General features: G+C 45.9%; 1 protein-coding gene across 1 annotated transcript; it reads right to left on the bottom strand.

Annotated features, from left to right (window-relative positions):
- Nucleotides 1-63,353: 63,353 nt before the first annotated feature.
- Nucleotides 63,354-283,230, bottom strand: IFNGR1 (interferon gamma receptor 1). Its single transcript, XM_078649395.1, has 7 exons — nucleotides 282,917-283,230; nucleotides 164,672-164,786; nucleotides 159,871-160,043; nucleotides 99,211-99,365; nucleotides 89,169-89,337; nucleotides 78,026-78,150; nucleotides 63,354-64,482 (listed from the first exon to the last, which is right to left on the bottom strand). The coding sequence occupies exons 1-7, from the start codon at nucleotides 283,011-283,013 to the stop codon at nucleotides 64,024-64,026; spliced, it is 1,293 nt and encodes a 430-aa protein (XP_078505521.1). The 5' UTR covers nucleotides 283,014-283,230; the 3' UTR covers nucleotides 63,354-64,023.
- Between the last annotated feature and the right edge of the window lie 5,128 nt (nucleotides 283,231-288,358).

The raw sequence follows: 288,358 nt of genomic DNA, 5'->3' as shown, positions 1-288,358 counted from the left end.
GGTCCAGGAACGCCAGTTTCTCTTTGCTCGCTTCCATTGTGAACTTAAGAAAGTTGTTACATCCATTGAGCCAGACCAGAAATGTCTTAATCTCTGATATTTCACCTCTCCACACCACCAAGATGTCGTCAATATATCGCCTTCAGAGACGGATAGAGTCTCTGAAGGCATTGGATGTGGATAGGACGTGCTCCTGTTCAAAACCGTGGACGTACAGGTTAGCCAGGCTGGGAGTAAAAACGCTCCCCATACTGGTACCTGCAGTCTAGAGGTATATGGTGTTTTCAAACTTACAAAAGTTTTGTTTCATGGCCATTTGGGCACATGACATGATGAAATGTGTTAGAGTCATGGAGTCCAAGTCTCTCGCAGATAGTAATTTAGCTATGGCATCCAGGTAGCATCCTGGGGAATAGATGTATATAATGACTCCACGTCAAATGAGACCAATACATCCGCCATCATATTGTATTCAACTTCACGGAGCCACCTGAGGACATCCTTTGTGTCCTGAACGAAGGTAGGCATCTCCTTAACAATGGGTCTTAAGAAATAGTCCACAAACGTGGACAAAGGTTCTAACAGAAAACGAATCCCCGATATGATCGGGCGTCCTGGTGGTGGTCTGGTGGTTTTGTGCACTTTAGGCAATATATAGAAATAGGGCATAACAGAATGTTTTATCTGTAAAAATATTGCCTCTTGTTGTGTAATCCAGCCCTCATTACTCGCCTCCTCTACCATCAACGCAATCTCTGTTTTCAGTTTTTCAGTGGGATCTTCCTTAAGTGGGCGATATTCCACTCTATCCCCCAGTTGTCTGAGACACTCAGAGCGGTATGTTTCTGTGTCAAAAATAGCTATAGCCCCGTCTTTATCTGCTGGCTTTATAGTTATATCTTTATCAGACATTAGGCTCCGCAGGGCTGCTTGCTCCTTATTCGAGAAATTGCAAAATGTTTTGCGATCCTTCTCCAGGATATCCGCAATATCATTGCTCACTGCCTCTTCAAAAATCAATACATTTGGAGGAATCAGGTGAGTAGGTGGATTGAAAGTAGATTTATTCTTCAATCCTGTGTTGTGATCAGGTTGGTCAATAGGTTCCTCTTTACTTCTGAAGAAAAAGTGGAGTCTTATTTTGCGGAAAAAATTGGCCAATTCCCAATTGGTTTGGAAAGCATCACCCTTGGTGGTGGTAACGAATCCTAGACCTTTATTCAACACCCCTTCTTCATCAGTATTCTACTACTCAGATTCATAATTAGTCCGAGTCTGCACTCGTCCCCGGTTGCCCCGAGGGTATTTTCTTGCTGCTCCGCAGCGTCCGCGGAGCAGATGGAGGGCTCCAGTGTACCTGCGCTTGTGGATTTCTCCTCCTCCCTCTGGAGCGGCCTCTGCCATGCCCTAAAAAAGGCTGGCTATTGTAATTCACCAGAAAAGCCTGTGGTTGAAATGGTCCCAACGGACCCATGGGACCCATTGGACCCATCGGTGGTTGGAAAGGTGGCGGACATTGCTATGGTGGTGGCTGCCACCATTGTTGATAATGATTGGGTTGGCCGCCCTGTCATTTGTTCTGAGCACGTCCTCTCCGGTACTGACCCTTATTTGAAGGTCCTGTTGATGCATCAGAATCACTGGTATTGGTGCTGTCATTAGAGCTGGTGCTGCCATAAGTGGAACCTATCCTCCGGCCTTTGGTGTTAAAGTGTGGGGGAACGTAATTATCACTGGTGTATGGATAGACACGTTCATGTGTAAATCTAGCCAAATCTTTTTTGAACTTTTCTATTTTTGAAAAGAGTATGTGGTCTTTAAACTCCTTGTTATTTTTATTTGCCTCTTCCCGATTTTTCTTAAACACAATATTAGTGATGGTTGACTTGATTTGTGTCTCTAACACCTGAATTTCTATCAAGATGGCATCCGCTACATGCTTGGCTGTCTTAATGATTAAAATGAACCAATCGTGCGTGCAGCGCCATGCAATCATCGACCAATCCTTCAGAAATTGTTTGTCAGTAAGGAGTAATCTAGGCGCATTCGTCACCAGTAAACCTGTCGGTGCGCAGTTCCCACGAAGGTACTCTGCCATTATAACACCATGAACTACAGTGCGTGAATGGGATTTTTTTTAAACCAAGACTTTGCCCCAATCCTCATCTCTATTGGTTACTGGTATAGGGAAGGTATCTAAAATGCTAGGATTTAAACCCAGTATAGCTTGCAGTTCATCCTCATTGTACGATAAGCCGTAGTTCTCTGCCATTATGTTAGGTGGAGTGAGCTATATAACAGCGGTTGCGCCCAAAGCAAGGAGTTAGATGTGGCACAGTAAGCACAAAAAACGGAGCGAAGCACTCATGCACCTCTCATGAATGTGTGACCTATAACACTATTAGAGTCACTTTTATATTTTGACCCACAGCCGTAGCTGCACAAGAACAAAAAAACACATACTTGGGGGAGGGTCTAAGGCTATATTTTAAAGACCAGCATGGATACCTAGCCCTATAAATAACAACCTATAACAAAGAGAGTATCCACGGGTCTACAAAGAAAAATATATCCAATCTGTTGTACAACGTGAAACAAACCACTCTGAATATAAAAAGAGATAGTCTATCCTCTTTGGATACCCATCAGTCACCAAACCTGGTGATATTCTTCCTCATCTGGGTTTCCACACACACATCACTCTGGGGATTATACGGACTATAGAATAGCTTGCAGCCCAAAATACACCCGAGTGTGTGATCTCTAAGCTAGAGTGAGTTCTTACCAGATGAGACAAATGGCGATCAGTGGAATTTATAGTGCAGTGCTCAAGTGGAAAAAAGTGAGAATTGTTAAAATTGATCTATGAGACACCTAACTTTATTGATGTGTCTCATAGTACAAGCTAAAAACAGTGCAAAGATAGTGTTTAACAAATACCTATCTAGGATCTTAACATGGTCAACATGTTTCAGCACAATTGGTTAACAACATCAAACCGTGCTTTCTTCAGGACCTAATCTTGAGATGCTACTGCTATAAACAAATTGTAAGTGTATATAAAAACAAATAACCAAATGGTTCACATCGATACCACCATAGTCACCCAATTAGTAGTATGAACAAGTCCTTCCTCATGAACCATCCTTTGACAGACGATGTCTACGAGAGACCAAAATGTCATCTTTCAGTGTGGAATGTACAAGGATTACAACAGATACAGATAATATTATAGAAACATATTTTGAAAAAAGGTGTAGTGGCAATTCTGAGCAATATATGCCTACCAACAGCGCCCTTTTATCAAACGTCTCATTCAGGGTTCTCACCTTATAGTTCAAAGGGAGCTGCCTCACCCTACCTGGCAATGGCTCCGGATAAACATGAAGCACCGCTCTGGATAGGAGAGAGAAACCAAACATCATATTGAGGTTCCTCCTCCTACCAATACATCTTACAAAGTGCACACTTGCTACACAGACACACCCCGTGTGCCCCACCGCTGTCAGCTCGTCATCTCATAGATATCGTATGCTAAGATTGTCTTGTCTTGTTAGGTATTGGAATATCTACTTTATGGCATATTGCATACAATATAACATCTTGGGGAGAAACTACCAAAAAATCTCTATTCACATCGTACCTAGAATCTCCAGTATGAATAGAGTACTGAGCTTTAAACACTCCTAGAGAAAACAGAACTGTCTTCTCATAGAGGAATGTGCCAATATAAACTGCTTTACTTTTATTTACGCCCGATCGGGTCTATTTTGATCTGCTCCTGAGAATCGTGCAGGGCAGCAGACAATACCATTAGTAAACTACCAATCGTGGTCTCCATCCGCTCCTGGCCCACAACAAAGCATAACAAATCACCAGCGAAAACTCTCACAATACCCCTCTCAGGCACCGAGGGCTAGATTGCATTCAATACGAGGATCGGCTACTACCGATTTTCATCCGGAAACAACTCATCTCGCAACAGCCAGTCTAGGGTTTATGTGTTATGGCTGAGACTCACCCTAGACTGGCTGTTGCGGGATGAGTTGTTTCCGGATGAAAATCGGTAGTAGCCGATCCTCGTATTGAATGCAATCTAGCCCTCGGTGCCTGAGAGGGGTATTGTGAGAGTTTTCGCTGGTGTTTGCGCGACTTGTTATGCTTTGTTGTGGGCCAGGAGCGGATGGAGACCACGATTGGTAGTTTACTAATGGTATTGTCTGCTGCCCTGCACGATTCTCAGGAGCAGATCAAAATAGACCCGATCGGGCGTAAATAAAAGTAAAGCAGTTTATATTGGCACATTCCTCTATGAGAAGACAGTTCTGTTTTCTCTAGGAGTGTTTAAAGCTCAGTACTCTATTCATACTGGAGATTCTAGGTACGATGTGAATAGAGATTTTTTGGTAGTTTCTGCCCAAGATGTTATATTGTATGCAATATGCCATAAAGTAGATATTCCAATACCTAACAAGACAAGACAATCTTAGCATACGATATCTATGAGATGACGAGCTGACAGCGGTGGGGCGCACGGGGTGTGTCTGTGTAGCAAGTGTGCACTTTGTAAGATGTATTGGTAGGAGGAGGAACCTCAATATGATGTTTGGTTTCTCTCTCCTATCCAGAGCGGTGCTTCATGTTTATCCGGAGCCGTTGCCAGGTAGGGTGAGGCAGCTCCCTTTGAACTATAAGGTGAGAACCCTGAATGAGACGTCCGATAAAAGGTCGCTGTTGGTAGGCATATATTGCTCAGAATTGCCACTACACCTTTTTTCAAAATATGTTTCTATAATATTATCTGTATCTGTTGTAATCATTGTACATTCCACACTGAAAGATGACATTTTGCTCTCTCGTAGACATCGTCTGTCAAAGGATGGTTCATGAGGAAGGACTTGTTCATACCACAAATTGGGTGACTATGGTGGTATCAATGTGAACCATTTGGTTATTTGTTTTTATATACACTTACAATTTGTTTATAGCAGTAGCATCTCAAGATTAGGTCCTGAAGAAAGCACGGTTAGATGTTGTTAACCAATTGTGCTGAAACATGTTGACCATGTTAAGATCCTAGATAGGTATTTGTTAAACACTATCTTTGCACTGTTGTTTAGCTTGTACTATGAGACACATCAATAAAGTTAGGTGTCTCATAGATCAATTTTAACATTTCTCACTTTTTTCCACTTGAGCACTGCACTATAAATCCCACTGATCGCCATTTGACTCATCTGGTAAGAACTCACTCTAGCTTAGAGATCACACACTCGGGTGTATTTTGGGCTGCAAGCTATTCTATAGCCCGTATAATCCCCAGAGTGATGTGTGTGTGGAAACCCAGATGAGGAAGAATAACACCAGGTTTGGTGACTGATGGGTATCCAAAGAGGATAGACTATCTCTTTTTATATTCAGAGTGGTTTGTTTCATGTTGTACAACAGATTGGATATATTTTTCTTTGTAGACCCGTGGATACTCTCTTTGTTATAGGTTATTTATCGGGCTAGGTATCCATGCTGGTCTTTAAAATATAGCCTTAGACCCTCCCCCAAGTATGTGTTTTTTTGTTCTCGTGCAGCTGTGGGTCAAAATATAAAAGTGACTCTAATAGTGTTATAGGTCACACATTCTTGCGAGGTGCATGAGTGCTTCGCTCCGTTTTTTGTGCTTACTGTGGCACAGCTAACTCCTTGCTTTGGGCGCCACCGCTGTTATATAGCTCACTCCACCTAACATAATGGCAGAGAACTACGGCTTATCGTACAATGAGGATGAACTGCAAGCTATACTGGGTTTAAATCCTAGCATTTTAGATACCTTCCCTATACCAGTAACCAATAGAGATGAGGATAGGGGTAAAGTCTTGGTCTAAAAAAAATCCCATTCACGCACTGTAGTCCATGGTGTTATAATGGCAGAGTACCTTCGTGGGAACTGCGCACCGACAGGATTACTGGTGACGAATGCGCCTAGATTATTCCTTACTGACAAACAATTTCTGAAGGATTGGTCGATGATTGCATTGCGCTGCACGCGCGATTGGCTCATTTTAATCATTAAGACAGCCAAGCGTGTAGCGGATGCCATCTTGATAGAAATTCAGGTGTTAGAGACACAAATCAAGTCAACCATCACTAATATTGTGTTTAAGAAAAATCAGGAAGAGGCAAATAAAAATAACAAGGAGTTTAAAGACAACATACTCTTTTCAAAAACAGAAAAGTTCAAAAAAGATTTGGCTAGATTTACACATGAACGTGTCTATCCATACACCAGTGATAATTACGTTCCCCCAGACTTTAACACCAAAGGCCGGAGGATAGGTTCCACTTATGGCAGCACCAGCTCTAATGACAGCACCAATACCAGTGATTCTGATGCATCAACAGGACCTTCAAATAAGGGTCAGTACCGGAGAGGACGTGCTCAGAACAAATGGCAGGGCGGCCAACCCAATCATTATCAACAATGGTGGCAGCCACCACCATGGCAATGTCCGCTACCTTTCCAACCACCGATGGGTCCAATGGGTCCTATGGGTCCGATGGGACCATTTCAACCACAGGCTTTTCCGGTGAATTACAATAGCCAGCCTTTTTTAGGGCATGGCAGAGGCCGCTCCAGAGGGAGGAGGAGAAATCCACAAGCGCAGGTACACTGGAGCCCTCCATCTCCTCCGCGGATGCTGCGGAGCAGCAAGAAAATACCCTCGGGGCAACCGGGGACGAGTGCAGACTCGGACTAATTATGAATCGGAGTAGTAGAATACTGATGAAGAAGGGGTGTTGAATAAAGGTATAGGATTTGTTACCACCACCAAGGGTGATGCTTTCCAAACCAATTGGGAATTGGCCAATTTCTTCCGCAAAATAAGACTCCACTTTTTCTTCAGAAGTATAGAAGAACCTATTGACCAACCTGATCACAACACAGGATTGAAGAATAAATCTACTTTCAATCCACCTACTCACCTGATTCCTCCAAATGTATTGACTTTTGAAGAGGCAGTGAGGAATGATATTGCGGATATCCTGGAGAAGGATCGCAAAACATTTTGCAATTTCTCGAATAAGGAGCAAGCATCCCTGCGGAGCCTAATGTCTGATAAAGATATAACTATAAAGCCAGCAGATAAAGGCGGGGCTATAGCTATTCTTGACACAGAAACATACCGCTCTGAGTGTCTCAGACAACTGGGGGATAGAGTGGAATACCGCCCCCTTAAGGAAGATCCCACTGAAAAACTGAAAACAGAGATTGCGGTGATGGTAGAGGAGGCGAGTAATGAGGGCTGGATTACACAACAATAGGCAATATTTTTACGGATAAAAAATCCTGTTATGCCCTATTTCTATATATTGCCTAAAGTGCACAAAACCACCAGACCACCACCAGGACGCCCGATCATATCGGGGATTGGTTCTCTGTTAGAACCTGTGTCCACGTTTGTGGACTATTTCTTAAGACCCATTGTTAAGGAGATGCCTACCTTCGTTCAGAACACAAAGGATGTCCTCAGGTGGCTCCGTGAAGTTGAATACAATATGATGACGGATGTATTGGTCTCATTTGACGTGGAGTCATTATATACATCTATTCCCCAGGATGCTACCCTGGATGCCATAGCTGAATTACTATCTGCGAGAGACTTGGACACCATGACTCCAACACATTTCATCATGTCATGTGCCCAAATGGCCATGAAACAAAACTTTTTTTAGTTTGAAAACACCATATACCTCCAGACTGCAGGTACCAGTATGGGGAGCGGTTTTTGCTCCCAGCCTGGCTAACCTGTACGTCAACAGTTTTGAACAGGAGCACGTCCTATCCACATCCAATCCCTTCAGAGACTCTATCCGTCTCTGGAGGCGATATATTGACGACATCTTGGTGGTGTGGAGAGGTGAAATATCAGAGATTAAGACATTTCTGGTCTGGCTCAATGGATGTAACAACTTTCTTAAGTTCACAATGGAAGCGAGCAGAGAGAAACTGGCGTTCCTGGACCTTCTAATCCTAGCAACACCTACTGGTCTTGAAACGGAGTTGAATACCAAACCTATGGCAAGAAATTCTTTGCTTAGATATGATAGCTACCATCCACAATCATTAAAAGACAACTTACCGTATGGTCAGTTTCTCAGGCTGCGAAGAAACTGTTCTACAATGAATAGTTTCAAGAAACATTCTGATATGTTGGCATCAAACTTACAAGCAAGAAACTACCCTAAACGCTTGATAAAACGCTCAGTGAGACGAGCCAGAAACAATCATAGGGAGGCGCTATTGGAATTACCCAATAAAAAGGATGAGATATCCAAACTCACCTTTGTTAACACATTCAGCACCGTCTCTAATGCCATCAAGAAGAGCGTACGGAAACATTGGAAGATTCTGAACATTGGAGCAAAGAAAATTCCTGAACCTTTGTTTGCCTTCAAAAGAAGTACAAATTTACGTGACCAGCTGGTTCATACCAGACCCAGGGACACTCATGAATCACTTCAAGATACCTTGTGGCGGCTGCCACCAGTTGAGGGTCATTTCCCTTGCGGTACGTGTTCTGTGTGCCCACAGACGGTTAAATCTAAATCAGTAGATATAGGGACCAACAAACCCTGGTTGCAGAAAAAATTCACAAACTGCAACAGTGAGAAAGTTATTTACTTAATCACTTGTCCCTGTAAGCTCAACTACGTGGGCATGACGACACGAAAAGTCAAACAAAGAATAATGGAACATAGAAGCACCATTAGGTGCAAAGGACAAGCCACCAAATTAACCAATCACTTTCTGGAAACCAATCATCGTCCAACAGATTTCATCTGGACGGTATTAGAAAAACCGTACATTCCAGAACACATAACAGATATTTCCAAATTCCTACTCCTGAAGGAACAGAAATGGGTTTTTAAATTGAAAAGTGACAAGATTGGCCTTAATGATGCGATACCCTGGACACTTTTGTAGTGCAGATAGTACCACATTAAATAAGTAATTGGGGATAAGAGTAAGATCCTAATGTACACATAGGGCGATTGTCTATTAATCTGTCGCCCAGCCCCTTTCTCTGCATTAACATGTAGGGTCCTTCATTATTGCCACCCTATTTTTATTAAGTTAGGATTGAAGAGAACCTAGTAATTGCCCTAACTCCTTATTGTAGTAGATGACCAACATAATACTGATGATTTTAAAACTACTGTTCTAATATGGCTCCCACTAGTAGAAATCTAATCACAGCAATGTCGTAGTCTAGGTTAGACACGGATTGCACACAGCTATCCAGCATGTAACACCAAGTTCAGTACTGTGAAGAATATTCCACCCTTTGACAGCTGTTCATGCACTCGCAGACCAGGCATGATTATATTATGGCCAATAAATGATATGGCTTTAATGCTTCGTTCTCTAATAAAAGAGTAGTGTTTTGATCATGGCTTTCAAGGAAGTAAGAAACTGACATGTTTGCCTGTGGCATTCTTCACTATTTTACACGGTATTATTCATCTTACCACGCATTAAAGGGGCTCTTTTTAGAGAAATCCCCACTAGAACTACATTACCCAGCAGTCAAGATGACGTGTGGTGATGATGTCACGCCAGCAACAATTAAATCATTATTTCAACATGGCCGCTACCGCTAACCGGCACCTTCCCGACGGCTTAGCTTTCCGCCGAGTAGTACCGACGGAGAGGTAAGCTAACTGAGCCTTGCAGGGTTTATGTGTTATGGCTGAGACTCACCCGAGACTGGCTGCTGCGGGATGAGTTGTTTCCGGATGAAAATCGGTAGTAGCCGATCCTCGTATTGAATGCAATCTAGCCCTCGGTGCCTGAGAGGGGTATTGTGAGAGTTTTCGCTCGTGTTTGCGCGACTTGTTATGCTTTGTTGTGGGCCAGGAGCGGATGGAGACCACGATTGGTTGTTTACTAATGGTATTGTCTGCTGCCCTGCACGATTGTCAGGAGCAGATAAAAATAGACCCAATCGGGCGTAAATAAACGTAAAGCAGTTTATATTGGCACATACCTCTATGAGAAGACAGTTCTGTTTTCTCTAGGAGTGTTTAAAGCTCAGTACTCTATTCATACTGGAGATTCTAGGTACGATGTGAATAGAGATTTTTTGGTAGTTTCTCCCCAAGATGTTATATTGTATGCAATATGCCATAAAGTAGATATTCCAATACCTAACAAGACAAGACAATCTTAGCATACGATATCTATGAGATGACGAGCTGACAGCGGTGGGGCACACGGGGTGTGTCTGTGTAGCAAGTGTGCACTTTGTAAGATGTATTGGTAGGAGGAGGAACCTCAATATGATGTTTGGTTTCTCTCTCCTATCCAGAGCGGTGCTTCATGTTTATCCGGAGCCGTTGCCAGGTAGGGTGAGACAGCTCCCTTTGAACTATAAGGTGAGAACCCTGAATGAGACGTCCGATAAAAGGGCGCTGTTGGTAGGCATATATTGCTCAGAATTGCCACTATACCTTTTTTCAAAATATGTTTCTCCAATATTATCTGTATCTGTTGTAATCATAGTACATTCCACACTGAAAGATGACATTTTGCTCTCTCGTAGACATCGTCTGTCAAAGGATGGTTCATGAGGAAGGACTTGTTCATACCACAAATTGGGTGACTATGGTGGTATTAATGTGAACCATTTGGTTATTTGTTTTTATATACACTTACAATTTGTTTATAGCAGTAGCATCTTAAGATTAGGTCCTGAAGAAAGCATGGTTAAATGTTGTTAACCAATTGTGCTGAAACATGTTGACCATGTTAAGATCCTAGATAGGTATTTGTTAAACACTATCTTTGCACTATTTTTTAGCTTGTACTATGAGACACATCAATAAAGTTAGGTGTCTCATAGATCATTTTCAACATTTCTCACTTTTTTCCACTTGAGCACTGCACTATAAATCCCACTGATCGCCATTTGACTCATCTGGTAAGAACTCACTCTAGCTTAGAGATCACACACTCGGTGTATTTTGGGCTACAAGCTATTCTATAGCCCAGTGGTTCCCAAACTTTTTTGACCCCTGGCTCCCTTGACCTGTTGGCTGTTGGCCACGGCTCCCCATCATGTTAATTTTTTTTTTGTGGGAGGGGGAGGGGGATGTAAGCCCAGCCTTGCGGGTACTTCTATTTTCCTCCCTGAAAATATTTGAGATGAAGCCAATGAAGGTATCCTAATCATGTAGTCTGGGAAAGAGTGTCGATGATAGGCTTTGATGTGTGTCACAGGTCATGGTAGGACCTTTAGGTCAGTACTTTTATGTACTCATTTAACTCACAAATGAGTTTTGAAAAACTATTGCTTTAACACCAGACTTTGCATGTATGCCTGCTTGTGCACGTGGTGTTCTGCGACTAACATATGTTGTTTTATGCAACAAACTGAATTGTTTGCATATATTTCTCTTTCTCTCTTTCTCTCTCTTTCCCTTTCTCTCTCTCTCTCTTTCCCTTTCTCTCTCTCTTGCTCTCTCTCTTTCTCCCCCTCCCCTCTCTCTCTCGCTCTCTCTTCTAGCAGGGAAGGAAAATCAAACCACTTCACTGGTAGAGATGCACCTGGTATGTACAACACTTAAAAACACAAAATACTAAAACTGAAGTACCATGCGTTACAATTTACTAAGTAAAGGCTTCCACTTGTGGCGTCTGTGCCTATCTCCTCCGTGCTCTCCTTGTAAAGCCCCTCCTGTCAGCCCCTCTCTCCACCCAGGCTTCTTTCTCCTCCGTCTCGGCCTGCTCTGGCACGAACCCCGGTGGCGCCTGTAGGTCCTGCGCCCCTCGAGAATATTTCCCTGTTTGTGTGCAGACGTGCATTACTAGTATGGATCGCGGACTTTATCTACACATTTGTATTACTTTAATCGACTTTTGTATTTAGTGGCATATCCGCACCTTCCATACAACATACTGTCTGGGACTATTGAGACACCGGGATGAACAAATGAGTTTTATTCTTAAACTGTGCGTTTGGTGCGCGGCGCCCCAGGCTACTTTATACGGCGCACTGGGGTGCCGCGGCGCACAGATTGGGAATCACTGCTATAGCCCGTATAATCCCCAGAGTGATGTGTGTGTGGAAACCCAGATGAGGAAGAATATCACCAGGTTTGGTGACTGATGGGTATCCAAAGAGGATAGACTATCTCTTTTTATATTCAGAGTGGTTTGTTTCATGTTGTACAACAGATTGGATATATTTTTCTTTGTAGACCCGTGGATACTCTCTTTGTTATATGTTGTTATTTATAGGGCTAGGTATCCATGCTGGTCTTTAAAATATAGCCTTAGACCCTCCCCCAAGTATGTGTTTTTCTGTTACAGCATCTAGGCACACCTTGCCTACGGGAACTGAGCGCCTCTTTGTTCCTATAGTTTAGACCAGTCTGGATGGACTGCATCTTACCTGTTCTTCAATGCCTGTTTTGCGGAGATGAATGCGTGTTGGACCTCTGTCTGACACTTGCCATGGACACCTCTGCGGACTTGAATACCAGGCTGGAACCCTTGAGGTCTCATGCTCGGCAATGTCCCCAGCGTATTCCTATACTAACAACCGCATTCCTTGAGAATTCGTAGGTGCCTTTTACAATTGGAGTGAGATTTAGCTCCACCACTAGCACCACCAGCAACCAAGTAACTACTACAGCACCGACTGCCTCTACACCAGTTATTGGCAGTACTGAATATCATCTGTGCTCCATTGACGTACTCTGCAAGGTGTTACAAGGACTGTCCCCTGCAGCAGCAAGCAGTGATGATGTGCGTCTCTCAGCCAGGACATTTAATCTATGATTGGCTCATCGTGTGCTGGGAAAAAATTCAGATTTTCCTTTCTTCTAAACTTAACTACATTTGGAACATAGCACACTAAAGTCAGTACACAATGGTGGTGATCGAGGGTCATCACAGAGCATCAGACCACTAAAGTCGCTGATTCTCTACAACGCCTCACACTGCTGCACCCTCACACTGCTGCACGCCTCACACTGCTGCACGCCACACACTGCTGCACGCCACACACTGCTGCACGCCACACACTGCTGCACGCCACACACTGCTGCACGCCACACACTGCTGCACGCCACACACTGCTGCACGCCACACACTGCTGCACGCCACACACTGCTGCACGCCTCACACTGCTGCACGCCTCACACTGCTGCACGCCATACACTGCTGCACGCCATACACTGCTGAACCCCACACACTGCTGAACCCCACACACTGCTGAACCCCACACACTGCTGAACCTCACACACTGCTGTACGCCTCACACTGCTGCACGCCTCACACTGCTGTACGCCTCACACTGCTGTACGCCTCACACTGCTGCACGCCTCACACTGCTGCACGCCTCACACTGCTGCACACCACACACTGCTGCACGCCACACACTGCTGCACGCCACACACTGCTGCACGCCACACACTTCTGCACGCCACACACTGCTGCACGCCACACACTGCTGCACGCCTCATACTGGTGCACGCCTCACACTGCTGCATGCCTCACACTGCTGTACGCCACACACTGCTGCACGCCACACACTGCTGCACGCCACACACTGCTGCACGCCACACACTGCTGCACGCCACACACTGCTGCACGCCACACACTGCTGCACGCCACACACTGCTGCACGCCACACACCGCTGCACGCCTCACACCGCTGCACGCCACACACCGCTACACGCCACACACCGCTACACGCCACACACTGCTGCACGCCACACACTGCTGCACGCCACACACTGCTGCACGCCACACATAGCTGCACGCCACACATTGCTGCACGCCACACATTGCTGCACGCCACACACTGCTTCACGCCACACACTGCTTCACGCCACACACTGCTTCACGCCACACACTGCCGCACGCCTCACACTACTGCACGCCACACACTGCTGCATGTCTCAGACTGCTGCACGCCTCAGACTGCTGCACGCCTCAGACTGCTGCACGCCTCAGACTGCTGCATGCCTCAGACTGCTGCACGCCTCAGACTGCTGCACGCCTCAGACTGCTGCACGCCTCAGACTGCTGCATTACTCATACTGCTGCATGCTGCACACTGACGCCCGCCTCACACTGACGCCCGCCAGACACAGCCGCCCGCCGCACACTGCTGCCTGCTACATACTGCTGCACGCCACACACTGCTGCACGCCACACACTGCTGCACGCCACACATAGCTGCACGCCACACATTGCTGCACGCCACACATTGCTGCACGCCACACACTGCTTCACGCCACACACTGCTTCACGCCACACACTGCTTCACGCCACACACTGCCGCACGCCTCACACTACTGCACGCCACACACTGCTGCATGTCTCAGACTGCTGCACGCCTCAGACTGCTGCACGCCTCAGACTGCTGCACGCCTCAGACTGCTGCACGCCTCAGACTGCTGCACGCCTCAGACTGCTGCACGCCTCAGACTGCTGCATTACTCATACTGCTGCATGCTGCACACTGACGCCCGCCTCACACTGACGCCCGCCAGACACAGCCGCCCGCCGCACACTGCTGCCTGCTACATACTGCTGCACGCCACTCACTGCTGCGCGCCACACACTGCTGCACGCCTCACACTGCTGCACGCCACACACTGCTGCACGCCTCACACTGCTGCACGCCATACACTGCTGCACCCCACACACTGCTGAATCCCACACACTGCTGAATCCCACACACTGCTGAATCCCACACACTGCTGCACACCACACACTGCTGAATCCCACACACTGCTGTACGCCTCACACTGCTGTACGCCTCACACTGCTGTACACCTCACACTGCTGTACACCTCACACTGCTGTACACCTCACACTGCTACACGCCTCACATTGCTGTACGCCTCACATTGCTGTACGCCTCACATTGCTGCACACCACACACTGCTGCACACCACACACTGCTGCACACCACACACTGCTGCACGCCACACACTTCTGCACGCCACACACTGCTGCACGCCTCATACTGGTGCACGCCTCACACTGCTGCACGCCTCACACTGCTGTACGCCACACACTGCTGCACGCCACACACTGCTGCACGCCACACACTGCTGCATGCCACACACTGCTGCACGCCACACACTGCTTCACGCCACACACTGCCGCACGCCTCACACTACTGCACACTGCACGCCACACACTGCTGCACGCCTCACACTGCTGCACGCCTCACACTGCTGCACGCCTCACACTGCTGCACGCCTCAGACTGCTGCACACCTCAGACTGCTGCACACCTCAGACTGCTGCATTACTCATACTGCTGCATGCTGCACACTGACACCCGCCTCACACTGCCGCCCACCAGACACTGCTGTCCGCCGCACACTGCTGCCTGCTGCATACTGCTGCACGCTGCATACTGCTGCACGCCACACACTGCTGCATGCCTCACACTGCTGCACGCCTCATACTGCTGCACGCCTCACACTGCTGCACGCCTCACACTGCTGCACGCCTCACACTGCTGCACGCCTCACGCAGCTGCATGCCTCACGCAGCTGCACGCCTAACGCAGCTGCACGCCGCACGCTGCTGCACGTCTCACGCTGCTGCACGTCTCACGCTGCTGCACGTCTCACGCTGCTGCACGCCTCACACTGCTGCACGCCTCACGCTGCTGCACGCCTCACGCTGCTGCACGCCACACACTGCTGCACGCCACACACTGCTGCACGCCACACACTGCTGCACCCCACACACTGCTGCACGCCACACACTGCTGCACGCCACACACTGCTGCACGCCACACACTGCTGCACGCCACACACTGCTGCACGCCACACACTGCTGCACGCCACACACTGCTGCACGCCACACACTGCTGCACGCCACACACTGCTGCACGCCACACACTGCTACACGCCACACACTGCTACACGCCACACACTCCTGCACGCCACACACTTCTGCATGCTGCACGCCACACACTCCTGCACGCCACACACTGCTGCACGCCACACACTGCTGCACGCCACACACTGCTACATGCCACACACTGCTACACGCCACACACTGCTGCACGCCACACATTGCTGCACGCCACACACTGCTGCACGCCACACATTGCTGCACGCCACACACTGCTGCACGCCACACACTGCTGCATGCCTCAGACTGCTGCACGCCTCAGACTGCTGCACACCTCAGACTGCTGCACACCTCAGACTGCCGCATTACTCATACTGTTGCATGGTGCACACTGACGCCCGCCTCACACTGCCGCCTGCCAGACACTGCCGCCCGCCTCACACTGCTGCCTGGTACATACTGCTGCACGCTACACACTGCTGCATGCCTCACACTGCTGCACGCCTCATACTGCTGCACGCCTCACACTGCTGCACGCCTCACACTGCTGCACGCCTCACACTGCTGCATTACTCACACTGCTGCACGCCTCACACTGCTGCACGCCTCACACTGCGGCACGCCTCACACTGCTGCACGCCTCACACTGCTGCACGCCTCACACTGCTGCACCCTGCACACTGCTGCATTACTCACACTGCTGCACGCTGCACACTCCGGCATGCCTCACACTGCTGAACGCCTCACACTGCTGCACGCCTCACACTGTTGCACACCGCTGCATGCCACACACTGCTGCACACCGCACACTGCTGCACGCCGCACACTGCTGCACGCCGCACACTTCTGCATTACTCACACTGCTGCATTACTCATACTGCTGCATTACTCACACTGCTGCATTACTCACACTGCTGCACGCCTCACACTGCTGCACGCCTCACAATGCTGCATGCCTCACAATGCTGCACGCCTCACAATGCAGCACGCCTCACACTGCCGCATTACTCACACTGCTGCACGCCTCACACTGCTTGCTGCACGGCTCACACTGCTGCACGCCACACACTGCTGCACGCTACACACTGCTTCATGCCTCACACTGCTGCACGCCTCACACTGCTGCACGCCTCACACCTCACACTGCTGCATGCCTCACACTGCTGCATGCTGCTGCATTACTCACACTGCTGCATTACTCACACTGCTGCACGCCACACACTGCTGCACGGCACACTCTGCTGCACGGCACAAACTGCTGCACGCCTCACAACACCACCACATTACTCAGGGACACCACCATATCACTCTGGGACACCACCACATCACTCTGGGACACCACCACATCACTCTGGGACACCACCACATCACTCTGGGACACCACCACATCACTCTGGGACACCACCACATCACTCTGGGACACCACCACATCACTCTGGGACACCACCACATCACTCTGGGACACCACCACATCACTCTGGGACACCATCACATCACTCTGGGACACCATCACATCACTCAGGGGCACCACCACATCACTCCGGGGCACCACCACATCACTCCGGGGCACCACCACATCACTCAGGGGCATTACTCAGGGGCACCACCACATCACTCATAGACACCACCACATCACTCACGGACCACCACCTCATCACTCAGGGGCATCACTCAGGGGCACCACCACATCACTCAGGGGCACCACCACATCACTCAGGGGCACCACCACATCACTCAGGGACACCACCACACCACTCTGGGACACCACCACATCACTTTGGACACCACCACATCACTCACAGACATCACCACATCACTCTGGGACACCACCACATCACTCTGGGACACCACCACATCACTCTGGGACACCACCACATCACTCCGGGACACCACCACATCACTCCGGGACACCACCACATCACTCTGGGACACCACCACTAATGTTCTCTTCACTGGTGTGGTCGCAAATACTTCTATTAGTAGCTCGAGAGAATATTCCCGGAACATAAGTAGATCTTAATGCAGAAAAGGTTGGAGAACACTGTATCAGTGATTCTATTTCAGCTTTACGAGGTTCCCAACATCGCTACGTTTATTGCATCTCAGTTTCGTTATTTATTGCAAATACACTAATTCCAGTGCAAATAGTTTAAATGCAAAGAAAAAGGAGGGGCTATGTAATCAAGGGAGTGACTTAAAATGCTAACTAATTTTCTGTGAATCCTATTGGGTGCCATCTGTCAGGTATTTTGGTCTCTTTCCTTTCTCTTATTACATCCAGTTATACACAACAACTGAAATACACCTAAAACTAGCAAGGACTATTGGAGTTTTCAATAGTTGTTACCTGTTTAAGATAAATGAGTAAAAACAGTGACTTTGTTGTAAATAATTATTCATCCAGTATAAATTCTGAAAGTGTGAGACTGTGAAATAAACCTTACAGAGGCGTGTGGAAGAGGGTAGTGGTCTTCAGAGGGTCTTACTCCCTCCTATTATGCTCACTCTATGTTAGACATATACGCCCTTTTTCTCTCCACATCTTCTCCCCGTGCGTCTTACACCTCATCTCTTTCGTGTTCTCTACCCTATTTTCACTCTCTCCTGAACGCATTTCCTCGCATCTCCTTCATTCAACCACCCCAAAACCACAAAGCACCTACTCACCGTAAGCACTGTGATTCTTTTACATTCGCCAAGGTAGTATTTTGCAACTGGGTACCTCCTTCACACACAATCTCACTAAATTACAACTAAAAAAAGCGACCATTGCTCTGTGCGCCCTGCAGAGAGCCCAAGAATTGGATGATTATGTATTTTGAACACTTTTTGACCCACTGACAGGCACTGTGTAAAATGTACACTGCCTTCAGTATCAAATCCAGAGCCCTCAATCGTGGCTCGTTATAAACACCTGGAGGCGACTCACTTCAAAGCATGCACTATACAAGAGCAATATGCTACACGAAAAAAAAAATTCAGATACACTCAGTCCTGGAAATAGCAAACACTCTTAGGAAAATTCAAGAACAAGTAAAACGTGAAATGTAAACAGGAACTAAGTAGCTGACATGGGTTACTTTAACATTCATTGTTCAGAAATTGATCAGCGTTTTTGCCAGTAAAGTTAAATACATGAAAATAGGGACCCCAAAGGGACCAGTTTCAACATCTGTTTTTAATTACTACTGGGTCTAAGACCTAGAGGGACCCTGCCCATTTAAAGCCTCAGACTCGCTGTATAGGCCCTATTGTCGGCAGCAATCAGTGTTCAGTAGGCCATCAGGCCCCCTCCCCCATACCACTGCTCCTGCTCCACCAACTGTAGATGCTCCCTGCCCCTCGTTGGTGATCTGACAGTGTTTAATTTTACAAAGAAGAAAAATAAAGGAGGCCCCCTTAGGTAACAATTAAGGGACCAGGGGAAGTGATGCTATAAAAATCTGAAATGTCCCTACCATGTGTATCCAATGAATAACTCCTTAAGTACAGAAAGAATCTGTACTTATAAGTTAAGAGTAGTGGATAAGTCTATTCATAAGGGTAACCAACCAACCACACTAGAATACAGGGAGAGATGAGCATGTTAAATCTAGTATATTTACTATCTAAATTTACAGATTAACACACTATGCACAGAACACAAGATATGTAGGTACGTAGCAATTTTTCACCATTAATACATAGTCTAAAAAAAGATTAAGAAATTGTAAAGAAACATTTGTATTTATTCGGTTTCACAAAAATATATTCATTCTCCCTATCATTTTTGTTACGAATTACAATCAGGTCAGCAATAGATTAAAAAACATCATTAATAGAAACTGGCATCTGGTGACGGATAAACAACAGAATACTTTACCAAAGCCAATGTTCTCATTTAGGAGGAATCGGACAATACGGAACAGTTTAGTTCACACATATAGAGATATTAGAATCTCTAGCCAGCCATGTATTGATAAATTACCTCTCCCGACTGGCACTTTCCCATGTGCAGGCTGCTCAAACTGTAAGGATATAATTGGAGGCAGTACAATTAAAAATCAGACAGGAGATCTAAAAATCAACAGCTTTATGAACTGCCGGACTAAGAATGTCATCTATATGATCAAGTGTCCGTGCGACCTTACATACATAGGTGAGACATCCCGTGAGGTCCGCATACGGATGAATGAACACAAATCGGCACTTAGAAATGGTAAAAAGGGTGCTCCGTTGACAGAGCACTGGAAGAATGCCAAGCATACCATTAATGATTTTAGATGGTGCTGTCTGGAAACAATTACGATCAGTGCCCGCGGAGGAGATCATAATCAAAAACGGAAGAAGCGAGAACAGTACTACATGTCTAGATGCAATAGTGTCAGACATGGTCTTAACAATAGAGAAGACTGGGAACGAATAATAAACTGAGAACAGAACACGTACTTTTATATGTTAGAACATGTAATTTTATACACACAGACAAACTGTGTTTTGTATTTTTAGTCTAGTACGTATAGTATCTCATACTGATATTCTTTGAATTACATCTAAACTAATATTATTTGATTTTCATCTGTGGGTGCGTGCACAGAGATGCACTTAAAGTAATGTGGATGTGTACCATCAAGTTACCCCCTTTCTAAATCTCCTGATAGATAACCTACAATTGCTTCATAAACAGTAAGCGCTACAAGGTCTTTTTCGGTCTGACACCAAATAATGAATTGAATTTATGTTTCCTTCGAAAACGCTTATGTAATAGCTTCCCTCTGGGTTTCTTGAGATAAACTTACGAGTAAAGTTTTATTGAATACAAAAAAAATAACTTCGAGACTGACCCAAACCAAAAAAACGATATATACAGAAAGGTAAACATGATGTTGCATGTGACTGAAAAGGACGAATGAGCATCGCGTTTTAGTTATCCAATCAGGCACGCGTTCTTATTTAAACAACATCCGTGGCAAAGCCTCGCTACTTTCGTGATGAGAAAAGAGGAACGCCGACTGAGGAGGAGCAGGAAGACCGACGACCCGAAACCTGGTAAGGGCATGGCATACTTCACTTGTCGAAGTGGGCATACTTATAAGGACCACGTGTAGAAACTAGTGGTAGTCGGTTATTTGCCTGCACGCTGTACCGCATTTAATAAGGCAACCCCGTAATACTTTCTCAGACATGGAAAGGCATAGTGGGAGCTTGTGGGTCACATTTTTAAGTTCGGTACAAATTAGGCGTACTTGTAAATATACAGAACAATTTGGAGCTGAGAATCACGGTTACACTGCCAGTACCGTGTCACCAAGTGCGTATATAAGGATAAAACTTGACGTATTACTATGAGACACGGGACGTCTAATTTTGAATACCCAAATTAGTTTAATTGCCAAATAATTGCAAAGATTATAAGCATACCATGTAGATATCAATATAGAAAGTATGATGCAACATTTAGATAAACTGAAACACAAAAGTCCCCTAGACCGATTCCACTGTAATTGAGAGACATTTGAATTACACCGCAGCATGTCTTTTTTCTAGATCGCATATAAACCTGAGGGCATCCCAGTGTTTAATAGTGCCGAGTGTCTATCCAGTAAAGGTCCGGCTACAGCGATTTGACCTATACAAAAATATAGGCGGTGAGTGTTCGACTTCATTGGGTTGATTGATCCCTGTATGGGAATTGAGTAGAACACGAAATAATATTTAAAATGTATATGTCCTCCACAGATTTCCCACACCGGAATTAAGATCGGTGGCTCCTCCCAGACAGGATATATGATTGAATCAAACCAATACAGGTACTTTAGACGTATTCTCATGCAAGGGATTTGCCCTCTACAATGAAGGCCTATGATTAAAAGTAGCACTAATACCTACTTTTCATATCATCAATATAGAAATTGAACAGGCAGTATCAGGCAGAAATATTGATGCCAGTGCTAGAACAGTACGTTAATACCACATGAGGACGCGATATTGCGCAATAGATTTGAGTAGACCGAGATCCTTGATATTTAAGGTAAGAGACGCAACAGAATGAGTTTCAAATTTCTGTCGCATTGTCTCTTTATATGCGAATATTGTTGATTTAGGACATCATAAATCAGGGAACCTTCACCAACCAGTATGTGGAACTACAGGAATATAAATGTAAATATGTGAGATGTGCTGATGAAAGTAAAAAATGTTTCTTTAACTACTTTGTTGACTATAGATTAGTCAAACGTTTACAAAAAATGTGTTAGTTGTGAGCCAGAACCCCTAAATGATAGATATGCATTAGAGAAAATTATGTTTACGATATGTATAGTAATTGTGTGTCTCTTTGAACAGAGCAACAGTCCTGAAGAAGGTGTTCATTAACTTCACCGAAACGCTGCGTCAACACTTGTTCTCTTGAACAATTTTAAATATGATTGTAAAAATGTTTCTTTAAATGTTTTTTTAAGTTTTTTTAAATCTTGTAAAACTGTGAATTCGGCAAATGACATATATATGTTTTTTAATATCGTATGAATATATTTTTGTGAAACCGAATAAATACAAATGTTTCTTTACAATTTCTTCATCTTTTTTTAGACTATGTATTAATGGTGAAAAATTGCTACGTACCTACATATCTTGTGTTCTTTGCATAGTGTGTTAATCTGTAAATTTAGATAGTAAATATACTAGATTTAACATGCTCATCTCTCCCTGTATTCTAGTGTGGTTGGTTGGTTACCCTTATGAATAGATTTATCCACTACTCTTAACTTGTAAGTACAGATTCTTTCTTGACTTAAGGAGTTATCCATTGGATACACATGGTAGGGACATTTCAGATTTTTATAGCATTTAATTTTACAAATACATTATTTCCTGCATCGGTTTGCATTCACTCCCCTTCCACCAGTTGTATACTCCATTACCATCAGAATATTCACAATGGTGCCAACCAGGAGCTGCTGCTGTGCGGACATAGTGGCGTGCGGGGGCTGAGGGGACGACAGACAGCCTGGGGGGGGAAGGTTATTAGACGTTTGGAAATAAAATTTAAAATAACTTACCTGACGCTCTTCTCCGTGTCCTCTCCTCGCTGCAGATTTGGCATGAGCCATAGGATTGGTATAACCATTCTGCATTTACCCAAGCACTTGTAGTCATACATTCATCCAGTCACCCACAGATAAACGTGCTTATTCAAAACACATGTACAAACTTGCCATTCAGTGCCAAAGGACTTTCCCTTATAAAATAGCCAAACATTTTGGCTTTGCCAGTACATTTATTTATTTATTTTTTAAGACCCCCCACCAATTCCGCAGTCAATGTAGATTTTTCTCCCAGTTGTCTCAAATCCATGCTCGTGGAACAGCTATAAAACATTTTCCTTCTCAAGCACTGTACAAGACATTGCTGAACTTTTGGGCCATCCACAGTGCACCCCTGTATTGCGAGGAAGGTACTTCTGCATCAAGCACTCTATGGGGGAACAGTCAGTTGGTAAAAGCTTCATCAGAGGTGGGGATGCAGCATTTTTAGGTTGAGTCTGGGTAGCGCATGCGCTGCTCTGTAAGGCATGCTGTATTAAGGGATGGTTCCCTTTAAGTATAGGATAGCATACACTCCTTTCCCCCATTCCAAAACAGCTACTCAGTTCGTCTTTTGCAGTTACTTTATTCTTAGTATCAGGCTGTTAAGAATTGCTCATGTGATTCACCACGCTATGCCTTGGATTGCCAACCAGGACCCCCCCTTCACTGGAAAACGGCTACCCATGCTGGCTTGGGAGGATGTTCGCAGCGAAAGGCGTCTCTTCTCCCTTTTTAGCGGGCTATGGCACTAGTATATATGGGGGATGGTGACCCACAAGTCATGTCTGCTGACAAGCAAAAACCCCTGCTACTGGGCCATCACGAAGGAGAAGGTGGACTTCACTGCTGAAGTGGGTACATTCAAATGCACTCACTGTAGTTGCTGAGTGATCCTCCTTAAGTTAACACCTTTATTTTTTACAACACAACTCGTTCTTTGGCTGCTTCCCAAGGTCAGCAAATCTGTAGGAGTGAGAACTAAGTCATATATTTGATAATAGTCCAAAAAGTGATGTTGCAAACTTTGACATCAACGATAACATGAGAAGTGACATTGGTAAAATAATGTATACAAAAATGTGAATTAAATAAAACAGTCTATTACAATACAATTATTTCGTGAGCCCCCTCCCACCCTCTGAGCGCAAATGCAGCATCCATCCATATCGTTATCTGGAGGAGGAACATGAAGGCCCTTTTCAGGCCTACTGTTATAGAACTTCATGGGATCCTGGAGGTAAGATCATGTTTAAACAAGCATTTGCAAAACGTTAGGTTTGCAAATGCAAGCAAGTTTGACCTACTGGCGTTGCAAATAATAATGCAACACCAATAGCACAGACTTCCAGTAATGCGACACCTATTGCATTGCAAATGCTTGTTTAATTCTGTTGTATGGTGAAATACATAGTATACAGAATTGGAGCCACAAGGTGTGATGAAATGGAACATACACATTGGAAAAAGAACTGATTGGGATGAATATTAATGAATTTGTATTTTTCCTCTACATTCCCAGTTTTTGTTTTTAAAATTGGTTTTATTGTATAAATATTATATGATAGTGGACCAGGCACTTATTGTAGCTGAGGTCTAGTGTAGCCTAAGATGGCCACAATGTTAGTTCAAATCAAATCAAATGAAATGTATTCGATTTTTTGCCTTTAAAAACCATAAAAGTCACATAGTAAAATGTACAAAATACTGTTTAAAAAAAAATTAAAACATTTCCCAACTTGCAGTATGGATAAAATGAGGGGTGTGTACATGTACTTCATTATAGGCCCCTCATTGAGAATTTTCTAGATTACGACAAATGCCTGTATTGAAATCCCCACCCCATATATTAATCACATCGATGTCATTTGGTACCCTTATTTTACGTAATTCATCGCCAAGCAAGTTTACAATTTTACCCACTTCACCCTTTGCGATATTATAACAAAAGTTCACCAGGGATGGATGTGAAACACTGCCCATTCTCCGCCTAGTTTTTTTATTGGCTTGTGTCATTGTCGGTTGTACACTGTGGTTTTTCATTAGTCAATAGGCTTAGTACTCCCTTCCCAGTACCACCTTTTCCCATTTTGTAAACTCCCATGAGGACACCCTGTTACGTGTGCTGTTGCTCAGTAGGCTTTAGTTGCAGCCTCCGAGCACTATTTTCTCAAAGAGCTTAATCCTGCCTGCTCTTGTGGCAGGAAAAGGAAGGGCACGCTCTCTCAAAACGCATTTGCAATCCGATAGGTTTCGCATTTGCGAGAGTTCAAGATATTGGCATTATAAATGACAATGCCTTTTATTTATCGGTTTAAAAAAAAAATACATAAATAAAAGGCATTGTCATTTACAATGCCAATAGCTCAAACTCTCATAAATGCAAGACCTACTGCATTGCAAACGCTTGTTTTTAGATCCCCTGTGGTAGTGAACTACCACCTTCCAACACACCCATCACCTTTAGCTCACTTCGCCACCCCAATTCAGACCCAGCTATATGCAAATCAGTCTTGACCATGTGCCTCATGTAAACAGTCCAGCCTGAAGTGCCAAGCCAGGTCTGCTCTGGACCGGAAACAGGCTTCCTGGGACCGGTTTCGTGGTAACACCCCCTTATCAGCCAGGCTAGCTTGAATCCAGTGGAAAAGTGAGCAAGGGACCCCCATCTGGGCATACCCTGCCAACAGGGCGAGCAAAGCAAAGACAAAGAGATGATGGACGGAGCACTGAAACTTTTCAGACAACTGTCACCCCGTCACAGATCTGGGGTGAATCCATCATCGTTCTTTAGTTCTCTCAGCCACCCGTTCTGACCCAGCTGTTTACAAATCAGTCTTGACCAAGTGCCTCATGGGAACAGTCCAGCCTGAACTGCCAAGCCAGGTCTTCCCTGGACCAGAAACAAGCATCCTGGGACCTGTTTCAGGGTAACACCCCTCAACAGCCAGGCTAGCTTGAATCCAGTGGCAAAGTGAGAAAGGGACCCACGTCTGGGCATATCCTGCCAACTTAGGGCGAACAAAGCAAACTCAAAGAGATGATGGACGGAGTGAAGAAACTTTTCAGACACTTGCCCCTAGTCACACATCTGGGTTGAATTCATTATCGTTCTTTAGCTCACTTCGCCACCCCAGTTCAGACCCAGTTATATGCAAATCAGTTTTGACCCTGTGCCTCATGGGAAGAGTCCAACCCGAACTGCCAAGCCAGGTCTTCCCTGGACCGGAAACAAGCAACCTGGGACCGGTTTCGGGGTAACACCTCTCATCAGCCAGGCTAGCTTGAATCCAAAGGCAAAGTGAGCAAGGGACACGTCTGGCATAGCCTACTAACTTAGGCAGGGTATGCCCATAATAGGTCTTGCATTACTAAAAGTTCGAGCTATTGGCATTGCAGATAATAATGCAACACCAATAGCTCAAACTTTCAGTAATGCGAGACCTATTGCATTGCAAATGCTTGTTATTTTTAGGTCGAGCCTGGGCAGCGCATGCGCTGCTCTGCGAGGCATGTGGTATTCAGTATATAGGCTTTCGGGTACTTTGGGAACGCCCACCGCTTTTGGTTGGGTAGTTGGCCTACTTTTTAAAACATTTCTCTGGTTGGTTAATACTGTGCATCTGTCCCACATGTTGGTGCTTGGTTCCCTCCCAGCAGGCTTACCAATTGATTTTTTGGGTTGGCCAGCTCTGGCTATCTCTTGACTTCTCGCTCACACACCCTCCTCCCTTCTGTCATTGCTGCTGGCATGAAACTATTCATGGGGTAACTATTCGAACGGCACGGTCTGTTGATCATCAAAAGCTACAAGTTCTTATCAGGTTCCCTTTAAGTATAGGATAGCATACACTCATTTCCCCCATTCCAAAACAGCTACTCAGTTCGTCTTTTGCAGTTACTTTATTCTTAGTATCAGGCTGTTAAGAATTGCTCATGTGATTCACCACGCTATGCCTTGGATTGCCAACCAGGACCCCCCCTTCACTGGAAAACGGCTACCCATGCTGGCTTGGGAGGATGTTCGCAGCGAAAGGCGTCTCTTCTCCCTTTTTAGCGGGCTATGGCACTAGTATATATGGGGGATGGTGACCCACAAGTCATGTCTGCTGACAAGCAAAAACCCCTGCTACTGGGCCATCACGAAGGAGAAGGTGGACTTCACTGCTGAAGTGGGTACATTCAAATGCACTCACTGTAGTTGCTGAGTGATCCACCTTAAGTTAACACCTTTATTTTTTACAACACAACTCGTTCTTTGGCTGCTTCCCAAGGTCAGCAAATCTGTAGGAGTGAGAACTAAGTCATATATTTGATAATAGTCCAAAAAGTGATGTTGCAAACTTTGACATCAACGATAACATGAGAAGTGACATTGGTAAAATAATGTATACAAAAATGTGAATTAAATAAAACAGTCTATTACAATACAATTATTTCGTGATCCCCCTCCCACCCTCTGAGCGCAAATGCAGCATCCATCCATATCGTTATCTGGAGGAGGAACATGAAGGCCCTTTTCAGGCCTACTGTTATAGAACTTCATGGGATCCTGGAGGTAAGATCATGTTTAAACAAGCATTTGCAAACCGTTAGGTTTGCAAATGCAAGCAAGTTTGACCTACTGGCGTTGCAAATAATAATGCAACACCAATAGCACAGACTTCCAGTAATGCGACACCTATTGCATTGCAAATGCTTGTTTAATTCTGTTGTATGGTGAAATACATAGTATACAGAATTGGAGCCACAAGGTGTGATGAAATGGAACATACACATTGGAAAAAGAACTGATTGGGATGAATATTAATGAATTTGTATTTTTCCTCTACATTCCCAGTTTTTGTTTTTAAAATTGGTTTTATTGTATAAATATTATATGATAGTGGACCAGGCACTTATTGTAGCTGAGGTCTAGTGTAGCCTAAGATGGCCACAATGTTAGTTCAAATCAAATCAAATGAAATGTATTCGATTTTTTGCCTTTAAAAACCATAAAAGTCACATAGTAAAATGTACAAAATACTGTTTTAAAAAAAATTAAAATATTACATACAAAAATTACATCTTTATATACCACTTGTATCTTAATATCCCTTCTACAGTTAATTCATACTTATTTAACCAGTAATTCTATACATTGGTCCTCCTCAGCTTGGGTCTCCCAAATTAGACTTCCTTTTTTTCAGTATGGATTTCTAAAGTCCAGATATAACACCCACACAGTATACATTGTCCAATTTTTGTAAATATAGGAAGGCAGGGCGACATTGCCTCCAGCCCCCTCTCTTCATCAAAGGCAAAATCCACCTCGTTCTTTCCACGCTATAAAACTTACAAAATAAAATCACATGTATTGTCGTCTGAGGAGAGCTTTTATCACAGGGGCACCTGCTTGAGGTCACTGGTCCAATCATTAGGTTTTGGGAAGCTGACTAATTGATGGAAACTGTCAAATCTGAGTCTTGTAAGGACATACCTGTCATATCCTCCAATACACCACTCCAAATATGATTGAATATTGTAGGATACGAGAGTTAGCTGGTGTGGGATTGCAGTACCTTTCTTCATCTCTATGGAGGCTCTTAAAGCCTCTAAGTGAGCCTGACAAGTAGTTTTAAAATCCTTCCTGGAAATTGTACTCAGAGTTTCGGGGTTATTATAAAAGTCAGGTTTACTCATGTCTATAAAAGATCTTCTAATATAATGTAACCATGGAATCCTATTTGCATGGGTTACACTCATAACATCTCCAATTATGTCTCTGTTTAGCTCAGTGTTGTTGGCCGTCCTGACCCTGTGCCATAGTAGCAGTGGCTGCATCTTAATCAGGTCAGAGATATAGGGAATCCCCAATTCATTGTCACAATTATACACGGAGGAGCTCTGCGGTAGTGCTAGCAAAAACCTTAAAAACCCATTTTCCTCTTTTTGTAATATTGCTACATCCCGGTATCCCCATACTCCCGCCCCATAGATAGCTATACTCATGCATTTTTCTGGGTAAATTTTAAGTAGTATCCCCGGGGGTCTTTTACCCAATTTATTAGAAAAGTTAATCAGTGCCCCGAATGACCTTTTAAAAAGAAGAGTTCTATTCTTAACGGCCGGGATCCATGTCCCTGTATTATCAAGCAAGACACCCAGATAGGAGAAAATATTGGTTGCGTTTATCCTATCGTTCCCTAAAGGCAAACTTTTAGAATCATTTCTCCCCTTTGCACATGTCATCACATATGTCTTCTTGACATTAAGTTTTAGGCCCCGGTTATCCATGAATTCAGTGTATATAAGGGCACTTTGTAGGCCTAGCTGGGTTCTGACCATAAGCACCGCGTCGTCCGCATATGGGCTTATTGCTGTAATAAGGAGGGTATTTTGTCCTGGCCGTTAGTACCTCTTCTAAATCGTTGGTATATAGGGAGAAGAGGAACAGGGCCAGGACCCACCCCTGCCTCACAACCTTCTCCACGGGGAACAATGCGGTGCATTCGCCCCCTACTCCATACCTCACTTTTGCTGAGGCCCCTGCGTACAAATGCCTCAGAAACTGTACTAAAATTGGGTCTACTTTTATGTCTCGTAAAATATCTAAAAGTTTATTATGACTGACGCAGTCAAAAGCGGCCGTAAGGTCCACGAATGCTACGTACATTTTCCCTTCTTTGGCTTGAGTATATTTCCCTGACAGCATTATAAAGTTCAACACCTGCTCAATAGTCCCCAACCCGTCTAAAACGGTACTGTGCAAACATGGGCCGAGGATAATAAAATTTTATCTAATGGTACCTGTTCAAGACTATTCTACCTACTATCTTAACCAGAGAGTCCAGCAGGGAAATTGGGTGGTAGCACCCCGGATTTTCCCGTTCACCCTTCTTAAATATTGGAATGATCACGGATTCAGACCATGTAGTGATAAATCCCTTCTCACAACAGGCCTTCAATACCTGTGTCAGCAAAGGGGACCAGAGTGCGGGGAGGGACCAGAGTGCGGGGATGTTCTTAAATAAATCCATAGGGACGCCATCTGGCCCTGGAGCTTTGCCACCTTTACTTGCATTTATTGCTGCCTTGACTTCGTCTAGAGTGACATTTAACCTTATGGGCGTGAAGCTTTCTGCCCTCCAATCAGTATCAGTTATAAAATCTTTGGCCCCCCTATCGCTATAAACGCCAGAGAAGAATTTTATCCAGGCCTCTTCGTCTATAGCCACTTCTATCCTGGGTCCATCACTGTTTGCAAAGAAAGGAGCATTTACTGCCCGCCAGAATATAATGCAATCCTTTTTTGTGAGGTCTCATATAATAGATCCCACGCCTGATCTTTTAGTTCTTTTTTCCTGTTTTTTCTGGCCAAATTATAGTTCTTTCTATATGCACTAATTTCTCCCTGATTTCTCTCAATCTTGTGGAGGGCCGCCTTCAGTTGGTTATAGGCTTTCGTACAATTAGTATCGAACCATCCATTTATCTTCTTTGGAGGTGCCTTCTTGTGGGCTCTTAACGAGTTTTGGATCTCAGTTGTAATTAATGAGTGTGCCCTCAAAATGTTGTTATAATCCGCGCTATCTTGGAGACATACCACTATTTGATCATGTGCATTTCCAAGGATCCTTTTGGTCACCTCTTCAACATTTATCTTACCCCAACTTAAAGAATAGCCATTCTGGCACGATAAAGTATTATTTTGTGACAGTGCCAGGTGACTATTGTTTTGTTGTTCAGCTAATTTGGAGAGGATTAGGTTAATGCTCAGGGGCAGGTGATCACTAAGGGTGTTGAGATGAGTTTTAAAATGATCAAACCATGAAGGGTATCTAATAGGGACGATTATAAAATCTATCAATGACCTTTGGCCTCTGCCAATGAACATGTGTGTAAAGTCAATAGAAGGAGTGCACACAAAATTTACAAAACCCAAACCATGCCCTGCCATAAAATCATTAAACATTTCCCAACTTGCAGTATAGATAAAATGAGGGGTGTGTACATGTACTTCATTATAGGCCCCTCATTGAGCATTTTCTAGATTACGACAAATGCCTGTATTGAAATCCCCACCCCATATATTAATCACATCGATGTCATTTGGTACCCTTATTTTACGTAATTCATCGCCGAGCAAATTTACAATTTTACCCACTTCACCCTTTGCGATATTATAATAAAAGTTCACCACACATAGTACTACATTAAAATTCAAATGGATACCCAGCATTTGGTAGTAGCTCATGGAACTATACATTTCTATTTTTCTGACCTTAATCAAATTTGTAATATATATACACCGGCCACCTTTATGTCTTCCATGTGTGGATCTAACAGCGGGTATATGGAACGTCTTGTATCCATCTAAATCAATCTCCTCTAGTAACCAGGTCTCCTGGAAGCATAGAATGTCAAAACTATATATAAAATCTATCCAGATGGCATTATGTACCTATGACTGCAAACAAGCAATATTCCAGAATAGCACGCAAATCCTATCCGGAACATAAACATTTAGGCCGTCAGGAGCAATAGCTCCATTAGTATATTCCCTAGTTACTCTGTCTTCGCTGTCATTTTTTGGAATTACAACACTAATCTCATCAATCAATCAATACATTTGTCGATTCCTCCCTTGTGTCTTTTATCCCACTCTGGGCCAAGTTGCTTCCCCCATCATCGCTCGTTACTTTAGTTGTACAAAATTTTGGGTATGCTACTTTTTCAACCCCACTGCACTCATTACCATTCTCTGGAAGTCAATCGTTCTCATCCAGCGATTGGAGCGGCATGAAACTATTCGACACCTCTATATTATATGCCAGTGTACTTGTGGTCTGTACCTGGGGAAGCCTATCCCTATTCCATTTAAAAGGTCCTGGTTGGTAGAAATGGCTCAGCGGTAGAACCTTTATGCCCACTTCCAGATTGGTATTATTATTGCCCGTCCGTCGGAGAATTTCCCGCACCAGGGATGGAATTCCTAGAGAAAGAACTACACAATCCCCTTGGACGCATTTATCAACTGTGCCCACCCAGGGCACCCGTCTAACCATTTTAAAGGCTAAAAACATATCGGTGGTTAAGCCTGTTCTAATTCCCAGCCAATGGATTGTCTTGTTCCTTAATGTGTCCCATGTTTACTTTTCTCCTTCAGTCAACGGGGGAAGGTTTGCCAACACCACTGTGTACGTTAGGGCTGCGGGGGGTAGATTTAATATTTGGCATTGCTCTAACTGTTCTATCATTATAATGTTGTCTTTCCCAGATTTAGGGCCCATATCCTGCCTTTTATCCCTTCTGTCTGTACTCTTTTCTTTTAGTTTACTACCATTCCCTAGACCTCTGGTATGCGCTACATTAAAAGTTTTTTTAGGCTCGGTAGCCGACGGAGTATAATCCCCTCTTTTTGCCTGCTTCCCGGGGGCCAGTATTGCCTGAAGTCTTCTGGTCGCGTATTTTAAAAAAGTCTCCAGTTTTCTCTGCTTCCTTATTACCTTTATTCTCCGCTATCGGGGGTCTATTTTGCTTCTCTAGTAGTAATGTCAAGCCCGGTTCGGTCTTTGCTAGTGTTGACTCTATGGCTCTGATTGATTGTTTAATATATTTATTTAAATCAGTCAGTTTGTTCTCTGAACTATTTGTTTCTGCATCATGTGACCCTTGCCCCCTTTTTGCGTGTTTTCCTACCTACGCCCTTTCAACTAATCAGAGTGGAGGAGCAGAAGACTGCGGAGACCTTATTACAGGCCCCGTACTCCGAGCTTATTACGGCTACGTGGATGGATACTGGCTGATAACTGATACATACCATCCCCTTCCTTACACTGAATTTCGTTCACCAACAGGACCGTTTCATTAATGGTCACAATCCAGAGATTATCTCACCTTGGCAGGAAGGACGGACATTACCGATAGAGGCCATTCAATCATCATATCAAATCTCCTTCGCAATAAGGACTGCCTGACAACGGAAAACGAGGGTCAACATTATTGACAATACACCATTCCAGCACTGACATCGAGGGTGTGGTTACACCCTGGACCATCAATCTTTGGATGTTCTTTTTCAATGCCCTGATGAAATACCCAAGGCAGTAATAGGGAATGAAACGCGTTGGCTGTGCCTGCATATCTCAAAAGAGAAAATAAAGAATCCATTAAGGAAAAAACAGAGGATTTTGAAAATCTTTGAACTCTTTGATATCTCTGACTTCATTTTTTTTTTTGTAAAACAATTTTTATTGCAGAGGTACTGCGGGTCACATCACATATACACCAGTGTGGTCTCAGGGTCGCATCCATATCTGTACTTTCCTCCCTTACGTACACAGCCTTACAACCCACATCCCGGAGGCTGGGCGGCAGATAATCACTTATCATGGTGTACAATCTCCAGTCACAGATGGCTCAGTGAGTCAACCCCTTCCGCTTTTGGGTGTTCTGCCCTCCGTTGCATCCCCTCGTTCCGTGGTGGTGTATGAGCTCCCTACTTAGTATTGATTAGTTTAACTGTTTTCTCCCGCCCCCCTCCCCGTGTCCCTGGTGTCTGAACCAAAGTGTCATGTCCGTGAACTCAGGCGAGTTGGTGTAGGTAGGATCTTGGAAACAAAGCTTAGGTGTGTGTGTCCGGAGTTAGTGCGGCGTCCTACCCTGTCTCTTCAGGGGCCTCCCCGTGTGGGATTTCTTCCTCACCTTCTCCAGTTTCTACACTGTCCCTCAGCTCCTGGACTAGGGTCTCCCATGCTAGTGCCGCTTCCTGTGCCTTCTCGTCCGCCGTGCGCCGGGCTAGCTGGTACCTGACTGTGCTCTCTGCCGTTGCCCATTTCAGGAATTCATGCAGCCATCTGTGGTGCGTTGGTGCTGTCTTAGATTTCCAACCCCTAGTGAGTTCCCTCTTCGCAATCAGTAAGCCCATGTCTATAAACTTGCTCGATATTTTCGTTTTGCGTGTGTGTGGAAACCAGTGTAGGAGGGTGACTGCGCTATCGTAATGCAGGGATCTTTCCGTGACCTCATTTAGGGTGTCCCCAACCCCCTTCCAATACTCCAGCAATCGCGGACAATCCCTGAGCATGTGTAGCTAGTCGGCACCTATAAGCCCGCATCTGGGGCATGCTGCATCTGTCGCGCCAAAGTATTGTATTATTTTACTTGGAGTGAGGTAGGCCCTATGCAGGATGTAGAGATGTATTAGTTGGAAACGGGCATTTCTGGTGCTTTTCCTGGGCCGTTGGATTAACTGGGACCACGTCGCGTCCGGGATCTCTCTCTGCAGGTCAGTCTCCCATTGAGTTTTGAGGCGTGTTAACGGCAGAATGTTTTCGGTGCTCATGCGGGAGTAGAGACATGTAACCGCCTTGAAAGTGCCTGCTGTCATCATCGTGTATTGACACGCCAATGACAATTTAGGTTCAGTCAGTCCCTCCCCCCAGTGTTTCTGAATTGCCCCCACCACTGCCGCATGTAATAAGTAGTTCCCACGTGGGAGGCCATACTGTTCCTGCAGAGTCTGGAAGTCCGTCAACACCCCGTCGGCGTATAAGTCACCTATCACGTGGAGGCCCGCTTCCTCCCATAGTTGGAGGTTCGACCAATCCCCTCCGTGCGGTAGCGCCGTTATCATCCCTATTGGGATCTCGGGCGCGTATGGATGTCCCGGACCCGCACGCCGCTGCATGCGATTCCAGCACAGACGTAGAGTCCTTTCCTCCAGGGTCAACTCCCTCAAGAGCAATTTCTGTTGCAGGGCTATGTATGCCAGTACGTGGCGGGGGGTGCCCGTGTCCCTCTCCTGGTCAGGACCCCGATACACCCTTGCCACCTCCTGCGTAAAGAATTGCAGTTGTGCCGCCAGGTAATAGAGTTCGAAGTCTGGGACTGCAAGCCCCCCCTGGTCTTTGGGGCGCATGAGAGTCGCCAATGCAATTCGCCGCCTGCCTTCTCCCCAGAGGAATGACACCATGCTTGATTTTAAGCGCCGGAACACGTCTCCCGGTATCCATACCGGGAGGGTCCTAAAAAGGTACAATAAACGTGGAAGTGCAATCATTTTGAGGAGGGACACCCGTCCCGTCATGGACAGGGGGAGGGTAGCCCAGAAGGCCATATTGCCCTTCAACGACCGGATACAGCGACCAATATTCCCGTCAAGCAAGCTGGTGGGATCGTGATAGATGTAGACCCCAAGGTAGTGCAGGCAATCTGGTTCCCAGCGCATGCCAATGTTCGTCGGCGGCTGTTTCTCTTGCTTTCGGAGCGGAAAAAGGCAAGTCTTCGCCCAATTCACCTTCAAGCCCGATAGCGCCCCGAATCTCAGTAGTAGCCCCTCTGCGCCTCTAACCGCCTCTTCGGTGTTATCTAAGAATAGCAAGAGATCGTCCGCATATAACGATATATGATGGTGCACCCCCCTAGCTTCAAGCCCACAGTATGCATCCCCTCTCCGAGCCATCATTGCAAACGGTTCCATGGCCATAGCGAACAGCAGAGGCGACAGAGCGCAGCCCTGTCTCGTTCCCCTGTGCACCTCGTAGCGATCTGATATTAATGCTCCCACTCTCACCCTTGCTCCTGCCCGCGCATATAGCACCCTGGTCCATTTTATATAGTCATCCCCGAGGCCAAAGCCCCGCATCACCGCGTAGAGATAGTCCCACCCCAGACTATCGAACGCTTTTTCAATGTCGACAGATAACACCACCGGGCTTCTAGCAGCTTGCGGCGGGTCTACCAGCAATCTGAGCAGCCGTCGAATATTGTGGGACGTGTTCCTGGTGGGGATAAATCCCGATTGGTCCTCGTGGATTAAACCCTTCATATGTACTATCAGTCTCCCTGCCAGGATCGTACTCAAGATTTTGTAATCCGTCGTCAACATTGATAACGGGCGGTATGAAGCTGGATCTGTGCTATCCCTGCGCGGCTTTAGCAACGGAATCATGATTGCCTCGCGCATCGATTGGGGCAACTCTCCCTTCTCTTTGGCTTCATTATACACCGTCCTAAGTTTTGGGGCTAGTATCTCCGCATACTTCGCATAGAACTCGATTGGTAGTCCATCTATCCCCGGCGTTTTGTTTCGCGCCATTTTCTTAATGGCTCCTCTAATTTCTGCAAGGTCGATCGGACCCCCGATCGCCGTAGCGAGTTCCGGGTCAATACGGGGCAGATGGATCTCTGCTAACAGAGCTTCCGTTGCTTCGGGCTGGGCCTCCAATCCCCTCTCATATAAAGTGCTGTAGTAGTCTGTGAAGCATTGCACTATTCCTGGTTGGGTATTGTGTACTACCCCGCTCATATCAGTTCGGGACAGTATTGGGGAAGAGCCTTTATGGGGGTTGGCCAGCCAGGCCAGGAGTGTTCCCGTTTTGTCCCCCTCAGCGAGAGTCTTAGTTAAATAAGATTTATAATCAAAGCTGCGCAGGTTTTCCATTTCGACTGCAACCGCCTCGCGTGCCGCACTAACCCTGTCCTGCAATTCGGGATGGCCGGGTCGCAATTTCTCGGCGTCTCGCAGCGTTCGTTCCGCCTTTTCTAGGTCCTCCACCAGCGTTCGTCGTGCGCCTGCAAACTTCCCAATACAGTGACCCCTTACCACCACCTTGAATGCGTCCCATTCGGTGGCTCTGGAGGAGGTGGTCTCCTCGTTTTCTTCGAAGTATTGGGTGATCCTAAGGTCCAGGTCCGCCCTGAACGGTGGGTCATCCAGCGTGTCCGGTCTAAGCCGCCACGTTGGAATTGGCGTGTTACCGTTCATCCAGGCCAGGGTGAGTAGCAGGGGATTGCGGTCTGAGATCGTGCGTGTTAGATACTCCGTGCGGGTAACCAAGGGCAATACGTGTTGCGAGCAGAGGAACGCATCTATACGAACATGTAGGTCATGCATGCAGGAGTAAAAGGAATAGTCCCTGTCAGTTGGGTGCTGTGCCCGCCACACATCAGTCAGGTCCCATTGCCCCTGCCATTGCAGTCTATGTTTCGCTAGTCTGTGCACCGGGGATGCATGCAGCGGTGGGTGAGATCTATCTAGGGTGGTGTCCGCAATAGAGTTGAAATCCCCCCCCAGTAACACCGGGCCTGCAAAGTAGGTCGCTAAGTGCTTGGACAGTTTGGTGAAGTAGGGCGCTTGCTCAGTGTTCGGTGCATAGACGCTGCAGAGCGCTATATGACGACCCCTCAGTAACCCCTCGACCGCCACAAATCGGCCCTCTGGATCCGTAGTATGCCTAGTGACCTTGAGTGGGACCCCCGCCCGAATCCAAAGCAGCGCACCCCTAGCAAATGCGGAATATGTAGTGTAGAACAAGTGCCCCCTCCATCTCCTCTGTAAAGCGGCCCCTTCCTTTTTGGTCAGATGGGTCTCCTGCAGGAAGGCAATGTGGACCCCCCTGTGGACCAGGTAAGAATGAACTTTGTGCCTTTTAGTCATGGAGTTCAGACCCCGCACGTTCCAGGACACACATTTTAAGGAACCCACACTATCCATCATCTCGATTCGGTTTGCTAAGGACTCTGTCCCCTAGCGGCCAGACACCAGTAACACCCCCCCCCGTCCCCCATCCCCAACTGTATTGTCTCACTTCCCCCTCGTTCTCCATCTCCCTTCCGCTCCGCCCCTCTCCCCCCCCTCCCCACCCTGCCCTGAGTCACCCCAACATCTCTGGACATCCCCCCCCCCCCCCAGAACAGGACCCAACTACAAAGAGTCGCCCCCGTCCAAACAACAGAGCAAAAGTGCTCTCAAAACTGTCTACTCCACAGTCTGTACTGTGGCGGCCTTAGGGGCCTCTGGGTGCGCTAACTAGTTACTTCAGCAAAATACGCCTCCCTTGTCCCTTACCGCCCCACAATAGTCATCCAAACTCACGATTAACCAGTCTCACTGCTGCCTGCTCCAGCGTTCGGGCTCGCCAGTCGATCCAGGCCCCCACCACCAGCCCCCCCCGATCACAAGCCTCAACTGCCAAATACTTCTTCCGCCGTTTGTGGCGTCACAGTCGGGCCCATCGTGCTGTCCACCTCCGACAATTCAGTTTCCGATCCTGTTCGTTTGTCCTCCGAAGGCGATTCTTCCCGCCGCCGTGGCAGTACCTCACCAGAGACTTCTTGCACCGCCTGCAAAGCTGCCTTCCGTTCTATCGCCGTCTGCGATTCCGTCGGCCGCTTAAAGTGGAGAAGCGTGGCTCAGTGGTTAGAGGCGGCAGACCCGGAAGCTGAGATCGGCCGTGGACCAGGGTTCGATTCCCCGCCTCGGCGGGTCCCGGGCTCAAAAATTCCACGGACTCGACAATTCTCGCTCTGGTGCCTACTCGACTCACGGGGTCACACTCTGCGACTCTGGGCAATAGCTTGCTTAATCTCCACTACGGCCCCTCGCGGCGGGATGCCTGGCTTTCACCTTGTGGATACCCTGCCGGGGTATCTCACTGGGGAATACCAGGACGGGTTCCCTAAGCAAGCGCCTTGATACCTTCGGGTGATACGTGCGCTATATAAGTCGCAATACATTTACATGGTGTTGGCCACGCTTCCGTAGCCGTTTGGACCGTCGCACTGATCTCTGTTGGAAGTCCTCCGCAGCTCTGAGACGTGCCCCATCCGATCCTGCCTTATAAGAGTCCCACCAAGTCCAGGCGTCCGCTGACGATGTGAAGAACAGTGCTTTCCCATCCAAAGAGACTCGAAGCCTCGCTGGGAACAACAATGAATACTGCAGGCCCTCAGATCGCAGTTCTTTTTTAATGGAAAGGAAAGAGGCCCTTTGTTTTTGAGTTTCGAAGGTATAGTCTGGGAACAGTGTTACTCTGCTATTTTCGACCTGGAAGGGTCCCGCTTCTCTTGCTCGCTGTAGGAGCCAGTCCCTGTCCCTGTAGTGGAGCACTTTAATCACCACCGGTCGCAGGGGGAGTCCCGGCTTCGGGGGTCTAGCAGGCACGCGATGCGCCCTCTCCAACGTGAAGAAAGGGGACAGGCCCTCTGGTGCCACAACTGTCCTCAGCCAATTGTCCACGTAGCCCAGTATGTCCGTCCCTTCACTTTTCTCCGGAAGGCCCACCAGGCGCACGTTGTTCCGCCGGCTTCGGTTTTCTGAATCCTCCGCTCTCTTCTCCAGAGTCTGTATGCGCACCAGGGCGTCCGTCAGCTTACTCTCCAAAGCTTTTTGTCCCGGTATATCTTCTTTCAGAGTTATTTCCGTTTCTTTGACCCTGTCGGCGAGCTTCCCATGATCTGCCCGCAAGAGCCCTAGGCCCGTCGACACCTGAGCAATGTCGTCCTGCAGAGCGGTCCTCGTGGCCGCAATGGCTTCCAGGATTTTGTCTTGCATCGTCAGCAAGTCCGACTGGGGTTGTTGCGAGGCGTCCGGGGCCTCCGCAGCCGTTCCCGCTTCTCCTTTTGGTCCTTTCGGTTTCCCCACGGCTCCCCTTCGGCGACCGCTGGGCGAACAGGGTCGGACGTCACCGATAGGATCTTCAGTAGGACGATCGGTCGCAGCTCCTAGGCCGATTCAGTACATGCAAGGTGGGGGTAGTCCGCGGGCCGAGCGGTCAGGAGTCGCCCATCGGCAGTGGTAGCTGTGTCCCCGGGGTCTCGCCGCTTCACCCGGGTACTCCCTTACCACCACCTCGGAGGTGGGGTGGCTGCCCCAAACCGGTCTCCTCCGCAGTGCGGGTCCGCAGCGATCCGCCCACTTCTGTCGGTCCGGATAGGTTCCCGCTCCGCACCCTGGTGCCAAACCACCACGCTCCCCCTCACCTCGTGGGTCGCCAGTAGAGCCGTCCGTGTGTTGGACGTCCGTCAGCTCCTTGGTGGGTCAACCAGTTTCCGCCGCTATGCACCACCTGGGCCGCTTATCTTTGCAGCATGAGATCGCTAGCCCGCCATAACCTCCATCTGCTCGGGTGGTGATCGAGCCCCCTGACTGTGCCCGCTTGACCACAGCTTCGAGTCACGAAATTATTGTCCCCCCCATTCTGATGGCGCACCACCACGCCTCTCCCGTAGATCGCTGACCACTTCCACAGATATCCCCAGGAGTCGGACAATGGGGGAGCTGGCAGTCCGGGCGGGGCGAGCAGTTGGGACAGGGGTGTACCTCCCAGTGCTGGCGCGCCTTGTGAGCGGCAGTCGGGTCCCCCCCAGGGCTCTCAGGGAAAGGCGGGCGGGTCACTCAGCAGAACTCACGCTCAGCTTTCCACCGCCGGGCTCACTCTTATATGGCCTCCTGTTGTCTTCCGCCAGCACCTCCCCGGCACCTCTGGCGGTCCGCGGTAGTACCCCGCCCGGGACTCGGGTTTGGTCACTCACCCGGTGCCCTCCCGGGGGTCCGTCCGCACGTCTCTCGTGCGCGCTGCAGTCCGCGCCGACGTCAGAGGGGAGCAGGCCCAGAAGCCGGGACCTCGATTTTCGACCACCCTTGGGCCCCGGTCCTCACCACGCTCCACAGGCCTCCGTCACCGCTCCGCCGGCCGCGGGCACCAGGTCGCCTCACAAGAGCAGCCCCCTCCTTCCGATGGTGTCGGATGGTGATCGCCAAGCTCTGGACCCCTTCGCCGTCAATGTAGGGCTAGTTGCGTCCTCAGTCCGCCATGTTGTTTGCGGCCGTCCCCGGGTCCAGGGGAACCCCAGCGCCGATCGCGGGCAGCCTACAGGCCCGATACAAACCCTGAGCAGGCGCCGATGATGACGGCGGAATCAACCCGATTGCACGGGGATTCTGCTCCAAAATACGGATATTAGGACGGATTAATGGGGCAAAGGACGGGAGCCTCGCTAGGCTGCGTCCGCTCGCATCGGCTGCTAGCCACGCCCCTCATCTCTGACTTCATTGTGTGCACCTCTCAAACTTCTTATAACTACCTACGCCCTTATTTTTACTTTGTATCGGTTTGCCATTCCCCTGTTTGTCCTTAGCTATAATTGCCTGCGGGGGAGGCTCTGATGGAACTTTATGAATCAGAATTTTTGGACTACCGGGGACTTTTATGTGGAGAGACGGTTCCGTATCCTGATCACTAGCGAGAATCTCATTGCCTGTGACCCTGATGCATCCATTTATGAACTCCCCACTGGAGTTTCATGGTGGTCCCTTCTCCCCACCCTCTTCGATCTCCGTCTGTTGTGGATTAGTGATCTTAATCTTAGTAACTGCATCCTGTGGATCCCTTCTCATTGACTCCTCCACCGTAGATATTGGCTGGTCTAATTCCCCAACTGCACCCTTAAGATAATTCAGGATGGTCTTATTTACATTTGCTTGTTTGCCACCCGTTGCCCCGAGCCCGTTTTTTGTAACTTTCTCTTTCCCATTATGGTATCTCCTCTAGTAGTAGTACTAAAATACACTTTTCACTTCTAGGTACACTATGACCGTCTATAATCATTAATACCAAACTAGTTAACAGCAAATATTATGCCCTCTTCGTTTTTGAGTACAAATAGGGAACAGGAACACGCAGAATTAAATAAATTCAAGAATTAAACTTTCAATGTTCTCAATATTAGTTTCCAGGACTTAGTGCATACATACAGTTCAGTCCAGAAACCAAGAGACCTGGCCCAGCCCGGCCTCCTCTGGTCTCTGACGGGCCCGTCTTGGCCCGTGCTGAGCTCGCGCGTGTCCCGCGCTAGGGGACCGGCTCTGTTGTTAAATATCGTCCTCCAGGGAGCGGGGAAAAAGTGCTGCTGTGCTTGTCTGGCGTCAGGGACCGGGATGAGGTTTCCAATTACCGATTTGTTGCAGAGCGGTCTCCCACGCTGCGGGACCGGCTCTGTTAAGTATCGTCCTCCAGGGAGCGGGGAAATAGTGCTGCTGTGCTTGTATGGCGTCAGGGACCGGGATGAGGTTTCCAATTACCGGTTCGTTGCCGAGCAGTCTCCCAGTTTCTGAGCAGAAACCTGTGCAGATATTCCCAGGCTCTCTCCTCCTCCTGGGGCTGGAGTGAGGCAGGTGAAGATCTGGGCCTCAGGGGAGCCTGTGAGGGCCTGAAATTAATGTTAGTTAACTTTGGATACATTTATGGTGTTCTGACTAAGTTCACATGAAGAGCGGAAAGCTGTTTTATAGGTTGTGTTTAATGGCAACAAACATGACCATGGCTGCGAGGTCAGCGTAAACGTGTTATCTTCTTGATGCTGTGAATCATCTGTAAATAAATGGATTATTAGTAATTCCTGGAGTGTTGATTTATGCTTCAATACTTTGAGAATATAATTGCTTGTGGCCTACATAAGAGTATTAACCAATCAATTTTTCATTGAACACAGTTGTGAAAGATTAGCGGACATTAGGCAGTTGGGAACAAGTATTACAACTTTAAAGAATGGTATTCCACACAATAACATCTTCCAGCGTAAATTGAATAACAGACTTCGTGACAAGATCAGGAAAAGGTTAATAAGTATAAAAAGGGGAAGAAAAACGTGTCTGCACTAAAAAGACAATAAAAAAACCATTGATTGTAGCAAGTAAAAAAGGGCCCTAATTCATAAAGGAATACTGGTGGTATCTAACCATTTGTACACCCAGCTGTATAAATAAGCTAGCAAAACTAGTCTGGCTGAATTTCACTAGTTTTTTTTGGGATATTTATCCCCCCCCAAAAAAAAAATTACTGGCAGAACATGAGCAAAACCGGTGCACAAGTTTTGCAGGAAGAAAATTGTCTTGTTAAGCCACGTTGTTTTTTTCTCCACAGTCAGAAAATGCTGGAATTTACAAAAAGCTACAAGTAAACAAATACTGCTTTTTAAGAAAAAAAGTAGGGATTAAATAGAATGATTGCAACTTCGCCTAATTTATTTGAATGATAATGAGGCACCAATTTATAGCACCATTGTTCGCAGAAGCCACAATTACGTTATTAGGAGACTGGATAGTAGACCATCAGGGTTTAATGCTCTATGGGTATGTTGATAAAGATATTTTCGATATATTCTAAATTGGTTTACAATAAATATATGGGAATCCTAGCAGTTGCTGCAGAAAAAGTGTCTAATTAGTTTAGTGAGCTTATTTATAGCACCTGCTTCAAAACACTCCAACCGCTCACAATTAAGATCAGAACATGCCATCCTGTAACACAAAATCTATCCACTTGCCCAAAAAGATCAAGTGTCAAAGGTTCCATGTGATGACCAATGAGTGAAAGGCCAGTATCTTCAAGGTTGTGTTCCAGATCTGGATGAAAAAGCCTCTAGCAAAAAAAAAAAAATCCAGGACTGAAGAGTTAATAAGACTTGACTGAAGATGAAGGAATGAGCAGTTGAAGATCAAGCTAGGAAATACTGGACAGCACAGACAAGGCATGGCTGAATTCCTAGGATTCAGAGCAGGCTACAGAAATGAAAGGGACACCTTTAGAATCCAGGTTACTAGAAGAACACTTCCAGCACAAGGCGGTCTTGTTGACATATCGAAAGCTTATTAACAACTACCCTGATACCCTTGCATGCCTCCGGGAACGATGGGAAAGCGGCATCCCCGACTTCCACGAAGATGACTGGTCAGAAGCCCTGGCCTCCCCAAGGGAAGTGGCCATCAGGGCACGTTTTAGACTAATACAGCTCAAAATGCTGGATAGATCTCACATCTTCTCTAAGACACTTGTTAACAAGGGAAGGAGAACAGATTTAGTTTGCACCGAGCAATATGGCGGGTAAGGATTGGTGCATGGTGACGGAAAAATCAGTCTCTGTAAACAGATGGTGTCCGCAGAAATGGGGGAAAGTGGAACAAATGGAATGCATATAAAGGTAGTCTGTGTGTGGCTCTGAGGATGGGAGCGATTAATTCCCTGACACAGGAAGGTGGGGAATAAAAGGAACCCAGGGGGGGGGGGGGGGGGGAATGTATGGAGATATCCCCGGTTAAATTCAAGATAGATAGGCACTATGCTATTATAATGTACTGTATTGTGGTGAAATGCTCTCGCTTTACAAAAAAGATATTTAAAAAATAAAATAAATGAAAGGTACAAAAATAAGGATTGTAGGGGCAATCATACCCCTGAAAATGCTACAGCTGTGTTGCGGCGCAGCTTGATGAAAGATAGAGCTGGTTTTATACGGTGGAAGAGGTTCAAAGGCAATCATGTGCCACAGGAGCCATGTTGAACTGGGAATACAAATAATACGATCTAATGGCTCTAGCCAATAGCCAATTGGACCGTGTAAGTAAAAATTAAAAAAGACACAACAGGGTGTCCCTTAATGTAAGAACATGTTCTGCCGGTCTACTAGGGCCCAAGGAAATAACCCCTAGAGTTTTTCAGCCTTCATAACCACAACCCCCGATGGTGATGCAAAGCGAGAAGGCCCTTGCCATGAAGTACCCTGCAGAAGGCAAAGGTCTCAGCAGGGACTCCACAACTGGATCGGGAAAAGCCTTGTAAGGAAGGGGACTGCTCAGGTGAGTGCCATATCACAGAAGACTGTCCCGATCAGTGTCACAAGTCCCACTGTCCTGGCAAGCAGATGGCATCGCAACATTTTGACAGGAGGTACCTATCGGAAAACGCCCCCTACAGGCAAATATCAAGTCTAACTATATGCTGTTGACTGGATAGTAATTCTATCAGATGTTAACAAATCCCTTAAATGTGTGTACAAGATACAGGATTTCGGCAAATTATCCAGAAACAAAATCAATTCAAGCAAAGATGATATGTCACTTAACTTGGGTATTTTAGCACTGTCATACATTTTTGGGGTATTAAATTAATGGTTAGTCTTTCACACAGATCTACTATATTAAGCTTCTTAAAGAAGTTGGTCATTTTACTGAAGTTAACAGCAGCTACCATCAACTACAGAAAAATGACCCACTACCTAAACTGGTATATGCTTTTCAATATGCACCCAATGCTATGCCTCACCATCTTTTTAGGAAACTAGAACGTCATACTACTTACTTCATTTGGTACAATAAGCAAGTAAGACTATAAATAAAAACACTTTTCGAGGCACCATTGAAGGGGAATTCTGCCTACTGGGTTTCCAGAAGTTTTACACTGCTCCAAAAACCACAGTATTTAATAAGACAACACATTTACATATTTAACAACCCTATAAAAAGTTCAGATTCAGGAGCAGGACCATCCGTGAAAGTTGAATCTCTGAAATACTTCAAAAAGGGCATCTGCAAGCAACACAATGTGCCCACTTTGAACAAAAGATCCATATGGAATAATCCACATTTTAGCTGATCAGCACAAATCTCAAACTATCACATGCTAGAAAGGATGGAAGATCTCTTTGTGATCATTAGTACATTTATAACGTAGGACGAATGCTGTAAAAAGTAATTCCAAGGCAAAATGTAACAAATGAGACATGTATAGCTTCAGCTCCACTTTATGCCATTAATGAAGATGTGAGTGTCCGGACTGTAAGGCGGTCTCACCCGTGGTATTTTATAACTTTAATAGACACCCGACGCTAGTTATGGGACTTTGAGTCTTTGATGAATAGAAGCTATTGGTGCATGTAGAGTAAATAAGTCAATTATTATTTCCATAATATCGACAGTGACAGAATGATAACATTAAATAAAAAATTAGATATGTGACAAAATATCCTTTTGGATTTTTCACTCGATAATGTGGCTTGTTTTAGAATAGTTGCTTTAAACAGGGTAGCAAAATGGTTTTAGGTTGAACAACTGTCCCGTTCCCAAGAAATTAATACCTACCTAGGATATTAACATTACATATAGAATAATATGTTTCTTGTACAATTTATGTTTTTTTCTTTGTTTCTCCCCTTCTCTACTCATGCTTATATCCTGAACTTTTATTTTTATTCACGAGGGGCAACATCTATGTTGTAACAGGTTTCAATTATGTTTTTACTTAATTTACAATATAAATGTGATTAGAAAATCATTGCTTTTCCAGATGGAATGCTCCCTGAGAAATATGGGCTTGTCTCCAAATCGATAGAGGAATTTAAAGGAGGGCGCTAATTATATGAAATTCGATAACTGTTCATGAGTTTCTCTCTGTATGTCTCAATCTTGTGGTATAACATGTTGTTGTTGTAAGAATTATCTGGCCATTTTTCCTTGTATATTTACCAAATATTTAAGCAAAGTTTTATCCATATAAACACAAGTAAAATGAATTCTAAAAATAATACTTTTTAAATTTTAGAAATACGCTGATTTTGTCCTGATGAAGACACAGTTGTGTCGAAACGCGTCGACAGACAAACACCAACTTTGACAATCAGCTCTGGGAATTATCAGTTCCTTTTATAACTTTTTTCTGTACCTAAGATATTACTATATGTGAATATTGTATTCTGTTTTATTGAATTTTTTATGATTGAACATGTCTATATCAATTTTGTATCGATGCTATTAAATTTCATGTGTCATCATAAATTCTGTTTTTATTATCTTTCCTTTCTTTCTTGTGTTTATCTTGTTATGCTTATACTGTTATATTAATTGTGTGCCAGATATCTACATTATATTTTGCCTGGATACTTTAAGATCAACTGTTTTGCCCTGATCCAGGATTCTGATCTCACTCAGGGGGTCCCTGTTTAACGCAATACCTTACCCACGGTGAGCCGTGTGGGACGTGTCTGTCTTTTGTGTATCAACCTCTCTTGTAACTAATTACTACTGTGAGACATACTGAGACCTCCTCATACCTTCTATTTTCTACATTCTGTTTCCTATATCCTCTGTCCATCAACTAATCTGTACATTCTATGTTCTCTTCGTCCTGTAAGATTTAGGCACTGAAATAGAAATTCCCGAGAATGGCCAATCTTCAAACCTTCGGTTTTTCTGACGAAGATTTTAAAACACTTGTGGGAACTAGTGTGGCTTTTGGGAACAGCTCCACATCTAATCCTCAAAATACTACAGATACCAATAAATTACAAGCCCTACAAAACAAATTAGTAAGGATAGAGGCCCATGGGGAATTTATGTTGAATTATTTAAAAGCAGGCATAATCCCATTAGGACTTAAGAGTCTGTAATATCCCTGGATTATTTGTAGACATCAAGGCTTTCCTCACTAAATGGAGCATGATAGCCAACCGATGTTCCAGGGATTTAATGATCTTAATAATATCAACATCAAAAGAAATAGCTTCAGACATTAGGAAAGAGATAGAGATTCTAGAGGATAAAATTAAAAGGGCAATGACTTTAGATGAAGCAGAAAAACACCTAGAAATAGTGAAAAAGACGTAATGTCCTTTACAGACTACCTAAGAAAGAGAAAGAATGACAAATTCACAAAAGATAAGAGGTTCTACACTGTAGAGCGTACATACCCTTATCTTAGTGAAAGTTTCTACAAATCTGACTATCAACAAGGAGAATCTAGCTACAAACCTAATCAAAAAGTTAATACCTTTTCAGACTCCTCTGATCCAGACTCGCATGTAGATAATGATTTGGAATACCAAGATGAGGGTCCATATATCCCACAGAACGGCCGGAATAACATCCGCCAGCCTTTTTTAGGCCAGCGCGGGGGCCGCCGGGGACGCCAAAGAGTAAGATTTCAGAACCAAGGGAGAGGCCACTATCAGAACCATCAATACCAGGAACCTCATCAATACCTGGAAACCCGGAGCAAACAGTACTGGAGAAACGGGATGTAATACCCATTTTTAACCTCTCTTTACATAACTTGACAGCTATTGATGTGTCTCTACTATCAAAGGGCCTCTCTTTCGTCCCCCACTCCAATGTCAATCTTTTTGAAGTATACCAGGATATTCACTCCTTCTTTAGGAAGATAAGGCTAAAGAAGTTCTTTCTAGAGAATGAAAATGGACCCACAGATAATAGAATAGCAAATATAGTGTCCCTCCCCTCAATTTTTACTCTAACTTTGGACCAAGTAGGTCCGGAAATTGCTATATTCGAAAAGGTAGTGATGAATCGACTAGAACAAGCGCTTCGATTCATACCAAAACCTAAATATAACATCACCAAAGAAGAATATATGGCGATGAATGAGTTGAAAAACAACAAATCCATCATTGTCAAGAGTAGCGACAAGGGGGGAGGTATTGTTCTTCTTGACACCATGAAATATGAAACTACCATGATAAATATGCTAAAGGACACCTCATTCTATAAACAAATCAAACTTGATCCTACTGAGAGAATTGTGAAAACTATACAAAGATCAACGATGAAGGCCAAAGAGATAGGCAGTATCACTGATAAAGAATTTGCTTTTCTAAATAAATCTGAGAGGAAAGTATCTTGTATATATGGACTCCCAAAGATCCATAAGAACGAGGTGGACCCCCCCATATAGACCTATCGTTTCCACGTTAGGGACCCCACTTGAAGCTGTATCCAAGTACTTAGATAAAATCTTACGCCCCTATATCCCTCTGACACCGTCCTATATTAGGGACACAGGGGATATTATAATGAAAATAGAGAATCTTCCTTTTAATAAACACAGAGACATACTAGTCACCCTAGACATTGAGTTTCTATACAGTAATATCCCCCAGGACGAAGCCATTGCGGCTACAATGTGGTTTATTGAGAAGTACGACATCCCCTGCTCAAAACCTTTTTTTAAAGAATGCTTGTCATTAACCTTGAAGGAAAACTTTTTTGAGTTCGGGGACAAGATGTACTTACAGATAAAGGGTGTCAGCATGGGGGCATCCATGGCACCATCAATAGCAAACATTTATATGTCGCTTTTTGAATCTAAATACATCCACAACGAGATCGCTCCCTTCTATGAGTCTGTTTCCCATTGGTACCGTTACATTGATAACTAACAAAGTGAGTAGAAGGTGCACTGCTGCGTGTGTTTGATTGAAGTTAAATCACAAAGGAAACCGTTTAGTTATGGTCGGGTGCTCTCACAGGTTGCGCCACCGTCCGTCAGGCGCATGTATGATGAAGTGAGAAAGTGCACGCTGGAAATGCAAGTGCATCCCTGAAATGAGGCACACCTTGGTTTTTAGAAAAAATCCACACGTTTTGGATAGAGATCTGTTTCAAATTTTACTTATTGTTTCATTATAGTTCATTGAGTTGCAATAAATGATATTGACATATCACGAATTTTCATTTAATAAATCAACAATTTTGATGATCTTCATATGTAAACCTCCAATGCATTTCGGGCAGTCCTTGCCCTTTGTCAAGGAGTACTGAAAATGAGGGAAGACATGACATACTGTCAGTGGACTGGGAAAGTATGAGAATGTAGTCAAAAAGAATACATCAAAGGTTAGCAACTTGTGCTCGTGCCTAAGGGGATTTAACTTCAATCAAACACACGCAGCAGTGCACCTTCTACTCACTTTGTTAGTTATCCTGATCTTCCGACCTACCAGAGGGTTGCACGCCCACAAAACTTACTTCCCACAGAATGCAATTTGACGAAATCAGTAAATCTACTAAAGCAAGAGCAAATATCCTTGCCTACAGCGATGAAAAACGCCAACGCATATATGCACTGATTGAGGAAGACATCAGTCAAGCATCCACGGGACGCACAAAAGAGCAATGTTACAAACAACTGTTATACCTCTCAAAGGGACACATCAACCAAAAGCTCCATGCGAGCACTTTACTCAAGTACCACCGAGCCCTCAGAATCCCACGTGGCCTACGGATTGCACTTAAGCCATCCTTGTGCAAAAATTCTAAAACATTTAAAGACAAATGGAACGGGATCCTCAACAAATGTAGCCTCGATCTCATTCTTTTAATTGCTGAAGAACTGTCTGGCATTTTAAAAGATCTTGACAAAGAAATCAAAGAGGTTGAAAACGAACTGACCGATATGCTTACACCTGATGACCTAAAGAAAACCTTAGATGACATTGACCTAATCTTAGAAAAACACAGCAAAGAAATAAACGAAAGGAAGGTAAGAAAATTCAGAAGAGATACTCTGGATTATAAGCTTGATGAGGTCTACACCTGGGCCGAGGTGTACGCACAAAGACGCCGCAACAAACCTCCCAACACACAAACTGACACGTCATCGTCAGGAAGCGACTCTTCCTACCGTCCGAGAAAGACACCTTCACAAACACCATCCGGATTAACGACAGACCTTCGTTCAGACAACCAGGCCACCACCTCTAGCGGAAGCCAACAAACCTCTGCGGTTCATTTTTTAGACCCAGGTCAAGCAGACATAGAAGACTCAGGAGGAGCCAGAAGAAAAGAAAGAGAGATAAGTCCACCGATAACGAGGAGCACTGTAACCAAGAAAGATCCGAAACCCAGGAAAAACACCTAGTGATCAACATTTCAGACACTCGTCTTTCACCCCATCAAATGCACTTATTGGAAAAGGGGACGTCATTCATACCGACGGCCCAAACTAACCTACTTGAATTGGAAGTGAGCACGTTCAAGTTGACAAGGAAATTAAGACTCCGTCACTTTTTCAGCAACGTAGTACCCCTTAACTTCGAGCAGAAAGAGGATCAACTTAAGGGACTGAGACCACACAGTAGCTACCAACCGCCCATCAGTCACAAATGCATCGATCTATTTGAGAACCTCGTTAAAAAGGATTTGATGAAAATCAATTGTAAGATGAAAAGGGGCCAGAGTAACATCACACAAAAAGATAAGGATACACTTAAAAGCCTAGCGAACAACCCTGCCATTAAATGCATTAAAGCAGACAAAGGGGGAGCCCTAGTAATTCTCAACACGGAAATGTATGACAGAAAAATCAGCGAACACATCAGTGATGTCACAACCTATATGAGACTACACCACAATCCAACCAATGAATTTCAAAGCACATTACAGTCTTTGGTCCACAAAGCATACGAGGTGGGCACCATCGATGAACGTACTAAAAATTATCTGTTAAATCCACATCCAAGAAGTCCCACTATTCAAATTCTTCCAAAGATACACAAAGATCTTCATGATCCACCTGTCAGACCTATCGTATCCACGAGAGGATCGGTACATGAACCTGTGGGCAAATTTCTGGACAGGTACTTGCAACCATTAGTGACTAAAATGAAGAGTTACATCAAGGATACAACATCGTTTTTGTTAAAACTTGCGGAAGTGCAAATTGATGAAACTGAAACCCTGATACTTTGCACAGCCGATGTTAGCTCCCTTTACACATCCATCCCTCATCAAGGGGGCATCGAATCTCTTGAAAAAGCCATCTTGAACAGTGAAATTGATAAACCTATGCAAGAATTCCTTATGGAACTCATGCTTTACACTCTCTACCACAGCTATTTTACATACAATGACAACTGGTATCTCCAACTCTCCGGTATGTCAATGGGAAACTGTGCGGCCCCGACGTACGCCAACATCTACATGCAGAACTTTGAAGAGTCATTCATTTACAATAACAGTAACATCAACAACAGGATCAAATTATATGTGAGATACATTGATGATCTTTTTATAATTTGGAAAGACAGGAAAAACTCTCTGATTGACGTTTTGACTGAACTCAACACTAAGGATGAGCGTATTAAACTCACTTGGCAGATTAGTGAATGTTCATTGCCATTTTTGGATGTTAACATCACCGTCACGAACACCAGATTCATCACAGACATACACCGCAAACCTACGGATCGCAATAACTTGCTCCATTACACGAGTTTCCACCAGGGATCTCTAAAGAAACATCTACCTTTCTCACAGATGCTCCGGATAAAACGCATAGTGTCAGATCAGGAAACTCTCAAAAAACGGACCTTTGAAATGTGTGACCGATTCAAAGAAAGAGGGTACCCTCACACAATCCTCACAGATTCCATTGAACGCATGGAAACCATCAATAGAACTGATGCACTATCAGTAAAAGTTCACCCACCCAACGAATCACGCATCGTGATTGTTTCCAAATTCTCAACAGCCAGTGCCAAATACAAGAAAGTAATTCTCAAACATTGGCCAATCTTACAGATGGAACCAGACTTCAATGACATCTTTCACACTCAGCCAATATTTGCTTACACACGTAACAACAACATGAGAGAAATCTTAAGTAAGAAAACAGTCACCAACACTGATTTCAAAGGAACCTTGCCATGTAAGAATTGCAGCAATTGTAATTGCATTATCCAAGGAAACAGTATTACTCATCCAATGAAAGGCCATACCATCAAATTGAGAGTGAATGCTACATGTGACTCAACCAACCTTATCTACGCCATCAAGTGCCCATGCGGGAAACTGTATGTCGGCAAAACAGAATGGAAAATAAAAGTACGCATTAACGAACATAAGTCTAGCATTCGCACCAGAAACGAGAAATCCAATGTTGCCGTTCACTTTTTGGAGTCTCAACACTCCATTGCACAACTGAAATTTACCGTTTTGGAAATGGTGTCAAAACGTGAAGGGAGAGATAATCGTAAACATTTACTACAACGTGAAACAGAATGGATTTACCTTCTTCAAACGCTTAAACCACTTGGTCTCAATGATCGCATTGAATACAGTTGTTATTTGTAATATGACATTAACCTTTATTTTTCAGAATGTGTTCACATGGTGACAATTGTGATTAATACTCTGCTCCTATGATGCGCCCCGCTTACACTGTTTCAGCTTTCCATTTATTTTTCTTTCACCATCCTATCCACCCATTTTTTATTTTTTTATTTTCATTCTGTTTGCACCTAACATTTTCCTCCTTTTGACCCTGTGTTTAGCCCATCGCCACCCATCCTTTCGTTTCTACCAGCATAGTCCGTTTTCTATTACTTCTTTTGGGTGCACAGCCCATGGGTTCAAGAGAGACACGCCCACTGTCCGACACAAGATCAGCACAGTCCGTTTTTTATGTTTATCGCCCCCCGGCGCCTGTCCACGAGTCCTTCCTTTATCTTAACCAAGAAACGCCCGTTGTTTGCACAATCAAGACGAACGAACTGCGAGAGAACATCACACGTCCATCGGCGTTCCTGTTTTCTAGTAAGAATCCCTATCCATTTTTCCCGAGTCCTTTATCACAGGACACGTCACGACTGACCCTGTGACCGTCACTTACTCCCGTTTTGCTTTTTCCCCGCCACTTTAGATCATTATGTTCTCCTCCGAGGTCGGCGAATCGTAAGTGCATTTCCACTTCAATAGACATTCTCGAGTATTTGTACTATACCCCGTTAATTACCACATCCCGAATCATGACCCTTGAAACACTTTACACTTTAAACCACAGCCACAGGGTGCCTTTTCACGTCGTCCATATGGCGCAATTTTTGGGTTTTTCACTTGGTGCATTGTTTCTCAGCACAACTCTCCGTTTTTCACAGGAAGTCAACACGTCCCCTTAGGCACGAGCACAAGTTGCTAACCTTTGATGTATTCTTTTTGACTACATTCTCATACTTTCCCAGTCCACTGACAGTATGTCATGTCTTCCCTCATTTTCAGTACTCCTTGACAAAGGGCAAGGACTGCTCGAAATGCATTGGAGGTTTACATATGAAGATCATCAAAATTGTTGATTTATGAAATGAAAATTCGTGATATGTCAATAATATCATTTATTGCAACTCAATGAACTATAATGAAACAATAAGTAAAATTTGAAACAGATCTCTATCCAAAACGTGTGGATTTTTTCTAAAAACCAAGGTGTGCCTCATTTCAGGGATGCACTTGCATTTCCAGCGTGCACATTCTCACCGTTACATTGATGACATCTTTTTTGTATGGACCGATGGGGAACAGACTCTGGAAGATTTCCTAACATGGCTTAATCTCACGGACAGTAATTTACATTTTACTGCCCACACCAACAAGTTGAGAGTTGAATTTCTGGACATCTATATCAGATGCAATGATGATGGGCACCTGGAAGTTGACTTATATACGAAACCCTCCGCTAGGAATACCCTATTACATTTTAAAAGTTATCATCCCAGGTGCCAAAAAGATAGCATCCCCTTTTCCCAATTTCTCAGGGTAAGGCGTAATTGCACAAATTTGAAAGACTATGACACCCAGTCTATCATGATGAAGAAGAAATTTCTGGATCGAGGGTACCCATACCGGCTGGTGAGGGAAGCCTATAAAAGGGCCCGGTTTTATGACCGTGATTCATTATTGAATACCCAAAAACGAGAAGAAGAACAGAAACTTGTCAGTATTACCAAACATTCAACCTTAGATGCTACCATAAGACAGGTAATCAACTCAAATTGGCACTTATTGAATGTAAATGAGAACAAAAACAAACTTGCCAAACCTATGTTTGCCCATCAGCGAAACAAAAATCTGAAAGACCTTATTGCCCGATCTCGTTTTACAAAATCCACAAACATTCCTTTTGTGCAAAAATCCATTGATGGAGGAAACGGAGTCAGAGGCACATCCCGTTGTGGCTCTTGCAAATCTTGTGATTCCATCATCACTGGTGACACCGTAACATTCAATGGTGTTACCATCAACTCTAAGGAACTGTGTACTTGCAACACCCGGAACGTAGTCTATTTAATTGTATGTCCGTGCAATTTGGGCTACGTGGGTGAGACTGCTCGGAGTATAAAGACACGCCTAACGGAGCATAGATCTGCCATCAAGACAAAAAAGCTTATGGCACCGTTGGTTAATCATTATGTGGAGTACAAACACTTACCAACAGAAACAAAATGGTGTATTTTAGAGAAAATACACACATCGGAAGACAAAGGTGGGGAAAAAATACTAAAGAAAAAAGAAGTTTTCTGGATTTTTTCTCTTGGAACTTTTAATCATGGGCTAAATCACGACCTTCCGTGGGAAAATGCAATTATATAGTTACGCTCATGTAAAGCATATCTGTTCTATACTCTCATGCTTGCGGAAATTCTTAATTATACGTGTAGGACTCTCAAAGATATGCCTGTTCGCATATAATGAAGACTTTTTCCATTTGAAGGTTCCTCTGATTTGAGCTCTTATAATTTTTGAGCTCTTATAATTTTAGAGAGGTTCAACAATAATATAATGCAGCCAATATAAAACACATTGTTTTATATTCTCTTGGTTGCGGTAATTTTTAATTTTACGTGTAGGATTCCTTAAATATATGCCTGTTCGCAAACGATGAAAACTTCTTCTTTTTGAAGATTGCCCTGATTGAGCTCTCATAAATTTAGAAAGCCTTAACAATAATACAAAACAGCTCTGGACCGATGAAGATAAGTCTTCTCTAGTGTTTTGTTTACCTTTTCTGAAACTACCGGTTTATCTTCCTAGAATGTCACGAATCCAGTATAACCGAAGTTTATTATATTGATTACTAACTCCGGAATATCGGCATTTTCTATATATGCCATGTGCGTCAATTCACTACAAGTGGTCTATCACTTTAAAAGAGGGAGTGGCTACTTCTTCACCGCCTATCAGAAATCACTATATATGTACCAATCATCTTCAACCTTTCAATTCTTCTCGTTCGTTACGGACTTCCCCGCCGCCATTGACCACGCCGGGTTTCAACTTGTACACAGGTACGTGTTCCGTACAGGGACTTTTGAAGTTGTAAAGATGAGTGCGAAACACCTCTTTAACATTATCGGCTAAATACGCTGTGATATTCTAAATGCGCTATATTGTTTTAACTCGGGTATCATTATGTAATCTCGCATACCTGGACTAATGCAACGAACATTTTGTTGCTCTTTTGCTGCCGATTATTTTTAAAAATAAATGTCCATGATTATTTTTCGGATAGGAAAACCTGACAACTGAGGCTTTTTTGATATTGAGACTAGGCTCATATCTTTCCATAGAGTAGTTTTTGACACATCCGGGTGCGGTGCCTCGATACTTCCTGCCAGTCCCCGCTACTAAGAACGTGACTCTCAAAAGGACACCGCAGCTCTAACGGCCGAGGCCTGCTATTAACACGTATGAGTCAGGTACACCCCTGCGGGATTTATTTTGATTAATTGGACCATATAGATGGATGCCCATCCTATAATCTTCCCTTCTTTTCCCTTTTTTAATTATTCACAGAAATTCTATTACGAAGATTACCTGATTACCTACGTGCGGTGCGCTGCCTGTGTACATTTTTCTTGGACCCTTAAATAGTTATAGCATCAGTTCATCAATTTCTTAAGGTAAGACTAGTATCGTTATAATGACCTAGTCTTTTCATAGATGTGTTATATTCCTTTTTGATATCTGGTTCTCTTTAACATCTTTTCAGAATACTTTTTTTGATATTTACCGAACAAGAATGACGTTCTAGATAATCACATAGAAAATGGTCGTCCTTGTGAGAAATTGAAGGTAAATACCATAGGGGTCCATTGAGAACCCAGTAATCGCATTATCATTAAATAAATGTTAGTCTGGATCTTCATTTGCGGTTACTCTTCCCTTTCTTTTGACAGATAAAAAGAAACGTTTTATCAGTGTATTATACATCATATACTCTGAACTAGAGGATCCTGAGAAAAGAAAAAATATATGAAATACGAATGAAAAGTCACCCGTGGTATGTTATAACTTTAATAGACACCCGACGCTAGTTATGGGACTTTGAGTCTTTGATGAATAGAAGCTATTGGTGCATGTAGAGTAAATAAGTCAATTATTATTTCCATAAAAATTTATCGACAGTGACAGAATGATAACATTAGATAAAAAATTAGATATGTGACAAAATATCCTTTTGGATTTTTCACTCGATAATGTGGCTTGTTTTAGAATAGTTGCTTTAAACAGGGTAGCAAAATGGTTTTAGGTTGAACAACTGTCCCGTTCCCAAGAAATTAATACCTAGGATATTAACATTACATATAGAATAAGCTGTTTCTTGTACAATTTATGTTTTTCTTTGTTTCACCCCTTCTCTACTCATGCTTATATCCTGAACTTTTATTTTTATTCACGAGGGGCAACATCTATGTTGAAACAGGTTTCAATTATGTTTTTACTTAATTTACAATATAAATGTGATTAGAAAATCATTGCTTTTCCAGATGGAATGCTCCGTGAGAAATATGGGCTTGTCTCCAAATCGATAGAGTAATTTAAAGGAGGGCGCTAATTATATGAAATTCGATAACTGTTCATGAGTTTCTCTCTGTATGTCTCAATCTTGTGGTATAACATGTTGTTGTAAGAATTATCTGGCCATTTTTCCTTGTATATTTACCAAATATTTAAGCAAAGTTTTATCCATATAAACACAAGTAAAAGGAATTTTAAAAATAGTACTTTTTGAATTTTAGAAATACGCTGATTTTGTCCTGATGAAGACACAGTTGTGTCGAAACGCGTCGACAGACAAACACCAACTTTGACAATCAGCTCTGGGAATTATCAGTTCCTTTTATAACTTTTTCTGTAACTAAGATATTACAATATGTGAATATTGTATTCTGTTTTATTGAATTTTTTATGATTGAACATGTCTATATCAATTTTTTATCGATGCTATTAAATTTCATATGTCATCATAAATTCTGTTTTTATTATCTTTCCTTTCTTTCTTGTGTTTATCTTGTTATGCTTATACTGTTATATTAATTGTGTGCCAGATATCTACATTATATTTTGCCTTGATACTTTATTTTACGATCAACTCACCGTTTTTATAGACATACCAGACTCTGCATGCATAAGAGGACATTGAAACTGCGGAAACTCATAACGCTACTTTAGAATTGCCGGCAAGGTTAGTGTATTTTCCATTCCATATGGGTACCTGTTCCATCATAAAGTACAAAGACTTCCCAATCCAAGATGATGGAGGGCACTTTCTTAGACAAGTAGGAAGAGTCAGTATTTAACCTAGCACAACAGGGAACACCTTGCCTGGCATGTGTGTTTTGTTGGATTTACTTGCTCTTCTCTTTGCACCTCGCCTAGCCTTCATATCCAAAAAGAAAAAATGATGGACAGAATGCAGAACAATGTCATACATTCACCACAGTACAGAGATCTGGGCCTAATTCCATCGTTTGTTGCTCAGCATGCCATGTTTCCGGTCCAGGGAAGACATGCCTTGGCAATTCGGACTGGACTGTTCCCATGAGGCACAGGGTCAAGACTGATTTGCATATAGCCGTGTCTGAACTGGGGTGGCGAAGTGAGCTAAAGAACAATGATGGATTCAACCCAGATCTGTGACTGGGATGAGTATCTGAAAAGTTTCAGTGCTCTGTCCATCATCTCCTTGTGTTTGCTAGCCTTCGTAGGCACCTTTGCTGTTTTGGCTGCTCCATTTGGTTTACCCTCTGAAAATACCTCCATTTGGTTTACCCTCTGACTATATCCTGCTTGACCCCTGCACTTCATCCCCCCAGTCCATCATTTCCTTGTGATTGCTAGCCTTCGTATGCACATTTGTTGTTTTGGCTGCTCCATTTGGTTTACCCTCTGAAAATACCTCCATTTGGTTTACCCTCTGACTATATCCTGCTTGACCTCTGCACTTCATCTCCCCAGTTTCCAACCTTATGAACCAGCACCTGGTCCCGCTTCATCTCCCCAGTCCATCATCTCCTTGTGATTGCTAGCCTTCGTATGCACCTTTGTTGTTTTGGCTGCTCCATTTGGTTTACCCTCCGACTATACCTCCATTTGGTTTACCCTCGGACTATATCCTGCTTGACACCTGCCGTTATCTCCCTAGTTTTCCAACCTTATGAACCAGCACCTGGTCCCACTTTTCTATCTTCTACCATCTCCTCCTCTACTCTGAGTACACTACTGTAGTGTTTACTCATGCTGTCGGTGATGCCTTACCCTTAACCTACAGTGGTGAGTACTATCAATTAACTTGCCACATACCAACAGTGTTGCTTTTCCAATTGATGTCTACACTCTGTTTTGTAAAGGGTGGTGGACCACAGACCGTAGGTAGCAGTCCTAAAAGGTCTGTGGGGCAGTTCCAGCATTTCTTGCTTCTCTTATCCTTCATCCCCGTTTCATTCAGAGTCTCATATGAAGTGGGCTTTATTTTGAGCACTTATAGTCAAACTCATAAGGATGCACGCGGTTAGCATCAGCATCCATACCACAGAATCCAGACAGTGAGATTCATAGGTTCAATAAGACATTTTGTAATCTCAAGTTCTTTAAACATACTATACCTCAATTGTATGCAATGTCACAAAAGAAGCTATCAATTATATTAGCAATTCAAGGATCGGAGAAATAAATAATGTTTGTTACATAGGAGATACTGCAAACAAAATTCATTTGGTGTGTTAAGCACCAGCAATGACAAAATCAAAAGACAATATCTCTTTAGAATATATTATAAGCTTAAAAACAACAAGACATTTGGTGGTTCCCTTCAGCCAACCTTATTAAAAGTATTTCAATACCATTGCCAGAGAGGGTCGTACGTCAACTTCAATGAAAGAAGCTAATATCATCAACATACCGAACGAAGGGAAAGACACTCTTTAACCCAAAAACTACAGGCCGATCTCTTTGATCAATGGGACTGTAAATTATATGCAAAAATCCTAGCGATGAGCTTGAATGAGATTCTCCCTAAACTAATCAGTAACTCTCAGGTTGGCTTCCTCAAATACCGAATGTCGAATGACAACACTAGACTCTTGTTTCACATACTTGAGAAGGCAGGATTGTCGTCTGTCCCCTCTATCGCCATCACTCTGGACGCTGAAAAAGCGTTTGACAGGGTGTCATGGTCATTTTTGAAACACTGCATGATGTCTTTTAATCTAGGTAGTCCTTACATAGACATGGTCATGGCTATGTATTCAGATCCCACTGCCCATATAGCGATTAATGGTACTCTTTCGGATGCCTTTACATTAGAACAAGGTACCAGGTAGGGTTGCCCTCTTTCCCCCTCCCTATTCCTGCTAGCGTTAGAACCACTAATCCAAGACATCAAGCGCAATAATGATATAAAAAGAGTAACTTTTGGACATTCTCAAGTGTAACTTGCCGGGTATGCGGATGATATTCTTAGTCACAGAAGACCCGTGCTCATCCATTAAGGCCCCGATGCATTCCATAGAAATTTACTCAAGCCATTCTGGGTATAAGTTAAACAGGGACAAATCCGAAGTTAAACACCCTTAAATGTCCACTGCACCCGGGAGGTACTAGGAGATTCGGGACTTACCTGGCAGCCGGGATATATCAAATACCTGGGAATAGAATTCGGTAGCATTATCTTAGAGTTACTCCAACGTAATGAAACAAACACCCTGGAAAAAATCAAAACCCTCCTCGAGTCATGGTCCCCCTAGATTCATCCCATGATGGGGGATGATTGAGACCATCAAGATGATGATTACGCCCCTAGTGAACTATTTAATTACCATGCTTACCCTCATATTGTTAGTCGAATTCCACCACAAGTTGGACGCCCTACACTCAAACTTTTTATGGAACAGGAAAATGGTCTGGTCTGAAGAAACTCAGGTTAGACAAATCCAGGGGGGGAGGTAAACCTAGCGGACTTCAAACTCTACCAAACAGCATTTCTAGCAAAACAGGGTTCGTACTGGCTTGCCCCACTGGAAGAATATACCCCAGTCTGGCTAGAAATAGAAAAACGTATTACTCAAAAGTCTCACCCAAACAGCCCTTCTAACCTCAAACTTCACCAACGTCTCTTGTTCAAAATCAATTTTTAAAAATACTAAGGCATCGCTATTGAAAGTGGACAAACATTTAGATACCAGCATTCGAAGCTCTAATATCGAGTCCCTCTGGGATAATCACAAAATCCTATACAAAGGGAACACACTGCACAATGAAACCTGGATTGATAGTGGAATCTTTTTTCCATATCAGCTGTTCGACTCCGCTTACCCTTAACATTCGAAGAAATTCAGACTAGATACAATTTAGACCCCTTAGAGTTCTTTAACTTTTTAAAAATAAAAGCAGCACTGACGAAAGCTAAACTTTTGCCCTCACCACCCTCCCTGCCACAATACATAGCGAGAATAAACAAATTAGGACATCAAGTCTCTTGGATCAACAAATTAATCCGCCCACAACACTTCACCATCAACAAGAAGATTGTATCCTTCTGGGAATCACACTCCTCTTCCCCGCTGTCTGAGGCCGACTGGTCCAAAACCTAGAACTCTATCTCGAGGAATAAAATTTCACCAGCCCTTTCCCAGACTAAATTCTGGCTTCTAAATGAGGCCTTTTGGACACTGGCCCGCTTACATACATACAAAATCCGTGTCAATCCTACATGCTGGAAATGTAATGAAGAGATGGGAGACTTAGCTCATCTATTACTATTTTGCAAATGTGTGATACCCTTTTGGGACAGTATTTCTGACTTAATCTCCATTCTCTTTTCATGCTCCCTCAAAAGAGAACTTTCCACACTAACATTTGGCTCCCTCAGAGTAGAAGCCCTAACTGACAATGATAGGGCGCTTCTAGACCTACTCCTGACTGCAGCGATTAAGGTCATCCTAAATAATTGGAAAGACACACGTAAAGCATCTTTCAAGTGCTGGCTGAACTGTGCCTCCAACTTAAGGGGTGCTGACAATGTGGCCCTAAAAAATTCTTCATGGAAATCCCCAATGAGACACATGTGAGACAGCCTAGATCGATACTTCACATCTCATAAACCGCCATGATTGGGGAGTCACGGAGGTCTGGCCAAATGACCATTTCATTGCCCTCACATTAGCTCACTGTACCTTAAAAGTACATATATCCTGTATACGCATACCATAACCTAGCAATAATCTATAGTTAGCGATATTTCTTTTGATTCCTAGTTTTTCTATTTATCTATCCTTTTATTTTACATCACGCTGAATTTTGTCTATGTATATTATATTATTGTGGGTCGGAGGTTATATGAGGTGACTGCTACAGCCTTTCGATCATCGCCACTTGCTGCTGACAATTTATCCCGCTCGTTGTTTCTACATTGCCATGGTGTCACCTTCAATCCAATCTTTATTGTATTATGTCAATTTCTCATTGCATATATACATTTGTTTTTCATATGTGCTATATTATTTGTTCAGATATGTTAAAAAAACATCCAATAATAAACTACTGAAATCAACAACAAAAAAACAATTAAAGTTATTGTAGGTCCATTCTGTCACTTAGAGGGCACTGAATATTGACACCAATTTGCTGGCTGTGCAAAGTAGAGCCAGTATCTGGAGTACAAACTACATATGGATCATACATGAATATTGGTAGGTACAAACATGCAAAGTGTTGTGCTACCTTGGTAGATAAAAACAATCTCACATCTGCAGACCTTTCCATTGGCCATATTACTGCTTGTTGCCGGTTGGATCACACTCCACCTCTGTATGAAAGCTGAATGAAAGCATTTTACAACTATGCTGTTTTGGAAACAATGTGGGCACACAAGTGTCCAAGAAAGTGTAATAGAAGCTATTTCTGAGAATAGATTTGGATTTGCAACCTCTTCTCAACCGTATCTTCCATTAATGTTTCTAGGATACCTGTGTGCCCATACAGAGTAATAATTAAACATATTTACGCTGCTTTTTCTAGTACGCATAAAGCAATGTTATTTTATATGTATTTGTAAAGCGCACTATCACTCATGAGAGTCCAAAGCAATCAATCTTATAACACCAGAGTGTAAAGGATGGGGTGGGGGAATCTTTTTCAGAAAAGCGAAACTGGTAGAAAAAAGTGTTAATTTGCCAGCACAAAGAACTAGTTTTAAAAGAACTCCAAACTAGAAAAACGGGTCGTTTTCATGACCGAGCCAACGAGTTTTCACATTTCAACACCTGCCTTCTGTCTGCCTGCATTCTCCCTGGACCACAAAAAGCAGTCCAAACAGGTGTGAGCTCCCACAGTGATTCTGATTGGCTGCCAGCAGTTACTCAGATAGGTCCTAATGCAGAGGCTTATTCTGATGCATTTGAAAGGTCACCAAACAGATTATTATAGGTCCATTGTGACTAGCCTTTTATATCCAATTAGAGCAGCCCTTCTATGAACCGCCTAAATTGGCCAAAACTTGCACACAGGATGGTCATCTTGAATAAGTCCACCAATTGTTGTGAAATTACCGCCTGCACTTCACTTTTTGTTTTTAGCTCTTTCTAGGTGGAAGTGGATTCCCAAATATGGTGGAATCTCATCGGGATTCGCTTCTGCTTAACTTGAACAAAAAAGCTGACATTACTCCCAATCCTAGTTAGAGACTGCATAATACTATGTACATTTTCACCTAAAGATTCGTGAAGTGCCACGAGTTTGGCTAGCAGAATAGTTACAGAGGCTTGGTCCCACAGTGTCTTTAGATCCTGTTGTTCCTAACAAATGGTGACGATAAATAGCTTAAAGGGCTATCATCAACAAGGAGCCCAAGACTCCAGGCAGCTATTTCGAATATTTAAATGTAGAGTATGCATGCACGTGTGTGTTCACCACCATTTCAAACAGACTCACCTTCACACAGCTAGAGTGGACATTCCAAGTTAATAGGTCACACATGTTTAATGCTATTTTAAATATTACAATCATCTCATCTTTATATTTCAACTGTACACATTATATTGAAAACAAATGAAAAATGTATATACAAGTAAAAAGAATGCCTGAAAATAAAATTTACCCTCAAATGGTAGTTTTTAGGGATTAAAAAACGCAAAAACTAAGGGACTGAAGAGTTTAAATGCTCAGAGCTAAAGACAGTTGGTGTAAAGCAGTCACCACAGGGAAATATAATACATAAAAAAAGCTTTTGTAGCCATTCAGATTGAAAGTCCTTTTTCATGTCTTAACATTATTGGTCTAACACTCATGTATCCAACATTTCTTAAACAGTCTAAGTGAAAGCGGCTGGGAAAGGATAAACGGGTAAAAAGAGGGCACACATATGTTTTGTTGTCTCCTTCACCAGCCATTTTATCTACTGTTTACCACGCCCATCAGGCTGAACATGCATTATGGCGCTTTTGCGTGCCGCCATTTTGAAATGTTCATTTCCTGTAAGCGTACTTGACAATGTGCAAACGATCCTGGAACCAGTCTATTTCTGATACTTCCTTTCCATGGCGTCTCAAGATACACAATATCAGCTGTCTTATTTCTTCATTTCCATGGAGAAACCACCAAGGTAGGTCCTTTGAGTACTCAACGACTTGCTCACATTCCCTCATCACCTTCTGTGGAGAGAGACAAAGGGACATGAGGCTTGTCATAACCAAACGACTGGCTCACCACGTTTCTGGAAGGATTCTCTGATGTCTCAAGGTCAAAAAAAGGCAAATTAGGTCTTGGGTTTTCAGTACAACTTTCTATTTCTGCTGTACTTTTGTCGGACTGAAAATATTTATCTTTCTCGCTGCTGCCTGATGAAAGGTCGGGCGCAGCATATCCTTCGGACTGTTCCTCGTTCTCGTGTGAGACTGAAGGGTTTGAAGTTTCAATTAAATTTTTGGAAATATCCTTCTCTGGTAGCAATTCTGGTGGCTCAGGTGGTAGTTTGGGGTAGTTTGCAATAAGAGGCGCTCGTTCGACCACAGATACTGGGAAAACTTGCTCTGAATTACTTGGACTTTCGCTCCCGCCTGTAGATGTGCCTGTTTTTTGTCCAAACAAAGCCTGAAAAAAAAACATAGCTGAATGACTAAAAGTAAAAAATTGTACGTTTTTACAAAAAAATGAAAGCCTGCTATCAGGAAAAGAATGCAACCTGCAAATAAATTCGGGTTAAAGAGGTCTATGCAAAATTAAGCACCCATTGAAAGTGCAATCATGCCTAAGTATAGGTATGGAATTCCAATCTAAACCTTTATTCTATACAGACTGACACAAACATGCAAGGTTCTACAACAGGCTGGGCGTTACATCAACAGGCTTTCCCATTTAGAGCAATAACTGTATACACGATGACAAGATCATTATTCATGAACCTTCACCTTTTTTTCCTCCTCATATGTTGGTGTTTTCCTCTTACAATTATTTTTTTTAATTGATTATTTAAAATGTCTTCAGTGCAATGCAAACTTGATGAAGGACTTAACTTGGGAAGCCCAGTGCAATGCATTCAGTTCTCATCAAGCCAAATGTCTGATGTCGCATCGTAGATCCATAAAACTTTCTAGAGGGAGGGACCAACTTTCAAGACAAGAATTCGGGGGCCCTCACACCCAGCCGGTTTATTCTATGGGTTGGAAATATACTTATGACAATCTAACGGTTACTCAACTTCACAGTGAAGTATAAGTGTAAAAGGCACATGAGCACATAGAACATAAAAAAAATATTTTGAAACAGTAAAACAAAACCCTCCTCCCTTCCCTTACGAGCCTCGCAGCCCATGGGTAGATTCAAATTCCATATGGTAGGAAAATTGCAGAGTACAAATTGACAAAATCACCAATGAAGAAAAAGGAGGGCAATGTGGTCAGCAAAGACTAGAGAGCGTCATCTCCTCTGATAAGAGTGTCAAAGCGACCCGGAGGGTGGATGGCTGCAGCAAAACCAGAGAGAGGGAGTACGGCGATCGTTTAACCTGAAAGGCTACAAAGCGAGGCCAAACATCCCACACGGTAGGGCAGGCTATCCCCATCCCTGGGAGGCACAACTGGGAGTGTGGCAAGCTTATCCAGTCAAGGGGCACCAGAATCATCCTTAATGGGAAGAGGATGTGGTTTAATGGGTAGAACAGCTGACTTTGAAGCTTGGGAACCCGGTTCGAGTCTGGCGGGAGGCTCAAGCACTCTGTGATTTTGGGCAAAATCACTTAATCTCCTCGTGCCCAAAAATGAATGTCAGTCTGTAATGCCACCGGTGCTCAAGTAAAGAGCTCAGACACCTTTGGGTCGAGTTTGCACTATATAAAACAGCAAAAAACCTCAAGAAACCTTTCAGTAAGGCATTTCAGTAGTCTGTGATCAGCTGTTTGCGAAGTCCCTTCTCTTCCTCAGAATGGAGGCCGGTCCTCCGGCTTGAGCCTAGCATCTAAGCTCCGTCCTCCAGGACACAGGAATTGGAGGGACGGAGGACTTCCACTGCTTCACAATGGCTCTCGTGGCCAAAATCAAAGCAAGGTTAATTAATTTAGAGGAGACTTATTTGGTTTTTGGGCCTGGGACAAATGCAAAGGAGGCAGCTACATGAGTCATCAACACCGGTATGTTTCGTGATCTGTGCTATGTCCTTCTGCACCCCGGACCAAAACAGACAGAGGGATGGGCAAGACCAATACGCATAGAGCATGTCAGCCAGGGAGTGACGGCATCTAGGGCAAGAGTATTGTGTTACTTGGAAGATGCAGTGAAGTTTGTGAGAGTTGAGATAAGCTGTGTAAAGTAGGAAAAATTGAATAGATTTGAATGTTGCTTTGTCAGAGACTTCGTGTGTGGTATTCTCAGATGTTCTGCCACTCACTATTGTGAAAAAGTTGGCCAGTATTTTACTCCCACTGCTTCCAAGGCGGGAGAAGAGTCACTTTAGCACTTTTAGGGCTAGCTCTACACAGCCAGGTTACTAGCCTCTGGCGTGTCCAATAGTATGCACACATTGAAGGATTGCATTTGATTTGGGTTCTGCTTGTTGTATGTTTCACACCTGTTTTAGCATCCCCCATTATGCTTCCATATGTAAGAAAGATACACCCGCTGTAGACTAAACTGAGCAGTCAAATTCTGGAAAGTTAGGAGAGCTCTTTCTGGGAACAAGTCACCAACCGTTTCTGTGACCACCTCCACCAAGGTGCAAGGTCTCTGGCAATGAGAGTACCCCTGACGAGTTGGTAGTCCCAAAAGATGGATCACCTGGGCAAAGGTCTGTGGCTGTTTAGAATAGGTGATAGCTCTCTAAAGGCAGCTAACAGCAATCTGCAACATCAAAAGGAGGCCTCCACTTGGATCTGGTACTCAAAAAGAGAGCGTGAAGAAGTGCATCATCCAAAATCTGGGCCCGAGATAGCCCAGTTTCATAGAGGTGGTGCCCCGCCAACCAGTAAGCTAACCGTAACAGCTGAGTGCCAGATCGTAGGTACCGGAAATCGCCGTATCCAAACCCACCTTCCGATGTTCGAAGGTGGACCTTTGTCAATGCCACTTGCCTGCGACCTGGTCCCCAAAGCAAGCAAATTCCCTAAATATCCTAAAAGGATAAACCAGAGTGAGCTTGAGAAATTAAAATAGAAGCAGCGGCCGCATCATATTCCTTTTCTTCCAGCATTACATGAATGAAACTTAATTCATGGATCATTTTCTATGTGTATTTTCGTTTTTACTTCTCTCTAGTAATTGATTCTACTATTGCTGCAGTGCATATTAAAGGTCTGAAGAGTGCCCTGGTGGAGTAAGGATATAAAATACATAAAGATAGTGACTCCATCTGTTCATCACTCTATAACATGCTATTATGGCCTTTACAGAAATCCATTCACCACTGTAACAGAGTTTGTAACAAAAATGTAACCAAACAGGTGACTTTTGTGCTGCAACATTATAGGTAAGGATGTGTAGTTTATTTTAAAGGGCTGTAAGGTGCATGTTCAAGGCTAATTGAAATATCAATATCCTTAGTCCTAACTTCGACCGCACAAGTTCACATGGCTTGTTCATTTTACCTTCCTCTTTTGCTCAAGTGGCGACAACAGGCTTTCGGGACATGCTTCGGTGTGGAAAAAACTGAGTTGTGATTAAGATATCAGTTGTACTATTTAATTACACTACTTGGTATATCCCCAAATGGATTGAGCACACCTCACAGAGTATGAAAAGGGAAAAGAAGGAAAACATGCAATCACCAGAATGTACCCAAGACCATTGTGGACTGATGTCTCTACCAAACCCTAGTAAATCCCAGTGAAAGGACCGTTGGAGTTTCATATGTTGCTCATTGTCACAAGTCCTTCTTCCTGGATTGTTCTGTTGGCAAGTAACAGTGCTGGAATATATTTTCAGCAACTAACCTAAATTGGGGGTTCTACCAATACTTACTAAACAACCACTCCATCGCACCTCAATCTACAGGAGTTGGGCCATGAAGCAACCTACTCATGGGGAACAACATCGCAGCAATCAAAATATATTCCTTCTCAGATATTACTCATATGTCATAATGGGTTTTGATACAACTTGTCATTTCCCATATTTTTTCTCATCTTCTGGTGCACCTTCCTGAAGCTCATTTAATAATTTTAATGTTTGGACTGAAGTCAAGAAAAACATTGCCTATATTTCCTTTTGCTCTTCCATTTTCACATTGCTTTTGCTCATCTGAGTTAATAAGTAACAAACTCAAGAGGACAATGTTTAGCTACCACATCTTATTAGCTGTTTCCAAGGGCAACTACTTTATGCCTTGACTTGTGATCTGCATATTTAACAACTGAAAATGGTTTAGACTTCTTTATCGCTTCTCATAGATTTAAAATGTATGTTTCATTTCGGATAGTGGAACAAATCATAAAAGTTCCTTTGTGGCCACAAATGGCCAAAATAATGGACTACGCCAGCTGTCAGTGTAAACTGAAACATGTAATCCATCAGTTAAGCTGCAATTCATTCTTTAACTAGTGCTGAAGTGGCATCACACAAGTAAGATGCTTCCACGTTATTTGACATTGCTCCGAATGCGTACCATGCTCTTAGTTTTCCATGCAAGTCTCGCAGACAGGAAGCGTCCACAAACAAAATCTGACAAACTTGTTCAAGTGGAACATCTTGAATATATGGTATTGGCTTGGTACACAATTTGGTTTCATCAATTCAATCATGGTTACAACCTTCGTCATCACTACCTCGGTCTGCAATTGGCAAAAGCGTTGCAGGATTCAGGGTATTGTACCTTCTGACTGCAATACTGTTAGCTGCCAAAATGATTTGCTCATACTTAGTAAGACGACTGTCAAATGCTGAGTTCACAGGTAAATTCTCAATTGAGTTAAACTTACAATATAAGTGTGTAACCCATTACAATCGCTTCACTCTGCTGAATTGCCAGACAGGCCCCTGTTACTGATTTCAGCCAGGGAGTACGGTGGCTACTGGATCTAATGTAGCAGAGGCGTAAGTGACTGGCAGCTCTACCTCACCATGCTTTGGTATACGTATCAAAAACGCACATCCTTCTTTTTCATGATAGCATAAATAAAAATCCTTTTCAATATTTAGCATTCTTAGAGAGGGTGTACTACAGTTTGTCTCTGAACTCTGGGAAGGCAGTCATGCATCCTTCATCGGATGGCACCGGATCAGATGCATTGCTGTAAGCTTCAGTAATGGCTTGAAATCCACGGCCTACAGTTGCCAACCACTTCCAAAGGCATCCTAAATTATCACTATGTGCTTGCAGAATTCACACTCAGGATTGCAGAAATGCATTCCTTAGACACGTTTCTCACCCCTTTTTCAAGGTGTTGGCCCAAAGCAATAACATCTTTTTTACTGTACTGATTTTTTTTTAAGTTCAGAAAGTTACTGTACTGAATTTTTGTGTGGGACACTTTTTGATCATTATTAGCAAGATGTTTCAAGAGCACAACTGTATCCAGCTTGCAATCTTCTTTTGTTTAGCATGTGACCATCAGGTCGTCTATGTGCTGCACCAACACAGAGTTACAGGGCGGTTGCAGACTCACCAACTCTTTCTCTAGTATTTGACTAAAGAGTGAGTTTTTTTTTTAATACCCTTGTGGGATACAACAGTGCATGCCCGCTGCCTCAGACAAGACATGCACTGTTGCTTAAAATTATCTTTCAACCCAGGCACCAAAAAAACAACTCTATAGCGAGGCTTTTAGCCGGCACATTACTTACCATTGGTTGGCTTCACGGTCACTTATTTTCTTGCCTTTCATTGATTATCGCGTCCTGTCATCACAACTGGTTTCACTTATGTTCTCTCTTCTAAGGAGTATGGAGCAAGTACTGATTGATTTCTTTATAGGTGTTTTTCCGTGTTGCGCGGCCTTACTTGCTTCATCCCCCTTTCAACCTTCCGCCACAGGGTCTTGCTTTCCCCTCCCTCCCGGCGTTTCTTGTCCAGCCCACCATCCACGTACAGTCCTTCTGGTGCCCCCATTCTGTCCACCTCCTACATTGCTTGTTGGAGCTTGTTTCAGCGTTGTCCATGTCAATACATCTGCAATAACAGTCCAGAGCATTCTGAGACGCTCTTGGCAATAAGTCTGCAATAACAGTTCCAAGCATTCTGGGGTTGAGATGAGGCAGCGTTTCACACGCTCACAAAAATGCAGATCTCCTCCTTTCCTGGAAAATTTACTTCAACAGCAGAGCCTGCAGCTTGGACACAAGAACTACTCTTTGTGTGGCTCAACTGAGACATCCATTTGCTCATCCTGCAGGCTGTGGAGAGCTGGTCGGACCTGATGCACTAGCATATGCCCTCTCTTTACTCTTCAACGCAGACGCCTACTCAGGCCAGAATGGAACAGGTTGGGAGTCCGGACATGCAGGCACGCCCTTATTGCTGCTCTGTCTTTAGAGAACACTGTTTTAAATATAAAATTGGCCAAATTCGTTCAGCAAGTTTACAGTATTTTAGAAAAATTGGAAATGGCTAAGGCTCCGCTGATAACTATGTAGAATGATATGTATTTTAACTTCATCTGCTTTGTCCGGGAGTGTTAATTTTTAAATTGATACGTCGCAGTAAGCACTGATAAGAAAGGCCAAATTTTATTTTGCTTTTTCTACTTTTTCAATCTGTAAAATTGTACTTAATGTGTTGGAAGAATCTTTTAAAGATATGTTTTTATATATCTAAATAAAGAAAAAAAATATTATTATTATTATTACTGATTCACTAGCCCTAGTAGTGTCTGCTTGACCACCTGGTGGGCAGGTACGCTGAGACCAAGCACTCTGGAAGCTTCCTTCACCAGCTTCACAACTTCAAGGACGCAGAGGACATGAGGCTGCTGCTTACCCTGCCTGGCTTTCAAACTCGAGCCACACGTGCTACAAGTAGGTGATCAAGGACAGAGCTAGCCTGCTCCACATTTTACCCAGATAACCGACCCTCTGCCTTCAACCGTGGTCTGCCAGAGAACTGCGTACGTGTCAGCAGGGGGTATAATCAGTGCACATTTTACTGTGTGCGAGGTCAGTATGAGAAATTATAAAATGGCTGCCTTGGAAAGAAAGATGGAGTCAGGGCCTAGTTTACTAAGCACAGAAAAACAACTACAAATAATGTAGAATTTTCGTTTAAGTGTAGAAATGTTCATAATGTTAAGCACACACATCAAATCAAAATCCACTGTTACACATGCAGCTTGTTTTGGTGCAAGTCCAAATTTTAGAAATATTTGGGAAGCTTTTAGAGATCCATACAGGAATCCAGAATTAATTTCTATGGGTTATAAATGTAATGCTACCTAAACTGGTCTATGCTAATTCAGATATTTAGTTTTATGTACTATTTATTTACGTAGCAATTGATTAAAGTAGACATGTAAATACGAACTTTATATAAAATTGTTTTGTTTCTTATGTATGTTGTTGGGGAGATGAATTATAAACCTACTAATGATGAAATGTCACTTTGCTACATATAATACATAAACAAAAACTATGAATGATGCAAGTATGGATACTTCGGTATCACTTTATGTCTGTGCACTAAGTTAAAGATGTGTTGTGAAGTTCCCTATGTGCTCATAACAGTGTTAATCAGGATGCAAAAGTGCCATCCCACAAGCAAGGTACACGTTGCTTGGTGTATTTAAAAGACACCAGTAGGGGATCCAGCTCCTTAATCAAATATCAATTGCAAACCGGAGACATATGATATTAAGTTGGTGCCACATTTACCAGTAGCTTATATAATTATCCAAATACCCCATACAGAGTCCGAGATAGCAGAAAGTTGGGTACTCAGGAACCAGATGCCGCAGTTCAGCAATGGAAGACAAGGGCAAAAATGTAACTTTGACTCTTCTGACTAAAATTGAGCATATCTGTGTTCGCATGTCCCCACTACTGCATTAACAGGCTACTACTAAACTGTGTTTTCCCCTTCAAGCAAGACAAAGGCCAGCCTGCTGAGGAGTGCCTCGGTGTCAGAGGCATTTGTAAAGCTGAAATCATAAGAGTCTACCATTAAATCATCATGATAAGACAAGGACACAACAGATGTGAATGGGAATCCACTAGCTGCAAACACTCGGACAGCCCAGAGTTGCAACAAAATGGTATTCTGTGTAATATGTAGTCCTGGACACCACAGGTTACATGGTAAAAATGAAAAAGGAGTTGACACTATGATATTGCAATCCTAGGTCAACCAGTGAGCGAGCACTCATCAGCGATGCGTGAGCAATGGGAACCCTGAACAGCTTCCCGGTACTAATGCACTGTAAGATGCTGTTTTGACCACTACATCATCAGCTTTGCCATATAGTCTACAATGCCACAAAGTGATTTGCATTAACCAAAATGAAAATGAGTCGCCCTCAAAATAATTGCTTGTCTATTTGACTGTGACGCAAACTGAGAAACTTCAGGACAGTCTGCTTAAGAGCTATCCTTCCATATCTTGCTCATATGTCTGCCACAATTGTAAAGAAAGAATGGGTAAACTTGTCCAGTTAAAATCGGGTTGCATGGGGAGCACAGACGTATGTAAGGTGCTTGAGGGCAAGGGTTCATCCAAAGCATTTTACCATTCAACATTCTAGTGAGAAATCATGGTATGAGACCATCCTCTTTAACATCCTACAGACTTGTAGAATTAGGGTCAAGAAACATATCAAAGTCCACTTTCGGGGGAATCACCTTTAGTTTAGTTCATAGTTGAAGTATTTTGTACCACGAGTACTCAACACAGGGATGGACTGAATAGTTGCAGGAACAATAGTAATGAAGGAGAGCGTAAGTATGCTTAATCGGGTCACCATGACCTGTGGAAAAATGGAGGCCAGAGACAATGGAGGGATGAAGGCTAGCTTAGGATAGTGCAAAAAGTGCATTTGGAGACAGGAGTGCAGAGGGTTGGGTAATGTCCTTGGTCTGAAACCAAATGAAGTGCAGAGACAGATAATTCGGTCATATATTCTTTCCTGTAAGAGTAGCGCTCCTGGGACCCGAAGTTGCGTCAATTGAGGATATCACAGAGAGTTTCCCCCAACCCCTCAACTAAATTGAAGGGGAAATTACCCTTCTGTTAACACTTGAGAGGTCCTCCCTGATCAGTTCAAGAGAGGCTGCACCAAAAGCTTGAAAAAAGTACTCTGAACACTAAGCATCACCACCCCTGCCTCGGAAACTGAAGGAGCCAAAGGTACAGAGGACCTCCTAGCTATGTTTTTGAGTGTCAGAACAGTTCAAGAAGTGTCTTGTGCGGTTCGGCTGCTGCATCACACATATTATGTGCTTACTGTATGAGCAGCAGTATGAACCATATATATGTACTCTGGGTTCTTTAGGCTTAGGGGTCTCGCCTGTCATTGACTTTCTCTGTACCTCATAAGGATTCCCAGTATTTGTGCTTTTTAGGTCTCGTGGCGTTAACCGCGCGAAGCGCGGTCTCGCCAGAGAACCTATTGTCAGCGTCTCTGCTTTCCAGGAAAGGAGACAGGAGCTGGCCGCGCGCTCGGAATTGAGCTGGCCACGCGCACGTGAACGCGCTCGCTGTGCCCAGCTCCTGTCTCCTCTCCTGGAAAGCTGTACCACACAGCCACACCTCCCCATGCTTACACATGCGCACACACAGAGACACACACACGAGCACACCTACACACACGCACACACACATACATACAGAGACCCCCGCCCCCCCTCCCGCCGCCGCACACATACACACACGTGCGCGCACACACACACAAGTGCACCCCCTACAACTAAGCCCCACTTACCGCCATTGTAGAGTTCTGCAGCCTCCGCGGGGCTCTCCCTCGGGCATGGGAGCCCCGTGTCACCAGCACTGCTTGTTTGGCCATGCACTCGGTGGGGGCGTGCGCAGGCTTCCGAAGACGGAAGTCCCGCCCCACGGAAGGTTTCAGTTTCGCTCATGTCTTGTTTCTTTAGTTTAGCGCTTCTTTTCATTTTGCTTCCCAGTCCCTCCAAGCGCTCTCTCGTAGAGGCCGGAGGATGGCTGTGGGCTGACATCAGCCCTTCCTCGTGCTGTAACCGAGTAACCCAATGAATATAGAATTGCAGGTCCGTCGCCGTGGTTGGGTGTGGTGCCGAGGGTGGAGATCTACCAGGGACTTCAGCAGCCGCGGAATCCAGGCCTATTCAGGATGAGTGCCCAGTCATCGGCAGAGCAGAGTACACAGTTCCCAGCTATTAATACACATCAGACTCGTCTCCAGCATAAGTACGGTGCTCGCTCTTGGGGAGTAGTTGACTTTTATTAAATATGACTTGTTCGCAGTAATACTACAGCTCTGCAGCACGGTCACCTGTAACCTAAGGACTCGCTATCTGAATTATGTAATTAGAATCGGAGACGCTGATCTCTGGGGATTACCAGCCCACTGCTGTCAAAACAAGATGGTGAATTAAACGTCGAATTCAAAGCTTCTATTCTATTTTTGTGAAGCAGATGTATGGATTCCTCCATATTGACTAGCAGAGCTCGACAAATTCTGTGGATTTGGGTGAGTGTTTCGTTTTATTGAAATGTATTTTTGTCTTGTGGTCCGTTGAGAATTAAATGCAGCATTGAGTTAAATGTTACAGGTGGAACGTGATATTCAGTGGTGTGTTGTAACTGTGTGACAGAGCCAAAAGGTTACCAAATAGATAATTACTGTTGGATTTCTTTAGCCCTTTGTACTATTAAGTGACCTTGAGGCTGCACATGGCGTTTACCTGGATTAATTGCAAATAATCCTGTCGCCATTTAACACACCTTCTCAGATGTTGAGAACGGAACCCGTCAATCATGTTTGTATTGACCAAACACATCCACCGGCATTTTTTATGTAAGCCATTTTTTAGAAGAGGAAGAATCTGATGTTTATTAAACTGGCCGTCCACCTTGTAGTTTACCTATTACAGTTCTTAAAAAAATTGACCTCGTGTACATAAGTTACCAGCTATATCGTGAACAACTCGGATTCTACGTCTTTTGACAGTTGAGTGAAAGATAATTAGTATTCCCCTAAACGATTCTTGTTTTATCCACATTAGAAGCACACTGTTGAATTGGCCTTGTAGGATTTGTACTCTTGAAAAGCGGGCTGCCTTTTTCTACCAAGAGAACTGAGCTATCTTGTTGACTTTATATCTTGGAGCATGGTCTGCTATCCAATTAATTGCTGACCTCGAGACTTTTACTTAAACCTGTTTTCGTCTGTTTGTACTGAAAAAAACTCACTTAGTTGTCTGACTTGTTTAACTATGTCATATAAATGGATGTATTGTCTTTGTTGATCACTGATTTGATCAAATGTGGTCCTGCATATTGTGTGTATGTATGTAGGTGTATGCAGGTGTATGTGTGTATATGTATGTATATATATATATATATATATATATATATATATATATATATAATTATTTATTTATTCTTGGCGGCATGCTGCTCATTGTCCAGTACACTGTAGACTATTTTTTCTCTCTCATCACCTCTGAATTAATTTAGTGTATTTTAACGTATAAAGTTCTTGTTTCAGAATGTGGTTTGCATTTTTTGTGTGTGATGAACTTTTTGTGCTTTTTATTCTTGTGGGACATATCTATGATAAATAGCATCATGTGGCTTTTTCTTTGGGCTTAACTATGAAAGCTCAGAAATAAAATAAATTAGTCACTGCACTTTGACTACCATGCAACTGTCAATCGTGAATAATTAAATGCTGCCTCTGTCTCGGAATCCCACATTGTGGGCAGTGGTAAATATATTAAAGTCCATGAGGAAATATAAAGACTAACTAGTAACTGGGAGGGGGCGTGGCCTAACACCGATGTAGACAGGAGTGATTTTCGGAACTCCAGCCTCTGAATCCTCCATCCAGCAATATCCTGGCCCCCAGCCCCTCTGCAAAATACAAGAATCGTCAGTTGAAGTACCCCAGCACAGATTACGAGGTGGGGGGTCTGAACAATAATAGGCCCTCCACTCTTTCAGCCTCATCTTCTTCGCTCCCACGCTTGCCTCTCTCCTCCCGGACCTCTTTCCTGTGGTCGCCCCTCTTACCCCGCTGACCTCTTGTGCTTTTCGGCATCTACTGCTGCTTTTCGCCATCTACTGCTGCTTTCCGCTCAGACTACTGCGCTACCTACTTCTCCTTGCCTTTTTCTCACCCTTCTCCGTTACCCTACCTTCTAGAGTCCCTCCCTCCCACCCAGGGCCGGACTGGGAACCGAAACCGGCCCTGGCAAAGTGCTCGGCCGGCCCCCCTCCCCCCGGGGGGGGGGGGGGAGTTGGGGGGAGCAACCGCGCTCTTTGCTAGGGCCGGTTTTCGGCCGATTTTGTTACAGTGCCGTTTTTGCAGCTATGCTTCGAAAATCGACCCTGTAACAAAACCGGCCCCCTGGGGCCCAAAACCGGCCCCCACCCTCGCGGCCGACCGGGGGATTGCCCGGTGCCTGCAACGGCCAATCCGGGCCTGCTCCCACCCCACTCTTCTCTCTCTCTAACTCCCATTGCACTTGCTTTTAGCCATCTGTCTTCTCAGCTTCTCGTGTGTCCCCTCCCCCTTCTAGTAGCCCACCTGTTTCTCCTTCTTATTTATCCTCGTCTCATCCAACCTTGCCTTTAATTGTTTTCTAGATTCATTCTTTGCCCTCTCCACCCCGCCGCCACCTCCATTTGTACCTTCCTGTTCTGTGACGTCATCTTCTATGCCTCTCCCAGACCCCTTCCTTCACCCTTCCTTCAGTCCATCCCTGTCCTGTGTCTCCAACTTTACTTCTTCCATGCCATTCTTACCTCTCCCTTACTATCATTCTGCCCCTACTGCTTTCTTCTCATCTCCATCTCTTCTAGCCACACTTTAGATTCAACTTCACTCTCCCTTCTCCCTGAACAAGCATTTGCAATGCAATAAGTCTCGCCTCTACGAGAGTTTAACCCCTTCCACGCTTATGACGAGCTGGGCTCGTCATGCAGTAGCCTCCTGCTACACTGATGACGAGCCCAGCTCGTCATGAATAATGGTGTTCCTGGATTTACAGCACAGGGGAAAAATCCCCATAGCGTTCAAGTGGTTAAGCTATTGGCAATGTAAATGACAATGCCTTTCTATTTACTTTTTAAAAACCAAATCATAAATAAACTGCATTCTCATTTACAATGCCAATAGCTCAAACTCAAGAACTGCGAGACCTATTGCATTGCAAATGCTTGTTCCTGATGCTCCTGAGTCAGTTATACAAAGATTAGCTCTAGATGGTATCTAAGCAAATATTCTGGATCTGGACTTCGACAGAAGAGAACCAACCAGTACAAAGCTGAAGCAGAGCATCTACGACTATCAAAGACAAAATGACTCCAACAATAATACACCCTATTAGAGAGGCTAACAAAACAAAGGTGAATTAAGTTGAGCTTTCTGTTTTCTTTTCCACTTTCAAGTGAACGTCTGATGGCTCAGCAGGACCACTAAATCAAGGAGACGTCCATTACTCAAAAAACTACAAGAAAGTTAATCACAGACTCTGCAATTGGGTCATCTCAGAGCCGTTGCACACCAAGTACAAACAAAGAGATCCAGCCTCAACCCACATTAAGTAAATCTCAATTTGGTCAGCTGAATTGGGATTTAGTCAAAACTATGAAGGAGGGCTTAGTAGCTTTCCAGTATGGCAGGCCGCTTAAGACAGAAACTGCTGCTGTAATCGAATCTAGGTAAAATTACTGCAGCAATACTCCGGATAATGTGAGAAAGAAAATACAGGATTTAAAATTAAAAGCAACACAGCAAGACTATCGATCCTATCAGGCAAAAGGGGTAAATTTAGGATCAATCAAAGATTTCAGGTCCCTTATAATTCCATGATTTATGTAGGAAACAATGTATTTAACATCGGGTTCACTTCATTAACCTGAGTGACATTCCAGAAGCACGACAAGCTGATTCTAAAGGTATCATGCAAATTTTGCTTGAAATGATTTACCACCACTACAAATGTTCGTATCCACAGGTCATAGCCCACTGTAATAACTTTAAAAAAAGAACGATAGTTCAATAAAGAGAAGAAAAACTTACCAAAGACTTGGGTAAGCTGATATTCCTTTCCTGTAGAACCTTGAATACAAACAACACTGCCAAAATAGTCAATATGACAGCAACAATGGAGAAGACCAAGATCATTGCTAGCTGGTAAGTTTGATCTAGGGTAAAATAAACAAGATGGACATTTAAAACCGAGTACAAAGTTATATTGTACATCAAACACACATTACTTGACATCTCTAAGGTATCAGAATTATATATTACTGTTGGTAATGAACAAACAAAATATGTGCCTAGTTGATGAATACAATGGGTGTTTGTTAAAAAACAGATGTTGTTCATGAACCATTAGAGCATTTATGTTAAGATCCCATATTTCTAGCTTGAAAACGTGCTGGATTTCAAGATAAAAGCACGGAAACATGCATACCTATTCTTACAAAAAAGAATCAAACGTTTTTGGGTTTGCTTTATTTTTTTTAATTAAATTAATTTTAAACCCGGAGTGACCAGCACAAGAAAATAATAAACCATCAATAGTACAAATATACAGCACTTCAGACTAAATATCTAAGTAGAACGTGAGAAAATCTTGAACACATTTTGGCATGCGTCCTTTATTTAAATTAGCTTTTTCAGATAATGCACCTGCACAATAAGGTCATACAACCTTTTAACAGTCCGTGGATACAATACCGAGGGTGAAACTATGTTATAATAGGGCCTATACTGGGTAATCTCTGGGTCATTTGGACATGTGGTAATTCAGATACAGGTGAGCTTTCAGACGGTTTTTGGGACTTAATTTTTTACACATTATGTAAGGGAATTCCAGAGAGCTATTGCGGCCCATGAGAAAGTCTAATATAGTATTTGAAGATCTTGATTTTTTTTTTAAATAGAACAACTTTATCGATTTAACAGTAAGACATAACAGCCTGAATTTGAAATGACCTTGCACTGATGTTGATTGGTGCACAACAGCAGCGTGATCGAGCTGAGTGTTCTTTTAACATCAAGTGGCCGTAATAATGTTTCTGCTATGTTTTGTGGAGTTCTAAAAAAAACTTTGGCAGCTCAACTAATTTTTAGGAAATTGAGAAACCTTTTGTAGAAAGCATGAGTGACATAATGCTTCGGTCTGTGAACTTACAAGTATGGGTTTTCTACTGATAAATGAGTGAATTGTCATTAAGATAAAAAACAGAAAAAAAATCATTCATCCAGCCTATGCACAAATTTACCAATCATTTTAATTATCTACAAGGATTGCCCATGTACTATTAGTACTTGGTCTTCTCTGTCCTCCAATTTACCTCTGCCAGTGTGTGCTGGTATGTAGTCCGCCTTCCTGGCTGGCTTGTTTTCTCACATAGCCCATAGCGTGCCATCCAAACACACCATACTTTTTTCAGACTTTTGGGGACACTGACGCCCTCTATATACTCAGCTTTCCATTGTCATAAACCAGTTCAAAATCATGTGCCACTTTGTGATTGTGGGGTGCTCTGAGCTACCCCAATATTTTCAGCAGTGTTGCATTTTGCAACTGTAAAACTCTGTTTGACAATGTTTCTGGTATCTTGCCTCTTCGTGAGCCCTAGCCCTTTCCAGGCACCAATTATGCAATATCTGTGTTTAGTTCTAATGACCAGAATATCCAGATATGGGTAGGGCCATAGTATATGGATTAAAGTCCTCTGCAGCTCACAGTCGCAAAGGCGTGTGTCATTGCTGCTCTAGCAAAACCTCATAATTTGAAGTCTAATTGGCATACTGAAGCTGGCCCATAGCAATACTTTATGGCGGTTTATTAGGGCCTCATTCCATGCTCTAGCTTCTAGCTCCCCTATATCTTCCAGCTCCCCTATATCTTTGAGCATATTGATCAAGAGGGTGGCATATGTATGGGTACCGCTTTTTGTCAGGTAAGTTCCATTAGCTTAATATCTAGCAGTGACTCTGCCATGTCCTCAAGTTTCTCATACGTTGTCAAGTGGAAGGCTTTTCTCACTGGCATATATTTAACGCCTGAGAGTCATCCATCAAGTACTTAGCTTTAAGTTGAATAAGGCCCGATGTACATCCATTTTAGTTTGAGAGTCTATAATTGCGATTTTGTGCGACTGGTACTTAGGGAACTAGCAAAATGAGATGTTCATATGTATCTGAGACACAGTCAGTGATTCCCAATGGGGTCGCAAATCGACCTCCCTCATCAATATTCATGAGGCTGGTTGCACTTTGCGACCTATTGAGAATGGCCTGTAATCACATGGATGGTGCTCTGCTGGGGTCAGCAGACCACCAGTTCTGCGATTGCTTTTTAAATAAAGCATTTTGGTTTTTAAAAAATGCAGCCCGTTTTCCTTAAAAGAAAAAAAGAAAAATGAAAAGTTTCCTTTTCATTTTTTAAGAATAGGCAGTGGTCCCTGGGACCACTGCCTGCTCCTTAAAAAATGTTGGCGCCCAAATTCACAAAAGGGAAGGGGTTCCTTGGGGACCACTTCCTCTTTGCATATGGCTTACCACCTCCTTAACCCTTTAGGTGCTGCCGTCGGCCAACGGTCGTCACGGGCACTACCTCCCCAGTGCTGCGTGCGACCGCTGGACGTCCAGTTCAGCACTGGATAATGGACAGCGCAGCACTGGGGAGGTTTGTTTACTAGCTCCTAAGGTGTTAACTGACTCAGTAAAATCGGAATGTTTTGCGACCACATTCCGGTAGCAAAACATTCATACTTGTCCATGTGACGCCCTTGAAACACCTCTTCCTAATACCGACTGGCAAACCCTATTTTGAGGATCTGTAATAGGTTACAGACTCGCAAAATAGGGTTAGTACATTGCAAACGCCTCTTTAGCAGTCGCAAATGGCGAGATTCTCCGTTTGCGACTGCTAAAAATGGTCGTACATCTGGCCTATCAAGGGGGTCTTTCCTCTCCCTGTCCATATCTCTCGCAAGGTAGAGACACGTTCTGTGTACACAGCTCCTGAACCCCTCTAGGTCATTTAATTTTGTATCTGCCTGACAACCCATAGCAGTGTCCTGGGGGTTAGTCTCTTTCAATCCTGACTCTTGCCACCATGTTCTTTAATTTGTGCAGCTGGTGGGAAGGCTTGTTCTCGCATTCATCTATATAATTTGTATGTATAGCTATTCCTGTCAAAGGTGAGTTTGTCGATTCTTAGAGCAGGTTCCGTTTGGGGGGGCGAAGGCCCATCCTTTTATCATCACTAACAGGCTGCTTCTTGGCATTGCCTCATGTTGGGCAATGCTATGTGTGAGAAAGTGCCTCTTTTTGCAAGGTTAGCGCCCCACTTTTTGCCTGGTTTTGATGTAGTGCACAGGGTCTCTGCCAATCAGGTCCCCTGTGCCAGTGCTTATTCTCGAAAAACAAATCCCCAATTGGTACTCTGCCCCTTATACGTCCCTAGTAGATGGTACCCCGAGTACCTAAGTCCTTGGAGCTCAAGAGGGTCTCCTGGGACCTCTCCTCCCCCTCACTGGGACAATTCCACTGCCCTTTCAGCTTGCATGCCCCTGGGAGGGAGAAAACGACAAAGTCAACATGGCACCCTGCCTGGGTACCATGTAAACCAGCACTGCCCGAAGGCATAGGTAAGTCATCCCTTTAGAAGGCCTCACAGCCCTAAGGCAGTGTGCACTGTACCACATGTAAGGGCATATCTGCTAGGAGCAGATACGCCACTACAATATTGGGGTCAATTCCTTAATATTGTAAGTACCAGGGAAACCATAGAGAGTACATGGGCTGGAAACTCGACAACTAGAGATCCACAGCACCACAATGGTTTAACTGAACACAGGAGTGTTTGGTACCAAACTACTCCCCTCAATAAATCCACACTGATGCCAGTGTGGAATTTAATGTTCCATGTACCCAGAGGGCACCTCAGAGGTGTCCCCTGAAAACTTACTAACCCTGGTGTGGACTCTGGCTGGTTGTAGGCAGGCAACTACCACAAGACAGGTTTCAGAATCCCTAGGTGGAGAACCCCTTCTCTCTGGGACCAGAAAAAATGCACATCCTGGGCAGAGCTGTCACATCTCTTGCCCCAGGAAGGGCCAGTGCTTAAAGAAGGAAGCTTTAAGGGCCTTCCGCCTTTGTAATGTGATCCCCAGCCAATGGCAGCCCCTGGCTTACACACCCACGGGCTTACACACCCCCTTTGGGTGGGAAAACCGGTGGAAAAACATAGACTAATAGGAGGTGTCCCCATCTCTGTCAACTCCACCCCTAAGGTGGGGGAGACAAGGTGAACCCCATCTTTCAGTCCCCGCCATCTTGAAGATAGGGGGACCCTCCAATCAGGGCGAGGTATATGCAACCTTCCCACAGAAAGGTGGAATATTGGAGGGTGTAGTCACCACAGGTAAGGTGCACATTGGCCCTACCTGCTACTCCCCTAAAATGCCCTGAAATGTAGTATTTAGGTGGCTCCACCAGCCTGGAAACTGGATCTGTGATGACCTACAATGAAAGAAGACACCCCTGCAGCAGAAGCCTGAAGACTGCCTTGGTCCCAAGCCCTACCGCCTGTCTCCAGTTTCGACGAACGTGTGACCCATCTTGCAGTCAGCGACTTCTGAAATCCCTGCGAGGACTGCTGCCTTCAACAAAGACTCCAATTTCCCGTGGACAGTGGTCCTGTCCAGAAGAAAAAAACAACAAAGACTCCAGATCCACGACTCCTGCCCACTCTGCACCCAACGCCCACGGCCCGAGTCTGACTCGTCCAACTGCCCAGTAAAGTCTCCTCAGCGACCGGGACTCCAAATCCAGCGTTGGCAGACCTCCGACCCCCACGATAGAGCCTGCAGAGTGAATCTGAAGGGTCCTCCTCAACGCAACCAGCCTGGCAATAAGATTTCCGATATCTAAAAACACCCCTACAACTGCAGCCCCTGGGCTTTGGTGTGCTTGATCAATGGTGTCCCTGTGATCCCCCAACACCTCAACTTCTCTATGCTGTCACTGGTGTTCTGCCTGGACTCTACGGTTCGATGCCGGCAATCGGTTTCCAAAAAGAAGAAACTTCATAGGATTGCATTGGGTGCCCGCCGCTGTGTTTGCACCCTTCACACAGCCGCCCCTGTGCCGCTAGTGGTGTATGTTTATTGCTGCTTTGTGTCCCCCCTGAGCTGGCCCTAACACCCACAGCTTGGCCCTGGCAACCGTTCCACTTACCTGCAAGCAGGGTGGCTCCAAGGACCCCCCCAGTCTCCATTGAAAGCATTTGGCTGAACTTGATTTTGACCTCTATACTCGGCCGTCCCTGTACTGCTGCTGGTGCAGTGTTGGTACTTACCTGATCCGTGCCCACTACTGACCTTTGGCTCTGAAGACTGGAACTGAAAGTTATGTACTTGCCTGATTAACTGCAAAACTGTTTCCCACATAGGGTAACATTGAACTGTCCTGAAAAGTTTCTAAGCGCCGATTTTTCAAAGTGAAAAGTATTTAATAAAAATCATACTTACCTTATTGCAAAGATTTTGTTCTGCAAAATAAGTATATATTTTTTTAATTGGTCTGGATCTCCTGGAGTCGCGTGTTCATTATTGATCACTGTTGTGCAATAATTATCTTATACTCCACAGTGTATGGCCTAAGGCTGCTTGCCCACACTACCACTAATAAAGCACTTTGGGTTTTACATTGAGGTCTGTACATTTTGGGGAACCCCTGACTCTGTGCACGGTATTACCACCTAGTGGCAATATCATATACAGAGACAGCATTCTACACTATGCCACCCTAATATGTGCTCTTCTGCATAGTAGCTATCGCTATACGTGGGTTTTTTAATTCATAAATGTCTTCGTGATTTATCTATTCTTTGAAAGAATCTATTTGGAATTTCGCATAGTACGGTCTGTAGAATATACAGGAATTTCTGCAGTAGACCATCTTAAACAGTACTGCCCGTCCCAACAGGCCATTTCAGCGCGAGAACATGGCAAAGGGTTCCAAAAGCAAAGTCAATTTACCCATATAGGTGATAGTTGCTTTAGAGGTCATGTAGCTTGCCTCATTGACAAACACATTCTTCAAGAAGCCATGGAAGAAATTCTAATTCCAAGATGGCCAGCACACAACAAAGTCAAATAAGCGCAGCACTACCTTCATTGGGGATGAATTAGAGGTGCTCCAGGCAAACGTTTGAGATCGACTTCTCTCTCTCTCTCCAAGATCATCACTTAATTCCTACTTTGTTCACTCTGAGCAAGCTCAAGCTAAGATCAAAGCTCACCAAACGTCTGGCCAAACCATATTAATCAATTCTTCTCCATCATGGACTGTAAAACAGTACACAGATGAAACATATGCATTTGATTACCCTTTTGTAATTGCACGGAAACAAATGATGTGAAAATTAAACACATGGCAATGCACCCGCGACAGCCATCAGCTAGTAAGGGCAATTCATCCTCAGATACAATCAACCCCGATAGTGATAAATGTGGAATCTCTAGCATGTCCAATGCTTTCCCAAAAACATTCAACATGATCGTGGTAAACTCCTCTGGAGGCACAAACCCCCAGATTCATCATTGTCCTGTTTTGCGAGTTCTTAATAGCAATTATTAAGGAATCGCTATTAAAGACTCGCAAAACGGGATTCATGTAGAAATCGCAATATTATTTGCGATTTCTACAGCTTCCTTATTTGCGATTAGCAAATTGCTAATCGCAAATAAGGAATGACTCCCCATTCATTCCTATGGGCCTTATCGCAAATAAGGATGCGATTTCAAGGGTGCCAGGGGTGTCCAAAGGACACCCTGTAGCACCCCTGAAATGAAAATGTAGACTGATGTTGCGCACACACATGTCCAAAGGACATGTGTGTGTGTAACATACAACTTAGAAAAATGCACTAAAGTGCATTTTTCTAAGTTTTCGCTATTTACCACGAAGTTAGACTTCGCGGTAAATAGCGGCCAAAAATTGCGATTTCGCAATTCTAAAATGGTTCATGAATTGCATTTAAGGAATCTCAAATAGAGATTCCTTAAATGCAATTCCTCGCAATTTAGCGATTTCGCAAATTCTGGCCCTTTGCGAGCCGATTTTCCGTTGATGAATCTGGCTGCAAGTTACACCAGTCCAGCTCCTGCAACAAGCTTGGGGATGCAAGGCCTTTCCTCAACATTGTCCAGCAAGGGTCCATAAAAGGATGCACATGTTATGGCACAGGGCACTTACATTGCCAGGCACTAGCACATTTTGATAACTACTTGCTACAAATCAATGCGCCACAGGACTAGAAAGATTGTTGCAATGTAAAAAGTCTTAACTGTGTCCAAGTTTGAGGACTGGGTACCAGAGCAGATGGCTCCATACATTTTCAGGTGGCATAAAATCTTGAAAGAATTAACAATACTAATGTCGCTTGAAAAACCAAGAACCAAGATGTACAGAGAATCCTGCCCAAGTCAAAGGAACAGATTAAGAAAGCCAGTTGACTGGTTTAAACGAGTATTTATATCTGAGTTAACTGGACCACTGGGGCTTAGGGTCTGGAACACTCCACAGAGGCCCGGAGTCTACTACCTATCCCAATTACCTTCATTCAACCTTTTTACAGAGGCTATGGGCACTGAATTTGCATGAGTAGCCAAAGTACTTTCCCCATGGGTACAAAACTCACCAGAGTTGTATTTCTAGCAATCCAATTGGGAACTCAAACCATGCCATTTCTTGAACAATGCGGGCAACAGAAGTGGTCCCCACGTACGGGAATTGGGATGATTCATTTTAGCCTACAGCATATCAATCTAAGAATTAGGGCTACAGTAAAAATGCTGTTTCCCTCTGAGGCTGGATATGGAGCGATGCACGCTCTAACAGAGACAGGGCAGCGCAATGCAGGCACAACACACTCATGGTTTTGGACTGTTATTCAGTCTTCAGGCCACTTGATGTTGCACACATCCTTGAGCCAGGCCTGGCTAGCTGGGCTACAATGTTCTTGTGACTCCCAGGGGTCGCTTCCATGAGCAAATGCCCAAGTAAGTTTCAGTCCATCTTAATTGTTCATTCTTATTGACCAAGAACCTGCTCCTCAATATAACAGACAGTTCCGTTTACTTTTCAGGACAGGTCGCAAAAGCAAGGTTTGACTGGATCCTAAGCTTAGTCTTCGACTAGAGGAGAAACACCAACATGTAAAGTCTTACACCCTGGTAATATCCTCTTTTTAGACGTTCCTCTTGAAGTCCATATAAAGGACAACTTACTGGTTCAAGAGGGTCAGCACTGTCCTACACTGGAGGCAATGGGAGAAAGCTTGAACCAATAAAATGATATGCTACTTTTAGTCAAGGACTCTCAGCCAACCCTATGCTAGCTGGTATTAGGCACCACATTGTCAATTTGTTGATAGCACGCCCTACTCTAGGCCAGTTCTCTTTATGACTAGGCGATGCTCTTCAAAATACAGGGACCATGGAACCCACACTGGAAACATTGAAGCTTCCCTGGGAGGGTGACTTGGAACATCCTTTCACAGACTGAGTGGGCAGCAACCCTGGAGAGCCCCACGTGAATATCTCGCAATCAGTGCTTTCTCCAAATCCAATTTGTTATCTTGCACTGAGCGTCTCTTATCCCAGCTAAAATTAATGAGTACTTCCTTTGCACAGACACTGCCAGTCCTCTGTGTCAATTGTTTGACGCAGACATCTTACATATGCAGTGGCACTGTCCCGCTCTCATCGGGTACTATAGCACAATAGCAGACGTCCTTGCCCCCTGCACCGAAAGCGGCATTCCCTTTCATTGGGAAACCTATATTTTGCATCTCTTTAGAAGAGGTAAAAGACACAAAGTTACATTTCGCTGTCTAGATCTGGGCATGGCAACTGCTTAGTGGCTGATCACCAGGAGATGGAACTCTCCTGTGCCCCCTCACGCTAAAGCGTGGCTTTGCTATTTACTGACATGGGCTAACGCAGAGAGCATTGCCCTGCACAGAGCTGAGCCTCCGCAAACTCCCACTAGCCGCCAGCTCGGACGCAATATTATCGGACCTGCAGTGGAACAATGGCATGGATTCTTCGGGTTCATCCATAGAGGAGGAGCCAACCATTGTGGCGGCATAAATCGGGGGTGCTCATCCATCCCTACAGAGTCGGTATGAACCTTCATTAATGACTTCTCCCACAAGCAGTAAGCGATTACACATTTGGCACAAGTGACAAATATCTGCTAAAAGTGGACAGTGCACATGCGGGGGGATTTTTTGCAGGGGCACCCTGGCGGCATATCACTAACAGTCGACACTATTTTTTGCTTGCTTTGTCCTCATTTTGTTCTACCCCATTCCCCCTGTTCAGTATCTGTTACATAATAACCTTGCACTGTGTGTGCCACGTGATGTACATGCGTATTTACACTATTGTCGGCGCCCGTATCGCACCATAATACATAATTGTTATTCTCACTTCCTGTATCTGAATTGCAATGGCCTACAGATTGAAATCACCCCTGACTCCTACGGCCATTCATGGTGTTCCTCTGTATACGGTACGGTTTTTCTTTCGATTTCTCGTGTGAAAAACCAATAGACAGATTTACAAAAATAAAATAAAATACAGGGCCATGGACCATCTGGTACTGTTTATGCTCAGAGTTCTTTGGCTTATCAAAAAAATCAATGTGGTCCACTAGCCAATATGACATGTACAGGAGTATGGAGGGAATCATATCCACACAAAAGATAATGACAACATTAAAGTAAAGGTATTATTCTGTGCACCAATTACTTAATTCCTACTTTGTCAGCGGTATCCAAGCCACACACCTTTGTAAGATGCCCTCATGTGCACATGCACTCACAGACAAATGCACACACACAACATGGTGAGGGGGGTCAAAGTGAGGCATGAAGTTTTTATGGATGCAACCGATTTTACTAGGAAGGTCTGGTATTCCTACTCTTTAACAAGGATACTGGTAAAATGTTTTGGGGACCTGAACGTAGAACTGGCTGCCACCTACCTTAAGCCCAACAGACTCCCAAAAACTGCAGATCTGGTGCTCAGTACATTAACATTCGGTGTGATGATGATGGAGGAAAACCTCAATTGGCCTTAATGCCTGTAGCCTTGAGGAGTGTGTATCTCTTGACTTGTCAGCCCAGCGCCTCTATGGTGGCAGCATTTCAAAGAAGCTGCATGAGAGAATAAACTTAGTGGCACTTTCCAAACAGGACATTTTGTGTTTAATACCTTCAGTAATTGTTTATGATTGTGAACAGTATGCCAATGGTTTTGAAATAATATTTATGAAGATGACTCATAGCTGACTGCAGGTATCTTTTTAATATGGAACGGAGAGTTCAAGTTGGGGGGTGACTTTTGGCCAGTGGAAAACAAAAGGATGGCCACATTTCCACTTCTTCATCTTCAGCTTGGGTGGGGTTCACCATAAGAAATAGTGCCAAGTAAAATATTTCTAAACCCTCAATTTGGATACTGTAGCCTCTACCTAATAATACACAGCGAAGAGCCAGGTGGAAGCTTTTGCCCCAATGCAGGATGCTCAGCCATGACTATTGGAGACTACAGGTGGTGGGGTAACCGGCCTTCGAGAGTCTCTGCTAGTGACAGCCAGTTGACAGGGAGCTAAGGCATGACCCCATCGCTCACTTGATACAATGCCATTCCAGCATTACATACACAGGAACACGAAAGGAAAGACACTGGCCAAATTTTGACCAGTCTGTTGCTGTACTAAATGTGGGAGGTGCTAGCAGGGGACGTGGGATCTACCCTACACCCACTGTGCTTTGGGGCTGAGGTATGATGGTGCCACATAGGCTTTTCAATTGGGGCCACCCCCCCCCAACCCCGATTTCAAGCGGCCAAGACAGAAAATAAGCATTAAAAAAAAGGCAGGTATGTGGGAAAACAGTGTACTCAGATCTTTTTCTCACAAACCTTGATTGGTGGGTTACTCTCCTGAATGACATTACCACCAAGAGGCTACTACCTCGGACCTGGGCTGTTGATGAATTGTGCAAATAGTGTGGTGGAGACAACATTGATCGTAAAGGTACATTTAATATTTACTACTTGGTACATCACATTTTTCTTCAAAGTTCTATCACATTACCCAAAAATGTAATTGTACAAGTATTTACCTTTGTTAGCCTCACTGTTTATAACGTCAAGGCATTTTTCTTCTGATCTCTCCACAGGAACCATCCAATGCTTTGATTTTCCCTCAGCAGATACGCATATGTTGGAGACCTTCTGAGGGAGCAGAATCTCGGTGCCACATGCCTCAATGTCACATTCCTCTTCCTCAAACTAATAGGGAAAGTAAAAAATGTTAGCATGTTTTACCTTACTTCAGCATTTAGTATCATGCACATCGTGTAACATCTAGGGAAAGTCATGTTAAAGTAAGTTTAAGCTAGATTGGTTTTAAGGATTTATATACAAAAATATTGCCATTTAAGGGCGGACTATGACTGTTACAGCACAATTAGAGGGGTAGTTCGAGTTGGATCAGGCATCTGCCAAAAAAAGCAGATGCCCCACCCACCCATTCACCCCACTATTCCCTTACCCTATTTAGGGGTGGGGGAAATCGCAGGACTTCCGCTTGAAGAGTCACCAGCCAAAACCAATAATTAAGTGGTCTGTCAACAAAAGGACCACCAGGTCACAGTAGCAGTAGTTCTGCCGTATTTAAGGTGGGATACCATCCCCAATTTTTAATTCCCAGGACTGATGTTGGTAAGACGGTCCTGGAAAGAAAAAAAAGGAATTCTTCCTACATCCGAGCAGAAAGAAAAATGTACTTACCTTTAGTAATGATCTTTCTGGTGGCCAATTCAACACATACATGCTTCTTGACACCACATTTGCAGTAGCATGCCTAAATATCCCGAAAAGGCAGTGGCCTAGCTCCATTGGGTGCTCCCCTAATACATCTTGTGACCATCCAGGATCCTTTATAGCCCAGAAAGCTCTGACAACATGCCTGTTTCAACTGATAGTTGCAGTATGATGTATACTGACGCTACCTAATTTGCCTACTGAAGGTCCAACATAACAATTCATACATTTTTAACCTGTGGCATATCCACTATGAAGCATGACAATCCTGAAACTCAGTTAGGGCTCAGTAGGCCATTAATCCCCTCCCAAACACCCTCCCAGGAAGGAGGAGGGGGAAATGGGAGGGGGGAAATCCCTCAGTTTAAGTGCATCTGTCGGTGCAGTGGATGCACTTTCAGCTCATTTGAATGCCGAATAGGTATGCATTCTCTTTTGCTTGTCAGAGACAAACCCATTAACCCCTTCGCCGCGGGGCTAATTCTCCCGTGGCGCGGGGGCCAGGGGGGCCGCGCGTGGCACCGCGGTACTCATGACGAGCTGAGCTCGTCATGACTCCGCCCACTTAATGGAACGCCACGCACAGGAGGGGAATTAGCCCCGCGTGGGCGTTCCGCGGCAGGCTGGACCCGGATAACTTCACAACTCTATGATCTGGGAAGTGGGCGCTGGCTTACTTTTGACGTCTGTAACCATATAGAGCCCACCTCTGGGCAACATCAATGTCTGCCTATTTTTTCCAAGCCTTTCACACAAGCAGATGGAGAACCTTCGATTAGATAAACTTCTGATACCTTATTGACCAATCCCTGAACTTACAACCATCAGACTGGGAGGTGGGTGGGAGTCGGGAGGAATCTGCAGGTAGCTAGAGTAGCTACCAAAAAGATACTGGTTGAAGGTAAGTAACTTTTTCTTCAACTTGCAAGTTTCTCGTGAGTTAAATAGATTACCAGGTAGTACACTCCCTAGAAGAAGGCAAACCACTGGTTACATAAGGAAGTCTTGTAGCAAAGAACTGGCAAAGTCCTGTCCCTATGCATCTCAGAATCCAAGCAGTAATGTTTGGCGAAACAGTGTAGGAATGCCTACACAGACATCTTACAGATTTGGCTCTTGTGAGTGCAGAATACGAAGACTTGGCTCTGGGACAGTGAGCTTTGATTTCTCCAGGTGGCTCCTTCTTGGCAAGTGTGTAGCACATTTTGAAACAAAGGAATAATGTAGCTGGACAATGTACATTTCTGTATGTGTTTCCTTTTCTACTGCCAAAGTAACAGACTAAGATTAGGTCATGCAATCTGATACCTGAAGTACGGTGGAAATGAAAGGTAATGCAAACCTAGGTTTCAGGAGCTGCTGCCATTCCCCCTCCTGTGTGGGATGAAGTGGGGAATAGAAGAATTGTAAAGTAATGGATGGACTGAGATAGAAGGGAATAATTCGCAACACTAGACTTCCATTGAAAAAGGTCAAACGGCAGCTCGGAACACAGTGCCTGCAGCTCAGTGACCCACCTTGCCGAAGTGATGGCCACCAACCCCCCCCCCCCCCACCCCCCCCCCCCAAAAAAAACCCGTATCACAATAGAGGACTTGAACAGGGAAGGCTGATTTGCGAGACAGATGTATGCCGACAACACAGCCAAATAACGTTTTAGATTGGCCACACTACACACTCTTAGCTAGAGAGAGTACAAACTGGAGGACCCCTGATAGTTTGGCTCATAAATAGCCCACATTGTTGTATGTACTGCATGAAATAAAATAAAATGGTTTTATCTGCCAGAATAAACAGATTTTGTGAAGAGGAAACAAGTGCACTGGATGACGTCCACCACCTCTGCTGTCAGCTAAAGGAAGCGTAGATGTCCCACTCAATCTCCAGGCATGAATGTGGAGTTGTCGAAGATTGGGGTGCAGCACCATCTCCTCCGACTGGGAGAGAGGTCTGTCCTGATGGCCATCGAAATGGGCACACCGGGAGAGGAACAGATGGTCTACATACCACACCATTTCAGCAGATCTGGTGAATCTTCTTAAGAACTTAGTAGTGGGGGAATTCTGCAATAAAGATTAAAGTTCAACCTCAACCGAAACACATCCCCCTCCCTTAACGGATCCTGGAGGGCACAGAATTGCTGGCACAGAGCATCTTCCGAGGAGACAAAAATGACCACCGGAGGCGTACACCACTCCGCGAAGATGCCCAGGACTACCTCCAGCGGAAGATGCCTCTTGTGAATGGCAAGGTATACGTGCTCATGCTTTTGACTCTGCTAGTCAGAGAACCCACCAGGTGAATGGCTGTTAACCAAATCCCATGACTAAGTGCTCAAGTCCACACCCTCAACACCTCAAAACACAGGATCTGAGGCCCTACTCCCCCTTGTTTGTTCATGTGCCACATCAGTTGTACTGTCCAAGATCTGAACAGACCCATCTCGGACGGATGGAAGGCTTTGAGTGCCAGCTGAATCATCATTCACACCTCTAGCAGGTTGATATGAAGCACATGCTTCTCCGGAGACCAGAGACTCTGATCTCCAGATCCTCAAGGCCGGTCTTCCACCCTAGAATAGAGGCTTCAGTTAGTATTGTGGCCACGGTTGGAGAGTGACTGAAGGGCAAAACGAGATCTGTGTCTGTTTCTTGAAAAGGCCAGGTGAAAACAACAGAGTTGTTGTTGAATGTAGATGGTGCAACACAAACTCCGGAAACTCGTCCTTGAGCAGGCAGTCATCCAGGTATGGGAAAATGGAATACCTGACCATCTCAGATGGGCCATAACTACCAACATCACCTTGGTGATGTCAATCCATGTGAGAGAACTGCAAATTGGTAATGGGTGGAACCCACTACAAAATGTAGTTACTTCAGGTGCCACAGCAGAATTGGGATGTGAAAGTATGGGGCGACTTTAAGGAGGATCTTAAAGGAAGGGTAGGTCCCGATTTCTATTATCGAGACGAAAAACTGTCCCAAGGCTGGTAGAAAGGAGGACACATGGTCTCCCACAGGCTCTTTCAGTGCTTGCAGAATCAAACTAGAGCTGCTTTCATTGTGGTGTTGGGTAGGAAGACAAGGAGCCTGGTGCAGGAATCCACATCTCTTACTTCTGAATTTGCCTCTATAATGTTTAACCAGAGGGCTTAGGGGCTGAGGTACCCGTGATTGAGGAGTGTGGCATTGGCAAAAGCTAAACCCTCTGGAGAAGCCTCGAAAGTGGTAATATTCACCTACGCCCACCTATCTGGCTGTATCATTGAGCGCCTCTGGGCTTATCAATATAGGGCCTACATTACTAAAGTGCATGACTAACGCGATGAGGCTGTTGGATTGTTTGGCCAGCCCTGATCACCGAGACTCTCAGACCTTGCAGACATGCATGCTTGCAGATCGGGTAGTGCATAGACAAACTGAAATCAATTCGGTTTTAGCACTGTTTTATGTACAGATATATGGTGAGTAAGGTGGGGTTCCCAGCCACTCCATGCAAGATTATATGTAAGCTGAAGAGACACACATGCTCCAAATCACAGTGGCCATGGGTAGTGAAACTTGGTCCTGGGCATCAAGGCACTGGCTCAAGACAAAGTCCACCCCTTGGATTTTTATTTGATATACATTGACACCCTGGCACTGGCGTTGACTAAACTGTTCAACTCTGCCAAAAAAACAGGCTCTCTCTCTATGACACTGCGTCAAACCCAGTGGCTTGTGTGAAGACTGGCTCTATTTTTTTCCCCGCCGCAGGTAATCAAGAGGGGTACACACCAAGGCTGCCCCTCTCCCACCTATTTGCCTTGGCTATAGAGCCACTTGCTTGTACCCTTCAGACTGGCCGTCATTACTGAGGGTTGCGGGATGGGAGATTGTCACTATATTTCTCACACTATAAGGATAATCTCCTACTCTATATTCGAGGGGAGCAGACTGTTGTGGAGGGGGCCGGTTCCGCATTAGTGTAGTTTGAGTGCCATTCTGGCCTTTGGGTTAACAGACAAATCAAATGCATTCCCACTGTACATTCTGCTCATGCAAGCTCCCCCTCTCTCGAGGCAGGCTCGACCCTGTGTTGGGAACCAGTTGTGCCAAAATGGGACCCAATAATCTTCTCCTGAATTAGCCTGGCGACATGAGGGAGGCTACTGGTGCTACCACCTACATGGGCCACCCCATCCTTCCTCTCTCAAAGTGTCTGCACATGATCACATGCCCAGAGGTCTTTTTGGTGCAGCAGGCACACAAGCAATAATGGGAAGTGTCACAGATTTTGTACACAATCGCTATAACCAATAGCGAAGCGAATAGGTCCCAAAGGCTAAACCTATTGGTTTTGACAATGCTTGCTTAGAACTGTTTTAGTAGAGCGCTAGTACAACTAACTAGTTCATTCTGCTGTGGGACCCGTATAGTAATTATTAGCAAAAGAGGTGGGTTTTCATGGTATTTGTAGTATTTTCTTAAGCGTTCTTAAATACAAAGTTGAAAAGGTAGAGCATTCCAAAACGATGATCTTGAATGTGCAGGGACTTTCCACAATATTTGCATCTGGAAAGCAGTAGCAATGGACTTTTTTTTTAGGATACTGTGGGGCATAGCTATGAAAAGCCTTATGAACAAGACAAAAGGATTCAATGTCAACCCTTTGCTTGAGTAGAAGAAAATATATAGCATTTTTAGTGCGGTGTGATCTTCAGGCTGAGAATGAGGCTTGAAGCATGTATCCTCTTTGGAGCCTCCTCGATGTTCAAGTGAGTAGACCTGCAGCAATTCTGCTGAAGTAGTGAATATGTGAAAGGGTGATACAGCACTCTAGGGTGTTTGAAGAAGTGATAAAATACTGAGAAGTTACCAAACGTTTGATGATTATAACTTGAAAGTTTGCTTTAACAGATAACCGTGAAATGTATATCTTTAATGCTAAAAGTGGAAAGTACAAAATCTTAACTATAACGTTAAGGCGGCTAGGTTTCTCTCACAGAGCCAATGTTCGAGTGGGTGACACAATCAAGATTTTTTTTTTTTTAGAAGCTGAAAGGTGCAACACCTTTGTTCATGCCGGCATAGAAAATGGTAGTCACGATATCTAGGTCACGTTGATTCATGGCTAGGAGACATGGACATGCACAAGACCTTAATTATTTACTATGAAGAAACATATTTTTGGGGTCTCTGAGACTCTACATAATAATACATTTGAGAGAAGATGCTGGAACCAAGATTTAATAACTATTCAGCATCGATATCTCCATGGTGTATGGTCCTGTAGCATTTGTGTAGTGTGCTTTACTCTGTTTGAGGTCCCAAACAATGGAGCAGACTTCAGATGTTCTGCCTCTATTCCCTTCTAATTTCTGTGTTAGTGTTGCATTTGGCAGGCGTATTTAGTGACCAATGCTTGCCCAAAGTCTCAGTTTTGCCACTGCCTAGGATATAGAACAACCTGGTAGTAGAATTTAATAGTTTAACCTGGGCACAAATTACATTCCATCAACAAACAGCAATGTCTACATACTGCATGAAGTATATAAAAGCTCCGGCTTCTTCCTCCAGGGCATACAGTCTTGGTACGATTGTTTTCGGAAGGATATAGGTTGCGATTCCACCTATGACCAGGGCCGGGCTGGGACCCGAAACCGGCCCTGGCAAACTGCTGGGCGGCCCCCCTGGGTGGGGTGGGGAGGGGGTTGTGGAGGAGTGGGGGGTGCGGCTGAGCTATTTTGTTACAGGGGGCCGATATTGATGGCCCCCCGGTAACAAAAATGGCCCTTAAGGTGCCCAAAAGCACCCCACACCGGGGAAACGCCCGGTGCCCACTACAACAAGTTCGGCCCTGCTTAGGACTGTCTTTTCTCAGTCCCACACCCTCTGTTCGAACTCAGTGGGAAACTGTTTACTTCAAAAAGCTGTATCCCGCAGTGCCTTGGGTGTGGTGTTGAGAGAGGGGGGGGTGGGGGGGAGGGGTGGGTGTGTATGTGAGAGTGTATGTTCTTAGCAGTGAATATCGCCTCCAAGTGAGGTTTGGGATTTGGGTACCCACCCTTCTGTGCAGCAGGAGGCTGAGTTTGGTTCACCTGTTCTATCCAATTTAATGGAAACATGATGTAAGAGCAGGACAGACTAGGTTTTGTGCGAGATGCCTGTAAACAAAAGTTAGAAGCAAGTAGCCCTACTAATCTTTACAAAAACAAAACAATGAAGAGTGTATAGGGAAGAGAACAACCTGAAAATACATGTGAACACAAACTCATCACAACACTGGAATGATGTGAGCTCCACCTAAGGCAAGGACCAACAATGATGACTGGCACAAGTCTTATGTTCCAACCTTCCGGTGAGTGTCTTTTTTTCTCGCCATTTAATTTAGAAAATTCTACCCTCAGTGGGTGGAAAGTCCAAATATACTCATAGTCCCTTTCCTTCTACTGGTTATTACAGGCCCATTTCCTTGTTTTAGAGAACACTTAACAACTGGTACAGCCCTCAGCAGTGGGTTATAATGCTAGGTTACAAAGTTTAGAATACAAAAGGGCTAGCCACTCTGCGCCTCTTCTCCATGGCTGGCCTAGTGATATGGTGCAACTCTTCTTGATGATGCTCAGAGTCAACTGTGACCCTAGATTCTCCATCCAAGCCTCACATGGGGTTAGGAACTCAAATCTTATAGGGTTCACTCCAGTATGCTCAGTGTAAGTTGCAGGAAGGGTGTCCAACAACTCCTCCACGTCAGACAGTAAAGGAATCCCTCCATGTCAGGAAGAGACTGCATGGTACTCTGCCCTGTGATCCCTTCTCTGGCTGAAATCAGGGCAAATCTGATCCATGACCTCTCCCACATGACCTTCCCAACCCAGCAATGATGCATCCGTCATTATCGTCAACTCTGGGTGTGGTAGGGAGATGCTTGCCACCGGATGAACAGTGGTCAAGCCGCATCCACCTTAGGTCTTTAGCAGTCTACTTCAAAACCTGATTGGAGTTTTCCAGGTTTCCTTGATACTCAGTCCACTGAGATTTTAGATCCCACTGCAGAGGTGCATATGCCATCTGGTATGTTACACAAGCAGAATGCAGGAGGCAAGATGTTCTAGAGGACCACCAGCCGCTCTCACAGAGACCCAGTGCAGAAGTGGATACATTGGGATCATATCCCCAAAGTCCTGGACCATGTCAGCCAGCCAAAAGCTTTGAAAAAACACAGTATCCAGAACAGCTTCGAAGAATGGGAGTCTCTAGGAAGGAGTAAGGTGTGACTTCAGAAGGTTAATTGGCAAACCCAAATATGTGAGGAGGTTTGTCATCATCTGGAGGTGGTCTATGACTGACTGGAAGCAGCCAGTCGTCGAAATAGGGGAAATACTGTTATTCTCAACCTCAGGAGATGTGCAGCGACCACTGTCATCACTTTTGTGAACACCCGAACAGTGCTGGCGAGGCCAAAGGGGAGTACGGAAAACTGAAAATGCTCGTAGCCCATCTTGAACCGCAGGTAATGCCTGTGGGACAGGGATGTGAAAATAGGCATCCAAAAAATCCAATGCCACCATCCTGTCGCCTGGATTCAGGGCAGATAGAACTTGGGCCTGCATGGTCATCTTTAACTTATTTTTTTGGAGAAAAAAGGGAGGGTGAAGTCCTAAAATAGCACAAAGGTCTCTGTCCTTCTTCAGCAACAGGAAATAGCGGAAAAAACATCCAGTCCCTATTTATTATTGCTGGGACCTTCTTGATGGCTCCTTTGTCAAAAAGACAAAAATCTGCTTCAGTAAAATGGATAAGTATTCCTCCGACATCTGCTGTGCTGTGGTGCATATGGTTTAAGGGCAGAGTGGAAAGGAATGGCAGTGCGTACCCATGCTTAACGATTTGAAGCACCCATCAGTCAGGTGTGATGCTCTGCCACCCGTGGAGGTAATACCATATCCTGTCTCCAATGGGATAGCTATATTCAACCAGGGACAAGCTAAGGTGGCTTGGATGCGTTAGCAGTAGGGGTGGGGGACAGAGCAGTACATTGCCCCGATTGCCTGGATGTTGTTGGGCAGATCCATGACCTCGAAAGGACTGAGGGGTCTATTATTGTTGAGGTGGACAAATGACATGGTCTTTGTGCCTGGCCTCTTTTGAAGCCTCAAAAGGGGGCAAACTATTGGGGATACTGCCTCATGGATGCAGAAAAGCTGAGGGAGGGCACTGTGATTTTGCTCTCTTTGAAGCTCTCTAGGGCAGAATCTGCCATGTAGCTGAAAAGACACGTGCTTTCAAATGGCATGTTTATTAACGACACAGGAACGTTACTTGAAAAGCTTGTAGATCTCATCCACAAGCTGCCCGCACAGTCAGTGGTGTTCATCCCAGATCGGATGATTTATTTTATCGCATCTTGTCCATGTTGTATGAATTGAGCAAGAATTATACAAACTTCTTCATGGACTGTGGGCAAGATCTCACTCACCATATTCCATAACGCAAGCGAAGTGTGTCCCAGGAGGCAACTAGTAAACCTCGTACAATTAATGGAGAAACTGAAAACTCATCTGTTCAAGGAAAACTAACTCAGCAGGCTAACATCTCACCCACTCTACTAGCTTTTCCCATTTCGTCTGTCTCCTCCCCACAGTAGCTTTCCCCCTGTCCAGAGCTCTGTTGCTAGCCAGCTACTATTTATTCTATAGAAATACCAACATATACCTACGTGGGCCATCAATCACTACTCATCATCCATTGTGCCTGTCATTTTGTTTTCTCCCACCATTGCATATAGAATGGGTCAATGCATAAGCCACTTCAAACAATGGCTCCCTTCCCTCTTAGTGATGTCATTTTGCTTGTGCACATCTACCTAAAAAGCAGTCCACTTCATTGCCAAGGCTGGTGTGTCAATTTGCTTTCATTTCATGGTTTGTTTTTTAAAAATTATTTTTGCCAATGGTCATTTTTTCCAGGCATTTTAAGGGCAGGCCTATTTGCATTGACAATGCCTGTTTTTAAAAGTGGTACACTAGATTCGCTGAAATCAGTATGGCAGCAGCAATGTGCAGAATTTGCCCTTAATTGTTCATATATATGGCAGGCACAGGTTGAAGAGGACACTTTGTCACATAAGCTATGTACATTCCTTGTTCTGAACTGATGAAATGCATATTTTCTTCATACTTGCACATTTTAGAAAGGCAAACTGGGATTTATGAGCCGTGCATAAAATTAACATTTTAGATTAGCAAATCTACTTTATGATGACCTGCAGAGTATGTATGCACATCTTTTTTAATCAATCTCGTCTGGGCTAAAACCATCACGGGAAGAAATCCAACATTTTGTGCTTATAACATACCTCGATTTCTTTATTCCCAAAATACAAAATGTAGTTAAAGTCTTCATAAATATCCAGTAAAGTCAGATTTTTGAATGGAGTTGGTGGGTGGTAAACCTCGATCACAACTTGGTCACCCTCCATTGAAACATGAAGCGCTGGTGGTCCTATTTTCCCTACAAAATAAATAAAATAAGACACATTTAATGTTTTCCTACATTATCAAAGAAAGTGGCATTTTCTATAACAGGACATGAAAACACATAACATTTGTGGCTTTGCAAACTGGACTTAATGGAGACAGAGGATTTATTTCTCCCTACTAAAGCAAGAACCCATATCTCAACCACTCCTGTCCAATCTAAACAGCCTAAGATGAATGATTACGTATTTGTATCGCGCATGGCTACCCGAAGGCATCCCAGCGCTTTAGACAACGTTCATTCACCAAATTCAGACAAACAGCAGGGTTTTCAACGCCTTCCTGAAGCTAAGATGGTTGCTTTCCATTCTGATATAGAGTGGAAGATTGTTCCACAGTCTTGAGGCCTGTAGGGAGAAGCGTCGGCCGCCCATACGCACTTTTCTAATTTTTGGGATTGAAAGGAGGTTCTTATTAGAGGATCTCAATTCCCGCTTAGGGAGGTAAGGGCAGAATAGTGATTGTATCAGTAAAGGTGCTTTTTTGTGAATTACTTTATGGACCGTGACCAAGGCTTTAAATTCGATCCTCTGCTGCACTGGAAGCCAGTGCAACTGGCGGAGTGCAGGTTTAGCAGCTGTTCTTCGCGGGATGTTCAGCCACATGCGTGCTGCGCAATTCTGAACAGTCTGCAGTATCTTAATTGTCCCTTGAGGGGAGCCTAGGTATAATGCAAAGATAAACAAGCGAGAGAGAAAAAACAAGCATTGGCATAGCCAATAGGTCTCGCCTTTGGGACCTTATAAGTGTTTAGTTATGCAGCACAATATCCTTGGTGCACAAACATTAAGCCTTGCATGACTAAACACTTACAAGGTCCCAAAGGCGAGACCTATTGGCTATGCCAATGCTTGTTTTTTTTTGGCGTGGTTGATGTATTAGAGTTTATTGCAGATATTACGTAGGGGAATGTTAGTTTTTCAACACCATGCAGCATCAAAACAAAAACAGTATCTTTTAGATTAACATAGGACCTCGCTTATGAGAAATGGCAGGGGGTGACAAATATTAGCAGGAAATCAGATGTTATTGCCACAAAACAAGATTGATGCATGGCTTAAGTAACTGTATTCGTATTAAATATTACTAACTCTTCGTGCAAACATGAGCCCTTTTATCTTTCCAACCTCAGAGGCTTATAAACTGGTAAAAAATATACGCGCACATTTGGTGAAGATCCAAAGTGATGTTAAGTGACTGCATTTTACATAAGGAAAATGAACGTTTACTCCATAAAATGGCGTTCAAAAATGTGAAATTTCTAATTTTAAATGTGTTCTGTAATCCTTCAAACTGGATGATTCCTATAATATTTCGAATTATCTAATAACATCCACGTTTGCTGTTTAAGCAACAGTGAATGTCTCTGGAGGTCCAACCATGCTTCAGAGGGCTGTCCCGGTGCACAGGACACACAGGAATGGGGGTCCCAAACCCTCTGCCACTGGTCGACACCCCGTTCAGAAGAAACAGAAACCACTGGAGGAGGGCCCCAGACTATGCGCGCCCCTGCAATTTGGGCATCGGATCTGACCTTCTGATGACGTCACAAGGCTCACGTGTCTCCATTACGGACAGCACCATTTCAGTTCAATCTGCCAGAGGTCAGCTATCGTTTTTCAATTCAGGTACATTTTTTATGAAATGTATACATTGTAAAATATTGCTGCATCCAGCAATATTTATGCCCTTAATGATGCAGGATGCTGTGAAGAGTCTTGATGTGAAATGACAGCTGGAACTACAGTGGGTTCATGGACAAGAAGGCACATACGGCTTTATATCGATCCAAACATAATGGAAGTTGCCAGATTATTTAAATGTAAAAGATTAAAGAGAAACCCTAGCAAGCAGCTAGAGAATGAGGTAAAAAAGACATGCAGCTGTTAAGATAGACGGGTGGCTATGTCAGCTGCCAGCTAAGCAGACTCAAATACAGCTATAAGACCAATATTTAAAGACACGTGAGAGCAGAGAGAGAGGGGGTGGAGGAGCATGGTTCACGCACTGTAAGCCTTAATGAGCCATTACAAAAGCCAGATGGCTCCTGCGCAAGTTCACGCTACGCGTAACCGCACGCTGGTGGCTGGGAAAAGCCAGCCCTTGGTAGCACTTTGAAAAGCCAGTTACTAAAAGTCGAGCAAGCAGCGCATGCGTTGCTCTAGGCTCGACCTAAAAAAGTGGCCCACCTACTTTTGGTCCGAAGGAAAGACATTTCACCAACTAAAGTTTCCAACCAACACGAGCTTGTCAGACATTATAAAAGGATTTCACTGTAAGGTTATATCAACTCTTGCATATGGCCGCTCTGAGTGCAACGACCAACCATTAATATGTTGCTTATTTCCTGTTCCAACCCAATCTGTATATGCCTTTCACATATTGAAAAATGCAATTTGAATGATCGCTACAAAAAGGAATTCGTGTTTCCTCCTTGTCTGCTTTAACAGAAAACTTACATTATCCAGTGCAGCCAAGTACCACGCATCAGGAGTTAGACTAACGCATTTCATTGTGGTGCTCCGCATCGCCACACTGAAATGCAGTGTCACACATAATGCAGTAGTTTCAGCTGTCACAGAAAGCGTGCTGCAAACTGTGTAGCAGCTGGCAGCGTGAGCGAGTGCCTGCGAGGCTGCTCCCGCAGACTTAGGATGTTCCCAGCAGCTGAGCAGGCTCAGCCTCACAGTGGCAGCTAGTGCTGCTACAATGTATCTATCTTTGATTTCCGCGGCGCACCAATGCTGAGTTACAGTCTCAGACTGGCTGTAGCACTGGCCCAGCAGGAGGACGTCATGTCCTGCTACCAGAAAGCACAGGGAGTTATACAATTTTTTTGGGGACTCTGCTGCGGACTGGCCCGGCTGCTGGCTCAGTCTCACTCACTGGTTTACGTGCAGCAAGGGCAGGGCCACTGGCTCACAGCACACTGCTGTTCACACCTCAGACATGTCCCGCCGGGACAACTGCGCGGTGGACCAGGAGCTAAATAATTGGCCACACCGCCCGCTGGTGAATTATTTCAGAGCAGCCCGAGCCAGCCGATTCGAGTCCACTGACTGTGGTGAGAGGGCCGGTGTTACCGGTGGAGAGTCATGCTGCCTCAGCCTAGGGGCAGAAGAACAACAGAACGAATACAGTAAGTTAACCACCAGCGGCTAGTTGTCACAGTAGAACATCAAATGAATTTAATTTTAGGAGAACGTGCTACCTGTATATTAATCTATGGAAGTTCCCGGCTGCCTATTGGGGAACGTCTTAAGCGGTCAGCCATACACAGAAGGGTATCCTACGCCTGACATGCTATAATCGCCACTGTAGACTCTAGAACATGAGTTGGTACAGGTGGGCGACACAGGCAGCAAGTCGGGGATCACGGAGTGCTACAAATTTCACATAATAACTGCAGATCAGGTTTTGGTTTCTAGCAGGGCTAGATGTGCCTTTCAACCTTTTAAGGTTAATAAAGTCACAATCATTGTTGAGTTGGGCAAGAAAGCACTGCAATACACGGATGCCTGTCAGTAAACTATGCAGCTGAGCTCTTATTATTCAACACAATGTCAGTCTGTAACAGACATTCATATTGATACAAGACAGCTATAATGGTTGCTTGTTCTAGAAGTGAAGTACATATTAAACCGCTTATTATAAATGGTGAAAGGAACCACATGCTGCATACTGAGGTGTTTGTTTTAAAGAGTTTACAAAGGTGCATGTATTTCCTGGGGCCTATCACACGATACATGGCAATCTGTTGCATCCAGTAAGTATTTTTGTATTTAACTGCATGTGTCTACTATGTGCACATAACTTTAATAAAGTACTGCCTATGAAAGACTTGTTTCATGTTTAATATCATGGTTACAGTATGATCAGGTTACAAGGGCACTAGATTAGTGGCCTTCCATTCCTGGTGCTTTGCGGAGTTTTAAGAGCTTCTTGGAGTTTCTTGTTGCATAAATGGGTTCCATTTCTGATATGTATATGTCTCCCTCGTCTTCATTGCTTGATTTTGCTTGTGAGAAAGTAACTCATAGTTTTCGAAATGTCACTCATAATGAAACAGAAATTAAGAAAATGTCACACATAGCAATCTGAAACCTTGGCAGAGAAGCTTATCCTTCACCAAGCATAAAAAGGTAGTTACCATGCTCCTCTCAATGAAGGGAAGAACTGTTTTAGTTGTACATGAGGTTAAAGGACATAAAAAGTCTTGGAAGTTAGCAATTCTAGTTGTACTCAACAAGCCTGGCTTTTTGGAAAACAAATGCTATGTGTAGATTGCTTACATATCTACAGCTCACCTTCATCTAACAGGACATGTGTCACAATGTGAACACCAGCAACATCTCAATACAAGGGGAAGTAACACAAGAAACATTAAAATAATATGTTTCACAAGTATTTACCAAAGAAAAGACCGAAAATGAGTACCATGGTTGGACTAGTCTATCTCCACTTGCCTACACCCATTCCTCTCAATAAGAGCCTACAGCTGTACCATTGGGTTAGATACAGCCATGACAGCGCAGGGCTCTGCTAGGATTTTTTTGTGATTACTGTTCCAAAACACAGGGTAAACAGCTCTCACCTCATGCCACTGGCTGTGTGGCATATTATTCTGCCTTCCACAAAGTGCGCCTGCTACAAAACATGAGCTGCATTGTCCTCAGCGTTGGTGAATGCAGAAGGCCCTTATCCCCCACCACATAAGCAAATGCTTACTCGAAATAGCAGCTAAAATTATTTAAATGTTCTAGGATGTGACATGCTGTTTCTAAAGAACACCCCGTCTTTTCTTCTACAAATGATACCTCGTTTATTAAACATTTTGGAAATTATCTTGCAGTTACTTTGCAGTTGCGATGTAATAAATTGCTCGTTTTTCATCACGTAATATACAATAATTGGCTGCAGTACTGTAAATGTGTGAAGCTCACACCTAGTAAGTCTTTAAGACTGCAGGCACTAATGCTCCCTCTCCAAACTAGTACCAGCCGGGGGTACTGCGGTCTTGTGCTGCTTCCTCTCAGGCACCTAGCATTGGCAAGCTCAATAGTTCTGACTTTAAAGTACTCAAACAAGTAAAAAGTGCACGTCCATGTCAGCGTCTACATGCATTAGCCAACTAAAAGTAGACATATTTGCTTTGCCAATGCTTTGTGTCAGATGTGCTGCCTACGTAACAGCAATAGTTTCTAACATAATGAAAAGGTCAGCGACAGCCTTAGAAGCCTCCTTAACTAGGAAGGAACCGGAGGTGACTACATTTGTAGGGGAGGTGCACTGCAAAAGCTGCTGCAGAAGCTAGATTTGTCTCCAGATTCTGACAACTTCATTGATAGAGCGCCTAGAAGGGCACCTAGAGGGAAACCTAGTAAGGAACAAATATCTTCAGCCTAAGGGAAAGGGAATTTTCTAATTACCATAGCAGCAAAATATCCACTAACCCTTTCATTCAGTGTTGAAGTGTTTGGAAGCATGAAATCCTAAATAAAACAAACTACACTGGACAACCAAAAATGCTGTTAAGAGATCTCGCCGCTCCCAGCCGGTGGAAGATCAAGATGTCTGAGAAAGGATAAAATGTTTATTTCATAACGTGCTTCAATCGTCTTTGGAGATGATTTTATTCAGCTCTTGATCGCATCCTTGACAGATGAGCACATCTTTCAACACCCACTCACCCCCATTAAGCCAGCATTTTGAACATGGTTCCCTTGAGGTAGCTAAGTCGCATTCTATTCTAATGTTCCTCACATTCTATTCTAATGCGCCAACATTTTTAAGTATTTCCTATGTATTCATTATATTTCAATAATTACCCAGCCTTAAAAGCATTTTGATGGGGGGAGGGGGGAGGGGCGGGAGGAGGTGTGACTTTGGGGTCCAACATGGCGGATTACATTAGGCAAGCTCCAATGGCTCATCCAAAATCCTTCCATTTCCTGCCGGATATCTGCCATCCAGATTGGCTTCGGCCCCTTCATTGACTTCGGGCTGCCCGAGCGTCACCCAGGGCTGATCCGTGGTGTCAGACCAGCGGAGCATGGAAGCGTGGGTAGCGTTTGGCTTCCGGGACGCTGCAGTCTTCGCGGGCCGTGGTGGACGACAGAGGAGTGTGCTGCTGGCAGGCGAGGCCCAGGAGCAGAGCCTGTCGGCTGGAGGCTGTGCCCTGGTTCCCACTGTCTTCTGCTGATTGGGCCTGGCTGCGCCGGAGTCCAGGGGTGGAGCGGCCTGTGCCTGGCCGGTGGCTGTGGAAGTCAAGGCAGCGGCAGCGGACGCAGGCCTGGACGCAAGTGTGGGCTGTTTGGTCTTGGCCCGGTCTTGCCAAGATCCGACACGGCAGCGGCTTTGCTGGGGCTTGGCTGGCCGCGCTATTGGATGCGTGCTGCCCACTCGACGGATGATATGGTTTCGGCATATCTAGCCCAACTGTGGGATTGAGAGTACCGGGCTAGCTCACCCTGTGAAATCTACGTGCCCCTGGGGACGCTCAGGCTGCGAGCAGCATCTATAAGAGGTGAGGTGCATGCTAGGGGGATGAGAGCATACTCCTGTCCGCGGAGGCGGCCAGTCTAGGCCCCGGTGCAGCTTGTGGCAGCCCTCCTCAGCCTTCACTTAAGAAACGCATACACTTCGGCCTAAGACGTACTGAATACCAGCCCTGACAACAAAAGGACCCAGTGAATACATATATAGGGACATTCCGGACTCCAATGACAGGTGGGTCAGAGTCCTGGCCTGCCTGATGGATGAAGTTGCTTGAGTGAGGTCGATCTGCCCTGACTCGTGTGGACCATCACCTCTTACCATGATAAAAGATAAGCCCCCCTGGACGTGGGTCAAAACAGAGTACAGTGGATTGCTCCACTGGGGCAGGAACTCAATAGGCTGACAGCGGGGGAGGTACTCCTACTCTACCTGATAACGCTGCTCTGCTTGCCGCGATACAACCTAGGGAGGCTCTCAAGGCCAGGATTGGCGCTGTTGGTTCTGAGGTGACGCTATTGAGCCAAAACCTCAGTAATGCTGTTGACTGCATAGCTGAAGTTGAAACTAGAGTCTCTGGCATAAAAGACACCGTCTCTACACTTCAAACCAAAGTCTCTACTCTTGAAAAGCTCACTAAAGGCCTGCCCATGCGGGTGAAGACATGTAAGGGCGAGCCCGGAGAAACAACCTTCGCCTTGTGGGCTTTGAAGGTAAAGATATAGGGAGATTCCTAACACGGTGGCTCACAACATGGATTCCACCAGACACACTGTCCACTTCCTTTATAATACAATGCACACATAGGGCCCTGCTTCAGCAGCCGCCTCTGGGCACCAGGCTGCGGCCTGTAATCACTCGGATCCTGAATTTTCATGATCACGAAGTCATTATCAGACAGGCAAGATCACGGGTTTAACTCCTACATAAATCTCACTGAATACTGATTTTCTCGGACTATACTAAAATGGTGCAGCAACAACGCCAATCCTTTACGGCGGCAAAAGCCCGCCTTTGGGATTTTAAAATACCATACATGCTCCTGTTTCCCACCAGTCTACGAGTACCGTACAACTCCTGCACACTGTTCTTTGAGACTCCAGTGGAAGTCTTCAATTGGACAGATGAACAGAGATACTTGAAACCACACACCCCTCTGCGCCATGACTCAGATTCCTCCTCGGGAGAACCCCTTCGATTATAAAACAAACTGTCTGACAAACGCAGACACCAGTTCAGGTCGACATGGCGTTCCAAAGCTTGTAACGAAGATCTAGAGAAGGGCCCCAAAGATGAGATGTCGAACTCTAGCAAATAAGTGGCTCGAAGCTCCTTAGCCAGGTGAATCCCCCTTCTTTCTGATGCAACTGTTGCAGTATCTTGGTTCTCTATAGGCTGTTCAGACGGGTACATTCCGACCCCCTCAGGTTGCTGAAATGAATATGGGGAGTTTGGGTATCCAATGGAGGGACCCTACGTCTGCCTCCCGTTGGAGTTAGCTTGGGGGATCCCCCGTGATAGATACTTCCGCTGTTTTGAGGCATTGGGAAGGGGGTGGGGGATGATGGTGGTTATATTGGTATTGTTCATTGTTACATTGGCTGCGATGTCTGTATTCCCTCAAGGTGGAAACCCTTCACCCTGCCTAGCTGTGATGTTCTCACCCGATACTGGTATGACAGAACGTGACACAGAGACCGCCTCCGGATGGCTGTATGCGGTGAGCTGGAATGTCCGAAGAATGCTTGACAAGGTAAAACGAGCCGCTGTCCTCTGCAAGGCCAAACACATTGGGGCAGACATCCTATTTCTGCGAGAAACATACTTACTGGGAACCAAGACTCCTTGTTTAGCCCGCTACGGTTATATACACACATTTCACGCTGGTTTCACAAGGGCTCCAGAGGGGTAGCCATAATGATACATCTTAGAATCCCCTTCACTTTAGTACCGATGTGGACAGATACACATGGAAGGTACATATTGGTACATGGGATCATATGCTGGGAACACATTGTGCTGGGCAGCATTTACGGTCCTACGCCCCTTTGCCAGAGTTATGTGGACCATCTGGTGGATGCGAGGGGATACTTGCCCTAGGGTTTGGCAGTGATTGGCGGGGACTGGAATTACGTGATGTGCCCTGATGGGGACAGGTGGCGAGCATCCGGGTTTGCAGGAGAGGTTCAAGGGTCTCGACTGAAGTCCCTAGTGGACTTAGTGAGATGGGAGGACACGTGGAGAGCCCACCACCCCAAAGACACAGGTTTTACCTTCTACTCCTCTGTTCATTCATCCTATTCCATACTAGATTACATCTTCACTCCACGGGGCTTCATGCACAGAGTGGCAGAGGCCATGATCCTTGCCCGGGGATTATCGGATCACTCCCCGATGGCCATCCGGCTTTTAGTTGGTCTGGGCCGTCCCCCGTTTTGATGGCGGCTCTCCCATGGCACCTGCAGAACCAGGTGTATCGAACCCATATTCATCAGGCCTTGAATGATTACATCTCTCCTAATGTGGCGACAGCCCCCTCTGCAGACATGCTATGGGAGGACATGAAACCCACAATTCGGGAGTTCGACATCAGTTCCTGTGCAGCTGAGTGTAAGTGACTTAGACACACGTGAATACAATTAGAAGTCTGCATTATCGAATTGGAGAGACAGGGGCGGGGAAGTGATTGGGCCGGGGCACGTCGGCAATTATGTTTAACCCAACAGCAATATCAGATGGAAGATTCACGATGCGTATGGCTAGCCACATATAGTAGAAACTATCAATGGGGTGATAAGTCGGGGAAGCTCCTACACAGATTATGTCAGCACACAGTGATGCCGACCCAACTACCCGGGATCTACAATGGAAGCAGTGCAGTGCTGACCGACCAGGCTGTGTTGGCATGCAGTTTTGCCACCTACTACCAGACCCTATATACACCCTGCAAGAGGTACTGGATGCCCCCCAGATTGAGCAATTCTTTGAGGATATTCCCCTGAGGGCCCTGTGGAAGGAGGCCCGCGAGTCCCTGGAGGCTCCTCTCATGCTGTCGGAGCGGCGGACGGTGCTGTCGGAGCTGTGCTCCAGGAAGGTGCCAAGCCCTAATGGATTCCCAAGTGAAATATATAAGGCGTTTATGTCCCAGCTAGGCCAACATTACCTCGCAGTTCTTCAAGAGGCGGTTCAGAATACACTCCTGCCTCCAGACTGGAGACACGCTGAAATTGTGGTCTTTTTGAAGCCAGGACGCCCCCCAGAACATCACGCATCATACCGCCCGATATCCCTCTTGAACGTAGAAGCAAAGCTGTTGGCTAATGCCCTCGCCATTAGATTACAGGCTCAGCTATCGGATCAGATACACCTGGATCAAGCGGGCTTTATGCCCGGACGGGCGACACGCCATAATATTAGATGTGCCCATAATGCTAATGCTAATACTCCTGTTGATCCCTTAAACCGTCCGGCCACCCTGCTTCTTGCTGACATAGATAAGGCGTTTGACTCGGTCAGCCTGGCATATATTTTCATACTGCTAAAACGCCTTAACTTTGGCCCATGCTTTTTGACATATATTCAGTTGTTTTACACTGGATTGACAGAGTTCGCGGAATAGCCGACCGCATTGCCTTATATGAAGACGATGTCCTCTTCTTATTTAAAGACCCCCACAGATCTGGTGCTAGGATCCTCCAGATTATGCGGATCTTCAGTGAGACATCGGGCTTATTCATGAATGTAGGCAAATCCATCATATGGCCACTGAGGAGGACGCTCAGCGATGGCTGCTTGGCAAGAGATCTGCTGCAGACTAGGGTGAGTATGAGGTATTTAGGATTTTTCCTGTCTGATAAACACGAGGTATCCTTGGAGCATAACATGAGAACAACAATAGACAAGGTAAAAGCCGAGATTAGATCATGGTAGGAACTGCCGCTGTCCCTTTATGGATGCTCTGCTATTTTTAAAATGGTATCTCTTCCTCGCTTACTCTATCATTTGCAAAACCACCCATATCCCATCTCTTTGTCATGGTTCAGAAAGATTAATGCTATGCTGGGTCAATTTCCTGGGGGGGCGGGGGGGAGGGTGCCACTAGGGTAACATTACGTACATGCTTTCACTCTACCTACTGCCGGGGCACCGCAGCAGCTGATATTCAGTCCTATCACGCGGCCTCACACCTTCAAGTGCTGAATGGCTGGTGGTACGGTTCCAGGGACGACCCTGCCTATGCCATGGAACGCTGGCTGTTAGGGGACCCCACCCAAAAATGCATACCTATATGATAGATCAGATATTCATGTTCTTCTCCCAGCCACTAAGGTGGTGATAATTGTGTGACAATCTCTTTGTCGGAAGGGGTGGTGGGGTCACTTTCCGCATGAAACCCTGTTATGGCGCAATAGACTCCTCCCTCAGCTGGCTGCTCTTCAAGGCTTTTGAGGTTGGGATCAAATTGGTATCTCCTCTTCAGGAGCTGTCTTACATGAATGCACCCTTAAATCATTCCAAGAGATGCAGGCAGAATACTCTACGCCCCATAGCCAGTTCTACAAATACGTGCAATTCTGTCTTGCATTACTGTCGTACATTGCTAATCTAACAACCCTGCCCGACTTTAACCCGCTAGAAGGCAAACTCCTGATGTGAGATCTTGGGAAGCATAAAATCTTGCAAATATACGAACTGCTAGTAACAAATAGTGCCTCTACGCTTGAGGGTCTCTGGGAGACCTTTAGAAACAATGGGAAACCCAATCTACCCTTGAGGGCTAGGGTAAAAGTGAATGAACGGGTAAAAAGGGCCTTCAAGGGATTTTCTTGCAGTGCTCAGTTATATTGCTTTTGTTTACACTTTGGTGCAAGGATTTTTCATTCACTTGCAAATTTATTTCTTTTTTAGAACCTTTTATGACATAAAAACATACTTATACGATTTTCAGTTCTTTATAAACAAAAAGAACCCATGACCAAATCACCACAAAGAGTATACAGAAAGGTCTGCAAAAACAAAAACACGGGTGTATATAAAAAAAGGAATTTTATCTTTTGCAGTTCATATAGGGTACTCCAACAAAACGCACAATGTCTCAAGAGGAGAACAATTAGAAATATTAGAACCTACAATGTCACAATTGTCTACACGTTTTCTCTATCCTAGATTGTTATCCAGAAAGAAGTGTAAAAGTTGACGTTTCGGTCTTTAGGCATGCGTCGATAAGACCATCTTCAGGACTACAGTGTATAAAACTGTTGACCCCTGATATGTATTTCCAAAAAACCTGAAATCTAACACAATTTATGTTGTCGAATTCCGTTATGTGGGCTACAGCAATCCCTGTTCAGTAGCTCTGTAGTGGTTTATGGGAATAATCGCCACAGAAAAGGATTTCTAAATCCTGAGGCCGTCTCAGATGGAGCCTCACAATTAGCTCTCCTGGAAGGGTTCTCAATTATACTTATTCAATCTGATATTTCATCATGTGCAAAAAGAATTAAGACTCATTTGTCGGATATGCAGGCGGAATACTCTACGCCCCATAGCCAATTCTACAAATACCTGCAATTCTGTCATGTATTACTGCCGTACATTGCTAATCGAACGACCCTGCCCGACTTCAACCAGCTAGAAGGCCAACTCCTGATGGGAGATTTTGGGGAGCATAAAATCTCGAAAATATACCAATTGCTAGTAAAGAATAGTGCCTCTATGCTTGAGGCTCTCTGGGAGACATGGCAATCAGATCTCGGCCCCATCAATAATGACGACTGGACAGAGGCCCTGGAATCTCCCGGGAGGGTGGCGATCTCGTCACGTCTGCGCTTAATTCAATTAAAGTACAGCATGGGGCTGAAGCGAAGCGGCACAGGCAAGTTTTATTACAGTCTGTTACACTGTTCTGTATATATATCATTAAATTGTGCCATAATGCATATATATATATATATATATATATTTTGTGTATCAATGGCCTCAGCTTTCCAGGGTGCACTCAACAGCGCGTTACCTCGAAGGGCATTAACATTCTCGCCACCATCCGGGTAGTTTCATTCGCCTGACGCGTTTCTGTGGTCCATCACCACTTCATCAGAGGCGTTCTCAAGCATTTCACTGAAACGCGCTTCTTTTGCGCATGCTCATTTGTTGATTTCCATATGTGGGACTGACTTAGTTCTTGATTGGACCACACAGCATGCTGGTCTTAGTAGTGCTTTGCGCTCCATTGATTGTTCAGTTAATGCAGATATTGGAGATAGTATTTTAATCCTTAGTAGGATCCGATTCGTGAGAGCGAGTTATTTGACACACAACGCGCTGTGCTAACAGGAGTGGAAAAGTTCCTCTACCTTAGCCGCTCGGTTCTTTGAGTCGGTGCATCCTGCACGGGAAGGCCCCCGTGTCCAAATTTTGGATATCAATGGCCTCAGCTTTCCAGGGTGCACTCAACAGCGCGTTACCTCGAAGGGCATTAACATTCTCGCCACCATCCGGGTAGTTTCATTCGCCTGACGCGTTTCTGTGGTCCATCACCACTTCATCAGAGGCGTTCTCCTGCATTTCACTGAAACGCGCTTCTTTTGCGCATGCTCATTTGTTGATTTCCATATGTGGGACTGACTTAGTTCTTGATTGGACCACACAGCATGCTGGTCTTAGTAGTTCTTTGCGCTCCATTGATTGTTCAGTTAATGCAGATATTGGAGATAGTATTTTAATCCTTAGTAGGATCCGATTCGTGAGAGCGAGTTATTTGACACACAACGCGCTGTGCTAACAGGAGTGGAAAAGTTCCTCTACCTTAGCCGCTCGGTTCTTTGAGTCGGTGCATCCTGCACGGGAAGGCCCCCGTGTCCAAATTTTGTATATCAATGGCCTCCTCTTTCCAGGGTGCACTCAACAGCGCGTTACCTCGAAGGGCATTAACATTCTTGCCAGCATCCGGGTAGTTTCATTCGCCTGACGCGTTTCTGTGGTCCATCACCACTTCATCAGAGGCGTTTTAGTCCGTTCTGAAAAGAAAGTAATGCAATCCTCTATCGTAGTATAGATTTTGTTTGTTCCTAAAACAAAAAACTGTGCGACATTCCCTTTGGGTTGGTTTGAGGGCTTTGTAGTCTGACAAATCCCTAATCGCCAACTGTGTATAAATATCTCATTGTCAACAACTCTTTTACCGAACCAGAATCTATAGTACCAATCTGCCAACACCAAGCAAGACTGTGGAGGTGGTCGGGTCCTTAAAAAAAGCTTTCAATTGTATTTCTTCCACTTTGTGAATCTTTCCTACAATGAATGAGTCCCTAGATTTCCCAAAATGGGATCCCCTTAAAAATCTTTCAAACCAGGCGGAGTGTGTGGAAGCAAGCGGATGAGCCGGCGTTGATTTGGCGGTTCAGTGAGAGAGCGGAGTCAAGGATGATGCAGAGATTACGTGCATGGTCGGTGGGTGGGAGGGAGGGGGCTCAGAGCGCTGTGGGCTACCAGAAGTTGTCCCAGGCAGAGGGGGTGGTTCCCAGGAAGAGAACTTCGGTTCTGTTGGAGTTGAGTTTGAGGCAGCTGTCCTTCATCCAGGTGGTAACTTCCTTCATCCCGTTGTGGAAGGTGTTCTTTGTGGCTGTAGGTTCATTTGTGAGGGAGAGAATCAGCTGGGTGTTGTCAGCGTAGGAGACTACATTTAGTACGAGGTTTCCGATGATGGCTGCCAGCAGTGGCCATGTAGATGTTGAAGAGGGTGGACTCGGGGAGGAGCCTTGATGGACTGCGCAGCTAATCTCGGTTGGTTCTGAGGAGAACGGTGGGAGCCCGACACTCTGGGTTTGGCCGGTGAGGTAGAAAAGGATCTACTCTAAGGCTTTGCCATGGATGCAGGCATTGTGGAGTCTTGTGTAGTGAGTGTGGTGGGAAATGGAGTCGAAAGCGGCAGAGAGGTTCATGAGGATGAGTGCTGCAGTTTCGCCTTGGTCTTGGAGATTGCGGATGTCGTCTGTTGCGGCGAGTCGTGCAGTCTCAGAGCTGTGGTTGCTTCTAAAGCCTGATTGTGAGGTGTCCAGAATGTGGTTTGTTTCGATGAATTTGGTGAGTGTGGAGTTGAAGGCCTTCTCGATGACTTTGGCTGGAAGGGGAGCCGAGATATAGGTCTGTAATTCCTGAGGTCTGTCGGGTCGGCAGAGGGTTTTTGCAGCAGGGAGTTGATCTCTGGTTGTGTCCCATATTCAGGGAAGGTGGTGGATTCAATGGAGCAGTTGATGGTGTGGCAGAGTTCAGAGCTGATGGCGGCGGTTTTAAAGGCTGCATAGCCTGCTGGGGTCTTGCTGCTCCGCCATCTTCTCTTGAGTCATCTGCAGGTGCGCCTGGACTCTTGGAGGATGGGGGAGACCCAGCTGGCTTTCTCAGTGGGCTGTTTGCCAGAGGGTTTCCTGAGGGTGGCCAGTGTGTTGGCGCAGTCGGAGATCTGCAAGTGGAGTTTGCGTGTTGGTGTCTGTGGAGGTCTGCAGTGGTGTCAAGTTGGTTTTCGGAGACCTTGTTCCAGCTTCTGCGCGGGCAGTGGTGGGACAGTGGTGTTGGGTGGGTTTGGTGAAAGAAGTGGACGCAGCGCCGGTCAGTTCATTGGAGTTCGGAGGTGTGGCAGATGCAGATGTTTTTGCTTGTGGAGAAGATGGAGTTGAGCGTGTGTCCTGCTGAGTGAGTTGGGGAGGTGACCAGGTGTTTGAGTACGATGGTGGCAAGGTTCTCCAGTATGGCTGAGGATTTAGGGGGTGAGGGGGGGGGGGGCGCTGAGATCGTCCAGGTGGAAACTGAGGTTGCCGGGGAGGATGTATTCTGTTGAAGAAAGGGCAAGGCGTGCGATGAAGTCGGCTATGGATTCGCTGAAAAGGGGGGCAGGTTCCAGGGGTCTGCAGATGAGGCTGCCGCAGAGGGTGGAGTTTGGGTTGGTCGGGATCTGGAAGTGTAGGTGCTTCATGTCAGGTGTGTGGTTGTCTTAGCTAGTTGTGGAGCAGAGGGTGTTTTGTGTACGATAGCGATGCCTCCTCCTGGTAAGTTGGCGCGGTCTTTGTTGATAATTTTGTATCCGGCGGGAATGGCGATGGAGAAATCGGGTGCAGAAGTGGAGTTCATTCAGGTTTCTGTAAAGAAGGCGACATTGGGGGAGATGGAGTCGAGCAGTTCCCAGATTTCCACAGCGTGTTTGTTGATGTGTTGTGTAGGATACAGCTGAGATGGCAAAGTTCAGTTCTTGGGGGTCTTGTGGTTGCTAGGTCTGGTGTGCGAAGGCAGAAGAAGGTGCAGTTGTGGCAGGTGAAATACAAGGGGGGGCCAATAGGCCCCCACGCAAGCATGGCGGGGCCCGGTCCCTCCCACACCCCGTCCCTTTCGGGGCCGCTTTCCCCGCCCCCTCGCCCCGGAAGTACTGGTGTGCTTCCGGGGCGAGGGGGCGGGGGCCGCGGCGGCGAAGGGGTTAAAAGCCTGGGGAGCGCGGGAAGCGGCCTCTTTGTGCCCGCGCTCCCAGGCTCGCTCCTCGCCCCACCGTGGGGCCGTTTAATTTTCTTTATTTTATTTTTCAGGTTCGAGGAGCAAGAACGCTACGGTGTGGACTCAAGCGCTTCAAGAGGAAGTACGAGGCGTCGTCGTGTTCTCCACGCTCCCAGAGACCGGGCGACTTCGTGGGTGTGCGTGGACCGAGGAGGGATCACGACTTTGCAGGAAGAGCAGCTCCCAGAGACTTTCCGAGGTGTGGGCTGGGAGAGAGAGCGTCGCTGAATCGAGGCTACGGAGGGAGCCGGGTCGAGCGCGGTGAGGTCAGGCCGACCGAGCACAGAGTGAAGCGGTCACACAGGAAACAAGGTATTTTGCGGGGTGTGCGAGGGCTGTGGCGGACATTTCGAGGAGCCGGCATACAGGGTACCGGAGAGTTCGCGCTGCAGGCTGCGCGTTGAGCGGGGGGGATTTAAATAGTATTTTACGCGAACATTTCAGTGCGTGTGAGTTGGCTGAGCAATCAACAAAGCGAAGCAGGGGCAGCTAGGGCAGAAGCCGGATGGGAGACCAAACTCTCGTATTAATGGAAACGAGTTCAGCCAAATGCTAAAGTGGACTATATTTATGTGAATTAGTACGCAAAGGGGCCCTGCTTGTTTTTATGTGGGGGTTTTATTGCTGCATATTGCTGTTTTGTAATTAGCTGAGGTTACAGGCTAAAGGGGGCCCTGCTGGTTTATGTGGTGAGTGATTTTCCAAAAAACCCATTATCAGTGGAAACAATGGCAGCACAGTGCTAGAGCTGTCTGGGTGTGATATTAGAACTGAATTGGCACGCAAGAGGTGCCCTACCTGTTTAGGTTAGGAATTTATTTTAGCAGACCAAGTAGACCGTTTATTAGAAGCAATTGATATAAAGTACTAGAGTCGACTGTTTTTTACTGCTTGTGCCTCTTTTACTGCGTGGTATGTTAACTGAATTGGCACTGAATGAGTACAGAAAAGGGACACTTCCTGTGTATTTGGTATTTTACTGTTTCGCATTTCTAAGTGTTTACAGATACAGCAGCTAGAGATAAAGAAAGTGGGTGGCTAAAGTTTTATAAAAGGTTTACCTTGACTTGTACCGCCGAGAAGGGTGATCTGATTGCCTGTATTTGCTTGCTTGGAAAAGAAATAACGTACTTTCTAATTTCAGGGGGACAAGCCTGGGACCTAGGTCTGTGTGATCCAGCTCGGGCACCTTCAACTGGGTCAGGTACGGAGCACGGTGTGCTCATAATTATGTCTCAAAGAAGGGGGCGTGTCAATCCAAATGTGGGTGTAATGTTACAAAAAATGATGCGCAGAATGTCTGCAATGGATAAGAGACTGGGGAAGGTTGATAAAATGGATAAGGCTTTAGCGGACCTGGGGGCCAAAGTAGATGCCCAGGCCGGTCCATCTGGAAGACCCAAGCGGACGATAGTGCCGCCCAAGCCAAGGGGCGTCTTTGTGACACCACCCAGGCGAGCAAGAAATAAGAGGGTGGGGGGGCAGCCACAGAGTATTACTCCCGTCCTACCTCCTGCTGCACCAATTCTGCCACCACAGGTACCCCCTGCTGCCCCACTCCCGCCACCTCAGGTCCCGGTGCCCGTTCCAGCCCCGGTGCCCCAGTTGCCAGTGGCAGTACCAAATGTGCCAGTAATACCGGCAGCGGCACCAGTGCCACCCGCCGCGCCGCCACAGGCTCCGGTGCCCCTAGGTGCGGGCCCTACTCCCGCTTCCGCGCCAGGGCCAGTGCCAATAGACCTGGCAGCGCAGGTGGCGGCTATTCTCCCTTGGTTAGGGGGGGGTGCGTTGCCGGTCAATACTGCCCTGACAACGGAGCAACAAACATTGCTGACCCAGATATTGTTGGCTAGTGGTAGGGGCGCAACGCCGCCTGCACCGGTTTCTCCCCAAACAGGTCCAGCGAATGATGGAGGCAGTGCCAAGACCGCGGAGACAACGTTACCCAACGACAATGGGAATGGTAAGGAGATTGCCCTTCCTTTGCTGGGCGAAGGAACATTGCCCTCTAGGGGTGAGTGCTTAGCACAGCATGTGTCACAGAGTGTAAAGGAAATGATATGGGCTGACAAGTATGTGAACATGTTTTCATTGCCGATAGATAACAGGGAATGGGAATATGCAAAATCACAGAAGGAAATTGTTGGAAATGGGATCCCTGGCTGGCCAGGGCTTTCGCCAAAGTCAGTCAGAGACCACCACACCCAAGTCAGGGCAAGGGAGTTACACGCCAAGATAACCCCTACTCACCCTCTAGGTAACGTGGCGCGAGCAGCAAGGCTAAACTTGGAGGCGATGTAGGTTAAGTATTTGCGCACGCACCCCAGCAACAACACCCAAAGGCCCACCACAAAGGAAACTCCACACAAGGTTATATAAAAAATAGCCTTTGTATTACACCAAAACACATTAGATAAAACACACACTTTACAATGTGCCAGAGGCACGGGCAGAATTTACAGGGGATATGTACAAGACAGGGCCACCTGGACCACTGTCAGGAATCAGAAGTAGCACTTTCAGAAATAGCACTTAGAAGGTAGAATATAAATTTACTTCAGCACAAAATAGCACCCAACCAGTAACTACTGGTAACAGGACCTCACTAGCACCACCTGCACTAGGGAGAAAACAACCACCTATGTATCACAATACCTGTAGGGGTGTAAGCACATAACACATGATGCAATGCATATTATTCATTCAGAGGTGTAAAGAGGAAAACACATGATGCATCAACAATACATTCAGAGGTGTAACAATAAAACACAGTTGCGCAAAACTCACAAGTCACCACCTGTGACTGTCCCTGTGTCCCAATGTCAGGGCCTAAACGTGGCAGTTGCCCACAAAGTGCTGGGCAACTGGTAGCACAATGATGGGGCCAACACGCTGGGGGAGCCTCACAGGCTCTGCAGAATGACTGTCCCCTTGAAGCCTCGCTGGGCTCTGAATACACAAATGGCCCCTGAGCCTCTTGGGGCTCTTAAACAACAATGGGGTCGCCTGAGCCTCTCTGGGCTCTTAACTCCTGATGTGCCCCCAAGAGCCTCTCAGGGCTCGCAAAGCAACTTTCCACCTGGTTGGAGCCCTCGGGGCTCTCACAAAGAAATGCCCTCTCAAGAGCCTCGCTGGGCTCTCACGACAATTGGCGCCCTCTTGGGGGTCCCCCCCTCTGGGGGACTCGAGATCCAGTAATTGCCCCCAACCGTTGGAGTCCCGGCTCGGGGGACTCGTGGGGCAAAGGTGCGCCTTGGTGGAGCGGCCCGCTGTCAAGTGGGGGCCGCTCGAGTAGAGGCAGGGGGGGGGGGAAGGTGCGCGACCTCGCACTTCTCCCCTAGCCGGCTTTCACTCACCGGCTGTTCCTGCTCTCCTCACGGGCTGCGGGGCTCCTCTCTCCTTCGGGAGCCTCGGCAGGCTGCTTCTCGGCTCCGCTGCGGGGGCCCCGCCGGCTGGGGCCAACCTCTGTCTTCACCTAGGCTTCCCCAGACCGGGGGAAGCAGAAGGGAACCTCGCCGGTCCTGCCCTCGTCCGGGCGTCTTGTGCCTGTCTTCCGGGTCGCGGCTGCAGCCAATAGCAGCGCGGCACTGGGAGGAAGGAGGCGGGACTTCCGGGTCGCCGTAGGCAGCGCGGCGGCCCGGCCGGGTCTCCCGGGCTGCAGCGGTGATTTCACACGGAGTGGGCTCCCGTGTTAAATAAATCAAACAAATATGCGGCGTGGGCAGCCGCTCGAGCAGCGAAATGCAGGGTGGGCACCTGCCTTACAGAAAGCGCTCCCAAGCGCTCTGAGACGATGAACAACGCTCCTGGACAATAAAGCGCTCCCAAGCGCTCTGAGACGACGAACAACGCTCCTGGACAATAAAGCGCTCCCAAGCGCTGTGGGCACAAACTACAGCGCCAGGACAAAATAAAGCGCTCTTAGGCGCTTCAGGGGAAACACAAGTCCAGCAAAAGTCCTCCTTGGCAGGCAGGGGGGGCAAGGCTGGGCCAGGGGCCAGCTCACTGGCCCTCCAGGCAGGGAGGCAGTCCAAGTGGCGGTTCCTCCTGGCCCCAGCAGCAGCAGCAGCCCCCTCAAGTAGGATCAAGAAAGAACAACTTCAGTGGGGACACAGCCCCATTTTTATACAGTGCATTCCTTTGTCTGAGGGTGCAGAGTGGGGGCTGAACCAGTCGCAGCTGGTTCTTGAGTACTCTGTTTACCTCAACCACCCTCTCTATTCACTGGCAGGGCTTGGGTCATTAGACACACCACAGGGGGGCGGAGCCAGCATTGTGTGGGGAAAACCCAGCCCATCCAGGACACAGGTACACTCCTCCCACACATTACTCATGCTAATCTCCCACTCACCACCGGGCAGACCCATCCAGACTTCCTGGAGCCTGGCATGCCAGCCAGCTCCAGCCAATCACACGCCAGCACCCTCACAGCACACGTACAGCCATGTCTAGAAATGGCGCTTCGCTACTAGACACATACATGCTGCATACACCATCTCGCAGCATTCACTCTCACGAGTTCACACATACCAGACTCAAGCCTGTACACCCCACGCATCAGGAACTACCAGGGACACATACATTCCCCATGCATTCCTATGGGCGGGCAGGCCTAGCTCAGCACATGCACTCAGAGTGCGCACGCACTTTCCACTGGGACACAGTGAAAGTGCGCACAATCCAAAAATCACCATCTCCAGGTCACCATTTCAAGCAAAAAGTCTAGGGGTGAACCTGCCCTAAGGGCCAAAGTCCAACAGAAATGTTGTTGCCCAGTGAATGGAGAGCGAAGTTGTACAAGTTTAGGGTAGAAGAAAACCTCATCAACTGGCTGAGGGCTTTTGCAGTGTTCGGCGCAGTAATGGGCGAACGTTTTAAGGGAATGCAACCAGCCATGAACTGCTATCAAAGTAGGATAACAATGTTCCATGAGAATCATGCAGGGGATGTATGGAAGGAATATGATGTCGCTTTCAGAAAGTCCAAAGAATTTGATAAAACTTTATCATGGGACAAGGTGGATTCTATCTCATGGCACAATCAATTCGAGAAGGGTCAGGGGGCAAGCACAAGCACAAATGCGGGTAGAGGTTATTTCCCCAGGCCGCAGCAGCCGTTTCAACAGCCCTTTCGATCAGCACTGGGAGGGGAGACGGCCCAAAAGCAGAGAGCAAATGGAGGGGCGAAGGGGGTATGTTGGGACTTCAATAGGCGGACATGCAACAGGGCACCAGGTACCTGTAAGTTCAGGCACGCATGTAGCGTATGTGGCCACCCTTCCCACCCCGAAACAACATGCCGAAATAAAAATAGTGGTGCAGGAAACAGGGGTAGGAGGAAACCTGAATAGTAAGATCCACCCTCTAATAGCACATTCACCCATTCAGCTGTCAGCATTGATCCCCTGGTTGAACAGGTACCCGAATCACACGTCTGCTAGGTTATTACAAGAGGGTTTCACACATGGTTTTCGAATTCCCGCTGGGGGGTATGTCGGGAGACCACAGTGTAGGAATCAGCTATCAGTCCTTGCCAATCCAACAGTGGTGTCAACAAAAATAGCTAAAGAAGTGCGTTTGGGGAGGGTAGCGGGACCATTTCACGTCATTCCCACGCAGAATTTTGTGTGCTCTCCTCTGGGGGTGGTGCCTAAGAAAGAACTAGGGGAATTTAGGCTCATCCACAACTTATCCGCACCAAGGGGGACATCATTGAATGATGCTATTGATGATACAATTTGCTCTGTGAAGTATGCGTCCTTCGATCAGGCAGCGGGCATGCTGAGGAGTTTGGGCGCAGGAACACTGATGGCGAAGTCAGACATTGAGTCAGCCTTTAGACTACTCCCGGTTCACCCAGAGGACCAGCACCTGCTGGGTTTCTCCTTTAAGGGGAAGTACTACATGGATAAGTGTATGCCCATGGGTTGCTCAATTTCATGTGCTTATTTTGAACAGTTTAGCTCCTTTTTGGAATGGGCATTAAGACAACATACGGGTCACCAGTGGGTGATGCACTACCTGGATGACTTTCTTTTTCTGGGCCCGGCGGGTTCACGGGAGTGTGCGTCGGCATTGCAGGAATTTTGCGTGCTCATGCGCTCTTTCGGGGTCCCGTTGGCACAGGGGAAGACAGTTGGACCAGTGACATGCCTGGAATTTTTAGGCATTGAACTGGATTCTGTTGAGGGTTGTTTTAGATTACCAGCAGAAAAGATCCAAAAATTCAAACAGACTCTAGGACTGTGCTTACAAGCGAAGAAGGTGAATTTAGGGCTGTTGCAGCAGACAGTGGGTCAGTTGAATTTTGCGTTGAGAGTAATTCCTATGGCTCGCCCATTTTCACGCTCAATTGCACAGGCCATGAGGGGTCTTCGTGAAAAACATCACCGGACACGGCTGTCTGCTGAGGTGCGCCAGGACATGCGGATATGGATGGCATTCCTGGCGGATTTCAATGGAAGAGTGCTGTGGGGTGCACCCACGGTGTCTTCGGAGGACATTGGTTTATGGACCGATGCGGCGGGCAGTGTTGGGTTTGGTGCCATCCTTGGCAAGAAATGGGTGGCGCAGAAGTGGCCCGCCTGGTGGGAGGAGAGCGGGCTGACGGTGAACATTGGTTTCCTCGAGCTCTTCCCAATCTGGGTGGCACTGAAAGTCTGGCCCGAGGAGCTGGCCAACAGATCGGTAATATTCTGGTCAGACAATATGTCAGTGGTTGAATGCATCAACCAACAGGCTGCAAGGTGTCCACTCATTTTACGCTTGATCAAAGAGATTGTGCTGTGTTGCATGACGAGGAATGTACTTTTCAGAGCAAAACATGTCCCAGGGGTGTTAAACAATGCAGCTGATGCCCTTTCTCGCTTTAAGATGCAGGTGTTCAGGGATCACTTGCCGGAGGCAGAGACAGCGCCAGCTCAATTCCCGGCGATTCTTTGGCAAATTGGTGCCCCCAACTACATGACCTCGTGGCAGCCAGCCTAGCACCAAAGACCAGGACGGCATACGAAGGGGCGTTCAGGTCTTACTGTCACTTTCTGGGACAGGGCTGGGAGAGTAGTTGGACTATGGAGGCTAGCTTCAATGGGTATTTAGGCAGCCTACACAAGGAAGGGCGCACGGTGGCAACAGCCAACAGGCACAAGGCCGCTATCTCCTTTTTCGCACGGGCACGAGGGGGCAGGGACCCTACACACAGCTTCCAGGCCCAGAGGGCATTAAAAGGATGGCGGCGCATGCAGCCCCCCTCCATAGATTCTAGGAAACCCATAGGTTTTGAACGTCTATCAGCTGTTCTCCTCGCGCTGCCGGACACATGTAGCTCTACATCTGAGGTGGGCCTATTTAAAGCTGCTTTCTCTTTAGCCTTCTATGGGGCATTCAGGGTAGGTGAACTCGTGGCGGCCAACAAAGGTGATAAGATAGGCGGCCTTCAGCTGCAGGATATCAGCATAAGGGGCGACACTATGTGGATCAGCATCAGGAAATCTAAAACTGATCAGGACGCTAGGGGCCAAAGTTTGGCGTTACATCGGGCAAGGAACAATCCCTGCTGCCCGGTGACACATGTGGAGGAACTGATAAGACAGCGGGCACAGGAGTGTGTGGGGTCACTGCTAATGCATGGGGATGGGACTCCTCTTACCAGGTTTCAGTTCCAGAGGGTACTAGCCATGAGCATGGCAAAAGCTGGTTATAATCACAAAGAGTTCGGGACACACTCCTTCCGGATAGGGGCAGCCACAGAAGCAACAGCTAGGGGTTTGACCACAAATAGTGTGCAAAGAATTGGGAGATGGTCCTCAAGCGCTTATAAACGCTACGTGCGGTTGCACATGTTGTGAGAGCTGCCGCCATGGGGAGTATTGCTAACACCTGCTGTTTTTCTGGTTATTTACAGTTTCACGGGCCTGTGACGCAGGACGGAAACTACCCATGGATCATCAAGGCAACTTTACTACAGCATGGAGGAACCAGGAGGACAGACAGAAGACCGTAGTCATTTGGGTAGTGGGGCATTCATATGTCAAACGTGCTAACAAAATTTTTCTTGCAGGTTCAGGCAAACAAAGGGTGGAAAGTAGGGGGTGCAGGGTCTCCTTCCATGGCAGGGGGGGGCTCCGCCTCAATCAGTTCAGGGACTATATGTCGGACTTACTAGCGCGACATACTACACCACCCTCGGCGGTAATACTTCACTTAGGGGGGAATGATCTGGCAGGTCTGGGCAGAAGGGTCCTCCTGGAAGAAATTATATCTGCAGCTGGTTGGCTAGCAAAGCGGTTACCAGGTAGTGTTGTAGTATGGTCACAACTGATACCAAGGATGCAATGGAGGGGGGGAAACTCAGTCAGCGCGTTGAACAGCTCGTTAAAGAGGGTCAACAACAAGCTGGACAGGTTATTTAGGACTCCGGTCTTACAGACCATCCCTCACGGTTGCAGTTGGGGGGAACACTTCTACCTGCGGGACGGGGTTCACTTAACAGAGGAGGGGAATGCCCTTTTTATAAGAAACATCCTGGCATGGGTGGAAGTTTTTGCAGGAAGAGAATGACCTTTCTAGAAGGGGGGTGTTCTGGGGGGGGGCCAGATAGTCGGTTAACTACCTGGCCTGTGGCGGTAAGGTCATTAATCGGTGAGCAGCATTTTAAGGTCCTTACGGGGGGGGCGGACCCATTCACGAAAGGGGCCGCCCGCGGGAGGGGCCATTTGGTCTCTCTCAGAACTTCAGGGGCAGGATATGATCTCCATTAATTTAAAGGGTGCGGGGGAGGGAGTCTACGCTTTCCTCAGGCTGGTAGCCACCCCTCACAACACTATGACGTCACTAAGGTGCGCGAGTGTCTGGGCCCTCCTGTTATGGTTAAATGGAGTTCGGGGAGCGCACGTGGGTGTAACGTGCCCTGGGGTTGCGCATGCGCATCTTCAACGTGAGAGCGCAGCTGTAAAAGGATCTGACACCGGTTGGCGACCTTGCCGTAGGACTTTATTAAAGGTATTAAAAGTATTAAAATATTAGAATGCAGTTTAATTTTCAGGATGATTAGATTACGTTAGGAGACACGCTGTATTAGCTATTTGTTAAGGTTAGCCCATCATACCATGTCGAAACGGATGTCAATCTAATATTCTGAAAAGTGTGCATTTTAATAATTGTCAGAAATGTTTATTTGATTAAAATTTTGATTTGTTTTTTATATTTTAATAAATACGGCCAGGGGGGGGGCCCCGTACCCCCCCTTGACTTCCAAAGACCCCCATGTGTTGACTGGTTGAATTGGGTAATTCAGTCGGTGTCCAAGGGGGGAGGTGGCCGGCAGTCCAAGACCATGATACAAGGGGGGGCCAATAGGCCCCCACGCAAGCATGGCGGGGCCCGGTCCCTCCCACACCCCGTCCCTTTCGGGGCCGCTTTCCCCGCCCCCTCGCCCCGGAAGTACTGGTGTGCTTCCGGGGCGAGGGGGCGGGGGCCGCGGCGGCGAAGGGGTTAAAAGCCTGGGGAGCGCGGGAAGCGGCCTCTTTGTGCCCACGCTCCCAGGCTCGCTCCTCGCCCCACCCTGGGGCCGTTTAATTTTCCCCACCCTCCATCCCTTTTTAGCAGACCTTGGGGCTTGGCAAATGGTGAGTATCAGGTTTGTCAATGGGCCGGAACATAGATTTAAGGGGTGCTTGATCCAGTAGGCCTTGATTTTCCGTTTACTGGAAGGTAGAACAGATGTAAATATTTTGTGCAGTGCCGTGATATTTAACTATTTCTCTCCTTAGGCCTTTTTCCCGCTTACAGGAGTATCTGTATATGTATATGTTTTGTGCTTTGCTGTGTATTAACAATTTTCTCCTTAGGCCTTTTTTCCTTTTAGAATAGCAATGTCGTATTTATTATGTGTGTCTGGCGGTAAGGTCATTAATCGGTGAGCAGCATTTTAAGGTCCTTACGGGGGGGGCGGACCCATTCACGAAAGGGGCCGCCCGCGGGAGGGGCCATTTGGTCTCTCTCAGAACTTCAGGGGCAGGATATGATCTCCATTAATTTAAAGGGTGCGGGGGAGGGAGTCTACGCTTTCCTCAGGCTGGTAGCCACCCCTCACAACACTATGACGTCACTAAGGTGCGCGAGTGTCTGGGCCCTCCTGTTATGGTTAAATGGAGTTCGGGGAGCGCACGTGGGTGTAACGTGCCCTGGGGTTGCGCATGCGCATCTTCAACGTGAGAGCGCAGCTGTAAAAGGATCTGACACCGGTTGGCGACCTTGCCGTAGGACTTTATTAAAGGTATTAAAAGTATTAAAATATTAGAATGCAGTTTAATTTTCAGGATGATTAGATTACGTTAGGAGACACGCTGTATTAGCTATTTGTTAAGGTTAGCCCATCATACCATGTCGAAACGGATGTCAATCTAATATTCTGAAAAGTGTGCATTTTAATAATTGTCAGAAATGTTTATTTGATTAAAATTTTGATTTGTTTTTTATATTTTAATAAATACGGCCAGGGGGGGGGCCCCGTACCCCCCCTTGACTTCCAAAGACCCCCATGTGTTGACTGGTTGAATTGGGTAATTCAGTCGGTGTCCAAGGGGGGAGGTGGCCGGCAGTCCAAGACCATGCTGTCCTTGGGTGTCATTTGGTGACGTGGGGTGGCAGGCGGTTGAGCATGCGGCCTTGAGCAAGTGGAAGATGCTGGCGTAGTAGCAGTGAAACGGCAGAAGACTGGCACCCCTTCGCTGTGCGCAGCCTCGTAGTGCCAGCCATTAAATAGTGGTAGGGAAGTGGGAGGGGCTGGTCAGCTTTGGGAGGCGGGAAGTGGTACTTGAAGGCGGCATGGCTGCAGGGGCCGAGTAGCAGCAGGGGTAGTATGCGAAGAGACACAGAATGGCATGGAAAAATGCACAGAAAAAGGCACACAATAGAGAAAGACAGGAACAGAGAGAAAAAACACACCACTGACTACTAGGGATGAGGCGCAGGTGGGAGCCTGCGGGTGGAGGAGAGCCTCAAACTGGAGGACTGGAGCGCAGAGGGGGAAACGGCTACCAGGTGGAGCTGCTCAACAGGGGAGCAACGGACGCTGAGGGTCATCGAGGTCGAGATCTTGCAAATACTTGCACAGAGTTCTTAAACAAAAAGAAAAAAGTTGCTCCCACAATGCACGCAATGTAAAGACAGAAGTACTTTGACCATGTTCCAGGGGAGAGTCAAACACTAGAAGAGGATGTAAAGCCTGCAAATGTTAACAAATCAGTTGCAAGCAAATAAAAGTGATAATGAAGCCTATCAATGGTAAGCAATGGGTGGGCTCCACGTCACTGTAAGCTAACAAAATGTCTTACATGTACCCACACTTGCACGGTCTCACACGAAACTTAGAAAGTGGTCCATGGACTTCAAAGCCCATCAAAACGCATGTAATGTACACCTTTCCACCATGCAAAATAAGCGGGGTGACTGAGAGATACACCAGTAAACTGGTAAGCTATAGGGCTAAGCAAGTGGTGTTTTTTTTATTACTATGATAATAGTATGCCGCCAGATTCAGTGAGCACAAATTTGAAAGAAGGGGCCTGGTGATGATGTTAAAGTATTTAAAGAAAGAAACATGCCGGCACCATTGCTACAAAATATTGAGAAAATTACCAAGCTGAGAACAGAAGAGCAAACCGCAATATTAATTAATTCTTGTTTGGCGGCGGAATGGAAATGTGGAGTAAATTGCTTTATTTGCCTTTTGAAAAATCTGCATTATTGGTTTAAAATAATCCAAGCCTGACCACAAGAGGGCACTGCCTGACAACAAACGGGGTGTTAGATGGAGAAATTGAACACTGAAATGTGTTTACAAGTGCACCTATGTTACACCTTATGACTTTGCCCTTCTGAAACAAATCACAAATCCCTTGCTATGGTTAGTCACCATCACAGACAGCAAATAGCGCCTTTTTGTTTTACTGTCATTTGTTTTTAGGGCTCGGCCTACGCATCACGAAGTGGGCGGAGCTTCGAGCTCCTAATGTTACAGGGAAAAAAAGGTATCTCTAGGGCTCTGGCCAGACACATTCCCTAGTGTTTTCTGGCATCTGCCTAGTGATTCGTCTTCGTTGTGCTGTGTATTTTGTAGCGTTGACGTGATAGGCTGTAAGTAATTTACGCGTGCCCGATGTGGTATATTCTGTGCGAGAACGAGCACGGCAGAGTGATTAATCTTAATTAGGAGCTGTCAGAGTGCCCGTGTAATGCAATCCAGATGGTGCGAGCGCGTTCACCATTGCATTGCATGTATCATGCGCGCGTTTAACATTTACCTTTCGCGCACGGCAGTCCATTCAAGTTTACTCGGCTAATTTCAATGTTTGAATAGCTGAAATGCTTTTACCGAAATTTAAAATGTTTGTTTGGAATAAAAGGTTTACAGTTTTCAGCTAGCTTGCACCTCCTTGTTTGAACACGGAATGTAAAGCGAGTTTGTTTTAGAGCACTGATGTGAGGTGATACTTCAGGGTCGACGTGGTGGGTGCTTCGGGCTGGCTTGCCAGTTTGTTTATTTAAGTGGCTGACATGGTAAGTGGAATAACGAGGGAAGAACACGGTACCAGCTGTATATTTGACTGTCACTCTTAGCTGCAATAAAAATAAGTGGGAAAGTGCATTTTTGGATGATATTGAACATTCAACTCATTTCAACGGGTGGCGAGTTCAGTAAGAGGTAAAGAGTGCGATTTTCATGGCGGTGCAGAGTGGCGGTGCAGAGTGGCGGTGCAGAGTGGCAGTGCGGAGGTGCAGAGTGGCGGTGCAGAGTGGCGGTGCAGAGTGGCGGTGCAGAGTGGCGGTGCAGAGTGGGGGTGCAGTGGTGCAGAGTGGCGGTGCGGTGGTGCAGAGTGGCGGTGCAGAGTGGTGGTTGAGAGTGGCGGTGCAGAGTGGCGGTGCAGAGTGGCGGTGCAGAGTGGCGGTGCAGAGTGGCGGTGCAGAGTGGCGGTGCAGAGTGGCGGTGCAGAGTGGCGGTGCAGAGTGGCAGTGCGGTGGTGCAGAGTGGCAGTGCGGTGGTGCAGAGTGGCGGAGCGGCGGTGCAGGGTGGCGGTGCAGAGTGGCGGTGCAGAGTGGCGGTGCAGAGTGGCGGTGCAGAGTGGCGGTGCAGAGTGCAGAGTGGCGGTGCAGAGTGCAGAGTGGCGGTGCAGAGTGCAGAGTGGCGGTGCAGAGTGCAGAGTGGCGGTGCAGAGTGGCGGTGCAGAGTGGCGGTGCAGAGTGGCGGTGCAGAGTGGCGGTGCAGAGTGGCGGTGCAGAGTGGCGGTGCAGAGTGGCGGTGCAGAGTGGCGGTGCAGAGTGGCGGTGCAGAGTGGCGGTGCAGAGTGGCGGTGCAGAGTGGCGGTGCAGAGTGGCGGTGCAGAGTGGCGGTGCAGAGTGGCGGTGCATTGTGGCGGTGCAGAGTGCAGAGTGGCGGTGCATAGTGGCGGTGCAGAGTGCAGAGTGGCGGTGCAGAGTGCAGAGTGGTGGTGCAGAGTGGCGGTGCAGAGTGGCAGTGCGGTGGTGCAGAGTGGCAGTGCGGCGGTGCAGAGTGGCGGTGCAGAGTGGCGGTGCAGAGTGGCGGTGCAGAGTGGCGGTGCAGAGTGGCGGTGCAGAGTGGCGGTGCAGAGTGGCAGTGCAGAGTGGCAGTGCAGAGTGGCAGTGCAGAGTGGCAGTGCAGAGTGGCAGTGCAGAGTGGCAGTGCGGTGGTGCAGAGTGGCGGTGCAGAGTGGCAGTGCAGAGTGGCAGTGCAGAGTGGCAGTGCAGAGTGGCGGTGCAGAGTGGCAGTGCAGTGGTGCAGAGTGGCAGTGCGGTGGTGCAGAGTGGCAGTGCGGTGGTGCAGAGTGGCAGTGCGGTGGTGCAGAGTGGCAGTGCGGTGGTGCAGAGTGGCAGTGCGGTGGTGCAGAGTGGCAGTGCGGTGGTGCAGAGTGGCAGTGCAGAGTGGCAGTGCAGAGTGGCAGTGCAGAGTGGCAGTGCAGAGTGGCAGTGCAGAGTGGCAGTGCAGAGTGGCAGTGCAGAGTGGCAGTGCGGTGGTGCAGAGTGGCAGTGCAGAGTGGCGGTGCAGAGTGGCAGTGCAGAGTGGCAGTGCGGTGGTGCAGAGTGGCAGTGCAGAGTGGCGGTGCAGAGTGGCAGTGCAGAGTGGCAGTGCGGTGGTGCAGAGTGGCAGTGCAGAGTGGCGGTGCAGAGTGGCAGTGCAGAGTGGCAGTGCAGAGTGGCGGTGCAGAGTGGCGGTGCAGAGTGGCGGTGCAGAGTGGCGGTGCAGAGTGGCGGTGCAGAGTGGCAGTGCAGAGTGGCAGTGCAGAGTGGCGGTGCAGAGTGGCGGTGCAGAGTGGCGGTGCAGAGTGGCGGTGCAGAGTGGCGGTGCAGAGTGGCGGTGCAGAGTGGCGGTGCAGAGTGGCGGTGCAGAGTGCAGAGTGGCGGTGCAGAGTGCAGAGTGGCGGTGCAGAGTGGCGGTGCAGAGTGGCGGTGCAGAGTGGCGGTGCAGAGTGGCGGTGCAGAGTGGCGGTGCAGAGTGGCGGTGCAGAGTGGCGGTGCAGAGTGGCGGTGCAGAGTGCCGGTGCAGAGTGCCGGTGCAGAGTGGCAGTGCAGAGTGGCAGTGCAGAGTGGCAGTGCGGCGGTGCAGAGTGGCGGTGCAGAGTGGCAGTGCGGCGGTGCAGAGTGGCGGCGCAGAGTGGCGGCGCAGAGTGGCGGTGCAGAGTGGCGGCGCAGAGTGGCGGCGCAGAGTGGCGGTGCAGAGTGGCGGTGCAGAGTGGCAGTGCAGAGTGCAGAGTGGTGGTGCAGAGTGGTGGTGCAGAGTGGCGGTGCAGAGTGGCGGTGCAGAGTGGCGGTGCAGAGTGGCGGTGCAGAGTGGCGGTGCAGAGTGGCGGTGCAGAGTGGCGGTGCAGAGTGGCAGTGCAGAGTGGCGGTGCAGAGTGGCGGTGCAGAGTGGCGGTGCAGAGTGGCGGTGCAGAGAGGCAGTGCAGAGAGGCAGTGCAGAGTGCAGAGTGGCGGTGCAGAGTGCAGAGTGGCGGTGCAGAGTGGCGGTGCAGTGCAGAGTGGCGGTGCAGAGTGGCGGTGCAGAGTGGCGGTGCAGAGTGGCGGTGCAGAGTGGCGGTGCAGAGTGGTGGTGCAGAGTGGCAGAGTGGCGGTGCAGAGTGGCAGTGCGGTGGTGCAGAGTGGCGGTGCAGAGTGGCGGTGCAGAGTGGCGGTGCGGCGATGCAAAGTGGCGGTGCATAGTGGCAGAGCGGCTGTGCAGAGTGGCGGTGCAGAGTGGCGGTGCAGAGTGGCGGTGCATAGTGGCGGTGCATAGTGGCGGTGCAGAGTGCAGAGTGGCGGTGCATAGTGGCGGTGCAGAGTGCAGAGTGGCGGTGCAGAGTGGCGGTGCAGAGTGGCGGCGCAGAGTGGCGGCGCAGAGTGGCGGTGCAGAGTGGCGGCGTAGAGTGGCGGCGCAGAGTCGCGGCGCAGAGTGGCAGTGCGGTGGTGCAGAGTGGCAGTGCGGTGGTGCAGAGTGGCAGTGCGGTGGTGCAGAGTGGCAGTGCGGTGGTGCAGAGTGGCGGTGCAGAGTGGCGGTGCAGAGTGGCAGAGTGGCGGTGCAGAGTGGCAGTGCGGTGGTGCAGAGTGGCAGTGCGGTGGTGCAGAGTGGCAGTGCGGTGGTGCAGAGTGGCAGTGCAGAGTGGCAGTGCGGTAGTGCAGAGTGGCAGTGCGGTAGTGCAGAGTGGCAGTGCGGTGGTGCAGAGTGGCGGTGCAGAGTGGCGGTGCAGAGTGGCGGTGCAGAGTGGCGGTGCAGAGTGGCGGTGCAGAGTGGCGGTGCAGAGTGGCGGTGCAGAGTGCCGGTGCAGAGTGCCGGTGCAGAGTGCCGGTGCAGAGTGGCAGTGCAGAGTGGCAGTGCAGAGTGGCAGTGCAGAGTGGCAGTGCAGAGTGGCGGTGCAGAGTGGCGGTGCAGAGTGGCAGTGCGGTGGTGCAGAGTGGCAGTGCAGAGTGGCGGTGCAGAGTGGCAGTGCAGAGTGGCAGTGCGGTGGTGCAGAGTGGCAGTGCAGAGTGGCGGTGCAGAGTGGCAGTGCAGAGTGGCGGTGCAGAGTGGCGGTGCAGAGTGGCGGTGCAGAGTGGCGGTGCAGAGTGGCGGTGCAGAGTGGCGGTGCAGAGTGGCGGTGCAGAGTGGCGGTGCAGAGTGGCGGTGCAGAGTGGCAGTGCAGAGTGGCAGTGCAGAGTGGCAGTGCAGAGTGGCAGTGCGGCGGTGCAGAGTGGCGGTGCAGAGTGGCAGTGCAGAGTGGCAGTGCAGAGTGGCAGTGCGGTGGTGCAGAGTGGCAGTGCAGAGTGGCGGTGCAGAGTGGCAGTGCAGAGTGGCAGTGCAGAGTGGCAGTGCGGTGGTGCAGAGTGGCAGTGCAGAGTGGCGGTGCAGAGTGGCGGTGCAGAGTGGCGGTGCAGAGTGGCGGTGCAGAGTGGCGGTGCAGAGTGGCGGTGCAGAGTGGCGGTGCAGAGTGGCGGTGCAGAGTGGCGGTGCAGAGTGGCGGTGCAGAGTGGCGGTGCAGAGTGGCAGTGCAGAGTGGCGGTGCAGAGTGGCGGTGCAGAGTGGCGGTGCAGAGTGGCGGTGCAGAGTGGCGGTGCAGAGTGCCGGTGCAGAGTGCCGGTGCAGAGTGCCGGTGCAGAGTGGCAGTGCAGAGTGGCAGTGCAGAGTGGCAGTGCGGCGGTGCAGAGTGGCAGTGCGGCGGTGCAGAGTGGCGGCGCAGAGTGGCGGCGCAGAGTGGCGGTGCAGAGTGGCGGTGCAGAGTGGCGGCGCAGAGTGGCGGTGCAGAGTGGTGGTGCAGAGTGGCAGTGCAGAGTGCAGAGTGGTGGTGCAGAGTGGTGGTGCAGAGTGGCGGTGCAGAGTGGCGGTGCAGAGTGGCGGTGCAGAGTGGCGGTGCAGAGTGGCGGTGCAGAGTGGCGGTGCAGAGTGGCGGTGCAGAGTGGCGGTGCAGAGTGGCGGTGCAGAGTGGCGGTGCAGAGTGGCGGTGCAGAGTGGCGGTGCAGAGTGGCAGTGCAGAGTGGCAGTGCAGAGTGGCGGTGCAGAGTGGCGGTGCAGAGAGGCAGTGCAGAGAGGCAGTGCAGAGTGCAGAGTGGCGGTGCAGAGTGCAGAGTGGCGGTGCAGAGTGGCGGTGCAGTGCAGAGTGGCGGTGCAGAGTGGCGGTGCAGAGTGGCGGTGCAGAGTGGCGGTGCAGAGTGGCGGTGCAGAGTGGCGGTGCAGAGTGGTGGTGCAGAGTGGCAGAGTGGCGGTGCAGAGTGGCAGTGCGGTGGTGCAGAGTGGCAGTGTGGTGGTGCAGAGTGGCGGTGCAGAGTGGCGGTGCAGAGTGGCGGTGCGGCGATGCAAAGTGGCGGTGCATAGTGGCAGAGCGGCTGTGCAGAGTGGCGGTGCAGAGTGGCGGTGCAGAGTGGCGGTGCATAGTGGCGGTGCAGAGTGCAGAGTGGCGGTGCATAGTGGCGGTGCAGAGTGGCGGTGCAGAGTGGCGGCGCAGAGTGGCGGCGCAGAGTGGCGGTGCAGAGTGGCGGCGTAGAGTGGCGGCGTAGAGTGGCGGCGCAGAGTCGCGGCGCAGAGTGGCAGTGCGGTGGTGCAGAGTGGCAGTGCGGTGGTGCAGAGTGGCAGTGCGGTGGTGCAGAGTGGCGGTGCAGAGTGGCGGTGCAGAGTGGCAGAGTGGCGGTGCAGAGTGGCAGTGCGGTGGTGCAGAGTGGCAGTGCGGTGGTGCAGAGTGGCAGTGCGGTGGTGCAGAGTGGCAGTGCAGAGTGGCAGTGCGGTAGTGCAGAGTGGCAGTGCGGTAGTGCAGAGTGGCGGTGCAGAGTGGCGGTGCAGAGTGGCGGTGCAGAGTGGCGGTGCAGAGTGGCGGTGCAGAGTGGCGGTGCAGAGTGGCGGTGCAGAGTGGCAGTGCGGTAGTGCGGCAGTGCAGAGTGGCAGTGCGGCAGTGCAGAGTGGCAGTGCAGAGTGGCAGTGCAGAGTGGCGGTGCAGAGTGGCGGTGCAGAGTGACAGTGAGTGCAGAGTGGCAGTGAGTGCAGAGTGGCAGTGAGTGCAGAGTGGCAGTGAGTGCAGAGTGACAGTGAGTGCAGAGTGACAGTGAGTGCAGAGTGACAGTGAGTGCAGAGTGACAGTGAGTGCAGAGTGACAGTGAGTGCAGAGTGACAGTGAGTGCAGAGTGACTGTAGAGTGAGTGCAGAGTGACAGTGAGTGCAGAGTGACAGTGAGTGCAGAGTGACAGTGAGTGCAGAGTGACAGTGAGTGCAGAGTGACAGCAGAGTGACAGTGAGTGCAGAGTGACAGTGAGTGCAGAGTGACAGCAGAGTGACAGTTACAGCAGAGTGACAGTGACAGCAGAGTGACAGTGACAGCAGAGTGACAGTGACAGCAGAGTGACAGTGACAGCAGAGTGACAGTGACAGCAGAGTGACAGTGACAGCAGAGTGACAGTGAGTGCAGAGTGACAGTGAGTGCAGAGTGACAGTGAGTGCAGAGTGACAGTGAGTACAGAGTGACAGTGAGTGCAGAGTGACAGTGAGTGCAGAGTGACAGTGAGTGCAGAGTGACTGCAGAGACAGTGTGTCAGGGTGCAGGGTGCACATTGTGTGAGTGTGCAGAATGAGTGTGCAGGGTAAACAGTGTGTGACTATGCAGGGTGACATTGGGAGTGTGCGGGTGAGCAGTGTGTGAATGTGTAGGGGCAGTGTGTGAGTGTGCAGAAAACACCACACACACACACATACACCACACACACATAACGCACACACAAAACCACACACCTCAGTCTCTCAACACCACACACTTGTCACCACTCAACACAACACACTCACCACCACACTCACTCCCCAGGCTCACCCCCACAGACTCACCACCACACACTCACCAGCACACAGAAAACAACACACAACAACACACCCTCAGCCGTCAATGAATGCTTTCACCATGCACAAACACCAACAACCATCATCCATCTGTGCACGCTTTTACCAAGCACACACCCACCAGCCGTCAGTGCACCCTTCCACCAGGCACACACACCTCCAGCCGGCAGTGCACTTTTCCACCAAGCAATCGCAGTATGGTACACTTTACTTTTAAACATATTCATATAAAGCACAGCATGCCACCATTGGTAAAATTACAATTCAACCAACATACTTCCACTACACACCACATGCACACACTCCATAACACATGGCAAAAAGACATTGGCATTTACAATGCCATTAGCTCAAACTCAAATAAATCCGAGCCCGATTGCATTTCTAATGCTTGTTTAATGGGGAGGTGAGTGGACAAATGGACTATGGTGTTTCAAGGATGTACTATCCTCTCTAGAACGGCTGTAGGAGCGGTGACTGAGTGACCTGGAGGGCTGAACTCATCTAGGTGGCAGTGGTCAGTGCTGTCACAATATCAAAATGTGGCTTTTGTCTCATCCATGGACCAGTGAAAGAGTATGATTTTGGAAAACTGCAGGCATTTATTACTGCAACCTCACCCTCACCCCTGAGGCGGAAGCCGGGGGCTTAGCATGATATTTTAAAGAATGTGCATTTATTTGTTTTGCAACATTGATTTTCAACGTTGGTAATTTTTAATCTCCCGAGCCTTACCTGCAGAAACCTGCTCACACTCACGCTCTCCCCAGTGCAGCAGACTACGTGCTGACGCCGGGGAATAGACGGTAAGCAGCGGCCATATTGGGGAAGGAAAGGGTGCTGCTCTAGTAGCTGGCCGCCTCCCGCGGTTATTTAAGTTCTCTGAGAGCGCGACCGCGCTGATTGTATTGTGATCTCACCCCTGAGGCGGAAGCCGGGGGCTTAGCATGATATTTTAAAGAATGTGCATTTATTTGTTTTGCAACATTGATTTTCAACTTTGGTGATTTTTAATCTCCCCGAGCCTTACCTGCAGAAACCTGCTCACACTCACGCTCTCCCCAGTGCAGCAGACTACGTGCTGACGCCGGGGAATAGACGGTGAGCAGCTGCCATATTGGGGAAGGAAAGGGTGCCGCTCTAGTAGCTGGCCGCCTCCCGCGGTTATTTAAGTTCTCTGAGAGCGCGACCGCGCTGATTGTATTGTGATCTCACCCCTGAGGTGGAAGCCGGGGGCTTAGCATGATATTTTAGAGTGTGCATTTATTTGTTTTGCAACATTGATTTTCAACGTTGGTAATTTTTAATCTCCCCGAGCCTTACCTGCAGAAACCTGCTCACACTCACGCTCTCCCCAGTGCAGCAGACTACGTGCTGACGCCGGGGAATAGACAGTGAGCAGCGGCCATATTGGGGAAGGAAAGGGTGCCGCTCTAGTAGCTGGCCGCCTCCCGCCCTCCCGCCTCCCTTGGTTATTTAAGTTCTGAGAGCGCGACCGCGCTGATTGTATTGTGATCTCACCCCTGAGGCGGAAGCCGGGGCTTAGCATGATATTTTAGAGTGTGCATTTATTTGTTTTGCAACATTGATTTTCAACGTTGGTAATTTTTAATCTCCCCGAGCCTTACCTGCAGAAACCTGCTCACACTCACGCTCTCCCCAGTGCAGCAGACTACATGCTGACGCCGGGGAATAGACAGTGAGCAGCAGCCATATTGGGGAAGGAAAGGGTGCCGCTCTAGTAGCTGGCTGCCTTCCACTCTCCTCAACTCTGGATAAATGGGGAACGTCATCCCGTCCGCGCCGATGGCGCGCCAAAGGCAAGCCCGTCTGCGCTCGTCCGCGCCGCGACCGGGCCTAGGGCCACTAACCTTGGTCTGATGGCCTTGGACGACCGGTTAACTTACACCGGATCACATCTGAAAGAGTTACGTTCATTCCCTTCACCCCATTGTATAATACATAATTTGGATTTTACCTTCAATGCTACCTCATTAAGCTGCCCTCACTGTAATACCTCTATCCCAATTAGCAATAGAAGGGCTAACCCCAACTCCAAGACCAAGCTAAATCCAATTAATACTTGTATAGCACTTATTAATGCCAGGACCTTGGGTAAGCATAGACAGGAAATAGCGGACTTAATCATAGACAGGCATCTAGACATCCTCTTATTCACAGAAACCTGGATGGACGAGGCGTCCGACCCGGACCTTGTGATTGCGGTCCCGCCAGGATACAAGGCCTACCGTCAAGACAGAAAGGGTAAAAGAGGTGGTGGGTTGGCAATAATTGCCAGGGATCTTTACTCAGTGAGGACTTTGTCTATCCCGTCCCTTTGCTGCGAAGCCTTACACTTTGTCATTAAGTTAACGCCGTCCCATAACTTTAAAGGAGTGTTATTATATCGACCTCTGGGGGCTCCCACAGCCTTCCATTTCTAAGTTAGGTTCGATACTTGTGTCATTAGTGACTGAAGAGTCCTACACAGTTATGGGAGACTGGAATTTCCATCTAGAGCAACTTGATGATAAAGATACTATTTTCTTACTCACCGATTTGGAAATGTTAGGTCTTCGCCAATTGGTTACATCCCCTACTCATGAGGCCGGCCATACATTGGACAGCATCTTTTCCAACCAGGATGGACTGCGTAGAACAGATATCCTCCCTATGCCATGGTCCGACCATCATGTTATTATAGGTAATATTACTATTAGGGATAGCCCCCCTCAAAGAGTTACTACTCCCAGACCAGAATCATTTAAGGTTTGGACAGATATAAAAAAAGTAGAATTAATAGAGCTACTGGATAGTACTCGTCCTACCTTATCTACTGATTCTAACACGGCCACGCTGCAATTTCAGGACTGGCTAGGGCATGCCACTCATTCACTTGTTCCTTTAAAAACATTATCAAGAAACAGAGCTACCCCATCGGCCCCATGGTATACCGATGACAGAACAGAAACAACTCTGCAGGAACAGGGAAAGGTATTGGCGGAAGTCGTATAGTTCAGACAGTAAAGCTAGTTACAAGGAAATCCTCGCTATCTACAAGTCTATGATTGCAGAGGCAAAGAAGAAATTCTTTACCGTACAAATTGAAAAGTCGAAAAACTCCAGTAAGCAACTTTATGAGATCACTAATCAGCTGGCCGGAAATGTTCCGGAGTTAGTACCACCTCCGTCCCAATCACTTTGTGATGCGCTTGCAAACTTTTTCTTTACAAAAGTAAATGAAATATATCAAGCTTTCTCCTCCGGAACTGATGCCTACTCAAACTCTAGCTGTAACCTTCCCCCTCAGATGTTCCTGACACAGTTTACTGATCTCACTGAGGATCAAACCTTGGAAATCGCCACATCCATCAAATCCGGGTCAGCCCTGGACCCCTGCCCTTTTAAAGTATTGCACTCAGTGATGGACTCGCTTGTTACGCTTATCACACAAGTCTGTAATTCCATGTTTAGATCCGGGATTTACCCTGATATACTGAAAAGACTCTATTAAAACCCCTCTTAAAAAAAACACTTTTGGACAAGGACGATCTAAAAAATGACCGACCCATAGCGAGCCTCCCATTTTTAGCTAAAGTAGCTGAAAAAGCCATGAATCAACAGCTCTCTGATTTCATCGAGAAACACCATCAGCTGGACAGTACCCAATTTGGATTTTGTAAATTCCATGGTACTGAAACAGCGCTAATAAAAGCATCCGACGACATCAGAGTTATCCGGGATCAAGGAGGTACAGCGGTCCTGGTGATGCTTGACTTATCTGCTGCCTTCAACACGGTCGATCACAAGATCTTGATCAACCGTGTCGGAAAAATGGGCATCCAACGGGCAGCTAAAGATCTGTTGGCATCTTTTTTGGCGGGGCGAACTCAGGCGGTCACCCTGGGGTCTTTTCAATGACCTCAGCTATCTCTTCCGTGTGGGGTTCCTCAAGGCCCATCCCTTAGTCCGACACTGTTTAATATCTACGTGTCGGACCTGGCTAAAGTTATCTTGGCCCAGGGGATGAGCCTAACCTCCTATGCAGACGATACGCAGTTGGTTTTGGCCGTAAACAGTGATGGAGATAGGGTGGCAGAACGTTTTCAGGGAGGTATGCTAGCAATTGGAGAGTGGATGGCCTCCAACTGCTTAAAGCTTAACTCCGACAAAACGGAGGTGGTAATTTTTGGACCACTCTCGCCATCATGGTCATCAGCTTGGTGGCCTCCATCTTTTGGCGCGCTTCCCAAACCGGTTCCCAGAGTAAGAAATCTGGGAGTGGTCTTTGATGAGGGTCTTAATTTTATGGCCCATGCCAACAAAACGGCAGCTACTGCCTGTCACAAATTAAAACTGGTAAGCAAAATCCTCCCTTTTCTACCTGACACAGCCGGAAAAACTCTGGTAAGCTCCTTAGTCCTATCCTCGCTGGATTACTGTAATAGTCTCTTTATTAATGCTTAGATCCGCGTCACTAACAAAATGCAAACTATACAGAATGCGGCTGCCAGAGTTCTTTCGAGAACTCCTAAATTCAAACCTATATCAGACATAATAAGGAATTATCACTGGCTGACGATCCGCAATCGGATTAAGTTCAAGACCTTATGTATAGTCTACAAAGCACTCCACAACGAGGGACCGCAGTTTCTTAAGAATCAACTAATTCCCTATACCCCCTCCAGACAACTCCGTTCCGCTACTCTGAATCAACTAGTGGTTCCCGCACAAAAACTGTCTCTTGGGGCGATCGACGCTTTCTGGTCTCCGCTCCTAAGTTATGGAACACATTACCTCAATCAATTAGGACAAGCCCCACACTCAGGCTGTTTCGCAAACAATTGAAGACATGGCTCTTTAACCAATAATTCTCAGCTGTATTTTCCAGAGATCCTAATCAGTCATTAGCGCCGAGACGCCTACGGGTATTCGTTCGCGCTTAATAAATAGCAATAATAAATAAATAAACTATGTGCGCTCCAACTAAGCTGCGGATGTTTGAATAATTTAGAGCCTAGATAGTTTTTAGGCCGACCAAGGTACAATCTACTCATGTCTGAACTAAAGCTGTAACAGCAGTGGCACAACTAGATGGAGTGAGCCATGGTTTAAGCTAGAAGAAATTGGTCTGTTTAAAAGGATAGGCAAAGGAGAAGAATACAAATAGGAATTCTGATTTTATTGACCACCTAAGGGGTCCACTGGGCAGACTCCAAGTTCGGTAGGCCAAATGTCCTTCCTCTAGGGGTCTACCTTATTCCTCTTCCCGAACCGCTCAGCTTTGTCTGAGACATCGACTCCCCTTTCAGTCCCCTGGACCTGCACCACCCACTGCTGGAAAATAGCTGCAGTTATGCACAGAGGAATCTGCATCACAACACAGGATGATGTGAGTGTCGTCTGCAGAACTGTAAGAGTGGAAGCACTGGGCCAAGATTAGGAAAGACAACATGGATGCTAAATAAACTGTCTGACAAGGTTTCAGATGCGCAGTGACCACCATCATCAGTTTTGTGAACTTTCGAGGGGCACTAGTTAGTCAGAAAAGGAGCAAGGCTAGCTAAAAATGCAGGAGACCCACCTTATAACGCAGACTGTGTTTGTGGGGGCTGCAGGAACGGGGTGTAAAAATAAGCATCCTTAAGGTCCAACACCATCACCAAGGCTCCGGATTCATGCCAGAAAGAACCTGGGTCAAAGCGAGCATCTTAAATTTGCCTTTGTGTAAGAAGGCACTGAGAGTCGAAGGTCTAGAATAGGACAGAGGCCTCCGCCCTTCTTCGGCATAAGTGAGTAACTGGACTAGCAGCCAGTCCCTACTTCAGATGCAAGTACTCACACTCACACATCTGGCCAAAAGAGCCTACATTTCCTGGCATATGACAGACGGGATGACTTCCAAGACACATTGCACTGTAGGTGGCAAGTGAGTTGGCTTGAAAAGAAATGGCAGGGCATGGCACCGTTGGACATCTTCAGGTTCCATTATTTGGATGTGATGTTTTGCCACCACTGCAGGAAGTGGCTGATCCGGACTACCACTGTCTGGCTTTGTGCTGCTAAGGGCGCACTAAAGAGGTTTGCAGTTGTTGCTGCAGAGGCAGACAACTGGTTAAAATTATGTCCCTGATGGCCAGGAAATGTTTCACCTGATTCCCCGCCCCAGCCTGGAAAGGGCTAGGAAGCATGCTGTGTAGATGGTGCGGACTGGCTCTGTCGATACACCATGCACCTTGGCATTTCCCTTAAAAGGGCAAACTTGTTGTGGAGGATTACCAGTAGGGAGCTGAGAGGCCAAGAGAAATGCCATTACTCAGCTCCCTTTAAAAGGTTAATGGGTGGAGTGTGCCTTTTTAGGGCTCGGCCTCCGCCCACGAAAGTGGGAGGAGTTTCGAGCTCCTAATGTTAAAGAGAAAAAAAAAGTTTCTCCTAGGGCTTTGGCGAGACACATTCCACACATTCCTTAGTGTGTTATGTCATCTGGCCAGTGATTCGTCTTCGCTGTGGTGTCTTTTTAATAGCCTTGAAGTGATAGGCTAAATGTCGTTTTGGTCGGCCATGTTTGGCATATTTCGTTCGTGTGCGCGCAAAGAAGTACATTAATTATAATTAGGAGCTGTCAGGGTGCCTCCATAAGTGAATCCAGATGGCCGGGCGCGTTCACCATTCAGCAGCGCTCAGCACGGGCAAGATTACCAAAATGAAACTCTTTGCAGGGCGCGTGGAATTGACATTCCTTTCTGAGAGAAATCAGAGCGCTTTCGTTGGGAGGGGCAGTTCAGCGGTGCAGGGGAGGCTTGCAGCCCCCACGCTGGCGGTAGCCACTGCTAAACAAAACTTCTCTTGTTCTTCACCAGCCTTTTCCCAATAAAGAGCAGTTCTGTCCGATAGCTTTGTTTCGCACTCCAAGTACTAAATGTGTTTCCCCATTACTGTCCCCATTAATGTGTGTTTTGTCGCTCGTTTGTTTAGCACTTAATACCATAAGACCGTTTCGAAGCACTAGATCTGCCAAGAGAGATGGACGAGCGAAACACTCATTTGTGAAAAAGTGATATATGCGCTCTGTTACCCAGTCTGCGAGGCGCTCTGATGCCAGTCAGGGCCTTGTCCGCTCTATTGAAAACACACAAATACATGAGTCACTTGGATGCCTGTGGGCGCGCGTACCCTGCACACATCAACATTGCATCCACACATCGCAGACCAGCGGTCACCTCGCCTGACCCCAGCATGCGTGCTCCCAGGGGCCGGGTGCCAAGGCGCTTTCCCTCGAGACATTCGAAATTGCAGATAGACCAGCGCTGCACAGGGAGACACATTCCAGACACGACAAAGCACTAAGAGGCCACGGCAGCGGTAGATGTTTTCTCTATACATACCCCACTAACGTATTGTGGCACAGAGTTCTATAGATTGAGTGGAAATACAGCCCCCCCTTCCCCTCAGTTTTCCGTAACTGCCTGAGTCAGTTGTATTCTTGTTCGACAGAGTTTATAACGTAGCAGTGCAAGGATTTTTTCCGTTATAAACCTTTATACAAAGTTGAAATAACTCCCTTCTGTCCCCAATTATTAAATACAATCACCTGACCTTGAGACTAGACGTTGTATAGTGGTAAAGTACACGTTTTCTTTGGGGCTAGTGAGAAAATTCCAAGATAAAGCAGTAGGCGCAGGCGCGCCGCCTGGGCTACAGGGGACGAGGTTGAATCTGGCAGGGAATAATCAGCATCTCATCTTTACAGAATCGGTAAAATGAGAACCAAAGAGTTAGGTAAGATCAACACTTGTTATTCAGGCGCTGAGAGAAAATGCCTTGCGTGTATTGTGCAATGTGTACGTAGAGCGGTTGAAACGATGCTGCCTATAGTAACTAACATATTTTATAGGAATAGTGTTTTTTATTTTTTGCTGAGAGTGTCAGGTTTCCCAAATACACGTTCGCCGATGTATTCATCCAATCGCATCCATTTTCATTTTCTGCCCAGGGGAACAGATTCTTAAGAAAGTGGTGGATTTGTTCTGGCCCAGTGAAGTTTCTCTTCGGTGGATCTCGAGTGTCTCACTCTCCTCTGGAATGTTTTACCCACACTAGCTGACGTAGTGTTCATACGTGTGCAGTTCTTTGATCAGGCTGCCTCGCTGTGCCCAGTAGTATGCACACGTGTGGCGCTGTGCAAACAAACACGTTCCAGCGCACGAGACGCCGTCTTGGTTCAGAAACCTCCCCCCTCAGATCAATAGTTACTAGACTGGGCCTGGATGACCCTCAGCGCCTCGTACAACTCACAAATCAACACTCTAGTGGCACCTTGAGAATGGGCATAGAGTTTGGGGTGACACATCACCCCAAAACCAGTGGCACAGCTATAAGCGATTCGCGCCTTTTTCTTATTTCTTCACGGCACACATATTTTTTTTCCTCATCGTTATCCTTCTTTTTAACGTAATTATCACTTCTAGATTCATCTTTTATCTTTTATCTCCACACGTATGGTATCATGCAAATTTCCCATATTTTCTTATGTTCAAAGTCGTCCATCCGGACCTCATTTAAGAACAAGTACTTGAGAATGGGGACACACTTGGTACATGTCGGCGGGCTCGGGCCCTCTGAGAACGGAGTTCACTTCCTGCTCCTCTCCAAGGGGCACCTTGCGCCGAGGAGGTCACAGCCCCGGTCTTTCCCCCTCTAAATCTTTTTAATGGGAAACGTTTGGTGGTAATAACAGCCATTCTATACATAAAGGGCATTGATGCAGTTTAACTGTAAAGATCACCTTCACTGTGTGGGCAATCATTTACACCCCCCTTTTTTATCAATATTTAACGACAGCTTTAAGATTGATTTGTGGAGCATCGGGCCACTTGGGAGAGGTGAAGGGGGGGCGGGGGGAGGGAGGGGGTAGCGGTTACCTTCCCACCCCTAAGCTTCTGAAAAAACATTGGTTAGTGGTCTGTTGACGAAGCTATGGACAGTGGTCTGTGTAAAGGAGGCGCGCTATCTCTTTATTAATTGAATGTAACAAGTGTATGTTTTTATCTGCTTTTTTGATCATTACCTACTGGCGGTCGCCAGTAGGTATATATAGTTAGGATTTTTTCTCTATGGGTTTTTTGAAAATTCTATGTCTAATAACTTTGGCGTTTGTGGACGGAATTGGCTGAAATTTTCAGGAAAATGGCACATTATGTTTCTGAGCAGCCCTTGAAAATTTGGGGGGGGTTCGTCCAGTGGGGGCCGAGAAAAAAGGGGGGTCCCAAAACGTGTTTTTAACATTGAGTTTTCCATAGGGCGGTTGGCCTCACTTTTAGCCCGAACGGCTGAATGGATTTGCACGAAACTTGGCAAAATTGTAGGGACTGGTAGCCCGATGTGCCTTTTGTAGGTCTCAATATATGTGCTCCAGTGGATTTTGAGAAATTAACGTTTAAAAAAAGATATATATCTGTAAGCGCGGACCAGGCAGCGCTCTGGTTCGCGGACTTTTCGCGCAACGGAGCTTTGTGAAGCGAAGCTGATTGGTTCTCCGGCGTCTGTCAACATTCCAAACAGTCCGTAGCGGCCGCCATCTTGTCTCTCGGTAGGATCGAGAGACAAGAGGAGGTCAAAACAAAGGGGGAAATAACTATAGGGGGGCATAGTAGATCCTCGCTGACCCCCTAGGTTTGATGTGGAGGTTTTAAAAGGGCCCCGCGGGGCAAAAAAAAATAATAATAATAATAATCGAACGGCTGAATGGATTTGCACGAAACTTGGCAAAATTGTAGGGACTGGTAGCCCGATGTGCCTTTGCTAGGTCTCAATATATGTGCTTCAGTGGATTTTGAGAAATTAACGTTCAAAAAAAGATATATATCTGTAACAGCGCACCGCTTCGCGTACTTTTCGCGTTACGGAGCTTTGCGAAGCGAAGCTGATTGGCTCTCCGGTGTCTGTAAACATTCCAAACAGTACGTAGCGGCCGCCATCTTGTCTCTCGGTAGGATCGAGAGACAAGAGGAGGCCAAAGCGAAGGGGCAAATGACCATAAGGGGGCATAGTAGATCCTCGCTGACCCCCTAGGTTTGATGTGGAGGTTTTAAAAGGGCCCCGCGGGGCAAAAAAAATAAATAATAATAATCGAACGGCTGATGACCATAAGGGGGCATAGTAGATCCTCGCTGACCCCCTAGGTTTGATGTGGAGGTTTTAAAAGGGCCCCGCGGGGCAAAAAAAAAAAATAATAATAATAATCCAACGGCTGAATGGATTTGCACGAAACTTGGTAAAATATTAGGGACTGGTAGCCCGATGTGCCTTTGCTATGTCTCAATATATGTGCTTCAGTGCATTTTGAGAAATTAACGTTCAAAAACAAGATATATATCTGTAACAGCGCTCCGCTTCGCGGAGATAAAATTATATCTGTATTACCTAGCTGTTGCTAACACCAGTTAGCGACGGCTAGTAGGAGATAGCGACCATCTTGGGTCCCACTTTGCATGTGAGTGATATTTATCACTAATGACATGCAAAGTGGGCATGCCAAGATGTTAGCGACTGGAAACAGTCGCTAACATCGCTATCTCCTATTATCAACTTTTGGAAATATTCGAGATAAGCGCGAATATCTCCAAAAAGTAACAGCTGCCCTGAGCAGTTCTTAGCCATGTTATCCAATGGGAGGTGGATAACATGGCTAAGAGCATTAGCTCGGTAATGCATGAATATCGCGGAGTTTTCAGCGATATTAATGCATTGCGCTCGTTTTTTATCGTATTTGCGATAAACCTTGATAATAGCAAGGTTTATCTGCGATAATTTCTGACGGTAAAAAAATCTTTGCAATGCATCGTTAGGGATAAATATCGCTTAACTTTGGTAATATGCCCCAACGTCTGTTAACGTTCGATTCGAAGGAAATCAGGAATTGTTGAAAAACATTGTGTGCGCCATCTTGTCTTTTTTCAAATGCCACACTTTTGTCGTGCACGGCAGCCATTTTAGATGCCTTGACCAGATCCACTCTGTGCACGCTGTCGATCCTTAGCATGGCTCCCCACCCTCGCAAGCATCTCCCCCAGGCAGTGGTCACCCCCGCTCTCTGTTTTATGCATGGGTAATAAACCTCCCCCCATCTGCGCTGTTCTTCCCTGAGAATCACACCCTGTGCCCGCCCGACACCTCCCTTTCGCCCTATTCACTACCGCACCCTCTGACACTCCTTTTCCTCTGTGTCCGATTGTCCAGGCCGGTCCTAGGCTATCAGCTAGCCCTGCAGATGTAGTTTATGGCCACAGCTGTAAAGAATCACCCGTCTTCAAAGGAGTTATAGTAGATCAAGGCCCACACTCGATGAGATCCGTCACAGCAGAAGCGTTGCTATTATCTGAAAACCATCCTGTATTGTGATTGGGGAGGGGACCGAGCGTGAAGCGGAAGATTCCAGGGATGACTCTTTGTACATCAAAGTTTTTACAATTATGTGTCACATTAAAAATATATAGCACTCCGACAAAGTAGTAAGATTATAAAACTTTAATAATTTATAAATATATACAAGAAAACAAAAATAGTAATAACATATAAACATTTTTAGAGAAAAACAACGAAGTAGCGGTCGGCTGTGCGAATAGTCCCAACGCAGCACAACGTCCAGATTTCCGGCGTGGGGCGTCGCGGGGGGTGGGTCATCGGTAGCAAACTGTTGTGCGAATAGTTCCAAGGCAGCAGAACGCGCCGAAATCTAGATGACACGAAAGTGATGTCTAGTAAGTTGCCACCCAGCAAATAACGGCGTGGGGCGTCGCGGGGGGTGGGTCATCAGTAGCAAACTGTTGTGCGAATAGTTCCAAGGCAGCAGAACGATGGCACCAAGGTGATGTCCAGTAAGTTGCCGCACTGGTTTTGGTATCCTACAATGCTGCTCCGAATAACGGCGTGGAGCGCCCCGGGGGAGGCGGCGTGAACGGGCCTCTCCAGGTGGAGTCTCATCTGTTTTAGTGGGGCGCCCCTTTACCGTTTCAGTTGCCATTCCGTCCGCTTTTGGTCCACTGTGTCAAAATCCGCCATTCAGCTGAGTTGCGCCCACTCTTGCGGTGCAGCGATAGGCGGCTGTCACAGGACTCTCAAAATGGCGGCAGGCTGTTTCCTTTTTGGGCCTGGTCCACTGAAATGGCCCTGGGACACCTTGGAAATCGGACGCTTGTCTGCTAGGTCTTGGACCCCATTCTCGAAAGCGTCCCCTCCGCCTTGAGAATTCATCAAAAGTTTTGGGGGCCCCGACTCCTGCAGGCTTCTGGTGGGGAGCGGCTGCCATGATTGCTCGCGGAATGACCACGACGGAGCTACGAGATGGTGGTGCTCTCATGGTGACGCCAGTTTAGTCTGAAACATCCAGAAACAAGGTGGGGCTTTCATCGTTTGGGGGAAAAAAAAAGTTTTCATCCAATGAAAAGTGTTGTTTTTAGGTCATATGATCAAGCCTTCCATCATTAGGAAACCAAAAGTAAAATGAACCAATGAAAAGTTTTATAAACAAGTCACATGACCTGTTATGCGGCATAGGGTATAAAATGCGGAGAAAATACGTTGGCACGTGAGGCGGCGTCAGTAGCGGACCGATGTGCGAATAGGCCGAAGGCAATACAACGCGCCAAGATCCGGATGGCACCGAGGTGGTGTCATAGTTGAGAGTTCTGAGCAGCGGTTGTAACACTGTCTGAAGCTTATTTGCAGCTGCTGCAGCTTCACTACGCGTCAAGATCCGGATGGCACCGAGGTGGTGTGTAGGAAGTTGCCGCACTGGTGTGGCCATCCTACAATGCTGAAAGTCGGCGTGGGGCGCCCCGTTGGCCTGTGAGTTTGCGTCAGTAGCGGACCGATGTGCGAATAGGCCGAAGGCAGCACAACGCGCCAAGATCCGGATGGCACCGAGGTGGTGTCTAGTAAGTTGTCGCACTTCTGTGGCCATCCTACAATGTTGAAAGTCGGCGTGGGGCGCCCCGTTGGCCTGTGAGATGGTGTCAGTAGCGGACTGATGTGTGAATGGGGCCAAAGGCAGCGCAACAATATTTTCTACTATATTTCCGGTGTAGAAGACACCACAAGGCGCTGAGATGCCAAGATCCGGATGGCACCGAGGTGGTGTGTAGCAAGTTGCCGCACTGGTGTGGCCATCCTACAATGCTGAAAGTCGGCGTGGGGCGCCCCGTTGGCCTGTGAGATGGCGTCAGTAGCGGACCGATGTGCGAATAGGCCGAAGGCAGCACAACAATATTTTCTGACTGAAACCACAAGGCGCTGAGATGCCAAGATCCGGATGGCACCGAGGTGATGTCTAAGTTGCGGACTGATGTGCGAATGGGGCCAAAGGCAGCGTAACAATATTTTTTGTATGGAAGATACCACTAGGCGTTGAGATGCCAAGATTCGGATGGCACTGAGGTGATGTCTAGCAAGTTGGTGTGGTCATCCTACAATGCTGAAACTCGGCGTGGGTCGCCCCATTAGCCTGTGAGATGGCGTCAGTAGCGGACCGATGTGCGAATAGGCCGAAGGCAGCACAACGCGCCAAGATCCGGATGTCACCGTGGTGGTTTCATAGTTGAGAGGCACTTCATCTGCAGTGGGGCGCCGAGATCCGGATGGCACCGAGGTGATGTCTAGCAAGTTGCTGTACTGGTGTGGTCATCCTACAATGCTGAAACTCGGCGTGGGTCGCCCCATTAGCCTGTGAGATGGCGTCAGTAGCGGACCGATGTGCGAATAGGCCGAAGGCAGCACAACGCGCCAAGATCCGGATGTCACCGTGGTGGTTTCATAGTTGAGAGGCACTTCATCTGCAGTGGGGCGCCGAGATCCGGATGGCACCGAGGTGATGTCTAGCAAGTTGCTGTACTTGTGTGGTCATCCTACAATGCTGAAACTCGGCGTGGGTCGCCCCATTAGCCTGTGAGATAGCTGTTCTTTGGATTTGGGCCTGGTCCACCAAAATGGCCCTGGGACACCTTAGAACTCGGACGCTCGATTTTTTTTTCCTTTCCTGTACATGCAAAAAAAGGTAAATGCCCGGTACGTTACACGCTTCATCTGCCACGATGAACTCTCCAGAGGAACCGAAAAAAAATATAGTTGTGGTAACAATACCATGCATCGTCATATGGAGAGGTGGCACCAATTAATTATAGTGCTGCATAAAAGAGAGATTTGGAGGAGAACCCCTGACCTGCTAGTACATTCATCAAAGAAGTGGCACTGAGAGCTTCAGAGGCAAGGGAAACGGTCCCAAATATTTAGAAGAACTTTGGAAAGATTAAAATGACATGTTTAGATTGTGGCAAATTAATTTCATGTGGACAGATGAGTGTTACTCTAATAAATACAGCATATGAACATCATCATAGTCGATGGTTGGTAGAGACATTTTGACTATATCCTGGACCTGCCCGTCCTCGCCCAAAATGGCGCCAGAATAAATGGGACTCGTAACTCCTTGTTGTGTACTGGTTGCAGAACCTTGAAATCACGAGATACGTATGCAGTTTTGAAGCACATGGCGGGCGGGGACGAGAATTGATTGAATATTTCGACATCCCTATTGATATTAAGTTCTGATGTGTTATTGATTACTGTACTGTTGAAAGTTCGAATTAACGTCACCCATGGTACTTGCCCGCAAATGTATATCTAGATAATTTTATTGTAACTGGCCCTGTCGTATTTTAATTATAAAATGTACGTCCACCGATTCCGTAACTGTTAGACACCTTAGTTCTTGCAACCTAATGGCCCGCCCGTTACGTTCCTCTACAGTGTAAATGTCTATTCATCATATACGATTACAGTTTGCTCCGTGGCCGGCCCACGTGGTTATAGGCTCGTATTTGTATAATGAAATTTTCACAATAAAGGTTTTTAAAAGAAAACATGGTAGTAGTATATACATTGGTAAAGTTTTTAATAATAGTCACTGTTTTAGAATCATTAAAAGGCAAGTGAAATAAAGCAGACCAATTACATGAAGGGTAAAAGGTATAATACGAAGGAACGCAGTAAAGATAAATGGTCAAGGGCTGTTGTGTTTTCTATTCCTGCAACATAAAGTGATCGATAAGAATCTCATATTCAGGCGTATCGGCGACTAAGACAGCAGGTCGACCCTCTTTTGCTCAACGGCTCCGTCATGGGACGAAGAAACGCTCTTTTTCTCGAAAAAAGAATATATTTTACTTGCAGGACAGTTGTAAAATTTCCGGGAAAGTACATTAGCCTGGAACATTATAACATATATTTAAGAAAAAATAATGTTCGGAAGTAATGAAAAGCGTAATTTTTAGGTCATATGACCAAGCCTTTCATCATTACAATAAGAAAAGTAAAATGAACCAATGAAAAGTTTTATTATCAAGTCACATGACTTGTTATGCTTACGTTACGCGCTGCGCGCCCCGGATGACTTCCGGATGCGCTAACGCGGCGCGTCATATGACGCATTACGCGACAACGCAGGTACAGAATATAGTCAAAATGTCTCCACCAACCAGCGGTCGGAACACAACCCCTTTCAGCAGGCTAAATAGTTCTGTTAAATGACAACAGAAGGGACAGGCAACAAGAACCATCAGTCAAAGAGGGGAGGGCTAGTTCTTCTCTACCGGGTTACATTGGGGCGCTACCGGAACTGATCGAATTGGTAGTCTACAGTGTTTCTGGATGTTTCAGACTGAAGCTGGGGTTAGCATGAGAGCAGCACCATTTCGTAGCTCCGTCGTGGTCATTCCGCAACCAATCATGGCAGCCGTTCTTTATCGTTATTTTGGGCGGGGTGGGTGGCGGAGCCGAGCTGTTTTGCAGCCATCATTGTGTGGAGTTCAGTTCATCTCACTAGTTTTGTATTTGTCATGAGGGGTTGTTCCTAATGTTTCTATTTTAGCGAGGTCAAAAAGAGATCCCATTAGTGGCCTACTGATTTTGCTCGATTCCTTTTCTTTTTTTTTTTACACGATTTTTCGTTATCTGCAAAGACTAAACAGAGTATTGCGACTCTGTGTTTGTTTGTAAATAGAGAATGAACCAAAGAGAACTAATTCTAAAACAGTAAATACTTGGATAACAATGAATCAAATGGAGAGAGAAGCAGGCACGACGGATTACAATGGGGGCAAAGACCTGCGTTAACTACCTTTCACTATCTGCAAAGAGAGAGTACTCCTAATAGAAATGAGGGGGGGGGGGCACCATTCAAAGCAGATCAGTGTGCATAAACACGAAAATGTTTTCACTTACCACGTACTTGACATTCGACAGCTTATGATATTTGCTATTAAAAAACCATTGAAATTCACTGAAAAAACCATAGGTTATAGACCATATATAGTTAGGAATTAGCATTTACAAAACCTTGAAAATTCACTGAAAAAACCATAGGTTATAGACCATATATAGTTAGGAATTAGCATTTAAAAAACCTTATTTTACTCACACAAAACCATTGAAATTCCATATATAGTTAGTTGCACTAACTATATATCGCGCACCTGCAATCCACTGCTGATGATGTCACATATTACATCATTCATGACATGGTCAGTGACATCACTGATGACATCACTGATGACATCTCAAATGACATCACTGATGACATCACTAATGACATCTCATTTGACATCATTCTTGTGCTAATACGATAAACCTCTTCAGACTCTAATATAATCTTAGATACACTCAGTGTATACAGACACTCACACACTTCCACTCATCCATGGAGTTACTCACACACCCAGTCAGTCATGCAAAGAAACAATCTCATCTCCATTTCTTCAACTATACAGTTAAACACACCTTACTTATTGAAACATATACTAACACATATTTACTCTCTTATACAATCCCTGATACAAGTTCACAATGATCGATACAACCACTCACTCATTCGGTGGCTCTCATGCACAGTTATTTATATATGCCAACTCTCACATGTACTGTGTTTTACATATGTACTTACTATGACATGTAGCATTGAGATATCCATTTACTCATCAATACACTCATGCACACAGTCAACTGCCCATGTAGCTGTTTCCACATGCACTCTTGAACTCATACACCTAGTGAATAAACTGTTCACACATCTATGCATAGAGTCACACACCTTTCAGCCACCCCCACACAAACTCAATCTCCCATAGAAATACTTGGGCAAGCAATTAATAACACATATAGCCTCTCGTATAGCTAATGATCAACACATGCAGCAGTTTACAGAACAACAGACATAATGATGCACAAATTAAGACAGTTTAGTCACTAACCCATGCATTCAGTGAGACACATTTAATCACTCACTCATACAGTCAGTCACGCACCTACTAAATCCTTCATCCAGACACTTATACATCCACTCATTCTTCAATATGTAAGATATATTTGAACTTTACAGAAACATACAGTCACTGGATGTTGTCATCAGTGATGTCATCAGTGATGTCATTTGAGATGTCATCAGTGATGTCATCAGTGATGTCACTGACCATGTCATGAATGATGTAATATGTGACATCATCAGCAGTGGATTGCAGGTGCGCGATATATAGTTAGTGCAACTAACTATATATGGAATTTCAATGGTTTTGTGTGAGTAAAATAAGGTTTTTTAAATGCTAATTCCTAACTATATATGGTCTATAACCTATGGTTTTTTCAGTGAATATATATATATATATATATATTTATAATACGAGAGTCTGTGTTCTCACTAGTTTGTCTCATTTTTTTTATGGCAAAACTTTATTCTCTCCCTGTGTTCAACAACAGACACTCCCCGTTTGCATGTATACTGTTTTTATTTGTAAATTGTATTTATATAGCACTTACTACCCCTGACTAGGCCTTAAAGCGCTTTCCAACAAGTACCACGCTACTCCAAAACCCAATGTTAGATGCAAATAGGTAGATTAGTAATATGTGATTCCCTTGCCCCTGTAGGATTGGTTGTGGGAAGTGTTTCGAGTGTGTGCTCCTGGGATCGCGTGGTCAGGAGCACATTGAGAGTTGAGAGTGCAGTTTGAGAGTTGAGAGTGCAGTTTGAGAGTTGAGAGTGCAGTTTGAGAGTTGAGAGTGCAGTTTGAGAGTTGAGAGTGCAGCACGAGAGTTGTGAGTGCAGTTTGAGAGTTGAGAGTGCAGTTTGAGAGTTGAGAGTGCAGTTTGAGAGTTGAGAGTGCAGTTTGAGAGTTGAGAGTGCAGTTTGAGAGTTGAGAGTGCAGTTTGAGAGTTGAGAGTGCAGTTTGAGAGTGCAGAGTGCAGTTTGAGAGTGCAGAGTGCAGTTTGCGAGTGCAGAGTGCAGTTTGAGAGTTGAGAGTGCAGATTGAGAGTGCAGTTTGAGAGTGCAGATTGAGAGTGAGTGCAGTTTGAGAGTGCAGTTTGAGAGTGCAGAGTGCAGTTTGAGAGTTGAGAGTGCAGATTGAGAGTGCAGATTGAGAGTGCAGTTTGAGAGTGCAGTTTGAGAGTTGAGAGTGCAGTATGAGAGTTGAGAGTGCAGATTGAGAGTGCAGTTTGAGAGTGCAGATTGAGAGTGAGTGCAGTTTGAGAGTGCAGTTTGAGAGTGCAGATTCAGAGTGCAGTTTGAGAGTGCAGTTTGAGAGTTGAGAGTGCAGTATGAGAGTTGAGAGTGCAGTTTGAGAGTGCAGTTTGAGAGTGCAGATTGAGAGTTGAGAGTGCAGTATGAGAGTTGAGAGTGCAGTATGAGAGTTGAGAGTGCAGTATGAGAGTGCAGTTTGAGAGTGCAGATCGAGAGTGCAGATCGAGAGTGCAGATCGAGAGTGCAGATCGAGAGTGCAGATCGAGAGTGCAGATCGAGAGTGCAGATCGAGAGTGCAGATCGAGAGTGCAGATCGAGAGTGCAGATCGAGAGTGCAGATCGAGAGTGCAGATCGAGAGTGCAGATCGAGAGTGCAGATCGAGAGTGCAGATCGAGAGTGCAGATCGAGAGTGCAGTTCGAGAGTGCAGTTTGAGAGTGCAGTTTGAGAGTGCAGATTGAGAGTTGAGAGTGCAGTATGAGAGTTGAGAGTGCAGTATGAGAGTTGAGAGTGCAGTATGAGAGTTGAGAGTGCAGTTTGAGAGTGCAGTTTGAGAGTGCAGATCGAGAGTGCAGATCGAGAGTGCAGATCGAGAGTGCAGATCGAGAGTGCAGATCGAGAGTGCAGATCGAGAGTGCAGATCGAGAGTGCAGATCGAGAGTGCAGATCGAGAGTGCAGATCGAGAGTGCAGATCGAGAGTGCAGATCGAGAGTGCAGATCGAGAGTGCAGATCGAGAGTGCAGATCGAGAGTGCAGTTCGAGAGTGCAGTTTGAGAGTGCAGTTTGAGAGTGCAGTTTGAGAGTGCAGTTTGAGAGTGCAGATTGAGAGTGCAGATTGAGAGTGCAGAGTGCAGATTGCAGTTTGAGAGTGCAGAGTGCAGTTTGAGAGTTGAGAGTGCAGTTTGAGAGTGCAGATTGAGGGTGCAGTTTGAGAGTGCAGATTGAGAGTGCAGATTGAGAGTGCAGTTTGAGAGTGCAGTTTGAGAGTGCAGTTTGAGAGTGCAGTTTGAGAGTGCAGTTTGAGAGTGCAGTTTGAGAGTGCAGTTTGAGAGTGCAGTTTGAGAGTGCAGTTTGAGAGTGCAGTTTGAGAGTGCAGTTTGAGAGTGCAGTTTGAGAGTGCAGTTTGAGAGTGCAGTTTGAGAGTTGAGAGTGCAGTATGAGAGTTGAGAGTGCAGTTTGAGAGTGCAGATTGAGAGTGCAGATTGAGAGTGCAGATTGAGAGTGCAGAGTGCAGATTGCAGTTTGAGAGTGCAGTTTGAGAGTGCAGAGTGCAGTTTGAGAGTGCAGAGTGCAGTTTGAGAGTTGAGAGTGCAGATTGAGAGTGCAGTTTGAGGGTGCAGATTGAGAGTGCAGTTTGAGGGTGCAGTTTGAGAGTGCAGTTTGAGAGTGCAGTTTGAGAGTGCAGTTTGAGAGTGCAGTTTGAGAGTGCAGTTTGAGAGTGCAGTTTGAGAGTGCAGTTTGAGAGTGCAGTTTGAGAGTGCAGTTTGAGAGTGCAGTTTGAGAGTGCAGTTTGAGAGTGCAGTTTGAGAGTGCAGTTTGAGAGTTGAGAGTGCAGTATGAGAGTTGAGAGTGCAGATTGAGAGTGCAGAGTGCAGATTGCAGTTTGAGAGTGCAGTTTGAGAGTGGAGAGTGCAGTTTGAGAGTGGAGAGTGCAGTTTGAGAGTGGAGAGTGCAGATTGAGAGTGCAGATTGAGAGTGCAGAATGAGAGTGCAGAATGAGAGTGCAGAGTGCAGATTGCAGTTTGAGAGTGCAGTTTGAGAGTGGAGAGTGCAGTTTGAGAGTGGAGAGTGCAGATTGAGAGTGCAGATTGAGAGTGCAGTTTGAGAGTGCAGTTTGAGAGTGCAGTTTGAGAGTGCAGTTTGAGAGTGCAGTTTGAGAGTGCAGTTTGAGAGTGCAGTTTGAGAGTGCAGTTTGAGAGTGCAGTTTGAGAGTGCAGAGTGGCAGTGAGTGCAGACTGAGTGCAGAGTGACAGTGAGTGCAGAGGGACAGTGAGTGCAGAGGGACAGTGAGTGCAGAGGGACAGTGAGTGCAGAGGGACAGTGAGTGCAGAGTGACAGTGAGTGCAGAGTGACAGTGAGTGCAGAGTGACAGTGAGTGCAGAGTGACAGTGAGTGCAGAGTGACAGTAGAGTGAGTGCAGAGTGAGTGCAGAGTGAGTGCAGAGTGAGTGCAGAGTGAGTGCAGAGTGAGTGCAGAGTGAGTGCAGAGTGAGTGCAGAGTGAGTGCAGAGTGAGTGCAGAGTGAGTGCAGAGTGAGTGCAGAGTGAGTGCAGAGTGAGTGCAGAGTGAGTGCAGAGTGAGTGCAGAGTGGCAGTGCGTGCAGAGTGGCAGTGCGTGCAGAGTGGCAGTGCGTGCAGAGTGACTGCAGAGACAGTGTGTCAGGGTGCACATTGTGTGAGTGTGCAGAATGAGTGTGCAGGGTAAACAGTGTGTGACTATGCAGGGTGACATTGGGAGTGTGTGAATGTGTAGGGGCAGTGTGTGAGTGTGCAGAAAACACCACACACACATACACCACACACACATAACGCACACACAAACCACACACCTCAGTCTCTCAACACCACACACTTGTCACCACTCAACACAACACACTCACCACCACACTCACTCCCCAGGCTCACCCCCACAGACTCACCACCACACACTCACCAGCACATAGAAAACAACACACACAACAACACACCCCCAGCCGTCAATGAATGCTTTCACCATGCACAAACACCAACAACCATCATCCATCTGTGCACGCTTTTACCAAGCACACACCCACCAGCCGTCAGTGCACCCTTCCACCAGGCACACACACCTCCAGCCGGCAGTGCACTTTTCCACCAAGCAATCGCAGTATGGCACACTTTACTTTTAAACATATTCATATAAAGCACAGCATGCCACCATTGGTAAAATTACAATTCAACCAACATACTTCCACTACACACCACATGCACACACTCCATAACACATGGCAAAAAGACATTGGCATTTACAATGCCATTAGCTCAAACTCAAATAAATCCGAGCCCGATTGCATTTCTAATGCTTGTTTGCCATAGAGATGGGATTTGTACATAGGCATGTCCATTAAAGATGCCTGGATGTCCCTAGAGAAGACCATGGGTGTCATCCTGCCATAGCGTTGAAGCACCAAACTAGCTCCCACAGCCCTGCCTAGACAATCTGTGGTGTCTAGGCCCAAGCAGATGACAAATTTGGCTGCATTCCAACCATCTTGAATTGATTGGGCTAGTGAAGCCAGTGAGTCGTTTGAAACAGCAGGTAAAATTTCACTCACCATGGTTCAAAATGCATGGGTATAAAATTCCTGTAGACAGCTCGCACGGACTGACCTCAGGGTAAGGCTGGTTGAGGAGAACATACAGTTACCAAAAGTATCCACTTCTTTGACTTCCTATCAGGAGGAGCGTTTGGAAAAGTGTCCAGGTTTACTTTACTTGTGGGCACCTACCCCACCAAACTCTCAGATGTCGGATGTGTAGTCAAACATTTTGGGTCGTCTGGAGCTACGGCGACGGGTGACGGCAGATTTGTCCATTGACTAGGGGGTTAAAGCATGGTTTAGCCCATGTGCCCAACAGCGTGTTAGTAAGGGCTTGAATGAAGGGTAATAGAGGTTTGGTCGATACCTGGTCAGGCTGTAAGACCACTGTGAGGACGTTCTTCTTAACCTCCATAGTGGGGATGTGACGTCAAAGACCTCACCAGTCGTTCTGATTACTGTAGCCAAGGAAGTTGTCTCCAGTGTTGATGGTCTGGGATGGGGGAAAGCCTACTCAGTGTTGGGCGAGGAGTCTAATCTACTGGCATCTTGCAAAGCCATATACCAGTTGTAAGGAAGGGCAAGTTCTTCCCCACCCCCTCCACTGTCATCACCATATGGCTGGTTCTCATCAGAGTCCAAGCCAAAAATCTGGTGCAATATATGTGCGCAGCCTCACAGTAGTGGAACAGTGTCAGAGTCTGATGGGTTCAGAATAGGATGTGGTATGTCAAGATCTGGATGCGGCTTGGTTGGGGTTTAGCCGAAGCCAGTTAGGAGCCGGACAGTATTATAGCACGCAGGTCCTTCACTGCCATTGATGCCGGTGTCTATGAGCAAGATTATGGCGTGTGATCAGTGCTGATCCAGACAGCAGCACAGAACTCGAGGCAGATTCAAGGGGTTCAAACTGTATAGAGGGTGAAACCACATGTGGTAACCTAAATAGATGTCCGTCCATATGACTGGGGTCTGAAGGGGTTCCAGAGGGATGTCCAGCTGCGAGGTTACCGTGCGCCCAAGAACTTGAGATGCATCGAGACCAGAGATGGAATCGGCTCCTCAGTGGCACAGGGGTAAGACCAGGAGGCAGAGTAAAGCCCTCCGGTCTTCTCTGAAAAATGGTGGGTAGGAGCCAAATCTGGCTTGGGATTTTTGTGTTTATTTTTTGCTATCATGGAAAACTTCGACTGCGAGAAAGATCTGCCTTGAGAACGACTTTATTTATTTATTTATTTAAGCAGTTTTATAACGCGCTCTATTACTACCAGAGTATCCTGGCGCGAGAAAAAGAGAAGAACAAGCATGTGGCCAAAAAAGACAGAAAGTGATCGAAGAACTAAAACGCAGATCTAAAAAGGTGCGTTTTCAAAGCTTTCTTAAAAGGGACAAAGTTTTGCATCGATCTCAAGAACAGCGGCAGAGTGTTCCAGGCTGAAGCTGCCAGGACGGCAATTGACTGGCCGCCAAGGCGAGCGCGCCGAAAGCGGGGTATCTTCAGAAAATTCCCATACGCTGAACGTAAAGATCGAGTAGGAATATACCGGCTGAATCTTTTTTTCAGGTAAGCAGGCCCAAGATCGTTAACTGCTTTAAATGCAAATGTTAGGATTTTAAAAGTAATCCTTTGAGACACCGGCAGCCAGTGTAGTTCCTTCAGATGACTGCGTACGCTCTCTCTGCTAGGCACATTGCACAAAAGTCTTGCCGTCGCATTTTGGATGATCTGTAATCTGGCGACAAGAAAGGCCGGTGTGCCACTAAGCAGAGAGTTGGCATAGTCGAGCCGAGAAAGAATTAAAGCCCTTGCAACCGACTCTCTTGCAGCTGAAGGAAGATAAGGGAAGAACTTTCGCATGGCCCTAAGGGATCCGAAGCACACCCCGGTAAGTTTTTGTATGTGTGCCTCGAATCTCAGATCCTCTCCAAACCAAACTCCCAGGTTCTTAGCCGGGATGGTAACTGAGCTTGGCAGGGGAAAATCTGAGGGCCACAGTAGTTCTCTGAAATTAGGTGGAAAATGGCCATACAGTAAAATTTCAGTTTTGTCTTCGTTGCATTTCAATTGAGCTGCAGTCAACCAATTAAAAACCGAAGAAAGACAAGACCGAATGACCTCCGTTTTGAGTGCTGTATCAGGCCATGTAAATAATAACTGCGTATCATCTGCATACGCGATAATTTTGGCCCCCATTTGTTCCGCCAGCACTATAAGTGGAGTAAGGTACACATTGAAAAGTAGGGGGCTCAAAGTAGACCCCTGGGGTACCCCTGTAATAAGGGGCTTAACCGAAGAGGAAAAAGGGGGAACCCAAACTTGCTGAGACCTGTCGGACAGAAAAGATTTCACCCATTCTAGTGCAGACCCCAGCACCCCAATCTCAGCCAATCTAGTCAGAAGAAGTGAGTGCGGGACAGTGTCAAATGCGGCAGAGAGGTCCAATAAAATTAGAGCTGCTCTGCCGCCAATGTCCAAATACTGCCTGATTGCCTCCGTGATCTCCACCAGAGCTGACTCCGTGCTATGTGCTGCACGAAAGCCCGACTGGGCAGGATGGAGGGCCTCCGAGGATTCCACAAAGGCATTCAGCTGAAGAAAGGCAGGTTTCTCTCCAATTTTAGCCATGGCTGGAAGCAGGGAAATGGGTCTGTAGTTGCCCGGTAAATCAGGGTCAGCCCCCGTCTTCTTCAAAAGGGGAAGAAGCTTTGCCTGTTTCCATTCCAAGGGCACCTCAGAAGTATTAAAAGAAAGGCCTATTATTTGCGCAGCCTCCGATGCCACTGATTCAGCAACTGCCGCCAACACCCTAGCTGGGCATATATCATCAGGGGCACCAGATCTCAGAGACTTCCTGAGCGTGATTATGGTCTGGTTCGCAGTCTCAACTTTGACTTGAAGCAGGTCTTGCCAGGAGCCTTCCGGTGCTTCACTATGTAGATCTTTGCCTCACAATCCCGGATGGCTTTCAGATTCATCTGAGTGCAGTCATCGCAGGCTTTGGAGTTGTGCAACAAGCTCAAGCACCAAAGGCACACCTCATGGTGTTCTGTCAAAGACATTTGTTTGCAACCTTCCCTACAAGGCTTAAACCCTGTAGGCTCAAGAGGTGAAAACCCTTGCACACTGGAATAATTTTGAAGGGAAAAATCTCTTCACAAGTGAAGAAAAAAAGAATTAAGTTTCAGATCCGCATCTGAAGGCATCGAAAGAAGGGAACGGACTTCAGACTGCAGGGAGGTGCAGTGGCTTTTCATGTCACTTCCGGAGGGCTATGGCGGTGGCATGGAGCACTACTCCACCTACTGGCACAAAGAAGCACTGCCTTAAATTTTCCGGTTTCAGTCTGGCACATGGAGATATTCACAAGGTGAAGAATCCCAAGATGAGGAATTTGCAGTTAAGAAGTATCCATCAGAAATAAAAGATCGAGAAGTGGGAAATCAACATATTTCAAGCAAATCTCTCTCCAGGCTTTAGAGAAGGAAAAGGAATGCACAGCTCTATGTAAAGTCTGGACTGAGCAGTGAAATCATGAAGTATAGTGGAGGTGTACATGTAAGAGCATTTAAGGGAGCATAAAGTTTAGACTATTTCACACTAAACCTTTTTGTGCTCCTAGAGCTGTGAGTGAGTCCCCTCCCTTGGACACTAGGAATAGGCATTTGGAACAAGATGAGTTACATAAAAGACAAAAGAAGACTATTCACATGAATATTAGAAGGCACAACACTGAAAATCACATTCATACCTTTATCAACTTACCATGAAAGGGCAAAGAAAATGCTGCCGACTCTGCATAGGGTGATTCTTCGGCTCCAACTATGGCTTTAACTCTGCCCCAATAGCTATCCTTTGGGTTCTTCACATTTTTGGAAAGGTCGCAAAAGTGTTCGGAAATATTCCTGCAGGCCTTCACAACAGATGTTTTCCCACTTCTGCAATGTGCATACAAGACTTTTAAGTAATGTACTTGTTCAATAACCTAAACACTTGTTGATATGGCAAACGGAGAAAAGAAAAGTTAAATAATTAGGAGTTCTGTGTAACTTTCATGCAAAAACATCCGCCTTTGAGAAGCCACACGGAGCTGTGTGGCTCCCGGAAACAGAAATGTAGTGCGACAATCAGCATGTATTCCAGTTAAATTGGAATCGATTCTGCTTCTACTATGCTATTGATGGCAACGAATTCTGACGTTCTACATCTTACAAAATCTAAGTTATTGGAACTACTTTTAGATTTAAATGTCTCGGTGTTCAATAGTGATCCATACATTTACAAGAGGATTCAGGTCTCGAGAATATGGCCGAGGTTCCCACTAATATTGTTACAAAGGTTTATTAATGAAAAGGGGGTGAATTGGTCGGGTTAAAAGTTACACCTTTTTGATGAGTTGGCTATTCTGTTCCAGATGTTTGGTAGACTGTACGATTTAAAGAGATAATCTGGGCTCAGGTGACTTGAAAAATTGGTAACACCATTACTGGCTCTGGAGGAGGAGGTTAGACAGCAGACGGATGGGGAAATGTGTGGCTATAATAATAAAAGCACCAACATTCGGTCTGTAATTCAAGTGCTTTATTGTTAGTCAGACTTACAGATAAACTCAACTGATCACTCCAGTCAGGCGAAGCAGACAATCCCCAACTGCCATGCAGCTCTTTACCACTTCAGAATCATTGCATGTCATCATCAGAATGTTCTGATGCTAAACACAATATGACAGAGGTGCTGATTTTTACTGCCTTTCTAGGCTACCTTCAACACCACACACTACACAATCATTCTAGAAACAAACTCTTTAGTAGTGTGTCAGCGGAGGTCAGAAGCTTGTTTCAAGTTCTCGACATTCAGAGTATTGCACACAAACATCCGTCACCATCTTCACAAGGGTTCTACTGGGTACTGCAGGGTTCTGCTTTATCGTTGCTTAAATGTTTGTGTGTTGCCATTTTGTTTAATCTCATTAGCCAATGTATGGGGTAATTTAAGGCACATACGTCCAAATCGAGAGATTGAGGATATTCTGCATTAAAATTTGAAAAACCTCTTTATGTAGCATTGTACGATTCACTGCCAACGGAGGCAGAATTAAATGTAATACTTTTCTTTGGTTTACACACATATTAGATTTACAAAGAAGGAACAGTATCTTACTCAATCAAAACATTCAGTCGGCTGCAATTACAACCATATTAGCAAAGTTGGACTCTTGAAATGCGCTATATATTTTCATTGAGTAATCTTCAGTGACAGTACGGAAATGTTCTCACGTCAAACCAAAATGGAAGGATATAGATTGACTCCCTCGGAAAATAAGAACTGCTTGCAAAAAACTCACTCAGATGTTTAAACCTTTTCATAACAGGGTTCCAAAGCACCTGCATGAGTTGCTCTTCTAGTACTGCCTGGTGAAGTGTTGAGATTCGCCAAAAATACAGGTGCTTAGCCTTAAAGGTCCAGGTTTGTGGTCAAATGCTGTTGGATTGTCTGCCTCAGGATACGAGTGAAACTAATCAGTTCCTATGATGATTCAAAAGGCAAAATAGGCTAGGTAAGACAAAAGTTGGGTAGAGACCTTAGGGACAGGGAAGTTGGGCTGGGTGTGTCCATGCTACCCACTGTTCTACCATCTCAATAACTGAGATTCTAGTTACCAGTGTAAAGCAATTGGTTTGATAAAAATAAAAATAGATGAGCAATTACAAACACATTTAAGTACTCCATGACCTACATTTTGCTCGCAGGCAGGTCACTCCCCACGCCACCACACTGCCTCGTACCTGCTCCCTGCCGCCCGCCTGTATTCCCGCCGTTTCCCGCTCCTTCCTGCCACTGCGTCCCTGGGGCCTCGCCCCTCCCCATTGGACACCCCACTCCCGCCTCCCGGCTGCTCCTCCCTCCCTATCCCCCTCTTATGGAGGCCGCGCAGATGCCGCACAGCGGACGCACCGCTGGCGCGCCTAAGGCGTGCCAAAGTCAAGCCGGTCTGCGCCCGTCAGCGCTTGGACCGCGCCCAGCACCAGAACCCTTGGACCCCGCGAACGCTACAAAACCAGACTCCGCTACGAAGCCAGCACCCTCTACGCACTCAATGCCGGGCGAAACCACACTTGCTTCCAAGCCGCCCCGAAACTGACTCACGGACCTTTATCCTGCCACACCTGCAGCTTCACGTGCGACAGAGCCACCAAACCTCCAAGGACTGGACCCACCCACCTCCGCTGCATGCTCCGCACGCAAACCCGCCGTTGAGCTCTGGGATCTGCTAGACACCTCCGCCCCAGACGTGGCCTTCCTGACCGAGATCTGGTGGAACGACTCCTTGGCGCCCGACATCGCCATAGCCATCCCGAATGGCTACAAGATCACCCGCAGGGATCGCGCCAACGGAATCGGAGGAGGAATAGCCATCGTCCACAAGTCCACCCTCAAGGTCGCCACCCACTCAGACGACACTCTCAACACCGCCGAACACCTGCACTTCCGGATCCACACCCACACCAACACCACCCTCCGAGGAACACTCATCTACAGAACCCCCGGCCCAGAGCTCAATTCAGCAACTTCATCGCCGACCACGCCAGCACCCACGCACTCGCCTCCACGGACTACATCCTCCTCGGGGACCTGAATTTCCACCTCGAGAACAACAACGACGCCACTCAGGATCTCCATCAGACCCGTGCCAACACCACATATTCAACAAAGCAGACGCTGCCATCGCACCCCAACTACGGAAGGTCATCAACATCTCCTTCGAAACAGCGACATTCCCGGAAAGCTGGAAACACGCCAAAATCAACGCCCTCCTCAAGAAGCCCAAGGCGGACTCCAAGGACCTCAAGAACTTCCGGCCCATCTCCCTGCTCCCGTTCCCGGCGAAGGTCATCGAGAAAATCATCAACATGCAACTGGCCCGCCACCTGGAGACAACAACATCTTGGACCCATCCCAGTCCGGGTTCAGACGAAACCACAGCACCGAGACAGCCCTCATCGCTGCCACAGACGACATCAGGCGCCAACTAGACAACGGCGAAACATCAGCCCTCATCCTCCTGGACCTGTCAGCCGCCTTCGACACGGTCTGCCATCGCACTCTAAAGACACGCCTCCTAGAAGCTGGAATCCAAGAGAAGGCCCTTGACTGGACCACGTCCTTCCTCTCCGGCAGAACCCAGAGCGTCCGCCTCCCGCCCTTCTGATCCGAGGCCACCGCTGTTCAACATCTACATGGCCCCCCTCGCACAAGTGGCCCGCCAACACGACCTCAATATCATCTCCTACGCTTACGACACCCAGCTCATCCTCTCCCTCACCAAGGACCCGCACACTGCCAAAACCAACCTCCACGAGGGAATGAAGGCAGTCGCCGACTGGATGAGGAACAGCCGTCTGAAGCTGAACTCGGACAAGACGGAGGTACTTATCCTCGGACTCACCCCCTCTGCCTGGGACGACTCCTGGTGGCCGACCACACTGGGAACAGCACTGACACCCACCGACCATGCACGCAACCTAGGATTCATCCTCGACTCCTCCCTCTCCATGTCTAACCAGGTCAACACCGTCTCCTCCTCCTGCTACAACAACCTCCGCATGCTCCACAGGATCTACAAGTGGATACCGACCGAAACAAGAAGAACGGCGACACAGGCCCTCGTCTGCAGCAGACTGGACAATGGCAACGCACTCTACGCAGGAATCCCAGCCAAACACCTACGACGACATCAACGCATCCAAAACGCCTCCGCCCAACTGATCGTCAACGTCCCTCGCCGCACCCACATCACCCCCCACCTGAGAGACCTACACTGGCTCCCCGTCGACAAGAGGATCACCTTCAAGCTCCTCACCCACGCAAACAAAGCACTCCACAAAGCCGGACCAGCCTACCTGAACAGCAGACTCAGCTTCTACACCCCCACCCGCCAGCTCCGCTCCGCCAGCCTCGCCCTCGCCGCTACTTGCCTTCAGAAGACTCCTCAAGACCTGGCTCTTCGAGCAGTAGCGGCACCCCCTCCCCTCAGCGCCTTGAGACCCTCATGGGTTAAGTAGCGTGCTTTACAAGTACTCTGATTGATTGATTGAGCCACTTTACTCAGCGTTTACTTCATTCGGTCATTGACTGATACCCAGAATTCGTAGACCTTTGGACATTACCACATCAGGTGGAAACCTAACTGTGTACATCAAAAAATAATAGCATAGTGTGAGATAAATGAATGAAAATTTTAATTACATTCTGCCAAAAATAGGTTTCTTCTAAAAAAAAAAAATTATAACTCCTCAGTTGTGCAGTTCAGTTGCAAAATATCCTATTTTGAGTTGTATGAAGAAAGTAATGTGCAGCTGTTTGAGAAAACACGGTCTTAGAAAAGAACACTACCAAAGGAAATGCCCAGATGTAGAATCCAGTCACGCTGCACTGGTGTTAGTAGGGTCACAGGAGAGTGGGATGTTGTTCCAAGAAAAACCATTTCACTCTAGTAAAAATACATTAAGCTCTCTTGCAGTCAGGTTGACAACTGACATACCACCATGCTAAAATTAATACTTACATATAATAACGGATTTCCACTGTAAAGCGTGGTGTAAATGAAGTGTCTTGGTAATCCCAGGAGAGTGTAGTATTAAAATTATAGGAAGTCATCACCAAGTTTGTCGGGGGCAGTACTGAAAAAAGAAGAAAAAAACACAGTATTAAGTTAAAAATCATGTCCAATCAGAATCTGTGTGGCTAAACAAAACGGGTTGACAAAGGTACCAATCTTATAGCAGCCTCTAAATTTATCTTCAGAGTCTGCAACTTCAGATAACGAGAAACAATCCTTAAAATGAACATCGGATTTAAGCATGATGATACGGGCCTTTATGGCAAAGGAGTCTTTAACCAAAAATCTGCATTGAAATTAATGCCAGCGGGGGCACACCTAGAAAAAAAAATAAGAAAACTGAAAACATCACTTTTAATTGGACTAAGTAATTTACCTGCAACTCTAGTTTTACCATGTCAATTGCTTTCATAGGGTCAAAACCGTGTTCAAGTAGTACTTTTTCAGGCAGGTCTCTAGAACATCTTAAAAAACTTATTTTTCTTTAGCTTTATTTTCCAGTTTTATTGTACAATAAGAAATTAGCAATATCAATACGGTACATTGTCAGGCGCTTTGTCACATATCAATAACATACTGTAAGATGCAATCTTCGATATAAGGCAATACAATTGGAAAGCTAATCCAAATAATAAAGGAGCAATGGTCAACCAAGCCCCAAGTTCGCCCATTCAAGAGTGTATCACTGTTTCAATTCGAAATGAAATATAACAGTTACCCAGTTTATCGTCCATACCAACTGATAAGTGCACTTAATAGAAAGGTGAATATAGAGTGCATTAAACAACAGGAATCGTATGTCCAACACTGTAGCACATCATCCCACCCCCTCTGGTACCATGCCACTTTCAATCTGTGTGGCGGAAGCTCGACATTTCTCAGCAATATATGCCCTATATGGCCCCCATATATCTCTGGGGCGGGAGGAGCAAGGCATTAGGGAAGCATAAATTTCACTATTTACATTACAATTTGCGAGGCTACGCAACCAGGCCAGTAAGGTAGGAGCGGTCTTCTTACTCCACACCTGTGCTATCTCTCTCTTAGCTAACAGAAACTCAAGTGCGGCAAACCTCCTGACCTTCTTGGGAAAGTTGACCGTGTATCCCATGAGAGCGATTTCAGGAGTGGGAATCAGTGTCAGTGAGGTTATTACTCCCAACGTAGCGTGAACCTGTTCCCAAAATGTTTGTAGTTTAGGACAAGTCCATGTAAGATGGGCAAAGTGAGCGTGAGGGGCAGAACATTTCAAACAATGATGCGGTCTGGAAGGATCAATTTTGTGTGACCAAGCTGGAGTGTGATATAGCCTGCAATGGAATTTAAAATGAATACGTTTGTGCCTGCTATTAAGGGACACTTCTTTTGTAACCATGCAATATTTTTCCCATTGATCGTCTGTTATTAGGCGACCAAGATCTCGTTCCCAAGCAGTGCATACTTTAGCATCTGAAACTAGACGAACATTAATGCATGACCTGTACTTTTTGGAAATTAGATGAGTGCATGGCTCACTTTCAATTATCAGCGTCTGCGGGGCCGCAGGTTCCGGTGCAATCGGATATGTAGGGAGTGTGGCACGCAGTGCAGAGAGCATGCGTCTCATTATAAAGGCATCCATGAAAGAACTATCTTGAAACCAGGCGTCATCCGCCATAGAGAGGACATGAATATTCGGGAACAAGTCACCCATCTTACGGATATCTAACCTGGCCGAAGTTCGATGCACCAGTGTTTCTCCCGTGATGGGGAGCCATGTGGGATTTGGGAGTGGCAAAGCCGGCGAGTACAGTGAGTCAAGATCCAGAAGTCTCCGTAGCTTCTCCCATGTGTGGAAAAGTAAATGTTGCCATGTTGTATGTGCCTACGTGTTCCCCATGTTATGTTATATGTGCATGATCGATATGCATGTATCCCCTTCTGATCGATTAAAGACGCAATAACAGTTGTGTCCATCTCTAGTATGCCAGTTTCCAGTCCTCGTGAATACAACGAATATTAGGCCTATGTAAAGCTACGTTGCCACGTTTCCAGTGTGCACGTTAATTCATTGAATTGTCCCCGTTTCTAGGCCTCAAAAGGGCCCGGACTCAGATTCAGCTCCTGTCTCCTGAAACTTCTCCGAGGAGCGATACAGCCCCCACCTGTATCCCTGACCCTTAGCTTACTTCCTGCCTCGCAGTGCCCGGCTCGGCCTGGCTCTGCCTCTCAGTCTGCCAAGAGTATGTTATGTTTCCAGTTATCAGTCCAACCCTCCTTCTCTGCATTCCTAAGCTACTGAATCGCATCAATAGTTTCCGTCATGGTCTAGCCTTTATGTCTCCATGTAAGAGAAATACTGTATTAATATTCATGGAATATTCCTCACACACGCAATACATATAGAATTATGCATGCACCAGTCTTAGAGTCTATTAGCCTTTGCCCTGATAACTTTTGGATTCTATCAACATGTACTCTAAACACTAGATACCAGATATGCCTGGGTACATGTCGCTCTGACACTCCAGACTTTAGTCTCCTCTTCTAGCGCAGAAGTCATAGCCCCCAGTTTTCCCTGGTAACACGTCATTGCCAGTTTGCGCGCACCACTAGGTTAGAGGTCCCAGCTGCTCAGGTAGCCCCCTCCATGTTTCCGCCCCATTTATGACATATTCTGTTACGTTTACATCACATGTCTATGTATACGCCCTGTCCACGCCTTCTTGTTACATCATTTTGCCCTTATCTTTCGCGACTGTTACGAAACCACGCCTACTGCTACGCCCACTGTATTGAATGTAATGTATTTGTTTAACTATAAATATTGTGCACTGTTATTAAAAGTTACCCCCCTTATGCGCATCATTCCCAGATCCTGCCCCCGGCAGCTGCCGGGCCCTGCCATCCTATTCCCGTACAGGCTGTCCTGTTCCTGTCCTTTATGCTTGATTAAAGCCTGTCAACTCCAGCTACCTCGAATCTTGACTCTTATTTATTGAGCTACCTGTTTATTGATTATAGTCAAAAATAGATCCGGTAATTAATTATTTATTTACCACATAATGGCGCCCGAACAGGTACTTGCCCTTTCCCCACGCGCCGGAGAAGCCACGCAGGCCCCCTGATCCTCTGCAGCCGTGACGGAACCATACCGTGCACGTGCAGATATTTCTGCTTCAAGTATCCCTCAGGCCCACGGAGGAGACGGAGGTTGCGGTCCAGCGTCCAGACGAGGCGGTGGAGGAACGCGGCGAGTCCCGACCAGAGCCCAAGCCGAGAGTCCAAGGTCCGAGGTATCCAGAGGCCCACCTGTAACTGAAGTCCGAAGTTCGTCCGTCCGTCGTCGTAGCAGTCCAGTCCAGTCCGAGGCCTTCCGTTCTTGCTGCCCGGTGAGTACCGTTGCTGGGGAAGTATCTAGACAGGGTCAATTAATTTGTCTCTGGTCCGTGGGTTTGGGTACACAGATCCAACACGAAGTGTCCACCTAGGTGGATGCGGGTCCTGACGTGTCTCTTTATGGGACCGGTAAGTTTCGTACTGTTTTAGCAGTACATCTAGTCATTCTAGTAAGTTCTGTTCTCGAGAAAATTCATGTATTCTGTCCGAACTGTTATTATAAATGTTATTTCATGTGTTTTCAATGTCGTGGTATGAGTGATTTGTTTTCTTAGTTATTATTGTGTTTATCGTGTATTGTATTGTGTCCAGACTCCAGCCTAAATTATGCCTTTGTTCTCAAAGTTACGTCAGTTAAAAACTAGAAAAGGTCTGCTCGAGGAAGCAGTTCCTGTCCCGCCTAGGGACAGTCCAGGTCATTTTATGTATCAAAAGCATGGCATAAGTGCCATATTATATCTAAATTTATGGGTGGAATACACCAAAGAATTAGAGGAAAAATATAGATGGCCCGTATCAGGCACATGGGATGCCGAGTGCATCATGCGAGTAGAAGAAGCATTATGGAAAAAGAAAGCCAGACAGTCCCAGAAAGATGCCATCGAGTTATGGCGCAAAGAATCTCATAAAAGAACAGAAAAAGAAATCAGAAAGTCAGAATTAAGTAGAGAATCCTCAGAAAGAGCCCAAGAAAGGGAATTAATCGAAATAGGCGAACGAGTAAAAACCGAACAGTCAGACAGACAGAGAAATGCCCTCATTAAGGGTATGTATCCTCTTCTTGCCGAGGGCTTGCCAAAAGCAACCCCGGAAGCACCATGTAATTTTTCGCCGCCATTAGTTCCGATTAAGCTACGTCACAAACCGACCGCAGCTGATATTTTTCTTTCGTCCTATTTGGACGACACAGTCCCAGAATATGCAAATCCTGTTCCGCCAGCTCCTGTAAATAATGTAATTCCTGTTCCTCCAGACACCGGGGCACCTGTTACAGCACCTGTTACGGTACCCCCGGTCCAGCCCATAGTACAAGTTCCCGCTACATCGGTCACTCTGCCAGCACGAAGAGTATCAGTCGACGATTCTAGTTTAGGGGCCGCGGGGGGAGGTCCTCCTGGTACCCCGCCGCCACACAAACGTGTAACATTAGTAGAGTTACATGAACGTGCGTTACAGCGTACGCCCAAATATCAGTCCGTTGCAGATATCAAACGAGCTCTCACGAATGCCGTTATGATCCAGTCCCAGGCGATGATAATATGGTTATATATTCATTGCGTGTAAGACGGGTGACCGAGTATTTGGGCACCCAACCGAATATGAAAGAAGATCTAGACAGAATATATCGTTTCATCCGTACAGGAGAAGATCCAGAAAGTATTGGCGAAATCATGTCTCTAAGGAAAGCTGAGACTCAGCTCATGCTATTAAAGTTTTTAATTAATTGTTTAATAAGGGAACAAGATTATCCAGATAAGGATCCGATCGAAATGAGAGTTCTGACAAAGTGGAGTGATCATATAGCCGAGGGTAGACACAAGACACTCAGTAGTATAGAGAGTATGTACAAGAAAATTCGTAAGGAAATAATAAGGCTACACGAGAAACGCATAGCAGCACAAGTGTCCGAGAAAGAAGACAACACTGATACTGAAGAAGTAGAAGACGAGAATACCGCCAGAATAGCGTATGTAGGTAAATCTAGACTTCCAGACCGACATTCACGCCTAGAACACAAGAAAGTTTTTCCCCTTCCAGCACTAGAACAAGGGAATCTTGAACAAGTATTTCAAGCTACCGATCACATTCTGAAATCACGTATCGGTTATAGTGAACTTAGCACCATGCATGAACAAGAACTAGCCCGATCAGCAGTCCGATGGATTACTGATTCTACCACTTTTCCAGATGAAATAGTGGCACAAATGTTTCTGAAACTGCCCCCAGCCGAGCAGCGACTGGTGGGTATGTATATGATCTAGCACCTCATTACACTGTATGAGGGTCAACATTCTGATCCAGGTCCGTTACATGATGTCCTGAACGAGTTACTCCAGTATAAATGGAGAGGTTTAGGTACCGATTTAATTAGTGTCATTCTAGAACAGCGCCACAAATATAGAACGTTTCTGAATCCGCATTTTGTTCATGTCTCACCTCCAGAAAGTAAATCATTTTACATGGATAGACAGAATCCGTTACGAGAAGTACACCCAGTTAGGACAGCGGGTGGTGAAATGCAACGAGTATTTGTTTACACCCCTATCACAAAGATGGAACTCTTAGAGATGAAGAAATTAATTCCCTGTCACGACAAAGATCCAGCAGGGTTCCATCGAGAATTAAAAGACATGCTCCGTATGGGAGAATACACGTATCCAGATATCATTAAAATGCTAAAGGTCCTGTTGCCCGCAGGGGTATATGAAAAACTCAAGGAAAAAGAATGGGAGGTGGGAGAGAAAAAGATTGATTGGACAGCTCTAGAAGCTGAAGATAAAATACGAGTACCAGGTACCGGTCTTGGGGACAAATGTAAAGAATTGCCCGAGTTATTGATACAGGTTTTGCCAAGGTTACTAGCAACGAAAAAGGAAGATTGGGATGCAATCTCAGCATGTAAACAGAAACAGGATGAAGACACTAGTGATTTTTATTCCAGATTTGAAAAATGTTTTATTATTAACAGTGGTTTGAAGACAAGTAGCGAGTCATACCCTCATCTTTTTGTTACTAAACTAGTCGAGAATTCAAGTCCACAAGTTAAAAATCGAGTTTTGAAAGTCGAAAGTACCTGGCAAGCTAGTACTCCGTCACAAATGCTTCAGATGCTCCAGTATCACCAGAACAGAATCAGGGAAGAGCAAGAACATGAAAGGAGACGTATGAAAGACACGAAAATGAAAGTGTTAGTTGCACAATCTGTTCCACAAGACAGTCAGAAGAGGGGTCCGAATCAAGCCAGTCATCCTGCAGCTCCCGTTAAAGGAACTTGCAATTACTGTAAACAGCCAGGTCATTTTATAAACGAGTGTGCAGTTCTGAAACACAACATAGCTACTGGTAAGACTAAAGAAAGACCACGTCCGCCTAGACAAGAACAAGTTTCACAGACTTCTCAGTCACCACAGAATGCACAACAGACAGTTCCAGCACCGCAGCCTATCGCTGCAACACAGCATGTTACACAGCAGATGTACCAGTATGCACAGACAGAGTATCCAGATTATCAGCCGTATTCATGAAACAGCCTAGAGAGGGAGGTAGGCTTGCCTCTCATCGAGATACCTGTAGATCAAGAGGGTCCCTATGTACACAGTCAAGTATTAGGGAAAGACAGAAAGTTTCTGATTGATACAGGGGCAAGTAGGACTACTATCAGTCATGACGAGGTTCCAGGGGCTCCGCTCTCAGGCTCTAAAAATGTTTCCCTTGGATTTTCAGGCAAACCGATTGTTAATGAGATTTCAAAACCAGTTTCTCTAGAAGTAGGTCCATTGTCCCGAACTACTGATTTGTTACTTACGAAATCATGTCCAGAAAATGTGTTAGGAATTAAAACACTGAAAGAATTAGGTGCAGTTATTTGCTGCTCCCCAGACGGAATCCGATTGTTTTTAAGAGACTTCAAAGGTCACTATGTATTACGTGATTTTGATCCAAGATTACTGAATGTACCACAGCATTTATGGGCGCAGGGTCCAACTGATGTAGGTTTTATGCACATCACACCCCATCGTGTGACCCTCAAGCAAGGTATAGTCTTGCCACGAATCAGACAGTACAGATTGCCACCTGAGGCTGTAGCAGCCTTATCCAAAATTATTGACGAGCTTATCGCTCAAGGAGTGGTTGTAGAAACTGACTCCAATGTATGTAATTCTCCTATCATTCCAGTCATGAAACGTACTGATCCAAATGCACCTCCAGTATATCGATTAGTGATTGACCTTCGAGAACTTAATAAATGTATCATACCACAGTATCCATTAGTCCCAGATATTTCATCCCTATTGACAGCTATTGATTCTGAAGCTACATTTTTTACCGTTATCGACCTCAAGAATGCATTTTTTAGTGTTCCCATTCATCCAGACAGCCAGTACCTTTTTGGTTTTTGTTTAAATGGAAGGAGCTATAAATTCACACGAGCTCCTCAAGGTTTCACAGAAAGTCCTAGTATTTACAGTCAAGCACTTAAGAGACAACTAGACAATATTCACATGCCAGCTGACACTGCCCTGCTCCAGTATGTCGATGATCTACTGATCACAGCCCGTTCTGAACGTGACTGCGAGCGTGCGTCACTTACAGTCCTGTATTTTCTGGCCGAGCAGGGGCACAAGGTGTCCCCTTCCAAATTACAATTCTGTGTCCAGCAAGTGATCTACTTAGGCCACTTACTGTCCAAGTGGGGTAGGCAGTTGACACCAGACCGTATCCAGTTAATAGCGAGTCTTCCACAGCCCAAGACACAGAAGGAGGTACGAGCTTTTATTGGCCTCACTTCTTATTGCAGACAATGGATTCCTCAGTATGCATTTCTAGCTAAGCCACTGATACAGTTAACGACACAGGAGGCAGCCGTATCGACTGTCCTCCCTTGGACCCAGGAACATACACTTGTTTTTAATGAATTAAAGAAAGCCTTATGCCAAGCACCTGTTCTAGCTACACCGAACTACAGTAAGCCTTTTACACTTTTTGTCACAGAACGTGATGGTACTGCATTATCTGTTCTCACACAAGATCAAGCAGGACAATACAAGCCCTGTGCTTATTTTTCGAGCACATTAGATCCAGTAGCCCAGGCTCTGCCTGCGTGCCTCAAGTCAGTTGCAGCCACAGCTCTAGCTATCAGACAAAGTGATTCCATAGTATTAGGACATTCCCTGACAGTACAAGTTCCACACTCCGTGGAAGTTCTTTTAAACCGAACACAGACTCAGCACTTGACAATTGCACGTTTAACAGGTTATGAACTGACACTGTTCCAGCCACACATAGAAATCAGACGCTGCAACATTCTAAATCCTGCTACACTGTTACCGTCAGTTACTTCAAATCCGGCCACACATGACTGTGTGGAAGTAGTTAACACTATGACCAAGCCAAGACAAGACCTGACAGACATTGCATTACCTAATCCCGACCTGACACTTTATGTGGATGGTTCATGTATGAGAACTAGTACAGGAGAACTAGTAGCCGCGTATGCAGTGACCACTGAAACTGAAGTTATAGAAACGCACCGTATTGACACCCTGTCTGCTCAAGCAGCAGAGCTAGTTGCTCTGACCCAAGCCTGCATACGTGCCAAGAACCTGAAAGTAAACATATACACAGATTCACGTTACGCATTCGGAGTTGTACACGACTTCGGAGTGCTCTGGCAGGAGAGAGGTTTCATGACTTCTCATGGAACCAAGATTCAGCATGGTCTCCTCATTCAAGCTCTGTTAGATGCAATACATTTACCGACAGCTATCGCTATCATGAAGTGCAAGGCACATACGAAGGTTACTGACATCATTTCCCAAGGTAATGATCTAGCAGATCGAACAGCCAAGCTTACAGCTCAGACCCCAGACATTCCAGTTAACAAGACACAGACACTCACTCCAGATCCGACTACATGTATGACAGTTAAGGACCCTACACAAGATGTCATAGACATACAGTCACATGCTACTCCCGAAGAAATCAAGAAATGGTCCGAACAAGGAGGGGTCCAGACAGGTCAGGGATGGGTGACGAAGGGAAAAGCCACATGGTTTCTCCCCGACTCTATGGTTCAAGTCATTATTAATACCGCACATAGTCCAGCACATCTAGGAGAAAAAGCTATGTTAGACAGTATTCAGAACCTTTGGTTCAACAAGCATTTACGAGCTGCAGCCAAGCAGAAAGTCCGTACCTGTATGATATGTTGTCAGTTCAATCCAGGTAAAAGTGTCCCGGTGGAACAAGGTGGATTCCAACCTCCTGACCACCCTTTTGAAGTCCTCCAGATGGATTATATTCAGATGGAGCGATGTCGAGGTTTCAAGTATGTTCTTGTAGTTGTATGCGCTTTGTCCAGGTGGACAGAAGCATATCCAGTTCCAGATTACACAGCAGCGACCACTGCCAGGCAGTTGGTTCGTGAATTCTTTCCCCGTTATGGACTCCCTAGGGTCGTGTATTCTGATAACGGCCAGCCATTCTCATCCGAGTTAATGAAACATGTTTCCCTTTTGTTAGGATACCAGTGGAAGTTCCATTGTGTGCGCCATCCTGAAGCAGCCGGTCTCGTAGAGAGACATAATCAGACCCTGAAAATCCGTATTGCTAAGACATGTAAAGAGAAAGGTGTAGACTGGCTAGTTGCCCTGCCAGTTGCTTTATTTTTCATGAGGATGGTTGCACATTCCAGATCAGGTCTGTCCCCTTATGAGGTCGTATTCGGCCACCCCCCAAATATGTGGGGTACACCTAGACCCCGCAGTATTACAGAGGTTTCCAGTAATATGTTGACAGATTACCTAGCTTCCTTGATGTCTGCCCTACACTCTTGTCGTTCCCAGGTTGCCGCTGCATTTCCAGACAATACCGAAGTGAAACCGCATGAGGTCATTCCAGGCGACCTTGTCCTTGTAAGGAACTTTGATCGTTCAAGTCCACTGGAGCCTCGTTGGAAGGAGCCGCGACTTGTTCTCCTGACCACCCGCACGGCCGTGAAGTTGGAAGGCCGCAAGGGGTGGGTCCATCTGTCCCACGTCAAGAAGTTCCATGGAGTTCGAGAACAAACATTTTCTAAGAACTGTTCCATTTCTAAAGACTGCCTGAAACCAGACTTTGATCTGAATCCTGAACTGAAAGTTCCTCTGTTAGAGAAATCTCCGCAACAGGAGTAGAAGTTAAAACTCCGGTCTAGTAAAATAAGTCAGCCAGTTTAATTGTCTAAGTCCCTCTCGGGTGAAACGGTTAGACAGGTTTCTGACATGTATGAGATAGACCCACATAGTGAGAGAGTTAGTCAAAACTCTATAAGATGTATCGTTTTTCTAAGTTTCTTATTGTTTCTAAGTTTAATGGTTACCTGCACAAGTTATGCATTACATTTATGTTTTCCAATTTCTCATGTAAATAAGTTTTCTAATGCTACAGTAGAGCACACGTTTAGTGATCTGCCTCCTCACGAGTTATCCTATCGTCTTGCTATGAGAAATAATACGTTTATTAGAATGTTACACTATTCACACCAGACCAGCAACGCCACTAATTGTTGGGTGTGTGGTCGACTCCCCCCTTTCCAGACACCGAAGGGAGTTCTGCCACTTTTTCCTTATCCATTTTCACATAATGGTTCATGTGGAGCATGGTCCACTTTAACGTCATCCTCAACTGACATGTCCCTTCTGAATAGTACATGTTTCCCAGACAAGGAAGGTCTCCCCCATAGAACCGGGTTAGATCTAGAAAATGAAGTGTATGATTTAGGTAATTATTCTTCGAATTTTATGGTCCTGAATGTTCAGTCTGATACTACTCCAGACTTGCCTGCTATTTCAGTACTACCAGTCAAAGGCGAATTATGTGTCAGAAATAATGGTTCCGCACATGTAGGACATAGTGATTGTACTACTACTGTCGAGTATAGTGACAGTGGAAAATCTATTTTCAAAGCCTCACGTCATTCTTATTTTGTTTGTGGTCAGACCGCATATGTTCGTCTGCCCCTCGATTGGGATGGAACATGTTACATTGCCTTCCTACTGCCACCAGTTTTTCTAGCCCCATCTGATTATCACAGAAACACACATCTAAGTACACGTCAGACATAGAAGGGAGATCGAGTCCCCAATTGTCGATCAAACTGAAACTACTCTAGAACAGTATCAAGACTTTAATAAAGGTTTCTTCTTCTTTATAGGACCTGTCCAGAATAGTAAGTTAATACGTAGATTAACCAGAACCCTTGAAGCAGTGGTGAATGAGACTACTTCTGCTCTAGGTAATTTAACTGAAGAGCAATCTGCTATGAGATTTGTCGTGCTCCAAAATCGTCTCGTTCTTGATGTCATACTGGCCGATAGAGGAGGAGCATGTAGAGTCATCGGATCTAGTTGTTGCATTTTCATTCCTAATAACGCGCCGTCTGTTTATTCAGCTATAACCAGACTTCACAAAATTGCCCATCAGTTACACCAGAATCCAGGCACCTGGACATGGTCCGGTTGGCTCTGGAGTATTATATCTGCCTGGGGATGGAAAGTATTGTCATTTCTAGGTATTGCAGTAATGATCATATTCAGTTGCTGCCTCTGTATACAATGTGGCCCTGCGATTTGCGGTATTTGTGCTACCTCTTGTATTCCTAGTCCTAAATCCCGTTCCAAGACAATTCGAGACGAGCAAATGATGCTATATGAAATGATAGATGGTATCATGAAAATTGATGTTTCCTGATGGAAACGTAGGGCACAAGGAGGGAATGTGGAAAAGTAAATTTTGCCATGTTGTATGTGCCTACGTGTTCCCCATGTTATGTTATATGTGCATGATCGATATGCATGTATCCCCTTCTGATCGATTAAAGACGCAATAACAGTTGTGTCCATCTCTAGTATGCCAGTTTCCAGTCCTCGTGAATACAACGAATATTAGGCCTATGTAAAGCTACGTTGCCACGTTTCCAGTGTGCACGTTAATTCATTGAATTGTCCCCGTTTCTAGGCCTCAAAAGGGCCCGGACTCAGATTCAGCTCCTGTCTCCTGAAACTTCTCCGAGGAGCGATACAGCCCCCACCTGTATCCCTGACCCTTAGCTTACTTCCTGCCTCGCAGTGCCCGGCTCGGCCTGGCTCTGCCTCTCAGTCTGCCAAGAGTATGTTATGTTTCCAGTTATCAGTCCAACCCTCCTTCTCTGCATTCCTAAGCTACTGAATCGCATCAATAGTTTCCGTCATGGTCTAGCCTTTATGTCTCCATGTAAGAGAAATACTGTATTAATATTCATGGAATATTCCTCACACACGCAATACATATAGAATTATGCATGCACCAGTCTTAGAGTCTATTAGCCTTTGCCCTGATAACTTTTGGATTCTATCAACATGTACTCTAAACACTAGATACCAGATATGCCTGGGTACATGTCGCTCTGACACTCCAGACTTTAGTCTCCTCTTCTAGCGCAGAAGTCATAGCCCCCAGTTTTCCCTGGTAACACGTCATTGCCAGTTTGCGCGCACCACTAGGTTAGAGGTCCCAGCTGCTCAGGTAGCCCCCTCCATGTTTCCGCCCCATTTATGACATATTCTGTTACGTTACATCACATGTCTATGTATACGCCCTGTCCACGCCTTCTTGTTACATCATTTTGCCCTTATCTTTCGCGACTGTTACGAAACCACGCCTACTGCTACGCCCACTGTATTGAATGTAATGTATTTGTTTAACTATAAATATTGTGCACTGTTATTAAAAGTTACCCCCCTTATGCGCATCATTCCCAGATCCTGCCCCCGGCAGCTGCCGGGCCCTGCCATCCTATTCCCGTACAGGCTGTCCTGTTCCTGTCCTTTATGCTTGATTAAAGCCTGTCAACTCCAGCTACCTCGAATCTTGACTCTTATTTATTGAGCTACCTGTTTATTGATTATAGTCAAAAATAGATCCGGTAATTAATTATTTATTTACCACACATGTCCAGTTAGTAGTGGAGACAATCTGTATGTCAATTGGGTCCATAGGGACACCCCTGGGAAGCACAGTAGACAGCTTCTGGGGAAGCACAAAGTCTGCTTCCGGTCTCAGGAAAGGAACCCGCACATCCGGAAGTGGTACCAAGCATATGCATAACTGCACTGGGCTGTTAAATAATAGAGAAACAAATCCGGAACGCCAAAATCTCCCCTTTCTTACTAACCCGAGGTCGCTTACCCCCCCCTCAAACTAACCTGAGGAGATGTTGCCGCAACTGCAGAAACAAGCATTTGCAATGCAATAGGTCTTGCATTTACGTGTGTTTGAGCTATTGACATTGCAAATAACAACGGCTTTTATTTTTTTTCGTTTTAAAACTTAAATAAAAGGCATTGTAACTTACAATGCCAATAGCTTAAACTCGCGTAAATGCGAGACCTATTGCATTGCAAATGCTTGTTCAATTCAGAAACGACCTGCTGCCTGGAGCAGTTTGAGGCTCGCTTGGTCATTCACAGAAAACCTCAGACTCCTCATGACATTGTAAACAAGTCACGGGGGACCCATCGATGTCAAGTGATTTATGAATTTGTGGAGACGCTGTACCTATCACCATGCTATGTAACTCTTTCTCTACATAATGCATATCTTGCTGCCACTCACGACAGTGTACATCCTAAACTACACAGGGCGGAACGTCAGCGAGACGTTCCTAGTTACCATAAACCTTAATGTTTTACCCTGCTAAAACAACACATCCATGCACTAGCTCTCAAATTTATGTGATATATATTTTTGCTGCCATGCACCATGGTGTACGTCCTAACTACACAGGACAGAACGTCCTTGAGATGCTCCCCTTAATGTTTTACTTTGCTAAGACATCGCATCCATGTGCTAGCCCTCATATTTACAAGATGTATATTTTGCTATCATGCACGTCTTAAGGCACTCCCACTCAAAAACTTAAATGTTTTACTGTACCAAGATAACATGTCTATGCGCTACACCCCCCATTCTTGCGTTTCTTCATAAAAACGAATTGTGACAAAAATGGTGTTTTGACCGCAGGGCTCAATCAGAGACGTGCACACTCAGCACTTTAAATGTAATTTCCTGATGATTCTCTGTCACTTCCAAAGGCGATTGCAGTGGAGCTCTCTAAAATGCACTTCTGCTACTTTTCTCTTGCTTTTCATTCTGCCATTGTACCAATGGAGGACGGAAAGTGAAAGTGCGCGATGCGTGCGGTGGGAGCGTGTGAAACAAAGGAGACGCCATGCGCGTGCACTTCGCGTGGTAGCGGCCCTTAGAGCAAGGCATCCAGAGACCACACAGCAATACTGCCCGAGTCCGGCGCTTGGGGCAGGGCGGCCTCTGTGAGTGTTGGAGTGCAGGCGGCCCAATGAGCCTCCATACTGGTGCATAGCTCATGCCAGACGGCGCCAGAGGTAGAGCCGCGCCAGGAGCGACCAGTGACCGGCATCGGGATCCTAAAATGTACATCCTGCTGCCTGGAAGACGGCAAGAGTTGCTGCGGCGTAACGCGTACCTGCTATGGGGAGACATCCTGCGAAGAGAAAGCTTGCCCTGGACGCGGGCTGACTGGGGCCGGCGCCTGGGGCAGAGATGCCCGTGCACGCGCTGGAGGCTGCGAGGTGTGCTGGGACGACCCCCCTGCTGCTGAGAGACAGTGAGGGCACGCGAGACATCTTGTGTCATGGCCTGGGGGCCGTAAGTGCGCTGCGGCCTGATAAATATGACGTTAACGGCTACAGGACTCTAAATAAAGTTTTGTACTCAGCATGTTAAGGCTTAGAGTATTCACATTTAACGCTTTCTTTCATTTTGGTGTTGAGAATTACGACCAATATGGGGTTGTCCGCGATGATATTAGCCTAGCCACTGAAGGCGGTAATATTCGAGTGCGCTTTATTTTTAGGATGTGTTGGGAAAGGGGGTACACGCCTCGCTAGCTATAGAGCCAGAAAGACGCCATTTCCAAAGTGAGAGCACCTTGAGGTCGGAGGGTGACGCTTGCAGGCCACATGCCCGCCCGCCTGATGGTGGTTTGCAGCGTCGCGGGTCTGTGCAGATGTTAGTGCACTGGGAAAGGCAGTTAACGTGCTGAAATCAGCAGGGGCCAAAAGTTTACATTGTTAGGAAGATTCAGACAGCACAAAGTACCGGGTGTTCCACAATGGCCATATCCACAATCCGTAGGAGAGAGCAGGTTGCGGCTTTTGTAAAGTGCTCTTCAAAGCACAACGGGGACCCGAGGCACGATGCAGTATCTTCTTGGATCGATGGCGGGGGTGGGGGGGAAGCGAAAGTAACTGCAGGAGCTTTGCAAGGAAGACAGGAGATGGGCAGAGCGCGTAACTGTACTTGGTGAATGCGCGCGTCCCGATCCGGCCTGCAGCATGCGCGTGCCCATCTCCTGTCTCCCTTGCAAGCCCTTGAAAGCAGACTCCACGACTATAGGTCTCGCTGCGACAGGGCTTTGCCCTGCGTCGCAGGTGCGAGACCTAAAAAGGACTGAGTGAGGCGAATGGGAATATTATTAAAAAGATACAGAAACTTAGGGAGCACTATCATTTTAATCATGGCTATCCTGCCTGCCATGGACAATGGAAAACAAAGCCATCGTTCTACCTGCGACTTCAAGGAGCTTACGGTTCATCCATAATTTAGACTAATTATATTGGACTTGTCCAAACGAATGTGGATGCCAAGGTATTTGACTGTATCTTGGCACCATTCAAGGGGATACCCTACCTTAAAAAATGTCTTAATTGTTTAATTAGCTGTAAAGCCCAACTTTGGAAGCCAGTTTCTCAACTGCACCCTTTTCACTGGAATGTTCAAATCTCATTCAGAAGGGGAGGGGGGCGGTTACTTATGACTTTACATGCAATACCCCTATAGGCAAAGCCACTGCTACAGTAAAGTACTTGATTCTTATCCTGGACTGACCCTGTGATGCAAGCTTTTTACTGTCGAAGAGGAAGTAGAAAGGAACAAGTAAAAACTCTTAAGCAACAAGGTATTTGCACAACAGCTTTAAGAGAACATGACTTGGCAAAGTTAACAGATGGCTCTTTTTCTAATTAAATATTTTGTATATGAAGAGTGTGTCTGTGTATGTGTGCGTGTATGGATTGGTAGGACTTTGTAAATTTCTCTATTAATGTGAAAATATCACTCTTTTAACGTAGTATGTACTCATGGGGTCCTAATAGTAGCTTGATGTGTATTCTTCCCAGTGTGGAAAAAAATCGAACAGTGATTGGTGGTTATCAAGATATAGTCCCCACTATAAATCACACCTTAGCATAAGAAAACGCTAACCATGATCAGTGGTTGTAAACAGATTAGTTTTTTTTATTTCAATAACCTATACAAAGCACGAGGATCCAGATATATATGTACCTCATCACCTTTACATCATCCAACATTATGGACTCCCTTAAATGTGGTGTCCGATGCTCCCCTTGCCCAGCCCTCCCACCTGTATCTCTATATTTGAGGTTTCAAGCCGCTAGTCAGAGTGGGCTTTGCTGCAATTTTGAGTTGACTTTGGACCTGGGCAGTCTCTGCATACAGGCACAGAAACCATGCAACACAATAAAGCCTATGGAGTGTTGCGTAACTTCTCAGTTCTATGAAGCACACTCTCTCATTTTCCTTCTCAAAGTATTCAATGGCAAATGTGATCAACAGCAGGTACAGGCAAAGGAGAATCCGGAACTGAAAGAAGAAATTAAGAGACAGGCTGAAGGGTACGAGTTGGAATACACAAAGAAATAAAAAAATAGCTAAGGTGGAGCAATAGAATGAAAACACTCGAAGACAATGTAGAGGTAAACGAATCTGAACGGAGATGAAAGCGGGAACCAACATATCTCAGCAAGATGGGGAGAAATGTGGGTACTTACTATACTCAAAAGAAAAATGAGACAAACGCACTAGTATTAGATAGCTTGAATTGGGTAAAAATGTGTTTAGGAAGGCCGACACAGAGAAGAGCAGTAGTGGATGTGAGAAAGGACCAGTACCTGACGTAGAAGTTTGATTGAGAAGCGTAAAAAGTATTTCCTTTTCTGGCTTTTGTGAGTAATAAAATACTTCCCTTTCTGAGTTCCAGGCATACAGCATCTTCTTGAGAATAGAACAGTTAAGTGCTGAGTAGGAGCACCTGATAACCCAGTTGGTGGTGCAACAGTAAGGTGGCCCCAAGACGCAAGTGATAAATGACTCAAATTATTATATTTGGAGCCGAGTAACACAAAGTTATTTACAAATTTGATCACACCTCCCCAACACTGCACATGCTCCCGTGGCTGCTGATTGAGGTTAGAGTTCAGTTTTGGATCCCAACAATAATGCACAAATTCTTGATTGGCTTGGGTTAAGGACACTTGACCAAAGCTATCATCTGGTATGTGCGTCCTATAGATTTGAGATCAGCGGCTAATGGGGTAATTAGCTGAAGGCTCCGCCAAAAGGGGGGTGAAACACTAGCAGTGGTTGGCTCAAAACTCTGTAATGATCCCAGATATTTCCCACAATATTACAAGAAGGATGGGGCACATACTTAATGTGGGGGCAGATGGGTTTTCTTAACCATGATTTGTGTTTAGACGAGCATCAAATCTAAATGATAAACTCGTTCACACGCGCATTAGAGATACAGAGGTGAAACAGATTCCTTTCCTTTGTGCCACTAGGAGTCACTTTCCCAGTGGAGGTTGCAGTGCGTGCAGTGACTAAACCATCAGAGTGTTACACTACGTGATGGCAGGATGTGGTACCAGAACAAAATGACTAATTGCAATTCTAGCTTGTGATGCCCCTGCAACCAGTATTATAGAAGATGGTCTACGAAGTTGGTACTACATTTCATGAACGTGAACAATTATCCTACAGATATTCAATGGACACTGTCGGAGAGGCTTTACCAGTGGCTGATGTGAGCACAGAATGCCCTTATTGGAAAGAGGCCGCTGTTGATCTATTCTGAAAAAACTGACCAATATAGATTAAACAATTTGGTCAAGTGGCACAAAATACAGAGATAAGTGTAGGGGTGCCCTCCTTGCCTGCATAAATAATCATCGGGGCCAGTAATGGGTGTGAACACATATTTATTCAATTGCACAACAGCAGGAGAGTGCCGGGCGTCCGGTGCTCTCCGAGTCTCTCTCCCGACTCCCGCTCGCGCTGCGTATCCTAAAATGGCTGCCACGCGTGCTACGTCGTGACGTAGCGCGCAACAACTAGAGCGCGATCCTACATATCTCCCTTTTTTTGCATAACAGAAACAAGCAGTCACAAATTAGTGAAAAGTTATTTTCCTTCTCCCAGTTGAAAGGCTCGGAATCGTGTAGGCCTCACCACCGCTTTACCACCTTGTGTGCGCCTTACCGGAGTAAAGGGAACCTCCCTGGGACTGTTCACCGCTGGGCTCACCACCTTATCCCCTGGAGTGCCAGGACTTTCTCTCCTCGGGGTCTCAGTCTCCTCTCCTAGATGTTCTCCTGTCCCAGGAATATCACTGCCTCCCAGCTCTTCACCGCTATCTTCTGCTCCAGGACTTCCTTCTTCCAGGGCGCTTTCTGCTTTCTCTTGTGGCATCTGGTCATGTGCTGTCCTCTCGCTTTCCTCATGGGACCATTGTAGAATCTTACTACATTTGGACATGTGGTCTTGAGACCACACGTTTCCATCACTGAGCAGCGCCGCTCTGTCGTATACTTCCTTTACTTGTAGAGGTTGGCTGTATTGCGGTCTCCTTTTCTTCGCAGTACTGCCAATTTGACTCTCACCCATTCCCCTCTTTCAAGGGATGTTCCTTTCACATTCCGTCTCCTGTTATAATGTTCAGCATATATCTTTTGGGCTTTCTCCAGATTATGCTGCACCACCGCAGGTGACCATTTGCTCGTCACGGTCTTTTCTTTACAGGCCAAATTGTCTTTGGTGAAGGGGTCTCTTCCCCTCAAAATCTGGAAGGGGCTGTACCCCGTGCTCGTGGGGGTGATGCGGTAGGCCCACAACATACTTTGGACCTCCTTCTCCCAATCTTTGCCCATCGTGATGGCGGCTTGGACTGATCCCATAATGACCCTGTTAAACCGCTCCACCGGACCATTCCCAGCGGGGTGATATATATGGAGATGTGTTTGGTCTTGATGCGTTCCTCTCCATGTACTTGTACCATTTTTCCGAGGTGAACTGCAGACCATTGTCACTTAATATGGATCTGGGAATGCCTTACCTAAGGAAGATGATGTGAGAAATCTGAGTACTGTATCGGTATCCATGTCTTCCTGGACATGCACTTCCGGCCACTTAGAGTACCTGTCCACCATGACGCATAGATATTTGGGCGGGCCCTGGGTGTCTAATGTGGGACCCAGAATGTCTATGGACACCTCTTCCCACTTCCCAGGGGTTTATCGGGGTGGCAAACTTCCCTAATGCGGGTCTTAGGGGTGTCAGGGTCTTGTCCGCCCTTTGACACTGGTCACAGTCTCTCACGTGCCTTTCAATTTGGATGTCCATTCCGGACCACCAGTACATTTGCTTCGTTCTCATCTTCGTCTTTACGATATCCAGGTGTCCCTCGTGTAACACCGCTAACAGGTGGGGTACCAATGTTGTTGGCGGGACTACTTTATCCCCTCTGTATAGGAATACACCCTTGTCGTCTATAGATAATTCCTCGTGCTTTTCATAAAACTTCCTCAGTGCTGTCCGCAACCTTTTCTTTTCAAGCCATCCTCGCAGGATACATTCCTTGACTTTTTCGATGTCCCGGTCTCCTCCGAACACTTCGATCCAATCCTGGTTGCTCATCACTTTCTCAGGATCTTCCATTAAGGCCACCAACTCTTCACTCTCCCTCGCACCGGCGGAGGCTTCCTCCATGGCCGAAGCTCTGCTGAGGTAGTCTGCTACCTTGTTTCTCGTTCCCGGGATGTACTCTACATCGTATCTGTGCTCGAGCAGTTTCAGCGTCATCTTGGCGATGCGTGGCGTGGCGCTCGCATGTCCACACGACGTGAGGACCTTGAAAAGAGGCTTGTGGTCAGTCTTAAGTTGAAACCTCGTGCCCCACAGGAACTGGCAAAACTTCCCCATGGCCCACACTACCGCCAGCATCTCTTTATCACGCTGAATTTTTGTTCCGTGGGTGATAGGGCCCTTGACGCGAAGCTGAGAGTTTCCATCGTGCCATCCGCCCTGTCTTGCATGAGGACTGCTCCCAGTCCTTTCTCACTGGCGTCTGTCGTCAATACTGACCACCCTTGGGGGTCGTAGCCTTGCAGGGGTATGGCCTGGCTGAAATCGTTCTTCAGGGCAACAAACTCTTTTTGTGTTTCTTCAGTCCACGAGAATGCTGTTTTGTCCTTAATGAGTTGCCTCAGGTGGTGCGTCTTAGTGGCAAAATGTTGTACAAATTTGCTGTAATATTCAGCCATGCCTAAGAAGGACGTCACTTCTTTGTTGCTTGGTGCTGGGGCGTTACAGATCGCCTTCACGTTAGCCCTTTTTGGCGTGATGCCATGTTCTCCTATCTCGTGCCCCAGGAATGTGACAGAAGTCATTCCAAGACGGCATTTCTCCCACCCTGCGGTTAGGCCGTTGCCTTCCAGAACTCTGAGCACCATGTCAAGTTTCTTATCGTGATCCTTGAGGTCTTTTCCCATCACTAATATGTAGTCTTGGAAGTACTGCACACCTTCAATGTCTTTGAATAGGCGGTGCATTACATTCTGGAACACTGCCGCTGCTGACTCAAGGCCGAAGGGCATGCGTATGAATTGGTAACAACTGAAGGGTGTTATGAACAATGTGAGTTTCCGGCTCTTAGGGTGCAGGGCTATTTGGTGATAGGCTGACGTAAGATCAATGGTGGAGAACCACTTCACTCCTTTGGTCTTTGCTAGCATTTCTTCAATGCGAGGCAACGGGAATTTTTCTACAATGATGCATTTGTTCAGTTCTCTCAAATCCACACAGAGACGGACCTTCCCGTTAGGCTTTATTGCTACCACTAAGGGCGCCAACCACTCAGAGCAATTTATTGGTTTGAGGATTCCATTTTCCTCCAATCTGTGCAACTCCTGCTGTAACGCCTCTCTTACTGCTATGGGTACGTTCCTTACTTTGTGGGAGATTGGCTTGGAATTCTCCTTGAGATCTATCCTATGTGTGAATTTTTCTAATTTGCCAACTTTCCCTCCGAATACCTTGGGGAACTCACTCCTCATCCTTTCAAAGTCCGGCCAACGTTCTGGGGCTGTCATCAGTACTTGCGTGTCTCCTCCTGGATCCAACTGTATGCCTAAGTCACCTTGGTCCATCCACACCAGGACCGACGGCCCCTTGAATTCAAAATTTAGGACTCTGTATCCGACCATCAGGATGGGTTCTCCTGTGTACGTGACTGGTCTTATATCCTGCGGTTCTAGCCGTGGTCCTAGGCTGGGTTTGAACTTCTCATTCCACACTGTTCTTTGGACGATGGTGTACGGGGACCAAGAGTCCACTACAATTTTAATCTGCACACCACCTATTACCATGTCACATTGTGGCTTGGGGGAGCCTCTGCAATCAATGCCCAGTACTTGCCCTTCTACACATAGTACGTTGTCTTCTTCCTCCTGTTCTCCCCCTTCTTCATCCTCTTGATCTTGCGCCACATATTTCACCGTTGGTCTTCTCATTTTCCGGCGGCAAACCTTCTCGTAGTGCCCTATTATGCACAGAACATGCACTTGGCTCGGAACGCCGGATATCTTTTGTCGTGGGCCGCATGGGCCTGGCTTCCGCACCGGTAGCACGTGCTTGTGCTTTCTCTGTTTTGCTTCCTTTGCTGTACGGGTTTCCCTGTCCACCTGTTCGGTCCTTTGCTTTCTGCCGTCGTGGCTTTGTTCCTTCCTGTGGGCTCTGCATCATCCACTTTGTTCACCATGGGTCTCAGTACCCGATCTCTTTTGGCTGCGTCTGCGCATCTTTTTGACAATTCAGCCTTTTTTCCCCCATGGCGATCACCTCCTTAAGCGTGGCGTCGCCGTTCACCCATAATTTATCTTGGACCGTCTTATTGGTGGTGTGCATGACTATCTGGTCCTTTATGAATTCGTCATGCCAAACTCCGAATTTACACGTTATCGCTAGTTTCCTTAGCGCGGCCACGTAGTTGTCAATTGATTCGCCGGCCTCCTGTTTCCTTTGCTGAAAATTGTATCTATCAATGGATGTGCACACTGCCGGCCGATAGTGGTTATTCAGATCTTCTATCGCATGTCTGAATACATCGTCGTCTGAAGATGGTCTGGGCGTGGGCACAAGGTTCTGGAATACCCTGATACCTTCCGGGCCTAAGTTGTGCAGAAGTATCCTCAACTTCCTTTTACTGGGGAAGGCTTCTCCGTTCTCATCCTCCAGGGCTTCTAGGTAGTTCATGAAATACTCTCTCCAGTCCTCCCATTTCATCAATGGCTCTCCTGGTTTGGGTAAAAACGGGATCGGCGTCGTGAGGGACGATGCCTGCGCGCTCATTTCGGCGTGTCTTTCTGGTTCTGCCCCCTGGTCCTTCGGGCTGCCCGGGGCGCTTGCTCCCGCTCCGTGCGCTTGGTCCTGCTGGGGACCTTCTGTGCACCCGTCTCCGTTCCTCGCTGTCTCCGCCAGGGCCTCTCTATGGTGGGGCACTTCTTCTGGGCTGTTCTCTCCTGGGTGTCTCCTCCTCAGGTAGGTCTATGTGGGTACTAAGGAGTTCCCTGCAGGGCCCTGTCTGGCTACTCGCCCTGGTTCCTTCTGCCCCCCAGGTACCTGGTGACGATTTGTCCCTTCTGCTATTCTACTGCTCGGCCCTGTGCCACTGCCACACTCTCCTGCTGCCTCCTGTGACTTGGTTCCTTCTTGCTCCCACTGTGTCCTCATGGTGGCCCTCCGGTTCCTGTTTGCACCTCTCCCTTCTGAGCAGAGTTCCTGTCCTGCAGACGTTCTTCGTGATTTCCTTTTTTTTTTTTGCTCTACTGTAGATTTCCCAACCTCGTCGCCACTGTAGGGGTGCCCTCCTTGCCTGCATAAATAATCACCGGGGCCAGTAATGGGTGTGAACACATATTTATTCAATTGCACAACAGCAGGAGAGTGCCAGGCGTCCGGTGTTCTCCGAGTCTCTCTCCCGACTCGCGCTCGCGCTGTGCATCCTAAAATGGCTGCCACGCGCACTACGTCGTGACATAGCGTGCAACAACTAGAGCGCGATCCTACAATAAGACCCACTTTAGAGGAATATGCTGCCTAAAGAGTTCAGCCTTCAAAATTGGCTATTTTGATTCTAGCTGGATATTTCTCTTACTGGTGGGATGTTCTTCCTCCCACCACTACTAGGGGATGTTTCGAAATCTTGATGGCTGCCGTTTTAGTATAGGACTGTTACTCTTATATTTGTCCCCGGTTGTTGATCATTTGGAACATAGTATGATTTGTAATTACCTTTCGTGAATCAGAGAAAGGACTGTTTAAGTTTGATGTAAAGTTTGGTTTGCAATTCCTACTTTAATATGACACTTTGGGCATACCTCATCTTCGAGGAAAAAGAAGAGAATCCAACAATCGAAGGATGGAGAAACACAGTTTTAGTTAATTTTGAAAATGAGAAAATATTTTCTTCTGCAAATTTGAGGACATTCTACAGAAAAAAGTATTAGAAAAATGGCACACTGGGTCATTAAAAAGGCCTAAAACATTGAAGGAACAAGCATTGGCATAGCCAATAGGTCTCGCCTTTGGGGCCTTATAAGTGATTAGAGAGAGCCATTAGCTTTATTAACGTTTTTAACATGTGTTGCAGGGTATTGTGAATGTTCTGCAGCATGTTTAAAAGTTATGTCATAATTAAAAAAGTGTTCTAACCATTTGTCACTTTATATATAACATAGAAAACATTATATACAACTGAAGTAACCTAATAAAAACTAGAATGAACATGAAAAATGTGTTCTAGTTTTGTTGTTTATGCAAGGAAGGGGACAGTGGGGGAGTGGAGGTATAGGGAAGGGAGGAGTGGAAGTGTAGGTAGGGAGGGGATGAGATGTGCGGGAGTGGAGTTGTAGGGAGGGAGTGGGTGTGGGAGTGGAGGTGGAGGGAGGGGTGAGGGAGGAGTAGGGGTGAGGGAGGAGTAGGGAGTGAGGGTGGAGTGAAGGTAAGAGAGTGGAGATGAGATGGAGAGAGTGGAGGTTGAGGGAGGTGGGAGTGGAAGCGGAGGGAGGGGGAGAGGAGGTGCAACATACATTCAGAAAAGAGCAGGGCATATACAGATCACTGGATAGCACACAGAGATTGCTGCATAAGCATATAAAGTGCAACACAATAAAAACAGACCTCAGCAGGGCACCTACAGACAGCAGCAGGACGCATAACATAAGAAATACAGATAGCAGGAGGTCACACACCAAATGTAAGACAACAAATACAGATAACTGCAGATTACACACAGGGAGCACCATAACCAATACAGATATCAGTATGTAACATGCAGAGAGCAACACCGCAAATACGGAGAGCGGGAGGGCACATACAGACAGCTGCGTGGTACACACAGAGAGCAACACAACAAATACAGACAGCAGCAGGGCACATGCAGAGAGATGCAGCGCACATAAAGAGAGCTGCAGGGACCATACAGACACCAGCAGGGCACACCAAGACCACTGCAGAACACATACAGATTGCAGCACAACAAATAAAGAAAAAAGAAGAGCACAAACAGGCTTCTACTACAGGGCACACACACAGAACACCACAACAAATACAGATAGTAGCAAGGTACATACCAACAGCAATAAGGACCATTGAGAGAGCTATGCAAGTACTGACAGAAACAGGGTGCATACATAGAGCGACACAACTACAGACAGAAGCAGTAGGGCTCAAAAAGACAGCTGCATGGCTATGGCCCAGGAGTACCGGTATCTAAATGGCTGAGGCACAAACTGATAGAAGACAAATGATATGGACAGCAACACAGGGGTTGCAGTACAGAGAGCAGTGCTGGGCACTCTGTAGTAGGTTGTAACCTTCCTACTATTTTACTTGCAGTGAGGTAACCCACAGCTGAAATTGGTGCTGCCATGCAGTTACAGCCGACACCCCCGAGCCAATACTACAGGCTGCCTTTCAGAGCCGGTGCTGTCACCTGAGCTCTCTCTGGAAGTGGTGCCACTGCATCCAGCAGAGGACTGTGTGCTTCATGTAGTGATTTGTGTATGTACCTGTGCTGTTCATGTGCCACCCACAGTGATATGTGCGTGAATGCCCCCAGGAAAGTGATGTGTGTGTGCTTGTACGTCGATGTCTGTGTGTGCATGTGTGGTCTTCTATCACAGTGATGTGTTTTGTGTTGGTTCTGCAAGCCTGTGTGGGTGGGTGGTGTTGTGTGTGGGTGGTGATATTCGTATGTGGTCACTGCAGGGTCAGCAATACAGGCCAGGGACAGTCCCACAGGCAAGAAAACATTGTGCAGCGTGGGGCAGGAGGAGTGCACAGAAGCGCATGGTACACGAGTAATGAGGACTTGGAGGGTGCGGGGCTAGAGAAAAGCATACAATGACTACTCAGATTGTTGGTTTGGAGGGAGGACTGCCACTGTCCCACAATTTACACGCTTGAAGGAAGCTGTGGCGAGCAGACTATGGTGTCTTGCACACAGAGGCAGTCTGGGGCTTTTGCAACAGAAGCGCTTGTTGGCTTATGTCTCTTTATGGCAGACTTGGAAGAGCAAAGGGTGCATCGGAGGCTGGTTGTGGCGAGTGACAGTAATTAAAACAAGCAGCCATGTCGGTGGGGGTAGATGGCTCAAAGCAAAGCAGGAGGATTGGGGGATGGGCAAGCCACACCATGAAATCCTTTTACTTTGAAGCCATACAAAGTAACAAGATAAGAGCAAGACTTACAGGTCTTTTTAACAGTGCTCTCTGAGCAAGTGGGAAAATATGAGCGGTCCTGATGAGGGTTGGTCAAACACGAGTAAGAACATAGAAAACTAGGTGAATGGAGCGCGGGGCAGTGCGAGCCCGGCGAGGACTAGAGCTGAGCGCAGTGAAGCAAGGAGCGGCGAACGAAAGTGAAAGCGCACCGGCAAGGCGATCGCAAGCAGGTTAACAAGGGAAACAGTCGAATTAATGTGTAGGTGAATTGCGCCCAAATACATTTATTTAACTATTTATTTTCAATTTGTAGGCAAAGTTATTGCCCACAATGTGGGCATCCAGGCTTTAGGAGAATAACTGAAGTACGAAGGTCAAAGGGAATGCTGCGAATGAAAGTGAAAGCGCACCGGCAAGGCGACCGTGAGCAGGCTAACAAGCGCGCGCGCGCCCCTAATTAGAAACATATGGCCAAATGATAACAGCTGTTTTCAAGCACTCATGCTTGTGCTGGCATCCACCTTGCGGGAGCGAACAGTGGAGCGTGGGCCATCTGTTTTCAATTAGCTTGCTTGCTCCCGCAAGGTGGATGCCGACACAAGCACAAATGCTTTAAAAGAGCTGGCCAATTCCTAAAGGTTCAAGTTCAAGTTCAGAAATTTGTATAGCGCACTACTCACCCAGAGGGTCTCAAGGCGCTTGAGGGAGGGGGGTGCTTTACTTATCGAATATCCACGTTTTTAGTTGCTTTCTGAAGGAGAGATGGTTCTGAGTAAGGCAGATGTGGGTGGGGAGGGAATTCCATGTTTTGGCCGCTAAGTAGGAGAAGGATCTTCCCCCCATGGTGGATTTATGGATGCGCGGAATTGTGGCGAGGGCTTGATTGTGGGGTGTAGAAGGGCAGTCGCGTGTTGAGGCATTCAGGTCCTAGGTCGTAGAGGGCTTTGAATGCGTGGATGAGGAGACGGAACGTTATTCTCTTGTTGACGGGGAGCCAGTGGAGGTCTTTCAGGTGACCGGAAATGTGAGCTTGGCGGGGGATGTCTAGTATGAGTCTGGCTGAGGCGTTTTGGATGCGTTGGAGTTTTTTCTGTAGTTTGGCTGTGGTTCCGGCGTAAAGGGAGTTTCCGTAATCTAGTCGGCTTGTGACCAATGCGTGGGTGACCGTCTTTCTTGTTTCGGTGGGGATCCAACGGAAGATTTTTTTGAGCATGCGTAGGATGTTGAAGCATGATGATGAGACGGCGTGGACTTGTCTGGTCAACGAGAGGGAGGAGTCCAGGATGAAGCCCAGGTTACGTGCGTGATCCGTAGGTATGGGTGCTGTTCCCAGGGCCGGAGGCCACCATGAGTCGTCCCAGGCAGAGGGGGATGAACCTAAGATGAGGACTTCCGTTTTGTCCGAGTTTAGTTTTAAGCGGCTGCTTCTTTCATTCCTTCGTGTAAGTTGGTTTTGGCGGTGTTTGGGTCTTTGGTGAGGGAGAGGATCAGCTGGGTGTCGTCTGCATAGGAGAGGATGTTGAGGTTGTGTTGGCGTGCGATGGATGCGAGGGGGCTCATGTATATGTTGAAGAGGGTGGGACTCAGTGATGATCCTTGTGGTACGCCGCAGATGACTTCGGTGGCCTCTGATCTAAAAGGGGGGAGGCGGACTCTCTGGGTTCTTCCGGCGAGGAACGAGATGATCCAGTCCAAAGCTTTCCCTTGTATTCCGATGTTGCTGAGGCGTTGTATGAGGGTGCTATGACAGACTGTGTCGAAGGCTGCGGAGAGGTCAAGTAGGATGAGGGCAACTGTTTCTCCGTTGTCCAGTAGTGTTCGAATGTCGTCTGTTCCCGCGATGAGGGCGGTCTCGGTGCTGTGTTTGGCTCGGAAGCCGGACTGTGAGGGGTCGAGGGATTTGTTGGATTCGAGGAAGGTGGCGAGCTGATTGTTGACGGCTTTCTCGATGACTTTGGCAGGGAATGGGAGGAGCGAGATGGGGCGGTAGTTCTTAAGTTCAGTAGGGTACGCTGTGGGTTTTTTCATCTGGAGGGCGCTGAGTTCGGCATGTTTCCAGCTTTCCGGGAAGGTAGTGGAGTTGAGGGAGCAGTTGATGACGTCTCGGAGATGGGGTGCGATGATGGAGTCTGCTTTGTTGAAGATGTGGTGGGGACATGGGTCGGTTGGCGATCCTGAGTGGATGGAGTTCATCAGGCGCCAACCAGACGGGAGGAGGCATCGCCATCATCCACAGAGACACCATCCGCATCACGACCAACACCGACGACACCCTAACCACCGCCGAACACCTGCACTTCCAGATCCACACTGACCCGAAGACCACCCTCAGAGGCACCCTGATCTACCGTCCCCCGGGTCCACGCACACGATTCAGCGAGGACATCGCCGACTTCATCAGCCCGCATGCCCTCCCCTCCGCTGACTACATCCTCCTGGGAGACCTCAACTTCCACCTGGAGAACAACAGCGACCGCAACACCAGCACCCTGCTCGACAACCTTGCCAACCTCGGTCTCAAGCAACTGGTGACCACCCCCACCCACCTCGCCGGACACACACTCGACGCCGTCTTCTCATCCAGCAAAGACGTCACCTTCAGCCACGCAACAGGACTCCACTGGACGGACCACAGTTGCGTCCACTTCACCTTCAAAAGAACGACGATCCACCAACACCAGCAACAGGTTGCCCGAAGAAGCTGGAACAAGATCACAGCCAACCAGCTCACCGCTTCCCTGAGCCAGCACCCTCCCGACAGCTCAGCGAACCCCAGCCAGGCCGCCGACAACCTCACGGAGTGGATCAGCAACTGCGTGGACGAACTCGCCCCCCTGAGGACCCTGCCCAGCAGACCCGGCAGCAGAAAAACCCCATGGTTCACCGACGAACTCAAGAGCTCCAAGAAGAACTGCCGAGCCCTCGAGAAAGTATGGAGAAGGGAACCACCTACGGACAACATGACCACCCTCAAGCTCGCCACCCGGAAACACCACCAACTGATCCGCGCCACCAAGAAAAATACATACAAAGACCGGCTGGACAACAACGCACACAACTGCAAGGAACTCTTCAACATCGTGAAAGAGCTCTCCAACCCCAACGCCGGAAACAATGACATCACCCCGTCGCAAGACCTCTGCAACTCCCTCGCGTCCTACTTCCACAACAAGATCACGGACATACACAACAGCTTCAGCATCCAACCAACGCACGCCACAACCGCAACAACGCCACCCACCACCACCCTCCGCACCTGGTCTCCGATCAGCACCGAAGACACCATCCGCACTATGAACTCCGTCCACTCCGGATCTCCGACTGACCCCTGCCCTCACCACATGTTCAACAAGGCCGACGCTGTCATCGCTCCCCACCTGCGGGACATTATCAACACCTCCTTCGACACCGCCACCTTCCCGGAGAGCTGGAAGCACGCAGAACTCAGCGCTCTTCTCAAGAAACCTACAGCAGACCCCACCGAACTCAAGAATTACCGTCCCATCTCGCTCCTACCGTTCCCGGCCAAAGTCATCGAGAAGACCGTCAACAAACAGCTGGCCGCCTTCCTCGAGGCAAATGGATCCCTCCACCCCTCACAGTCCGGCTTCCGAGCCAACCACAGCACCGAGACTGCCCTCATCGCTGCCACCGATGACATCCGAACCCTGATGGACAACGGAGAAACAGCGGCCCTCATCCTCTTGGACCTCTCCGCGGCCTTCGACACCGTCTGCCACCGCACCCTAGTACAGCGCCTCGGCAACATCGGAATCCAGGAGAAGGCACTGGAATGGATCACCTCCTTCCTCAACGGAAGAACACAGAGAGTCCGCCTACCACCGTACAAGTCAGAGGCCACCGAAGTCATCTGCGGCGTCCCCCAAGGATCCTCGCTGAGCCCCACCCTCTTCAACGTCTACATGAGCCCCCTCACGGCCATCGCACGCCAACACAACCTCAACATAATCTCCTACGCCGACGACACCCAGCTGATCCTCTCCCTGACCAACGACCCCGCCACCGCCAGAGCCAACCTACACGAAGAGATGAGAGAGGTAGCCGAATGGATGTCGGCCAGCCGCCTGAAACTGAACTCAGACAAGACGGAGGTCCTCATCCTGGGCTCCTCGCCCTCCGCCTGGGACGACTCCTGGTGGCCCCCCGCCCTGGGCACCGCACCCAAACCGACGGACCACGCACGCAACCTGGGCTTCATCCTGGACTCCTCCCTCTCCATGACCAGACAAGTCAACGCCGTCTCCTCGTCATGCTTCAACATCCTACGCATGCTACGGAAGATCTTCTGGTGGATCCCCACCGAGACCAGGAAGACTGTCACCCAGGCCCTCGTCACTAGCCGACTGGACTACGGCAACGCCCTCTAAGCCGGAACCACCGCCAAGCTCCAGAAAAGACTCCAGCGGATCCAGAATGCCTCAGCCAGACTCATCCTCGACATCCCACGAAACAGCCACATCTCCGGACATCTGAGAGACCTGCACTGGCTCCCCGTCAACAAAAGAATAACCTTCCGTCTCCTCACCCACGCGCACAAAGCCCTACACGACCAAGGCCTGAGCTACCTCAACAACCGAATCAACTTCTACACTCCCAAGCGCCACCTCAGATCAACCAGCCACGCCCTCGCCGCCGTCCCCCGCATCCGAAGATCGACAACAGGAGGAAGGTCCTTCTCCTACCTGGCCGCCAAGACCTGGAACTCACTCCCGACCGACCTACGCCTGACCCAAGACCACCTCTCCTTCAGGAAGAAGCTCAAGACCTGGCTGTTCGAGCAGTAACGGGCCCCCCCCCCCCACTTAGTGCCTTGAGACCCAACGGGTGAGTAGTGCGCTCTATAAATGACTTGATTGATTGATTGATGGTGTCTTCAGTGGTGATTGGGTTCCAGGCGCAGAGGTTGATGGAGGGGGGTTTTGGTTCGGAGGTGGGTGGAGCGGATTGGTCTCCGGATTGGTTTTCAAAGCTGTTATGTATGTCGGCGATTTTGTTGTGGAAGAATGAGGCTAGGGAGTTGCAGAGGTCTTGGGAGGGAGTGATGTCGTTGGTGTCGGCGGTGGGGTGGGTAAATTCTTTGACGATGTTGAATAGTTCCTTGCTGTTGTGGGCGTTGTTGTCAAGTCGATCCTTGAAGGCTGATTTCTTGGTGGATCGGATCAGTTGGTGGTATTTGCGGGTGGCATTTTTGAAGGTGGTGAGGTTGTCAGTGGTTGGGTTTTTCTCCAGGTTTTCTCGAGGGTGCGACAGAACTTCTTGGATTTCTTAAGGTCATCGTTGAACCAGGGGGCTTTTTTGCTACCTTGCTTGATTTGATGGTTTTTCAAGGGTGCCAGTTCGTAGATGGTTAGTGTTTGAGCTTTGTTTGGAGATAGTGGATTTGGTGTGAGTCCTGATGCTGTCGAACTTGCAGGAGTAGCAAGTGAAGGGTCCATGGGTGTGTCCTGGGGCGGCTTGGTAGCAGGTCGGGAATCGGCCGGGGTTAAGTGCTGAGAGGTTAGCGGCATCGTACGTTATGAAGGCGGAGTTGATTTTGCGGGGGCCAGGGGGTCTGGCGCTGGGCGCGGTCCAGCGCGGACGGGTGTAGACGGGCTTACCTTTGGCGCACCTTCGGCGCGCATGGGGCGCGACCGCTGGGTGCGACCGTTGCGCGTGAATGCTGCGCGTGGAGGCATCGGTCATATGTGGATAGTGGGTGAGGAGGGGCGAGGGAGGGGCAGCTGGGAGGCGGTAGCGGGGAGGAGGGACGGGCCAGGAGTCAACAAACAAAATGGCAGTACAAACAACAAGCGATACAGGGGCATCACCGAAGCAATGCTACGATCTGGGCAGTGGGAGCGGCACAAGAGGCACAAACAATTCTACAGGTGATGCGAGCAGAGCAACAATGGTAATTAGGTCAAAGAGCAAGGCACAACAATTAGCGGCAAGCGCTACGACACCAGGCAGCAAGCGCTACGATATCACACAAAGTTACAGGCAGTTTTAAAACATCAAGCGCTACGATACCAGGCAGCAAGCGCTACGATACCAGACAGTGTAATAGGCACCAAGGATGGTCAGGGAGCGTGGGGAGCGACCGCTTCAGACTAATCCAAGACGGTCACCTCCTAGAGCAGTGCATGTGCGCTGCCTAAGCGAGACCTAAAAATGGGTCAGGTAATGGAGCCAGGGGAGAGGCATTAAGAATGAGCAGGAGTAGAAATGCCACAGTATAGCTTGGTGTAGAGGTACTGAAGTACAAGTAGGGATAAAGGTAGAAAGGGGCAGTAATTGTGGAGAAACTAGAGTGTTATTCGAGTGGAGATACTAGTGTGTAAGAGGGGAAGAGATACTAGTGTGTAAGAGGGGAAGAGGTACTTGGGTAACTGCAGAGGCTGAAACCAGTGCTAACAAATATTAAACATAGGTGTGCAGGAACATGGGTATATGAACAGGGACTAACAGAATAGGGGAGGAGGAATGTGAGAGTGTGTGGGCGAATACCACAAATGAGACAAATAAACATAAGGATGGGAAGAACAGAGTAAAGGGGTTTCCTCATAAAAATGACACAAGGAATCCATGGTATCTATGAAAAAACAGCAAGGCACAGATTTTTCCAGCAGAATGGATTCTTCATCTTGGAAATGTCATTTATTTGAAAAATGTGAGGAAATGGGTTCACTGGGAACATTTATGCCGAAGGTTTCCTGAAGTTTTTCTTCAGAATCGCATACAACTGGCACTGCATGTGTTACTTTTTAAGGCAATATACTTAAGTCAAAGTTCTTCTATTGTGTTTTGACGTGTCAAACACCTGCTTTTGATTAGTGGTTAAGTCCAACAATATTACGAAATTGGAGTGTTTTTTCCTTTTACATATTGCAAAATGATGTTACCATTTCTATATGGTCAGATTGGCCATCAATAAACATTCACATTTTGGTGCTTTATTGGACCAACAGATTTTTATTTTTAAATATAAATCCTTACTCGCATGACTTAGCCAGGGCTATTTTTTTAAAACATTTTAATCTCTTCGATGTTTTAAAATGAATGTTATAAAGGAACTAGTGAGCCTACTATTACTTTTCATACATGACAGAGGGTGTGATTACGTACAGCCCAGAGGAATAGTCGGATTTTATTGCAAGCCATAAAATCCAACACCTGGGTTTTACAATTTCGTGGATGCAATAAACTGCTCCATCTCTGAATTTTTGGGGAATAACATGCAGATTAAGAGACCAAAACCACATATCCCAGTAAATGGAGAAATTCTCCCCTCTTAAATTCCAGCAGAGTTCACCTGCCAAAGGTTAATGAAAGATGCAAACTTTACTACATGTGCTGTACATTGAAGTCTCTATTTGACCTATTTAACTTTTCTACAACTCTTTGTAAATGGATTTCTTAAGTAAACCAATGGCATGGGAAGCTAAGTGCGATACCACCTACATAAATGACAAAAATATGTTTCTGCAGGAGCACTACTATGCCCTGGCTAAGCAGCAGTTTACATGAACTGCAGTGACAGATGGCAGGGAAAAATGTATTTACCGTGAAAGAAATCTATTTTTATAAACTCATAAGTCAACCCTAAATTTTGCCATATATTTAACTTGGGGCACACTACAAAATGAAGTTAAGTAAAGGAAAGTGATTCACAAATTTGTTAAAGTAATTTCCTTCTTAGGTTTTTTTTTTTAATCTGACTTACTGGTGAAGTCTGATATTTGGCAACTTAAGCAGGAATGTAACTTTGTAAAAAAATTACTTTAATGCCGGTTCAGGCTCAGGCACCCTAAAGCCAGACTCCCACTCATCACACTTCCAATGCTGTAAAATACAACATTGGCTGGGTTGGAAGAGGTGGCAACTCTGACTCAGAGGACAACAGCTTGCCTCAAGGCCAATGGGTGTTAACTGCTCACAATTTAGCAGGAATTACCTATCTGGGAGTGGACAGGAACAGTTGCCAGAACAAAGGACTGCTTTATTACTTCCACGTTTGTCTTGGTGATGCCTGGGAAGGCTTCTCCTATTTATTCCCAGAACCCTCCTAGACAAGCTTCAATCACAGTAGGAGGGAAACTAGTTTTGTCCCTGCCAGATAGGGGAAAGGCCAGAACCTGCACACAGGCCTCCCTGGTGGCAATTTGACTGGGCAGTAGAATTCCTCCAATGACTGACTAGAGCACAACATGAATCTGGCACCTCCAGCCCCACCTCCCTAGAACAATCCTGGTGCTAAGAAGATTCCATCAGAACAAGAAGTCCCTGCTGAAAAAAGGATACCGACTCCTGCTGGTACACTCACACATGGATTCAAGGACCCTTGAATCCCATTGGCACCCAGGGACTAAAGGTAGATGTTTGCCCAGGACAACACACTTGGTGTATCTGACCTCTGCTCCATCACAGTCAGCATTAAATTGCACCTTGCTCCAAGTCCACTATAACATTTTGTTTCCATTGTGCTTGACGTTTTCTAGGCACTTTTTGCCTCAACCTGTAAGAATTCACATGTCCGTTTCCCCTTTAAATTTTTCGAGGGCCTTTACATTTCTTTGCTTATTAATTTTGTCTCAATTTTTCAAAAATGATTTTGGAATTCTATTGTGTTGTGTACTTACTTGTTGGTACTCTGTGAACTCAGCACACTTTTCTCTGGGGATGGCCTGAGGCAAGTGCTATAGCTACTAGAGGTTAGCAGAGATTCTCTCAGAATTGTGTTTTGACCTACCCAGAGTGAATTTATTGGGTTGGTAGGGATACAACCCCTCAAATTATTAACCATATTTTTTACTCCACCCATCCAAAATCGCAGACCACTGTCACCAGTGCACCAGGTAGCTTTATAGGAAATTACACAGCCTTCCACATCCATGATGATCGTTTTTTGGGTTTCGCCTGCCGAAAGGCTGCGCTCTGCGCAGCTTTTCAGCGCAGGTGAAATCCTATGTCGACACTAAGCACTTCGGGAACGTCCCCCGGCTCTCATTGGCTAGCTCCATAAATGGAGGCTAGCCATTGAGTGCCGGATCTGTCCGTCAAGGCTGGACCAGATTCGGGGGCGTTCGAGATTTTTTCCCAGGGCGGAGTTACGTTTTTTCCCGTTCCCTCCCCTCCCGCCCCCTCCGTGTGCCTCCCCGCCCCCTCGCTGTCCTGTGCACGTTTTCCGCCTCCCTCCCGCCGTCCGTGTCCTCTCCCGCCCTCCTCCCGCCGTCCATGTCCTCTCCCGCCCTCCGTGTCCTCTCCCGCCCCCCTCCACGCCCACAAATCCTCAAAATCCGGAAGCTTGTGTCCGCCATTTTCTCTCCTTGCAGTGAAGGTAAGCCCGTGTTTGTTTCCCTCCGTGCCTTCTTCCCCCTGTCCGTTTCCCGCCCCCCTCCCGCTCTCCATGTATTTTGTTTCCCTCCGTGCCTTCTTCCCCCTGTCTGTGTCTCCCCCTGTCTGTTTCCCGCCCTCCGTGTATTTTCGCTGTCTGTGTCTCCCCCTGTCTGTTTCCCGCCCCCCTCCCGCTCTCCGTGTATTTTCGCTGTCCGTGTCTGTGCCTTCTTCCCCCTGTCTGTTTCCCGCCCCCCTCCCGCTCTCCGTGTATTTTCGCTGTCCGTGTCTGTGCCTTCTTCCCCCTGTCTGTTTCCCGCCCCCCTCCCGCTCTCCGTGTATTTTCGCTGTCCGTGTCTGTGCCTTCTTCCCCCTGTCTGTTTCCCGCCCCCCTCCCGCTCTCCGTGTATTTTCGCTGTCCGTGTCTCCCCCTGTCTGTTTCCCGCCCCCCTCCCGCTCTCCGTGTATTTTCGCTGTCCGTGTCTCCCCCTGTCTGTTTCCCGCCCCCCTCCCGCTCTCCGTGTATTTTCGCTCTCCGTGTCTGTGCCTTCTTCCCCCTGTCTGTTTCCCGCCCCCCTCCCGCTCTCCGTGTATTTTCACTGTCCGTGTCTGTGCCTTCTTCCCCCTGTCTGTTTCCCGCCCCCCTCCCGCTCTCCGTGTATTTTCGCTGTCCGTGTCTGTGCCTTCTTCCCCCTGTCTGTTTCCCGCCCCCCTCCCGCTCTCCGTGTATTTGAGCGCCGCACCATCAGTACTTATTGCTAGAAAACAGCTGCCTTTTGTGCTTTCACTACGTGTGAGTTCATGTTGGTGATTGATCTGTTTATTAAAGTGTCTTGGGCCCCCGTATACTGCAGTCAGCGCCAAGAAGCCCCACAGAGCTACTGAGAACCGCTCTACTGTTATTGGAGCTGGTGACGCCATCGCCGCCTCACGCCGCACCATCAGTACTTATTGCTAGAAAACAGCTGCCTTTTGTGCTTTCACTACGTGTGGGTTCATGTTGGTGATTGTTGTGTTTATTAAAGTGTCTTGGGCCCCCGTATACTGCAGTCAGCGCCAAGAAGCCCCACAGAGCTACTGAGAACCGCTCTACTGTTATTAGAGCTGGAGACGCCATCGCCTTCCGTTTCACAGTGAAGGTTCAAGGCACTCCGTTGCAGCGCGCTACCCTCTAGACCCCAGCTGCGCCCTCCTCATACTTGTGACATATAACAGTCTGCGCCTCCCCTTCGGTCTCCACAATACCTGTCCAGACTATATGAAGGGGGTTTGTGTCCTAAAGACTGCAGTGTGCACGAAATGTTGTTTTAATCCGACTTTTACAGTCTTAAAAGTGACCCTCTGTTTCCATAAATACCACCTTCAATTTTCTGCGTTTTGACTCCAACTGCATGAAAATACAAGTCCCAAAATGCAAATGGAGATGGATTGTAAGAAAGACCATAACGGCTGAAACTGCTACACGTGACTTGGGGGGCATTAGGCAGCCTGTGTAATAAGCATTGGCATAGCAAGCAGCGATCGTTCTCTGTAGCACAGAAAAAGAACCTTGTATATCTCCTGTACTCTTGGCACACTGACTGTTGTAAAAACCCTCTGCATATGCGAGGACGCTGTTCTCTGGTGTGTGAGGTGGGACGGCCTTGGCCATCTGTTACAATCTGCACAATGTGAGCTTCAGTTAAAAACCCGCAGCCACCCGCCGAGAGTGATTGCTAACGGGCAAGTGCCTCAAAATTCCAAGCCACGGTCTGACAGCCATGTTTCATTTCTACTTTGACACCTTTTCCATGATGTCAGATCACATTTCAGCACACCCTTTGTCTTTTTCCGTTTACTGATATTAAAACAGTTTTTGCGTTCTTCTCACATCTGAAGCCCCAAAAGTACTTATTTCTAGAAAACAGCTGTCTTTTGTGCTTTCACTACGTGGGGGTTCATGTTGGTGATTGTTCTGTTTATGAAAGTGTCTTGGGCCCCAATATATTGCAGCCAGCGCCAAGAAGCCCCACAGAGCTACTGAGAACCGCTCTGCTGTTGTTGGAGCTGGTGACGCCATTGCCGCTCGTTTCACAGTGAAGGTTCAAGGCACTGAGGCGCAGCGCTCTCCCCTCCCGACCCCAGCTGCACCCTCCTCAGTTGTGACCTATAACAGTCTGCGCCTCCCCCTCGGCCTCCACAGTCCCTGTCCAGACTATATGAAGGGGTTTGTGTCCTAAAGACTGCAGTTTGCCCGAAACGTTATTTTAATCAGACTTTTACAGTCTTAAAAGTGACCCTCTGTTTCCATAAATACCACCTTCAATTTTCCGCGTTTTGGCTCCAACAGCATGAAACTACAAGTCCCAAAATGCAAATGGAGATGGATTTTAAGAAAGACCATAACGGCTGAAACTGCTACACGTGACTTGGGGGCATTAGGCACCCTATGTAACAAGCATTGGCATAGCCAATAGGTCTCGCTTTTGGGACCTTATAAATGTTTAGTTATGCAGCACAATATCCTTTGTGCAACCACATTAACTGTTACATGGCTAAACACTTATAAGGTCCCAAAGGTGAGACCTATTGGCCATGTCAAAGCGGAGCGCGCAGCAGACGGGTTTAGGTAGTGGTGCTGCTGCTCATTTGACATACTACCAAAACGCTAGTTGCATGTGTCTGTGTTCCTGTTATATCTGAGGTAGTGGTGGATGTTACAGCTAGAATAAGGCATCTCCATGGCAATAAAGCCCTCGAAGGGAGGAGGAGAGAGGGTGTTCTAAAGCGGCCTAATTTGTGGAAAGGGCTCTCTTGTTTCCATCCCCGCCTTTTGTGTGGGTTTCGTGCAGTGTAGCAGAAATATCCTCTCCACCCTTCTCCTCCAAGCCCCGATCAGATCTTCTCTGCCAGCCCTAATGAGTACAAGCCTGTACTCATTAGGAAGCTTGCAACAGGTTCAAATTTTACATCCGGTGCAACCACATTCACCAAAACACGTGAACGTGTATTTGCTCGATATCCCTTCTATTATGTATGCGGTGTTGAAATGCTGTCAGATTTTTTTTCTTTGAGGGTCGTTATTGGTTAATATTTGAAAGTATTTGTCTGTTCCCGTCCTCTATGTAGTGACGTGAAATGCGGTCTGACTTTTTTCTTTAGCCGATGGTTATTAGTTATGACTGAAATGGATTTGTCCGGCCCTTTAATCTGTATGGTATGCAAAGTCGGCATATGGAGGGTACCAAAATTGTCCCGAGCCAAGTCCCGGCGTAACCTAGACTTACAGGATGTGCTGGACAAGCTTGCAGACATGGGGATTGCTATCCGTGTGGCTTCTCCGAAGCTGGTGATGGAGGAGGTAAGTGGGGGGCTACTCTCAGATGTTTGTTCTCTCTTTTCTAGGTTCAACATGGCCCGTGGCGATTCCCTTCAGCGATGTGCACCGCTGTGCACGGAGTTGTTCAGGCAGGTATGTATGTTGATTTTAGTTTATGTTAGAGGTAAGGCATATTTTTATTTTTACACTGCACTGTCCTTTTACTGCTGCACTCTCTCCTCAGCCTCTCCCTGCGCCATCGCTTCACTGCTGCACGCTCTGCTCAGCCCCCCCCCCCTCCCATCCAGGCTGCAGCCCTCACTCCTCCACTGCACCATCACTCACTGCTGCACTCTCTCCTCAGCCTCTTACGGTACCGTCCCTTCACTGATGCACTCTCCTTAGCCACTCACTGCTGCACTCTCCTCAGCCTCTCACTGCATTATCCCTTCACTGCTACACTCTCTCCTCAGTCCCACTGCACTGTCCCTTCACTGCTGCACTCTCCTCAGCCTCTTACTGCACCATCCCTTCACTCTCTCCTCAGCTCCACTATACCGTCTCTTCACTGTTGCACTCTCCTCTGTCTCTCACTGTATCATCCTTTTACTGCTGCACTCTCTCCTCAGCCTCTCCCTGCACCATCCCTTCACTGATGACCTCTCTGCTCAGCCTCTCCCTGCACCGTCCCTTCACTGATGCACTCTCTGCTCAGCCTCTCCCTGCACCGTCCCTTCACTGATGCACTCTCTGCTCAGCCTCTCCCTGCACCGTCCCTTCACTGATGCACTCTCTGCTCAGCCTCTCCCTGCACCGTCCCTTCACTGATGCACTCTCTGCTCAGCCTCTCCCTGCACCGTCCCTTCACTGATGCACTCTCTGCTCAGCCTCTCCCTGCACCGTCCCTTCACTGATGCACTCTGCTCAGCCTCTCCCTGCACTGTCCCTTCACTGATGCACTCTCTGCTCAGCCTCTCCATGCACTGTCCCTTCACTGCTGCACTCTCTGCTCAGCCCCCCATTGCATCGTCCCTTCACTGCTGCACTCTCCTCAGCCTCTCCCTGCACCATCCCTTCACTGACGCACTCTCTGCTCAGCCTCTCCCTGCACCGTCCCTTCACTGATGCACTCTCTGCTCAGCCTCTCCCTGCACCGTCCCTTCACTGCTGCACTCTGCTCAGCCTCTCCCTGCACCGTCCCTTCACTGATGCACTCTCTGCTCAGCCTCTCCCTGCACTGTCCCTTCACTGATGCACTCTCTGCTCAGCCTCTCCATGCACTGTCCCTTCACTGCTGCACTCTCTGCTCAGCCCCCCATTGCATCGTCCCTTCACTGCTGCACTCTCCTCAGCCTCTCCCTGCACCATCCCTTCACGGACGCACTCTCTGCTCAGCCTCTCCCTGCACCGTCCCTTCACTGATGCACTCTCTGCTCAGCCTCTCCCTGCACCGTCCCTTCACTGCTGCACTCTGCTCAGCCTCTCCCTGCACCGTCCCTTCACTGATGCACTCTCTCCTCAGCCTCTCCCTGCACCATCCCTTCACTGACGCACTCTCTGCTCAGCCTCTCCCTGCACCGTCCCTTCACTGATGCACTCTCTGCTCAGCCTCTCCCTGCACCGTCCCTTCACTGCTGCACTCTGCTCAGCCTCTCCCTGCACCGTCCCTTCACTGATGCACTCTCTGCTCAGCCTCTCCCTGCACTGTCCCTTCACTGATGCACTCTCTGCTCAGCCTCTCCATGCACTGTCCCTTCACTGCTGCACTCTCTGCTCAGCCCCCCATTGCATCGTCCCTTCACTGCTGCACTCTCCTCAGCCTCTCCCTGCACCATCCCTTCACTGACGCACTCTCTGCTCAGCCTCTCCCTGCACCGGCCCTTCACTGATGCACTCTCCTCAGCCTCTCCCTGCACCATCGCTTCACTGCAGCACTCTCTCCTCAGCCTCTCCCTGCGCCGTCGCTTCACTCTCTGCTCAGCCCCCCATTGCATCGTCACTTCATTGCTGCACTCTCTGCTCAGCCCCCCCCATCCAGGCTGCAGCACTCTCTCCTCAGCCTCTTACGGTACCGTCCCTTCACTGATGCACTCTCCTTAGCCACTCACTGCTGCACTCTCCTCAGCCTCTCACTGCTGCACTCTCCTCAGCCTCTCACTGCATTATCCCTTCACTGCTACACTCTCTCCTCAGTCCCACTGCACTGTCCCTTCACTGCTGCACTCTCTGCTCAGCCCCCATTGCATCGTCCCTTCACTGCTGCACTCTCCTCAGCCTCTCTCTGCACCATCCCTTCACTGACGCACTCTCTGCTCAGCCCCCCATTGCATCGTCCCTTCATTGCTGCACTCTCTGCTCAGCCCCGCCCCCCATCCAGGCTGCAGCCCTCACTCCTTCTCTGCACCATCACTCACTGCTGCACTCTCTCCTCAGCCTCTTACGGTACCGTCCCTTCACTGATGCACTCTCCTCAGCCTCTCACTGCACCACCCCTTCACTCTCTCCTCAGCTCCACTATACCGTCCCTTCGAACTCTCTCTCTCACTACCTCTCTCTCACTACCTCACTCTCTTTCACTAACTCACTATCTCTCTCACTACCTCACACACTACTACACTATCTCTCATTCACTCTCTCTCTACCTCAATCTCTACCTCACTACTCAACTCTCTTTCTCACAGCATCACAATATCACTACCACAGTAACTATCTCTCTAACACACTACTTCACAACTTCACTCTCTCTATCTCACTACCTCACTCTCTACATCACTACCTCACTCTATCTATTACTATCTCACTATCTCACTGCCTCACTATATCACGACACGCTCTCTCAAATTCACTACAACACTCTCTCACTACCTCACAACTTCACTCTCTCTCTAACTCACTGCTTCACTCTCTATCTCACTACCTCACACTCTCTCTATATACTACCTCACTCTATTTCTATCTCACTATCTCTCTCACTATCACGACACACTCTCTCTAAAGTTCACTACATCACTCTCTCAGTACCCCACAACTTCACTCTCTCTAACTCACTACTTCACTCTCTCTATCTCACTACCGCACTCTCTCTCTCTCAAATACACTAACTCACTTTCACTCTCTCATACACTACCTCACTCTCTCTCTAGCTCACTACTTCACAACATCGCTCTGTTTCTATCTCAATACAGCACAACAACTCTCACCCTCACTACCTCATTCTTTCACTACCTTACTCTCTCTATCTCTCACTACCTCACTCTATATCTACTTCACTCTCCCACAAAACAAAAATAACTACATCACTACTCAAATTATATCTATAAAACTATCTCACTCTCTCTCACTAACTCTCTCCATAACATCACTCTATTTCGATATCACTCTCACTACCTAACTATAACACAAGTCACTCACTCAAAAATAACTACAACACTCTCTCGCTGACTCACTCTCTATCTCACTAGCTCACAAGTTCACTCTCTCTCTCTCCAACTCACTACATCACTCTCTATCTCACTAACTCTCTCTCTTTCTATCTCACTAAGTCACTTTCACTCTCTCTTACCCTACCTCAATCCTGCTCTATCTCACTACGTCACATCACTCATTGTTTCTATCTCCCTACCACCAAAAATCACTCTCCATCACTACCTCACTCTCTCTCGCTACCTCACTCTCTCTCTTTCTATCTCACTAAGTCACTTTCACTCTCTTTCACTACCTCACTCTCTATCTCACTACCTCACAAACTCACTCACTGTTTCTATCTCACTACCTCAGAACATCCCTCTACCTCAATCTTTCACTACCTCACTTTCTCTGTCTCACTACCTCACTCTCTATCTACCTATCTCTCACTACATAACTCTCTACCTCACTATTCCACTCTATCTCACTATCTCACAACTTCACTCTCAAAACATCACTACCTCACTCTCTCACTACCTCACTCTCTAGCTCACAACGTCACTCTCTTTCTCTAACTCACTACCTCAATCACTCTCTATCTCACTACCTCACTCTTTCTATCTCACTAACTTACTTTCACTCTCTTTCACTACCTCTTTCTCTATCTCACTACCTCACAACATCCCCCTCCCTCACTACCTCACTCTTTACTACCTCACTCTCTATCTTCCTCACTCTCTCTCACTACCTCACTCTCTCTCTATTTCAATACCTCACTCGCTCTCTCTATCTCACTACCTCACTCTCTCTCTGCTAATGCAATAGGTATCACATATGCAAAATACAAAGCTAATGCCAATACAAATGTCATTACCATTTATTTAGGGATACAAAAAAGATAAAAAAATAATGAGCAATTCCAATAGCTCTACCTATAATATTGCCGAGACCATTGCATTGTAAATGCTTGTTTACATCCTTGCGCTCTTCCTCGCTTTCTTCTTTTCCACAAAGCACATTCCTTCGTTCTCAGGAGATAATTCCCCAGGAGTCGATAGTTCCTTAAAATGGGCATCCAACTTTTCGATAGCCCTAGAAAGACTTACTCCATACTCAAGATCTGCGTCTACAGCTGACAGCAATCTTTCTGTTGCTGGTTCTTTCAATTCATTGATCCATGTGGTTTCATCTTTAAACTCACAATAATTGCAAGTAAAAGCTGGTCTCCTTCAGGCAGATGTAAAGTCAGCTATAGATTCTCTCTGTTCTTGACTTCTTTGTAAGAACTTGTGTCTTATTCAGCAAAACCCCCCTTATCCAAACATTTGATGACCGCGGCCCACTCATTCCATTACTTCCATAGGTACTACCTTTCCTGAAACCCCATCTTGAAGTACTTGAAAATTGACTTCCAACAAAGGCAAGGTTTTAAACATTGATCTGCCTTCAGGACCTAAATTATGTTTCCGCCCGGTGAGATCTCTGAATGAGCGGCCTCAGTTCCGAGTCGGACCGTGACAAGCAGCGCCAGGCAGGAGCTGTCATCAATGGGCGAAGAGTTCCGGGGCGACAGGGGTGCGGTGCCTGCAGACCCCCACAACTGGCAGGGGCAGCACAGCCGGGCCCGGCACAGCCCGCAGGTACACACGCGGAGCCCCCGGTCATGCTCGGCCAGGAAGCTGCAGCAACGCTGCAGATGTGCACTGCCGTAAAAAAGTTCAGCACTGACTTCCTGAGCAGGACATCACCACAAGCCCTCTACCCCGTTAAAAAGACACACGTGCACTCCAGTGGAGAGCGCTACTTACTGCTGCGAGTCCTCTTGTACCTGCACTTCGTGCGCTGCCGTCGCCGCGGGAGGGAGTCCAGGCATGCACAGTCCTCCTCCTGGGTGCAAGGTGCTCGTCCCACTGGATGCCGATTTTGCAGAAAAGCTTCACCAGGGACCCGATTCCAAAAGGGGAAAAAAACAACAGGAAAAAAACTTGCGTGTGCGCCAGAGAGTGAGGAAGCAGCTCTGCCTGTCGGTGCTGCTGGCTGTGATCAGTGACTGAGCTGCTGCACTAGTCTCAGGAGACTCCTGGCAGCTCACACGGACAGGCACACTCCACACTGCATCTATTATCGAGCATCTCGGGAAATGGAGTCCAGGCCAAGGGGCGCTCGCAGCTGGAATCAAGTGCCTAGCACTCCAGCCGCCCGCTTACACACACACTGGCTTCTTAGTCTAAGAAGAAACATCCATCCCTCCCATCCCCTCCCCCACCGTCAGACTCGAGGCTTCAAGCTCTAACTTGTGCATTTGAAACAGTGACCACAGCGCCATGAAACCGCCCAACTCTGGAAGGACAGATCTGAATATGGAACCAGAGGCAGTTCATGTTATGTGTATGTCTCTGGGTGGGTGTGTGTGGCGCTCTGGGTGGGTGTGTGTGGCGCTCTGGGTGGGTGTGTGTGGCGCTCTGGGTGGGTGTGTGTGGGGCACCGGGTGTGTGTGTGTGGGGCACCGGGTGTGTGTGTGTGGGGCACCGGGTGTGTGTGTGTGGGGCACCGGGTGTGTGTGTGTGGGGCACCGGGTGTGTGTGTGGGGCACCGGGTGTGTGTGTGTGTGGGGCACCGGGTGTGTGTGTGTGTGGGGCACCGGGTGTGTGTGTGTGGGGCACCGGGTGTGTGTGTGTGGGGCACCGGGTGTGTGTGTGTGGGGCACCGGGTGTGTGTGTGGGGCACCGGGTGGGTGTGTGGGGCACCGGGTGGGGGTGTGTGGGGCACCGGGTGGGTGTGTGTGGGGCACCGGGTGGGTGTGTGTGTGGCTCTGGGTGGGTGTGTGTGTGGCTCTGGGTGTGTGTGTGTGTGTGTGTGTGGCTCTGGGTGTGTGTGTGGCTGTGTGTGTGTGTGTGTAGCTCTAGGAGTGTGTGTGGCTCTGGGTGGGTGTGTGTGTGTGTGGCTCTGGGTGGGTGTGTGTGTGTGTGGCTCTGGGTGGGTGTGTGTGTGTGGCTCTGGGGGTGTGTGTGGCTCTGGGGGTGTGTGTGGCTCTGGGGGTGTGTGTGGCTCTGGGGGTGTGTGTGGCTCTGGGTGGGTGTGTGTGTGTGTGTGGCTCTGGGTGTGTGTGTGTGTGTGGCGCTCTGGGTGTGTGTGTGTGGTAGTAATTGCTGTCTGCTGAGCTCGTCCGTAGGGTACAATAGGTCTCACATTTGCGAAAGATTAAGCTAATGACAATGTAAATGCAAATGACATTTATTTATCTGTATTCAAAACCAAATCATAAATACAAATTTTAACATTTACAATGCCAATAGCTCAAACTTTTCCAAAGGCGAAACCATTGCATTGTAAATGCTTGTTCTCAAATACAATGAAGGAAAGGTGAAACTGACGAGGGGAGGCTGGCATAGGACTAACTCGCTTCGGCAGAAGAAAATAACCTCATTATTTTTTGTATCCAACTGTATAAAAAAATTGTGATTCATCACGTTACATAGGATCATACATAGGCGATATACATTGGGAAAACAAATGTGTGCATTGAGGGGGATAGGGTACATAACGAGAAACTATAGAAATGCTTTGATTCACTCACATTGTGCAATGTATTAGAATCTGATCAGAAACATGCATTGGCAAAGCCAATAGGTCCCATCTATCCAACAGCTAATTGATTTGCGAAACCGCAGCTCGTTGTCCAGACACCTAATGGCCAAGGCGAGAGAATTTCAAAGATGGACAACCTTGAACTGAAAGGAGCGTCCTCCTTTCCAGGCTTTTTTAGTTGCAGGAACCATGAGAAAATTCAGGCCTGAAGAGCAGACAGCCCTATTAGGGGCATAATGAGTAACGAGCTGTTGAAGGATGGGAGGGCCTCTCCCATGGAGGTCTCTATGGGCAATGCACAGGGACTTAAATTACATTCTATTAGCAATGGGTAGCCAGTGTAGATCCCAAAACCCCTGCTGGGTCGATTGGGACCTGGGAATAACCAAAAGCATTTGTGCAGCAGAATTTTGTACCACTTGAAGTTTCTGAATGGCAGCTTGGGGGGAACCCAGGTATATAAAGTTACCGTAGTCGAGGTGAGACATAATTAATGCCTGGAGTACAACTTTCCTCGAGGTCTTGGGGGGGGGGGGGGGGGGGGGGGGGAGAACAGCAGCAGGATCTTACACAGCATCCGCAACAGGCCAAAGCAACTGGCTGATATTTAGGTAGCCTGGGCTATCATCGTCATATCTTTGCATGATATTATTTGCAGTTACTAATGCCAACTACAAACTCTGGACTGTTGGTGGTTTACTACGCCCCTGACACCCACATAGGGATGACCATTACTTACCACAAATGTAACCACCAACAGTCCAGAGTTTGGGGTAGGTCTTGGTGAGCTGTATTTGAGTGGCAGGGGCATAGCTGCAGAGGGGGAGGGGCGGGGCTTGGGATGTTACACCCCCCACCTAATAAATGTATTTTCCAAAAAATAATCGGGCACAGGTGCTTTCAGTCTGTTATGGTGAGGTGCCGGTTAGATTTCACCAGAAAATTTTACATACACACAGAAAAAAAGGCACACACACTCTCCCTCTCGGTTTTGAAAGTTCACAAAAATATTGATTCATTTACAACATATTGTGTTGTCTCTCTTAGTACCAATCAGCCTTACTTTCCCTTTCCACTGCTGCTTAGGACCCTCTCTGCTTGTCGTATAATGTATTTAAACCTTTATGCCAGCCTGACTGTCAGAAAATAGGAAGCTTACAGCCCCCATTCTTACTGACCAATCTTCACTTCTGGTATGTGGTTACTTGGTAGTCCTACAGCTGGCCATGTCCAGTTGAGACTTTCAGATGGAATAGTTAGTCATTTGCGTCCTATATTGGCTAAATATCACTGTTCTAAAAATGGATACTGCTGTGGATGCCACAGGAGATGTGGGTAGGCTCAGACAGAAATGCCACAATGACCAGTTTGTCTCTTCTCTGCGAATGACTTAAACCATTGTAGAACATTGCCAGCAAAGTTCGTTCAGCATGTATGTGGGTATAAAATGTTGGCTCATAATCACCCTGAGGGCTTGAAGGTGGCTGTAGTAGGAGAAACCCAGTCTGCACCAGAAAATGTGGCATGTGGCTATATAGGTAACAGGTCCCTCAGTGTGCTGGGTTTTTCAGCAACCTTTACAGCAGTTAGAGTGTAGGGTGAAGGTTCCCTTTCAACTAGCTCACAAGGCCAGCAAAATGTGAGGGGTCAGGTTCCTGTCCCCGCGGCCCCACTCTACTGCTCTTTTCTCATGGAAGGCGAGAGCATCTGCTGTGAAGGATCAGAGCCAGGACTGTATAGCAGATTGACGGCAACTCTCTCATTCTACAGGGTTGGGGAAAAGTTGACACTCTGTTGGATGCTTTGATTCCTCACTCTGGAAGGGTAAGGGCGAGGCCAAGCTTTTTAATACAGCACATGGACAAGGGCAGCTCGGCCAATTCCAATGAGGTTGAAAAGGGGTTAAGCTTATTGGGATGGCTTTTAACAGGAGATGGTGGGACAGGGCCCACAACAACCCATAGGGAACTGGGAACCAGAAGTGAGTTAGGGTGCCTCCTCCTTATTTTTCCAGGGAAGTCTAGGGGAAAGAATGTTATGGATCAATTGCAGGGAAAGAGCGGGGTTGTGCTGTAAACAAGAACGCCTCCTCCTTATTTTTTGCTTGATCAAGTGGGATGTTGCCCCTAATAGAGTGCTGCATGGATATCTACCTACGAGGAAAAAGAGGCTCAACAAATGGCGTCTTACGGTTCAGAGATAAAGACTGCGCCAAAAGACTAGGCTTTGTGTCTTTGAAGAGGACCGCATTTTATCCAGGGGAAAAGATTCTATAATGAGGTGAAAAAAAGTACAGGGACTGCAAGTACACAGAGACTAACTTTATGGAATTTGCGAAAAATGCTATTCATGTTTACCTTTCCCTTATAAATAGTAAAGAAAATATAAAGGAAAATTATTCTCTGCTAGTTCTCAATCTGTCCAGTTCTTAAAAGGTGTCTTATTGGTGTTTATAATCAATAGTGGTAAAGGTTGCAGAACAAAGAGTCACAGGTCACCTTTATTATAGATCTCCAGGGCATCAGCATCACTTGGATGGATGCCATCTACATAGTGCACTGCAGTCTGAACCCAGCCTCGCAGTCTTAGAGGAAGGTGTTACTTTTGATCAAATTGAGTAGTTTCTAAGCGCCTACTTTTTAAAATAGTCTTCCTTAGGAACAGTTTGCAAGAAATTGGACAGGATTTACAAAGTCTCAGGGTCAAGGTTATGCTTCAAGAGCATAAGGATCTATTTCCCAGTGCAACTTCTGAGGAGTAACCCTGGGTAAGGGGTATCAGGGCCTTACTGGAGATGACCTTTACAATGGATGATGGGTTGACGTTGTCATTCACAAAGAGGCCTTTCTCCTCTTGCTAAATTGACAACAGAAATTGGGTTGTAGGTGGTCTCTTGGGGGGACACTGCAAGATGGGTTGCTGTGGAGAAGGTAGGTGAGGCTGTATTGTTCATATGCTGCTGTCAACTGTTGTCTTGATTTTGGGGCACCTCTAATTAGAGTTGTGCAGGAGAGGGTCCTATGTGGGGTTTAACACCTTGAAGAGAGTCATGCTGCTTCTGTTCAAGCCCTGATAGAGGATGGTCTTTTAATAGACAATCTCGTCCTCTATGATGAGCTCTTTCTTGGTGGTGCAAATGATATTTTAACGGTCATCATGACCTTGTTCAGTCTTTGTTCACGAGAATTGCTCCTGTCATATGATGCCTTGTTTTCATTTAACAAGTTGTTGTCTGGACCAATAATGCAGAGAGTTTGGTCGCAGATCGGGGGCGCCAAGTGGAAGATCAGCATATTTTGTCATCTGCATGATTTAGCTTAAGTTATGTGGTAGGATCTTGACATCAGTATTGGAACAGAGAAGGTGCAAGGATGATAATTTCAATGAGATGATACGTTCTGAAGGGTCTGAAGGATCTTGCCATCTTTTATGGCTTTGGCTGACCTCAGCGGGTAAGGTGATGGTAGCACAGTCAGTCCAGTTAATGTGTAGTGGTGGGAGGGCAGGTGAGGTTGGTCCTGGAAGGCAAGCGTGGGATCCAAGCTATTCCCCTTGATGCTAGTGGGTAGTGTGATCAGCTGGGTGATGTATGCAGTAGCCAGCTGGCATCTTTCTTAGTCTTGGCTCACATATTGTCTAGGGTCTTAAGGCAACCAAGGAGATGTTCTTTAAGCAGTTGGTTGAAGCTTCTGTGACTAGTTTGGACACTTCCTTACTGAAGGCTGGGCTAGTCACAGATGGATGATTGATCAGGCGTGGCTGACGGTACGAAACGGCCGGAGTGGAGCTTGAAATAGTTGAAGGCGGATTGCTGCTGAAGAACAATTTGCCATGATGATTAATAGACAAGCGTGATGCACCTGCCTATTTGGATTCTTAAACACCAGAACAGAAATATAACATCTGGCACAAGTGGAGACCCCGAATCAGTTATGTCCTGGGTACTAAGTAAATCTGGTGGTCAGAAGGCACCCTTCCTGCCACCCCTAGGCAGGACAAAGGCACTTCCCTAAAATGCCCTAGAGATATTTTTAAGTTTTTATACTTCGGCTTCTGCAAAATGGCACTTTGATAGGACTAGAAATTGCCCTGGATATTTAAATGAGAACAATGAGAATAGAGCTGGTAAGCGCATGATTAGAAGGGAGGGTGGCTCAGTCTTTCAACGGTACCCAAGAGATTCCTGATGCACTGGAGTGGGAGAAGATAATGGATAGTATACTTGCTGCACTTTCTATAACTCCTAAAAATGCAGGGGGAGTGAGAGTGATTGGGCCATGGCAGCCAAGGCTAATTCACTGAAGAATGGTGTGAAAGAGAGTGGAGACCAGGAAACCCTCCAGACAATGATCCAGGGATGCACATTTCTCACCCCAAGAACCACCCAACCCTTGCCCCAGGAGTGCTCAGCAAAAAATAAGCGATACAAAAGGGGATGATGGACGGAGCGTTTGAGCAAATCAAACACTCACCCCCAGTCAACTGATCTGGGTTTAATCCATCACCATTCTTTAGCTCACTCAGTTCAGACATGGCTATATGCAAATCAGTCTGACCCTGTGCCTCATGGGAACAGTCCAGCCCGAACTGCCAAGCCATGTCTTCCCTGGACCGGAAACAAGCATCCTGGGACCGGTTTCGGATTCATAATCCTCATCAGCCAGGCTATCTTGAATCCAGTGGCCAAGTGAGCAAGGGACTCACGTCTGAGCATACCCTGCCACACTTAGGGCGAACAAAGCGATACAAAAGGGGATGATGGACGGAGCGTTTGAGCAAATCAGACACTCACCCCCAGTCAACTGATCTGGCTCGGCATGGCTCGGCAGTTCGGGCTGGACTGTTCCCATGAGGCACAGGGTCAGACTGATCTGCATATAGCCATGTCTGAACTGGGGTGGCAGAGTGGGCTAAAGAACGGTGATGGATCAAACCCAGATCTTTTGACTGGGTGTGAGTGTTTCATTGGCTCAGATGCTCCGTCCATCACCACCCCCTTTTGTACCAACAAAAAATAAGGGCAACTATCTCCAACTGAGTACGTTATAAACCATACATGTTGCAGAAGAATGTAGAAAGCATAAAGATGCTACACTGCCTCACATTCCAACAGTAAATGGCATAAATGCAGTCCAATGCAATTTGAACGGACGTAGCAAAATAAAGTGTTTAGGGACTGTCCATCTCACTCCAGAAAGTTAGAAATTCTGTGAAAATCAATAAGTTTGCAAACGGTCTGGTTTTCTGACGGACCTTCATGAGATACAAAAGGGGATGATGGACGGAGCATTTGAGCAAATCAAACACTCACCCCCAGTCAACTGATCTGGGTTTAATCCATCACCATTCTTTAGCTCACTCCGCCACCCCAGTTCAGACATGGCCATATGCAAATCAGTCTGACCCTGTGCCTCATGGGAACAGTCCAGCCCGAACTGCCAAGCCATGTTTCCGGTCTAGGGAAGACATGGCTTGGCAGTTCGGGCTGGACTGTTCCCATGAGGCACAGGGTCAGACTGATTTGCATATAGCCATGTCTGAATTGGGGTGGCAGAGTGGGCTAAAGAATGGTGATGGATCAAACCCAGATCTTTTGACCGGGTGCGAGTGTTTGATTGGCTCATATGCTCTGTGCCTCATGGGAACAGTCCAGCCCGAACTGCCAAGCCATGTCTTCCCTGGACCGGAAACAAGCATTCTGGGACCGGTTTCGGATTCATAATCCTCATCAGCCAGGCTATCTTGAATCCAGTGGCAAAGTGAGCAAGGGACTCACGTCTGAGCATACCCTGCCAACTTAGGGAGAACAAAGCGATACAAAAGGGGATGATGGACGGAGCATTTGAGCAAATCAAACACTCACCCCCAGTCGACTGATCTGGCTCGGCATGGCTCGGCAGTTCGGGCTGGACTGTTCCCATGAGGCACAGGGTCAGACTGATTTGCATATAGCCATGTCTGAACTGGGGTGACAGAGTGGGCTAAAGAACGGTGATGGGTCAAACCCAGATCTTTTGACTGGGTGTGAGTGTTTGATTGGTTCAGATGCTCCGTCCATCACCACCCCCTTTTGGACCTTCATGAGATTCCAAAACACAGATTTGATAGAATTCTTTAATTAGTTCAATCACACTAATACAACAGTCAAACCGTCTCATCTACAGAATTACCTCCCCATGAAGGGGCTCTCATCCCATGCAAAAATTTCAAATCAGTCAGCCGTGAAATTGCCATAGCCTGCATTGGCTCAAGAACAACAACCCTGAGCTTCAGACAGTCACTTTGGAAGCTCTGAAATCTACAACCACGGAACAGCCACATCAACATTGAGAGTGAAAATAATCCTATATCATTCTCAGCCTATAAAACATTTATTGTGGATTGAATCACATTTAAACTGGCCGGACCATAACACCAGAGTAAAATTTCTAAAACTATATATAGATCAGGCTTCATCCTAGTCCTTCTCAGGCTCTGCCACCTGGATCTGAAAATCCTAAAAACCAAAATTAGGAACTCTTCCCTCTCTGGCAGCATTCTGGAAATCACTAAAAACTCTGTAATTGTGTCGCAATATCAAAAACAACAAGCATTTACAATGCAATAGGTCTCGCAGCATTAAAGTTTGAGCTAGTGGCATTGTATATTACAATGTGTTGCATTAAATTGTTATCAAACTCTGAATTGTTTTATAAAGATGATTTGCAAACTGTCAAATGTTGCTGAATAGTAAGCAACGTTGTGAATAATATTGTTTGCTAGTCATCCTTGGGTACCAGAGTACTTCACTTGAGGCAGAGGTATTATCTTTAGACTACAGGTGCCGCTGCCGCTTGAGCTAGAAACAGGGCCAGCCATTCACTACTCTGCACTCACTACTCTGCACACACTACTCTGCACACACTACTCTGCACACACTACTCTGCACACACTACTCTGCACACACTACTCTGCACACACTACTCTGCACACACTACTCTGCACACACTACTCTGCACACACTACTCTGCACACACTACTCTGCACACACTACTCTGCACACACTACTCTGCACACACTACTCTGCACACACTACTCTGCACACACTACTCTGCACACACTACTCTGCACACACTACTCTGCACACACTACTCTGCACACACTACTCTGCACACACTACTCGGCACTCACTACTCGGCACTCACTACTCGGCACTCACTACTCGGCACTCACTACTCGGCACTCACTACTCGGCACTCACTACTCGGCACTCACTACTCGGCACTCACTACTCGGCACTCACTACTCGGCACTCACTACTCGGCACTCACTACTCGGCACTCACTACTCGGCACTCACTACTCGGCACTCACTACTCGGCACTCACTACTCGGCACTCACTACTCGGCACTCACTACTCGGCACTCACTACTCGGCACTCACTACTCGGCACTCACTACTCGGCACTCACTACTCGGCACTCACTACTCGGCACTCACTACTCGGCACTCACTACTCGGCACTCACTACTCGGCACTCACTACTCGGCACTCACTACTCGGCACTCACTACTCGGCACTCACTACTCGGCACTCACTACTCGGCACTCACTACTTTTTAGTTCCAGTTTTTCTTTGTCTACAAGAGCCATTGCTAAACTGGATTCACAATGGTTCACAATGATCCACAGATCTTGTAAAGGCTAAGGTGCTTATGTTTCCCTGGGCAGGCAGCTCCTACATAAGGGGCCATATTGCAATGATGTCAGTGTACACTGTGGGCGGAAATACATTTTGTTGACTTCTCTGTACATCAAAGTGTGGCTCTTGGCCTCATGGAATAAATTAGGACCACATCAAATCATGGCAGTTACCCCCTTGAGCTCCGTCTTCACCCGTTTTGTTTCTTTTATCGAGTTCCGTTTGTTTTATTTGGTTTTAGTCTGGTGCTGTATTAATCTAGCGAGCACCAAGGTGCGCTCCATCAATAAGTATTAACGTTATATTACCATGCCCATTACATACTACAATGTCATAAAATTACTGTACAATCCTTTTTAAAATGGTAAGTGCAATATTTTTCCGGAGAGACGTACCCACTGAGGGCTCAGTCCAAGCTCCACACAAATCCCGATTCAGGCGTAAATTGGGATTATAAATGGGGTGCTAACTGTACACCGTAGGTTTTGGTCGCACAATTTATGGCATAAAACTTCTAGTGCAGACTGTGTACTCAAGCGCACAGCCTGATTTTGTTCACCTCGAAACTGGGAAAGAACGCAGACAATTAGCTGATTGTTCTTATCTGTGATATTCCTATAGGTCTGGTAGGGGTGCACCAGCTACAATCAACACCTCATGGCATCACAAATTGAGGGTGTAATGTCACCACACCAAATTGGTATAAGACTGAATGTACCCTTAACTTACTTCCTTATTGTGTCTCTTTACCTCAAGGTTTCATGAATTCAATGCCCACAGGGCGAGACGTTTCTACTCCTTCACGCCGACAACTCTTTGGTACCCCGGGGGTGTCAACTAGAGCTCAATTCTGTTTTTCGTCAAAAGTCCTGCCTCCTCGTGCTTCTGTCAGTCAGGCCCTCGAGCGCGCTCTCGTTTCTCCTCCCTCCTCCCCTTACCTCCTCCCGCAAGCTCGGCCCCTGCCTCCCACCGCTTTTCTCGGCAAGCCGCTCGGTGGCGCACCCCTGCAGTCGGTGGAAGCGCACTGCAGCTGCCCCACTCCCCGCGCCTCTCGATGTGAGCCTCCCGGCGGAGCTCCCTCGCTCTCCCGGTTCCATTTCCGTGGGATCTGTTCCTTCAGATCTGAGTGCGCATCCGGCTCGGCGCCGCTGCAAAGGTAAAGCCGCAGCCGGAGCTTGGGAGGGAGCTGGGCTGGTGTTCGGGGAGCAGGGAGAGAAGGGTGCTTGTTAAACGAGACCCCCCAGTCCATGAATGCAGCTTGTATGCGCGTATGTGTATGTGTGGGGGGGGGGGGGGGGGGGGAGTCTCTCTGTAAATATGTGCGTGGCCGCTTGTGTGTGTATGCGCATGCGTGTGTGCTTCCCAGGAACCAGCGCCTGGCCGCAGCGCTCGTTCGCGTGCGCGTGTCACTTTCAAATCGCCTCCAAGGCGATGCTCGCGGCCAGGACTGTCTCCTGGGAAGCACACATGCCGACAAAAGGGGCTCGGCGGAGACGCGCTTCGCGCGGCTAGCCAAGACCTAAAAAGGCACCACCCTCATTGGAACCATGGAGCCCAGTGATTTCCTCTTACTTCTGGTTTAATTCATCCCCTGTCCCATATAACCAGCTATTTCAACGAGGCACATGTTTCTCTGCTATGTTTTACCTGTTTGTTTAATTTTTCTCTTTAAAGACCACCACAATCCTTCCAAATTACCACCTTATTTATTATAAAGTACAAAGATGCCCTTAAGTCGCGTTGTGCAATAACGGACATCAAAGAAACTATATCTAGCCGTTACAAGGCACCACCAATATGAAACCTTGGGCCTCAGTAGTGTGATTTTGAAGGCATTTTTAAGAATGCACTTTGGAGTCGGTTTTGAAGCACTTTTACTTGTTCAACAACTTAGTTTAAATAGGAGAACAGTGAATGGAAGGTTAATAAATTCGGCAATTTGTTCTCCAAAGAATGTGCTTTGGGTTTCGTTAGGCAGGAATAATGCATTTAGGTACCCTCAAATGGTTATAAGCAAAATATGTTCATATTTTATAATGCCTACATGCACCTTCTACTTGATCTTTGATTCGGGGGGGGGCAAACATCAGGGAGCAGTGTGTGTAGGGTGGTCATGGGTGCTGTTTCTTTTCTACTGATCACAAGGTGCACCTTTCGGATTCTACTTCCCAACTCGTGGGAATTGATCAACACAGCGGAATTGCTTGCTTTCCACTTTAAATAGAATTAATTAGGGTTAGGAAATGACATGAGGCGTTTTTGGCGTTTCCACAATGTTAATCAAGTTTGTTTCTGAATTTTGACTGGACTAAGCGGGGGCTGAGGGACAACATTCAGGGAAAAGAAAAGGATGGTATGTTTCAGCAAGCTTTAAATGGTAATCTCAATTCAAGTCTCTCGTGCAAAGGTAAATCTTAAATAACATTCCGAAACGGAAACAAAGCTCGCGGTGTGAAAAGCCACATTGTTAAAATCAAGTTTGACACGTTTAACCAGCCTACATAGAAGGTGTGATCTGTGGTTTCAATAGTAACAAAGTACAAACCACTGTGGTTACCTAACGGATAACGTGCTCCTACTTGACCAAAAGTGACACATTTTCTGCATTCCTTAGGTGCACTACTATAACCTTATCTATTTTTAGAGGGCGGCCAGCCTTTCCACAACGCCAGATTAAATAAGCACTGGCAAAGTCTGTAGGCCTGGCTCACATTTTGATCCCCGACAAAAACATTTTTTTTTTTTTACAAGCCTGTCAGTGAAAATACTAACAAAAAATAAACGATGACATTCTGATTATGATGTATGTAAGATAAAATGATTTAGTATGTGATGATCCGTATACAGTTGAGATCTAAAGTGGCCTCTAATGCACTAGTCGCAGTCTGGACAACTGAGAACTACTTCAAATAGCACAAATATGTCACATATTTTAAGCTTTCTACTTCATACTGCAGCAGATAATGAACAGTCTGGACCTCAAAGGACAGATGCGATAGAAAAGGTGGGATTTTTCTGCAGACTTGATAAAGGACAACAGGCTTTGGATGGACCCTCCCGCTTCCAGGCCAGCAATTTGGTGTACACCAAAGTATTAATAAACTCATGTGGATAGGCCGTGAGAGGTTAAACTTCAGAGTCTCGCAAGGTTTAGGCCTCCGCATGCTGCATGGTAAGTGAGCCGAGGATAGGGGGCTGCAAGGTTTGAAGATCAACCAATCCTATATTGTTTTGCAGAACATAGTGCTGCCCTGACAGGACCCTGCTGTCCAACAGGCCTATATTTTTGCATAGCTTTTATCAACAAAGTCGCAAATACTACAGTACTATACATTGAGACCACTTCCTTGAAACCTTTCACTGCCCTCTGGCTGCATTTATACACTCTAATAAAGTAGTTTTCTTTTGCCATGGCCATATACACACAGCTAAATAGACGTACTCCTGTTTAAGGGATGTTGAAAAGTGCTCTGCAACAAAGGCCACAAACAGATTGGAAGTGAAATGGTTAGCACTCATCTTACCATATGGCCTATAGGTTCATCCTGTTGGTAAGTTTGGAAGAAAAGGTCCTACAGCCTCGTACTATGGCCACCATCTTCGTACCAGATTGGCATTATATCATTATTAGTAGTGCTGTGTAGGATTCGCCTCTTAAAAGCTGCTTAAGGAGCCTGTACAAAATAAACTTCTAACCCTGTGGACACCGTCCTTCAGCCGACAGCAGAATTTAGAGCAACGTCAATCTTATTAAGCAGTGGCTGCCAGCTTCAGTTTGAAGCCCTGATGAGAACACATAGAAAGTGAAAACTTACATTATCTGGCGCTTTGCTCTCCAACGGTGAGCCTATTTATTAATCTGCACTAATATCTATGTATTGTTTATATGCCACATTGTGTGCATGCAACTCAAGGAACCCTTCTAACAAACTCAAGATTTGTCAAAGGACACCAGAAGCACAGCATCCTCTACGTAAAGGAAGACTGGGACACTCTAAACACCCACGCAGGAGGCACAGATAATTATGGAACTCCGTGATATCACGTCCAAATCAGTCAAATAGAATAAAAGGGTCCAGCAAATCCTCTCCTTCAGGCCATCATTTAGCATATGCGCTAGCTATGTCCACGCCCAGGGACTCAACCTTCAGAAGGGCGCTAGAGTTCCCTACAGCAGTCTCCCCTATGAGTCTCCAAAGAAATGTCTCCAAAAAAGTCTTCGCTCCAAAGAAATGTGCATATGAACACTTTCTGAAAGTTGCTGGTGCTCTGCGTTTCATTTGTTTTTCTTTTCACAGGGCTCCTTAATCTCGCTTCGATCCTCACCTTCCTTCTATTCCTCCCATATTTTCAATACATAGACAATTTTCGATTTACCCGGGGCACTCTGAGCGAAGGCAAGCTCTGCCTGCCTTACTTCCCTTAATTGTCTTCACAAAAATTAATTGAGCTGTGGATTTTTTTCCCCAAAATTCTGGAGCATTGAGAAATATGCGCATTTTTGCTATACAACACATAAATGATCTGGCTTTTTCACAGTCATGGTAAAGTCAAAACTAAGAAATTGATCATCAGAATTTTGGGTGTGATATCTCACTGGGATGGTCTCAAATGGTGGGTGAAAATTGCACAGAGAATGTTTTGCAACCTGTCCAGAATTTGTAATACGACTAGTCAAGTTGATTTCAAAACATATTCGTAGAGGGTCATACAATCTCCTACTTCAAGAACATGAAAGAAACAAGTCACATTTTGCAAACCCCTATCATTTTTTGCAAATGCAGGGATGGATAGCTGCAAGGGTTAGAGGGACCTCCATCCGTGTGTTTGCATTGCCAGCCTGTCAATACTATTTTTGGCAGGGAGGGGGAGTTAGGGCAGAGGTGGGTCTTTATAACTCTTTAAAAATAAAATCTTCGCTCTTTACATATACGAATAAGACTTGAAATGCTTGCCCACTGTAGTCAGTGGTTCTCTTATAAGAACCACATCTCTCCAACAAAACTGAAAAAATGAGTCATGTTTGTTCTTCAAAGGCTTTGTATTTGTAGGATGAACATAATCTCAGGAGACTAATTATGCTTTGCGACACAGAGCCAGTTGCCACCTTCGTGCACGATATTTTCTACATTCCCTCCCTTCTTCTTTGTATCCAATGGAAATTAAGGGCTTCTGTTCTTGTAGCGTGGCAAAGGCAAAACAGCCATTGTTACCATAGAAAGAATCCAATTTGAATAAGAATAATTTGCTCTTCATTTACTAAGATCATACTGGTAATGTCACCTGAGGCAAAACAAACCCCAGCGGTTTTACCGTTGCCAAGACACGAGCAGCAGCTCAATCAGGGGAGGGTCTGAAATAAGCCGGAGAATGCTTTAACACAGCTACTTGTGGTTGACTGTGTTAACAAGGCACTTCAAGGGAACATGATTTGTGACTAGATGAAGCAAGTAAAAATATTATTGTAAAGTATCAATCCTTGTTCTAAACCAGGCCTGTTTTTTAAATTTTATGTAGGGCATTCTACGCCGCGATTAGCCCGAAGGGTTCCTAAAGTGCTATACATATCAAGTGGAGTTAGTATAAAGAGGATTATACAATATTAGAACACTGGAATGTTGGCAGCTCCTTGGAATACAATGAAGTGGTTCAGGTCTAATAATGGTAGGTTTAGGCTTTCTGCTCCAAAATTCCAATGTTTGTCTTTCTGCTTCTCCCTTTTTAATTTAGAACCCTTGCCTGTAGTATGGATCTATAACTCTGGTTTGGGGCCTTTAACAACCGGTACAGCCCTCTGCACTGGGCTACAAGAGAACTTTAATAACAAAGCAGTACGTTGTAGGCCGCAAGAGATAGCACTGTGTTTTACACAGGGTTGCTAGCACGGGCAAGAGGGCTGCAATAGAATCACGGTTTTAGAAGTGGCTGAGAGTTTCTAAACATATTCAGTTATTTCTGAGGAATAATGTCCCTCTCTCTTGCCCTTGAAACATGTGTTAAGAAGACTTAAGAAAGGTTTTATAGACTTCCAAGAGTTTAACAGAAAACAGACTGATAACTGGTTGGATTCAAGTTATCCCCCTTTACATAAAAAAGGAACATTTCAGTTATTCGTAAGTTTCATCTCAATGGCACCATCTAGCTACGCCCGTGAAAGGTGTCTTCTACTTGTAAATGCCTTTATAGCAAGGACATTAAAAAAACAAGCATTGGCAATACAAAAATATCTAGCTTTTAACTAGCTGAAAGTGCCTTTTTAGTCACAATAACTAATCATGCATTCACTTAGTCACTCATCCTTGCACTCAGCTATCCATTTGTCAATCAATTAGCTAATTCTTGCATTCATACACTAAGCCCCCCACAAAAAAACATAAAGCCTATGTATGTAAACTTAAAAGAATAAATGTAGAAAACAGAAACAAAATGCTGCCATCTAAATGTAGCGGGTATATGCTTACACTATAGCCCAGTGCCGAGGGCTATACCTGTTGTTTAAGGCCCTGAACCAGTTATAGCCTTATAAAGACTAGCAACAATAGAACATCAGGGTACAAGGCAACAATTGACTGCACTTATCTACAATTGTGGTCTTCTAATATTCAAAGTGTCTGGGTGCCAGGAACCTGAAGCCACATACCCTTAGACTTCAAAGGGCAAAGCCCTAAATTTTACCATAAAACACACTGGTTCAGCACTCCCAAATCAAACAGTAATCATCAAGTAAAAATCTAAGAAATCCATGCAGTAGGGCTTAAAATGTATTTTTATTCTTTTGCTTCATACAAAACGTAGCCAACGCGTTTCGTCCAGAGGACTTCTTCAGGGCAAGAGCGTGATTTGACTAAGTCATTGATGAATCCTACAAAGAATACGTCTGTTAGTGGAATCTTTCTTTTCAAGAATCCAAGAATGAAAAGGATGGCCACCTTGTTGATATACTGTTAACCAATCCTTCGTTTATTTACTACTACTGTCTGTCAAGAGGTGTAGTTAGAGTTGGGCCATGTTCCGCATCCAATCAATGTGGTATAAGTAATACCTTGAAAACGTGTAATCATCTCACCGCGTAGTCGGTTCGGAAAAGAGTAGTGTAGGTACACAATAACTAATCATGCATTCACTTAGTCACTCATCCTTGTACTCAGCTATCTATTTGTCAATCAATTAGCTAATTCTTGCATTCATACACTAAGCCCCCCACAAAAAAACATAAAGCCTATGTATGTAAACTTAAAAGAATAAATGTAGAAAAAAGAAAAAAAATGCCGCCATCTAAATGTAGCGGGTATATGCTTACACTATAGCCCACTGCCGAGGGCTATACCTGTTGTTTAAGGCCCTGAACCAGTTATCAATACTAATATAATAAAGAGAGAGCCCAAACCTTTGAGGCGGGTAATCTCAGGAACCACAGCACCAATCTCAACACCCAATACAGCGTCGGAAAGGGCAGTTGCAGCAGAAGGACATAGGCTATGCAGATGCCCACCATATACATTTAAAAGGTAAAAGAACCGTGCCAGCAAAGTAGTCCCTTGTGGGCGTGTCTGCGTTGTGCTGTGGGCGTGTGCTGGGGGCGTGACAAACGCTGGGGGCGTCTGGTACGTTCTGCCCTTCCTGCCATGTCTCATATCCTGTGCAACTCCCACCCTGCCACCTTTAAATACCCCTGCACCCCATAACCATACCCCACCCTTACTCCTTAAAATACCCCAACACCCTTAAACCCTAACCCATCTTAACCCTATAAATATACCCTGTACCCCAAAACCCAAAACTATCCCTAAACCCTAAAAATACCCCTGTACCCCAAAACCCAAACCTAGCCCTGAACCCTATGAATACCCCTGTACCTCAAACCCTAAAAATACTCCTGAACCCTAAAAATACCCCTGTACCCCAAAACCCAAACCTAGCCCTGAATCCTAAAAATAACGCTGTACCCCAAACCTAGCCCTGAAACCTTAAAATACCCCTGTACCCCCAAACCTACCCCATAACCCTAAAAATACCCCTGTACCCCAAAACCCAAACCTACCCCTGAACCCTAAAATACCCCTGTACCCCAAAACCCAAACCTAGACCTGAACCCTAAAAATATCCCTGTACCCTAAACCTACCCCTGAACCCTTAAAATACTCCTGTACCCCAAAACCCAAACCTACCCCTGAACCCTAAAAATACCCCTATACCCCAAAACCCAAACCTACCCCTGAACCCTAAAAATACCCCTATACCCCCAAACCTAGCCCTGAGCCCTAAAAATACCCCTGTACCCCAAAACCCAAACCTAGCCCTGAACCCTAAAAATACCCCTGTACCCCAAAACCCATACCCATCCCTAAAACTACCCCTGCACCCCATAACCCAAAACTATATCTGAACCCTTAAAATACCCACACACCGCAAAACATACCTCAGTACCCCAAAACATATACCCCTACACCCATACTTACCTTATCCAAACATTTTTAAAAAACATGCTTTTACTATTCATGCATTTACAACGAATTTCGTTGTAAATGTATGCGTGGTAAAAGCATATAAAATGTAATGCCATGCTTTATAATTGCATTGCGGAGTCATGGTACTTTCGTAATGAAAGTATGCGGAGTGATGGTATGCGGAAAGAAAGTTGCGGATTAATGGGTGTTTACCCTCCCCCGGTAAGTACATTGGTGGCACACATCTCCAGCAACATACTCATATTTTTTCACCACCCATTTGAAAAATGCACAGGTCCCTCTCATTGATGGCCAGCACCGACATACACTTTTAGACACACCTCCCGCCACAAGTTCTAGAATTGCGAACTTTAGAGCTGGGGAGCTACGTTCGAATCTCAGCATCAGCTCAACATCCTGTGATTACAGGCGAATCGCTTTGTCTCCCCGTGCCTACCACAAATGAATGTGTTCTTCTGTAATGTAAATTGTGCTCATGCCATGTTGTCGAGTTCGCGCTATATAATATTGCAAGGAAAAATAAAGTAGGGAAACTAGAGTTCACACACTACTGAACGCACACTCTTAAGTGCATCAGCAGTGCACTGTGAATCGGAGAGTTTCACAGGCCTGTCACAGATAAGAAATGCTATCAAAACGAAATCCTACAAAACAATATACTACTGGCCGGCATCAATTCATACCCGGACAACGTCGGGACGGGCTGCTAGTAGCCTTATAAAGAGTAAACGAGCCTTGAACAACTGGCGTAGCTTGAGGCAGAGGGACTATAAGACTATTAGAACATTCCACCCACTAAGGATAAATTAAAAATGTTCTAAATTAAAAAGGGAGAAACAGAAAAAAATCATTGGAATGTTATACCAGCCATTATAAGCCCGGAGCTACTCCATTGTCATCAATGGAGCTCTCCACATTTCAATGTTCTAGTTAAACACAAGTAAAAAATTAAACATGGCAATAGAAAACCATCTTGGAATGGCACTGGGCATTGTGCATCTTTCTTTTAAAGTTCCAACGTGGCTCCCACATTCAGAAGCAACATTTCAGTCATCTTGGAATGGTAAAACAATAATACACTATGAACAATACCAGTCTATAATGGCCACCCAGGAAAAATCAAACGGGCCATCTTGGAAGAATATCACGCACAGTGTATCATTGCTGAACTGATCCAAGATGGATGACAATTCTAAATGTTGACTGTAAATATGGTGGCCACTTTGGTAAGGTAAAAAAGTGATACAGAGTCACACTACCATTCCAAGATGGTCACCTGTTTAGAAGCAGTAGCCGCACTGGATTCGCCGCGCTCTGCACATGGGCAAGAAGATTTCAGTGTGGTAGCCTAGTCAGTAAAAGTGCCTGCCGAGGCCTCTGAAAAAGAAAATAAATATGACTTATAAACAGAGGGAACCAGAAAGAAAGAACTGACCCACCACCCCTGGCAATAAAACAAAGATGCGCACATACAAGCAGACAAAAAGACAGTTCTGCACAGGCAGCAAAATCAATGGCTGAAGTGGACTGACCCAGTTCTCCTTGGTACACGCTACCACGGTGGAAGCACATTCTGAATGACACTCAAACAGAACAATTGCAGAAGAGGGCTAACAAAGTCCTTCTATGTGGGCGTGTATATATGTATTTTCTAAAAATGTTTCTGAGTACAAAAGACTAGCAAAGAGATAAAGCGGTCAGATGTAAAGTGAACATTAATACATACACAGTTAAACACTACAATAAACATTTGATATATACAAAACTTACATTGTCAAAATAACAGAGGATAATGCAAGGATTATCAAGTGCAAATTCTCTAACACCAGAGTTTGTCAAGGGCAGTAACACCAAAATAGGTGAACTATGGTGATCTTTAAGACAGTATTAACAAAATACCAGTCTACAGGCTTCAAAATAGTGTAACAACAATCCACTTTTAAAGACCTATATGGTTTAACGTATGCTCTTCACAATAAATAAGTCAGGCATGGTGATTTTGTCCTAACATTTTGTACTAAATAGGTCACACCCTTGACATTTTACTTAACTGTTCCCAAATGGACCAATCAGTCTTCTAGCCATTATCACTGGCTTGTCACCAGAACTCAGACCCACTGTATTGAGCATAACGTTGCTTCCATGACAAAAAGTAGAACGCAAGCACTTTTTCAGCATAAACAGTGTATACCTTCTGCCCAATCAAAAGCTCGCAAGGAGGACTAACATGTGGGAGGAACTAAGCCCCCTTTCAGTAACACTTCATAAAGCTCTGTTTTTCTGGTTATCAATTAATGATGGGAGATGGTTGTGCTGTCAAGTCAGACCTAAAACTCCATTAAGATGAATCTCTCCAACGAAGGAGGAAGTTCAGGGGAACTTCTACCGCTGATAGGGATCATTTGAGGCATCTCAAGGCAGACAAAAAGGAAATAAAAAAAAAACACAAAAAACGAAATCCCTCAATCAAAAGAGAAATCTCTGCAGGGGCTTTTCCCAAAAGCAGGATGCATGGGACCCCCCTCTCGGCTGCCAAAGCACACCCTTTTTCTGAGGCACTTCCCTTTGCTTGCTCCCTTACTTTCCACTTCCAGGCATTCATACTTGCTCCTCTCTCTCTCTCTCACCACACCCACAGCCAGCAGTCACGTTTGCTCCCTTCCCTCTCCCCCAGGCACACTCACTTGCTCCCCCCATAAGCCGGGAACTACTTCCTACTCCACTCCCCTGTACTGCTCGATGCTCTCTCATCTGATAGTGAGAGCAGAGTCGGTTTGTCACCAAAGTCATAATGGTTTTATAGGGTTGATAATCAAAAGGTATGGATGTATGTACGCATGTTTTATGAGTGTTTGTATAATACAGATCTAGCTGGAGAGCAAAATAGCAATGAACAGCAGGCGTGAGTCCAGGGAATACATTGATGACCAGTCACAAGAAAGAGTTGATAGAGGAGCAGTAGAAAAGAAAATGTTATACTAAACAACGTGCTAGAATTTATACATACACATATATATATATATTTTTTTATAGAGTTTTATATAGCGCAAACTAGGTATCAGAGCCCTCTACATGAGCACCGGTTTAGTTACAGATGGACACATTCATTTTTGTTAGGCATGGGGAGATTAAGTGATTTGCCCAGAATCAGAGGATGTTGAGAGTCGATGCCGAGACTCGAAACTGGTCCCCAACTTCGAGCTAGACCGCTCTAGCCGTAAGGCTACATCCGCTCTCAACCTAGAATTCTTGGCAACTCAATCAACCTGACCCTTCACCCACCAGTACCACGGACCTCTGAGAATCAATAACGTTCTGCATGAACATTTAGAATGCACAAGTATGGAGACTACCATGGAATCCTGAGTGGTTTGGGAAGATGACACGAAGACATTGTGATCTGCAGACCAAGGAATGCCTACCAGCCTCAAGAGTTAGTCTCCAAGTAATGGACTTTTTTACCCATTGGTTTGTGGGTGCACCAGGTCATCTCTACTTTCTGTATTCCTGATCGAATATTCTTTTTTAGTCTACTATAGAACAGTAACTCACCCTGTGGATATAGATTCTATATACACCAGGCTTTGCCTCGTGCCCTCTGACCTCACCCCAGTCAATAACCACAAAGAAGTGCCCTCCCCCTTGGACATTTATTACACACTAGGTCGAACACTTAAGGAATAACAAATAAGGGCCCTTCAACGTGCCAACATCCTAGAAATCATCTGCAGACCACAGCACCACACCCTCTAAGAGTTCTGCTCATCTAAAGATATAGTGGTAAATATTGGTTATATTTAATTGTACCCCACACGAATTGCAGAAGGCTTTGGATAGGTATGAACACTTCATGGGGAGCCTTGACACATATAAATACAAAAAAGACTTATGTAAAGACAGCAGGCACAGGGAAAAAACGGGTTAAAGACATTTTCCTCAGTAATCAGAAACTTGCATCAACTGCCCATTATCCCTACTTGGGCATTATAATAGATCAGAAATTGAAATGGAAAGCCGCGGTTGAGGCAAGAAAACACCTTTTTATGAGAGCCATCACTGCTCTCATAAACTTCTCACAAAGGTTGGGAAAAAGGCCCCCCGCAGAACTGTTAAAAATCTATTGTGCTAAATGCCAGTCAATAGCCCTGTATGGGGCAGGAGTGTGGGGGCATGTTAACATTAGCTCCTTGCAGGTGGCAGAAAATATTTTTTAAGGTTCCTTTTAGCGGCACCCAAACGAATTTCCACATTAGCTTGACATTTGAAATTAGGGACACCATATTTGGGGGATTTGGTAAAAATCCAACCACTCTTACTTTGGCGACAGATATGGATCTCTGAAAAGAACTTAACCCCTTCGACGCTCATGACGAGCTGGGCTCGTCATGAGGTAGCCTCCTCGCACGCTCATGACGAGCCCAAATCATGCCGCACGCATGCGGTTAATAACAAAGGAAATTATGGCAGATTGTATGGAATTGGATTATTCTCTGAAAATTAGTTGGCTCCTTTATGTGAAGAACTTTTTTACTGATTTAGGGCTGGAGTCTTATTATACTACACCAGCGAAGATCTGTGAAATTTCTAATAAAGATCTGAAAGCAAGGGCATTGAGCCACTTAGAAGGCTTAAGGCTTGCTAGCGAAGCAATGAAACCCTCCGCGCAACACGCAATTGCTGTTCAGATCACTTTGTCAATTCAGCCCTATTTAACACATGAACTCAAAGTCTTCGAGCGACTCCTCCTGACGAGATTCAAACTAAATCTCTTCCATCGTTTAGTAGCATTCCCAATGAGAAATAACTGGGACTTGATTCTTATGCCTTGCCCCTGCGATGACACATCAGAACAGACGACCATACACACTGTTCTGTTCTGTAAATTCTATCATGCTCATCAGAGACTCTGGTTGTTGCCTATGTTAAAACAGTGGGGTTTTAGGCAATGTCGCCCAGCTACGTTGCGACTACAGTTTTTAGAGTCTGAATGCATTTGTTATCACGTCGTCAACTTTCTGAAATGTATTTTTAAACACAGAACAAATCTGTAGAGTATTACTATGACTTATGAACTGGATAATTTTTTTTATCGTCGCCCAAATTGTGATCCTCAATGCTAATGTGGAAAGATTATTTTTAAATTGCAATGATTGTGTATTAATTGTTAATAAGCTTTTTTATCTGATTGTAACACTGCTTTTATGGTTTTCTATTCTGTAAAACCGAATAAAGAAATATACATATTTAATTGCCAAAATAGTGCCGATCCTCAATAAGCAGTAAACACTAGTTCCCTACAACTTGCTGTCGTGTTCTCCGGACAACAAAAATACAATGGTTCACAAACAGAAAAACTCTAGAAAGGATTCGAGGGGATTCTGTAAGCATTTAGAGTTATTCTTTCTTCCTTGGTCGAGATAGTCATTTCGGATAGGCGATTCTTTGATTAGCACTTCCCCTGTGCCTTCACTCGGCCACTTCTGCTTTCTCCACCTCTTTCATTTTAAGGTTTCTCTAAGAATGCAACCTGCTCCAGTAAAACTCCAAGACATCTTGAACTTTATCAGATAGCCACAAAAACATCGTTCTCCAGTCTCTAAAAACACCACGAGTTGCATGCGCCTCTACGACATCCTTAATGCCCCACGTCCACGCTCACCCAGATCCACTTACACACATATTAAGTTACTATTTTCTTTATTTAATACTTTTAAATACCAGCCTCAAAGCATACATTAAAATACTTGTATTCTAATTTTCCATACCACACACTCTGTACTGGCCACCCTACACACACCATAAGTTGCAACCTCCAACCGATTAAGAGATCCCACCAACATATACTGACAACATGTGTGCCATGGCATCAGAACCGTATCAAACATGCACATGTGAAAAAGTCTACCTCTTTCCCATCGGTCCACGTTAGTAGCTGATCAGGAAAGGCAACATCAAAATTTAGTTTGCATTTGTTCTTGACCGAAATATGCAGAAATTGCTACGCCCCTTTGACATTTAAAAACAAAACAAAAGGCTGATAAAAATTCTTTCAGAAAGTCCAAAGCCTGAATACAACGAGCCCTCCTTCAATATTAACATGTAAAGCATGTACGCACCAAGCTACATTTAAACTGTTTCTCCCACTAACCATGCAACCAACATAAACACAGATAAAAATAAAAAGGTAGATAACTTCACACTCCCCTATCAACAATCATTTTATAGTGAAATATGAATAGCCTTCACAAACTATGCAGTAATTGTTACTCTAACAGAAAACAAGGATGAGTCATCATGTTGGCAGTTGTGCTGTGCGGGTTTGGTGCACAGCACTGTGCCCACAACAGCCACTCTGACTGAGCAAGATATCAGACACATCCCGGGCTCCCCCAGAGCTTGGTCTCCCTATCTAGGTCAAAACAAAGAAAGTGAACATCAGTGTGGCCACAAACAAAACCTAGAGCTGCAACTCACTGTACAATGTATAGTTTGCCTGGGTTATAAACAATATAAAAGTGCCATACTCTGCAGGATAACCCGGTACTGTGTTCAGAGACAAAAAAATACAACTTGTTGAAATCCGCCAACACTTTAACTGGCGTGAAATACATAAAAAACAGACACAAAATACATCCACAAAGGTTCAACGCCCAATCTTACAATAACCAGGTTTTCTTTTTGCTTATGTTATGTGTAGTTGGGGTTTTCTGGCCTCTGTGTACCATCTTTTCATATGTAACCAGGCTCATGAGGGGTGTTGCCCCGAAAGCGGACTCAGACCCAGACCCGGACCCAGGATGATTGTGTCCAGTCCAGGGAAGACATGGCTAGGTAGTTCGGCTGGACTGTTCCCATGAGGCACATGGTCAAGACTGATTTGCATACAACTGTTTCTGAACTGGGGTGCTGAAGTGAGGTAAAATATGATGATGGATTTAACCCTGATCTGTGACTAGGGGTGAGTATTTGAAAAGTTTCAGCACTCCGTCCATCCTCTCTCTGGGTTTGCTTTGTTCACTCTAAGTTTGCAAGGTATGCCCAGACGCGGGTCCCTTGCTCACTTTCCCACTGGATTCAAGCTAGCCTGGCTGATGAGGGGTGTTACCCTGATGACCGTCCCAGGATGCTTGTTTCCAGACCAGGGAAGACATGGCTTGGCAGTTCGGACTAGATAGTTCCCATGAGGCTCAGGGTCAAGACTGATTTGCATATAGCTGTGTCTAAACTGGGGTGAAGAAGTGATCTAAAGAATGATGATGGATTTAAACCAGATCTGTGACTGGGGGTGAGTGTTTGAAAGTTTCAGCACTCCGTCCATCATCTCCTTGTGTTGGAGAAAATCAGATGCCCGCCGCATAACATGAGGTCTGAGCTCTTTCCAGCTACCCAGATGAAAGGTCAGGGAATTTTGGGTACATTCCTAAAGATAGGCAGAAAATACAATGTATGATTCTATAGCCTCTTATTAAAATGTTTGGCAAATCTTTTGTTCTCAATCCCAATGATTGCCTATTATTACCAGAACCACCTGTCATTTGCTAACTTCTAGGTTAGTATATAATGAAAGCCTGAAACTATATTAATTTATTTTATAACAGCAGTTTTATTGAGAGCGGATTAGACCCGAAAGGGTGACACAGCATTTTACATAAGGACAATTGTGAACAAAAGAAGCAGTTTTGATTCAATTTCTTTACACAAAAACACTTTTTACAGACATTTTAGGTTATATTTTGTGATATACTTTAAAAATTAGAAAAGCTACATGTGCAGGCGCACACTGCATATTAAATGGAGAAATTTCACATGAAGGTGCATATAATGGGCCACCTCATAGATATAACTATATAGTGAGGTGGCCATTTAAGTGAGGAGCTCCATTTACTTCCTTCATCAGCATCAACATTTTTTGGGACATACCCAATAAGGATGTCTGTCCACGAGTCTCAAAGCTGTGCAAGAGGGGAGCTGTTGTGCGGTAGAGATGTTCCAGTGTTTTAGATGAGTAAGACCATATGGTTGCCGACACGGGTTTAGATGACTCACAGAATCGTGGTTTAGTTTTCTACCTTGAGGCATAAAACGTTCCCACCATCAGGTGTACAGCTGCCAAGAATTAAGTGATCTCAGACTGCACAGGAGTTAAGAGCCAAAGGCATGGTATTTCTTGATTTCTGAGACTCCAAACAAACATCTGCTCTGTTTTTTTGGCAGGTCTGAAATAAGTTTCATACCCACACTTTACCCATCCCAACATGTTCATAGTTATGCTAATGAAGCATGAATGCAATAGCTGGGCTCTGCTACTGGAGAACGCAGCTTAATCGCGTCAAGCGGATTCTCCTCCCCCACTTTCCTTGTTTCTCCCCCCCCCCCCCCCCTGCCCCCCTTCCCCTCGGTGCTTCCTCCACGTAGATCGTTTTTGGTCATCAGGGTAAGCTCAGGGGGGAAAGAGGAGGACTGCACTTCGACACATCACTCCTGCTGGGTACGACATATACAGGCCAGTTCTGCTTGGCTTTCTACATAGCGCTGAACTGTCTACACATTATGTATGCTGTGGACTGATAAATACTGAATATGCCAATTAGAGTCAAGCCAATTCTGACATGCTTAGAGGGGGAACAGGCACTTTACTACAGTTTAGAGTTCCTGCCCACAGTTCAAATACCAGCAAAATTTATGTCCAGAAACAAACAAAAAATCAGGCGTAACCATGCGGAAAAGGCAAATTTGATGTTATGTGACAAGAAAAACATGGCTACAGGCCTACAATTATAGCCAGATTGCAGCAGCGGCAAACCTGCAGTGCGACCTGTCCCCACTTGACAGGCTTGGATTACTTCTGTTTGTGGCACAGAAGTGCTGTAAAAGACGGTGAGAGAAAGAGGTGCCTGTGATACACGGAAGGCATTAGTCACTTTCATAACGATGTAGAGTTGGAGGCGGCTCAACTACATGCTCTTTGTAGGATGGGTACAAGAGAACCAAAAACAAATATTGGATTACAAACGTTATTGGGTAATATCAGGAAATCTATCACATTATTGCACCAAGTGCAATAGGCCAATAATAACCAACCGAGTGGCCTTAAAGAAGCATGAGCTATGGATCTGACTCAGAACACCCATTATGAGGAATGAGCACCAGTACTGAAGTATACCCCAGAGTTTTAACCCCTTCGCTGCGGGGGGTAATTCCCCCGCTGTGCTGGGGGCACGCACAGCACCCCCATGCTCATGACGAGCTCAGCTCGTCATGAGGCACGCGCTCCGGTGCTCATGACGAGCTGAGATGTATATTTCACCCATTTGATGTCCCCTTTCAACAGTTTATCCGGGGAGTGATATAGTTCCGGTCGACCCAATTTAGCTGCCAGTTTTTGAATATAATTCAGCCAGGGAATAGATTGACCATGATACAAAGATAGACAGCCCCTCAGAATTTCATGATTCAGCTCCAATTCAGGGTTCAGCCATATAGAGATCCACTTTAATAGCGGTGCTAAAGCAATGCGATCCTCCAGGTAATCAACCCCACACTCTTGGTGAACGATGTAACCCGGGGTAGACTGGGGAACACATAGCAAGGATTTCAAAAATGTATCCTCAATCACCTGTAAGGCCTTAACATGTTTTAACCCCCACAAGTCTGCACCATACATCGCTATAACAGTGCATTTAGCAGCATAGATTTTCAACACTGCCTCCATAGGCTTCACACCCAATTTGCGAGCAAAATCCCGTACTGCCAAAATGGACATGGCGAAGGCATTTCGTTTTGCAACTAACTGAGGTAACCAAGTAGAATTATCATCAAAAATTACCCCCAGATAGGGAAATCTAATCACCCTGGATAAAACATTTTCTTCGCAAATCATTGTCTTAATTTTTTTCAGTTTACTCCCCACAATCATTACATGAGATTTAGGAAAGTTTACACTTGGGTTCAGACCCGTCATAAAACTAGAAAATTAATTTAAAAGACATTGCAACCCCACAGCTGTACGTGCTATTAATGCAGCGTCATCGGCATATAATAATGCCGGAATGGGGAATTTACCGGCCCTTGGTAAATCTTTACATGCCTCAGTTAGGGTGAACCCTAGTTCATTAATGTATAAAGTAAAAAGTAAGGGGGCTAAAATACAGCCCTGCCTTACACCATTAATGATCGCAATCTTGCCTGTGCTATTTCCGGGGCGGTCGTACCGAACTGTGGCTGCAAGGTCCCTGTGTAGGTCAGCAAGAAAATACACAATATTTTTGTCAACTCCTATCTTGAGGAGTAGTTCCCAGAGCTTGGACCTATTCACCCGATCAAAGGCCGAGGAAAGGTCCATAAATGCCAAATACAAGGTGCCCCGTTTAGCAATAGTGTATTTCCCTATTAACAGATAAAGGTTGAGGCACTGATCTACTGTGCCTCGACCTTTCCTGAACCCAAATTGTAAGCATGAAAGGGTTTCTGTGTCCTCCAACCAAGTTGTTAATTTACCAAGGACCACTCGCCCTGGCACTTTAACTGCGGCGTCGATAAGGGAAATGGGGCGATAACAACTTGGGTCCTCCCTGTTTCCTTTCTTAAAAATCGGTACTATGACAGAGTTTTTCCAAGTGTCCGGAATATCTGCCATAGAAACCCTATTAAAACTGCCATAGAAACCCTATTAAAATAGGCCAATAATAACCAACCGAGTGGCCTTAAAGAAGCATGAGCTATGGATCGGACTCAGAACACCCATTATGAGGAATGAGCACCAGTACTGAAGTATACCCCAGAGTATTAACCCCTTCGCTGCGGGGGGTAATTCCCCCGCTGTTCTGGGGGCGCGCACAGCACCCCCATGCTCATGACGAGCTCAGCTCGTCATGAGGCACGCGCTCCGGTGCTCATGACGAGCTGAGCTCGTCACAGCTGCACCCGTTCCCGTGGAACGCTCAGCACAGCAGGGGAATTATCCCCGCGTGCGAGCGATCCACGGCTCATGACGAGCTGAGCTGGTCATGAGCATGGAAGGTGTTAAGGAATGCTAGACTTAAAGTTTTACAGTGTAACACTTTGCACCTGATGCAACTTCTTCCGCAAATGGTAAGCAGGACTTTCCTATGGGTCAATAGGGCATGTTTGTGTTCCTGAGAGGGAGATGCTGGTCTCTAGCATACATTGTGTCCATAATAGATCTGATTATTGTGGGTTGTGGGGCTCATTAAGAAGGTGAATTGTAGGCCTGGACTATTATGCTCCAAGACATGCTTGTTGGACTTTGGCCCCAAGCCCAAAAAAGGAAAGATTCATACTAAGTTTATCAATTTGGCCAAACATTGTATAACACAAACATGGAAATCAACTAGAGCACCAACTCCAAGAAATGGCTGAGGGAACTGGTCTATTGGAATGAATTGGAACTCAAGATGTTGCACATGGAATACAGGAAGGGAAAGGGGGAGAAGGAGATATACCTGTGAAATATTAGTTATTACCGTGAAACAGAAAGGCAATAATAATAGACCCTCATGACATGGGTATGGGCTAATGCAACAGTCACAGTAGTTTGAGAAAAAACGTCTTGTTTACTTGTCATCCAACATCGTCAAAACTTTCATTCAGACACACTTTAAAACATGCTGATTTGAACACTACATCTCAGAAATTGAAAGCCTCTTGGCTTCTTTATGCAACGCTGATAAAGACTGTATGGATCTTTGCCCGATTACAAACTCACCATTTGTAGAATTTAGATTACAGAACTAGCGATATATATCCTGACCTTGAACAGAACCCCTGACAAATAATGCTCAAATATGTAACTTATAGCTTAGTTGTCCAACTCAGACCTACGGCTACAGATACGAGTGCACATCTCTGATGAGTAAGGCCACTGGTGTTGAAGTCAAGTATCAATAATACTAGATTTAAATTTTTACAATTTAACACATTGCACCAGAACCATCTTACTCCCCAAAGGGTAAACAACATTTTCCTGGGGATCAATGACGCATGTCTGTGCGGGAAGCTGGATTCTACCATAAGGTGTGCCCATACCCTATTATGGCACACCATTGAGGTAAGCTTGTTGAGGTCATCAAGGAGGTGACTGACAGGCTTGGGCTATTGAGTCATAAGACAAGTTTGTTGGGCCTTGGGCCCCAGATCCCAAAAAAGATCTGTATTAAATATATCAATCTGAAGCTTGTACTGGCCAAACAAAATATAGCACAATCAGGGTAATCCACTAGCGTCCCAGTCACCAGTTTAGTTGTCATGGTTGGTTGTTGGTGTTAAATGCTTTTTCTTTTCCCAGGTTGTTAATTTTCATTTTCTAGTTATGGGTTTTATATTTGGGTTGTTGGATTGAGGGGTTATTTCTAGATATTCCATAGACCAAATTGAGCTTATCGGATAATGTTCTCATTTTTTCTCGTTGGATACAAGACATGATATTGTGAATAGTACAACCTTTTACAACCATGAGACAAGCACTCAAAAAATTAGGATTACAATAAGAGGCATGGTGGGATCCAAGGAGGAAACACTGCATTAATGTGTACAAATGTGTTCCAATAGTAAGTTATATCAACCAGAGGATTGGACAAATACAGGGAGCCCTGAATGGAGCAAGTGAGTGCACTAGCTCATTTTTATCATATAGTGCGACAGACTTTATGGTTAATGGCCTATGCACTTATAAATGAAGTGATTATAAAAAGAATCCACAAACTGGCAGGTACTGAATAGTAAACGTGGGAATATGAAAATAAAAATGTTAGGCTATCGTACCTATTGAGAAGGTAAGAAGCAATCGTATTTGTCATGATAACAGATCAAGGTAGTGTTATGTGATATGAGGTGCTTACGTACGCTATGGTAATTCATGAATAAATAGTTCTGGGTTTACCTTTTACTCACAGAATATGCCTTTCTTTAACTTTATCACAGTATTGTTGATCGAACCACTTTCTGTATACTAACTTAAAAGGCGAGTTAGGTTAGATAGCATTACAGTCTGTACACCACCCCCACACTGGGTTGGCCTTAGAAGGCTATTAATGTATTTAATATCATAAAGAGGGATGACCTGGAAAAATGTATTGATTTCCTTATTGCATGCAGGTGCTTTCCTATCCACCAATAGTATGGAATCATACAGACAACAATGTTGCTAAAATATAGCACAGACATACCTAGGAACCCACATAATATCAAGGATGATTATCTTTTTAGAGTGTCCCAAAGAAAACATTTTGGGGGAATATTGGACGCTGTAGGAATGTTTATCTCTTACTATTAGCAGGATAAAGATGTCCTTTTGAATTGATGCCTTGACAATCACTTTATCACGCCATTACAAAAGATTTTGAACAGAAGGTAGGAAGATGCCAGTCTTAGGCGTTTATAACTCTTCTTACACCAGACCCTTCTTTCTATATACTTTAAGTAGGTATTTCACCTTTTAACATAGAAGTGCATGCGAAAACGTGCAGCTCACTTCTTTCAGGGTTAGAAGCTGTTAAACGACGCTTCTGGTTCATCATGACTGCAATTATGACTTTGAGGTTTGAAGGATTTCTTTATTTTTGAATTATATGAAAATCATGTCAAGTTAGAAAGGATGTTCAATAGCTTTCATTCAAGGAATCTGATCAACAACTTACCTTACTCACAGATGCTCCGAGAACGATTCATTGGAAACAAATTTGGATATAATCACGTCAAAATACACAGCAAAAAAATACCCTAAAACTCTCTTGGAAAAAACAAGACAAAAAATGCGAGAGCAAGTGAGAGAATCACTGTTGAAAACTAAAGTCAAATCTACAGAAACGCGGCAAGTGTTTGTTTCTAAATACTCTACCAGTACTAATGAAATCAAAAAAGTATCAACCGACATTGGGAACTTTTGAGTAATGAGCCTGATTTTAAAGAACTATTTACTAGAAAGCCTATTTTTGCTTACAAAAGATCTCAAAACATAAAGGAGCTACTGAAACCCAAACCACAAGGAATTCAAGCTACATACAGAGGAACCAGAAAATGCCAAAACTGCGTGCAATGTAATAATGCCATAGTAACCAACACAGTCAAACATCCTCATACAGGAGAAACTATCACCACCAAACATAATGCAGACGGCAATACTATGAATGTTATTTACGCAATAAAATGTCCCTGTGGTCTCTTATACATAGGGAAAACAGAACGCAAGGTAAAAACGCGCATTTCTGAGCACAAAAGTACTATTCGTAATAAGAACCCTAACAGTAGTCTGGCATTACACTGGGAGTTGAATAGACATACTATTGCCCAAGTAAAGTTTCAGGCTCTTGAAGTGGTTGTTCCCGCACCCGGGAAACACATCACAAAATGTTTACTTCAGAGGGAAGTGTTTTGGATAAAACGTTTAGACACACAGCATCCCAAAGGGATCAATGATAGAGTAGATCTAGGATGTTATTTGTAAATACTGCACCATTGTTGTGAGCATGTAGATCTGAGTCAGGTTATATGACGTTATTATCTTTGAAGAGGATTGCTTTTATGTGTTACTTTGAGATTGTTTTTCAATGTTCACTGCTAATTATGGAAGGTTTAAAACACTTCATCCCACCACACACGTTTTTCCCCAAACGCGTGTTTTTATTATTATTATTTTTTTTTTGCAGACATATTCCTTGTCTTTTTCGATATTATCATTGCATGGATAGGTTACAATATGGCGCGCCACACGAGTTCGCACCGAGTCTCTCTCAGCCGAGAAAGTCTGTTTTCTATTTCACACCAACACACTTTAACACGCATGCGTGAAAGAGTGTTCTTCGTACTAACCGGGCGTCTTCTAAACTTTAAGCGGCATCAGACGCTGATATCGGGAATCTTTTACTGGCACCAACTAAGGTATGGCAGGCCACAGTATATTGGTGGGACGGTTCGTTTCTATTATATATAGGCTCCAACGGGCCATGAACCCTCGTCTTTGTTTTTTAGAGAGAACAGCACTCAACGTCGTGTTCGTGTTAAATGGACACTAGTTTATAAACGGAGAAAGTTACCCCGCCGCGCAGGCAGTTGAAACGCAGGTTCGTGAACCGCCTTGTATGTCTTTCACATTCATTTATAATGTCAGCCCTAATTTAACAGAATGAGGTTACCAAAATCATGTGCTTTACAGGCATCCCGCAAAGCGGACACCGAAGTGCATACCTGTATGAAAATAGAGTGTCGCCCTCATCAAGGTTAGTTTTTAGTGCAAACCCAGTACGTTTCATCGTGTTTGAGTGAGGCTTTTTTCTATTAGTCAGCTGTGAGCTAATTATGGAACAACTTTGATAAGTTAGTCTTGTCCCTTTTGAGTATCACGGGTTTCCAAATACCAGTGAGTTCTGTCAACGGGTTTTGGTTCATTTCATACAATTGTGTCTAAACAGCAACGTCACTTTTTTGTTTTCCCCTTCTTTGCCCTCATAAAGATGAGTTACGAATCATATAAACTTTTTACATATAACCATTGTATGATATAATGCTGCACATGAAATATGTAAGTTTGAAAATGTAACCCATGCCATTGGAGGTTATACTAGTGTTGTGAATGTATTGTTTAATGTTTTTCAGATACAGACCCTGACGAAGGGCCGTGGGGCCCGAAATGCATTGGGCAACTGGGCATTTCTTGAAAGAAATAATGGATTGATAAAGGAATGTATTGTACATGTAAATTGAATATTATGAAATGTAATAATGTTCTGAAGGACTATATACTTTCAGTAAAAAAAGTATTGACCTAAATTAAATGTTGAGTTTTTGGCGAAATGTTATCTAATATTCCCATCAGGGACTAGCAACAATGCACAGAGGGCAAGCGGTTTCGCTTGGTTGTTTGAAGTTAGAAAGGTTAACCATTTTGACTATAAATAGGTAATTTACAATTTTGAGAAAATATAAATACTATGAACTTTTTTGAGGTTACTGGAAGAGAATCTGACCACAAATGATGTACTTACTTCATTCTTATTTAATACAGTTTGGCTATTACACTGCCCTAGAGGGTGCACTGTAAAAATGACTGATTTATTTACATGGTGATTTTCTTTTGTGATTAATAGCTCTCGCCTTTTGTGAACTTACTTTTTATTGGTAATGTTTGTGAGTTCTGTCAATAAGGTTTTAATTTCATGAATGTAAAATCTAAAAAATATTTTTTGTTACCGTTTTCATTTATCATTTCTTCTCTTTTTATCGTGTTTCTCTTTTTTGCCTTCCCCTTTGTCTGGTACTGATGGTCCTAAACATCTGCCACTTGGCCTAATTTGATTTCATTTTTGTATTCTTAAACATGATTATACAAGGATTAGGCCCTGAAGAAGCGACACATTAATCTACATGTTTTAACGGCAATCACGGAGTCATTGGTGACAACCAAGGAAGCAACCATTGATGCCAGTCATTGACCTCTCCGTTTTGCTAGGAGCAGAGACAGATTTTGAGGCAGATGTAAAAATGTATAGGAATCAAAAATACATACACCTTGGACTCTAGGTATGGGTATGGTTTTTGCTTTTAAATCTGGATTGACAGTGCAGCTGTCTGCAAGACCTATTGTTACCAATTCTTGAACATATATGTAGAGCATGCTATATTTTCACCCCTTTGGAGCAATACCCTCTCACCTTCCGCTTCCTATGGGGTGTTGGCCTCGCAATCAAGAAGTGCTATACATTTGAAAAGTCCACTGAATCTTCACACACTGAATTCTTCATCTCATACCATAGATGCATCTTATTGTAAGAGAAATTATGTTTTGTTTTTTCACTGCAGCGGACTTTTAAAAAGTAGTCTAGTCAGGAGTCAAAATGCGAGGCAGGCCTTTGCAAATGCTTGTTAATTGAGTAAGTGTTTCATTTCTATATTGTACTGATGCAAATTCTCTCACAAAGTACGAATCATGTAAAAGGAGAGTCAAATACTGGGAGCTGCTGAGAAGAAATCATAAATGCCCAATCACTGATATCAGTCCACTGATATTTTTACCATAAAGTTTTAAATTAATCATTTATTTTCCAATGCTTCTTTGCTGATTCAAGTATAGCTAGGCCTGGCTGATATCCAAAGTGAGGGAACTACTTTTAGCATCAACAAGTGACTTGCTGAGCCTATATTCTTAGTTTTACTCCTTCATAACATGCACTATAAATCTAGAAATGTGTTGGATTGATTGCAATCAGATACATAATTTTGTTCATTACCACCTTAGTCGAGCCTCTGCCATTCACAGTGAACATTCAGATTGATTTTCGAAATACCCTCTTGAAAGGTACACTGGTTTGTTAATGTCTTTGCCTGCGGTGTAACTTGATTCACCAAAACAAATTATCAACTGACACGTCTTGCCGTTGTTGCCCGAACAACAGCCATAGAAACACTACACGAAAGCAACAATCACCAAAGTACTTCCTCCCACATTCATCAGCGACATCATCAGCGACTGAAGGAAGATGCATATGGAGAAAGAACTTGCCAGAAAAGAAGGCAGAAAGGGTAACAAATGCACGTCAGCCCTACTTCCGGCCTCTGTTCTTTAGGTCTTGCCCACAGACCGTTTTAACTCTGCTGTTAAACATTTATTGGGTACAATATAGTACACAGAGTGGGCTTTGGCCCCATGCGGTTGACTGGATTGTGTTCTTGTCTATCTCAGCTGCCCGCCCTATTATTGTGCTGGTCTCTCCCCAGAAGCTGAAGTTTTGTAATTTTGTTTTTTTTACCATCAGTTTGCCGATTCCACAGCTTACATTGAAGGAAATTAATGTTTTTCTTTTTCTAGCAACACTCCCTGAAGAACATGAATCTTCTTTGTCGCTCCCTCGTATGCTCTTTCCCCACTCAAATCCCGGCCTCCCCCCCCTCCCCAATTTTACTGGAATGGTAATTTAATATAAAATGGCTGCCACATTATATATGCATGCGCATGTGTGTGTGCATGCATTCGTTATCATGCAGAGGCCGCTACAGCATCATGGCACATACATGCCCATGCAGGATGACAAGCGTGTGTATACATCATGGCGCTTGTGACCACTGATAAGCAAGATCTATTCACTTTGCCAATGCTTACTGTGACTTACATGTGAAGGGCCCAAGTGCTGCACACTGCTCCTGGGCCACTTGCTTTATTTGTTGCTGCCCACACCGGCCTTTCCTGCATCACTCTTTTTTTCGATTCACGTATTTCTTTTTTTTTGCCAGAGTCCTGCAGCCACACAGTGCTGTTGGGCTACTTGCTTAACCCTTCCATTGCTCAAGCTCCACCCCCCACCAGTCCGCCCATGGTTATTTTTCTGCGAGTGACCTGCAGCTGCACACTTGTACTGGGCTGCTCCATTCTTGGTGCAGCACCAATATGCACATTTGTATTTAAATATACAGTTCTGAAATGAACGTTCAAAATGTTGGAATAATAAACAACACGCATTTGCAAAGCCAATAGGCCTGGCTCTGGCTGCAGACCAATAGGCTTTGCCAATGTCTTTTTTTGGTATACTTTATCATTTCAAGATAGCCGCCCATGAGTGGGCATGCACGGGGCTATGTCCAACATGGGTGGGTGGTGAAGATCCTATTCACCAACCTACTCTCCTATTTTCATCCAACTTGAAGCATTTTCCAGGATGTTTGCCGAGTGTAGGAAGGGGGAGTCTCTGGTTGGCGCAGTGCAACACTGGCGACAAGCAGGGCCTCTCTCTTCCTCGTCAGGGCTGAGGGTTACCTTCAAGACAACCTCTGCTTACCCTCTAGGTAGTGTGGCTTAAGCAGTCTTAGGCTAATCTCTGGGGCATGTAGGGTTAAACATTTGCAATATTACACCATCACAACCAACCCACCACACAATGACACCAAACTGTATTTGTGAAAATATATCTCTTTATATAAATCTCAAGCAGGCTTGTAAATACAGTCTTGGTTACTTTTTGAAAGCAGGTTCCAGTTACTCTTTTATCAATGTCACAGTTCTTTCTCAGCAATAAGCAATCTTTTGGGCCTTCTGCCCAGGTTCCAGCAAGGTTCAGTGTCTTGTAGCGCCTCAATGCGCGTTCCGCTGTCTCCGCTCGTCTCAGAGAGGAGAACGGGCCCGGCCGGCTAAAGCTCACGCTTCCCGCGTGGGCCTCGTCGATCTGGCACAGTGCGAGCCTTGGTTTCAGGGGCGGCTCGCGCTGGGAAGCAGGGAGCGCGGTGCGAGCTCAGGACGTAGGATGCTCACACCGCGAGGTCAAAGAACACAGTACCTTGGCTTGCTGGTAAGTCTTGGAGCGGACGGCTGTCCGGGGATCTGTCCCGCGTCGCGTTGTCTTCCTGGAGGGTGCGGCGGCCTGCGAGTCTCAGCGCAGGTAACAGGGCACCCGGGATGACGGTGCAGATGCGGGGCAGGAGTCTCCGGAGTCCGGCTCACTCGCACTGAAGGGGGGAAGCTGCAGGCAGGCGGGGCTGAGGGGGGTGCACTCCACGGAGCGCGGGGCACAATTCAGGCACGGCTCCGCAGCGAGTCACTTCCAGCTGCGGGGGCCAGGGGGTCTCAGCGCCCAAGTCACGAGGGGCACAATCTTGGCAGTGCCGGTCTTTGCGGAGCAGCCTGTACCTCGGGGGTCACACAGGCGGCGATGCTTGGACCGGGCAGGTCCTCCCTTTCCGTTGCAAGGGCGGCTCAGCGCGGACAGTCACGGCGCTCGAACCAGCGCGGGGCTGATCCTTACTTTGCGGCTGGCACACGAACAGGCCACAGTCACGGTGGTCGGGGAAGGGGCACAGCTGCACAAATTGTTTAGAGAGCGTGGCGGCAGGCACAGCGCTCTCGACTCTCCTTTCCTTGGCGCTGTAGAGACACACAGCACACGCCAGCAGCAGCTTTTCTTCAGGGGGGTAGCGCTCACTGTTCCTGGAGCGCTGGTCAGGGGGCAAGTTCACAGGCAAGCCCTTGGAGATCTTTCAGCAGAGTTTGGCACAAAGTTCAAATAAGCAAAAGTCTTTGGTAGTCTTTTCTTTCCTCTCCTTTGGCAGCAAGGCACCAGACACAGGCCAGAGTCAGCACTCCTCCTTGTAGTCCTTCCAGGTCCTTCTCTTCGGGCAGAGTTTCTCTTGTAGCACAAACAGGATCTAATTTACAAGGAGCAGGGCTCCTACTTTTATACCCAGTTTCTTTTGTTCTAGCAAGCCAGGGGGGCCTCTGCATAACTGCTCCAGTCTCTGAGTACTTGTTGTGGGTACTTATGACTTCTGCATTCAGTGTGAGGGCAGGCACATCAGCCGCTCCCCAGGGGGGCGGAGCCGGCATTGAGAGGGCAGGAGTGGCCTGAGCACTTTGTTTACAAGCTTCGGTCCTTCCTGGGCCAGGTGCAGGCTGAGTCATCAGTCGCTCCCCAGGAGGGCGGAGCCAGCATTGTGGTGGCAGGGGCACAGCCTGATGCATCATTCAGGGGAAACTCCCACCACCCATTAAGGGGTCCTCCTGCTAATCACTACCTGTCAACTCCCAGCCCTGTCACTCACACACACCAGACAGTCAGATCCATATCCAAGCAGAGGCGGGCTGAAATGGTTAGGCAAGCAAATGCTAACTTTCTAAAAGTAGCATTTGCAAACACAGGATATAAAAATAAACTTTACTAAAAGAAGTATTTTATTATTCTGAGTTCAGGCATACTAAACACGAATTTCTACCATGTTCCCTGAGCCTGCTGGGATTATAGAGTGTAATAATTCCAGCAGCCCATCTGGCCTAGAAGGGAACAGGTAGCCTTACAATAGTGAAAAACGACTTTGGCAGTAATTCACTATTAGAACATGCCACACACATCAGGGCATGTTCTACCTTACACTACAATGCACCCTGCCCTCAGGCCTACTATAGGGGTGACTAATATGAAGTTAAGGGAAGGTTCAGGGGCTGGCAAGTGTGGGCACTTGCCCAGCCAGGGTGACAGTACCAGACTGCACGCAGGTTCTGCAATGGCAGACCCTAGACACATTTTAAGGCTGCTTCTGTGGGTGGCGCAACCAGCGCTGCAGGCCCACTAGCAGTGTTGGCATTCACAAGCCCTGGCACTCCTGGTGCACTTTACTAGGGACTAACAGTAAATCCAATGAACCAATCATGGACATCAATCACATGTACACTTTTCAGTAAGGAGAGCATATGCACTTTGGCACTGGTCAGCAGTGGCAAAGTGCCCAGCGTCATTAAACCAACAAAAACAGGTCAGAGAGAGTATTGGAGGAAGGCAAAAAGGTTAGGGATGACCCTGCTAAGAGGCCCAGGTCCAACACCGAGGCTCATCTACTTGGAGCATTACATCTGTTCGAAAAATAAAATCTTTAAAAAAAACTTGCATTGCCTAATTACAGGTGCACTGATCACCATGATTCAGGTTGACTGCACCCGATTCGAGATAATGACGAGTGTTTGTTTACCACACTCTGATGTTGTATTTCCAGAGCAAATTTAACCCCATAAAATCTGGCAAAATTTGCACAGCAAAAAGGTTGGAAAGAAGTAAAAGATGTGGCAACCGTGTAAGCAAATTCTCCTCAAACACTGTGAAGGAACATCCAACAATTTGGCATATTGGTGTAAAAAAAAAAAAAAAAAAAAATCATACTACAAGTGCAGTCTTATGTTAAATAAAATAGTAAAGGTTTAGTTCTCCTTCACATCATTAAATCATATTTTTTTACAGTCAAGATTTTTATTGATTTTAGCAAGAATAGACTAGAAAATAACAATGCAATTAAAATGTGCAAGAACCAGATAACAGCGAGCCTCTTGGTACATTACTGACAATAAGTCAGACTATTATATTCCCACCACCTACCAACTATCTCTGCATGTTTCCGGAGACAGCCCCACACCTCCATTTCTGCACGCCGGTTCATAGCCCTTTTCCATTCACCAATAGTTTGGGGACTTCTAGGATTCCAAGGTTTTGCTAAATCCTGTCTAGTAAGTGTAATCATCCCCACCAGTGCCTGTACTCCCCTGGATCCCTCCCCAAATCCTCCAATGGGCCTAATCGGGAAATATGGGGCAAAGGGCCTATCGGACACATCAGGACCCTTGATAGATGGGTGAAGAATTCTTGCCAGGACATTACAAAGAGGGGGCAATCCCAATCATAATCATAGGGAAAAAATACTTTCCGGGCATCGGAAGCATTCTGCTGTGGGATGGCACCGATTTCCCACAGCGTTTTGGGTGTAAGGTACGTAACATGCCAATAGTTAAGTTACATATAGTTCTATCTATCTATCTGTCCCATGAGGATCTTGGCTTCCATTAGGCTGTATTCTGTGATCTCGGTCAGACTGCTCAGTATTATGTGATGCAGCTGAAGATGTTTATAAAATTGGGTTTTATGAAGGCTGTATTCTTGTTGGAGGTTAGAAAACGACCTTATCTGTGACCCATTGCATTAGTCTCCCACACGCGAGATACCGATGAGGTGCCAATTGTAAAACCCAGCAAGCTGTGTGCAGTAACCAATGGCTGTGACTGGTGAGATTGAGGGGGCTGGGTGTTTGGAGGGATTCTCCACATTGACCCTTCACCCCCATCCACCAGAGGGTTGCTTGTCATTCCAGAAACGCCACTATAGGAATCTCTGGGAGAAGATAGGACAACCATAGGCGTTTCCTTCTACCTCTCTAAATTACCTCAGCGCTGGGATGCCTTCGGGTAGCTACACGCTTTAGAAATTATATTTCATTCATTCATCGAGTACATCATGTTGCTGTGACCCACCCGTGCCACATCCAGTCAAAAGAGCGAGTCTTGGTAAATAGGTCCTGAAACCAGTTTTGGGGAATAGTCATTGGGAAAGTTTGGGGCACATAAGAGACTCAGTCTACAGATCTGCAATTGTGACCATCATTCTATTTCCCCCATGTCTCCCTTAAAGGGCACGAGCAGGTATTTCGACCAGTTCACCTGCAAACCTGATGTGACTACATAAAGCTCTATCATGTGCAGTATGCATGTTCCAGTGAGTGAAGGATGGGAGAGAAATTGGAGCACGTCATCCTCAGAGACTGATTTCGTCTTTCGTCTATATCCCTCAGTCAAACTGCCAAACTTGTGCCTCACATCTGACCCATGTTGCCCTGCCTGAACAAAAAGGATGAGGAACAAGGGGCAAACTTGTTGGGCATCTAGACGTATTGGAAACTGTGCGGAGGGCATGCCATTGACTCGCACTTGAGCCTGCAGGCAGGTGTAAAGGATTTTAATGTATGAATTGAACCTAGAGCCGAATCCCAGTTTGATAAGTACACTTTCTAGAAATTCCCAGTCTAGGGAATTAAACGCTTTCTTGAAGTCATGATTAGCAGGGCTGCGGAGTCTCTGGGATGACTGGTGTGCCAGGGCTACTTATAATCTGCAGATGCTGAGAAATGTACTATGGTGAGGAATGAAGCCGCACTGGTCCGGGTGGACCAAACGGCTAATTATTCAGAGGAGCCTGTTCTCCAGGACTTTGATGTATAGCTTCACCTCTGTGTTGATGAGTGCGATTGGACGATAAAAGGAACAGTGGTCCGGTGGCTTAACCAGATTAAGTAGGTCCACAATGGTCGCCAGGTCTCGGAGGAAGCAGCCTTCTCAGGTGGCTTCATCATACATGGCTAACAGTGGGAGTAGGATGATCGGACGAAGTTTACAGTAGAACTCCATGAGATTGCCGTCTGGTCCCAGGGTCCTACCGGAGTTCATGCCCTAAAGGCCTTTCCTACAACCCACTGTGTGATCGGTTGCTTTAGTACTAGCCACTCTGTAGAGGTAGGAAGGGCAATAGGAGGTCATTAATAAGCGGAGAGGAGTGTTATTGATTGGGCTGGACATGTACAGTGTAGAGAGATTGGTAGTAGTCCGCAAAGAACAAAGCAATCTCCACCGAAGTCGATCCTCACTGGCTCCTGCAGCCATGACAGTAGGAATCAGCCGAGAAACTTTGTCTTTAGTAGCTAGCTAGTACAAAAGCTTCCAAGATTTGTCTCCATACTCCTATACCCTTCTTGAGGATGCACTCCAGCATTGGCATGCCTTCTCCAAACAGAGCTGTCTGAGGAAGGCCCAGTCAATTTCCAACTGCAGCCACAATTGTTCATTGAAGGTGTTGCGGTCTGCCCGAGTCCACATTTTTTAGTTTCAAATTCACAAATTTGAGATTGTCCTATCTGAGAGGAATAGCCTGAGATAAACAGAGGGACGCACCGCAGGGTGGCTTTCCTGGTGGCCCAGATGGAGCCGGGGGACTCCACTGAGTCTGTGTTTATGGATAGGTAGGCTTTCAGTTCATCCGCCAAGTATTGGGTAAACTGTTTATCAACCAAGTGCCAAGTTTTGAGTTACCAAATCAGTCGCCATTCCCATCCTGAGCGTCAAAGCGGATCACCACTGGGCATGGTCTGAGATGCCCGTTGCAGCATAAACACAGTTGACATCTGTAAGATATCAGCTGCCAGTAGCAAGAGCAAATCTATGCGGGGTATTGTCTTTTGTGCTGCTATTGTATGTATGTGTGGGTCTTGGGGTTCCAAGTTCACCCTGCATCACAGAGACCCAAACCCTCTGCCCAGTAGGTTAGTCTCCCTCTATCATTTGGGTTTATCCCCCCCGGCGCCAGTTGAGTTGAGGTGTGGTTGCATAGGGTCACTGAATGCAACCCCCAGCACAGTAAACCTGTGGGGGGAAATTAAGAACTATTTTGCACAGATCCCTCATTGTGTATTCAGCTAATGGTGGTGGAACATAAAAAAAAGACCAGGTTGCAGTGGCGGCCTTGAAGGGTGCCCTGAAGAGCCATATACCTGCTAAGGAAGTCACATTTTGTGCGGGAGACAGCCAGATGAAAATGTCTGTGTGAGTAGAAGGATCGCCATCCCTCTAGAGCCCCTGATATGTCCCTCATAATATACTGTCATATATGAAACAAGCAAGTATCGGGCACATGGTGCCCAGTAAATAGGTTTCCTGTAACATGCAGGAGGATGGCATTTTGCGAATCTGAGAACAGCTCCTCTTTTTATATGGTTATTCAGTCCATTGGCATTCTATGTCATGACCACAAAACTATGCATTTGGGGCGGTTAGGAAAACCGACAAAGTAATATAGATAATGAAAGGCCGGTGATGGCAGCATCGGCTCCTGAAGATGGAATATTTGTGCAAGGAAAGTACAGGGGGTTCCTTGGAACTCTTCTGGAAGTTCATAGGCAGAACGTTCACTGTGCAAGTCAAAAAAGAATAACCCAACAAACAAAAACAGGAAACTATTCACTTCCACCACAGTCCCCTCATCACACTTCTACCCCAGAAGCATCTGTAGCCCTACTTTAAACAAGAACTTAAGAACTAAGCAAGAAGTTTACCTGAACCCCACCATCCCTTCCCACAAACTCCAATGCAGTCTGTAAACATGTGTAGGATATGGTATTGCCAACTTAACAATTAATGAAAAAATTGTGATCCTTAAGACCGCCCGGGCCTCTGTGCTCCTGTCAGTTATCTCAGTACTGTGAGCTGGCAGAGGTCCTCCCCCAGACATCAGTCCCAAGGCCTGCTTGAGCCCCCGGCATCAACTGTCTGAGCCAGAGAAATGCAATGTCCTTTCGGGCAAGTCACACCTCTGGCGTGCCCAAGTGCGTCACCCAGAGCGGCCCAAGTGGCCACATTTCCAGCGGTCTTTTTGAGAGTGGGCAGCAGCCCATTCCAAAACTGGATTCAAGCGGATGATAGGCCTATCAGTCACCCAGTCCCACACAGCCTCTAATAAGTCAAATGAAAATGATTTTGCGCTGTGGATCACTTTGAGCTCTGCTGGATAAAGGAGCATATATTGGAGCTTCACAGCTCTCAGTTTTTGTTAGATCATGTTTTAGGAGCGCCGTTGTTTATGGTCTTAGATTGTGTAATCTGGGAATATCACAATTTGTGTAGATTGAAATAGAAGCTCCCCTTTTCCTTGTGCACCATTAAGGATGGCATCCCAGGCTCTGTAGAAGAGCAACGTAGCGACCATGGGGTGTAGGAATGTGCACTGGGAGGGGGTTTTGGACCCTGTGAGTGATGGGCTCTTTCTACTACGAAATTGGCTACCCATCATGTTACCCACTGTTCTAGGAAACCTTCAAGGTCAGAACTAGTGATCCCCTCCAGGAACCCCAGAAGGTAAAAATGATTCCCCTCTAGCTGTAGTGCCAGGTTCATCAGACAACAGGGTAGTACATTTATCAATCTTGGATTGTGCCTGTACGGGGTTGGGATTGTTGCTCCCTATCTTGTCCCACTCAAATCAGGACCAGTAGAGCCAATGTCTCCTTATCTTACATGAGGATGGCCGACGATATGCAAGGTGAGTCGATGGTACATCCGACGGAGCTGTATTACCGTGCCAAAATACAGAGGCATTTAAAATCAGACCCATAGTCAGCAGATGCAAATGTGAAAGAAAAGTAAACAACAATATTGACTAGACTTGCCCAATTGTTGGAAAGCGGCAGGTCACAATCTGAAGAAACTTAATATACTGGAAGAGAATATGACTATCACCCATCTCACAAAAGTCGAATGGTAATAGAGTGATAGAGTGATAATATGATCAGACAAATCTTTTTAGTTGGTAAAGCCACATGCTGTATAAATCTTTCACCCATACTGTGTGCATGAAGCAGTGGAAACTATCAAATCAAAACAGCTTGCATTCTGGCAAAATTAAATTGTTCTGTATTTCAGGGAAGGGCTTATTGTGCATCTAGAAAAGAGAAATGGCATGCATACTCACTACGTTTTTGTTTTAGTGGACCCAAAGTTGCATTTCCTTAATTTGCAGGACAAAGGGAGCTGGCCTTCTGCTTTCGTCAGAAGTCAAACTCAGCTTATGTTGTAACAGTCTTCAAGCCCAGACACAAAAATTCACTCACGAAGGAAGCATTCTCAATCAACAGGAAGATAAATCAAGATGTTAAAGGAACGTATAACATTTTCATAAATTCTGACTGGGTTAGATGGTGTGTTAAGTCCCTGGAAATCAGTCTTGTAATGACGGGCCTTCCACTTGGTTCCACAGGTAAGATTTATTCACAGTACAGGAGCAGCCACAAGCCATATGACAACAGGGATCGCCTTATAACTGTCATTTCTAGAATCTCCCAACCTTCACCCTAGCATTCCACCCACAGCATTCCACCCGCTCCCAGAACCCTAACCAATATATAGAATACAACATACCTTCCCCCTTTAGCAAATAATAAATAATTCCCAAAAATGAAGCAAGAATAAGGTATATACACACATTGATAAAAAAATGTATAAATAGGATTACTCAGAGTAGTACATATATTAATAATCAACATTCTCCGAATTTTGCAGAACAACGTTTAGTTACTGAATTTCTTAACACGTCCACAAATTCCTTAGCATGCCAACCACTATTGGGAGCAGTTTCCGCTTTCCTTGGCACCTCGTTCTCTTCATGGGCTTCCACAATCATGAAAATATTACTATCATCCTCCATTCTTGGAAACTGTTCCACATCCTTAGTTTCAGCAAACACAGGCCTTCTGAATAGAGAAACGCTCTTCATATTCCCACCTTTTCCTCCTTGAACACAGCTTTGTCATACACTTGAACCACCTTAATAGGTTCTGACCACTTGGGTAACTCTTTCCCACTTGCCGCAGGCCTCCTGATGCGAACCCAGTCACCAATACAAATTCAAACACAACCACCAAGGAGACAACTTGGTTTCTGGATTCCGGCCATGCAATACTTCAAAAAGGTAAACATCCTCCAAGGTAATCCTCCCTTGCCAGCCAACTAAATGGATTCCCTAACCACAGGGTTACACATCTCAATCTGACTATTGGACTGGGGATAATAATCAGCAGTTTTAGAATAATTCACTCCCACACCTTGACAAATAATCTTCAAAATCCTTACTAACAAACCGGTCCATTTTCTGAAACCACATCTTTTGGCAAACCTCCCCTGCAAAAAGTATCCTACAAAAACTCAATAATACCTTCCAAAGTTACTTCCTCAGTCATTTCATCCGCAGGCCATTTAGAAAAATAGCCCACAATGGCAAATGCTTCTTTCCTAGGAATTACACAAAATGGACCACAAATTTCTATATCCAATTTCCTCCATGGTCCAGTTGCAAATTCAACTGAATAAGATTCTGTGACAAACAATTTTACAGACTTGTCGCTATTTTGCACACAATAAATCACTCTCTAACCAATTCCTCCGCCATGCAATCCAACCCAGGCCACCAGCAGAAATCCCTAATGCGCTTTTTAGTTGCAGACATACCAACATGTCCTTCATGCCCCATTTGGGACAATGTTATATCCACAAAACAAACAGAATCCATCCATCAACTCATTCCGTACTTTAAAAAATATCCCTATTTGTCCACTCAACTTCCTCTCATCTGACCAACCTTTAATCATGCTATCAAATACTAAAGTTAAATCCACATCTTTTCTCAGTTGCTCCACCCAACACTCTTTGGAAATTATCTCCACATCATCATTAGAGTGATCCCAACCACTGATGTCCTCCATCGTATATGCCACTTCACAGTCACTTTCAATTATCACTCACTTCAGACTTGGTACCTAATAGCAATCGCGAGAGAAAATTAGCATGAACGTTTAATCTTCCTGAAACATGAATATATTGATATGATTGCAATTTTGCCACCAAACATGCCAGTCTGGCTGTCATAGTCCAGTCCCCACCTGCAGAAAGAACATAAACCCGAAGTGTGTGCTCTGTTCTTAACACAAATCGTATTCCCCACAAAAACAGCCTGAAATAGTCTGCCGCCCAAGTATATGCCAATAATGATTTTTCTTTCATGAAAGAGTTTCTTTGGACTCCCTCAAAAGCACATGAAGCATAGGGCAACACATACTCCTCATCCATCATCTTTTGTAACAGCATGACCCCCAAACCATAATTGCCGGCATCCACAGCAACAATTAACTCAGTTCCCACATTGAATGACGTAAGAAAAGTCCAAATCTTTCTTGAAATCTAAAGTAGCAATAGCTTGCTCTAACCCACACAAAAAAACCTCATTGTTCTTTCTCAGCAGTTTGTGTAGACATTCAACTTTGGCAGCATGGTTATAGATTAATCTAGAGTAAAACTCTGTAAGGCCCAAAAATGATAATTGTTCCTTTGTCTTTGGAATGGGAGCATCCACAACTGCTTTGGCATGATCTTCTTTAGGCTCAATGCCATTTTTAGAAATACAGTGTCCCAAATACTCCACATTATCATATTTTAACCTACATATAAATTATGTTAGAGTCAAACCTTTTTACTGTAGTAACCTTTCAAGAACACCCCTTAGATTGGATAAATGCTCTTCCTCATCCCTCTCATAGACCAAAAAGTTATCTTGGTATGCTATGGCACCTTGGGTACCTTCTAACCTTTTCTTCATCAAACGCTGGAAAACAGATGCTGCACTGGCCAGCCCAAACGGCATTCTGCAGAACTGAAACATTCCTTCTGGGATCACAAATGCAGTCAAATGGCGCAATTCCTCCTGTATCTCTACCTGATCTCTACCACTGGCCAAGTCTAATGTAGAGAACACTGTCGCCCCAGACAGAGTGAAAACTGGCTGATGCATATTTGGGAAAGGATGTTTGTCAATCCATATTTCGTTGTTAAGGCTCCTAAAGTACACACACAGTCTGAGATTTCCTGAATACTTCAAAGCAATGACCACCAGAGACACTCATGGTGAAGATTCTATTGGTTGAATTACATCCTGCCTACATAAATCCTGTAACATCTCTTTCAACTTCCTTCTGTAAGAAAGAGGAACATTACGAACCATATGTCTGACTGGAACTGCATTATCTTGTAAAACAATTTTGTGTTTGAACCCTATAAACTTTCCCAATTTATCACATAAAACCTCTGGAAATTCTGACTTTACATTCACCACACACGTCATGTTTTACAACTTCCACCGTACACACAGGGGAACTGAATTTGGGTCTAACTTCATGTTTAACTCTTGTTGATGAGGCCATACCAAAATGGGGTTCACCTTTAGCGGGCAAATAACTTTTCCCAGCAGTCTTTCTTTCTTTCTTTAAAACAAATGTTAGCCTTGAAATAATTAAGTAAATCAATCCTGTGACCGGTGTAGCCAAGAGGACACACGTCTGGTTCCAACAATTTCTATAGTTTTCCCATTACTGTACATAGAACACTTTGGAAAAGTATTTACCCCATGATCCCGTACACACAATATAGTGCTGGGATTCAACTCATCCTCATTTGCCAAACAATTATCATGTCCTCTAAAACACACTTCCAAAATGTTCCCTTTTACTGCAACAGCTACAGGATTTGTCAATAGCAGAGCAACCTTTGAAATTCCCAAGATGAAAACTACTGCCACATCTGTAAAGAATTGTAGGCACATTTTTTTGTGCCAACACTTTGTTTTGTCACCTTTAACAGCATTGGCACATGTACTGGACTCTGGTTTCTTTCCGTCCCCAAACCTATTGTCATTACAACCTCAAATCCCATGCAGACATTTTTCAGACTGCTCAGTTCCCTTAGCAATACTTATTGTGGCATTCAATGTCATGTCTGTGCCCACCCAAAGTCTTTCTTGCACTGCTTTACTTTTGGTTTTCATCATTACCATATCCCTTACGACCTGGTCATATGTTATGGTCTCAAACGAACATGATGCCGCTAAAGCTCTAAGAGCCGACACATACTCTTCGATACTCTCCTCATCTTTGTGTGCCTTGGAATAAAACTTAAACCTTTCCATTACAGTGTTGATTGTTTTTCCATATCTTCCAGAGTTATTTTATCACATATTCCAAAACATTCAAATTAAAAAGGATTTTCCACAGGAGGTAACATAGTATATTCTTTAAGAACCTACCCCTCCTAGGGTGTGTTTTAACAAAGATAATTTCATTTGAGGAGTATAATTGATCCCCTCCAATACGTCAAAATAAGCCAAAAACATAGGAAACCATAATTCCCACTCCACTGTGTGGTCTCTCTTACATTGCAAAAATTAAGGTGGGGGGCAATACTACATGTTTTGTTGCAAAATGCACGAATGCTAAATAATGTGAACTGAAACAGTAAAACAGAGCAAAAGAGTGTGAACAAAAACCAATTTTAAACCAAAAATTCTAAGTTGACGGTTATATACCAATTCTGATACAAACAGCAAATCCAACAGTTCAAGGTGTATGTATTCCTGTGGATACACTATTCCCTTTAAACAGTTTTTCTCCTTAAGGCAAAATGAAACACAGGTGAGTGTATCACTGTGGACACACTCAGACGATGTACACTGCTTACTGTACAGGTGAGCGTATCATTGTGTGAGTACACTCATGCATGCGCCTGATACGAACCGGCCGCTGTACAAAGTTGCAGCTGGAAATGACGCTCCGCTTCAGCTGAAGTTGCGAAAGGCCTTGACCCAAAATGGCCTCCTGACATCAAGTGTGACAAGATCATGCCCAAGTGACATAAACTTGCACTGCTGTCAGGGCTCTTCAATTGAAAGTGGCAGAATGATGTAGACACGAACAGTTGACTCGCGCCCGGCATGCTCCTGTGCTTGCCCGTGTCCGCTTGCCACTGTCCGCAATCGTGACTCAGCTGATAGGGGTGAAATGCTAAAATGCCAAAATACTTGGCCTGTACAAGGATTTATACCTGCAACCCACATCAGCTCCTACCCCTCCGAAAACACAGCCAAACACACAGCCCTAACCTGTCTCCGGGAAATGTACATGCCGAAGTCTTGATCTGCTGCTCAGGGATTCTGCCAAAAACAGGATACCCAGGATATCATGGCTGCTCCAGCTCCCAGTCATCGCCAAAACATGTAATGACGGGACTTCCACTTGGTTCCACAGGTAAGATTTATTCATAATATAAGAGAAGCCACAACACATACAGCAAAAGTGATTGCCTTCAACTCGCAACCGTCATTTCTAGAATCTCCCAACCTTCACCATATTATTCCACCTGCACGCATGCCCTCCCGGAACCCTAACCAATACATAGAATACAACAAGTCTATGCAGATGTTCATGCACCAACCAGCAGGATATGCCCTAACAAATGAATATGTGATAAACCACCTATAACACAGAACGCAACAAAGGAGGCTAAAAATTAGTTACATAAACTAGCTAGACCCACAACGACAGGGACAACTTAACGGCATCTAAAATGTACAGTAGTCACAACTTACGCACATTTAAAATGTACAAAATTCCAGATCCAAATTAAACAAAAGAAAGATGCTGTGTCAAGAAAAAGAGAATTTCATTTGTTTATGCTGTTCGGGAAGACTTGTGCCACGGTTACCACATGAGACAACAAAGTGAAAGAATATGCTTGCTGTTTTCTAGGTAGACATCGGAGGAGCTCGTTGAAAATTGAAATATTGTAAAAAGGACGGTGGTGTCTAGGCTGCAGTTTTATGATGAACAATCGAGAAAGGAGGGGAGTGATAGGGTTACAAGGCTAAAACAACGCAGCACATAACATGGCTCGTGCACGAATGCAATTACTTGTAGTGTCACAGGATGCAGTGTCGCAATGCACCACGTGACCACTGTATTACATACACTTCCTTACCTCAGCTCTTGGTTGTTTGCCTCAATGCCAACTAGCTGTCCGCACAGGCCAGTTCCATTTCCCTTAATGTCTGCAAAATCTATTAAAACTCAACAGCAGTGGGTAAAAGCACCAAAACATTACTCTGAGGGAGAAGCATGCATCAGGGGCACCCGTCACTCAATCTGAATTAGTTGATTTTTTATTTTTGGGTGTGCACGTATGCATAAAGCTTTATCTAATCAGATATTTGGGATGGGCTAGAAAGAATGTACTGAATGCACACAATTTCCCTTCCTGGTTGTTTGACAGAAGCAGCAAGCCAAGAATGCTACTGAACATTAGCGCTCCAAGAGTTCCCACTCTCCCTTGCTGGTGGGCCAGGGGGTGAGGGGGGCCAGGGGGTGAGGGGCGCCAGGGGGTGAGGGGCGCCAGGGGGTGAGGGGCGCCAGGGGGTGAGGGGCGCCAGGGGGTGAGGGGCGCCAGGGGTGGGTGTCTGTGTTTTTTTTCCCCTGTGCGTGTGTTTTTCAGTGCAAGTGCCCCAAATGTGTGGCAGTGCGTGCTACTCCACAGGCCTTCAACGCGGTCTCTCTCTGCTCGCTGGCCCTTAAATTATGCAGCCTGGTCACTTAACTCTAGCTTGTCTAGGAGCAGAAGATCTGGAAACAGGGGTGGTATCTCCTCACTTCAAAAAATGCAAACCTAAATAATAACAATCTCAGCCAGACAAGTTACTGTTGGCCTTCACTAAGATGTTTAAAAAGATGGTAGCAGCGAGCGTGTAAGATTTCTGAAGAGGCTAACATCCTGAACCAGTGGCAGCTGCATCTTCACCTTAGCCATGGACCTGAATTCACCATACTCCTGGCACAGGAACAAATATGCTAGGACAATGGAGACACAGCAGCTATGATCCTGTTAAATCTCTCGCTGACTTTTGATACCGTGGATAATGCAACACTGGTGAGCTGCATGGCAAGGATTGGGATTCAGGATATGGTTCAACTTGCTTTTATCAAAGTAGGCTCAGATGCTGCAGTTAACTCCAAAAGCGCAGCTATTCCATACGACGTATGTTGTATTGAAAAACATAACTAGAGTTATGCGAGTACCACAATTGGTTTATTTCAAAAGTTGGTTTCAACGAAGCCACCACAAGTAATGTCAGCAAGCTGAACAAACCTTCAACTGACATGCTACAGCATATACATCACCACACTCTAACCATAGTAACAGAATACAGATGAATGAGGGTTCTATGCCAAGGCTGCAAATGTACACCAGCTCATAACAGAATCCTGCAGGGTTCCTCATTATTTCCCATACTCTTCAATAATGTCTGCCCTGTCTCGCTCTGTTCATCAGGCCTTTGTTTTAAGGCACTTCTGACACAAAGATATGATCAGGATTAGATAAAACGGACTCTAATTCACGGACAGGATTAAGTGTCATGCAATAGTGAATGAATCACTATTTTTTTTAAACTTAATACATGCAACACAGAACATCTGTTTTGGGAGAATAAATACACTGGCTAAAATGGCATGCATGTGCCATTCAGATATAGGCCCCCGTCCATCTGCAGCTGTTAAAGCCAAGGTTCTTGGAGTCACCATCATTTGACATTCCACTCTTTCAGTACATATCAACTCCATTGCTTCTTTTATGCTTATTGACCCTGCAAATTCAGGAAGATTGTCCCTTTTCTGCCAGCTAACAAACACTGTCCAATAGTACAGTAGTATTAGCTTTAATGTAGCGAATGTTGGACTGCTGTAAAAGACTGTTTGTAGGTCTCCTGGGATATCTTTTATAAAAAACTGCAGCTTATACAGAACCTAGGTGTGCAGACTGTATGCAAGCTGCATAAATGTGGCTACATCTCAGATGGCTGAAGCTCCCTACACTGTTTACCTGTCAAACAACGAGTGCAGTTTAAGGATGTTGCATTATGCATTGGATCGTTGTTTGCCTGAAAAGATCCAACCTAAAGAATATCCTAGTTCTTTACACTCCCAACCACCCCCTACAATCCTCACACTTCGCCTTCGCTCAACGTGCCTCACATGAAGAAGGTTGTCCATTGGCAAACTCTTTTTGGTCATCTTATGCGTAAACTCTGAAACAACCTTCCGCGGAGGAGTAGGACGTTGGACAATTATTTGCCCTTTAACCAAGCTTTAAAAACATTTTAATTCTGCAAATTATAGGATTCTCTGCTGTGTGCTGTTCGTTGACTGCTCTTCTAGCACCAGGAAACCATTACGGTGTCAGTGCACTTTACAAAGCATAAAATACGAAATAAAATAAATACCTGCTCTGAGGGCCAACATCAGATGTTGCTTGCCACCCTCCACACAGCTCTAATGAGCCTCGCTATCCTCACATCTCCCGGCTGCTTCACTCCACGGCTACATATTGGCTCTTGGCTGGAGGCAGCAGCCAGGACTAGATGTATGAATCTGCTTGCTCTGACCCAAAGCACCACTGCACATGGTGACCCCCCTCCTCGACAGTTAGGTTGGAAGGTGCCAAGGTCTCACAGTGCTTGCATAGCCACAGTAGCCATTTTTGATGGGGATGAAACCTCTGCTCAGGAATCTTTGACATCCTCTGCCTCTAATCTGCCTTCATAAGTGTTACTGCTTCATAACAACTTGCATAGAGATTCTGTGGATAAATGACATAGCGACACTCAGTCTCACACAAGGGTCTTCCACTAACCAGGTTCCTCTCATCCACTGTCTGTTCCCATCTGACCAGTCAGAAGTCTGCTGTAATACTGATGAAAGGGGAATCCAAGAGGAGTATGTGAGACTTACTCTACCCACTATCAGTGCATTTATACCTGGAGCACTCCTGCTCATTTACATTGGCAACCTCCACTGGCCAATCTGCCACACTCATCTGGACCTTCCAACATACTCTTGCTGTGATCCAAGACTCCTGGTCACCAGGGTACGTAAATCCCACCTAATGGTGGCACCTCCAGACTGATTGGGAGAATATGATAAATTCAACAATTGTGTCAAATCCACACCACAGCAGAGAAGTATGAAACTCTCCTTATGCTGATACCATTCATCAAAGCCACACTGCACTTTCCATTACTGCTATTGCATACAAGTTGGATATAACTTTTACCACCAGGTTATGAACCGTCTGATGTTCTCTGCTCTCTGGTATATCATGAGCCGATATGATGAAACTATTTTGTCTCAGGCTACACCAGTCCGACGTGGCAGCAGAAGGGTTTCTTGTTATTGCTCAAATTAAGCACTACATGTGTCCCTAAAAATATTAAATATCCATGTGTACTAATCCACTGGAACCTAACCAGCATGGTACAAGACAATATTCAACCTGTTCTGTACTCTAGTGCTGCCCATTTCTGTTGGTGCTTGAAGCTCTGCCTTTTTCTATTGGCAGGGTACAGGCCTGCAAAAAACAATTACCCACAGACTTATTTACATTCTTGGCATACTAATACTTAAGATCCACAGGACCCTAACACATACAAATCAATGGACTGATCAAAGGTGTGTATGGGACGGTGAAAAACACTAACTCCATTCAAGGCTACCTCAATAACATCAGATGGCCAGCGCCTCCCACAACAGAGATCAAGCCATTTTTACTTCTTGAGGAAAATATCAATGAGGGGCAGCAAGTTCCTTTTAAATTTGTCAACCTCATGATACACTCTTTGTTTTCTGCATGGCATTGATCCATGAGCAACTGAAGATCTGTAGGTTCTTGTGTATGAACACCTCCACACTACAGGTCTCCTAATTAGAGGAAACACATTCAAATGAACTGTATGGTCCAACACCAGTGACCACTACGTACAAGATCTGCTAACATGTCCATCTGAAATATTTGGGGAACATCCTTTACAACGCAACTTTTACAACGCACTACCATTACGACGCAACTTTTACAACGCATGTCATTACAACGCATTGCGCTGGGGGGCGCTCTAGGATAGGGAATAGATATAATTTACTATCCAACACCTTCCCTACTATCCACGGGGACTGGAGTTGGAATAGTAAATTAAACTATTCACTATCCAGCACCCCTTAGCGCTATGCGTTGTAACATCATGCGTTGTAAAAACTGTGATGTAAAGGTAGGCGTTGTAAAAGTATGCGTTGTAACGTCATACATCCGAAATATTTCAGAGCCCTGCAGATGGAATTTTGCTTTTCGTCCTCACAACTTTAGAAATATCCTCAGTTTTCATAATGCTTTAAACACTCTTGCTATGTGATATAATACATTTATAATGAGGCAAAGAGGACATTGTCAAATGTGTGACAGAGTAACCTGTTCACCAACCTCTAAATCAGACCCTTAGTCCTAAATACTCAGTTGGAGATGCAAACAGATGGACTGTTAACATCCTTTGGTACTGACCAAGCCATGGCTAGTCCTATCTGAGGACATCTTGTGAACGTCACCACATTGGAGAAGCTGATCCACACTGCACTTGCAAGTTTGTCATTTTTATAAAAGGAAGATTTATCTCGACACTGGCTGACCCATGAAGAATGGCTGCAATAGCAGATGGAGATGGTGACCTATCGGAGACACATTTATAGGCTTGAAGGATCAACTCCTCACCTTTGAGAGGGCCTGGGGCACTTCGTACAGGAAGGTCCGAACTGTAATCCTGTTTCCAACGAGGGTAATTTGATTTAACCTCAAACTTTTATTGCCTAGCACTCTCAACTTCAGGGCAACGTGCACCCCCTCTATTTTGCTGTGGTCTATGTCTTTCTTCCCTAAAGTTTCTGTAACATTGTCTAGTTCTTCGGTTTACTTATTCTTTCCATGCTCTAAATCTTAACGTTTTGTTCAGGTCCATCATGCCTCCTCTATTTTCCCCTCTATTTCTATGCTTAGCCTCCCTCATTTCTAAATTTGCCATGATCTTCTTTTAGCCCTTTTTTTTGAGAACTGATAGAATACGTGCCTCCATCCCCGATTGTGTGACCTAGTCTGTATTAATGTGTTTTGTCTGTCATCTTAATGTTTGTCTGCCTGTTGTTGATGTTAAACATCATTATATATTATTGCTCCTACATCCATATACGCGCAGCATCACTTTTGCAAACCAGGGACATGCCTTTATCTCTGGACATAACTATATGTTTACTCTGGTTCAACACCGCGGGTAATTAACGCTTACAAATCGATGGACGCGTTAAGAGGTGTGTATGGGATGGGGGATAGCTCTACTGCACTGTACTTCGATGCTACTCCATTTTGTAAAGAAATTATGATTACACTTGCGAATGCTTTCATTTCATAAGTATGCCTATTGAGTATGATCTATTTTATTTATTAAAAAGTGTTTTTTTTTTAATTAACGGGTTGTGTCTGAGCGTCCAGTTAGAAAGTACCACATCTTTTTGCAAGCATGCAGTGGTAGATTAGGATCCTCAGAATTTATTGCCGTATTTGGCAGGTCAAAATGTAAGTGGCATGGAGTGCAGTGCTAAGGAGCTCTACAGCCCTGTGACAAATTGGAACATCATCAACAAAAATGTATCATCAATCTTTGATCCTAAGTGGAAAAGCTAAGATTTTTTTGAGGGGCAGACGTTCCTTTAGTCCGCTGGCCAATAAAGACAGCAGAGAATCTTAATGCCTTTCAGGCAAGGGGTGGTGTTTTATTCTGTCAATCAGTTGGTGTTAAGACGTTAAAGGTGTTTCTGTCTGCTCTCAGAGAATATTGCAGACCACATCTCATTTGTTAGAAATCCTGGGTATTCAGTCATTATTGTGAACTCAGTGCATACAGTATATAAAATAAAATATATTACAAAGCGTTTTCAGGAGGAGCAGAATGTTGCTTTGCGTGGATATCCGGGCTCTCATAGTCCTAACACTTATTGCATTTCTGGTGAATGATTTAACTAGTGGCCCAGATTCTGATTTCAAAATACTATGCAGTGCAAGTAGTGCGCACTGGACCAAGCCCTACCTAGCCTGGTACATAAACCCGTACTACACACCATGTTCTAGCATGGACTATTCACACCAAGCCCTGATCAAAATTGTACCACAAATTCATTTTACTCTGAGAAATTCCAACTAGTATGAGCTACTACGCTTTGGCAAAGGAATCAGGGCAGAATGTGGCATGGTCAGCAGTGACAGTGGACCAGGAGCAGAACGAAAAAGACAGCCTAATTCAGACTCGGCTCTCTTTGTATAAGCAGCTGCACAGAGCAAAAGGTACAACATTGCTCCTCAGGACATCTCAAAGTCAAACACTTGCAACTAAGCCTCAATAAAAGGAACACTTCTGAAAAGCTTAATTAAATTCCTTTTTTAGGCCTGGGTTTTAATAGCTGTCAAACAGATCTATGTTAAAGTTAATTTATTTTATAGCGCGCACTGCTACCCAAAGGTGTCCTGGTGCGAACTCCCATGAGAATAATCAGAATAGCCATGTTTTAAGTTCTTTCCTGAATGTGAGAAAATTGGAGATGGAATGAATAAAGAGAGGTAACTCGTTCCAGGTCTTGGCTGTACCAACAATTAATCTTCTTCCCCCGCAGTTAGACCTCCTAAATCTGGGAATACCAATGTTCCAGCATCCGAAGAACAAAGATTTCTATTGGGTACGTACCATATGAACTTTTGTTTGAGTTAGGCAGGACCAGTACTGCGCAAAGCTCACTAGGCTTTGAACTTTGTCCTGTTTCTGACAGCTAGCCGGTGATGCATCTGAATTACTTATTTTACTGAACAAAATTTGAAGCTGCCGAAAGGAGTCTGGAGGCAGCTTTTGAAGCACCTGCAGCTTATGGAGATTTTGCTGCTGCATGTTGAGATACAAACTATTACAATAATCCAGCTTTGACAGGATAAGGGAGGTTTTCTGGGACTCTGATGGATTAAATTGTAAGATCTTTTTGATCATTCCGAGCATAACAAATGTGGTGGACGTCAAGGTATTAACCTGGTAACCAAAGTAAAGTTTATTGTCCATAATGACTCCCACATCTTTGGCCTTCCTGACAGGAGTGGGTAAAGTACCTAATTTCTCTGGCCACCAGGACGAAAACCAGAAAACTGGATTGTTGCAGAAAAGAACAACCTCCGTTTTGTTGGAATTTAATTTCAAACAGTTGCTACTCATCCATGAGCTGATGGCCTGCATACAATCATGAAATTTGCTGCCAAAGTTTATGTCCTGGTCTGAAACCGACATGACAATTTGTGCATCATCGGCATAGGAGGTCAGAACGAACCCAAAGTATCTGATTTAAGGTGCCAGAGCAAATAATAAACATTAAACAGGGTCGGGCTGATTGACTAGCCATGGGGGACACAACAAGAAAGAGAAAAATGCTTGGAAACGAAGAAATCCAGTGCCACAAACTTTCCTGTCTGAGAGGAAGAAACACAACAGAGCAAGAGCTACTCCTCGAACTTCTATGCATGCAAGGCGTTCCAGCAGGAGGACATTGTTATTGCGAACAATGTGCCTAAAGTGGGCTTTGGGTCCACTCCTTTAAACCATTGTCTTTCGTTGAAAAGTCTCATTCAGTCATTGGTCAGATACTGTCAATCATGTCTTGGCACAGCCCAGGGAGTATTCATTTCTCACCTAATGCTACTATCTGCTTGGATGTACCCTACGAGCTCTACTCCAGTGCTTGAGCTGAACTGCATGAGAGTCTAGATAGATAGATACCTAAGTTTATTGTTTAGTTAATTAAAACTTCACAACAATTTTAAAATAAAGTAAACATATTATAAAGGATTTTCTCAAATAAGGAGACCTGAATAACATTGCATTAAGCAGTTTTTAGCATAAAATAGACGTATTACAGCAGCCTGTCTCAGATAAGGAAATTTGATCAACAACGCATAAAGCTTTAACTCCCTGTATGGGAGTAATCCTAGCAGAATTCATTATTTGAAAACCAAAATATCTGAGGCTAGCTGAAGCTAAAGATCACAAACTTTAATCTTCAAGATAAACACAATACATTTTGTTCGGAATTTGTTGATCAGTGTACAAAAAATGAAATTAATTCTACATACAAACTAAATAAAGAATGCACTGACCTAGTTTACGAGAAGTATAACGTGCATTGTGCTATCTAACTGCCACAAGTGGGAATTCAATGTGCAGATATAAAAGATTAGTACAACATTTTATGAGCATGTATGTACTAGCCTGTTTTCGGAGGAATAAAAGGTGTGATGCGCTTTCTTGGGCTACCGCACCAGCTACCTTCTTGCTTACCCACCAGAGGCTTCCCTCATCTGGGAATAGATTCAGCATGCAAAAGTAAGCAAGGAAAACATACACTCCATTCTTAGCATTAAACATACTTAAATTACCTGCATTTGCTAAGCACCTAAAGTGCATAGGTGCATAGGTGCATTAAATAGACTAAGAACACATATAATAATAATAATAATGGTTTGTTGTTTAGCTGCTAACCTCTTTCAAATAGCATACCTACATAAATGAATAGAACAAACTAAAATCCAAAGAACGTACTGTAAAAGTCTATAAAAGTCATCCTGTATGCAATTAAACTTATTAAGAACGCTTAGGGTAATCAAGGGACAAACAACTTGCTGTACTGGACCTGGAGGTTGACTAGCTATTGCATGGATGCAAGACAAATGATGTATTTAAAGTCGGTCTTTGTAACAGGGGGGGACCTGTAACGTTTAGCTGAAAGAGCTGGCGTTTGGAATTGTCCACATGTTGAGCGCATCTCCCCAGCACTCCAGGTGACCTGCTACTAAAGCAAATTAAGGATGCCCTGTGTGCAGCTGCATACTCCCTTGGCCAAAAAGACAGGTTTAAGCAGGAGTCTCCTTTGCCGATCTGCAACAAGGCAGCAGCACAGCAGTTGAACCCATGTTTCTTGATTTTGTGACATGAGGGACTACTTTATAACCATCACCCTCTTCAGTCAGCTCCTACTGGCTTTTTCTCAAGTGTCTCGCTCTGATATTCTAACGCGGCATACATTAGCACAGTACATCCAGACATACTGGCTTTGCCAATGCTTATTTGATCACATGTCAGCCAGTCTCACCCTGAGCAGTAGCTTCCTTCAGAGTCTTCTCTGCCCCTCATGTCTGCTGGCCTGCTGCTGCTTCTCCACCTGCATGACTATTGATCTACATGCTCCAAAAGCAGAATTGGCCAGAAGAGGGGGGGGGGGGGGGGGAGTACAGGAGGAAAGCGATCTTTATTCAATTACACCAATCACACAGTTTTCCCAATCTTCAAATGTATAACAGGCAGTATTTAATGACTTATAAATTCTGCTGAAACGAAGCTCCATTCCGCCAAATCATATCGAGTAATCAATATTATGTTTATTCTTGAATAGCAAAAGAATCCTCGAGTGTCTTCCCATCATCCTGCTCCACCAGCTTCATGCCTAATCCAGAGATGTCTCCCTAACCTTAATCTTTGTTATGTTATGTTCAAAGCACTACACAAGTAGTTACAGGTTGAAGGCAGGCATTAAGGGTACAACTTATTTTACCATATCAACAAGTAAATCAGGCTCATGACACAGCTGATGCAGCTGTTTCACAAGGTGGAAATGTTTCACAATGTCAACCCAATTCCCGACAGCCATTACACGATTTCACATACCGCTTGCGCAAGGGCTCAACGCGAGGACAGAAATACGGTTTAACATATTTTAAACAATTAAAATTATTCATTAACATGTTTGCAAGCTACGCACACAACAATTGTCAGGTTTCTTTCCCAACAACAACAAATATATTTTTTACATTCACAGTTTGGTACACCAAGCTCCTGACTACTTGTATTTTCATTAAGTAAATGTGCACAGCATGACTGCCACACACTTGCTGGTATTGTGGGGTTAACCTTGGATTAATACTTACATTATGGCCTTACAGTTCTACAATGGTGGTTCAACAATATAAACTTTCCTTCACAGTCTTGATTCTAGTAAGTTATTACGAAGCATCAGAGTGTAGAAGATTAGCACTCCTCAGAAGCTTGTTGTACAAGGAATAGGCCAGAAGAAAAAAAAAATCTCTGCAGCCAGACCTAATTGAACACAGTAAGAAACCCAAAACAATTATCCCGCTCACAGCTACTTTCATCACATCCCCTTACTGTCGATACATTAATCAGGATAAGAGAGTAAGTTCCCTATCCCAGACATTAAAATGTTAACTTTTTAGGGTTACATTTGTTGCTGGTCTTGAAATTTCTATTTAAAAACATTCTCTGCCACACTAGTCCAGAATCACCAACATAGCATGCCGCACAAAAAGAACATGAAAGACAGGTTTTCGACTAGTTTTATAAAAAAAATTCCAAACATACCCCGGTTCACCTCAAATCCTTATAGTATTGCAGCATCTGTGTATCACAGTCATGTCTGCACAAATGTGTTTTTAAATCTCTTACCTTAGTCTTGTTTCCAATTTTGAGGTCAATAAAGACAACGAGACACCTCTGTATATAGTTAGTTTTAGAACAAAACACAAAAGACTATATGCAAGACTAGAACACAGATAACGTCTAGGTTACTTAGCGGCAATCTTCATTACTCCGATTCTGCATTTCTCATCCAAGGATTTACTTTTATAATGTGAAGGCAGCGCCGTATGACGAGTGTCACAGACAGCAAGAAATTGTATTGCTATTACTGAGAAGTATTTCAGTTGGGTCATAGAAAGTTTAGTTGGAAACGTTAGGTGTAGTCAAAGCAGTCAAAGGTTACCGACACACAACAGATGAACTTAAAAAATGTGCCGCTTCGTTCAGGCTGCTACTTAGGCCAAATAATTTGTTACTCATAATAGACTGAATGTTGCACAGGGTAATGATTTGTGTTTTTGGCACAATGGTTTTATTTATCTCACAAGTGTTCACATATTAAAGTTTCTGGTGTTTTGTGGAGTATTCCCGATTTAATTATTTTTGGGTGAAGCCTACCGGACAGCATTTGCTAGCTGTTACGAGATGTATTGTAGGCTAAGAACATTCTGGAGCTTGGAGCCAGCAGCGGTCCATACAGGTAACAGCGGTGAGGCCGCATGGGGGAGTGGGGGATTATTTCGAGGGGATGATGTGGAGGGAAAATTATTTATTTATTTAATTTTCCCTCGCCATCGTTCCTCAAAATCCCACCCTGTCCCACCGATGTTACCTGCACAGACCACAGCATCTTAAAGGTCACCGGTCGCTTACCACTGGTTGGCTTAGTTGTCAATGTCATTTACATGCCTCTTATTTGTGTCCAATCTTGTCTATTTTATGTTTGCCCCTCCCACGGAGCATAGCCTCTTTACCATCTAGTTTGATTGGCTGACTTTTATGTTCCCACTCCTTGCTTTTTGAGCACTACTTTTTTCTTTTGGGTAAAGCATTTCTTGGAAGAGCATATGTTTTCCAGCTGTCTCCCTCTTGCATTTCTCTTCGCCCCTTCTGCTGTCAGTCACTCATGTGCTTCTCTACATACCCACCCACATTGCGCTCGTTCTCGTGCCATCCCACTCCCTGGGGCTTTCTCGCCTGTTTCCTTCTCCCCTGACCGCTCCACATTTCTCTCTCATTAAGTTTATTTATCATGCATAATTAATTAAAATAATTGCATATACAAAATACACACGTAAATAAAATACGTTGCTAAAATTGTACCAAAATATATCGTTCTTTGTAAAACAACCACTACAATATAATAAGATACATGCCTTAAGGCTCGAGCAGGCCGCAGAGTTCTATCAAAACATGTTGTATAAATACAGAAGGAAAAGCAATTTATGCTCCAGTAAGTGACTATTCTTTTATCCTGTTTGGCATCAAAGGCTAATGCTTTAGCATTAATTCTTGGTGCATCAAGTTAGACACAGATATATGCATATCTCCAAACCAATGCTTAGAACAAATGCTCACTCAGGGAATAGCGATGGCGAGAGAGTTTATTCTAGATCACATACAGGGTACACGTGACAACTAACTTGCACTAGTGTCATTGTCATCAGGGTGAAGGAAAAACTCTTGTGCATGTTAAACAAATACACTTTTATGAATTATTAAAATATTTTATAGTATTTTTTCATGATGTTTGCAGCATGATTTTCATGCAGCAAACATCATGACAGACACCTACTTGACTCTCCTTTTTAATCGATTGGCTCACCTACCTCTAAATACATGAGCAATGGGGCAAAAATATAATTGTGTTTGTATTTTATCAACACAAGATTAGGCCTACTTGAGAAACAAAAAGTGATCAAATACTGTAGGGTCACATGTAATGTGTATATCAACAAGTAGTAGTAGTAGTCTATGCCGGAGGCAAAAAATCATAACATAAGTCTGGTTCCTTGGGGTGTACAGAAATGTGTGCTCTTATCAATACTAATCGCCCTTTTAAAGCCTATTGACTGTCAGCAGGGTTTCTAGAACAAGATTGCATTCTAAGATATTCATTCAGCCTTTCCAGAAATGCCGAAGTCACTTCCCTTTGGAAGAACACATATTTCTTGCCCATATAGGTCAACCCGAACTGAACAGGGGACAAGACTTGAAGCTTCAGCCTTCTGAACGTCATAAGTGCTCGCTTCCTAGCCCGGGAGACAACGCTCATGTCAGGAAAGAAAAGCATACTTTGATTATCAAACACCACAGTCTCTGCCAACAACACTGCTCTTAATATGGTCGGATCTCTGTGGAGTCCAAGACAGCATCACCGTGCTTCCTGTGTTACCATTTCTATATTTCTTTACAGTGGCAGGCTAAAGGCTTTGCGTTTTCTCCACCAAAGGTCCTTAATCTTCATCAGAACCTGTAACATTCACCAAAACTGGCATAGGTGAACTCTCATTCACCTCCATCGCAAGTCCCAACACTCTAGGGTGAAACCCGTTACGTATTGTCGAGCATCCATTAGCTTTGTTCCATTCGCTCTTATGCCACAATGGAACACTGTTAAAACTTTGACATTTCTGCTGAGAACCTGGAGGAAAAAAAAAATCCCTCCTTTTAGGAGCCTATTTACAATTGGTTTACTACAGGTCAAGGTACTTCCAATTTACTAGCTACTGCGAGCCATCTTTGTGGGGTAGCCTGGAGGGGAAAAGGCTAAATCATTGTGTACTTTGAGTAGCAGGAGCGGGGTCAATGGTCCAGACGCCCTCACTTGTAGACCTGTGTCCAGACCTACTCACTGTGCTTTTCCACCCCCTTGCTGTGCTTCTGGGGCTCATAAGTCAGGATGCATTCCAAGTACTATGTTATAAACCGGTGCTAACTCCAGATGTTCGAAAGTTAGCGCCATGGGGCCACCACCTCCTGTGCCACGTTCTACTGCCCAAAGGCATATGCAAAAGCATTATGGAGGGAGAGTGGATCTCACCACAGGCCACTTGAGAGGTATCTCTCTGAGGAATCAACGGTATGCCAGCCTCTCTGTAAACTTTCACCCTCATTCACAGGCCTATGGTCCACTTGGCTTCATCAGAACTCAAAAAGAAGGCAACAGAGCAGCGCAGTAGCAGGAGTCCCAAGAAGACAGAACTTTTTTTGGGTCAGCTTGCTCCTCCCCACATAACCCACATTTAAAACAAAGTAGTGTCCCCTCCCCATTCTTTATAACATTTCAACCTACAGGGAAACATAAATTATCATTTATAAATATGCTATGTGGAGATTAGTTTTTATTCTACAACATGCAGCACTTTTCCTAGTATACAATAAACGTGTGAAAGAGCATGCCCTGCCTGGCAGCAATGACTCACAGCAATGAGAAGATCTGCCCTTAATCTCCCAGTAAAGTATGTGGCGCGTGAGGAGGAAGGATTGTGAAATTTCATCTTTGCTTCCTCGTTTCTCGCCCGCAATTACACCAGGTGCGACCTATATCCTTCTAAAACGGAAGAGATACGCATGAATTTGTATGCTTCAAAATCATTTTATGCACACAGAACAAAAACACCAATGTCTTGTCAACGTGTTTTTGCAGATTAAAATATACAGGTAAAACATGTGGAAATTATTTTATTGTGAAAGGCGTCTGCTCCAGGGCTCATAATCCTCTTAAGGCTTGGACCCATACAGAAAATTGGTCTTAAACAGGTTAAAAAAGAGCATTGGCACAAAAACTTCAATCTAAGGCCAAATTAGTAACTAAGCTAAACGTTCTCTTCTTTATACCTCGCAGTGTATCAATGCTAAATGATGTATGGATTTTGTTTGAAGGGAGAAATTAGAAAAGGTGTGGTGCAAGGGTGTTGGCGATGCAGGCAAATTTGCGTTCGTGCCTGAGGCGCCGCACCCTGCATAAGGGGTGTAATTTGCACCACCCAGCTAGAGGGTTGTGCTTGCTGCCCTCTGATGGTGCTGCTGTAAGGTTAGCAATTTACACCCACCATAAAGCTTTCTGCTTGTGATTAATAAGGAAGGGAGTCAGCTATTTGTTCCATTTCCATAACAAAACTGCTTATATTATTATTATTGAATCAATCTAAATGTCTACCGGTGCAGTTCTTATGCATCGAAGTCATGAATGCATGGTCAGGGGCTATTGAGGATCAAAATCTAGAACTCTTATTTGAACAAAAGGGAATATTGTGATATGCAGGAAATGGGAAAAAGAGAAAAGGCCAATAGTGGTCACTCTAAATGCCTACAACATTATCAACCCACATTCCCCAACTATGCTAACTTTACAATGCTCAAATACCCCCACTGCAAGCTCAATGTGAAACTTGTCAATAAGCATAGAGAAACTCCAGCCATCACATTTATATGGAAATCCTTTGTGCAACATGAGGCCTTGTCTGAAATGTCCAAACGCCAACATTCGGCACTATAGAAAACAAAGAAAATGAAAAATAGTGCAAAAAAAGTGTGATATCCAAGCTTGCTGGTCAATTTGTATCAGGGCCACCTGAAAACAGTCCCTAGAAACAAAGTGTATTATACTGTAAGGGTTTCATTCAATACTACATTTCTAGCTCTCGGCTACGAAAGGCTTGTTGTGAACTTACAGCCCTGTCAGTGCTTAACATTGGTGAGCTTTATAGCCAGCTCATTTACTTGCTTCTTACTCAATGACTTACCTTCCTCTTTTTACGTTTGTCCCTCCGTGGAGCATAGCCTCCTTATGATCCTTTTAAATGGCGACCTATATCTTTCCACTGAACACATTGAGGGAACTGAATTTTTCTTTTTTGTTCAGCCCTACATGAGAGTCCATGTGTTTTCTAGCTCTCTCCCTCATGTGCTGCTACCGTACCTCAAATCATCTGTGTACTGTATTGCTCCCCACTCCTCTCACCTTCTCTGTAAAAGCACAGCAACATGGATATTTCTGTGCTGTGGTATGGCTGAAGAGCAGACTTTATTCCCCGTATTCTACACTTTCCATGAAAGCACACATTTTGGCACACAAAGTCTTTTATGGCGCTGGGGAAGGGCCATCTGCTGCACTGACTCTGCTGGCATCTGAGGCACAGGGTGTACTTAGTATGACACTTCTCGTGGAGGCACACAAATCTGCTCCGTGAGCTACTACAGAAGAACAAATGGCTAAATCTTGTTGGAAGCAAGTTGGGCATTAGCAAGCACTTCCCTTCTCATTTTGACACTTGCTTTTTCTTTTTAAATTGTGGTCAGAGTTTTGAGTGAAAAGCAGTTGGAAAAAAAATGTCCCTTCCAAAAAATGAAAACATTACATTCAGCGTACAGTTTTAAGATTCCATAAGATATGATTGCTTTTCTGCCAGTATTCTGATTTTTTTCCCCTTTTCCTTTTTACACTGACAATACCAGCAGCTCAGCATTTGCGTTACAAAAGTGAGACCTAATAGTTTTGCCATTACAAGAAAGTAAACATTCGTTTAGCAGACCGTACCCAAGCTAAGCTTCACAGATCTATCCAAACAGCCAATTCTATGCTATAAAGAAAGAGGGTCGGGCAACAGAGGCTCTCTAAGGGGTTTGACACTTGACCCCAAAAGTAATAGCAAGACTTAACCCTCCTGTCCTGTAAGCAATACAACATACTCTAGACGGTTTTTGAGGTATTTCTGAACAGTAATAAGCATAAACGTCTTCAATGAGTATTGGTCTATAGTAGATTTAATTCTTAAATCATGGAATATGATTAAGGGCCAACACTTGTTTTACGACAGTCTTGTTGCTTCATCAGGGCCATAGGGATGTTTAAGCTCTTACTGCCCAGTCCGTGTAACAATAGGGCGACCCAATCAACTTCACACTTACTATTCTTCTGCCCTTTGTATGCAGAAGAGAGGAAGATTTTTACTATCCCACTTTTAAAGAAATTTTCCTTGCGTAATCGAGTCTAGGCCCTTTCCTTATTTTACCAATTAGAATCCCCACTGGTTTGCTATGCACTTGCTTCTTTTTTATTGGCTGCTGTGTGAACACACAAGGTTTTTATTACATTATCTATCAAATCTTAAAGACTATCGTTTTAATTGAGTGAACTTGTTTTTAATTTATTCTTGCTTCTATTTGAGTCGGCTTGTAGTCTGCATTGTACACATCTCAAAATCAGTTCATCAAATGTAATGAAATGTTTTTTATTATGTATACTTTTATGCATCTATGAGGTGCGAAATAAAGTTGATGATGACGACTGTAAGGAAAGTAGTATCTGCTTCTTATGGTTACCCCCACTTTTAGCTTGATGTCTCACTGTTTTTGACTAGTCCAACTAGGATCCTGCTAATCAGGACCCCAGTCTATCTGCTTTCTCCCTTAAATTGACATACATGTACTTTGGTGCACTCCAGATTGGATACTGGGGTACACTCATAAGTCCCTAGTATATGGTAATCCATGTACCCAAGGCATAGGTTCCCCTAGAGGCCTCCCATGGGCTGAAGCATGCATTATGCCATCCATGAGAGGCTATGCAAAATGGGACTCTAGGTCTGCTACTGAAGCCTGTGTAAGATGGTGCTTGCACCACTTACTTTAGATATAGGTTCACTATATCTAATAGTCACTACACTTAAAAATTATACGTCACCCCTAAAGCAGGCCTTAACAATCCTGAAGGCAGGGTGCTTGGTTTTATGTGAGAGGGTGCCCCTGCATGAGCAGAGCCTCTCTGCAGCCTTCGGAGGCCCTTCTCCCGGGTTGTCTGTGACTCAGCCGGACCTATAGGTAGAGGTGCATTATAACCTTGCGGTAAATGCTATCTCGAAAACGGCTGCATAGAAACATACTGTGTTTGGTATCAAACGCTTTGAAATCATACCTCCACACCAGTAACTGGTGTGGGAGGTATGATTCCACCCTTCAGAAGCAAGCTTCGTGGGGTCACTGGTCTAACCGGTGCCAGCCTTCTCGACCCAGACAGCAAAAAATGGATGCTGCGACCACAGACTCATTTCTGCCCTCCTGCTGCCAAGTTCGAGCAGAGAAAGGCAGCACAATAGGCATCCTGTCACATGGAGGTGTGACCACCTCCCAGACAGGATTTAGGGTATTGGGGATGGGTGGATGCACTCAGAGTGCCTGAAAGTCTGCACTTGGGTCACATTCGGTGTCCCTGTGCATAGTCCAGCTCAAACCAGTTCTGGAAACCATTGGCTCCTGCTCTGGCGCAAAACTGGACAAAGGACATGATTGTAGCCACCCCTCTGTCCTGCCCCTCCCCTAGGAGGGTCCCCTGAATCTGTCCAACCCTCTCCGATGGGTACAAAAGGGCTTACCTGGCTGTAATACTTTAGATTTTAAGTGACAAGGTTCTACAAGAAGAAAGCACTGACCTGACCGTCTGGACACTCTGGACTTCGCTGGACCTCGACTGGGCTCAACTTCATCCCTCTTTCTGTCCAAAGCTTAGTTTGTGCCTTTGCTCCATACAGGCTCCGTGCAGGACCTGTGGTGCACTCAAGACAATGGAAGAATCTCCCTTGGAGTGAAGGAGTCACTCCCCTGCAACTGCAGGCACTGCAACACAACTGACTGGACTGCTGCTCCTGAGCTCCTGCAGACTCTGAAGATTTCAGCAACACAGGAAGTGGGTTTCCAAAGGTCCCTGAGGTCAATCTGCCCTCTCACCGAGTTTGAGGCCAGTATCCCTCGAGGGGACTGCATAACCTGTTTGGGTTATGCAGTCCGCACGATGGATACTGGCCTCTGTGCACTGCATCCATTTGCAAGTGCATAGGCTTGTTGGCGATTCCCGAGCTTGTGCATTGCACTCCATGTGGTCCTGACCCTGAGCAGTATTTGCACCAAAGAACTCCGGCCTCCTCGCACTGAGTGCTCTGTGGGCTGGTACTTTGCAAACTTGCTTGAGGTTCCCTCGCGACTCCTGGTCATATGGCCTGTGGGTCCTCCTGAGGGTCATCTTGATTTCTGTTGGGCTTCCCTGGTTGTTCCAGATGTGACCTGACTCCCCATTGCTTGGTGAGTCTCCTGGACCTTGCTGGTCCACCCCGTAACCTGCTTAACCTTCATGCGTGGGTTGCTTTTGCCAAGGCTTGTTGGTGCTCCCGCCGGACACCGGCTCCTCAGCACTCGACATCCTTCATGGGACAGCTCACCTCTGGCTCCTGGTCATCCTCGTCGTCTCCTGGTTCTCGTGGCTGCAGAGACAAGCATTCTTTTCTTCGCACCTGAAGCTCCCGACATCGGTGGGAATTTGTCTGCTAAGCCGGTGGTCACTCTGAAGTGACCCAGACTGTGTCACCTCTGCTTTCGGGTTCCTTTCTTCCAGAATCCAGGCTTGGATTTCACTGTACCCTTTTCACTTCGCAGCAGCAGTACTTCTTCACAGCCTTCCATTTATAACGACGAGAGTTTCTGACGCCACTTCAGACCTATGCACTCGGCTCCCCTGGAATAGGTTACTCGGGTACTACGGTATCCACGGGTGGGGTGGCTCTTCAAACTCTTAAGTTCCAAAGGGTTCGCTCAACTTCCCCATAGAATCGTAAAGAGCCCGCGGTCGTGTTCCCACACTGCAGCCGGCCTCCGTGGGGTCCCTGTCCACTCACATTGGGTGGTTCCTTGGGGTCCCCGCAATTCTACGTGCTCCAGACCTAGTCTTGATCTCAGTTGTGACTGTTATACCACTGTTTTAGTATATGGTTTGGTCTCCCCATGGAGCCCACTGTGTATTGTGCTACTTACAACTGTTCTATTGAATTCGTATTGTGTGCTTTGTGTTCTATGCCGGCGTAGAGGATAGTAGAGAGCGTTATATTAATAAATACATATTTTTATATAACTTCTGTGTGGTTCTCCTTCATTTAGTCATTCAGGAGGTGATATTCAGGTAAAACAAGCCGCTTTACATTCCTTCAAGATTAAGCCAGAAGGCTGCTCTCCACAGCTACCACTAGGATAGCTTTCTAAAGGTTATATTTGACCTCATACATCATAAGGGTCATGTGGACTGGTACAGGGTGCCCACTTTAATTAGTGAACAGCAGATACCAGGGCACCTTCTCAAAATGAAGATATTTAAGCACAAAGTTAAAGAGATGCAGTAATAAATTAAGTATTCTGTACAGACCCCCAGACTTTACAGAGCCATCAGCTATCACACTGATAAAATGGTTGAATATTACATTTGGGAAGAATATAGGAAATACAATATCTGCAAACAGTGGACCCTCAGTATGTGTGAAATTTAAGAAGAATACTTCATTTATTACTGCATCGCCTTAACTTTGTGCTTAAACATACCTTTTAACATCTGTATAAGAGAACTTATCTTACGGCCCTGATGAACGACATGTTGTCGAGAAATACGTGTTGGCCTTAATCAATAATATTATGCGTTTTTTAGAATAAAATCTACCTTAGATCAATAATCATTGAAGAAGTTAATGCTTATTACAGTCCAAAAAGACCTCATAAACAGTCAGTTAGATAATATTATGCCACCACCTGTGACCTTATTGTAATGTTAAACTATTGCATGGCAGCCTCAAGGTGAAAACTTTTCTGAAATAGTTTTGTTTAGTAAGTCAAGGAAGGCAATTTTTATTATCATGCAAATCGAATGCTCTACTTTCCTTACATTAAACACTGTATTATGAAGAATAACAGATTTATTTTTTAATTATTCTATGCCCTTTGCTGGATTGTTTTAAAGAGATAAGAAAAACCTACTGTAGCTGAATTGCAGACTGTATTGAAGGGGAAATATGGTTTTAAACATTGTCTCCCCCCACTGGGCCTAACTATATCATGCTGGACAAACCGCTTTACCCCAAACTGCTTCATCGTCATGAACTAGAGAATTTGGGAGCACCTGTTGGTGATTAAACTCAGAGTGAATGCTTAACAAAATGTTTTTATCATACGAATTATGAATTTTAAGAAATACCAGTCAGTGTATTTTTTTATATGTACTAAACTCATTTTGTGATTTGGTAAGCCTTTCTGAATTATATCAAATAGGGGGGAACAAGAACGGACAATTTTTCACGGGGTCCAGTGTACATGTCCTACAATAGAAAGCAACAACAATTTGTACAGAGTTCCCCTGGTTAAGTCAACTTATATCTAACCTCTCTCACGTAGAGTAGTGACCAGAAAAGGTGAAGGTGCTACACCCTTTTTACGGAATTAAGGATACCTCACACAAGTCACCGGTTGGACGGCCACTGTCATCCCACCCGATGATCGTACAGTGTCATCATTGGTGTCCTGCTCCTGCGGCAGGCTGGCGATGCAATGCCTGTCGGGCAGCCCTAGGTGCTGCACTTTGTCGGAGATCTTTTATTCCTTAGCCAATGGGTGTGTGAGTGTGAGGGGCCTAAAAAAGTGCAATAGTGAGCGTGAGTGGAGTTTAAAAAAAGTCAGTAGGGTCCATTAGGCAAAGCTTTAATGTTATGGCTCACTGCTTTGTTAAAAGAAAAATAGAGGGGTATGAAGGCGTGGTAATAATGGTGACCAAACCTCATTCAACCCTCAGTCAAAGTGTGGTCGACATGTTTCTTGCCCCTACGGCAATTCATCAGGACCAAAGTGCTCATATAATTGCTGCCGATACCTCTCTAATTAGAGGAATCGGATATACGACCTGGAGTGTGTCGTGGGATCAACCCTCCATTGAAGCCCTCCCTGGGACAAAGTTCCCTGGTAGAGAAGTCCACCGGCTGACTCGGTGGGGCCAGAACTAAACGTAATTCACCTTAATTGTTGCTGGCAATAGGCATCTAGTCACCTACCCCTCCCACGTCGGTACCGCTACAGGACAGCCGGTCAGACCGATGAGAGACTCCCGCCGCATATGAAAACGCGGAAAGCCTTTCTGAATCGCAAAATAGGTTTAATGACTTCCATATTGCAATTGGGAGGCATAAAAGGTCTGTTCCCTCCTAATTGTGATTCGTAAAGACATGCATCAAAGGCATGTGAAATCAATGGCAACTCATCAATAAGTGATGCACTCCTCTAAGGAGGTGGTAACCAACTTCCAAAGGAGAAGCTGTCCCCATTGGACATCTTCCCCTTTTGAAACTGGGTCGGAAGGAGTGGGTGGGGGGCATAAGGCAGGGGCCACTGCCTGATCCCCCTGCATGTTGACACCTGTATTTTTTTTAAAACATTTTTAAAACATCATTGGTTCCCACCTTTAAAGAACAAAGGATGCTTTACAAACAAAAAAAATACCCATTTCGGCATGTGAATACAGGAATGGTGGTCTGCTGTTCCTTGCAGGCCACCATCTCTTTGTAGCCAATCAAAAATAGGGACTGGCCTAATTAATGTTCATTAGTTCTGCAACCCCCTCAGACTAGACTAGAGATTGGCTGATATGACTTAGTACATAGCTCGCACCGCAAAATCAATGGCAGGTCACAAATAGGCGGTGTGCAATATGCCTCCTCTGTTGGAGAACGGTCTCTTTGTACAATAAGCGCAGAATATCTTTGAATTTGAAAGATTCTTGTCATAATTTACAAACATCACTTGTCCGATTTTTAGGATCATCCAATGGTCTGGCTAGTGCATCAGCTCATAAAAATGTTGAGGCCTGCCATTATCTCATCCGCACACTTTCCAGGCCAGAGACCTGAAAATGATTAAATGTTTAAAGCGACTACTACAGTTGCAACTTACAAAATGTTTGCATCAGTACCTCATAGCTTACCGGGGCACACAATTGTCTCCGGAATGCAATCAATAAGTGGAAAAAAGAAAAAGCTGTGGAGGTATGAGGTAAACATTGAAATTCAAGTAATGTGGCAGTAAGTTTACCTGTTCTGAATGGTATATCAGTATTTACTGTACCCTCCTCAAAATCACTTGTAACCAGAGTTCGAAGTGCTTTAAAAAAAATTGGAAACTGATTTTGCATGGAAGGTGGGGTGGGGTCAGTGAGCGTGGGGGGGGGGAGGGTGAGGTGAAAGGTGTGGCTAAACAAAAAAAACTGTACTTTTTTGGGGGGGGTTTCACCTTAAGATAGCTACATATAAAATAATGTGCAGCCTAAATGAAAAATATATTTTAAAAAAGTAAAGTCAAACATTGGGAAATGCACTATAATACATTATGAACCCTCTATTAGTCAATGCACTGCAGAGGTCTGTGTATAGCCTCAGACTAGAACCTTGGTTGGCGCAGTGGAGAATAGAGCTTGTGTATTTTTAGTGCTACGAGGTCCCTCGTGTGACAGAAAACACTGAATATTTAAGTCATTATTTTAAAAACTTGCATTAAACACAATGTAAGATAGACTGCTACAAAATGCGCACAAAGGTTTAAGGAAATGGTGCTTCCAAAATATAGATTTTATTAAGACCCAGGCTGTATGTAATGTAATTGTATTATAAAACCGTCCCTTAAAAACACACATTTCACAGCTCAGCTGGAAACTCCCATGTACTACCACTCCAGGCAAAAGAATAAATCCTTGTCATCACAAAGAGTCAAGTGATTCCCTCAATTAAAGCCAATACTGGCTCCCAAGCACTCTTTACATTTGCAGATTATTTACATTTCTTTCAGGCAGGCCAGAATGGTTTGTTCAGTTATGTGTCTGCCTTTTCTTTCACAGGAGTGTCCCTGAATGGCACTTCAGCTGAAGCATTTATTAACCGTCCCGGAACGGGTTGCCTTTTCATAAATAGTAGGGGAACGTTTTCATAAATTAGAAAATTACATGCACGTCATGCCCCTCCGTTCCGGCCTATTTCGACCTCTGTTTGTAGCACGTATTTAAATGCCACAGAATTGTCACCAATAGTACGCGATTGAAATTAATGGTCTAAGTATTTTGACAAACATGTGCGACTTTGTAGCTGGTCTTTGTAGCCCTGCTCCGAAAAGTACCCTGACTTTTCACATTCATCACCATGCAGGCTACTAACTTCCTTGCGCGGATCCTCTACTTATTTTTGATCAGATTCAATAAAAATATCCTATTTACGTAGTTTTACACGCAGAATACTCGTCTGCTAAAAATATTAAAATAATAATCCCTTATGAGTTAAACGCCTCAATGCTACATTCCACCTACTTTTTTGGAACAGGAGACCTCATGAAATAAGTATGCAGTAACCACAATAACAAGCCTTTCCTCTCACAGTGCAATATTGTTCTCTCAGGAAACATGGAAACTCCCGCGGTACAGCGGGAAAGGCCCGTCACACGCGGGCAGCGGCTCCAGCTGTTAAAGCCGAGGCAGGGGGGTCTCCAGGGACAGGGGACGGCGGTGCGGGCTCTCACCTGGGGTCCGGGTGGGCGCAGACCTCGCTGTCTGCCAGGAAGCCGCCCAGCAGAACAGCACCACCATGGAGAGCCTGGGCCGCGCGCCTTCCTGCATCTTCCACGGGAGGAAATGTCGGCTCCGCGGCGGCGTCAGTCCTTCCACAACAAGGAAAGGAGCGGAAACACCAGCTCCAGGTCCTCGTGCACTGCTACTGCCCTACCCGGAGTTCAAGTCAAGTGATTCCCTAGCAGTACGCAGGGGTCCGCATTGTTTCTGACAGGCCGCACGAGGGAGCTTCCCGTCTGCGGCAAACACGCCCACGGGCCGCCCACAGAGGGAAGGGCATTTACTGGAGCCTTCCTGGTGTGCTGGGAGGGAGGAGAGTGCGTGGCCTATCATGGGAGGAGGAATGCAGTTCCCACGCTGCGAAGTGTGGAGAGAGAGTCTCGTATGTTTGGGAAAAAGTATTTCTTGTTCGTTATTTATCTCCGTGCAGAGAGAATGATGCTGCTACTTGCTTATGTTTGTGGAAGGTTTCTTAATTTCCAAATATTGGTATAATTCAGCGTTCTTGCTTTATTTAGATGGGCAGAAGAAAGTGCTCGATTGCTAAAGGGGGGTGAGGGTGTTGCTTGGCATAAAGTTAAATAATTGCATAAATGCAAGCATACTACGTTCCTTCTAAGTTTAAAGTGGCCACTGCGCTGTAATACCGCTGCTTTAAAACATGTATAGGCCCTGAGTTCTCCAGATTAGGGGAAAGAGCAACTTTCCCCCAAATATTCAAGGAGGTTTATTTACTATTTCAGCCCTGGGAAAGTTCTACATTCCTCAAGTATTGTTAGGAAGGGTTGAAAAGTAGTAATTTTGAATTGTAGAACGTGCTGCCCTAAGGGTGAAGCTCAGGGCAAAAAAACTAGGAATATCTGAACTGTGGTGCGGAGTTTGGAGGGTGATTGTACATGTGTATGCCCCTGTTTGGTGTGTGCGCCGGACACAGTCATACGAGCCGCTGTCTGGATCTGTACTGGCCTCACATGCGCCCCACACCCTTTATTCATAACCAAGGCGCCACGCCCGGGCCATCGGGTGACTGCAGATACAATGTATGGTGGTGGCCGGTTGGCTCATACACAGTGGCGGCTGGTGACATTTGAAAGTGGTGAGGCATAAAGTGCTAATCATACTGCACCGCAGCGAGCGAGCGTAGCGAGCGAGCCCAAACCCCCCAAGGAGGGTTCGGGGGGAATTCCCCCCGAGAAAATTTTGAAAAAATAGTGGGAAAATGGTGCATTTCCAAGCAAATCTGAGAAAGCAGGAAGGTTAATAAAGCAATTGTGAAAGTGCAGGGATTACATTATTAAAGAGCTGTCATATAACATACTAGGTAGCTGCTCATTCAGTATAACAACAGAGCTTCATCACAGACTTCAAGATACAATGCTGAGAACCTCACAGATTGTTTTTATTTAAACTGCAAACAACAAAACAAACAACTTTTTTGGTTTAAACTGCAAACAACAAAAGAACCAACTAAACAGGTCACAAACTATCACCATTCAACATATTTACTTTTTGTATCTAAATTCAGCACGCCTGTCTTTAAGCGCAGCAAATTTTTCAATTACTTGAATGTTAAAGTCAGCAATATTTTGAACAAGCTTGCTCTCTATAGAGAGCATTGCCAACGCATTGAGTCTTTCCTGAAGCATGGTGTTCCTCAGAAATGTCTTAATCCTCTTTAAGGCGGAAAAAGATCGTTCTGCCTCTGAGGTTGTCATAGGAGTTGTAATGACGATTTTTAGTAAAGCTACTGTCTCTGTAAATGTCTTTTCCATATTAAGTTCGTGAATTAAAGACAGCAAAGACCTGCCATCTTTAGCTTTCTGGTACACTGGCATTGAGTACATTACTGTCAACTCACTTTTCAGGTCCTCTTGGTTGAGCATCGGATAAGCTTCCACAGCCTCATGCAGAGCATGCTCAGGGAAGGATTCATTTTATTTTTCAAAGTATTTACTTTCCAATAATGCGTCACTCCCCAAATGTTTTGTGAAAGCAAAACGCTCTTGTGCCTGCACAATTACAATATCACAGTTCTCTTTTGCAGTTCGGACCAGAGTGGTGATTTTTTTCCTGTGGTTTGAAAAAGTTGAAGCCGCTGGCAGTTGGCTGTCTAAATTGTCAACCTCATCTCTCACTGTGTTTATGCTTGTGACAAACTCCGTGGTATATCTTTTCACAGAGACAGTATCTACGTCTCATCCTTGCAACTGATTGTATAAATTCTCGACCTTTTTCATTATCTTTTGAAATAAAAATAGAAAGAACTGAAACTCTCTATCTTTTAGTGTTCTAGCAAAGCCACGGGCTTCACTGTGACTTTTGAAATCAAAGGTTTCATTGGCTTCTATGGCTTCAAAACATTGCACAAGGTCCTCCCTATATTGAAATATTAGTTGGACTGTACGTATGTTATAGTTCCAACGAGTTGAGGCTCCTCTCGGAACCCTTTTGTCCACAATCTCCTGAAGTGCTTCCATTCTTTTTGGGGAACGTGAGAAAAATGCTGCCATGCCTCCTACATCCTGAAAGAAAATTTGTGTCTCAGAGATCTTTGAAACTGCCTGTTGCATAATAAGATTAAGTTGGTGGGCGTGACAGTGCACATAATGAGCATTCGGGTAGACATCTCTAATTCTTTTCTGCACGCCACCATGGCTTCCACTCATTACGGACGCACCATCATAACTTTGTCTATGCTTGCTACTAAATCTACAAGACCCATGAATATTCCAGGATTTGTGGAACCTTCCGATTCATCATGGCCTCGCAATGCCAGTTCGAAAGCACCACAGAAACGAACGCAATCAATTATTTTTGATAGTATGTGTCTATTCCTATCAACTGTTTCATTGTGTTTCTATATTGTTTGGCGATAGGCATCGCTTATGTGCTGCTCAATCGGTGCGTCTCCCAACATTCCCAGTCTTGTAACGTTTTCCATATGCTTTCTTGTGTGTGCATGCTTCTTTATTTTTTCAGACAGATGCTTCAAGTCAATCACGCCTTCTCTTGTCCAAGGAAAGTCACCATTAAACAGCAAGCAGGGGAAGCAGAACAGTCTGTTTCTTGAAGGGCACCCTGTAAGCCAATCAGCTTTTGTGTACCAGGTGTTTGTGAATTTACGATTGTAAGATTTTCCTCTGTCCTGGGTAACTTGTTGGAGTTGTAGGTCAGGTCGATTAGGTCCTAACCTCTTTATCTGTAGTTTATCTTCCAGTGGGCGTGCATGGAATGACCGTGTAATTAATTCTTGTACCGTATTCATCTTGCCGATGCTGTCTTTACCAATATGAAAGAAGCCTGTCAATAGTCAAAGTACAACGTATAAGATTTGGTGCAATAATATCAAATTTCAGTACAAATACATACATCTTGTGCAGGACAGCAATATAGCTGCAACAGCTCACTTGAATGGCCAGCCAGGGGTGGCACATAATACATGCTGAAGCCCCTGGTAGGCCTTGGGTGCACCTATGCCCTGGGTACCTATGGTACACTATACAGGGACTCACAAGAGTGACCCAATACCCAATTGGCAATGCACCTAAAGTACATTGTGTGAATTTAGAGAGAGAAAAGCTGGGCTGTGGGTCTGATTAGAAGGACCACAGCCTTTCTAAGTTGTAAACCAGTAAAGCAAAAAGCAAAAAAATGGGGTGACCATAGGAAAGCAGACCCTACTCTCCTACATAACGCTCCCCTTTGGACAACAGGATAGGTAAAAAATACAGCCTGACTGGCTGCTTCCTCTGTGTGCCATTGTGGCACTGAAACAGACACTATTTGAGGGCCTTTAACATGGCAAGGATAGATAGTGCCTATAATAACCGTTATTGCCAAAGCACAGGGCTAAGGGCAGGCTCAGTATTAGTAAATTCCATCCAGTCACGGTACAATGTTCAAAATGTGCACCCACCCCAACCACCATGTAGAGTCAGTGACCACAAACATAGCCCTAACTCCAAGCTACAAAAAATATCATCAGTTTCCTTACCTTAAACACGGTTGTTTGCTGGGTCGTAGCCGGGATGAAAGAGCAGCAAGGAGGTTGGGGCCTCATGTTCTTTCTCCAAAAATTGCCCAAAAATTTAGGTAAAGGTTGTGGTTGTCACTTGTCAGGCTTTACCAGGTGCTGGAAATAAAAATTATAACAATTTATTTTCCAGACATTGGGGTAGTCCAACAAAGACTGGGGGGGGGGGGGCTGACATAACGGTGACATAACGGTACAATTTTTACCTTGCAGTTTTCAATAGCTCACTGTTGTATGTTAGGATTTTTACTTACGGGCAAGTGACAAAATGATTTCTATGACAAATGCAGTGACCCACTGACCTATTTACAGCATGTTGTGCTCTGCATCAGGTACATGTTCTTTGCAGCAGGCACATTAACCTTCTGTGCTACCTTTCCATGAGTCAAAACTTCCATTAAACAAAACTCTGATCTCTCTCTCGGAAAAACATGAACAATATCCTACAGATAATTTGCATACAGCCAGGTTCTGAAACTGGGATGGTGCAGTGAGCTAAAAAACGGTGTTGGATCTAGCCCTGATCTCTTGACTGGGTGAGAGTATTCTGCTTTATTCAGAGACTCTGTCCCTCACCACCCCTTGTTGTAAATATTTTTGTCCACCCTAAGCGTGGAAGGGTATACTCAGACATGAGTCCCTTGCTCATTGCACCATCAGGATTCAAGCAAGCTGGGCCGAAGACGGCTGTAATGCCAGAAACCGGTCCCCGGAAGCTTGTTTCCTTCCCAGTGTAAGAATTGGCTTTTGTAGTTTGGTTTGCCCTGTTCCCATCATGCACTGGGACAGGAACAGACTAATTTGCATACAGCCAGGTTCTGAAACTGGGATGGTGCAGTGAGCTAAAAAACGGTGTTGGATCTAGCCCTGATCTCTTGACTGGGTGAGAGTATTCTGCTTAATTCAGAGACTCTGTCCCTCACCACCCCTTGTTGTAAATATTTTTGTCCACCCTAAGCGTGGAAGGGTATACTCAGACATGAGTCCCTTGCTCATTGCACCATCAGGATTCAAGCAAGCCGGGCCGAAGACGGCTGTAATGCCAGAAACCGGTCCCCGGAAGCTTGTTTCCTTCTCAGTGTAAGAATTGGCTTTTGTAGTTTGGTTTGCCCTGTTCCCATCATGCACTGGGACAGGAACAGACTAATTTGCATACAGCCAGGTTCTGAAACTGGGATGGTGCAGTGAGGTAAAAAACGGTGTTGGATCTAGCCCTGATCTCTTGACTGGGTGAGAGTATTCTGCTTAATTCAGAGACTCTGTCCCTCACCACCCCTTGTTGTAAATATTTTTGTCCACCCTAAGCGTGGAAGGGTATACTCAGACATGAGTCCCTTGCTCATTGCACCATCAGGATTCA

Source organism: Lissotriton helveticus, chromosome 6 (genome assembly GCF_964261635.1).
Source record: "Lissotriton helveticus chromosome 6, aLisHel1.1, whole genome shotgun sequence".
Classification (NCBI taxonomy): Eukaryota; Metazoa; Chordata; class Amphibia; order Caudata; family Salamandridae; genus Lissotriton; species Lissotriton helveticus.
This window is presented reverse-complemented; position numbering and strand designations above follow the sequence as displayed.

What these genes read in the sequence shown, in the direction of transcription:
- IFNGR1 (XM_078649395.1), bottom strand. Translation starts at nt 283,013, where the DNA reads ATGCAGGAAGGCGCGCGGCCCAGGCTCTCCATGGTGGTGCTGTTCTGC. An exon ending in AAACAGTGAGGCTAACAAAG is followed by an intron (nt 78,151 to 89,168) that starts GTAAATACTTGT and finishes ATTTTACCCTAG; the next exon opens with ATCAAACTTACCAGCTAGCA. An exon ending in TCAGCTTACCCAAGTCTTTG is followed by an intron (nt 64,483 to 78,025) that starts GTAAGTTTTTCT and finishes TTTTTTTTTCAG; the next exon opens with GCTTTGTTTGGACAAAAAAC.